Raw genomic sequence first — 288,358 nt, 5'->3', positions numbered from 1 at the left:
AGATTTTGTAAGTCAGAAATCAAGTACTGGATTAGTCAAGAGCCTATTTTAAGTCACTATAGCATTTTGTGTTGAACTTAACCTGATTGAGCCATTTGTACCATATGGTTGAGGGATGCTATAATGAAAAAAATACTCATTATACAGTATGAAGCTATTTTTAAACAGCATACCTTTTAAACTAGTCTGTAGCATACTAAGATGGATAATAAGGTGGCGCTTATACCTGAAAACGTTTGTACTGTTGCACCACCACATAAAAAGTTAGCATTTTATGTGATTTTTTCCCTTGTTTTTTTCTTTTTGATTAATAATAAAACATTTTACCTTACTTTAAGTGATGTCTCTGCCGTTTGGAAAAGGCCTATACCGAGGTGTGTTAAAAGGGAAACATTGATTAATGTTATTATTTCCTTACGGAAGTAAAAATGTGCAAAAATTGTTTAGGGATTTTTTTAGCGAGGATGTTAAGGGGTCACAAAATTACTTAAAATACTGTTAATTTAAACAATAATAACAGTATGAAGCGTGCAGAATATTAGGACATCACAAGCATAATTCAGTCCGATGGTTTTTATTCATTTTCTATAACAGCAGTTCTGACAGTAACATTTAATTAAATTCACAGTTTTATATCAATGCGATATCATTTTAATCCAAGTCTGCAGCTAAGGGCTAAGGGACTGCACAGGCTCTGCACAGGGACTTATATGACAGATACTCTTTGTAATCTAAATATAATATTAATATTACTTAAAACTTGTTTTATTTAACAAAAAAAAAGAAAGCAAAAAGAAAAAAACTTTACTGTGAAGTTGTTTATTTAAGGTTTCTGTCTATTATGTTCTGGTTCCTTGGTAACATGACAAGCTGCTTTCTTTTTCCCTTTTTTTTTATTAAGGAAATAAAAGAAGGCTTGTCAAGGAACAAATCTTTAAACTGCAATAATATAAGTAAAAGGAATTAACTTGTCTCGCAGATGTTCCACTACATCAAATAAGACTATTTATGATCTGTCATATAACAATGAATGAAAATTTGCAATCTGGCCAATTGATCCGATATTAAATTGGGATGCGTTGCTTCTCTTACTGTACTGTACATACTGTATAATTGATCATGTCATGCTTTCTGCACAGTATAGAAGAACACATATAGTCAAAAAGCTCACACAAACCATACAGATGTTGTATCTTCTCCAACTTCTCAGCTGGACATTACTCCTCATCTGCAATCAAAAAAGCGTGTGCCTATGTATGTGTGTGTGTTTGTGTGTCTCTATGTGAGCCTAATCCAGTACCCACGCCCTGCAGATCTAATCACTCATCACAGCTGGGCGTGTGAAATGACACATGCAAACACACAATCAGGCACACACACAATGCCCCACTTGGAAAGAGTAGTCATTTTCTACAGGCTCTTTGCCTCTGATTGACATTTAGAGCTCATTTGGTTGAAATTCATGATAGAAACCCATCAAGGCAAAAACTCTGTGCACTAAATAGATGTCACTGCTGCACAGTTACACCCTGCCACTAGTATCTTCCTTGCACACACACAGTCGGACTAACCCACTCAAAAACCGAAGGAGATTTTTTTATTTTTATTTATTATTTTTTTTAACTGGAGTTCTCAGGAAAGCAAAGGCGGCTGCATAACATTTGCATCCTTCATCTCGAGTATGAGCAGATTAGCGATGGCTGCAAATAGTCTGTCAGTGCACTAAGTTATTGGCTTCATTATTCAAACAGACTCCTAGTCATTTATTACTCACCAGAGCAGAGCTTTTTGCTTAGATAGGAAGGACGGTTTGTTGAATTGTAGTCAGAGTTTTGTGTATACGTTCTGTATATACAGCAGATGTATAACTTAATTATAGTGTCAGGTTCACCGTAGTAAAGGAAATGAATGCATGTGTTCTCTCCAGAAACAGGAACATCACTAAATATATAAATCACACAGTAACTGCTGCCAGCTAAAAAAGCTCTAGACAGGGGGTCAGTCCTCAGTGTGTGTGCATGTGTGTGTGTGTGTGTGTGTGTGTGTGTGTGTGGGTGAAAGAGAGAGATGGGAATGAAGGAAGCCTTATTGATAAAAATGCTGAAGTTGGATTACATCATCGTTTTCTATGAGTTATATGAAGTCCCTGTCAGGGGACATAGAGCTCCCTATGAGGACAGGCACTGAGCGGAAACATCGAGTCTGTGCCAATAAGTCCCCAGTCCTGTTTAACATTCAGTCCTGCTTCTAGACAGAACTCCCATATGGATCCTTTTAGAAACGTGGTATGTGTCAAACTGTGTTTCGGAATCTCGTATACAGAAAAGGAGCCCTTCTAAACGGAGATAGAGTGTTTCACTCGGGTTTAACAGAAACCATCCGTGATCCTGTGATCGTAGCAAAACATCCAGACAGTATGTCCTGTTTTTGATAATTTCTCCAGAGAGGTGGGATAATATTATACAAGCAGAGTGAACACCCGTTTCGTAAATAAGGGATGTCTATAGTAGCTTGCAAAGTAGGAATAGTGTCTGCTCTGTTTGTTATGAGAACCCCAGGCAACCACATGGTCCTTCCTGTGAGCATCGGAGACGAGCTCTGCACACACGTCCTCACTGTTATTACTGACGGCTCGGTGTGTTGCCAGCTCATGTGAAAATATGTCTCAGCCTCCTCTTTCCATATTAGCAACTCTTATAGGGTCTCTAATATGAAAAGAAAATTCTCAAGGTTTAAACCGCTCCTCCTGTTCATGCACTAGAATGCATAAAGAATGCATTTCTGGTAAAATACCTAAAATACTTAGTACCAGTTCAGGCTGGCAAACATTATGCAAATAAGATCAGAATGTCCTAGGTGTGTCCCATCACATGCTATCAGATTCTGATTATCTGCTTTAATCCTGCTCCATCATCCTCCTTCACTTTCAGTATCTACACACACCTACAGGAGGATTTTCGATATATTTCTTACAAGATGCATTTCTACATATTTATTCCTCCAGTCTGGGCTCAGTGGTTTAGGTCGTCTTCCCATAATGCACCATTCGTCAGGTGCACAGCTTACACAATTAGCCAGCCTTGCCGCTATAAATCACCCAATGAAAAATGTATGGGGCCCAAAAACAAAAGCACAAAAGCAGGAAACTTCCCAAAAGTCATCGAGCCGGAATGGAGAGAGGCCACCGAATCTCATTTCGAATGCACCGCACTTTGTTGAAGGAAAAAACACACACACAAAACAGCAAGGCAGCCTTTCACCCGAGCAGGTCGATAAGCAGCAGGAAGAAGGGATGAGGAGTTTATGATTGACAGCTGTCGCGACACAAATGCACAGCTTGTGTCAGGCTGGGAAGGAGGAAGTGACTCGGTCCCGCAGGAACATGAACACAGAGCGGCGGTCTGAGACAAGTTAACGTCCGACTTGAAAAAATGAACTGGAATAAATTGAATAAATTAGTAAATAATTTTATAGAAAAATAAATAAAACCACACACAAAAGAAACAAAATCCTTTCTGAACGTATTTAATGATTTATAGTCCAGCTCTTGATCAAGTAGACATGGACGATATAAGGTCTATTAATTATTCCATTTAACGTGATTTCATACATCAAACGTGTTGTTCCAAGCATTTCAATTTTTCTTACTGTGAAAAAGTGTTTGCCCCTATCTGATTTATATATACAGTACTGTATATCAGCATGGCATATGTTTTATACCTAAATGATTGAGATCAATAAATGCATTTTAATATTACACAAAGATAAAATTCAGTTTTTCAGTTTTTTTTTAATGATGTTAATTATTAAGGAAAAAAGCTTATCCAAACCTGCCTGGCCCTATGTGAAAAAGTAATTGCCCCCTACACCTAATACCTGCTCGTACGTTAACTGGCAAGTCTTTTACATCGCTGTGGAGGAATTTTGGCCCACTCTTCTTTGCGGAATTATTTTACTTTAGCCATATTGAAAGGTTTTCAAGACCTGTTTAAGGTCGGATGAACGACCTGTTTAAGGTCGGATTTAAGTCCAGACTTTTTACTTTTTTATATAGGCCCAGCAAGGTTTGACAGATTTTTTCTCCTAATAAAGGAAATCATAGTTTAGAAACTGCATTTTATATTTACTCGGGTTATCTTTGAGTACTATTAAAATTATAATGATTATTATTATTATTTTTATTATTATTATTATTATTTTTATTATTATTATTATTATTTTAATTATTATTATTATTTTTATTATTATTATTATTATAATTAAATTAATTATTATTATTAAAAATAACAAAATAAATAACAAATATGTAACAAAGGTTAAAATTGGAAGGGGCACATACTTTTTCAGAGCAATGTATACCTGTGAGGTTTAACTGCAAAAAAAATATAATAATAATAATAATAATAATAATAATAATAATAATAATAAATTAATTCCTTGTAAAGCATTTCTGTTTTAGCATTGGAAGCTTAAAACACTGGGTCCTTTTCAAGTGTTATTTTACTTTATTCCATTGTTTTTTAATTAAAAACCTTCTTAGCCTTTTGATCATCTAATGTTTGTTCTAAAAAATGTTCTTTTGCTTTGATTAATTTCATTCCTTCTTTCACCCATTTCCAAACGCATCATATCAAATACCTGTAATACTTTTAAACAAACACTCCACATACTGTACATGAGCTGATTACGTCTCGCCCGTCATCAGCACACCATTAAACAGTATATAACCTGAATGTACCAGAAATGGAAAGCAGGCCTGCTCTGACACTTAGAGAGGAACTGAAGCTAATAAGCACGGTGATAAAAAGCAAAAGAGACCTATACGCATATCTTTTACTCATTTCTTAATCATTTTAATGGACTTGGTAATGCATTTGGAGTAAACTGTACTTCCAGTGTTGTTAAGTGTTGTTTTTCCCGTCGCCTTCTCGCCACTGTGCACGCTCCATTTACCCAGGCACCATGTCGTGTCAAGAAAGCATTATTCCTTGTTCATTTTGTCTGTGGGCTGGTCGATGGCCATTTCTGTTTAGGTTAGACGCAGTCGGGAACAAACATACACACACACGCACACACATGTGCACACCCACCCACCCACACACACGCACTTAATAGGGTTATTGTGGTTGTTTATTGGTTTTCTGGGCTCCTCATATTCCTGGTAACACAGACTCCTAACACAGGGGTTGTGAAGTATGTCTCAGCAAAACAGTCCTCAGTGTAGACCGTACACTCCCAATCAGGTTATCACTGCAACCCCAGGCAGTAATACATATACAGTACATATTGGAGATTTTAACACTGGGTTTTGAATATCATCAACAAAACCCCAATGGGTGTGTGTGAGCACATTCACCATGCAGCCCTTAAATGAACAAACCAGTTCTGACCAACCAAAATAAAAAAAGCACATCTTGAAAGGACATAAAGCAGGACATCTGATTTTGCCCTTCCTGCACACGAGAGCATCATAAAACCGGGCGAGTGTGAGGTCCGGCGTGCACGACGGTGGCGGCAGAAATAAGAGGGCATCCGGTTTGGACATGACAATAAGACCGTTCCCTCTCAGTGTCACCTGCAGAATCTGAAACAAGGCCCTCAAGCTCACGTCATCCAGCACTAGCATGATACACACCAGAACCTCTCCTATCTGTGACACCCCCTCCACCCCTCTTAGGCCTGTCTCTTTGTGTTCATGTTGCCATGGAGACCCCTATGAATGATGCAGACTGATTGGGATGTTGAGAGGTCCTTTTAAGAGCGCAGGAGGACTGCACCTATCCGCACGGAGAGCCTGGCACAGGCAGACAGAAGAAGGGGAGGGAAGGAGACTGAGGGGATTGATGTGGGTTTTTTGTTTTGTTTTTTGTTTTGTTTGATTTTTTTTCTCCTAAATGTTCAAATAAGAGGCTATGAAGAGTGTGGTTATGCATGTGTTATATTTGAAAGCATGAGTGATGTGAATAGACGAAAACTATTTCAGATTCAGAGACGTGTAAGGACAGAACTGAGAAATGAGAGAGAGAGAGAGACAGATAGACAGACAGAGAGATGCATGGAGACAAAGAGAGCGAACGCAGAGCAGAGGAGACATAGGTAAATAGATAGATAGATAGATAGATAGATAGATAGATAGATAGATAGATAGATAGATAGATACGACCAGAGAAAAAGACAATGTGAGACCGAGAAAGAGAAAGTGAGACATACAGTGTGCGTCTGTGTGTACGAGAGAGAGAATGAGTGAAAGACAAATTACTAATTAAAAACAACTCCATCACACCACCATGCCATTAATTGCAACCAACTTGCTCCAGCTGCCGTACAACTACGACTATCTCTGTCTTTTCATAAAAACACTCAGGCATCGAACAACAGAGATGTTTAGGAGACCCCGATGCAAACGTTTATTTCTGATTTCATCAGTCCCGCCTGCCCTTTACACTGTAATGAATCTAAAGCACTTAAGCAGGAGGCGCAGCGAGGCCGGCGCTGATTTGCATAGGCAGAGAAATGCAGGCAGCGCAGGGAAGCTTTGGCTAGCTGCTCTATTCTCCAAGCTGGTTCACAGCTCTGACAATTCAAGAGCACTGAATAGAGAAAGAAGTGCACAGAACAAGCGCGACCATTAGCATTTAAATTGTGCAGCAACCGTCTTATACGGACATCCCTATATAAATCCACTCCAGACATTAACAGCAATGGCGATGCACTTTAATACGTGCTCGGTGTTAATCTTTACAGATTTATATATATTTTTTTTATAATAAATTAATGCTCCGTAATATAAGCGCTCGAAAGTTCTCGATGCTCGATAGGAAGTCGATATAAAGCATCTGCACCGTTCCTAACCTGAAACACTGGAGACTAACATTCACACTGCAGTGAAGCGAAATACTTCCTTCGCCAGCAGTTAAGTCGCTTAGGGTCCCTGACGTTGAAAAAGGAAGCAACGACAAATTGAAGCGCGTGTTGCTTGGAGTCCCTGTGAAACGGAGGCAGAATATTCTCACGTTTTTTTTTTTGGTTTTTTTGATATCTCTGTTCCTGCTTTTTAATTAATTCAATTCCACAAGCACGCACATGTCCTTCTGAATACTGGCAGATTTTAAACCAGTGTATTGATATCGAGCTTGGTGTGTGTGTGTGTGTGTGTGGGGGGGGGGGGGTAATTAAAGTATGATACATAGTTTTTTGTTGTAAGCAAATGCAATGAAAAGAATGAATGCAAGCCAAAGTGAATCAAACATAAACATTGAAATGTGTTATATTAGATGTGTAATAAATACGTCATATACAGTACATCAGTAGGCACAAGGCTCCTTAGTATTAGAAATAAATGAACATACTGTAAAAGCACCTTCAGAGCCCTTAAAGCCAGAAGCTGCTGATTCATTTTTTTTCTTTCCCGTCTGCAAGGAACAGAATCTAACATGTCGCTGTTTTTATAGTAACAGCTCATTTACAGGGACTTAGGGTACAGTATAACCAACACTCTGAATACTGTAATCTACCACTAATAATCAAACAGCGTTCTAAAAATGCGCTGTTACTCACTCACTAGCTCACTCATTTACTCTCTATGCTGCTTTTACAGATTTGTTGGAGGCTGTGGGAGGAAACCGAAGTACCCAGAGGAAACCCGAAGTACGGAAAAAATCAATAAATCAAATACAATATTTAGTTATATAACAAGGTATATATTTATCCACAGTCTCCAGTGTCAGGGCTTTGTAGTGGTTAGATGTAAATATTTTCCTTCCATGAAAAAGAACTTGTGGATGCTTGTGATAAAAGGAATAAGTTGTTCTATGGACTGATTGGATGATCATCGATTATAGTTAAATATAAGTTGATTTCCTGTGCGTGTCAAATGAACGATCATAATGATTTCAATCATTAAAAATTCTTTAAAAATGCCAAGTTGTATGTTTTTACCAGATGTACCAGACACACATATGCATATAATGCTAATAAGTGCACTTGCTCAATGATTTAGCTTAGTGGGATGAGCATGATAAAACCTTCATACAGTATAAGTATTAGCTGGAGTTTGTAAAACAGCGGTCCACTTCCAGTATCAAGTACTGTTGGCTTCTATATTTGATTCGAGTCTTGCACGAGTTCGCTGTACTGCGCCGGAGACTGCCTTTTCAAGTGGTACACTTATCCATGCTTGAGCGACAGTATGTAGTGTTCACATTACTCAAACATACCAGACTTGGGGTTAAGTGCACCCGGATAAGTGCCTCATTCTATAATGTGAAAGGACCCTAAGATACATTGCTGTGCATTACAAACAAAGCAACAAAAAAAAAAAGAATCCAAATGAAAAAACACAACAACACACATTTCTGATATGCCTGCTGACCAGATCACTTAGCGTGACGGCAACGAGGAGTGTTCAGTCTCAACAAGTGCCATCTGTTTGCTGATAGACTTACCAAGCATAAGCTAATTAAAGTATAAATGCATGTGTGTAAGTCTTTTCATTCCCCATGTTACCCCACTACAGCTTAATGAGGATAATGTTGTGTTGAGAGACGCCTGGATGATGATCACACGTGAAGCAATGTTCCTTGGTTATTGATGATCTCAGCTTGTCTAATAGCTAATATATTCTCTTTGTAGGACGATCACCTTAGCTATGATAGATTAGTCGGAGACGTCAGAAGTGCTTTTCCATACGGTAATCCCAAGCTCGGGCAGACTTCACTTCCATCTTATTATCTTGGTATCATTAGTATATACGAGAGTACTTCGGAAGTATCTTAACCCACATGCAAATACAGCAGAGACAAGACCTATTCTACATGCAGCAGAGACCTCAATTTAGCCTGAATCCTAGCTCTATACATATACTCCATCCCATCTATTCACCCTCATAATAGGTGCTTCAGGCTCGGAAGACTCTATTCACTGCACTGATAACAGCAAGCAGCTGCAGCGGACAGTATTTGACCCCGAAAGCAGCCACGGCAACAGTATCTGCACCCGTGCAGCCTTTAGGGTTGACATGTTTCTGTCTCAAGTTCTCCGATGAAAAAGCGCCGGACCCGGTTTAATGAGAACCCAGGCTCCGGCCACTATAATGGTCCTGTCCGCAGATACGCAGGCATTCCAGGCAAGGCTCATTGCATGCAGCACATTTCCAATGCTAACCACTTTAATTATTAACAAGGATTCAATGCAAGGGTAATTATTTTCCCAAACAAAATGTGCCCCAAGCCCAAACTGTTGCAATTTGATCTATGGTGATATAATTCAGCACCACAGAGCTTTTAATCATCTTATATTATTTATTAACTTGGGTGGAATAAGACTGGATGGCTGCTCGGTTTATGATAATAACAGCAGCATAAAGATCTCGCAAGTGATGTGCTGGTGTCATAAATCTATGGGAACTGGCTAGAGGGGGCTTGGGAAACCTAATAGTCCTTGGAAATAATGAAGAAAAACACTATTGGATGGCATGTTAATTTTAAACAGTGATGATGGACAGCACTGATTAATGTCACGAGTGTGCGGCCAGCTGAAAAGAACAGAGAAGGGTAGGGTGAGTAACAGCAAGCCAGACTCGAAAGAGACCTCCGGAGGGCCTCAGCTGGCACAACTATCTGGGTCTGGTGTAAATTAGCCAAACTATTTACCCTTGTATGCACATTAGCAAATTCTTCCAATTGAGAAAACAAATGCATCTGCTTTGTTCGGTGGGGTTCATGGGAAACTGCACGGCTGCCTGACAGTCAGACATTTGCTATGACCACGGCCGAGAGAAGAGAGCTAACGAAAGAGGCCTGTTGACTCGTTCGTAACGTCCCACTGCCCATAAAGTCTGGCTGCGGGGAGTGACTAAAGAGAACAGCTTCCTGAAGAATCTGGCGCTCCCATGTCAAATTGCACATTATAAGTGGTGTGGCAGAAATAAAACAGTGCCTGACCAACTTCACCGTCAGCGAAACGCTGAAGTTCTAAAGTTTAAGTGGGGTCTGGAGACGTTCCAGGGTTTACTTAGTCTAGTGAAAAGATAAAATCATAAATAGCGAAAACGGCGAAAGGCATCTGCTGCTATCAATCTGTCGACCTGAAATCGAAAGACGAATTAAAAAGGCAAACCGCAAAGCCGCTCAGAAAAAAAACAAAAAAAAAACATGCATTTGGTTCAGCCTCCTGACTTCGGAGCAGGCTCAACACAGAGCTGCGAACACGAGTACCACAGGGATGAAATGAAACCTTTGCATGAAGTCCACTTTAAATAAACCCACAACAAAAAGGCAATAGTGGAAAAAAAATTAAAAAGGCGGGCGTATGATCTGCTAATACCGTTTGACATAATCCGAATTTATTAAACCGTATTTCCAGCATCTATTCTCCTTCTCATTGTTCTCATTGAGTAATGTAATGATGTGATATCAATCCCTGGCAAAATGACTTAGCAATCAGCTGAGTGTTCATATACTCGACTAAGAGGAGTTAATTAGCTACTTGTCTTGTGCTCCAATGGCGGCGCGAGTAGCCCACGGCCAAATTAGATGAGCTCTTGCTTATTACATTCCTGTCAATCAGGCTCACAAGAGGTTGAGTGTCATCAAACTCATTTTTGAGACAACTGGAAAGAAAACATTATTTGTTACTCCACCTGCATGGGTGGTTCGACTCTTCAGATTTTCCAGCTGAAAAAAAAAACAATAATTGTACCTAAAAGTGACTTTATAGAAAAAAAAATACAGATATACTGTATATCTATATACGAGTGAAAACTAACCCAGAGTCACATCTCTGCAAGACTCACGGGTAAATGATTTCGTACAGGTAATCAGCACATAGTGTATGCGCGCCAAACGCAGAGCCTCAGCCTCATTCTCAGATTCAAATTTGGCTGTGAGTAACAGGATCCCGTCGTTCTCGCACTACAGAATAAAAAGACACCTTACGTACGCTTGAGAGAACAGTAACTAGTGGCAACCTTATTCATTAGCGTGCTCTTTAATACCTGCCACAGATCTGAAGTAAATGTCCTGGAACGGCAGTTCATTTATAAACGGAAGATGGCAGGTTCAGACTGTGGACGCCGCGGCTCGTCTCTTAAGGGTAAAAAACGGATCGGGATCGGGTTCTTAGTCGAGTTCTAAATCTAGCTGTATGCATCATGAGGGCTTGTTGCAGTTGCATGTTATGCAAGGTGCACCATTAATCTGTGACAAGGATAGATCCTAATCTAGAAGTTGAGAGCTACGTGATGTTATCTGTAAGACTTGACATGCTGGTGGAAGCTTGCAGAGGTTCGTGTCTGTGTGTGTGCAAATCACGGCTGTTAATGAACGTTGTGATGTTTCTTCCTGAGGACATCTCTAGGGCCTGCTCGCTTTCCTTCGACCAGTGTTCTTCCTATCACACACACACACACACACACACATACACACACAAAGTTCAACAGAACCCACCGACATATTAGGCTTATCCTCTTCGTATTACAGCAGCAGGCTTTACTGCCAGCATTAGCATTTTGATTGATGGCAGACAATAAATAGATCCCTGGATAGAAACCCTCTAGTTACTAGTCAAAGTCATTAGTGCCTTGTTATTCATAAGGCAGCAAGGTCACAATGCATCTTTAAGCTGAATTTCAGCCAATGCTATGGAAAAGTGCGGGACATGCCTGATCTCCTTCCTATATTAAGACTCTGACGTCTTCAGGGTATTGACTGACATGCTGAGAGGCCATACTGTCTCTTCCTCGGTGACCTCCGGCTGCCGTGACTCACGCTCCCCGAACTGAGCGGGCCCCTTCCGTGTGTGTGTGTATCAATGCTGAAAAGAAATGACGACAGCAGGAGGAAGAAGAGCCACAGTGACAGAGCCATGCTAGAGTAATCAGCTTCCCTCATTCCAACCACAACCATGTAAATGTTGCAACATGGCTGACAGCAGCAATTTCACATAAACCCCAAAACTTTAATCAGAGCACTATATACAGTGCACTTAAAGTTCCTTTTTTTTCTTTTTTTTTCAATTACAGATAAATCAGGTCACGAAGCTTAACTGGGACATGGCAATAATCCTCTTTTTTCTGGTCCTCGGTAATGCAACCAGCTTTACTGGTTACATCATTAGCTAGTGGACATGGCTGGGAGGGAAAAGAGACCAGCTGATGTAACCTGAACAAGCAGGACTCTAGTGTGTGGTGCTAGGAGTCTTTAAAAAAAACAAGTAGCAAAAGGTGAAAAAAAGGTGAAAAGATTTATTATTATTTTTTTTTTTTTGGGAAGGTGACTTTAGAATTACGACATGGCATTCATTAACACGCTCATTCACTCTTTAGTGACAGAGTCAAGGTTCGAAGAATTTTATTAATTCCAGAGGGAAATTGCCTTCGCCTTGTTACAGTTCCTCACTATTTGAAGAGGGAAGGAAGAAAGGAAACACATCAACACCATCACAATTACAGGAAAAAAATAAGAGGGAAAAGTAAAAACTATAAACAGGAGGATGAGAGTTTAGTGCTGTGTTATACAGCCCGTGAATGTGTGGTGAAATGGAATGATGAATATTGTGTACGATAGACGTCTAAAGGGTTGCGTGTGAAAAATAATAATTATGATTTTATGATACTAATAAGTTTATAGAGCAGTGAGTGTTGCATGGGAATATTAGTCGTAAATATTGTAGATTTTAGATATTTTACAAGTAAAACTGAAATATCATCAATAGTAATAATGGTCAAAGTCATGATCGATCTTGAATCGAACCTAGGAATATCATGCAGAAAGCAGGAATACCCCCTGGATTAGACACCGGTCCATCACATGACACAATGCATCCCAGGAACACAAATACATAAGATGAAGCCGAGACATAAGTAGCTTTGCGTAATCGCTTGATCACACCCCTGGTCTAAAGTTACCAACTCTAGGTAACTCAGGCATCCCGTACTGTATATGCAGCCTAACGTCCGTGTTCAAAAGCTTACTTTGATTATTATTGCTCAGTTTACCCGTATCAATATTCCCTGGATGAAAAATCCATATTTGAAATGTAGCTACAGCATCAAGATGTAAGCTCTTAAATCCAATACAGCAGAAACGCTCGTGTCCAATAGATCAAATTCCATCAGAACAGACAGGCTGAGAACTCGCAGTAAGTAGAGCCTGTAAAGATATGAAGATCAGCTGATTGAGTCTGAGCTGCCAGTGCCAGCAGTCATTTACACAGAGCTTTTTACAGTGAGTGGGGAACAGCGAGGCAAAGAAAGAAACTCAGAAGCACTCTGTCTTTAACAATCACTGTTCCAGCTGACGGCACAACTTAAGAGCAAATGTTTGGAAAGCAGGCCACAGTTCGAAAATATGCAAACATAGGACATCCTGTGGTATGAAAAGGCCATGGGTAATTACCCCAACGGATTTAAAAAGCAGAATGGGTAAAGCATGCTTTTATGTAACAGGTCCTAGGAAAAGCTGATTTGTCCATCTCATCAGAATGTCCGAATGACTACCCCGTCAACCCACCACTCAGTTCCCCCATTAAAAACCATTTACAAGCTAATACAGATTTACAAGACGGAGACAGACTGAAAGGAAAGCATGCTGTATTCCTCTCCAGAGAGGTTTTACTTTCTTCTCTCTTGTGGTCTCCTTCTGTGCCAAATCAGTAGGGAGGACTTACTGAGTATCTGTTCTCAAATCTGATCTGCAATGGGAAATCAGTCATGTTCTCTCAAAGAGCTTGAACAGTGGCAGCAATTTGTCACAGTATTTGGAGCAAATTCTTACCAAAAAAAAAAAAAAAAACTTTGTCTCACCCACCTGAGCACTCATAATCTGAGACATAGGAATGAGAACGAGAAAAAAGACCCTATTGTATCTGAATAAGAGCTCTATGAAACAGACGGTATGTGCCAGAACCAGCGTGATCTTTCCCTAAGGGAGGTGAAACCTTTAGGAGGCTGATCCACGTGGGTCACTGCTGGGGCGTTACATCAGTGTGCGACAGTATGAACCTCGCATACTGCACTGTATGTGTGTGTGGAAGGAAACAAAAAGCTCATGGATCCACGGGAATGGGGGTAAACACTGTCTGGCTCGTTAACATGATCAGACTAATAAACTTGTATGTTCTTGGAAAACTTGACAGGCACAAGGCTTGTAAGTGCTAACTAATAAAAGTCTGCTCAGTGTCAGATGTATTTTGCCTCATCATTGCTGCCAAGAAGAAATTAAGGGGATCATCCTTTCTGCGCACTCCCACACAGGACAAGACTCACGGCTGCTGGTAATTACACTTCACAGCCCACTCTCTGCACAGAACTGACCTTGTTCACCCACGTCTCGCTATAACGCAACACATGCAAGCATGCCCGATATCACGTTATATATACGGAGAGGTCTACAAGTAAGAATGTTTTGGCTCCGTGCTCTAGCACATTAGATTCGAAATGACACGACTACAAACTTAAAGTACACACTGTCAGCTTTAATTTAAGGGTATGCACCAGGAGTGTAATCTAGTCTGAAGCTGAGTGTATACTATGTCTAGTCCCCTTTGAACGACCCCACCTGAATGCAAAAAATAACAGCATCGTTATGGAGCCATATAGTCTGCCTCAGGCATAATCCCTTATGTTGTTTGCTATAAAGTTAAACCAATATGTCACGCTAACTCACTCTATTATAATTATGTAATAATATAATTTTTTTTCATATATATATATACATTTAGTTGATCATTTATTCGCTTATTCTTTTTTTTTAATCCTGATCAGTGCAGCGGCGAATCTCGAAGCCTGATGCAGAATACACCTTGGATCAATTCAGAGCTCACACACACATTCTTGTGCATAGAGGAAATAGTTAGCTGATACGAATACAAGCATGGTTTTTAGGAAAAATGGAAGGAAACCAAAGAATCCCAAGGAAACGCACATGCGCACGGTGCGAAAACACACAGTACGCGAACTTAGGATCGAATTAGGGACCCTGGAGCTGTGAGGCGGCGACGTTACCCTCCTCACCAGCATGCCATCGCGGTTGGAAATGTATCTCTGTCAGTATTCACAGCAGGTTCCATTTCAAACCTAATCATTTTTATAAAGCAATTAAGAGATTGCTGTTGTATAAAATCTACATGTCTGCTTGTTAAAACATGACCAGATATTCTGATATACTGCACTGCTCGCAATCATACCGCAAAGTAACAGCCAAATATATGCCACTTGTACAAACTGATTGCTTAGTTAAGAAAATATTAAGAATATATCTGTCTATCTATGTGCATCACTGAAAGACCTCGACTAAACAAGGAAAGAACATTTAATTGAATGCACGTCTGAACTTTGATAGCTTGTTATTTTAACGCATAAACGGTACGTTCTCTTGTCTCAATGTTAAACATTTCTACAGATATGAAAACGGTTTCAAAACCTCCCTCACTTCCGTGCACATTCCCAAACAAGACATTTGCCGTGTTAGGATTCTGACCTCATTAACACTAATTAGTAACGCCGGCCCGTGCGTCCTCAAAGCAACACCTCCAAAAACAAGACGCACATCTGGCGGTACCCAAACTGACCTCCTCCGAGGTTTTCTTGCATGGTCATGTAACTTTCACACACTTAGGCTATGATCTAAAGTGACTCACACAGCCTCCGACAATGCAGGCTTCTGTTTTAGCCGGTCCTGTCTCCTGACGAAATCCTCACCTATTCATTAAAACCTAAACACGGCATTATTAAAGAAGAGTAAGGTTAAAAAAAACAAAAAAACAAGTAAGCTTTTAAACGAGTCATCTGTTTCTAATGTTGGTGCTCTGGTGTGGATTACAGCGAGGTAATACTGCAGAACTTGGACTGACCCCATATCCTACACCCCTGGGGAAACAATTTGCAATGACGTTAGGGTCAGGTGAAGGAAGGGGCATGTGCCTAAATCCAACAAAGCTAGTTTTACGGCTTTCAATCGCACACTTTCTCTAGGGTGTTTTTATGAAAACAAAGAAATGAAAAAATAAAAATGACACAACAATCAATGAATCTGAAGCATTACCCACATCTATTAAACTTTACTATGTTATTGAGAACAAACGCATCTTTAAACTAGCGATCCAGACAACTTTCTAGCTTTATTGCGCTAAAATTATTAGAATTCCAAGCCAGTTATTTTGCTCCATCACACTTCAAATCATAAAATATTAAAATAAAAACAAGCAGAAAAGTACAAAAATGCCCCCCAGGTAACCATCTACAAATTACTTTCTCACTTAAGGCATCTAAGCCATTAACACATCGAGAATCATTTGAAAAAGGAAAGAAATTTAGTGTGAGACGCTGAATTTAAACCATAAACTGCCTTACCTGTAGTATCGGGACTGGAGGTAAGTGGAGCACACAGCTTTGGACACATGACTGGCAGAGCCAAAGTCTATGACTTTGACTCGGTAGGGTTGCCGAGCAGGATCCACCAGCATGATGTTCTCAGGCTTGAGGTCTGCATGAATCAGACCCAGACTCTTGAGCTTCATCAGCGCTGTAGCCACCTGTTGCAGAATAGGCCGGATGTACTTAAGGGGCAGCGGGCTGAACTTGTTCTGCTTGAGGAAGTCGTACAGGTTCTGCTCCAACATCTCGAAGACCAGGCACGTGTGGTTCTTGTGCTGGAAGCACTCGTACGCCCGCACAAAGTTGTAGTCATCTGCACTCTCCGTGCTAAGGCGTGCCAGGATGCTGACCTCGATCTGGCCCTGGCGTGCGTATGATGGGTGGTTCTTCAGGATCTTGATGGCCACAATCTCACTGGTGCCACGCTTCCAGCACTTTACCACCTGCCCAAAGGTACCTCGACCTAAAAACTCCAGCACCTCATATGTGTTGGTCATGGAGCATAGAACCTCGTGCTGCAGGAGCTGATAGTCACCCTCACTGTTGGCGCCACTGGTCTTGGATGTGGCTGTTGTGGAGGCAGTGGCCACGGTGCCCGTAGGGCCACTCTGGCCATTGTTCTGGAGCATCGGCGCTGCTGGAGGCTGCTGCAGCTCCTCCACCACGTGTACACTGCTTCCACTGCCGTTGTTGTTGTCAAGCTCCTCGCTCTTGCGCTTAAGCCCGCATCGCTGGTACGTATCCAGCAAGCTCACAGTGCTGCGACGCGTCAGGTTGTGTCCTCCGCTGCCACTGCCACTACTGCTGCCCGTGCTCCCCAAAAGCTGGCCAGCCACCCCAGACGTGCTACTCGCTGAGGCAACCACAATATGGCCAGAGCTGGCGGGGAAGAGGAGAGCTTGCTCGTATGGCAGGGAGGAGTTGGAGACCTGGAGCGACGCGGCGTTGAGGCCCACTGGGGCAGCAGACACACTCTGCTTGCTGTTCTGACCGTAGACCTTGCTGTGCGTGCCGTACCCTGTCATATCCCAGTTGCAACTTTGCTCCACCTTCAGTTTCTTCACGCTAAAGAAGGCACTTGACTGGAGAGTGTGCGGGGAAAAGACTTGCACTTGCGAGGCCATACCTGAAGAACAACAAAGGGGATGGGGGAGGGGGAGAAAGCAAAAAGAGTGAATATGAGCTTGGCTTGAAGCTTGATCATAGGTGCTGAATAAAAGCTTAACATGCCAAGACAGGCCAGTCTTGGAGTCCTGATGCTAATTTATTGCGTAGATTCTTTGCCTGTCATATTTCTGTTCATCCCGTGCCAATTTTCAGATTCAACGCTATTGGGACAAGCGCCGACTTCAGGCCAGCATCTGGTCAAGAATACCTCAAGATGAATATGAATCTTATAAACAGATTTCTACGATGTAAACTACTAAATGTGCAGCTCATGGAGCTAAATCTATAGTTGATGGACGTTTGGGAGAAAATGAAGGAAAACATTGATCTTCTGTTTCTTTAAAAGAACTCCTGTACTGCAGTGTGTGTGTGTGTGTGTGTGCCTGGAGGACGGAGAGAATGGATGGATATCTGTAAAAATATTCCTAAAGATGTTATTTCTTTATATAAGTGACAACTAGAGGAATGATTTAGCTGCGTGCTACTAATATATGTGGAGGAAATACCATTTCCATACTGCTCCCACAGGGAACTCTGTAAACAGCCCCGATGTTCCATCATGTCAGGACTTATCAAATCCAAGGCCTTAGAAAGTGGCGAGAGTCAAAAGGAATGATTGCAATTTCCTCCGAATGGACGAACGCTCAGCCTGTGCATGCGATGCGATGCGCTGCACTATTTACTTAAGGACCGAACACCCGGCTTTTATAGACATATCAAAAAAAAACAACAACAAGCAAGGAACATTTGAACTGTATCTTCACCTCAAATCCTAAAAAAACCACACACAAACACACAACAAAAGCAGAACACTGGAGCTCCTGGGAACTCTCGGCTTCAGGATAAGCAGTGCTTCTCCAAGCAAACAACGGACCAAATATAGCCGCTCTCAAACTGTGCTGTTTGTAGCACTAAAATAATGATTATAGCACAAGCTGGATGACACAAAGGGGATGCAGCACTGTTCTACTTACAGATCCGCCAATGTGGACCGAATTAGTGATCTGACAAAATCAAAGGTACCTCCTGCGGACACTGTGAGTCATGCATGCAACTCACACGCACACACACCTGGAGAAACGGCTAACTGACACAGGAGCCTGCAGTACACAGCAATCACACGTGCACACACATACACACACTGACACAGCAGGAGGAATTCATATTGCATTAGGCAGCCCTTTTTTCCTCTTTCTGTTTTCTTGTGCCAGCAAGTCTCAATTATGCTAATCTATTACCTGCATGAATTGAATTAATTCACATTTCTGTGAGATGAATATACAAGTGATGCTCTAAAGCCCGCTCCCTAGTCTCCTGTAAATATAAACTATTCCGCATCAGCGCTGACTCCGTGGCATAAAGACATGCTTATGAATTAAACACGCGACTGTGTGGTAGATTGCGTGTCCTGATTTTTGACACATGCAAACATTACACTTTTGTAAAATCAGGTTAAACATGGTGAAGCTCGAGAATAAAACGCAGCAGTGGCATTTTCTTTTTTCTTCTTCTTTTCTTTCTTTTTCTCATTTGAATGCATCCACAGATCGAGCTTCCGTCAGAGCGGAATTCAACTACACACAGGACGTTTGCTTTAAACAATATGTTCTCTAAATAATGGCTGGCCTTAAAAAAAAAAAAAAAAGAACCATTTTGTGAACCACTGTGGCTTATGAGAGCATAATCTCATTTGGTTTAAGGAATTCCTGGATGCAAGGACATTCCCAGGGCAGGAAACAAAGGGAGGGTGCTTAGTAGGGTCACTTTGTCATTATTGTGCATTTCTGAATTGTGCTGATAGCTACAATTTGGAAACCAGCCTCCCGTTCGGGCACTCCCTTTACCCCCCCTGCTTTAATCGCACATGCCTTTTCCTCATCTGCTTGTTCTTGCAGATGAGCGGTGTCAGCTCTGACAGCCCACTGATACTACCGTCCTCTGCTCTTATCCTAAACGCCTGAGGATATTTTTGTTGCTTTTATGCTCACGCTCTACGTTCCATGCTTCCCCCTCCCCTATATAGACACTAAGATCTCCGTAAGCATGCTGATGAAGCAAGTAAAGGAGCGCCTCTGCTAGAGTTATTAGGAGCACAGTCCTATATTAATCCCATAAACCGCTGGGCTAGATGTCACTCATTGGATTACGTTTTTCTCTCTGACAGGACTGCTCTAAAAATAAGCTGGATGTGACTGGTAGTGGTGGACGGCTGTGACTACCTACTGTATCTGTGTGAGCGCCTGACTGTGGGGCAGCAAGCCCACAATGACCACAGCACAAGGGGTCATCACCTGGTTCACTGTGTTAACCATGCAAATTATTATAGCAAAACACATGTTTTCTTAAGACTCGTTCTAATCCGATTTTTCAGCATTGTGATTTTCAATACAATTCAGCACTACTGTATATTTCTTACAGGCTTTAAAATATTTAACCACTTAAAGTACACGGCACGGTGGCTTAGTGGTTAGCCTTCTCACCTTGCACCTCCGGGGTCCGGGTTCGATTCTATGTGCATGGCGTTTGCATGTTCTCCCTGTGCTTGGTGGGTTACCTCGCACAGTCCAAAGACATGCAGATTATACTAATTGCCGTTCCCAAATTGCTTGTAGAGTTCAGCCAGTTAAGCCATGATCCAGTGCTCCTGGAGCAGACAGGGTTAAGGGCCTTGCTCAGAGGCCCAACAGTCTTAACACACTGAGCCACCACTCTGTGTGCGCCCCGTGACTGAAAGTATCTAATATGTGTCGAAATGCTGCGTGTTGATTTTTTTTAACTCATAAAAAAGTCTTATAAAAAGTGATAATCTTTTTTTGTTCTGTGACGCACTCCAGTCCAGTATGTGGCAGTATTGCAGATACTGTACAACTGCGTAAAATTCTAAACTAGAAGAAGAAAAGATGATATTCTTCTATTTGAGGAAAATGGAAGTGATTTCTGATTTCTCGTAAAAAAATAAAAATAAATAAAAAACAACAAAAAAAAAACTGTGATATTTTTTTGAGGAATTTTGAGGAACCATGTGATAGTCTTCTCCCTCCCTGATTGGTAGCTGTAGCCATGATGTGGGGGTCCGCTAATTACTAGTGGGAATCGGCTACGACTAAATTAGGGAAAAAAATCCGAAGACAAATAATAATATCCAAAAAATTACACATCAAATCTTTTTTTTTTTTTTTTTTTTTAATAAATCACACAGTTCTTCATGCAGAGCCCACAAACTTTAAAAACAAACCGGACTGTAGTTCAGCGTGTCTACATTTCGAACCTAAACATGAACTAACATGGTTTCAGTACCAGATCCTCAGTTGTGGCTTATCCAATCATGCACATTTACGTAAATTATGCAGCTTCGGGCAGCTTGTTTAAAAAAGTTGAGGATTAAAGAGAACTGGCCAGAGAAGTATGCTTTTATTCTGCACTTTAAGCTCAAAACAGATGTCACTTCTCTACACAGAAGTAATGAGAAGGGCAGTAACGTGGATACGTAAGTAGAAAATAAACCCGACTGCTTTGTCTCGTCTTATTTACAGCCACAACCTAATCATCAGTGTTTAACTATTAAAAGATAACATTCAGTCGCGTTAGCTGCTCATCCGGACCTTTTGTAAATAATTAATTTGATCTAAGTGGATCTTTAAAAAATTCTGTAGCAGTGTTTACAGACAACATCCAGACATGCAGACGCGCTCCAGACGTCAAGGCGTCTCCCCCAGCTTACTTTGTTGTGTCGAACGAAACTAACCTAGCGTCAGTGTGCATGCTTCTCCACATTTCATCTAATGCAATTACCGCCTGCTTGACTGCTACGCCAGGCTGAAACCTGTAAACGTTATACCCTATCCACAATGGCAGTCAATAGAAAGGAACAAGAGTTCACGTCCTCTCTTCAGCTCTGGGAGAGCACGTTTAGGGCTCGCCCGTTACTCGAGCACGCCCTGTGAGAAATGCTGATAAGTACAAATTGAGAGTTCGCATGGCAAGAATCTTATCTCTTAACAGCATGCATCCGCAACAATGTGTTCGGTCCCATTTGACTCGGGTCTCTCAACGGTTAGTTATTCATAAGTGTTTATGGTTTGGACTACGACCACGTGCCCTCTGTTGTCGCCGGGCTCGTTTTCACAGCCTGCATTGTATAACAAGTTCAAAACACAGCCAGCGAAGTTTATATGAATTTTTGAACTGTGTGGCAGGTATAAATCTGTTATGGTCCATTGTTTAAGAATACTGGAATGCAGGCATTTATCATACCTGACAAGAAATGCGCTGTTTTAAGGCGCTGCCTCGGAGCATATTAAAGGACTACTTTCCTGCCTCTTTTCCTGGTGAATTACTAACAGTCAAAGATTATTTCGAGTTAGTTTATTTTTTCTGTCGAGGATAATCTAATCTGTCTTTTTCGCTGGGAAGACGATCAAAAAAGACCATGCTTGACAGGAGAAGTAGGAGACAGGACAGGCCTTTTACGTGTGCCTGGTCTTTATGAGGCTCCATTATTGGCTCCTGTAACAACCTGAAGATAAACAGTCCTATAAAAAGAGCTATGACAAACTATCCGTCATTTAAATCAATCCGGCCTCGTTTTTTTTTTTTTTTTCCGAGAAACACAGCGATCTTCATTACATCAAGCCTCACTCTACAGTACGTCCAGCCTCCTATTCTTCTGCGCGCAAAACTTCGGAGGAACTTCTAAAAAAATCCCAGTGCAATTTTTCATGCCGTTCTCTGAAGACGATCCAGACAGCTCCAAAGCGAGACCTCGATTTCGTCTGATATTCCCGAAGCAGGTTATATAATAGCAACAACTGGCTTCAGATGCTGTATATCATGTAGTCTATAGTAAACAGCAGTCTGAAGGACTGGATCTCAAAGCTTGCAACACAAACAAGGGCACAAACATGTTTAAGAAAAAAAATTATAAATCAGGCAGGGGAAAAAAATCGCCTGGTTAATAAATCGACCTGGACGTGTCTAGACAAAGCATAATCTCCTGCGGTTCGGGAAAGATGGCCGGCGCACTGCGATAAAGAGCTGTCGTTTTCTCTGTGGTCATCTCTTCAGAATAACTTCTTTTTAAATGATCTTCTCCGTTTTCCGCTTGCTGTGCAGTCTATAAATTTTTATAAATCCTCATCCACATTAAAGTGGAAATTCAGAGACTTGTTTGATTGTTTTTTTTTTGTTTTTTTTTACAGAAACTATAAAATATTGTTAGTTGATATTAAGAAAGAACTTTTACCTGGTGGATCTGGTGAAGTATTTCAGCATTGAAATGTTAGATGATAAACATACAGTACAGGGAGAAAAAAAAAAAAAACAGGCCGTAATTTAACGAGTTTTCTAAATATGAACCAGATCCAATCCAGTTCAGGTGAATTTTACAGTATGTTATGTAACTGAATTTTATTGAGCTCGGAAAGTATAAAGTTTTTCCTGATTTTCTGAGATCCTTATGTTTAACGTCTGGTCTGATACGCTGAATGGCTTATAAAAAATCATGTTTAAAATATAAATAGATGAAACAGAACCGTGTGTGATCTTTATTATATATATATATATATATATATATATATATTTTTTTTTTTTTTTTTTTTTTTTTTTTTTCTTTTCTTTTATTATTTTTTTTTTTTTCCAGATGAATTCTTGACACTTTGTCAAATCTGGTAGCACTAGGACATAAATAATCATAACCAAATCAAATATTTTTTTATATCATTTATTATTTCATCACTTGTCATTCTTTTTTTTTTTAATACCTAATGCATTTATGTATCTTGACTTTTACTAAAGTATTCTCTTTAGCCTTGTCTATCCTCGAGGGTCACTTTCACTCACTTTTATTTACTATTCCACCCACCCTTCGCTTTAATTCCATCTCTCTCCTCCACCTTCCTTTCATGCCATCCTGCACATTCGTCACCTCTTCACCGCTATGTCCTTGCCCTATTGTTCTTGTCTCTCCTCTTGTCTCCTTTTCTATATCAATGACCCTGTTCAACTCTCTCTCTCTCTCTCTCTCTCTCTCTCTCTCTATCCTCTCTCCGGATCCCCACACCACATCCCCTTACCCCCCCCCCCGCCTCCCTCCCTTTTCTCATCAAATGAAACACTATAATTCCTGGGAGAACAGAAGCAGGGAATGTCTGCTCTTTGTCTCTCTCCATAAGAGTGCACATCTCTCGTCTTTGTGCGGTGAATGGACAGAGATTACACAAAGGAAGATTTAAGAGGGACTTACTACGCTGCCCTGTTTGAGTGCCGACCTTTGTCCTTGTCCTTATCCAGTAGGCTGCTATTGACCTCAGAGTTAATCATATTTAGAGATCGCATACCAGCATATTTAAGGCTTTCTGTATCTCCAGCTATCTCCAAACCTTGTCTGCACGAACGAGATCCACCAACCCGTTAAGGCCTCCCCATAACGATATGGGCTATCCGCTATCTGATCGCTTCTAAACTGAAAGGAGACGAGCAGGCCGAGCAGCTGTGGCTGAAGAAGCAAAAGCCACTGACATGTGTTCCACTGGCCCCTGAGAAAGGAAAACAAACACGGCACTGTCACACGGAGCAGTGCCCTCAGCGCAGCCTGTTACTGACGGCTTTATCAGTCGTGCATGTGTGTGTTTGTGTGTGTGTGTGCAAGGCGGAAGGAGGGGCCGTGCATCTGTGCGTTGCAGACATGGATGAGAGAGAATGTGAGAGCGTGCACGTACAGTATGAGGGTCCAGCATGACAAGATTTTCATAAGTCAGGAACTTCCCTGGTTCACAAAGGACAAGTCATGAGAGGTGTGTGTAGGGTCTCCTTGTTGTGAACAATCCTGCTCACGATCTCCGAAAGTCTGAACAAGCCTGGCTGCTCAGCGCAGCAGATTGCACCTGTCCATGAATACATAAAAGCTTCGATAAATACACGAAAGCTCGAAACGCTCTCATGTTAATGATTCATTGTCTTGCGAGCTCCGAATCTGACCGCTTGCTCGCACATGTGCCAGAAAAACACTGCAACATTTTGTTGGGTCTCATGGGCTCTCAGGCATTTCTACACAACTCATATCAGGTTACCACACAGCTGAGATCAGAGATCTCCAAAGCATTATTAAATATTCTCCTCCTTAATTAATTCCCGTTCCTGCTTCGGGTAAACTGGAGGATCTTCAGGTTGCACAAGACCGTAAACACAGTGTGTGTGTACTGTATATACTGTAAGCGCTGCTGTTTTTTTTCCCTTCCCTGTCAGAATTTCCTACCAGTTCCAAAAATGTATAGTTATACTGTATCAGTTTGCACTACTTGCTCGATATCTTCCTCGAGTAGAGCAATGGAAATATAACCAAGGTAATAAGTTCCTGATATACTGGGAGCAGTTGGTGATTGTTATTAGAAAATAATCAATATCGCTTTAACAATCCGCTAGTCAACTGTTAACCAAGTAACCATGCAAATAAATAAATAAATAAATAAATAAATAAAAATGTGGTGGCATAGTGGTTAGGCTTGCGGCCTCAGGGACGAGGGTTCGATTCCCGCCTCGGGTCTGTGAGCACGGAGTTCGCACGTTCTCCCCAGCTAGTGCGTTTACTCTCTTAGTCCGAAAACATGCAGATTCGTTTAATTTGTGTTCGTAACTTGCCCATAGTCTATAAGTATGTATGTGTGGGTGTGCAGTTGTGCCCTGTGATGGATGGGCATGAGTATACCCCGCCTCCTGGCATTGGCATCAGGTCCCTGAACAAGTCGCTGGGAGTAGTAGCATGGATTTATGGGGAAAGCTCTGAAGTCTGCACATGCCTGGTAGGCGTAGGTAGGATGGACTGATGGGTAAGTCTAACTTTCTGATACACCCAGTTGAGTTTATAGACTGTTACACACTTCTTTTTTTTTATACAGTATAAATGACTTTCTAAAAAAACAGAGTCCTGAGCATAAATGGTCATGAACAAGGCTTCTCTTCATGAGAACACGAACATTCGGGTCACATGCTGACGTGATCACATTACAGTACCGTGACTCCAATTACAGTAAACTCCGAGCATCACATCATGGCATGCAGACAACAGAAAGTCCAGCTTTATACCTGTTTCTCTGCCTGTGTGTACCGACCCAGTGCTGGCAGGATCACATGCAGACACAGGCTTTACTTTTTTCCTTTCTTTTAAACAGACTCCCAATAAAGCACCACTATAAACCAGAGCTGAAATTGTGTTATTGGTTCGGTTTAAGACGGTCTTTAAAATGGAAATGTCTCTTTGTCCTTTCGCCGCACTGCTGTCTTTGTATTTGTATTTATAGGTGTTTACTGTCAAGAGATTGTAAGCTATTTACATCCCATGATGTCCTAGAACCTATGTGTAGGTGTGTGTGGGAGTGTGTGTGTACGTGCGTGAGTGTGTGAAAGTGTGTAGTGTGTTTTTTGCAGGTTTTTGCTGTGCAGGTTGGCACTTCAAAGAGCAAAAAACTGAGCAGCTTGCCAGACTTTAACCACAGAGCCACTGCACTAGAGCCAAAGCCAGGGCAGAGATGAAATGAGAAGAAAGCAACCTCACCTCACACACACACACACACACACACACACACATATACAAAAGTGTGCGCGCGTGCATAAATGCAAACTATGCCCTGCAGCTACAAGATGGGCATGATATGGCCCAAATTTATACTAACTCACTAAATTATATTATATTATATTATATTACATCCTATTTTATTATATTATATTATTATAAGCAGATGAAGGTCTAAGGAAAAGTCTCATGGCCTGCAATAAAATCATGGCTTGGATGATATAAAAAAAATAATAAAAACCATAAAGACTTCTCTAAAAACGGTAAATAAGACAATTTCCTTTTAGTTCGAACTTCATCACAGCATTCTTCTGGTCGCGACAGCATTTCCTGTAACGTGTAATCTTTACACAGAGCCGGTCCTAGAGAATACCACAAAGATAAACACACATGGAGAACTGCATCCTTGACAAAAGCCGCTTCTTCACGATACCGATTGTATCAAACGTTTAAGTAGCATGCTCGAATGCGAGGGGACATATTTGTATATGTATGTGTATGTGGTGTGTGTGTGTGTGTGTATGTGTGTGTGTGTGTGAGTTCAAAGGTTCATGGAAAAACCAGGAGTTCACAGCTTCTTCACTTTCAGCCATGCATAATGCTTGAGTGAGCTCAACTCCCAGGAACAGCCGTCCCACAAGCCCAATAAAGACTCAGTGGCCCCATGGAACACACACACACACACACACACACACACACACATGATAAGATGCATCTTGCTTTGACATTTTATATAATGTTTAATAAAATGTCTATATTAAGATTTTTTAAAAATCACATAATCAGAACTTCATCAGCCAATAGTAATAAGGGGAAAATAAACAAACAAATAAATAAATAAATAAACAAATTCTTTGATATATCGTTCAAATCTATAATATCTCAGTCCAAAAACAAACAAACAAAGAAAACAAAGGGCAATGTGATTTGTGGATATTCTGACATTTTCTTAGTAGGCATGAATAGAATTACAGGCCTAGGCAGAACATACAAGACACACACACACACACACACACACACAAAACAAAGGATACAAAATAACGTAATCAGCATCTCCATCAAAGCCTGTGTGCAGAAATTAATTGGTTTGGCAAAAAGCTGATGAATGACTTTGTGCACGGTTTGTAAATTTTTATTCCCTTTATAAAAAGGCAAATTGGATAACAAAAAGACACAGTGTTTTAGATGAGTACTACATGCTTTCTTTGTTGTTGCTGTTGCTTTAATCATCATCAAAAGGAATAAGACAATGTAAGGCCTTGACCTTTAGGGATATGTGGGGGGAGAAAAAAAGAAATAATAAAAAAATGTAAAATATTCTGAGCCTCCTATTCTAGGCGTGTGTAAGATAAAGCCATCATGGACACCCCAGACACACCCTTATTGATGGACCCCGTCGCGACTCCTGATAGTTTATCCGGTAACACATGCGGCTATGAGGAACCTCACACCCGAACGACAGACTGCCAGGCCTCGTCCTAATCCTCATAATCATAAGCCTGGCTAAAGCCAACCCAGGTGAGACCTGTCAACTAAATACATCCCACAGTACCTTCAGTACTACTCATTTCACCTGTTTATTCTGTCCAGATATAATATGTCCATACACAGTAGAGTAATGCGCAGCCATCCCTCATATTTTCCATGTAGACTTACAGTAAGGAATCGTTCTCCAAGCTACCTGAAGGACTTTTTTTTTTCTTTTTGTCTGTCTTTCCATGTCTTTTGTTTGTTCAACCAGACATTGACTAATAAATCATTCAAGCATTAAAAAAAACAACAAAAGAACATCTAACGTAAGGGATGCAGCAGTGAGAAACAGGTGATGACAGACGATCAGGCGGCTGATTAGTGTACTGCTGACGCTGCAGTTCGGAGCAGACGAGAGGAGAAATGAGGTCGCTGCTGATTTGTAGGCACTTGTGAAACATTTGTCCCCATTTCTTTATAATAACCAGTCAAAAGTTTGCACACACCTTCTAATTTAAAGTTTATTATTATTAATAATTGAATACACAATAATAATTTCATACATTTTCTACATCCTCGAATAATACTGAATTTTTTTTTTTTTTTCAAAACTATGAAATAATAACACATATGGCATGAGGTAATTAAGTAACAGCAGCAGTCGGTTGGTATTTTAAAACACGAGGGTCAGCTGTTCTGAAATAGCCCTTGCGAGAACAGTATTGTGTCGAGTGCATTCGCAAAACCCATCAAGCACCATGATGAAACCGGCCCTAGCTCATGGAGACCTTCCCAAGACCTTCCCAACGTCTAGCACATTTCTGCATTCCGGGATGCTTTTCTGCTCGCCATGGTTGTAAAGATTGCTTATTTGAGTCTTGCTGCTTCCCACATCCACTATTTTTTGCTGCGAATGGCTCTGTGTTGCTGCAGCTCCAACACGCTCTGACATCATTAACCACGGCGACAAAGTGCTAAAAGCAGCTCCAAGGCGAAATATACCGGTGCGCCATAAAAGCTCAGAAAAGCAGATGATTTGGTGTGGTCAGGCCACAGATAACGCCTATTACTTAAATATAGAAGTTATGGTGCGCTGTGAAGTTTTTACAGTCTTCAACTCGCTGAGCCCTTAGCAAAACTAATTTGTTGCCGATCTGCCTCAAGGTCATGCATTCTGAGATCCTATTCTGCTCACCATGGTTGTGAAGGATGGGTATTTGATTTCCCGTGGACCTTCCTGTTAGCTCGAATTCCCCTTTACGTTCCTTCTTTAAGTTCCTTCTGCAAAACTCACGCTTTTTTTCTTCTTTCCAGCATTCTCCGTTAACTCTGTCCACCGATTTTTGTGTGTGTGTACAAATCACGGGAGATGAGCAGTTATCACTGCAGAATCACTGCGTTCACGTTTTCCCTATTCAGATGTTTGATATTAACATGAACCGGAGCGCAAATAAAGCATCAGTGAGCATCTGTGCATTTGGCTGGGGTACAGTATGTCATAAGACCTGATTTTTCAACTGTTTTTGCCCCGGAATTTAGCAATCGCAGCTCTACAGTACAGTATGTGTCGTCATTCTGTTTGCCACAAAGGCATCGCAGACATCGGCTCAAGACTTGACTGCATGGTGACCGTCTGTGACGTTAAATCACACTTTGTTATTAGTGACTTTTACACTGTAGTTTTAAGGATATGTGCAGAATGTGCACCTATTTATCAAAGGAGAAAAAGTAAGGTAAGAAAGTGCCATGCATTAAATCACACAGGTACAGGTCACTTAATAAACATCAGAACGGGGAAAACCCATGATTCAGTGTATGTGACCTTCACAGTGACGCTGGGTGGATGTTGGCACCAGATGGGTTCCTGAGTTTTTCAGGAAATGCTAAACTCCGGGGAATTTCCCACAAACCAGTCTTTTGGGTTTACACAGAACGGTGGAGGAACAAAAACAAAACCAAACAAAAATGTAAACGCCTTGTTGATGACTGAGGTCAGAGGAACTGGTTTGAGCTGACTGGAAGGCTATGGCAACTCAATGAATCACTCTGTACACCAGTGCTGGTCAGAAAAGCAATCAGGACGCATGACCTGGGACAAACCTGGGTGCTGATAGTCTACAACACATTGCACTTTTCAAACGTGCAACGTTATTGGTAAAACACTCACTCGTTCATCGTCTATACCGCTTTATACTGTATGCAGTGTCGTGGGGATCCTGGAGCGTATCGCTGGAGACTAAGGGGGCATGAGGCGGGGTACACCCTGGACGTGGTGCCAATCCATTATTGGATTATTGGGAACTGATGATTTAAAATGTTAATAATGTACAGATTTCCTTTTTCACCAACCAACCTGCACCAAATCATCCTTGACCCTAAAAAAAAAAAATCTGGTTCTTTTTCTCTTACATGTGAATTTTTATGATTATGTTTTTTTTTTCTCCAAATACAACTTTCTTCACATGGCGTCCATATTTCATAACCCTCCGGTAAATAAACACATTCTCATCCTGTTTTTGCAAAGCGTTATCTGACTGAACATCTTTTCATGTGAGTGCCATACAACCTGACTACTCACCTACACATGAGTGCACACACATACACACACACACACACACACACACACACACACACACTTTGTAAAATTGGTCACACAGCATCGGGAAAGTCTGAAAAACCTGTCGGATTCGATCTGTCACCTGCCGAGCCATTTACAAAGCAAACGGCGCTCGAAAGCGTGTTTACTTTTGAATGTTGACTAAAATGCAGTCTCACACACACACACACACACACACACGGTCAATATGTGTACTACTGATTAAGGTTATTACGTATATATTTTGCATTACCCGTGTTCATTCTGAATCTGCTGTAAATATTGAAATCAAACAGGACCTAGCGCGCAGTCATCCATGCGTAGTGTTCACAAACTGCCCCCTCGCACACACACACACACACACACACACCCTCACACACCCTCACACACAGCTTCAAACATCAAAGCTGCACCTTGAAAAGTGCAACCTTTTCACACTTCTCTGTTGCAGCGCCGCTTTATCTCATCCGCATTGTGAGTTGGACGCGTGTGCTGGTGACATTCGTCTAAAAATAATCCAGGATGTGAACGCAGCAACTCTCTCGTCATCATCCATCAGCTCTACTCCTCGCACGGTCGTCTGTGCGAGCACTAGACACTCCCTGGACGTGGCAGCGGGTCTGTGTCTCACACACGCTTCCGCCAGTCTAGTTCACTTTGAAGCCAAAGAGAGTTCAAATTTACATTATGGATAGTGCATGACTGGGGTGATGAGCTTTGCTTCAGATGTTGAAGCAGATGAGTATTTCAGGACACGAAGGGAGACGGATAGAACCGTATAAATAGTCATATTTCGCTTTTATTTCATTGTTTTTTGTTTGGGACTGTATATATATATATATATATATATATATATATATAAATATATATTCACACCTTTTGACCAATGCCAATTCAGTGTATCCATAATTAACAGTGGGCTCAACTGTGAGCCTATGTTATAATGATATGGATTTGTATTGACTAAATGGTATGGATTTCTATTTATAATGTGCTGCGTCAGTTTGTTTAACGCAGTCATGTCTTCCTGATTTATTTCTTTGTTTTAAGAATGTACAGACCCAATGTCTTACTGTATTACAGAGGATTTCTTATTTATCTCTCTGATTTACACACTGAAGTATGTTATTGCCTGCCTTGTATTTCCTTTGTACTTGTACTTTAAACTGCCTGGCCCCCCAAAAAAAAAAAGAAGAAAAAAAGTGGCATGCAAATATTTAATTTGACCGTCTTTGGCTCTGACTGCAGCGTGCAATGTGGTGAGCAGTTCATGTCTGAAATGATTCCTCATGCTCCCGGAACCACTATTTCACAATAGTGAGATATGGAACATGCCTATGGTATCAAGGACCTGGTCATTCATTTAACCCCCAGGAAGCTCTACGCTATGAAGATTATTACATCTCCTAATTGTGACCTTTGCACTCTCAATGCTGTAGGGTCATTTATGCACATGTATTGGGATTGTCCCAATGTGTCTGCCTTCTGGAAACAAATTTCCGCTACCTTGAGTGATTTGCTTGAGGTCACTGTCCCCTTTTCTCCTTCCTTACTCCTGCTCAATGACGATTCCAGTTTAGGACTCTCTCTCCAACAAAGGCGCATACTGTTGGCTGGACTCACTGCAGCTAAGAAAATGTTGGCATTGCGATGGCAGCCACCTCATGTTTTGTCATGGCAACGATGGGCCAACTCCTTTTTAGACATTGTTATGATGGAGAGATCCGTAGCCCGGATGCATGTAGCCAGTCAGAAAACAATCATTGCATGGGATGCAGCTTATAATCTGATCAAAGAACGAGTGCAGTGCAATTGTTCATAAGGAACTAGATGATTTATGTTTTTGTATTGTATTTACATGTATTTTCTCTATTTGTATCATACTCTGAGATCCAGGGCGGGATGGTTAGGGTGTCGCCAAGGGGGGGTTGGGGGGAGGGTTTTTGTTATTGTTATTGTTATTTTATTTTATATTGTCTTTAATGTGTATTTCATGGCTACTTTGTGTTGTACATGTCTCTGAATATACACAATAAAAATATTTGATCAAAAAAAAAAAAAAAAAGGACCTGGTCATTCCGTACATTCAGGTCGTCAGCTGACTTCATTTCATTGCCACATTATGTTGCTGAGCCTAGACCTGACCATTTGACGTAACTCCAGGTCATAACACTGCCTCCAGTCCGTGAACAGTGGCCACACTACGTGTCATGTGTTCCTTTCTAACCCTGGCATCTTACCCACTGCTGTGCAATAGGGTCAGTCTGGACTCATCTGGCCACATGACCTTTTTCCATTGCTCCAAAGTCCAATCCTTATGCTCACTAGCAAGCCAAAGCCTTTTTCTCTGATTAGTCTCACTAACAGCTGGCCACACAGCTGTTTAGTCCCAATCCTGTGAGTTATCATCACACTAAGTGTGTGGAAATGCTCTTACATTTACACACTATTATACATAATTGTGTCATTTTTTGTTTTGTTTTTTTTTACAATGAAACCTCAGCAGTCAAAATCATTCATGATTCACATTTCTTCTGCAAAGGTGACATTTTATATTATGACCCAAAAGGATATGTTAAAAAAAAAAAAAAAAAAAAAAAAAAGGGAATTGCATAGTTCTTAATTCCATTCCATTAATGTAAAACCTCCTTAGTTGTTTTCTTTGCTTGATGCATTGATAAACTGACCCCTCCGATATGGTGACTTTTGGTTGCAAGTGCATGTATTATCCTGCAGCCCTATTCTACTGTACAACCATGTCATGATTCGTTTATTAAGACAACATCGTATCACAGCATCGTACCGCATTCTATAAACGGAAAGAAAAATGAACCCAGCCGTGTTTTATGTGGGGGGATGAGTTTCGCATGATTTTATCAACGGTGCCACTTGCACCAAAAAAGCCAGGCTTTCTCTCGTCGAATTTCTCGCGATATCTTATCAGCAGACAGGAAGAAGAGTGCAGGTGACAAATAAACTTCAGAGACACCAAACTGAACCTTCACCCACTGGCTCCCACGCTCTCGCTGGCTCTCGCTCCTGAAGTTAGCAAGGCAAAGACAACATTCCCTGGGACAGCAAAGGCCACGCTTTTGTAACAAAAGGTCAGCACATGCCCTTTCTCCAAGGCAGCTACTCAGAGAGAGAGAATGAGAGAAAGAGAGAGAGAGAGGGAACACACAGGGAGATTGTTGGCTAGGCTTGTGTGTGCCTACAGCTGCCATGGCACATCAGTGCAGATGGAGGAGAAGACCCTGCGTATCACTGCACTGCACTGAGAGACGAGATGGGTCAGGGCCTCCCATTTAAAACAAATATGCACCACCGAGGATGTCTTTTGTTCTTTAAAAAGTGCATTTTTCAAACTCAAGGACAAGTGAAATTACATAAATAGAAGGAATAAAACATGCATTCACACTTCACCTTGACCCGCTCACATGGTAAGCTTGAAGGCTCATGTCAAGTGGTGAAAAAAAAGTATACAGTATACTAAAAAATACTGAATAAACAGTCAGCGATATGAACCAAAAAACATGAACCATAATAGATTCTGTCGCAGATCCAGATCTGTCGCTGCTAATCCGATTTAATTAGATGAAGTTAATTACTGATACTGAATTATTATCATAGTTGTTTTGGTAACTTTTTTCTGTTAAAAAAGCTGATCATAACGTTTAAAGATGACTGAACTGAAAAGTATTCCTTAATGTTTCAGCTTCAAGTTCAAAACCGATATGTTTCATCTGTTCGGAGTCTGCGTGCTAGTCAGAAAAATGTGAAGAATGTGAAGCACCAGTGAAACAGAACATCAAGATCTAACACTGATGAGTCTCATTTCTGGTTATACACTATTATTGGTGGAGCATCACACAAGTAACCGTTCAGTCATGTCAGCTGCTTATTGTATATTAATTTCTTTTTTTTATTCTTATGAAATGAATTAGAACGCACACCTTGAGTGGTGCAAAGAGAGAAAAACGTACTCTACCCGCCCATGCTTTTTTTTTTTGTCTCTCAGTCATGCCTGCTAAATGATGGATCAGATCTTTGTGCGGCCAGAGAAAGTACGCCGGCGGCATCGGGGCAAAGTGTAAAGCTTGATCTACTGCTGCATACAGCAAAAACGGGCGTAGTTTCCCTAAACCATCATTCATCACAACGCTGAATGCACTTTTTTTTTTGCCATTTTTCGAGCACACTGTTTCTGAACTCAAGTATAGTTTATGTGCGTCTACCTTAAATACAAAAGCTGAATACTGAGAATAGAATCCGATGAGATCTTTGTGTGTAAGTGTTTAGGAGCTGAGCGGTGATTATTGAGGTGTCTGCGCTTCATGCATGTCCAATTCTTTGAGTACTCCAGTCAACTGAAACTCTTTTTCTCTCTCTCTCTCTCTCTGCTGGCACACAAGAGAAACGGGGGCGAGGGGGGATGGGGGGGGCGCAGGGGGTAGACCGCTCGCTCTGCTCAGCTCCATCCGTCTGGGGCTTTGAAGTCCTTTGGTTATCGGCCAAGCGTGTCACGTGTCCTGCAACCATCGGGGAAGAGGATGCATTTACCAAAATCTGGCTGATGGAGAGGAAAGAAACCCGTACAGTGTGTGTGTGTGTGTGTGTGTGTGTGTGTGTGTGTGTGTGTGTGTGGACCTTTAGCGGTTGGGTATTCTCTAACATACAGTATACCTATTGAAACCCACACTAACAATAATTTTATTTGATAAATGTGATAATTGACACGACTATGGGGGTTGTGTATGACGTTTCTGTATGAGGTAAGGTATGCAGTAGGTGATATCTGAGTAAAGAAAAAAATCCCAAGATATGGGACTATTCTAGAAGTTTTTGACATTCAACTTAGCAAAGCTTTGAAGTACTGAAATTTCCCTTTTACATCCATGCAAGATCCACATGTCAGGGTTACTTACTTACATCAAGGTTGCATATTTACATCATGGAAATTCTGAGACAATTAGAAAACGCATTTTAAAAACAAGCCGAAGACGGACATTATTCCGAAAGATTAAATAGTGTATGTTTTTATAAGGTTCATGCTGTTCTCTTTGATAACACACCAGTGACTCTGGTTGCATTGATACAGTACTGTAGTTTGGCAGATATAACATTAAAAAACTGAATGCAGATGAAAATGAGATTTTTCAACAAATAATATACACTTACTGGCCATTTCATTAGGTACACCATGCTATGTAGTACTGAGTTTTGCTTTCAGAACGGCCCTAATTCATTTTAAATTCAACTGGGTGCTGGAAACATTCCTTCGAGATTTTGGTCCACATTGAGATGCTGCAGATTTGTCCATGCGTGAATTTCCTGTTCCACCACATCCCAAACGTGTGCTATTGGATTGAGATCTGGTGACTTTAAAGGCTATTCGAGTACATGAAACTCATGGTCATGTTCAAGAAAAATGTTCAAAGGTTATGGGCAGCAATGATAAACAATGCTTAATGGGAACTAAGGGTTCTCAAAGTGTGCCAAACATACAGTATGCAACCACCACCACGGACTTTCATGTTGTTTCCTCCAGTTTCTGACCCTGCCATACAAATGTCACAACAGAAATAGGACCAGAGGACTTTTTATAATCACCTATTATCCAATTTTTGGTGAGCCTGTGTGTATTGTATTCACCCTGTGTGGTCTTCTGCTACTGTAGCCATCTGCTTCAAAGTTCGATGCGTTGTGTGTTCAGAGATGCTCTTTTGGCGCTATGGGCTTTTGTAATTCCTCAGCAGATCATCTTGACCATGTCTATATTCCTAAATGAGAACAGTGGGTAAGGCATTGGACTACTGACTGGTAGGTCCCAATCAGTAAACCCGAGCACCACCAAGTTGCCTCTGGCCCTAAACCCTCAACTGCTCGGATGTTAAATGGGATAAAATATAAGTCGCTTTGGATAATGGCATCTGCCAAACGCCATAATGTAAATGAAAATCTGATCTTATGTGCTAAGTTGTAGCTCAGTGGTCCCAGGTTCAAATCCCACGACCACCAAGTTGTCCCTGCTGGGCCCTTGAGCAAGGCCCTTAACCCTGAACTGCTCACCTCAGATGTAAAACATGAGACAAAATGTAAGTCTCGCTGAATAAGTGTGCCTGACAAATTCAAAATGTAAATGCATTAAGATGATTTGATTGGCTGTTAGATTAGGTGTTAACAATCAGTTGAACCGGTATACCTAATGAAGTGGCCAGCGAGTGTGAGTGACAAAAAGGCCATTATAATACTCATGAGCACTTTTTTGTTTATATATATATATATATATATAACCCCCTGATAAACTTTAAATACATTTTGCTCGCTGTTTATTAAGAAACCCAATTAGTATGATTGTGAAAATATATTCATGTATAAAAATATCATGAGCTATTTTTGCCATGTAGTCCACTAGAGACAACTCCAGCTGTAAATTCTCCTTGACTTTATTTATACAGTATTTATACTGTGTTCCATGAGTACAGAGGAAACATATGTTAAAACAACCCGGCTAAACCCCGAATGAAACGTTTCCGTAAATCTAAAGTAAATCTGAATTATCCGTAATTGCATATTACATTAAACAGACCTGTTGTGGGAGTCTAGTATTTAGAATGACCTGACCGCTTGGGTTGAGAACGGAGGAAACAGAGTGATCATATTTTCCATTTCTGCAGCTTGCAGATTTCCCACTCACACCTATAACCATATAGTTTATATACTCTCCCCAATGCACTCCTACTCAGAAGGGTATCAACAGCATCGCTCTCTGTTTGTGCATGCTTTATTTTAAAGGCGGTCTTCTGTTGTTGTTGTTTCCTTTCCTCCCTGGGGCTTTCGCTACTCTACACTTTCAGCTTTGCATCCATCTTTCAGCGCAGTATAGGTGAAGCTTAGGGATGTTTCATTGCAGCACATGCATGAGGCTAATCTGCCACGTCTTGTCCCGATATTAAATTATGTCCCAATAAAGCAGCAGCGCGGCGGTTCTGCCAGGCCTGGCCACGCTGAAAGCCCTAAGCCAGGGGATATTGTGCAAAACAATAGGATTTAGGGCATGATGATGTGCCTGCAACAAGCTGGCATGGTATGGGGAAAGAGGGGAGGATCTACTGAAAGAGCAACAAAAGCACAGTGAGCCATCCTGGCCTGCCATTTCCATCCCATCACACTCACACACACACACACACAGACTCAGCCCATCCCTGGGCTCAAAATCTGCACATCAAGCTGTCTGTAAATAAATGGGCCAAATCTTTGCTGACCAGCTATATCAGTGCTCATAAACAGGTCATTGCTTGGAACAGGAGCGCTCCTAAGTTTAAACTATATACTATATATATATATATATATATATATATAAGAGCCTGATACCGCTTTAAAAAAAAGGTACATTTTTGCTCCCTTTATGAAGCAGGGATTGTGTGTTGCTGTTTACATTTCGTCAGTCAGTGGCCGGTGATATGAGTCGTGGTGGCAGTAACTATAGGTGTGAAGGCAGAATGAATGGCGCCCTTCACGAAGGAGTAATTGCCATGTGATTATAGCCCAACAAATCCGGCTGCAGCAAAGCCCCCTTTCATTTCCCCTGGCTGGCGGAACAATGCAGTGCAGAGAGACCCCGGCGTGAACCCATCTTCTCATATCTGATCAAAGGGAGCATGCCAGTATGGACCCGGGTTTATAAAAAAAAAAAAGGGAAAAAAAAAAGCACAGCCGCCAGACCAGAAGGGCTCGAGCTATGAAAAGGGCTATTTGTAATCACCTTAAAAGATCACGTTCATGCACGCTTTCTCTTTCTTCACTCCCTTTCGCTGCACTCTCTACTATTTTGTTTATTTATTTTTTTTTTTTTTCCTTTTCCACCCCAGGTAGCACTGAATGCCTTAGCAAGAAAGCCTTCGATTAAAGTCACGGGGCATTCACAAGCACACACTGAAAAGCTGTGTTCGCTGCCCTGCCTGCAAATGCTGCATCATGGGAATTGGCCTTCACCTCGAAAACAAACAGTAGCCTGGCTCGAGGTTGGCTCGATCCTTTTGTCTTTCTGGATGACTGCAGAGCGCTGCTGAACCCGCGGCCCCGGCAGCCTGCGGAGTGCACGAGGTGGAGATGGAGATGGACTACGCTCAAACTCAAAGATCAAACATGCATCAGATGTCTTAAAAAACGAACAGATTGTTTTTCTGTAGCAAATAATAGGCTTCATTTCGCTGATCATTAGAGCTGATGTTCAGAAGTGCAAAACCAAAAACGCAACAATACATGTTGCAAATAATTATTTTTTGAAGAAAATATCTACACAAGCATTAATCTTATACTGGACGATGACTTGCTGAGTTTTGGTCAAGGGTGCTATACTAAAAACCTCACTAAAAGAGAATAATAATCAGAAACTCATTCACTTATATTCTTATGCACATAAATTAATTTAGATTAACTGTAACTTTTTAGCCTAGTCTGTTTCCGGGCAACCGAAACATGGGACCGCGCAGCATGCTGGAGCATTTGCGAGTCTAGTGGTCTTACTAGTTCACTTGATACCATATTTAGTACCTATTGTATATACACGATGCAGCACCTACTACAACATTCATATTCATATTCTTGCATATTTTAAGGCAAAAGTGCAGGTCGAGTCTTTTCCCCTCAGGTTTGGCAGTGCGTGTCATTAGGACGTAACCCCCATCCGTGTAACCCGACAGCACCGGAGCGCACCTGTGAGCCATTTCCCTTCAAACATCTGAAGGCTCAGATATCCTTCAGCCTTCAAAGGGCCATAAGTGAGACGTCGACAGCCTAATCACACTCAACTCTGGCCAGAGTGTCCATTTACAACAGGAAAAAAAAAACAACACAAAATGCCCAAAGGAGTTCTGCAACTCTGACAGATGACTTAGTGCAGTGTATTTAGTTTTGGAACAGTGATGTGGATGTTCAAGTTAGCTCGGGTATGAGAAATACGTCTGCGGTGTTTTCGTAGTCTTAATGTTTCCTTGTAATCACTACATGACTACAATATAAATGTGTGGTCATGACCTTGAAATGTGGGGATTTTCCTGCGCCCACGAACGGAAGACTTTAAACGGTAAGCGCTAGCTCGTGTCGGCTGAAATGCATTTAGAAAAATCTGCAAAAAAAAAAATGAATTTTATACTTTCTTCAATAAAATCCCAGTGCAAAATTACCAATGATGAATTAAGTCACAGCGCTCAGCTGGACATAAACAGACACGAACATGTCTTTGTGTTAATTCTAATTACCACTGTGTTAATCTGTAATATCCCATGCATGACCAGTGAAGTCTGCAAATTACAGCATTGCAGTCAAGAAAATTCTCTGCCCCATACAGCCCTGTCTGGTCGACCTAGTTGTATGCTATGTATTACCTTTTCTAAGGCTTAAGACAAGTCATCCTGTTCTTCTCCACAGGCATTTATCAACATGTCACTATGGGTTATGAGGCCAAGCTCCTGGGCTCCCATGGACCCAGATTACTCTTCCGTCTGGTCGCTGAGAGCCAAGCTCTCAACCAACACGGAAACCTCACGCTGAAGGAAACAACACTATTTACTCGTGCGGCAACATTTTGACTGATGGCTTTGTGACCAACGCAATTAAGCAACAGATGTCTTAAAATAACAAGAAAGTGTGAAGTGCACTAAATAAGGTACAAATGAGCAGAGATGCTTATATATAAAAAGAAGAAAATCTAATAGGCTGACAGCTAACCGAAGAACAAAGAACCCCTTCTAATCAAGACGACAATAAAAAACCCTTTTGTTGGACTTTAAATTGCACGGCAAAAACATTCACACGTAAACACCAAAAACTGTTCCAATTATACTACTTTTTACACAGCAATTAAGGTTCTAACTAAGTGTATATTTGCCGGGGAAACTCCAAAGGAGCCTTTTCTTTCATTGAGCTTCATGAGTCAGATTCCCACTTCAGATAAGCTTCATTATAAGCTTCAACGGCTTTCAGGTGTAACACATCTGAACCTCCATTTAGGAAAACCAATGACTAATGAGTTTTGTGCCAAATTTAACAGATGTGATGATTGTTGAAAAATGTTTTAGATCGCATTCCCTACGCATCAGTATCAACCACGATATAAAACATCCTGTTTCTAAAAATGAACAAATAAATAAATCATCCGTTCATTTATATCCAGTAACCACTTTATGAAGTAGATTCCAGGAACATCTGGAATGGAACCGCACACATTCACACCCAGGGGCAGAAACCCACACAGACATGAGGAAAAGACAAAACATACAACAAACTAGTCAGGATAAAATCAAGGACCTGTATGCTGTATTAGTCCTACGGTAAGTATTTCCATCTAGCATCCTATATATTCAAACTAACTAACTTAGATTATTGCATATTTTAGATGTTTGACCATGCAGAAAAAATATCGAAAAATCAAAAAAATGTGTTCTTCTGGCTACGGCAATATATACACATTAAGTCCTCAACATACGAACAAGTTCAGTTTGGAGAGCTCGTTCGCAAGTTCAATTTGTTCATAAGTCCAACAAACATTGTCTAGTCACTAGGATACTAACACAATTGTCTATACACAGATTAAAAATATCTTGTCCATGTCACTCGTCGTCTATTCACACTTTCTTATCCTGTATTCACTGTTGCAGGGGGCTTGAAGCCTATCCCAGCGTGCAGGGATATACTTAGGGCACGAGTCGGGATACACCCTGGACAGAGTGCCAATCCATCGCAGGGCACACACATACAGTACACTCACACACTCATTTACACACTATGGGCAATTTGGGAACGGCAATACCACCAGTACCCGGAGGAAACCCACCAAGCACGGGGAGAACATGCAAACTCCATGCACACAGAGACAGGAATTGAACCTGGCTGGAAATTGAACCCGGACCCAGTTGAACAATTCACGTTAAAAGGAAGAGCAATGTCTTCCATTAATGTCTTTGTCACTAATGTCCTCATTTCCCCTCTCGTCTGTTCCAACCACTCAGCACTCAGTATACTAATGCCTGATCGACCGTCCTGATCGTCGTCATCGTCTGCTCCTGTCATCGTTAGAGCTTTTCTTCATGCCTGAATGCTTCATAGCATACTGTGTGTCTTAACAAACAGAAAGCATTCCTCTGAAACTGGTCAGGTACAGGTGAGAGTCAAAAAAGTCCTTCAGGAAGCCGGGAGAACTATTCCTCAACAGTCTATTGAAAAATGCAACATATGAAGAAATGAGGGCTGCCTCAAGACCATTTTATTTTACCTCACCCATTAATGCACCCCCTTCCAAAAAACAAAACAAAAAAAACATCAAGGACAAATTTGTTAGCGCACAGTGTTTTACTGGAATACACTGTTATATTTCTTGCAACTTTTCTTTTAACCATTAAAGCCTTTACAGTCTAGTAGAGACCTTCATTCCTCACTCTTATAACTGTATCACTAGTCTATTCCTTTCACTGCAGTTCTGTTAGATGATTCATTGCTGAATAAAAACCTTCTAAGCTGAATAACTAAAATAATACTGTTATTGTTTGAGTTATGATCAAATATTATTTGAAATTTGTAGTTTTTAAATAAGTGCCAACATTGACTTGCAAGATAATTAGCGTGCATTTATAATACTTAGAGATAGAGTTAAACTGTGTCTGTTAAAGTGTCTGTTTAGTGTAAACTCAGCTAGACTAGAGCAGACTGGGGCAATTATTTGACTGCAAATAGGCTGCATAATGACATGTAAAACTTCATCTGCAGAATTATTTTTTAAAAACAATTTAAATTCAAATCAACAATTTCAAGAAAACTAATATTACACAAACACTAATGGGAATAATGTATTGGTATCATTATTATTATTATTATTAATAATAATAATAAAATGTGCTACTACTTGCCCACTAAATACTAAATAGTAAACACTAAAATCGATTTTTGTTGGAAAAAATCAACATTTTCAGTTATTCTTCTTCCTCCCACAATACTTCACTTTAACTACAATAACTGCTCTTGAACCTACAAATCAGGGTGCCAGTGTGTTCAGTGGCTCCTGCAGTAACTTCTGTAAACCTGCAGCACAACCACAGACGCATGTGATGAGGCTCAGGAGGAGAGAGGCTCTATGACCTGCATAATGTTCTCAAACTCAAAGCAGTGAATCAAATCTAATTCATCAGACGACTGCGTCAGTCTTTTACCATCCAACACACCGGCACCCAACAATGCCACATTATAATATACAATTTCCTCATATCACTTTCTGATGTCTCTAAGGGACTCAGTTTACCCAAATCAGCATGCCTTGTTCATTTCCAGTTTCTAGAAATAAAAAAAAAAAAAAACAAGTCTAATATTAACAATGCCACTGTTTACAGTGCTACTTGCTCACATGGTCGCAATTAACAGAAGGAATCTATTTAAGGATCTAAAAGGCAGGAAACTTGTCCTCGCGCTCGAAAACTTTTGAATCAAACCCGAAAGAATGTGATCATGTGAAGCATCTTGAACTGGTTTCACCTCCTACAGCTTCAGAAGCACTTGGCTTAAACAGACGACGAAGAACTACAGCCAGCGAACTTGGTTCTATACCAGAATATTTCCAATCTGTATATCTGTCTGCTGTTCTTTCTATAACTCACTGTCTGTATAGAAAGAATTGATGTATTTTAACCATCTATAGATGTGGGGACAGGATTCACACCCCCTACAGCTTCATATAGACTGGCCTTTTGTCCTAAACAGTCTGAAAGAACAAACTTGGACACATCAATGCCATACTGAGTATCAGTATCTGGACTGATCATTAAGATATGCCTGAAACACTGGATGGCGATCAAATTGGCTTTGACATGTTTAGGAATCTGATCCACTATCTGAGGTATTTTATAAGGGGGAGGAGGTGTGGTGGTGACTGACACAATACAGATCATAAACATGAATATTAGGCATTACTTATCTCAGTGTCAGTTCCATTGTGCCTGTAATATTTCACATGACTTGGTAACAGCAGCTCAAGGAGACTCGGATTAGTTGCTGTTCTCAGTGTCAGATATCAGCTCTAACTCAGAGCTTATGTCTGTGTTTTACTGAAAATGGGATGATATCATGCCTGGACATTCTAAAGAATTTAAAAATCTATTTATGTATATCTATTTATCTATTTATGTATATATCTATCTATTTCTCTGTCTGGCGGTCTTTAACATCTGATGTCTATAAACTTGATTCACTGCATACAGTTAAAAAAGCATTTACCTGACACACCTGATCTATCTATCTATCTATCTATCTATCTATCTATCTATCTATCCATCCATCCATCCATCCATCCATCCATCTATGCTGCTTTATGCTGCTTTATATCGTATTTGTAAACTGTACAGTATCTATCTAAACTCATCTCTATTAAACTTTGTTATATGGACAAACCAGGGTTTGTCTAACTTCTCCATCTGATGTGCTACAGATAAGAGACAGGCAACATGAGAGGGAAAGACAGATGTGTGTAATGTTCATTTACAGCGTGTGATATATCTCTCTCCGCCAGGGGGAGTGTGTCTAATCAATTACAGCTACCATCCCGAACTGCCAAATAAAAATAAAAAAATCAACACTTTACGAAAATGACTACATCCCATCAGTAATAAAATGGGTGGAGATTTCTTTTTTTCCCACACAGGATTTTTACATTTAGACCCATGCTGTGCACATCATTAATACTTTATAATGTTTAGAGCTGAATAGTGCACCACAGTAAGAGCATTTTTTTTTCTCCATCAGAGGTGTTCATCCTGCTGAAAGCAGCTCGTGTGTGTGTGTGTGTGTGTGTGTGTCCAAGCCATAACTAGTGGAAAAGTTCACTGTGTGTGTGAGGACCTTGAGGGATTTTCCTCCTCTTTCTGAAATCACTTCAACACAAGACAGTCCTGATGGTGAAGCAGGATCTGGATGAACAGATAGCTAATCGGATTAAGAGATCAGATCAGATCTAGAATGAAGCATGCATTTAACTAAAAGGCCTATAGGTTTATAGGTGGCATGATTTGCTCTAAAAGCCCAGAGTGTGCTGTTTTGCACTGGAATTAATCCACCAGGTGCATAAATGCAGGGAATTGTAACCCTGCCTAAGACTTTTAACTGGTGCAGCAACAAGCGTATGCCAAGCATGTAAGCATGTTACAAGCCTGTAACATCGGTCTTAATAACAAACACACAAGCACAAACACACGCGCGCGCACACAAATACACACAGGCTACAAATTAATTCCCTAAAATCGAGCCGCTGCGCGTGCCAGTGACTGGGATCCACTTTGATCTCATGAGCTGTTTTGCTTTCTGCAATAATCACACAGTCCATCTTATTGTAACTCCAATAACCGAAACACAAAATCTGGTTTGATATCAGGTTCTTAAATATCGAAACTAAAAGGCATGCACAAGAATAGAGGAAGATCCGATAGAGAGAGAGAAAGAGAGAAAGAGAGAGAGCAGCAGTGCGCGGTGATCGGACACCACAGGCACGTACAGAACAAGACTGTTTAAGAATAATTCAACACTAAAAAAATAAAAATAAATAAATAAACTTAAAGCAACCAGCTTGATCTATAGAAAGTCGTGCATAATAATAATGTACACATCTAGATGATTTCTTTTCACTCAGTGTTTGGACAGTCCATGCACAGAAATCCTGCAAATGATCAGCATGTTTTTTTATTTTTATTTTAATATATATATTCCCATATCTTACCTTCGTATACAGGGGCCATCGGTGCAAGGGTTTCTGCTATTCATGGCAAAAATGGGAAGAGATGCTTCAGTTCAGAACTCAGGAAAAAATCTGCCATCTTGAGCCGCTGACAGAATCGCCGTCTCCCACATTACTGAGCCAGTTCATCACAGAGAGAGAGAGAGACAGAGAGAGAGAGAGAGAGACAGAGAAAGAGAGAGAGAGAATCACATCCACAACTGCAACTGTAATAGCCGGATTTGAGAAGAACGCCTCGTTGCCAGTCCGCCTGAGCGGATCAGAGCAGCTGCTGGGCTCCGAGACTGAGCACGGCTGCAGGTTAGCGCTTCAGCTCGCACTGGGCATGTCTGCGGAGTGACTGCAAAAGTTGCAATGGTGAAAGAAGCGGAGCGAAACGAGTTGAGGCGAGCCTGGGAGCTAATCGAACACCTATGCAATCGATCAGCTTTATTCCCGCCTCCAAAAGCAGCTTTGCACATGTTGCATACAGAAATCCCTCTACACATGTCCAAATGTTTGCATGTTTATTAAGCCTTTGTGAAAAATTGTGATATTTTTTTGTTATAAAGCATATTATTATTTTTATTAATTTTATTTTAAAAAGTCAAATTCTTATTAATATTAGTAGTATTGCTATTATTAATAATACATTATTATGTGATTAACAGTTCCCAGTTCTCAGGGCCCTGCCGATACAATATTATCACGATATCTATGTGCCGACATTGTTTTTTTCCCTTACAATTGTGTCTAATCCATTTTATAACCATCACAACTAACTATAAGACTTATTATGACAGTTTGTGTGTCGTGTTGTTGCTCTTGTTTGCACATTTGCATGTAAACTTTACACTGCTGTCTTTTTTGTCTTTTGTATAGTTCTTCGATAGTTTTGTTTTGTTGGTGTCAGCTAATTAGGTGCTTTAGCTAAATAGTTTTGTTAATTTATGTTGTATGTAGCACCTTGATCCCTGAGGAATATTGTTTCGTTGCACTGTGTACCATACTGTATATGGTTGCAATCACAATAAAAGCCTACTTGACTAATTGACTTGACTTGGCTAAGGATTTTGTTATAAGTTTCCTAAGCAAACTTATCAATTTGTTCTTCCCGCAAAGGATGCTGGGCTGCCTGCTAGTGTATACAGTATATAGTTTAGAGTGCACCACCTGTAGGATTATAGTAGAACTGCAACATATTACCTTCTTTAAACAAAAACATATCTAAATTTAAATAAAGTATTTAAAAAATAAATTGCCTTGCCACACAAACAAATCACAATACATAACCGAATCCCTTTTTCTCCCTGTCTCTAGTTTTCAGATTCTTAGATTGCTCATTGTATCCCTATAATGTAACCCCTGTTGGGACACCCTGTACTATTGTGATATAGTACTACTAATATTATTATTACCTAACTACATAGATTTATCTATACCACCACAATCTGACAAGCTCAGTCACCTTTAAAGTTGCGCAACATCCAAGAAACAAGTTAGTTCCTGTTATCACCATCACAGTAGTATAAATAAATAAACACTCATTCCTTCACCAGCATCTCATTTTCTCTCCCTCTATCTCTTGGAATCAATAAAGCCAAATGAATGACGCTGATAACACAAAAAGCACTAAGTTCTCTGTACTGAAAGCATTCGCATGGCTGAAGGCTTTAGAACGAGTTGACATTGTGGTGTCCTTTTCAAAGATTTAAAAACTAAATCTGCTTACAGAATATTTCATCATATTCTATTTAGTTCAATTTTATTTATATAGCACTTTTAACAATGGTCATTGTCTCAAACCAGCTTCACAAAAATGAAAAGAAAATTTGAAAAGAAAATTTTTGGAAGTCATAATATGACTTTGATATCATATCAAAATATCATTTAAATATTTAAAAGTGAAAAAAAAAGGATAATCTTGCTATTTGATGGCATGCAACATAGGAAATATCTGAGCTGTAGCCATTTGGTATTGTGAAAAGAAAGTATATATGAATAAAGTTGCCATGTGTATGGACACTAAATAGAAATAGAAAATGTACAACATCTGCTCTTAAACTGCTACGTAGCAGTCTATACTGCTTGTGCACAGAAGAAATCCGCAGTACTCTTTATAATTAACACTTGCAGAGTTTATTTGTGTCCAATGGGACACATCTAAACACTGTAGGGTTGTTATTGTTGTTGTTAGTCTTTTGACTGCTTCCATTGAGGGTTCGCCACAGTGTTCCATCCCATCCACACACAACTTGGCAACCGCCCTATTTTATCCAGGCTTGGAATCGGTAGTGCATCCAGTGGCAGAGGTTTGGGTATTGGGTGGGAATTAAACCAGGGCCTTCTGCATGGCAGGCGAGAAACCTACCACTGAGGTATCTACAACAATGGGGTGTTAATTCAATACTCTGGGTGTTGATTCAACACTTGGGATTTTGCTGTGGAATAAATAGTTATTTGCTTTAGGCCATTTTAGTCCCGTCCCAGTTTTCCTGACTGTCAAACATCTGATCCATGTGATCACCTCATCAAGATCTTCACATGTTAAATCAGACTTTTTTTTGGAGTAGGGTAACTTCTGTATCGGTCTGGAGTTTAAAGACAACCGGTATGGAGCCTGAAAGCTTTCAGCAACAAAGCTTTTGATGCAGGGTTAAATATTTAGTTAAAAATAAAAAAGAAATCCATCAGATGAAAGCCCTGAATGCCACTCTCTGATCTACACCATGAAGTAATGCCATGCCCTGTTGGATGATTCTGCTTTCTGTAAGTCATGTCTGGATCAGGAGCGCCAGTGACGCCGCTGGATTTTCACAGAATGACCGAAGAGCGGCATCAGATTACACCCCACTCATACAGATGTGCATCATCTCTCATTTACACCCCAGCACTATAAACACACGCGGTTTCCTTAATTACATCTCTGTCTGCCAGGAAATGTGTGAATGAAGAGCAACAATTTCGTTCTGGAGCCTCCAGTGGAAAAAATAACCTGGTCATACAATATTTCTGACAAACTGTGGGGGAAAAATAATAAAAAGAACAGACCAGACATACGGGCTCTCTCTGTGTGAGAACTCTACTGTGGAAAGAACAAACAAACAAACAAAAACACACAAAAAAAAACAAAAAGCACACAAAATCCATAGAAAGACTTTATAAGAAAAAAAAACGGTAATTTTAAACTAAAACTAGGAGGTTTGCAAAATTAGAAATTGATCATTATCGTTCAAACAACACCATCATCATCATTATCTTGAAGATTAAAAAAAAACAATTGGATGTTCTGTTAGGTCATAGCAGATTTTCCTAAAAGCGCTATTATGAATCTCTTCCTGTCTTGTTTGACCTGCTCTAATTGCCAGCACACATCTGGAATCAGGCCTGGATGGTGGGATAAAGTATTAGTAGGTTTAAATGTCCTCTAATTGAGACAAACATCATCATCATCATCATCATCATAACAAGAACAACAGTAATAATCTATATATTCATATATTAACAGTTTGTTTGAAATGTTGTTAGTTTGGTGGCTGGACGGTGTTTGCACAGGTAGGCAGATACAGCGATACAACAGACAGAAGTAGAGGCTGCCGAAACACTGGAACAGCGTAAGGAGCAGCTGTGAGTTGACCACAAACAAAAAAAACAAACACTAAAAAAAACCCACCAAATCCACAAAAGAACACTTTATCAGAAATAAGAAATTTAGTCATTAGAAATTAGTATTGTGAATAAAGATTTAAAATAAATGGTAAAGTAAACAATCATCATCATCTTTATCACAAGAACATCAGTAATAATAATATTAATAATAATTGCCTGACATTGGTTATGCTTTTGGGAAAGTGGCTTAGTGGTTAGCGCTGTCGCCTTGCACCTCCAGGGTCAGAGGTTCGATTCCTGCCTTGGGTTTGTGTATTTGGAGTTTGCATGTTCTCCCTGTGGTTTGTGGATTTCCTCTGGGTACTGTGGGTACAGTCCAAACACATGCAAATTAGGTTAATTGTATTCCCAAATTGTCTGTAGTGTGAATGTTAAAAATAGAAAAAAAACACCAAGAGTAGATATTATTATTATTATTATTACTACTATTATTATTATTGTTGTTGTTGCGTATTACCAACAACAACAACATTAATATGTACTCTTTGTTTAATTACACATTATTTTTAATTATTACAAAACAAATCTTATCCGAATTTACTTCATGCTGTAAAACAAAAAAATCACAAACAGCTCTTGTTAAGTGTCACACTACAATTACCGAAATGTTTAACTGTAGTCTTTAAAAAAATGCTACAAAAAACTGACTAAAACTACATTTCCCATGAACGCTTGGATGGCAACAAACACCGCTGCGCGTGAAGTGAAGACCAAAGCCGCAGGTAAGCTTCTGACAACGCTCGTCTTTCATAAACTTTTGTCATAGACCATTATATAGGTTGCGAAATTCTAATATAATCCTTTTAACTAGTATAAATTCGAATAAAAAATAATTAATTAAATTATAATTTCAGCCGAAAGACTCGCTTCTCGTGAGAGCACGGGAAACGTGCGCGCGCCCGAGGTTCGGAAGTTGAGCCTGTAGTTTGTACTGCAGGTCTGCTTTAAGGCTGTACGTGCAGATTTTTTTGACACGCCAGCTGCATGCTTGTAGTCCCAAATTTGACAGAATGCACTGCATAAGGTGCAGAAAGAAATGAGCACACCGTGCGTGGTGCACTATAATCAGGGAGTAAAGTAATGCTCAGCTCTCTCTCTCTCTCTCTCTATACTGTATACTGCTCTTCTGCTCAGTGTGTTCACTGCAGCTGATAAACTCTGATTTCACTGCATGAGTGAAAGTGACATGTTTATAAATAACTATACGTTTCTTCAATAACTCATGCATTTCTGTTTAACCCGAAATGTAGCTACTTTTTGTCTTTGTTTACGACATTGCTTATATGGAACAAATAAAATAACAGTGCTATGAAATTAGATTATACAAATCACAGTCCACTGGGTGTAATTCAACTGGTGCACCGTGAAATTATATCCAGACGTTTTGCAGATGTCAGAAGTGCTGAAACGTCAACCTTATTACAAGCCTGGTCTTTTCATAGCAGTGGTTCGTTGTGTGTCTTGTTGAATCGATGATGTTTTACAAGTTATTGGGACACCTTGCATGGCAAATGTGGGACCCAGATCCTGGTCTGTGACTTAAAAAAAAAGCCAGTGCTATTATTCGGATCGTCCAGTACTGACGAGTTGTGCTAATTAACTAAAACTAGTGAAAAATGGCCATGTGACAATGGTGTTCAGTTCCTGGAGTTATGGCCTGTGTCATCTGCAGACCTAAACCCAGTAGAAAACTGTGGGGACATGGTGAAGAAGGCAGTGGCAGTCAAGAAACCGTCTTCTGTACAAGATCTTCAGGAAGCAATCAAGCAGGCCTGGGTTGAGCGAGGGACACCAGAATACTGCAGACGTCTTACTGACATTATATCTTGCAAGTTTTAAAGAATAAAGGACTTTATTCATACCAAATATGAATTGTTTTATAATTATTTAATTGCATGAAATTACAAACAATTCTTATTATCATGATTGCGATTATTGAAAAAAATTGAGATTGCCTTTAAAACGTTGAAATTGACTTTTGGCCATAGCTGTATGCCCAGTAGCCAAAATAACCAGAAAAATATGTGCACGAATTATTCACACAATTTGTGCACAATTGCGTGCGTTAAATGACAAATTTGGATTTAATGCAGCTCTCCTGAGTTATACATAGGTTGTAGCTACACTCAGTGGCCATTTTATTAGATACACCTGTTATATACAATACATCAACAGTTATTACCGTTTATATTACCAGTCCGGAATATAAGATTGGTTCAGATTCTGAATGGTGTTAAAATATATCTTTCTACAAAAATAGTGTAGTTATAAATTTTGCACTTAAGAGTACATTTTTTTTACTAAAAATCTCTATCTATATAACTCATTTGAGTTGAAAATTCTCCTGGGTGAAACTAAGTTCTATGCAGAAGCTCTTGAGAAGATGCCAAGATGATGCAAAACTATTGGGAACACTTTTTGATTCTTATAATGTAAAATAGGTTTAGCTGCTTTAACACTTTTCTTTGTCATTGCATTAATCCCATGGGTGTTATTTCCTAGTGTTAACACCTTCATTATTATTCTGAAATGAAGAAAACTCTCCTGTGAACAAACTTGTGACTATTAGTGTACATCAGTTTGTAACTACAGTTTTATGACTGTATTTTATATGTTACCATGCTCATAATTTTGACGTGCACACATTGTTTTTCTTGTACTCATCCAACCCTTGAGCAGTTTCAAAGGAGATTTCAAATCACATCACCACTGTTAACTGGGTCTTTTTTGTGTGCTTGGTTGTTTCTCAACCCATCAGTGACTCAAAGGCAACATTAATAAAGATGAAAATAAGACGCGCTTCGGTTGTTACAGTGACCAGATCTCAACCCAAATTAACACCTATGGGAAACACAGACTGGCATGTTAGATAGTACTGTTCACCACCAACACCACCCTCAAAACACCAATTGAGGCAATATCTTTGAGATAAATGGTGTTTATTCTTCTAGTACAGCTTCGGAGGCTTTTGATATTTGAGCCAAGAAACAATAACACTGTTCTGGCAGCTTGCATTGACCCAACACCTTGCTCATACACTTTATGTTGTTTTATTTTTTTTCCCTTTAATTAGTTTCCCATCTGTATGAATCTTTAACTGTATGCCTACATACAAGTTGTGTTTGGAAAACCAAGCCAGATGTGTTATGCCAAAGTATTGTGCTATTTTTTCTAACAGACTCCTTCATCCAGATGTTTCTTTGAAGTGGCATTCGTTTCTTTACTGTGCAACACCATCCCCTAGCTTGCTGTGAAGAATGTAATTAAACCATAAAACTATGCTTTTAACTCCATTCCTAATAGCGTTTCTTGAGATTGTTGGTTTCTGCATACAGCCAAATAAGCCTCTTTTAACCTCTTCAGAATGAATTATTGAAGATTGAAATCAGATGGAACTATTGTGTGAAGAGCTCTCCTAAAACAGGAAGCACTACATCCTTGTAAGGACATGGGGCCTTCCTTATAGGAGAACATTTTTACACCCCGCAGTGGTACCAGATACAGATATCAAGCATAAGTGAAAACTAAAAAAAAAAAAAAAACTCATCCAACAGCAAATCATGTGACTCAGGAGAATAGGAACAAGATGAAGAAGTGCCAGGAACCATAATTTACTTATGCAACTGGATAACCACAACACCCTCCCTGTGTAATATTATATACTCTATGATCCTGATGGGGGTTTGCATGTTGAATAGATTCTTTGTAGTGAGGCATGTGTTCATGCAGGTTTAGTGTAATGATACTTTATTGTTTTATTTGCTTCATCATATGCTTATTCGTGGATGTCTTGCTGAACTTGTTTAACTTCAACTCTGAACATGAATCTTGGCTAATAGCGTTTGCCGTCACACATTGTTCACCTCTAAACTTTTTTGACTTTCCTCCGAAATATGTGACATTTCTATTAGAAACGGTTTAGAATCATGGCTTTAAATGTTTACAGTAGATTCATCTGAGACGCTTACGGAAATGAATTGACTTATCATTTTAATAAGAGGAAAATCTCTGGTTCACTTTCATTGGAATGCACACAAGCACTAGGGTTGAATCTCTGCACTCTGGTTGGCATCACATTTGCCCCAGTGGTCATTTTGCCACTGATTAACCATTAACAATTTCATATAATCATTATAAAAGTAAGTGAAGGGGCAGAAGCTACAGTCATAACATTGATCCGAGCTGTTTAGCACTGTCCAAATACGATCTATTACAATTTGTGCAGATTGTTTTACGTGTGGGTAAGTCCTGTAAGCGAAAACGATTTAAGGTAATTTTGCCCTAAAATTAGTTTATTATTGTATGTTCTTGGAGGGTTATCTACTAAACCTGTGTATGGATTTTGGCCACAGATATGCTGACAATGTTTGGAGCTGAGACAAGTGCATTCCACGTGTCCATCGGCCTTTTTCTGCTCTTCTTGGTTCTTCTGTACTGGTGAGTTACTGTAGGTTACACACAATTCCAGTAAAATCATTTTATATTGTAACCTATTTGGAATTTAGTTATAAAAACGCCTTTAGAGAGTTACTGTACATGATGTTTCTTTTATAAGGGTGTAGTTCATGAGAGGCTTATACAGCTTCAGAAGAGATAACAACTAGTGCTGCACTTACTAGAACCTGATTAACCTGTTTATATGTACGTTATAAAACCTTTTCTTTTTATTATTATCTTTTATTTGTTTTTTATCTTTATGTCCAAAATATCTAAAAATAAAAGTTTTACCATGCAGCACTTATGAATTTTAGATCTGAAGTTTTATATCAATCAGCCATAACATTAACACAATTAACACATTAACATTGATTATCGATTATGTACCAGTAAACTTGGCACCCCAAGGCTTACCCAAGCCAGCCTATCTGGTCCAATCCCACAGAAAAGCCAAAGTAGCACTAATTGCCCCACAAAATAAATCAATACTGGACACAACAGAAAGGCATTCACCATGGCCTGCCATTCATGTGACCCAGCGGGCAATGAACTCAAGGTCTTTGACCCGGCCTCCAAACTTATTAAATCCCACTCTGATTGAACAGCCATAGGACTAACAATTCAAGTCTCCACTATGCAACCTATACCACCCTAAGGATCCACTGCCAATGTCTTGGTGCCAGACACCACAGCACGTCCCCAGAGGTCTTGTGGAGTCATGCCCCCAGGAGCATTGTAATGGTAAAGCTGATTGGTGTATGTTATATAATATGTTATTATATTATAAAGGATATAATGATGTAATTTTACTATATAAGTTTTAATATTTTTACTTGATAAGAGAGTTTTTTTTTGTATCGAAGGTTAAGAATCTTGGATTGGGAGGTACAACACTTAATAGACTAAGAAAAACTAAAATGACATTGTACTGATTAGATGGGGGTTTACATTTTTTGTATTTAAAAAAAAACAAAAAACAGTCATAGATCTATGAGACTGGACACAGTTTATTAAAGCATTAAAAGGTCACACAGATGTGCGGGTGCTGCAGTGGGGACTGATTTCAATAGGATTCTAGGGCTGCCCAATAAACTATCATTTATCTAAGTCGCATTTAATATAACATGAATATTACTTGAAAAGTGAAACTTTTTTTATGCATGTCCTTTTGTGATAAATGCATTAAAAAATTGTAAAATTCTTTAAAAAAAAATTAAGTACTACAACAATATTAAGTATGCAAATACAAATAAAGGGAATAAAGTGAGACATATTGGGAAAATTATTCCCTACTAAAGAGATTGTAAGACTTAATTCGCTTCCTACTAAGCTTGCAATTCTGTTTATTACTTTTGGTCTGTATTTTCCCATGCCACGATGTTGTAGCTGATTACTGTAGAGTTAATGGTATAGAATAACTTAAAATCAAGATGTAATCATTTTAAGTTTTATGCACATTGGGTCTAGTTTCAGGATGTAACACTGCTAGTTTAGTTTAGAGGATCACGAGGGCAGTCTGAGGGAGCATAATCTTATTTTGAGGTGTTTAATAATTAACCACATGCCTGAAAGGCAACTGCATTTGCGTCAATTAGGTATTTCTTTACCTTTGTGTTGACTGGGAGTTAATGTATAATAAAGATAACAGTTTGAAAACAAACATTAAAAACAATGCTTGTAATTAAAGTAGAAGACTGTGTTTTTTGCTAAAATGTCTATATCAGAGCCTTCTTGCAGATATGGGTTTTTATGGTGCTTTCTTATGCGTTTATTATGTTTTAATGCAGTTTAGCGCATTATTATGAGCTTCAGATGTTTCTATTCCTGTTCCTTTTTGCATCCCTTGAATCCATTCGGTCATTCAGAGCAAGTAAATTCCTGTCTGCTGGCAAAAGTACACTTACAATTCTTCTTTGACTGAAGGAGGTCGGTTATGTAAAAGCCTGTTATGCTGTCATCTTACAAATGAAGATTTATATCAGTGGATGAAACCCTCCTGCAGGAGGACAATCCTGGCACTGAGGTTAAAAAAAAAAAAATAGACAGGATTTAGGATAGGCAATGTTGATGGGCTTTTCTGGCACGCCTCCAGAGCAGAAATAAGCCACATTAGAGGATTAGACTCTGGATTTGAAACTTCATGGCACTGTAGAAGAGGAGCCGGGTGTCATTGAAACTCTTCTTGTCAAACATACCATGCGCTTAGAAACTACAAAACCACATGGGCTAATGCAGGGAATGAAAATGTCCTGAGTGACAGAGGAGCTGGAACAGCTCCATCGCAGAGTGAAGAAACCGCAGGCTTGCTTCATGATCAAATGAGTTGATTTTACCGCTGATGTAGGTTGCTTGCTTTTGTGGTCCAGGATCGAATCAGCGTAGACAGGGCTCTTTTGAAAGGGACCAATCTCCCTAATTATATGTGATTGTAATGTGTGTGAGACAGGATTGAGCCTCAACTGGACTATCTCCCCCTACTGGCTGGTAAAATTATGTCAGGGTTGTAAATTCATGGCTGTGCAAAAACAGCCAACATTCTTCTTGTGTGTTTGTGTGTGTGTGTGTGTGTGTGTGTGTGCGTGTATGTATGGTGTCACATTGGATCAGATATATATATATTTTTTTCGTTATCAGTTTCCTACATAACCCTCAGTGCTGTACAACTACTTGCTGCCAATAGGAATTAATCTGTGCTTCACTCCTGCATGAACAGAGCAATGCATCAGCACTTTAGATTGTCCTCTCTTCCCTCACAATCTCGGAATGAAGCATTAATTTTAAGCTTTTATACTAACAATTTCTCACTCCATCAATTAGGGATAAGAATCACCAGATCACTGGATAACAGTTGGAATTGTATTGTGATTCTGTATTCATTATGATTTTTAGCAATATCATAATTTGATATTAATGACTTTTATTTTTTTATTTTTTTTATTTTGTTACAATTCTAAACAAATTTAGTAAATAAATGGTTCATACCGAACAGGCCCACCTTAAATGCAAACAAATATTAATTAAAAAAATAAAATAAAAATAAAGTCGAGACATGAACTGTGACATGAAAGTATGAACATATATATGAATTATTAATTTATCTCCATCATCAGTGTACTCGACCTTGTCATAAATTATCTTCAGTGTAAACATATTTTTGTTTCAGGGTGGAGTTTTGTTGAGTCCTTTTGTTACACCTATAATTATTGTTTATAATAAACTTTTAAAGGTGCAACACATACACCTGGCCAGGTAAAAAAAACATATAAATACTGTAAATACTGTACTAAGGGTAAAAAATTTACACATTTAAAGGACCACCACAGTGACACAAGAGAAAAAAAAAGACTAGAGATTAGTGCGAGAACTACAGTATGCTTAAATAGGGGAGCAGAACATAAACAGGAACATATGGGCTACTTGAAGAAAGAAAAAAAAAAGCTCTTAAATATAATCAACTCATCTGAAGCTCCGATACGATAAGATTATAATTTAGTTGATTTGCCTCGGCTGAGGAATGTGCTTTAAAGCCAACCGGGCTAAATGCGGGTTAATATGAGGCAATCAGACACCACTCATGCTGGATCTCTGAATAATCTTGGCTGCGTCGTTTCCTGTGTGGCTCACCGGGTTTCATGCCGCCTTGGGGTTATTATGAGGTTCAAAATAGAGCTTAGTCTTCTCTGAGTTCAGAACGACTTGTGAGAAGCGGGTATAGGTTAATATGCGATTAGGTATATTGTGAAACGGGACAAGATTTCATATTAATTATTGTAATTTAAAGTGATATAGTGGAGAGGATGATATATTCACACAGACTTGCTAATAAAATGTGGGAATGTAACACTGAGCCCATCTGCCTGTCTAATCAACTTCTGATGCTACCAAAGGCCACAACATCTCCTTTACATTATACGTACCTGTCATTCCTTTTCACCTTGTCGAAGTTTTTCTCATGTTTCTCCAGCAGTTCAGGTTTAGTTACATTCCTCGAGTGGTTCACAATGTGTCGTGTCCTCTCCTCGGATGAAATCTTTCATCTATTGTGTTTAGCAACATCATGCATTAAGACATTATTTGCATAATGATGCTGAAATGCACCCAACCTGCCGCACTATAGTATTCCCAGCCATGTTAACTGAGTTTCGGTGGCCTCCTGTGCACTAAGACGTGCTGCCACTGCATTCAGGGCCTGGTGATCGTATCAGGCTGTGGACAGCTGACGCTGCAGCCCAGCAGTTATGTGGCCAGATTGACTTTCTTTGTCATTGGAGCTGTTATTGCTTAATTGAGGGCTCTTGGACAGCCCATCCATCACAGTTGTTAATCATATCAAGGGCTCACACCTCCCTGAGAAACCTGCTACCCCCAGTCTTTTCCATGGCAATATCCTGATGATAAAACTAATATTGTAATTTAGTCTAATTTCTCATAGATCCACCCCGCACTTTAGATGAGCTCTCAGCAGGATGCGGCAGGTTGCTACCGCAGACAGCACTGTTAATGGGGACTGGAGCGCCATCATACAGCATAAAGCCCAGTTGTCTTCACACCTCTCATGCTGCTGACGAGCTTAATTTGAGCAGTCTGTGGATTGAATCTCATACTGAAAGAAAGAAAATGCAGCAGGTGAAAGTCAAAGCTGCCAGATGAATCCACTGGTGAGATATGAGTAGTGATTTAAGTTAGATTTCATCTTTGTTACCTTTGAAGACACTTCTACTTTATTTTTTCTTGATTTATGGACAGCTGGGACCGGAAGAAAAAAAAACTGCAAAACAAACACTACCATTATACTTATTATAAACATGCTTTTTAACGAATCTTCACTTGACACCTATAAATTATCACCAAATCTATTTTTTGCCCCCCCCCCCCCCCCCCCCCCCACAAAAAAGGTCTAATTGTTGGCCTGTATTAAGCATTAGAAGCACAAGCTTTTAGCAAGAACTGTAAACCATCAAACATAGTACTGAAACTAACTTCATGCAAGAAATGTTATTTGGAAAAAAAATGAATGACTGTAAAGTTGCATGCTATTAAAAAACAACAACAACAAAAACACAAAAACTGTAGAATTCAATTAAATTTAATTAAATTTAACATTATTTAAGGTAGTTTTACAGAAATAGAGAATATGCATAAAATGGAAAAAAAAAAAGAAAAAAAGAAAACTTTTGTCCCAGATGAGCAAGCCAGGGTAGTTTTACCTTTTTGTCCCTGATGAGCAAGCCAGGGGCGATAGTGACAAGAAAGAGCTTCCTGAGCTGGCAAGAGGAAGAAACCTTAAAACGATCCAGACTCAAAAAGGGAACCTATCCTCATTTGGGTAATAGATCAGATCAGATAGTTTAACCATAAATCAACCCCTACTATGTCTGTGTGCTATAAGGTTCAATTATATGGCAGGAATATATCATAGCTATGTTTGATAGTGAAAGTAAGAGTGTTTCCACACACACAATGTGATGAGAACTGACAGTAAACAACTGTGTGGCCATGAGAAAAGCACTTGTTAGTGAGACTAATTGGCTTTCAGTTTGCTTGGGAGCATAAAGATGGGACTTTGGAGCAATGAAAAAGGGTCAGGTGGTCTGATGAATCCAAACTGACCTTATTCCAGGGCGATGGACACGTCAGGGTAAGAAGCTAAGCGAATGCAGTGATGTACTCATAATGCATTGTGCCCATTGTACAAGCCTCTGGAGGCAGCTTTATGATCTTGGGTTGCTCCAGTGGACCAGGTCTAGACTCAGCAATGTTATGGGGCAAAAAAACGAAGTCAGCTGATGACCTGAATGTACTGAATGACCAAGGTATCACATCTATGGAGTTTGGCATGTGTGTTCATGGCCCAGGCGTATTCCAGGACTCGGGGTAATCATTTTCACACTTAAATTGGCCACCACACTGCATGCGGTAATCAAAGCTAAATACAGTTGAGCACATTAATAGTGTGTGACTTCTTTTGGCAGGAAGAGTGTTTTTAAAATGTATTTATAAATATTTGTATGTATATTTATGAATAGTTTGACAGCAAAATATGATAAACACCATTTTTTGGCTTTATTCATTTTTGAAAATTATTCTCTGACACACGAGGTTGTCTATAACAAAAAAATAAATTTTAAATACACTATATAACCTTATTTTAAAAGCTTTACATTTCTATGTTTTAAACAAACCATGACACATGGCTGCAATTTTAAGCAAAAGGCGACACGTCATGAAAAACCAATTGCTTTTTTCTGACACATGATAAGTGAAATGAAACTACGTGCTGTGCAGCTCAGCAGTTGCTGTGAGTGAATTAAATGCACTCGGTGGATTTTTGAAAAATGTTAAAGCCAAGAAAAAGGAAATCTACCATCTTATTCTGTGATTGCAGTCACCCCAACAGTAATGAATTAAAGGATTGTGTCACTTCTTTTTCACGTTTAGGGATTTAGATGTTGTTCGAACACCATAATATATACTTAATTAGTGTAAAAACTGTGGTAAAGCAAGATCACATATCAACATATTAATAATCAAAAAATGCCTTCTTAATTGCCCCAAACACAGCTGCAGGATTTATCCATTGCAAAACTGATGGAAGATGGAATTATAGCTTTTAGCGAAACTTACACTGAAATAACCAAAACAATTTTTTTCATCTTATTTTAGTAAACAAACTTCATAGTTTTTTTGATTAAACCAGTCATCGTTTAAATCGACTTGACTTTTTTTGTGATTTGCGATTTTGAGTTAGATTTTGAAATAATTTTAATTACCCAAGCTGATAAATACTGTTATAAGTACAAAATAAGTTTTGCCTACAACTACTTAAATCTTTTTTCTACACTCATCAGCCATTTATTGACAACATCTTTGGATTCATGCAATTTTGTAACAAGCCAATCATGCAGCATTGCAACGAAGAAAATCATGCAAATGCAGGTCATGACCTTCACGCCACACATTAGAATTGGGGAAAATGGCATCTCTGTGACTTTGACCTTGGCATGGTAGTTGGTGCCAGATGGGCTGGTCTGAGTATTTCAGAACCTGCAGATATCCTGGGATTTTCACTCACAACACTCTCCAGAGTGGACAACGAAATAAAAACATCCAATGAGCATCTAAGCGCTGCAGATGGAAACACCTTGTGTATGAAAAAGGTTACAGTTAGAAGGTCAGGGTGGTTTGAGCTGACAAGTACTGTAAGCTTCAGCGACTCAAATATCCAGAACTGTGGTGAGCAGAAAGGCATATAAGCATATCAGAATACACCACATGGACACGGGTTCACCATAACTGCACAGATTGCCCTAGTACAGTAGTATACAGATCCTGTACTTAAGTAAAAGTAGAAGTTCTCCTTTTACTTGTGTAAAAGTACAGAAGTAGTCATCTTTAAATTACTGTAAGTATCAAGTTAGTTTCAAAGTCTCTCTCGCTCTCTCTTACTTTCTCTCTCTGCTTCACAATAGTGAACATGCTGTTTTCAGCACCTTCTGCAACCAGCCTTGCTTCTAATTTCAAACACCTGTTGTGTTATTAGGCGTGTCTCGAAGGAAAGACATAATCCACAATTACACATAATAGTCTCTTGGTGGCGAAATGTTGGCGTTAAAATGACACATTACTGTGGTCACGTTACGCACCTCCATGCAGAAATGTAGTTAAGTAAAAGTACAGATATTCACTGTACTTTTGAGTGGAGTAAAAGTAAAAAGTAATAAAACTACTAAAGAAAAGAACAAAATAACAACAAAGTACATTTACTTAGTTACCTTAAATTTACCTTTAAAATTAACATAAATTTATTATACTTACTTTAAGGTTTTTTCCTTTAATCACAGTTCTAACAACACCAAGATCTAACAATATCAAGCAAAACTCAATTGTCACACATACCCATGTCCTCTAGTTTACAAAGCTCTAGCTATGTATCTAACAATCTCTGGTGAGTCCCTGCAGAGAGATGGAAATAGCAGAATGTTATTGCTGTGCTGAGACCCCAAGAGAGCAGGCCTGGGATTTGGAGAGGTGTGACGGAACTATAGCGACTTACACTATATGACTAACATAAACTCCAGGGATGTCGCAGTAGGGCAGCTCACATGTCTGTTGCACCTCTATTTTTGGTTATTGTTATCTTTCAGCATGCACCTGCATGCTCAGTGCCCTGTAGCTGCAGAGAGAGCTCATAACAGAACATGCAGTGAACCTCCCAAAAAAGATGGAGATGGCTTTTTTTTCTTCCTCGGTTTTGCGTTTGTAATGCGCCCATATAAATATTCTAGACACTTGCTGTAGAAAAAAAACTCATGCAACTCTGCATTGTTTGAGCATAAGGCCTGTTTTACGACTAACTTTATGACTTATAAAATAAAAAGTGTACCACAATGTCATATTTCACCCCACTTTACCTCTTACATATAAGATCGTTTTTGGGTGTGCGAAAAAAAGATAAAAAAAACATGTACAGAGCTCTGGCCTTCCAGTTTGACCTTAAATATTACCAATATACTCACTCATTTATCGCCTATACCAATTTATCTGGTATACAGGGTGTCAGGGAGCCAATCCAATGCAGGACACACACACTACGGGCAATTTGGGAACTTCAGTTAGCCTAATCTGCATGTCTTTAGTCTGTTTGAGGAAACCCACCAAGCACAAGAAGAACATGCAAACTCTATGCACACAGAACTGAGACGGGATTTGAACCAGGATCTTAGAGGTGCAAGGCGACAATGCTGACAACTAATCCACCATGCCGCCTATCAGTTTACTAGTTGCTAAATTTTTATTTTATTTTATTTTGGATTTTTCCCAGATTTTCTCCCTAATTTAGTCGTGTCCATCCCCCCCCTCGCCCTTGCTCGTGCACCGCTGGTGGTGGCGTAACATGCTTGCCTGAGCATCTGATTGGTTGTAGACCTGTGATTAATGCGGGAGAACTAAGTACCTCTCATCCTTACCCTCTAAGTGAGCTCGGCCAATCAGCTCCATCTAGACCTCCGGCTGCGACCCGGGAATCAAACTCCGATCTTCGGATTACCATCGCACCACTTGGAGGCCCACTAGTTGCTAAATTGGTTATGATTAATCCTCCCACTGCAAAGAGTAACAGCACATTTTGAGTGTACTCCCTGTGTCTTCATAGGTTTCATCTGGGTTCTCTAGTTTCCTTCTACCCCTGAAAAACATCTGACGTGTACACGTGAGAGAGAGAGAGCTATTCAAATAGACAAACATGTTTTAGACAGTTTAATAACAGCTCTTAATGTTCATTTTCAGAGGTCATGTTGGATCTGGAGGCTACCCCAGAAACCCTGGGTGTGAGACAGGCACCATACACACATCATTTGCACGCTCTTTTACACCTTAATTCGGTCTAGCCAGTTCTCCTGCATGTTTTTGGCCAGTGGGGGGAAAAAAACAGAAGGAAACCAGTGGAAATACAAACAGGAAAAGGGAAAGCCATACAGCACTAAAAGAAAAAAAAAAGTGAGGGGTGGAGGTCAGTTTCTTCTGAGAGAAGCTGTAGTGGTGCTCATATTAATGTGCTTTCAGCAGACACATTTTTTTGATGTCCATATTGGCCACTTGACAATCCACACTATCCAGCCCATACTACGAAGTGCGATATAAATAAAACAGACCTGAATATAAAAAATGTTGTCCATATACTACTGTAGTATTATACAGTAATATACTAAAGGAAAAAATGAAATAAGCTGGTGGGTCTGCTTTTCCTTTTGCAAATCTGTACAGTTTTTTAGACTGATCACTGTTTCTATCCTGGTGGGTGTGGTCTCTTCTATTACGACTCGACCCCATTCCACAAGATACAAGGCATCACTGAATGATCATATCTGTATCATTTACATTTAGGGCACGTCTCATTATACATTTGAACAGTTGAGGGTTAGAGCCCTTGCTCAGTGGTTCTGTAGGTTGGTGGTGCTGGGGTTTGAACTCATGGCCTTCCTGTCAGCAATCCAACATCTTAACCACTGAGCTTCCCCTGCCCCTGAGTATTTATATCATATTCTGTGGCTTGCATACTGTAGTCACCAGACCGCAACGTAACTGATCGCCTATAAGAGATTTCCTAGTGACATGTTAGGCGGCATTGTCCACTACTATCATTAAATCACTGATTGAGGAAAATTTTTTTGGAAGAATGTTGTTTCGTATTGTACATTTTATAAGAGAAAAGCACATAATATAAGTAAAATTTTACGTTTTGATCATTTATACATTCATATCTGTGTCAGTATCTATTTGAAAAAAAAAATCATAATTTATCAACGTCTAATACATTTTTTTACAATATAATGCGTTTTCCTTTAATAAAATTCCCATGCTAAAATAAAATACCTGGTCAACATGCATGCTTTTAATAAGCACACAATGTTTGTCGTCTTATACAGATTAACACTGATATTTACTGTACACGTCACACCTTTGACTGTCAAACATAGAGATACATCCGCCAATAATTATTACCGAGCCTACCTCTATATATTCCACATCATACTTGTGGAGTATGGGCCGTGGGTGTGTTGCCCCCAGCTTTTTTACAACATAGTTACTTCTGTACATATGATGTGTGTTGCTCTGAGAGGCCGTTGTTTAATCAAGACTAATATTAATGGCAGAGGGAGCACAGGCTTTGGCTTGCAGCGCTGGGGCCGTGAGCTCTCACATGCTGTGAAGATGATTGATAATGTGATCATACAGAATGGCAGTAATGTGTAGCTACAAGCGTTCTTTAGGTTTCCTGTGTGCACGGCTGCTTAGTGACGCTCCCATTTGCATTATGCACTCGGATTATAGGGGCAGACTTGAGTGGGATGTTAAGTGGTTCTTTCAGTCGCTGAGATTTTGCATGAACGTGAATGTGGATATGGATGAGGTTAGGAATAGAGAATAGATACAGCATAAGGTTAATGTAAATTGCTAGTGTAGTGTACTGTAGTATTAGATGTTCTCAATTTAAGCAAAAATCATATGAAATACAAAAAAATAAAGATTTATTTTTAAAATGTGTTTTATAATTAAACATAAGCAGCTGTTATTTCATCCGTTTAACCGTATGCCTCTATCTACAGTATCTATCTACCTACATACGAACCTACCTACGTACCTACCTACGTACTTGTGTCTGCTTGACTTAATTTCTATTTATACAGTATATATTTTACTGCTTGTTTACTGTACAAGTAAAAAGGTTAAATTCTTCCCTAATGTGACCTCATAAAAGAAGAGCCCCTCCCCTGGATTGTTGCTCAGCTGGGTTGTTCTCTGGAGGAATGTTACTCATTTACATAGACACTGTAATTTTCCTTTTATAAAAATAAATGCATTATGTGAAGAGGGCATTCCAGCAGGAGCATTAAAACACACAGGTCTGGGGGAATTCTAAGACCCATTTTTTTTTTGAAAATAAAATAAAAAAATAATAAAATTATTATTATATATATATAAATTAAATATAGGAACTTTTTAACATTTTACTATTAATATCTTAAAGTATTAATTTACAAATATTGCATATATAATATTTATAATATATAATAAGAAAAAACAGTGAGGCTTTACAGCTTGTTTTGAGTTAATAATAGAAATGATATAAATAATACAAAAGTGCAAAAAGCTTTGTTTAAAAAAATGCTATGAACGTGCAGTATAAACATACGTAGAGGTTGTGTGAGTTGACTTGTAACGGCAGGCCTGAAAGCTCTTTTGTAATCTCTCGGTTGTTTACTTCTCACACTTGCCCTCTGCTTCTAATCTTGTGGTTCCAGGTAACTTGGCATGAACTTGGGCTGCGGTCTTTTCTCTCATACAGCTGATCGACTGAGAGAACACTCTGCTCCCTCCAATAAGCACATACATATTTTCAACCCATCACATCATTGCGAGTGCCAAATCTCTCCCAGGCCAACAACTTCGCGGTCATTCCTCTGGTAGCTTAACAGGAACAAACAACCAACTGGCAAAGCTCTAGGTGGTAGCTCTCTGTGGGCTGTGTGTGTACTGTATGTGTGAGTCTTTATGGAGGGGACAGAGGGGAAAGTTTCTCGATAGACCTATATGAACAGGAATATGTGGAGAAAGATGTAGTTTTTATTCATACAGTAGATGTTTGTGCACATGTGATGTCTTGGTTGCACTAAAATCCGTCAGACTAATCTTAAATGAATCAGAGCGCCATCATTGATTTTCAATTTTATTAGGCAATTAACAGTGGAAAAGACCTAAAACACGTCACAGATGATGAAGAGAGGCATTAAAAGGAACTATGAACAATTAAAGCTGCCTTGATCAATGTGGAAGGCTGAGTGGATGAGCAACTGTTTGGTTTCTTTGCAGTGTTGCAGTCTACAAAATGTACCAGTGTTAAATTCTTTTCTAGATTTTGATCACTGCCATTTTAGACAATTCAAAAGTGTGGGTGTGTGAGGGAGGGGGCGGTATGGCGGTATGGGTATGGACATGGACATGTGCAGGACCAGTCTTCAAGGATCAGAAGTTTTAATGCTGTGGAGACGTCTGTCTGATTCTAATCATGAGATAAAACGCTGTTTATTTTGAAAACTTCAATAGACAAAGGATTTCCTTTGGCTTACTGTGATTGAACATATGGATAGATTTAGGTGTAGCATACTGTAGCTGCGTTTATATCTTTTGGGTCCTCGCACAGATAGTAAGACAAGCATGTACATATTGTATGTGTTCACTGCTTGTGTTAAATTGTGTGTGTGTGTGTGTGTGTGTGCACATGATTACTTGTGGCTGTGCAAGGGTATACACTGATCAGCCATAATATTAAAAGGCAAATCATTAAGCCTAATATTGTGTAGGTTCCCCTTGGGTCCACAAAACCTCTGGGGGTGTGGCGTGGTGTCTGGCACTGAGCCGTTAGCGGTGGATTCTTTGGGTGCTGAAGCTCGCAGGGTTGGGCCTCCATAGATCGGACTTTCTGAATGCTCAGCTGAATTGTGATCTATGGAATTTGTAAGCCAGATCAACAACTTTGAACGTTAAAGGTTAAACTAAACCCCATACATGGCTGGCTGTGGTGCACTGGGTGTTCTGGTGCCTATCTATCATGGTCAGCGTTGATTTTTTTTTTTGAAGCAATTTGTGTACATTGGCTTTTCTATGGTGGACTGGGTGGCCTTTGATGCCCACAGGCATAGATTAGCCTTGAGTGTGCATGATCCTGTCACCAGTTTACTGGTATGTAATGGATAATTAACGTTATTCAATTCACCTGGCCGCGGGATGGGGAATGGGGTATGCTGAAGCCTACAAAACTAGTTATCAGGTTTTTTTTTCTCTCACGCAGGCCGATGAGAACCTGGAGGAAAAAGATTAGCCACGTCAAGTAGCACATTCTCCGTATCTTGCTCATAATTGCTCTGGTTTAAAACACTCAATTGTTAACATTTTAAAGAAACTGTACCAGGCAAGTTAATTAATTTTGCATGCGAGTACAACAAAGCGTAACGACCGGAGCAGGCAGGATTGGTCAAGAGTGTGTGCAGGATTGGCCGGGATTGCTGCAGGAAAGAGCGAGGCTTTAAGTGTGCGGTGGAAAATGTTCTCTGTAAGCAGTCGAAGAACTTAAACATTACAGGAAACGCTCCTGACTAATGGTCTTTACACCTTAAAGCCCCGAAGCATCTGCATATAATGCTGTTAATCATTAAGTAGCGCGTCTACTCTTTTTAGCTCCCTTATCAGAATTTTCCGTGTGCTGTGCTGTATGTCTATCAGGAGTGCAGCTATTTCCTCACTGGTTCACTTTCAAAATGGGATTTCCACAAACTGTTTACGTGTTCACACAGTGAAACCAATGCTTGTCTCGTTAATCCCACTGAAAGATCCGTGTGTTTGTGCGTACGCCCGTGTGTGTGTGTCTGTGTGTGTGTGTAAAAGGTGCTTTTACCGCCGCTTTTATTATTCTGCACTGTCACTAGTTCAGACTGTCCTGACATCCACTAGAGTCATGTTGACTGTCTGTAAAGCACAATTTCTTTCACTCTGTTTATTCTCGTTCTTGTGCTTCTGTACTCTTGCTCTTTCTTTCTTTCATGTCAGTCAGTCAGTCTGTTTCTATGTCTATTAAATAATAATAATGAAAAAAATCCCACCATCACACTGTCTTTTGTCTTTGTTCTTACTTACTTTAGGGGTTTTCTTTTTTCTCGTTCTCTTCTGAGCTTGCGCAAAGCAGATTCCACTGGGGTCTAATGGCGCTTGGCTCTGCGTTACTCTTTACCTACCAATTACACCTCACCCCAAAAGACCTGTCTGTTTCTTCCACACACACATTATCTCTCTCTCTCTCTCACTCCAATACTCACCCCCTCACTTGCACCCTCATTATCTCGCTCTCTCTCTCTCTCGCTCCTTCTACCCAGCACTTGTCCGCAGGCTTAATAGGAACCCTGGCTGACCCGAGTGTTTTCTGCTCTCAGGAAAAACACCACCATGACTCAGAGACTGTCAGTCAGTCAGAAGTGTCGCTCTTGTTCGTTCGTTTTCTCTCTCACAGAGCAGCTCCAAGTCTGAAACTCACACAGCCATTGCTCATTCGGTGAGGTCACCCTGAAAGTAAAGTTTCCTGACATGTTGTTCACATCAAACTGGCAAAACAGAGCTCGGCAAGCGCACGAGTGTGTACAGGACATTCGGGCCGGACTAGAGGCATCCCGAGAGTGTAACATAGCTGTGTTTTGTTGCCACTGCAAACATTTTACCCTAATTTATTTCACTTGTGAAAAGTGGATTCTTTACGATTAAGGATGTTAAACATTTTTGTTTACATAGTGTACAAAATATACAGTCGAGGGCAAAGGGTGACATGCCTCAGACTGCTTAAATAGATTTAAATATTCAGTTGCTCTATTTCCATACAGAAGCTTCACACACTCAACACCCTGATGGTGTAAATGTTATTTCTTCATACCATACCATGGCACTATACATGCATTAATGTGTTCATTTATTTTCTATAACAGCAGCTCTGACCTTAAGGTTTATATTAATGCACTTGTTGTTAGACATTATTGTTTCTATAGTAACAACCTGTAGAGGGAGCTTCCACATGGTGGGTGCTCGGTAAAACCTGATTATTTTGTGATATTGATGTTTTCCTTAAAGGACCAATATTTTACTGTTTCTGTTACAAGTTATATAGGCCCAAAAGGGTGTGTTACACGACATCTCCTAAAGTCGGCTCTGAAAAATCAAACGCTTGATATACTGCGCCTCACCAGGAGGTGTCTGTTCTAAGCCTGTTTTCCTCACACACTTGTCGATTTGAGCCTGTACTCCTTATACTGTACATTTACAGATTTCTGCGATAACATGCCACTCTAACTGGATGCAACTTGTGTTTACTGATGCAGACTAGGACAGACCCGGCATGATTTTGAAACCTATACAAAATCCTGTCTAAATTTGCGTAGCTTGGAGTTTTACACATGTAACGCAGCTAACACTCAAATTTGCCATGTTCCTAATTATGCATGATTTTATGGCTTAATGTAATTTTAACCGGTGAGTTAAATAACTGTAAGGTAATAATTGTTTTGTCATGAATCGTAAATCTAGCTATTGAGACCAAAACCGTTTTTTTTGTATTGGCCTGTAAGCATATTTATTTCTGTTCTAAAGTTATGTATTTACCATGGGGGTCTATGGGGATTGACTCACTTTTTTTTGGATCCAGTGCTCATTCGGGGACCTGCAAGTCTTGGCATTCCTGCGTTGGACTCATTTTTAGATCCGAAGGTTGCCCATTTGACACAATAAGGGGTAAAATCTAATTGGCTTGTTTAAACCTCTGGCAATAAAAAATGGAAAAAGGACAACAATCAGGAAGTATTTCTTTTTCCTGATGTTTTCTGTTTGTACACACTCCGGAGATCCAAAGTCTAAAAATGACAAAAATTGCCTTAAAAAGTTATTTTTCTATAATAGGTCCAGTTTTGGATGATCCAGGTTTTGAAAGAGCTTATCGAAATTACATTTCTAAATTAAATTTAGTCCAGATCTAGACCTTACTGTATGAAGCCTTATGATGGAGAAGTTTCTTGGTAGGATGAAAAGATGAAAAGTCTTGTAAAAGAACGATTGTTAAGTTATTACAGGATGTAACTTGTTTTTGATTTTTCCTAGCATTAAAGGATACATTTTTTATGCCATTCTTAAATAAATTTAAATTGCTGGTAAATAAGAGTACTAAAACACCTAGTTATTGAAACATAATCAATTTAGGTGTGGAAACATTCGATTTTGGATTAGACATGATCACATGTCCTCATTATTAATCCGGTTTTATTGCTTCTTCGTCTTCTAAAGTTTATGCAATTTTTTGAGCTTATATACTCATAGTATAACTGACAACATCGTGATTTTGCAGAGATAATAAATTTAGACGCCAGCTGAAGAATGCACCATTATTCGATCTGACAGGATAGTGCCGAGCAAGCAGCAAAGTGTTTTACTTTCACCATTACATGCAGCTGTGCATTCGTAGCCCACCTGCTGCTCCAGACTATGCCATAGTTCAGACAATTATGTGGCACAGTGTGCCATCTTTAAATGTCTACTAACTCCAACATTTCCTAAGGGGAAATTTAATAGAATCAGAACTTGTGATTTTTAAAATACCAAACCCCAAATCTTTACATCTGGCAGCAATGTCCTATCGTTTCTCCAGCATGTCCTCCGACTGCTTGTCGAAGCCCAGTCGTACACACCTCCTTCAGAATTCCTGCGTCGGCCCAAAAGTAATTACGAGCTGAATGAATCGGGACTGTCTGTCAGTGGGATATTTGGCAGCGTCTGGCAGCTGATGGTGAATATATCTGTGAAAAATGGATCTGAGTCCAAACATAGGCAGCGCGAACTGGTGATTCATCCTGATTCGTTAGTGGGGTAGTCTGTTATGATGCCTAGTGCCGCAGAGTAATTAACGAGGTGTCATAAAATGAGCTACTGTTTCAGTTTTTCTACAGCACAGATAAAACCTCCTCAGCCAAATCTGGCAATTAAAATGGTAATGAACTCCTGTGGAGGTGGAGATTGGGAGAGAGATTGATGGGAGTTTGTTGGTTACAGTAAAAAAAAAAAAGAAAAAGAAAAAAAAAAGGTGCGTGTTTGATCAACAGGGCTTCGTTGTATTTGAAGCAACTGTAGTCATTAGATTATTACATATATCAAGAGCACTGTATTTGAAATTGACTTGTAGGAGTCGTTTAATGGAGCTTGATCTGTTGCCTCTTATAAATATAGTAATGTTAAATTAGAGGACTGGTTTTGTTAGCAAAGACAGTGCTGATACATATCTCTGCATATCGAGTAAACGCAGCGCTTCATTCAGCTCACAGACCCTTTATGTGTCATTATAATGCTAAAGCGTTTTTAAAAAGAACATCTATGCAATTAAAGGCGTGTTATATCTGCAGTAACGTTGATTCATTGCTTTAATTTGGCTCGTGGTGCACAAATAAAACAAGCTTGTTTTTCTAATTGAGCATTTTTTAAAAATACTTTTTGTCTTTTTGTTTGTCTGGTGGGTTGCATGGCTTCAGGTCTTCATACTTTATTCAAAGTGTCAGTCATTATCTGTGTCTCTTTCACACTGTTTCTTGCTGTAAATACCATACAGCACATTTGACTCAATAGTTTTCTGTTTGTTACAGGTACTCCACTTCCCCCTATTCTGTCTTGCAGCGATATGGCATCCCACACCCCAAGCCAGTTCCATTCTTGGGAAACATGATGATGTTTCGACATGTAAGTGTACTCACTTCATCATATCTTCTGCAGAAGGAAGCTAACATGTGACAGCTGAACCCCCCATCTCTTTACTGTTTCACATTTACACTGTATAAATGTCTTGTCTTGTTTTAATGAGGCAAAAGTCATCATAATGAAAATGATGTCTATTAAGAATCTGAGTGTATATTGTTGGCACCCTGCTGTTTTTGTTTAGATTTTCTCCCCCATCTTTCCTTCTGCCCTAAAATGAATTGGGTGGCCCAAAAAAGACGTAGACATCTCAATTTGTTTGGACAGCTTAATTATACTACCTACTTATTAATCATGAAAATGAATTAAACGGAATGCATTCATGCGTACTATAGTGCATATTGTACAATTCAGACACATTTGTGCCGATGTCATATAGATATATTTTTTTACCAAACCTTAGTTATTTAGACGCAAGTAGACTTTGTGGAAAAGCGTAGGGTTTAGTCTGAGTCACTCACTCTTGTTCAAACATAGCAGGATGAAGTGCATTTCTAAATCATGTATGAAATCAGAATTTTTGTCGCACTGTGTTCTACAAAAATTTATTTAAATTCTAAATTAGCTGTTAGAAACTGATTACTGTTGTAATGGATTGAATCTCTCCCCTGTAATTTTTGCAAAATTTGCAATCATTTCACTGCAGTACTATTTGCAGTTTCGAACAGTGCTCGGACTCTGGACATAAAAAAAACAAAAACCTACCCAAATCCCCAGTAACTGCACTTCATTACTCAACAGTGATGATTCTGAGTGCCTTGTAATGTAAAATGCTGATTTTAGGTTAAATTGATTGGACTGCCTGCTGGACGTCTGAAACACTGGTCTCCTAGGAACTCCTTTAAAATGGCCCAAACATGTGGATATGACTTGCAGGGAGGTCATAACTGTTAATGTGCAAGTGGTGTTCATAAATGATTGTGTGTACAGTTCCACAGGCAGATGGCATCTCATCTCTGCATTTTGCCATCAGTTGTCTGTCTATTTTTAAGGGTCATGTGTTCCACTCACTGGATGTTCGAAATCGCCATTCATCATCAGACGCACGGCCTTAAAAAACGTTTGCACCATTAAAACTGTGCTTTAATGTCAATCGGTTTTTACGGCATCATGCTCTTGAAATTCCATCCTAAGTCTCGGTTTGACGTGAACGGCCCTCGTAGTTAATTCATATTTGAAGGTTTTTCGTCGGGGCTGAGTGCATAAAACATTATTCAGGTTGCAAATGTGTTGAAGGCATACGACATGTAGCTTACTGGAAGATCATTACTGTCATGCATGCATTTTCACACTGATATCTCACATTAAAAGATGATGAATTGAATAATATAAGAAAGATGTCGGGGAAGGCTTCGGTACTTCAGGCTCTGAGGAATCAAGACATTTATATGCAGAAGTAAGCTAGATTTATCGCTATAATAAAACATGCACATGTATATCTATATGTTTTCAAGTGAGCCAACACTTTTTTTTCTGCCTTGGTTGTGTGGTTTGAACATTGTCAGGGTTTTTTTTTAACAGCATCCAAACCTGACGTCAATCCCAGTCCTAACCTTCAGATAATTTCGACTAGGGTGATGTGCAGGCGTAGGGGAGTTACGGATGAAACCATGCTTTCCTGCTCTGGGCCTGATTACATTCACACGTCAATATTTTTCTGTCAGGTAGCCATGTTGGACTGGATGACCTGACTTTATGTCTCTTCTTACCTTTTTATCGCTCTGGTTTTGAAACCAGACTGCCTCTTCATGCTTTGTTGTTTTTTTTCTTCTCTCTTCTTAAGATTTTTTTTAACACCTGTCTTACTTTGCAAAATAGTCTTATTAAAAGTGCGATTCAGACTAATGTATGTTGAAAACTTGTTTTTGGACAAAAGAGGATTACACAATACAAATAAGCCTAAATGTTTTTTTTGTCTAGACAAATCCTGATCCTCTGAAGCCATAGAATCTTATTTAAGGTGAGCACTGAGCACTGAGACAGGAATTGGCTTCGAGATGGGTCATCAGATTTAGCTTTTCAGATGGATCTGTTTGTTTGTCTGTTTATATCTTTATCGCTGTCTATCCCTGCTTCCCCTTGTCACTTTCAGTTCAGGTTTCTCTCACTTTTGTCTTTACAAAACAGATTTTTCAAGGTGAAGCAAGCATAATTACTGCCTGTGTGTGATCTCATACTGCCAAAGTTTACCTCGTCTCATTATAGCTAAATTCTTTGACCTAGTTCTACAGACCAGATCATTTAAGTCTAGCATGTGTGAGAAGGATGCAGTGTGTGTGTGTGTGTGTGTGTGTGTGTGTTTAGTACAGACAGTAAGCCAGAGCACAATCCGACCCTGAGTATCATGGTCATGATACTTTAGGGAGCAAAAAGCTTTGTGCTTATTCAATTCAGTTTTGGAACTTTTAACTATAGACAGTAACACAAACACCTTAACAGAAACAACCAATAGGAAAAAGTGCCAAGAAAAATCTAAATATAGTTTTTTTTTTTTTTTGAACACGTTACAGGTTTTGCTGAAGTGAAATATGTTCGCTTTTTTCAAGTGTCTGGGCCCGAAGGTTGTCCTAGCATTGTCCGATTTCACTGAAACAGGCACCATCTACATACTGATAAACATGTAACCTAATCTGTAGTTAATAAAATATTTTTACATTACACTTATTAACTGCATTTAACGCTTTTAACAATCTCATTAAAAAAAAATTAAAATATTTTCTTTCCAAATTTTTGTTTGCTTGAGGACAATGACAATGAAAGTTTGTATTTTTTAATAGACCCCAGTATACAGTAGGTCGCTTCCAAATGGTTGAGATGTCACTTCATGGTAAAAGTATCAATATATAAAATATATTTACTAGCCCTAATAAAAACAAACAAACAAATAAATAAATGTATAGTAATTTTTTCAGTTTTCAGGTATTAGATCCACTTTCTTTTAGATGGTATGCTATTAAAATGCACACTATTTAAATCACAGCATCATCTCGTGTTTTTTTTTTTTAGCATAGCGTACTTCAACAGTAAGTGGTACCTCAATCAGTTTAAGTTACAAACGTTTTCAATATGGTTTAGTGACTTTAAATGCTCTACCGAAAGGTAGAGCAGAACATTAAGGGGTTAAACATAAGCCTCATCAGTTGCTCTTCAAGGGAATGATCTCTGCTCATGATAAATGGAGTGAATGAATGTGTATGAATTCTGATCTCAACAGCTTGCAAAAAGAATTAGAGAGGCAAGTTTAGAAAGTAGCCTAAAAAAATTGCATTGTTTTGTGTATATACACACACACACACACACATATAAATTTAACCACAGGAATATCCAAAGGGTTACTAGGCACAACTTTTTTACTTTTCATCACTCTAATAAACACATTTGTACTGTTGTCCAAGGTTTTTTGTTAATCAAGCATCTTTCTACATTAAGTACGAAACTATTTCACTTGTTTAATATGTGTGGTGATGTTATGAACATAAGCATTCATTGCACAAATTCCACAGTCACAGAGGCCTTTGTGCTTCTTTAGACTGATTATTTGCTATGCCCGGGCACAACACACGGAACCATCGCTGGCATGAATGACACTTGGTCCAATAAGATGTTGGACCACCTCCTGGGTTTTTAGTAGCATACACAAAACAGCAGTGATCTGTGCTGAATACTAAAGCTGTTGGAATTTGTTCTGCTATCCTTTTTCTCTTTCTGGATAGGGCATTTGAGTTGCAGAATGACTTGTATTGAGTTGAGAGGGTATCCTAGGGAAAATCTCAACCATGTCTTTTGCTATTTGCATGCCAAATTTTTCTGGTTACCTCTGCTGATGTAATGAATACTGTGCAATAGCAGGCGACACAGTAATAACACAGCTGCGGACGGAAATACCGGCAGTATAGGAAGTAGTTTTCCCCAAACTTTTTGAACAGGGATCAATATCTATAAGGTTTATATTATTCTGGATGAATTTAGCTTCAGAGGGGAAAAAAAAGGGTTTATAGAGAGAAGAGTTTTTGATTAAAGGTAATGCAAGTTTTTGAAGAAGTATTAATGAAAATATTAAATAAAGAAACTTTAGAAAGTGTACTTTTTTAGCTTCAATCCCTGATGTGATCGAGGGCAAATAAATCATTCTTATTAAATGACTGAATGTCTGTGAGAGGAAAAGAAAACAGATCTGTGTGAAGCAAACAGAGATGAGATGAGAAGAAAACATGGGAAAAAAGTTAGACATCTTTTTTATTTTAGTATATTTCCTTTCTCTCTATCGCTTGCTCAGACTCCCTTTCTCAAATACACATACACATGCACGCACACTAAAACCGACAACAGCACATTAGTAAGATGCCCTCCATTATGAAATATAAGACTTATGAAGGTGATGTTAGGTCCATTTAAAGCTCCAAACATCATCTCTCTCTCTCTCTCTCTCTCTCTCTCTCTCTCTCTCTCTCTCTATGTCTTTCCCCCTCTCTCTCTCTCAGACACACAGACACAGATTGTACAGAAAGCACATGCACATTACTCTTACTCCAGCGCACCTTCTTTTGTCTTCCAGATTTCATTGAGGTCTGTGCGCAGGAGCTGTCACAGTATTCACGCCGTGTGCCACTTAAATGTGTGAGAAGCTATAAGTGAGATTGCCAAAAATATGAGGAAAGTTTTTTTTAGGCAAGATCAAGGACAAACAGTTGTGCCAGCAAAACAAGTGAACGTGGCTAATCTTTTAGGATTAAGAAAATTCCGATAGGACCAACTTTCCAATGTGGCCTGTCTGCTTCAGTCAGGCTGGCTTTATTGATCTTACCCATCTGTGATGAATCCTCAATTAGGCCTTTGGCAGACTGCAGCGAGAGAGCCATTCATTTGAGTTTAGCCATGCTGCACAGTCTTCTGTTCGGTGTCTAGCTGACACACACACACACATATGCATGTATACATGCACACATACATGCAGGCACATACTTCACACGTGCGCATCAGACTCCCATGGACATAAACATCACATGCACAGATGCACAAATCCTCGTCTCTTCCGAATGATGGAACAGTAATAAGAGCCTTGGAGAGACGAGATCAGGACAAAAGGGCACACCCCACTGCTTAATGCTTACTGAGGAATGGACTCACACACACATCACTGCCTAATGCCCACCAGGGAATGGCACTGGCTAGCATCTCTGGGTAGGAAAGGGGAGGGCAGAGGGCATGGTGCCAGCGCTGTTCGGCTCCTTCATTAGCTCAGAGATGGCAGAGTCACAAGCTGCCATGCATACAAAATCAGGACTGTGTGTGTTACTCTTGCAAGGTTTTTTTTTTTTTTTTCAAAAAAAAAAAAGCTAATTTATTCCTCATCATATATATATATTTATACACACACTATATTGCCAGTATTCGCTCACCTGCCTTCACATTTGTATGAACTTGAGTAACTTGAGCTATAAGAGCTTCAACTTTTCTGGGAAGGCTTTCCACAAGGTTAAGGGGTTTGTGTTTATGCAAATTTTTGACCATTCTTCCAAAAAATGCATTTGTGAGATCAGACACTGATGTTGGACAAAAAGGCCTGAGTCCCCGTTCTAACTCATCCCTAAGGTGTTGAGGTCAGGATTCTAACTCATCCCTAAGGTGTTGAGGTCAGTCAAGTTCTACCACCCAAGTAGATGTGTGTGTTTTGTACACTGATGCGCAGTCATGGTGGAACAGGAAGAGGCTGCCCCCAATTTAATGGTCCCACAAAGTTGGTACCATTGGTACCCAGCTAGAAACCAAACAGATTTAATGGTCCCACAAAGTTGGTACCATTAAATTGTCCAAAATATGGGGCCTCCGAGTGGTGCAGTGGTAAAGTGCTCGCTCGCCCTATCATCCAGAGATCGCTGGTTTGATTCTCGGGTGATGCTGTTACCTCTCACAGCTGGAGGTCTAGAGAGAGTTGATTGGCCGAGCTCTCTCAGAGGGGAGGGATGAGAGGTACTTGGTGCTCCCACATTATTCACGGCTCTACAGCCAATCAGGGGCGTCTGTGAGCTCACACAAGCGGATGGAGCGGATAGCGCTGTCCTCCGAGTTTGTTAAGCCGCCCCCAACAGTGCATGAGCGAGCAGTTCGAAAAGATGCGTTCGGCTGGCGTTCGGAGGAAACACGTGATAGTCTTCGGCCCTCCCGACTGAGTGGTATTAGTAGTGGTATTATTAGTGGTAGTAGTAGCCTTAATGAGAGCCCCCTAGTGATGGGGGGGAATTAGACACGACTAAATTAGGGAGAAAATCAGGAAAAAATGCAAAAAAATAAAAATAATTGTCAATTGAAAAAATGCAACAAAAAAAAATAATTTTTTGTTGCATTAATTTTTAGTGTCCAAAACATCTTGGTATGCTAAAGCATTAAGAGCTTCTGTAACTGGAACTAAGTGGCCAAGCGCAACTCCTGAAGAACAACCCCACATTATAATCCCTCTCCACCAAACGTTACAATGCAGTGTCGACAAGTACAGTTCTCCTGGCAAACGCCAAACTCGGACTTGTCTATCGGATTGCCAGACAGAGAAGTGTGATTTGTCACCCCAGAGAACACGTCTCCACTGCTCTAGAGTCCAGTGGCGGCGTGCTTTCTTGCAATTGCTCTTAGAGATGTACAGACTTGGATGTAGCTGCTCTGCAATGAAAGCCCATTCCATAGCTACAATGAGGTCTGTAGCTATTGACTCTGCAGGAAGTTAGAGACCTTTGTGCGCTATATATCTCAGCATCCACTGACCCCGCTCTGTGATTTTACATGGACTACCACTTTATGGTACATTGCTAAATTGCTGTCATTCCCAATCACTTCCACTTTGTTATAATACCACTAAGAGTTGACTGTAAAATATTTATTAGCGAGGAGATTTCACGACTGGACTTATTGCAGGTGGCATCGTACCACGCTACCAGGCTGGAATTAACTGAGCTCCTGAGAGCGACCCATTCTTTCACAAATGTATGTAGAAGTGGTCTCCATGCCTGGGTCCATGATTTTATAAAACCTGTAACCATGGAACCATGGAAGTGATTGGAACACCTGCATTAAAAGATTTGGATGGTTAAGTGAATACTTTTGCCAATATAGTGCGTATATATAAATATTGTGATAAATTAGGAGACACTGTACTTTTCTGAGAGTGTGGATATTAGCATATTTTAAATGCATATATTGATTTTTTTTTTGATGATCCAAACTGATTACCTTTTTTAAGGATTACGAACGTTAAAGATTTATTGCATTTTTTTTTTTCGTTTTGCATTTTACAATTTACAAATGTAAAAAATAACACTAAATAGATTTACATAATTTCATATTAAGTATTAATATTTGACATCTATCTATCTATCTATCTATCTATCTATCTATCTATCTATCTATCTAACACTATTTTATTTGTAGGAAATTCTTTGTAACTCTACTATATTGTACTGTACTGTAGAAATATTTTCAAAAATCATGATTTTTTTTTAACACCCCCCTCCACCCACACACACACACTTTATATGCTTTGCTCTTTTTTCGTACACAAGCATTTAAGCCCTTATGAGAGCACACATTGACCTTGGTGGAAAAAAAAAAGTAAGTTATATCAGTCATGTTATAACAGGCAATTAGTGGAAGCAGACTAAACGACATGGCAACATGAGAGACATATATGAGTCTAAATACTCTCTGGTTGTTGTGTGTGTGTACGTGCATAAAATTGGCCACCCACTTAGAACTGAAAACAAAAAGAGTTCATGTTCAACTCTGTCTCTTTATTGCACTCTCTTTCCCTCTTTTTTTCATGTAGTTTTCTCTGTGCTGGCTTTTTTTCAACTCCTCATTTGTTTTCCTCTATACTCAATCTCACAAGCTCTGCGTGTTTAAAATGCTAATTATCATCACTAACTCTTACCACGCTGTGGTACAAACCAACAGAGCAGTGGTAGTTGGATCTTCTGTCAGTGCCTAGTATGTATTAGATATTACATATGCATGTGGTTGCTTAAAGAAACTCTTTTGTTTAAGAAAATAGCAAAAGAATTCAGAAGGTGGCTGAGGACACACACACGCATACACACACACCCGCATACTGTATAAACCCCTGCACACACTGATCTTGGATCTTTTTCAATGGTTGTGATGTTAGATTTATTAAAGTGTCAATCAACTGTAATGCTCATATAACAAATGTGTTGAGCTGGGTAGCATTTAAAGCAACACACAGACACTTAAAGAGCAAAAATGTCTCATCAGTAGTAATGCCTCCTTTTTTTCTTGGTGAATATATGTGGTCAAATGACATTCCTTGCATTTTATAAAATTTGGGAATATGTTTGTGTGTGTCCTCTGTAACAGACTGTAACTCTGCATTTTCTACTTGCTTTTAGTGTTCTTTCGATGGTCAGAAGGCCCTGGTCAAGAAGTATGGCCGTGTATGCGGGTAAGCCAATTAAAAGCAATTGACTCTTCTATTATTATCTATTCGATTATCTATAAATCATTATCTCTTTACGGTCCAAAAGAGAGACATTTTGTTTTTGTGCATCAAACCGCAGTCATTTAGATTTGTAATGAATCAATAACTATAACTATACTTTACAGAATCATAATGAAAGTGCATTTACAGTATAAGAACAAAAATGACCCTAAACATCTTCGAGAAACTAAAAGTGTATCAACCCTAATTGTGCTATTAAGTCATTTGTTTTCTTTTGAACCCACTTAAAATGATTTCTCTCCCTCTTTCCTTGCAGACATCTAATGCTACAATAACCAACAAACTTAGCTTTAGGCGAGTGGCCCATTTTCTCTTAACTGCTCCCTTTCTTAGACCTTAAAAGCTACAGCAGCACATTTTATATAAAGCTTCAGGCTACTGAGCAGAACACGGCACTTCTTTTCATACAGATGGTCTTTCTTCCATCCCTTCTCTTTGCACGTAAACCTTTATTCATTCAGTCATTCATTCATTATCATCTGTCCTCTTTTTCTACTGTTCAAGTTGAATCAAAATATTTATTTGTCCCGCTTTGAAAAGTACCTACCGTTCTAACTTTACATGAACAGTTACGTGACTGTATGCAACACACGTGCCTTTATGCCTCACTTTGGACTCTTTCATAATCAAGAAGTGAGAGCACCTCACAGGGCCTTTAGTGTGTTTTGATTTAGTTCAGGGCAGTGAGATGGGCAGCGAGATTAGCTTGTGTTTGATACCACTGCCTGCTTCGAAGAGATCAAAGAAGCAAAGGAGGCACCAGGCTTCCTGTGTTCAATGTGAGCTGTGTGGAGGAACTAAGAGAGAGAGAGAGAGAGAAAGAGAGAGAGAGGTGGGGGGTGGATTTAGATTTAGTGCCCGGAGCAGAAAAGAGGGCACTAAGTCGGAAATGCAGGGATATATGTCAGGAGACATTACTACAGCTTTCAGTCAGAGTAATCCAACAGGCTGAGAGTGCATTTCAAAATTGAACACTGAAATATGCAGTATATCACAGTAAAGCGCTCGGATCGCCTCGGATGCCGCGGATCGCTTATCAATGTTTAGGAAAACTGAAGTTAACAAAAACATGTCTTTCAAATTTTTTCAGCACTTCAGCAGAACAGCCCGTCTTGTGCTGAATGAAGGTTTTCATTTGCAAGACATTTTCATGTTTAAGTGTCTGGCTGGATGCCAGTGACTGCGCATATTTTTAAAAGGCTTCCTTACCCAGTGTGAAGGCAAGGATTGCCACAAATTACATGTTTAAAGAGATTACTGCCATGGCATTGGTGCTGGACATCTGGCTTCCCAAGAAATTCAGCATCAAATTCAGCAGTTCTCTCAAATCGGGGTTTGTGAACCCTTAGGGGTCTATAGAACATAGATGGTGGGCTCAAAATTGTTAAATGTAGTTACAGTGGTGAAAATCACAAACCACCCATATGATTTTAATCCAAAGCTAAAGTTGGACTATATACTGTATAATGTCGGCTGTAACCTACAGTAGTTCAGAAATACATTATGTATGTATTTATATAATGTTCATGAAGAAATATGAGGGCTGTCCGAGTCAAACTAGGCGTTTTTGATTAATGCACTTATCCCAGTTTTTCACTAGTGCTTAGATACCATTAAGGGTGCTTACAGTAGTATGCCGGAGCGATGATCAACTGCCCATTTCATGTCTGAAACGCTGGCTTCCCACGAACTCCTTTAATGGCCCAAACATGTGAAAATGGCTTGGAGCAAGGTCAGGACTATGCAGGGGATGTGGTAATAACCCCTAGCAGAGTTCCTGTAAGTGGTGTGGTGGGCAGTATGGGGTCATACATTGTCCTGCAAAACCAAAATGTCTTTGGTGATCAATCAGGTAATTTTTCATTAAAGGAAAAGGCCATCAAAGGAGTTCCTGGTAGGCCAGCATTTCAGTAGGTAGTTCGATTATGGCTGCAGCAAATTAAAACCTTTCTACCTTGAATGCTCGGTTTAGTGCATTAGTGTATCAGGGGATTATATAGAGAAATAAAGGTAGTTTTTACTTTCATAACTGTATTCTGTTTTTCTGAACAATCAAAAGTGCCTGTTTGAGTTAATAGCTTCTTGAAAAGATGCTGTGGAGGTCCATGGAACCTGTTTTAAAGTTTAACTACTGTATTTGGCTTATTTTTACTTTTGGGCCCTTTAGATTACAAAAATAACCCATTATATTTTGCTTCAGATCTACTGCCTCTGTAAAGAGCACACACAGAAGCAGCCACATTAACAGGAACACCTGTACTCACTCATGCATTTATTAACCATCCAACCATGTAGCAGTGTAGTATATAAAATCATGGACATACAGGTCAAGATCTTCAGTTAAAGTTCACATCAAACATAAAAATGTGTGAGAAACGTAATCTCATTGACTTAGTGACTGTGGCACGGTTGTTGGTGCCAGAAAGGCTGAGTCTTTGAGAAACTGTGAATCTTATGGGATTTTTACACAAAACAGAGTCTCTAGAGTTTACTCAGAATGCCATGAAGAACAAAAATATCTAGTGAGCTGTAGTTCTGTGGGGAAAAAAAATCTCTTTTTGATGAAAGATGTCTGTCAAGAATACCCACACTAGTGTAAGTTGACAGGAAGGCTATGGTAACTCAGATAACCACTCTTTTCAGCCGTGTTGACTAGAAAGGCACATCCAAGGATTCACTGAACCTGGACAGTTTAGGGTTGAAAAATCACCCATAGACTGGGATTCCAGTTCCTGGCTGGCAGCATCCTGATGTGGTCTTCTGTTTTTGTAGCCCTTGTACCTCAAGTGTTTATATGTTGTATGTTCTGAGATGCTTTTCAGCTCACCATGGTTGTAAGGAGTAATTATATCAGTTAATATATTCTTTCTGAAATACTCAAACCAGCCCATCTGGTAACAACTACCCTGACATAGTTAGAGTCCTTTAGATCACATTTTCCTTATTCTGATATTTAATGTTACCATACTGTAAATTATGAAGCTTGATCTAGAGGTACATATTATGTATTGTTGTTCTGGCAAATAATTGGCTGATTGGGGAAGTTTTTTAGTAAACAGGAAAAATTCTTTCATTTTTGTGAAGCTGCTTTGAGACAATGACCATTGTTAAAAGCGCTATACAAATAAAATTGAATTGAATTGAATTGAGTACAGATGTTTGTTTTGAGGTGGCTGGTGAGTGTACAGGTATGCGCGATTAAACTAGATAGGAATTTGCAAATATTTTCTGTACTGGCAAATGGGCATATAATGCAAATCTTAGGGCAGTTGCTTTGGCAGTCAATAAATGTTTAGGCAAATCATTTGATTTCATGAATTGTTTAGGCAATTGTGTTTGCAAATTAGTCTCTTCATTAAGATATTGTTAAGAGACAGGGCCTTTTAAAGATAGAGCTCCTTTTTCTGAGTGAAGAATGTGTAGTTATGTAAGTACAGAGCTGATTTGGTTTACTTTAAATGTTATTGTCTGAGCAAACATCTAGTAGATGAAAGTAGATAAAATACTTTAGTATTACTTAAATAGGTGTAATAAAGTCCTGTTTGCTTATCGTCTTATCCATACCACGGGGACTAGACGATAATCAGACGATAATATGGACTAGAGCTTTTAAGTTATTCACATTTTCCCTTTAAACTTTTGTTTCCAACATTGGTTAATAACTTTGCTTTGCTAAATGCATTATTTTGTACCGTTGCTATAGAGAATTTATTCTAATTTTTAAAAGGGCTAATAGAAATGAGCTCAACGTTTAGAGGAGAAAAAATACAAGAACATGCCCTTATATGCATACCTTGAGTATATGCTTTATTACAATATAATAAAAAAAAAAAACCAAAGACTGTGAGTTCCATGACTTTGGTTGTGGCGGCCTGTCTCGGGATGGCCTTCATGGGAGCCAGTTTCATTAAAGTGCTTGACGGATTTTGCAAATGCACTTGACAATACACTTCTTGCAAGAACTATTATAGAAAGGCTGACCTCTGTGTCTTAAAATAACAACTATCTGTTGTTTTTGTTGTTGTTACATAATTACCTAATTTCATATGTGTTATTTTATAGTTTTGAAATCCTCAGTATTGTTGTAGAATGTAGAAAATAAATCACTAAACAAAAACAAAGACATTTTTCAAGTGACCCCAAACTTTTGAACGGGTATATATATATATATATATATATATATATATATATATATATATATATATATACACTTATATATATACTACATATATATATACTACATATATATACTACATATATATATATATATATATATATATATATATATAGAGAGAGAGAGAGAGAGACAGAGAAATGCTTGTTTCTGTGTGTGCATAAGAAAGAGCAAAAGAGAGGACATGTGAGTGATTGTCACAAACAGCATTTTGTTTGTCATAAATTAATTTATTCTGCATGTGTGTAAATGCTTATGTGTCTGTGTTGCTCTGTTTATAGTTATTACATGTTCAGACGCCCACTGGTGGTGATAGCTGACCCTGACATGCTCAGACATATTATGGTGAAGGAGTTTAATAAGTTCCCAAACAGAATGGTGAGTGTGATATACTTGCTATTCACACATGCACACACACGCAGGCATAAACGCATACACACGCACGCACACACACAAGCACATGCAGACTTTTGTCATCTGTTTAAAAAGTGAGGCCCTGTAGTAGGCACCAGTATGAGTTTACACAGAAATACACTAGGTGTTTGTAATATAAATAGTTGGTGATGTACTGGTGTTAATGTTTCTAAATTAACACCTGCTCAGTAATAGGAATAATAATTGCCACTTTCACTGAGCTTTATAATTAGATCTACATATGTAAAGCTTTCATACAGGCACCACAGTAGTTGGTAAATATGCAGTAAATAACCATGAATTAAAACAGTTTACCCTTAACCTCACATTAAACTTACTTTAATTGTCTCAGAGCTGATTTAAACAGCTAACTTACTCATGAAAAACTTTGAAAGAGAAATATTTTCACTACCCAGGTTCTTCTGACTGAACTGAAACATTTGTGATGACGCTTTGGATTAATATATAGTGTTGTGACTGAAACCAGGACTATTTCATTTCAGAACAATAAGTGGAATCTTAGTATTCCGGAACATAAGGGACACAGAGTGGTCATAAGACCTAGCATTAGCTCAACAGGTTTTTAGCTAACTAGCTAGCTAACAACATTCTGTGGTAAAGCTGCATCTAACCAAATTGTTAGCTGTGGTAAAATAAGATAGATAATAAAATAAATAATAAGCATATTTTGGGTAAAAAAGAAAAAAGGAATTTACTTCTGCAAAATATCAAGATATTAAAGTACAGTTTAGCCAAATCTGGCTAATTAGATTCATTAACTAGCTTAATAAAGGAATGCTGAATACTGTTGTTTCTTTTGAGTTTCTCAGATTAAATATATTTATTACACAAAGCAGCATCTTGGTAGTAATTTCTACAGGTAGTGTGTGTGTTTCTGTGAGGAAGAATCAATAAATGTATGTGGACAGTGAAACATCAGTGTAAGCAAAGCTGGCACCACAGCACTTTCAACCCCACGTTGCCACTGTGGTCATCACTAATGATCACATGACTTATTTATCAAAGCTAAAGGTCAGGTTTTGAGGTATCCTGGGTCTGGGAGCAGAGCCTTCTGGGTAATGTAAAGATGACAGCAGGAGCAGATCAATACTGAGACCATGTGCCCCACAACGTATGAAACCCCAGTAGTTTATAAATATCTTTATATCTTCATATCATATCTCAGCCTGTGACCTGCAGTGCACTGTGGTGTGGGACCGGTGGTCAGTGCGGTAAGAGTGTGTGTGTAAATTTTACCAAGAAGCTCATGATACACACACCATCTGTGACAGACAGCAGGAGAAAACTCATAAAGCAGATCACCATGGCAGCCCAGAAACAAACATAACATGTTGGCTTCTGTGTGCACAAATAAATACTCGACATTCCCTCACCAGATACACACCCACATTTAGAAAAATGTACTCAGTCCTCTGTAGAGCTGAGCCTGCTCTCGGCTATCTTTATTCTCACTGTGTAAACATGACATGGACGAACAGATGGACAATTGCTTTAATTAACCATATTAAATCAGGCTGTGGAACCACAGCAGTCAAAGTAAATTCAGTTTTAATAATGATAATAATAATAAAAAAAAAAAAAGCTTCAGACAAATCAGCTTCAGATGAATGCTTTCAAAGTCATACAGAACCTTGAAAAATGCTTTCTGTAAAGGACTGAGATCATGCCACTTCTGAATCAACCGCTCCAAAGGCCCCACGGTGGAATATGCAGTCTTTACTAGCACAGGATTGTTACCACTATTGTTCTAACTCATTAGACTAGATCTCATATGACTTTATTTTTCAAAATATCTTTTAATTGTGCAATAATAGATTACAGCAGAAAGACAAAATGTCTGACATTTTTTCTGGGTTTCTCAAATTGGCCGGTGTTTTTCATAATAATCGCTATTCACCACTTCTGTAGTGTATTAGTGATTACCAGAAACAGAAATTCCTTAAAGAAGAGGAAAAGGCCATTTACTCGGAATCTTACTTATAATGAAAGTATGAGGATGTATTTTTGGGAAATCATAAATAATTATAACTGTCGTTCTACTTTATTGTGTAGTATAAATTAAATGAAATTACACAATAACAGCTTTGGTAAGAATATCTTATACCTGTCATATTATAAGGCCAATATTATTATTTTATTTTTTTATTTAATTTGCGGGGATTTCCCCCTGATTTTCCCACTCGTTTTTCCTTTCTCATTCTCATCCATCAAAATGACAGCTACCACCCAGGGAGGGCAACGGCTATCACGTTCTTCTTGCAAGACACGTAACGCCAGCCAATTGCATCTTTTTATCTTTCAACGTTAGACACTCCTAATCAACAAGTGTCACTGTGTTTAATATGAGAGCGCAGGTATGCCATCCCAGCCCCCCTATTGAAAGCACGGCCAATGTGCTCTCCAGACTCCTAGTTATGGTTAACTGTAGCGGCACACAGGAATCAAACTCATGATCTCTGTATGACAGAGCAAACACAATTATGTTACACCACTCGGAAGCCATTGATAATATTTTTTTTTTATATCTGTTTCCACCAATTTGGTCATTTTCCAATTTCTATCCGTCTTCACTAACATTTAGCATCTACCAAAAAGAGAGTGTGAAGCATAGCACATGCTTCTTCCAGGACATATGATACAAGCCACCATGACTTTTTCAGCTGTTGCTCATGCTACATTACAGTTCAGCAAACACATTTAGAGGAAAGTGCTGTCTGCCCTCTTCTGCATACATGAGCTCACAGATGCCAACAGTTGAGTTCAGTCAGTTGAGTTGCTGTGATTGACAACTTTGGTTGGAAAACTGTGTCCAGTTTTGCTCTCTTGGTTGTGCAGTGTCCTAATGATAGAGCTGCTGATTTTCTGTGGCACTACTTGGAAGCGACGTTTCATTATTTTATTAAAATATTTGACATATTTATTGATTTCTACAACTGCCCTTAGTCTTCTACTGTAAATAACTTATAAGGTAATGCATTTTCCTTTGTTTTATAGTTACAGGTTACAGATACTGATTAGTCTGAAAACCACAAAAGCTTACCTTTAATGTGCTGGATATTGACAAACCTGAAGTGATATGATATTCATCATCATATTTGTCTTTCTAATTATTTAGGTAATTGATATGGCTGCAAAGCCGTTGTCAGACAGTCTCATTATGCTACAGGACGAACAGTGGAAACGAGTCCGCAGCATCCTTACACCAACCTTCAGCGCAGCCAAGATGAAAGAGGTAAACTCTCGCACCACTCCAAATCAATTCCGTCACCATTTCGGTTATTAAAATCTGCGATGTGTGAAATCAGATTGAAAAATGTTGATTAATGATACCGTAACTGCAGAAGGGAGTGTATTTACTTAAACATGATCATTGGTTTGGAACAAAAGTGTAGATCATTTCGCCTTTTGAGATACAAAGTAGCTTTAGCGTCAGTCTTTTCATCAGCAATGCTTTGTGTTGACTGTTATGATTTAAACATTGCAAGAAGAGATTAGATTAATACTCAAATGTGCACACACATACACACAAAACACACAGTGGTGATGTCGTATAGTATTGGTTCTTATAAAGTGCTTGATTTGCATTTTGGTTTGCAGAATACTAGTAAGTCTTTTGTAGTGGCTGTGGCAGAATATTCTTATTTAAACTGCTGGTATGAAATTTTAACATAGGATTCTTGTTAGAAGGATATCTGATGATATCTGGTGTAGAGGTATTTGTATAATGACCAATTACATCAATATTTTATTTATTCATTTACTGTTGCTAGGAACTGAACTATAGTAGAAGATACTACCACAATGACTAAATAACTGGCCAACATTTAATAACATTTATTTCAGTGTATGCTTGCTTGACAGTGGCAGATCAGTTCTTTCTGGGACTTAGTCCATGAATTACACATCGCTAATCAAATACAGAGAAAGGACACCAAGTGGCAGCCATAAACTTATTATTGTTCCTTTGCTCAATATGCATTAGACAGTTTTACATCTTCGCTGTGTTTTCCTCCCAGAGCTGTGAATCATAGGTACTCAGATTTTTCTCAAACAGCTTTATTTCTTATAGTTTAAAGTATGAAGAACAACTTAAAGTGTCTAAAAAACAATGAGAGTATGTATAACTTTGTCATTTCATATGTCATTTCTTGATAATATTTTTATTTTTAATATTTTTTGTTTTAAACATTTTGTATTTTCTAGTTGTGGTAATATTTCAGGAATTTGTCAATATTAAACTATAAACAGTACATTTGTAAGTTTGCCTAAAAAGTTCTAAAAGTGTGAAGTGATTCTGAATCAAAATCTGTTTCTTCGATTCAATTCATTAAATCTCCCAAGAAAAGATAGATTAAACTGCATAATCGATTAAATCACACACACCCTAAGTGCAGATGTACAGATATAATGCAGCGTAATCAGCCCTTTGAAAAAAATAAATAAACGCATTTGTGAAGTTTTAAAAATCCACACACAAATACATGGATGTTCATGAAACTCAAGCAGTTTGTAAATGCAGGCTCACCAGTCTGTAAATAAACGGAGTCACAAAATACATTTGTTGATCATGTGGTATTTATATGTGGATTACTGAATGCATTTGTGAATCATGTGACATTTATTTGTGCATCATGGAACTGATCTAACTCTCCAGGTTCTCAGATTTACTCACAGCTTTCAAAAAAACATGCTGTTAAGAGGATTGATAATACTAGGTGTGAATTTGTGTGTGAAGATGATTAGAGTTAGTCATCAGGATAACGTCGTTATTAAAGATGATTTAATCGAACAGTATGGCAGCCTTGGGTAACAACAGCAGATCCAGTACATGCTGTCAGTTCGCCAAGAATAAGAAATGGTCAGAAATAAAAGTCTGAAAGAATGAAAGGAGACAGAAGTAGAGTAAAACAAACATTGACTCAGCTTCAATAAGCCAGTGATTCTCAAAAAAAAAAAAAAAAAGAAATACCTAAGGAAAGATAAAGCTACTGGCTTTGGCCTGGGTTTCTAAATCAAGTCCTGGAAGGCTAGAGTAGAGCACAGTTTGATAATTTTCCTGCCATAACACACCCACTAAACATGGTAATTATCTGGTGAGTTGAATCCTTTTTTTTTAAGTTGGGAAGGAACACAACTGGTCGCAAACACAACTGGAACTCTGGCATAAGCAATTGTAGGTTGACTGCCCAGAAGAGGTTAGAGTGACTTGTGGGGCGGGATAGTTGGGTTCATAAAATGAAAATGCCTGACGTTCATTAGTTATTCTCAAACAAATTACCTCTAAGTTCTCGCTCACTTTCTTGTATGGAGAGACTTATGACCAAAATAAATAGCCACTGTGGTGTTGTGGTTTATAGAAAGGCCTCTCTGATGATTCAGCTTCCTGTAAGAGGGGAGAACAGACTATCTTTGTGCATTTGAACAAAAATATATTTCTTTCCTAATGTGCATGAAATGGTAAACGTACTGACTTGTGATCTATATCAGATAAGGTGGCATTGGACGTTGGTGACATCAAGTGAGAGAAAACCGCAAGCGTCAGTCTCTCGGGCAGAAAGCATGGGAGAGTGAAATCCTGGCCACAGTGTTGCAGTGTCCTAAATATTTAATGACCTCATAAACATCTTTATTGTCAACACCAAACCCGAGTCCGGGCATGCAGAGCATGTTTGTTAACTTAATTACAGCAAACAGAATATTATTTTCATTCTCATGCTGCTTCTAGACCTGACCACGCTTTGTACAACGTGGAACCAGAGCTAACATATTAAAGTTTATAATAATGAAAAGCATTTTAATCTCAACAATATTTTTATTGATTTTAAACAGGGATATAACAGGGTAAACGTGTAATGTTTCAAATGATGAAAAGCATTTTAAATGATGAATATTGAAGTGTATGAGTATCTGATCTTTGTTTGGGGTTATTTTTCAAAACGTAGAATCAGTACTTGACCATACCATACATCATAGACTACTTTTTATTATTATTTCAAACAGCAAAAGAACAATTAAATAAAAAATTTAAATGTTTTTTTATTTAAATATTGACAGAATGTGCTAGGTTTGACCTACAATTATCATATTATTATATTAATAATAATAAAATTAATAATGAGCAATAATTTTTTTCTTTGCTGTTATTGTTTTGGTTTTTTGTCCTCATAGTTTATTGACAAGGTTTGTACTGTAAATATGCACATCTAATAAAGCCGGGATATTCTTCTCGAATGAAGGAGTTGCCGCCATGTTGCTTCCATGTTGCAGATGTGCTATTTTTACACACAATACATGGTTGCAGTGTTATTGTTCAACCTCATGGCCTTTGACGTATTCAAAGATGTCTTGCATCCTGTATTGATTTTCATTAGTTGTGTGGAAGTCGCAGGAAGAGACAGAGGACGCTGGTCCTGTCATCCTCCATCAGCTTCTCTAGTCTTCTTCATTTGCCTTCAAAACCAGCACAGATTTGATCTGATGCACACATCCTGTTCCATCACACGCGCATACACATGGCCATAGGATAGTAATTATTTTCTGGTCATTATGTTTTATTTAGGATTTTGTTTTAAATTGATAATAAATATTTAAATCTGCCCGAGTCTCTTAGGGTATACCATCTAAAAAGACAGGTCATCTCTCTACAGCTGTGTGTTGCAGAGGGAATCACATTATGCATCTCAGAGCAATGTCAAAAAGACTACATGGAGTGTTTAAAACATCCATTGTACTGTTACATTTCACAAGTAGCAAATGAGCATTATATGACCTTATGCACAGCAACCGCATTCTCTCTGCTCACTTTTACCACCATGTTGTAAGTATTGCAACAGTAAACCTGTAATTAAAGCCACTCAGGCAAGTTAAAACGAAGGGGAAAAAAATACTAGCTACCAGAAAGGTATATCGCTGAAGTCAGTAATGCTCAGTAGTTTGTATTCCAGTAACATTAGAGTTGAATAGTTCAAAATGATGTTTTTGTGCCCCTCTCTCAGAACGACTCTCTGACATTTGAAACACATAAAAGCTGTTAAACTACATTGTAACTAGTCCACGGTTCACTGAACCAAAGTACGTGTTTTGTGTCTGCATGTTGATTATCTGTAATAAGGCATTTATGACTATGAGGGAACGTGGGTGGGGGGAAATTAGTATTCGGAAACTTTATTTTTTCCCTTTTTAACACACACTGTATTTCCAGTGCTTATAATGCTCTCTAGAATACAATATAATTACAGTGTTGATACAATATTGTATCTTTAAATAATAAATATCAAGTTTATCATTTATGATCATAAAGTTTATTTTATTTTTATTTATTATCAAAAATAAAAAATTTATCTTTCATGGTGAAGGTTAAAGAGGTTTCTAAAGTTCTCAGCGACACAAATGAAAAAAACTTTAGAGCCGTAGTAAAGACCTTGAATGGTACCCTAAATACAATTTGTTTAATAGTATAGAAAGTTAACGGACAGCATTCTCTCAGACTAATTATAAGGATGGTAGAAGAAAAGCCAGAAGTCAGTCAAAAAAAATTCTTTGCACTCTTGTGGAATAAAAGATAAGGTAAATAAAACAGAACAATAATTCAGCAATGCTAAATGCAGTTCATAACTTTTGGAGAACAAATGGTTGTGCATATGTTCCAATAGAACACCATAAAAGACCATAACACCATACTCACAGTGAAGCACGGTGATGGCAGCCTCATCTCATTGGATTGTTGTTTTGCAAACATGGTGCATTCTCTGTCATTAAGGGGAACATAAATGGCGAGAAGTAATGGGACATTTGAGTAAATTAATCTCATAATCAAAGATATGGAATCTGGGCAGAGAATAAATTTGTGCAAGACAACAATCCTAAACATACAAGAAAAATAACTCAAGAAGGCCTTACATGACTTAGACAAGCTCTTGACTTAAATCTCATTGCACTTTTTGAAATTGTGTGTCCAACAAAAGCACTAGTATAACCTTAATAAATTGAAGATAATTTCCAAAAGAAATGGTCCTACGTTCACCCATGGTGCTGCACAAGGCTAATTACTGTACTTAGCTGGAATTGCCCACAGTGGCCTTGCAACAGCATACTAATGTATACATTACATTATATCTTCCTTTCATTTTTGTTTATGCAGAATACATTGTGTATGTACAGTACAGTACCAGTGGATATACATGTATACAGCAGGAATATTTAATTTCAAAGTAGTAGTGTTTTTCTTAACCTGTCTGTATGTTTTTTCCCTTGTTCATTTCAAATCCATGTTCTTTAAAGAATACCACTGTCATGGCTTATTATAGTTTTTAGGCAGCCTTCCCCTTTAGGATACTGACCTTAGGCTAAAACCTTTAAGCCTATTGGCTTAATACAGCTCTGAATACAGCATTCATCATAATACAAATTTTATATTTATGAAAGAGTTTTTATTTTGTTCCTTTTGTTTTTTCAATGATAAAAAAAGGAGAGGAGAAATGTTCTGCTTCAGGTAAATATATCTGGCCAGCTGATAGGCACAGGATGCTGTGAGATACAGTAAGGTAGCAAGGGTTCTGTAGAAGATTAGGTTGAGGGCAAAAATATCATATTATAAAAGTTCTGTGGTTTTCTAAATTAAGTCTAGAATTAAGTTTTTAATAATAATGCATTAACGTGTTCAAACAGAATGAAACTTTATCTTTAAATCAACTGCTTAGAATACGTTTTAAAACAAATTAAAAATTCGGAAAAAAATGTATTGTGAAACTTGTGATATCAAATTCAAATAAAAAAAACCCCAGAAATTAATCAAAAAATATCTCAGAAAAGGGTATCTATTATCTATTGTATATTGCCTAGCCATTGTTAGGATATTAGTATGGCTCAGGTCAGCCTGCACTTTCTCCACTCAGGATTTGTCAGCTGGTCTTGCTTCAGTGCACCATCAAGTCTCTCCCTCTTTTCCCTTTGTCCATTCTTTTTTCTTTTCTCTTTTTTGTTATTGCTGCTTGCACCCTCATCTCTCTCCTTCTGAGTGAGCAGGATCAATAGGCAGGTCTGGTGTAAGATGGAGGCTTATCACAGTGTCAGTCATTGGCATCTGAGCGGAAAGCTACAGTGCTGAGGAATAGGAGGGGGGGGGGGTGTCTGAGTTGGAGAGATCACCAGGACTACTGCTCAGGATAGTGTGACATTTCTCTAGTGCACTGTCTGTACTCACTGACTAAAAAAGACAGTTTTATAGTGCCTTCCATACAGTATGTGTTTGCCCCTTAAACGTATTATAATGTTAAATATATTTAATTGGTGAAGGGACTGGGGACGGTTCCACTTTTCCACGTAAACTGTCCTGACCTTGGCTGATGCTGACAGCCGTTCTTGGAGGACTTATGACTGTAGTTGATTGATAGATTAGGACTGGTGTTTTCTGAAGTCTACCTGAGCCTCCAATAACAAACTAACTTAAACACATCTCCTCGTACTACTACTCCTCCTACTGAACTTCCAGTCTCACACAGTATGATGCAGATCAAACTCTGCTATCCGTTACCACCCAAATGAGGATGAGTTCCCTGTTGAGTCTGGTTCCTCTCAAGGTTTCTTCCTAATGCTATATCAGGGAGTTTTTCCTTGCCACTCTCGGATTTCTCATCAGGGACAGTCTTATCATTTTGATTTATACACATTCACAATTCATACAAACTTAAATAATTCTTTTGATTGTATAAAGCTGCTTTGCGACAATGTCAATTGTTTAAAAAAAAGCGCTATACAAATAAAATTTAATTGAAATTGAATTGAAATTATTAATATAAATCTATATAGAATTACAAATAATATTGAAAATTTATGGATTTGTTTGGTTTACAAAATTGTTTATTAAAAAAATTGTTTATTAAAAAAAAAAAAAAAAAGTTGTGATTCTATAAGTATTCACCTGTTGCTGTAAAACTCCTGCATTATTTCTATTGCAAGTTGATTGTATTTGTTGATCTCAATATGCTGTAAGTATATCTGGTTTGGGGTAACCTCAGAACATGCCTACATTAAACAAGCAGCATCATGAAGACCAAGCAGCTATAAAAAAATTATCAATCACATCTTGGTAATAAGAAATATTTTTATTTTTTTTTAGACATTCTGCAGAGCACCATTGATAACATTAATTAAAAAAAAATATTTGGCACAACCAAGAGGAGGTCAACTAAAAGGAAAAAGATGAGTTGGAACCAGAATCACTTAGGCGAATTACCAGTGGGTGTGAAAATTTATTACCATTCTTTGTAAATAATTTTTCAAATCAAATAATTTTTTACCCTTTTTCAATATCAGGGGCTTTTTTGTGTATAATCATGACATTCAGTCACAATAATATCTGTTTCAGTTCCAGATTCTAACATCACAAAATGTGAAAAAGATCAAGGGGACTTTAAGTCAATGGTTAAATATTTGTGACGTCTTAAACCTGGTAATAAAATGCTTGATGTGTAACAGTTCAGTGTTTGTGTGTTTTGCACAGATGGTCCCTCTTATCCATGTAGCTACAGAAACACTACTGAACAACCTGCAGGCTTATGCAGAGTCTGGAAAGAGCTTTAACATCCACAGGTATCAATATGTGTGTGTGTGTGTGTGTGTGTGTTTGTGGGGGGTGGGGGGGGGGAACGGGGGGGATATCCTAATGGAGAACAAATGTCTCCTTAAGAATAGGAATATCTGACATTTTTAAGTATGGACATCTAGCTGGTCTCATCAGCGAAAAGCGTAAAAAAAAAAATTATTCGAGGTGTATACTGCTTAAAGGATTGTGTTAGTATATTATTAATGTTTTCCTGCAGGTGTTTTGGCGCCTTCACTATGGATGTGATTGCGAGTGTGGCGTTCGGCATGAACGTGGACTCTCAGAACAACCCCAGTGACCCGTTTGTGTACCACGCCTCCAAGTTCTTTTCCGTATCTTTTCTCCACCCCTTGGTAGTCCTCTTCAGTACGTTACATTGTCACTTTTAGCCATTCTTCTAATCCAAAACATCCTTCAGTGCCCATTATTTCATTTTTAATTATTCAACAGCTGAGGTCAAATCACGTAGGGAGCTCCATAAATGACTATTTGATATGAACTTTAATGAAGGCAATATAAAGATATAGCACATTTATTGCAGGCAGGAATAAGAGGTCTCATTTAAAATGCCTTTGTCCTTGTGTTTATGACTTAAGAATATTGGTAAATGGCCTTGGGGTTGTCCTTTGTGCTCTCAGTGGCTTTCCCATTCCTGGCTCGACCGATGGGTGGTTTGAGAAGAAATAGAGAAACCAGAGAGATGAGCAACTTCTTCACTACTTGCGTTCAGAAACTAATAAAGCAGAGGGATGAGTTGCCATCCAGTCAGGTATAGTACAACATTGGAGGATTGCATTTAAATCAGCCATGCATGTACAGTACAGTACTTGAATGCAAATATAGTTATACTATGCCTTATGATATCTAGGTGTACTTGTTCATGCTTTTTGTGGTTTATCTACAAATAAAAAAGACAAAAAAATGAGATTAGAGTTGTAGGCAAGACCACAGATGTCATGGCCAAGATCAAATTTAAAGGGTGTTGATGCCATGTCAATTCAAAATGAAATCAAGAAGGATTTATAGGGAAGAACAAACAAATGTTCATTTTAAGGCTGAGGCTTCAATTTAAATGTTTGCTTTAATTTGCACATTGTACCAATAGTTATTAATCCCTGTTTTTTTTAAAGAAGGGAAAATGTCTTGCCAACCTTTGTTGAAAAATTGTACGACCATAAACATTAATTTTGTCAACACCAAGATCATATGTAGATGGATCAATGCACCAATATTTAAGACCAGTACCAGACTTGAGTTCTACATGTTTAAAGGTGTACCTTTCAACAAGACATTCGACATGTTTTTTCAAGGTTTGAAAAGGACCAAAAACAGCATAAAAGTTTCCAGATGTGACTTAAAGAAAACAGTGCATTACATCTGGTAGGGCTATAACTCAAAGTGAAGAGGACTTGGGGACAAACTTTACAGCTACACAGAGAGAATGGAATCAGTTTAAAAGGCAAACAGTGGACACAGAAATTGTTTGTGTACTGTACATCTATGTCTTATTCAGTCAGGGAGATAGGGAGAAACTGATTAATAGTGTTTGGTAGTGATTTGTTTTTGTAAAAATAAATATGATAAGAATCATCTGATCACAGTGGCTTTAGGTATTATACAAACACAACCTCAGATAAACAACAACATATAACTTTTCACACCGTGCAATAATTTGTCTAACAAAAATAAAGGCAAAAAAAAAAAAAACAACATACGGGCAATATTAAGTACCCCCTTACTGCTCCCACAGGATTTGGGAGGGTAAGCTGGAGCCATGTGCTTCTTATCATTAGCCCTTGATTAACTGATCATCAGCAGGTGTGCAGACTGCTAGAAAAGCAGATGTTTTGCTAGGTTGCGGGTCTGGAGCTTTCGGGTGTGTATTAACAAAATGCCAAGAATAAAAGACATAAGCAGTGGTTTTAGACAAGCAATTGTTGCTGCACTTCAATCTGGAAAAGGTTATGAACCCATTAACAAACAATTTGGTGTTTTTAAGTGGAAAGCATTTAAAACAGTTGTCTATTTTCCAAGGAGTGGATGTCCCATTCACCCCAAGGTCAGACTGTGTAATCCTCAGAGAAATAAAAATAAAAAAACAAGTTAGATCTCAGACCCCACAGGCCCCTCACTGAACATGTTAAATTTCCAAATCCATAACAGCACAATTGGAAGAAGACTGAACAAGTACTGTACAGTTTGTTTGGAAGGGTTGCCAGGAGAAAGCCTCCTCTGTCCAAAAAGAACACGCATGAAGTTTCTGAACGAAGCACAAGTCTTCTGGATGGATGTTTTATGGACAATGTCAAGTGGAGTTGTTTGGCTGCCATGCCCAGCACAGAAACACCTCATGCCCACTGCCAAGCATGTCGATGAGTTAGAGTTGTTTTGCAGCCACAGAAACTCATTAGTCTACCGGAGTATTCTAGATGCAAATGTGAGGCCATCTTTCCAACAGCCAAAGCGTGGGTCATGTAAAAGTAAGTTTACTATACTATAATAATGGAATTAACGTTTTGGAGTGGCCTAGTCAAAATCCACCCCTCCACTCAACTAAAATGCTGTGGAGGGACCATAAGACCGGTGAATATGCGAATGCACAAAAACCTTAATGAACTAAATCAATGTCGTAAAGAACAAGGGACCAAAATTTCTTCTACAGCGATGTGAGACTGATAAAGTCAGACAGGGAGCGATTGCTTCAGGTTGATGCTGCTAATGGTGGATCTACTGTACATGCTATTAATTCAAGCGTTTACTTAGTATTGCGCACATGTTGTTTTTTCTTTTTGGTTTAATTTTTGTTAAATAAATAATGACAGGGTGAAAAAATGCTATGTGCTGTTGTTTATCTGAGGTTGTATTTGCTTATACTAAGACCAGCTATGATCAGATTATCTTAATTATGATTTTACACAAATAAAACAGTTATAAGATGGGGCACTAACTTTTGAATCTGACTGTATGACCTTGTGTAAAACAGGTTTTTTTATGTTTTGCCCTAGCATTTTTAGCAATATTGTGCTTCCTCTAGTACTCTTTTGTCCTAACCTTTTCCCATGACTTTGATAGAGAAGAAGGGACTTCCTGCAGCTAATGCTGGATGTGAGGAGCAGTAAGGAGTTTGCCTCCTTGGATCAATTCGATGTAGTGAATCAAGCAGATGAGCAAGTTGTGGCAGACGGAAATGAAGAAAGCTGCCACGAGCCGTCAAAACCCAGCAAGCAGAAAAGGATGATGACGGAGGATGAGATTATAGGCCAGGCCTTCATCTTCCTCGTTGCTGGCTATGAGACAAGCAGTAACACTCTTGCATTCATCTGCTACCTGCTGGCCATCCACCCAGAGTGTCAGAAGAAAGTACAGAAAGAGGTGGATGACTTCTTTACCAGACACGTAAGTAAAAAAAAATATATAAAAAATTCTAATAAAATAAAACCACAATAAATGTGAGGTCCTTTAAGGAATGAAACACATTAATATGTTTAGATTGACATATCTGTGATGTGCTCAGCCATATTTTGTACTAATCTCTTATTTGATGCTGTATTTTCATTATTCCTTTGAAAAGTTAGTGGATATGTGCCTCACTAATGTCATATTGAATCAATTGAGTTCAGTAAAATTGAGTAGATTTTTCCTTTTAATAGCATCGGTTCTGCAATAAAATCATATTTTTTTGTGTTTATGTCAAATTGAAGAGATTCTAAACAGGGGTTGCGTTTAAAGTCACATTTTTGTTTCTACATGTGCTATAATTAGCTGTGATTTCTACACATATTGTGCCTTCTGTTGTTTCCAGGGAATATTCTAAATAAATAAAAAGAGTTTTTGTCTGCACATTGGTCAAAAATCTCAGAATCTGTTCAGCCAGATTATTGTATATCATATCATTTAGCGTTTTATTTATGCATTCAGCGCTTTAGTCTTGAAGTGGCCGTGGCTATATGCGTCACTTAACATAGGCAATCAAGATTATGCAGAAGACAAAGAAACAAATGTTGCATCTATAAGCCGACACAATTCTTAATACATACACACTACTCACTCATCCTGAAATAGTAATATCACTGATTACATTAAAGCTAATCATCTTATTTTAAGCTTTAACTCTTTTAACTCTTTCTACAGTACAAACTCTTTACCCATCAACGACTACTGTAGTATGGTATATGCCACACTAACAAATAAAAATTCCAGAGAAACCACTGCATTGAAAAGTGACCTCACTCACTCGCTCACCTTCTATACCACTATATCCTGTATTCTGGGTCGTGGGGTACACCCTGGACAGGGTGCCAGTCCATCACAGGGCTTACACACATACTCACACACTACGGGCAATTTGGGAATGTCAATTAATCTTACCTACATGTCTTTGGAATGTGGGAGGAAACAGGAGTACCCGGAGGAAACCCACCAAGCATGGGGAGAACATGCAAACTCCATGCACACAGGGACAGGAATCAAGCCTGGCATCGAACCCAGACCCTGGAGGTGCAAGGCGACAGTGCTAACCACTACACCACGATGCCGCCTGAAAAGTGGACTGTGTTTGGTTATATAGTCTAAACAATCTGAGCACTATCTGTCTCCGGCATCTTTTTTCAGTACAAGCGCTCAATGGAACTCACAGACCCACTCAAATATATAGCACAGGTTTGCAATAATGGTGGCACTATAGCTTTGTGCGTGTGTGTATGTGTGTGTGTGTGTGTATAATTGTGTGTGAGTGCGTGTGATTGTGGAAGAGAGTGCAAAAATACAGATTGGTAATACACGATTCCTAGCTGAAACCTGCAAACTGTGTGCAGAGAGGAAAGATGATGGAGGGAAAGAGCAGAGGGGGTTGAGCAGGTCTGTTAAGTGTGTACTGTTAAAGGAAATAAAGGGTCTCCCACATTGCTTTCTTGTCATTTTCACTTCACCGTGAAGTCACATTTCCCTGCGAAGTAGCATTCTCAACTCAGGATCAGGAAAACTGCGTAATGCATTATTTCATGAAATCTGTGATTAAGAGGTGCTGTGGGTGTGACAGCATGACTCCATGCTCAGATAAACAACTCAGAGAACGATGTGAGCATGAAGTATTTTAACTACATCAGAGCCCTGAGCACTGGCGGTTTTGTTTAGCTCCTTGTCCTCTTTTCTCATAATGCCACCGTAATAGCCGACACATAAACCCGGCCTTGTTAAGCACGCGCCTGCATCTGCTGAATCTTAATACCTGCAGCCAGCAGGCAGCCGCTCGGATCAAACGCAGAGCTGGTCCATCTCAATGACTCCCTTTCTCCTCTTTCATCTTATACACTTACTCTCATTGACTCTCACATGCTCCATTTAGCCCTGCTCAGGAAGTCTGGGTCTCTTTTGCTTTTTTTCTTTTTGCTTTTTTGGGCAACAGGGAGTTTTTGAATGTAAACTTTGGCTGCAGCATTTTGGGCATAATTTGTTACTTGTGGCAGCTTTTACATGGACATCCATTTCCATGCTTTTTGTGAGATGATTGCAAGTTTTATTTTCCTTACTCGCTAAAAAAAGGAGATTTTAATTTTGAAGTCAATCAAAAAATGTTGGACACAGCATTTAGTACCCCCACAATTAAGTTTCATGTCGTGAAGTGCTTTTGTATACATGATGTTTTATGTTAAAGTTTTAGTTTCAGTCAAAGTTACTTCGAGTTTTGAGCTGTGCATAGTAGCTCAAAAGGTGACAGCAGGACTGGCTTTCTGTTGGTGTGTTTAGGAGACGTGCCTGCACACCCAGCAATAGCCGCGCTCTTTAAGTTTTACTCGGAGCAGCTGGGCATCCGTCCACAGCAAGCCATCTGACCATAGTGGATATGAAGGTCAGTGCGTCCCTCCCGGCTGAGGCTGCACTGCCTGGCATGACTTTTGAATTTAGCTCACTGAGGAGCAAAGGGCCTTTCAGTTTATTTTGTAAATGCATCTAGCTGTGCTCCAACTGAATGCTTCTCAACACTGAAAGCTTTTCAAATGTCACTCTCCTGCTCAAGCAGCACAGAGCGCTGAGTTTGTACCACAACATTGATGTGCACAGATAAAGTAAAAACACTTTTAAATGTCAACCTTTTTTCTTTAGATGTATTATTTACCTAATTAGTACTTATCGTGCTGTGTGAATCACTAATTATTGTGTACTGTTACTGATCTATTAATACTACATTTATATTAAAGATGTGTACTGAGTTGAACTCAAAATGGCATTGTTTGCTGTTAGACCAAAATGGTTCATTTGTTTAACAGTTAGTGTCATTAGCTTTCTTGGCTGTAAATTAATCACTGGACGTGATATTTGGCCTCTTTTTTTACTTCTTCCAGATGGCACTTATTAGATTACAGACCCAACATAGTTTGGTAATTTTGAGAGATATCATGGTTATGGAGCTGCTGAGGTGGCACCGTGGTTATTAACACAAATTAATACATTAAGACCACAGGTTAAACTTTTTGCAAGTTATTTTGTTACTACGATTTAATATATTAAGGCCACAAATTTGGCTATATTTTCCAAGCTCTATTTTGTGGTCATGAAAAGTGCAACTCAGGGCAGAACCTAAGCATGGCGTTGACTGATAATATTTACTCTTTACTACAATTTTGTTATAATTCACAAAATTAAACTGCTTACGACTGCTTAAATGTGAACAGATTTTTATTTCGCCCGTTCCCACCAAGTAATTAACTGGAGGCCTTACGATACGCATGATGATCCAATAACATTTTAAGTCATGGGCTCATGTTACCCAATTTGTGGCCACAGCTTTCCTATCTCATCACCACAAGATAATAATCCCATGAAATGCCTCATGATATTAACTTGTGGCCTCAATACATTTATTCTTGGTCATGCCTTATCAAAAAAATAACCACCATGTCACTTCAGAGGTTTTGTACAATACATGATGGATACAGCAAAAGATTTATTTTTTCAGCACTCGCTGTCAAGCTTTCTTGGCAGTAGATCCTAGACGCTAAATTAGTAGACAGATAGGACTGGACTGTCTTTCACCTTCAGAATGTCACTCTTACTAAGCTTCTGTCTTTTTAAATAAGCAATATTCCTGACTCGGAGCTGCCTCAGAGCTCCAGCATGCAGCAGTTTTATTATCATTGGGTTTAAAAGGTAAAAACACAAATTCCTTGCTGACTGTCTGTGTGTGTGGAACACATTGTGTCTAGGCTTGTATTTTCTCTTCCTGCATTGTGTGGTGGCACCCCCAGGGTGTCCCTCATTAATTTGCCCTTTTTTTATCTGCATAAATTGCAGAGTGAGATGAAGCAGAGCGTCACCTAATGAGTCAGCCAGAGGTGGGAGACGAGGGCAGGAAGGCGAACCATGTAGCAAAAATTACACATTCACAGCCTAAGCCATTCCTGCTTCCTGAAGCTTCGAAGAAGAAAAAGACTAAATTTGTGTCTGGCTTCATTCCCTATTTACCATAAAGTGTCATGTTTATGAGTTAACTATTTTATGAATCCAGGCTACAACTCATGCAGACATTTAGAAGCATTCATATATAAATGCTAACATAAAATGCACCAGTAAAGCCAACAGGTACATCGTGGCGTATTTCATTTTTATTAGGATATTCTCTAATAATCTTAAGGTGATCTTTAGTCTGCCCATGTGAAGCCAACCTCAGGATTGAGTGGTTTTTAAATGATGAGAACTCCAACTAGTATGGATTGAGCATGTCCAGAGAGCAGAACAGGTCAGGTGTTGGTATCTCAGGAGTAACGTTGAGTGAGAGAGAGAGAGAGAGTTGTAACAGTGTGGGCAAATGCAAGCAGGGACTCTCTCAAGTCTAGCTATGACAGCATAAGTAAAAAACAAACTTGAGGTAATGCTTGAGTAGGGGGTGACAGCAACCAAACATCTCACTTCACAAAACCAGTCTATTCCCATTAACCCTTCAGGGTCTATTTTTACCTGAGGGAAAAAACTAAAAGGCTTGACTTAAATAAGTTTTCTGCTTAGATATCTTATACTGAGACTGTAGTCATGTCCTGAACACTTACAGGAAGTTTGTTTTATAACTATAAGGCTTTGTAAGAGAAAGCTCTGCCCCCCTGCTGTAGCTTTCACTACTTGAGGTCCCAACAAACGATCTGCACCTTTTGATCGAAGCAGATGTGGCGGAACATAAAAGATCAGATTTTTCCCCAGGTTCTGTGGTTTAAGACCATTCAGTGCTTTATAGGTCAGTAGTTTATAATCAGAGCATAAAGTTTCAGTGAGAGCCAAGGCAGTGTGATAAGATAACATACAGTAGGAGTGATATCTTCTGGTTCTAAGGAATCTGGTTACTGCATTCTGGACTAATTGGAGCTTGCTTATGCTCCTAGTTAAACATCCAGACAATAATTCATTTCCTATCTTCACAATATTTCTAAAATAAAAGAATGCCGTCTCAGAAATATTTTCTACAAGAGCTTCAAACAAAAGCTCATGGGCTCAATAATCACACCAAGGTCAGCACGAGTTCTCCTTTCTTGTTAGAATAAAAGGAAGTAAGTAAGGTTAATAAGGTGTTCACTACTATTCAGAGTTTTAAATATAAAGCAGAAGTGCAGTTTGCTTTTCTAATTCAGACTGATGATCTACTAATGTTATTAACTGACTGGTACCTAATCCACAGTGTAGGGGTTATGAAGGAACACTAAGCTAAAAGCTGTGTGCTAATGTTACTAATGCATGAGTAGATTTATATTAATAGAGCCTGCTATTTTAACAAAATGAGTGTTCACTGACACTCAGTCTTCACCTGTTTTTATATACACTTAAATGACTACAGAATTAATTTAAAGGTTACATTGAGGAAAAGTTAATGACTCTATTTTGAGTACATTCCTGGTACATCTTATTTTAAGGGGAAGAAACATGAAATAGGAAATAATAACAGGACAAATGTTTGGGTTTAAACGGGGAAGTAATAGTACTTGATTGCAATATTTAAGTATTACTTTGGCATGCTTTATTTGATTAATGTTAAAACTGACTATTTTGTATTCCTTACATTTTTTTATTACGATATTCCAAGTAATTGTTACAAATATTGAAGGTTTGTTCTCTCATGAGGCCAATGACTGTATGACTTAAAGTATGTAGGAATTTTGGCCTATTTCTCTTAACAACATTGCTACAGTTCATTGAGGTTTTCCAGGCATATGATTATTCACTTATTAAGCTCTCACCGCATTGTAGTTGGGTTTAGGTCTGGAGTTTTGACTAGCCCATTCCAAAACTTTAGCTTATATTTTTCAGTCATTCTGATGTAGATGTATAGTTCTAGGGTGCTTCAGATCATTGTCCAGTTGCATGACCCAATTTCAGCCAAGTTTTAGCTGTCACACATGGCCTGTTGACTGTGCTGAACACATCCTCACATTTGCCTCTATAATACTCTGGTATATAGAGGAATTCATAACTTTTCTAATTCAGACTGATGATGTATAAAGGTTATGAACTGGCTGGTACCTAATCCACAGTGTAGGGGTCATAAAGGAACACTAAGCTATAAGCTGTGGGCTTATGTCGAAGCCCATGTCATGTGGCTTTACCATAAGCCCAAACCATAATTCTTTCACCATCATGGGTATTAGGGATGGGAATTACTATGGCCCAGTCGATATGATATTACGATATTTTATAAATATCCTAATTCTATATAATTTTTTGGAGTTTGTTATAATTCTAAACAAATAATTTGCAAATGTGTAAGTAATTTAGAGTGCACTACCTGTAGGATTATAGAGAAACTGCAACATTTTACTGAAGGGGCTGAGATGTAACTCTTGGGTCTTTTTGTATTTCTCTGAGCATTGTGTGGCCTTGGGGTAAATGTCCACCCAGATGCAGATTGACAGGTGTCTTAAAAGTTTTCCACTTGTGAATAATCTCACTGCAAAACATTGAACTTTAAATCATTTGTAAACTTTTTTCAGATTGATGTGCTGCAACAATTGCTTCTCCAAGACCATTGCTTATGTATTTCCTTCTTGGCATTGTGTTAACACACACCTGACTGCTCCATACCAGCACACACTAAAAGGCTTCTGCTTTTATAGAAGCCTGCACGCCTGCAGATGATCAATTAATCAAGGGCTGATGATTAGCAGTGTCTGCAACTTCCATATTAAATCCTGTGGAACCAGTGAGGGATACTTACTATTTTTTTTTTTTTTTGTTTGTTTTAGTAAATTTTTGTAAGTTTAGTTTAATTAGTAATTGCATCATAAAAAAAAGTTATAGTCTGAGGTTGTATTTACAGTACATGATACCAAGACTCGCTACGATCCTATTTTTATTTATTTACAAAAACACATAAAATTAAAAGAGGGGGTACTAACTTTTAAACATTAATGCAGTGTAAATTAATTTAATGTGCTCAGTTTAGCATCTAATTAGGTTTACCAATGTACACATCACAGAACACATAAGCTCCATAAAATGTAAAGAAGAACATTCAGGTATGTATGTTTCCACTTGGCAATATTTATTAATGTTTTTTTATATATTTTTTTTAACCTCGCTAATAATAACATAGGCTAGCATAAATTGGTCAGGCCCTGCTAATGGTAAATTATGGTTATTTTAAATATCTTTTGCTTCTGAATAATTCATTAGGAAACCAGGATCATTCATCCTTTTAACAACCAAAAACTATCAGAGCTGATGCTTTTAGGCAAATAGTTAAGTGGTTAAGTAGGTAAATTATAAAAATCACTTTTTAAATGAAAACAAAATGTTATAATATTTAAACATTATTTCGTCAGTTTTAATATAAACTTCTTTCATTTTTTGCCAGGTACTGTATGTCTATTTACAAAATTAAAATCTGTGACACCCGATGTAGAGGTAGTGTTTGGATGGGAAGGAGTTAGAAAAGGTCCCACCTATGTCAGTTAGCACTGGACGAGTTTTAAAAGCTGCCATGATTTAAAAAGCGGGAAAAATGGATTACCAAATGGAAAACCTAAATGTAACACTGCCAAATTAAATGTTAAGTTGAATGAGCATCTAAAGACATTCACTCTGGACAAAGCACAGGAGCGCATGCGATAGCACAGGATGGCTGCATTCAATAACAAGAGCGCTTTGTAACAGTTAAAAGGTTTAATAAAATGTCATATGATTTTGAGTGCCCTATTGAATATACTGTAGCCCTACTGTACTATCACGTGTTGTCCTGTGCTCTCATACCAGTTAGGCGGACCCAGGAGAGGGGAGAGACTATCAAAGGATTCAAGATCTATATATACAGTATGCGGCAAAATATACAGCAGTGAAATGAAAAGATGAACGAGATTTTCTTTTTGTCATATGTGAGTTTATTTCTCTTGAAAGCTGTTAGCATGTTGATTTAGCATGGTATGCGTAATGAAAGTCCTCTGCACTGCCTTCATGCAGATTCTCAATCCGGATTCCCAGAACAAAGGTTGCTGCAGACTCGTGCAAAAGGAGACCATTTCCTCGCGTAATGCAGGAAAAGTTATTGGCGGATCTTCACAGTTGAATGCAGTCTCCTTTAACATTCCACACAAGTAGGCATCAGGTGGTGTAAGATCGGGGGTATGGGAAGAGTATGGGAAGGAATGTGTTCTGCCATAACTGAGTACACACTGCTGTATAAGCGGAAATAATACTCAGCTATGAATACTTTTTCCTTCGTCAGGAGACCCATTTCCAACAACAAATACACAACACCACTTCTTTTTCACCACTGGGAACATGTGTGTCTAGAGCTATGCCCTGTCGACAAACACAAATGAGCATCCGAAATGCGCGAATTACAGTACTGTATATTTTAGTGCATAATTTAATTTAATTTTGTTTTATTTTAATTTTGGGGGATGGGCAGCTGTCTGGATGAAAACATTGGCGAATGTTTTATTCACCATTTGGTGCCACGTTTGTGTTGTTTTCAATGTATGACGGTCCATTTTATAAACTCTTTGAGTTTTCAGTTGGTAAAGACACCACCTTATATACACGTCATGCCTAAGAGAACCAGGACTTTATACTTCTGAACTTGTGAGCCAAGAGAACTGAACTACATACAGTACATTATGTAACAGTGTGAACACACACTGATTCAATGCTGCCTCTAACTTCATCAATAAAAAAATGAACTTTTGACTTGAATACATTGATGGCTGGATACTTCCACTTCCAACTAAGTATGCTATGACACATTATCTATACTTTCAGTTAAGTTTAATATCTCAGTAAATTTCCATCTCTGGAATTTTAGATTCAATATTTTTATCTAAAAAATATTCTGTAAAGATCACGGCAGCTCTTTAGAGAAGCTAAAAGGCGAAGGCAAGGTTAGACAGCTATACATAAAGATGGTGAAATTATGAGCATGACACAGAACTTCAGGAAGGTGTGAAACAGATAGATTAAGCGGAAGCAAAGAAAGAAGAGGTGCAAGAAACAAAGACAGGAAGTAACAATGACTGGTGGGAGGTGGGAGTAAGTGAGGACTAAATAAAGAGAGAGAAAGAGAGAGAGAGAGAGAGAAGCACAGTCTGGCTTTCCTGTATGTGAATAATTCATTCGTGCTGTGCCTGTAAGGTTGAATCTCCAGGGGGCTCTTTCCCTCACTCATCACCCTTTGCACATATCACTCAACCCCAAATAAAGACCATGCATCTCGACTGCCAAACTCAATAATCCAGCACACACCAAAGCACTACAGCTGTCAGTTTATAATGAAAGTGCTATTATTTGGCTTGTAGCTTTGTGCAAGCCTTGAAAGAAGAGTATAGAAATTATTCCTAACTTCCTGATTGTGAACAGTCCTTTGTTTTTCGTAAAGGAAATTTGGTGTGCTTGGTAATTCAGGGATTAAGAAAAAGGGTGAGATTACAAGAGTCAGAATTGCTTCACTCTCTTATTCTGTTCTCCCTCTTCATGTGTCTCTCTGTGGATCTCTCTCTCTCTCTCTCTTTCTCTCTCTCTGTCTTTCTCTCTCGCTAGCTGAGATGAAGGCTGTCTGGTGTGTGAGTAGCCCCGCACCCCTGGGGTCAGAACTGAAAAGCTTGGACACTTTGATTAGGAGAGCTGAAGCTCAGCAGGTGAAAGACACTGAACCATACTCACAGCCAACTCTCATCCAGCATCTCATCAAACTGGAATAGAAGTGTTTATTTAGTGTGAGATAAAATGAAAAGAGGAGCAGAGAGAGATGGGGGGGACGGATCAAGACATTACAAAGAATTTTAAAAATAGCGTCATTCCATGAATTAATATGTGACCTTTACTGAGATGGCCATAATTGCTGTTTTTCAAACAGACAAAAGGGTTTGTGTAGGACTATTTTTCCATTCTTAGTCAATCTGTGGGAGACAACACAGAAGTGATGGGGATGAATTGTGTGCAAACAGTGAAAGGCAGAAGGAAGTGTAGAGAGCTGAGACCAGTGATCATCAAGGGAATGTTCAGAGACTTACCTGACTCTCTCTGTCTCGCTATCTCTCTGTTTCTCACTCTGTGGCTCTGGCTCAGAATAGTGGAACATAATAATGGAAAATTAAGATTTTCAAGGAAAAGGATGATGGATCTGCAGTTAGCATTTCTGACATACACCATACACACTGTTCATACTGGCTGTGCTGAAGTCTAGACAATTACCGCATGTCTCCCCATGTCCTCATGGGGTTCCACCAGGTCCTCTGGGTTTCTCTTACTTTCCAAAAACATTCACAAGCTGCACAAAACATAAGCTGGATTGGATGTAGTCATTTGTCCCTAAGATTAAATAGGCGGTTTCTGTATTAGGCTCTGGATGTACCATAACTCTGACCAGGATACGGCAGATTAAATGAAAAATATGGACATTTCTTGTACATTTCTTAAATAGATGCACATTTGGAAAAAAAGATCTACTTGTAGTTATCACTGTACTAAGAAGGTTTTAGCCCTCTGATATTCTCAGACCATGATCTATTTGTACCAGCAGAGAAATACGTACTGTATGTTTATCCTTAGAAACTCCAACCCACTTACTGTATGTGATATGCTGTAGATAAGGCTCTAGTCATATGCTAGTTTGACATTTAATATGTCAGCTGTTTAAAAGCATCATAAAATCATCATAAAATGCTTACAGCAGCATCTGAGCTGCTAGCGGGAATTGCTTTAGTGGTGGACTGCTTATTTGCTGTGAAGTTACAGCTTATTCCGTGGTAATTTTTGCTGTTCAGTGCTGGTATTTCTTAACTGCTGTCAATATTGGTCTACATTATAATATGTAAGTTATTATATTATAAAGTCATATGCCAAATTATAGTAGCAAAATTGTGCAAACAACACACAACACAGCCTATTCACTGAAACACAAATCATGTAGCTACACATACAATAGTCACCACAGTATATACAGTATGCTTAAATAGCATTTTTTGAACTATAAAAGCTGGCCAAGTTCAAAGTTGTAGCCCTGTAGGTTCTTTGTAATATTCAAAAACAAACCAAAAATACAAGTTGATTCCATCATGCAAATAATCTTTGCTCAGTGGTGGTCCAATGGTATTTCCTTTACACTATGGATAAGATAAATCCAAATTGGGTCATGACAAATTATGCATGGACTACAGCCAGCAATTGAACCCAGATAAAATGGTGAGTGGTTGTAGGTTCTACTGTTGCCAGTTTTTAGACTACTACCAAAAACTGGCAACTGACACTGTACTGATTGCTGTACACTGTATAACATTTAAAATAATGTGTTTGGCTTGATGTTTCTGTATGCTAATGAATGCAGCACCATTAGGAGTTCTTTTCCTAATTTTGGATTAGTTTGACCTTAGGTTTCTCTGCAGTAGCTTGTAGTAGTTGAGTTGCAAGTTTATTAAGTCTGCTTGTACTCCTCTGCCACAAGGGTGCACCTTGTTGGTATAAAGCTATCGACTGTAGCTGATAACTGATGGTGTAAGGAATAACAATGCTTGAAACAAAAACTATTCAGGTCACAACATCCTGTGGTCAAACACGTAAGAGAACTCGCCATTATGGATAGAAAGCTCACGCACTCATCTATACCACTTTATCCTGTATGCAGGGTCTTTGGGGGTGCCTGGAGCCTATCCCTGGACCAATCCAATGTAGGGCACACACAAAAATACACTCACTCACGCGTTTGTCTAATTTGGACTGAAACCCACTAAGCATGGGGAGTACATGCAACTCCATGCACACATACATACCACATGGCGAATTCGGGAATTGAATTTGGATCCTGGAGTTGCAAAGTGACAGTCAGTGCTAACCACTAAGCCACTGTGCCGTTGAATAGACAGCTATGGTGTCGTAATGCATACCTACAAAAATGCTTGGTCTAATAATGTGGCCAGTAAAATCCGGCCATCACCCACAAAAATATCAACAATGATCTTGTTATGCTCTGTTTCTACTAATACAGAGGTTCATTTTGTATTTTTCAAAAAGTGACCTATATGGTAGATGCTGCAAAATGTTAAAATGAAGATGCAATAAATTCGAACAACAGTTATTATAAGTTATTATATGACCAGTATAACATAACTTTATACCTCCCTTTTAAATTAGATAAGAGTTTACACTGTGTTCATTTTTGTTATCTTGTTTCATGAGTCACAGACTAGTGGACTAAGCTCCTGGCATTGTTCCGTCTGACCCTAGATCTCATTATGTAAGCGAGTCCTATGTACTAGAGATGGAAATAAAAAGTTTTCTCTCAGACAGATGCTTTAGCTGTCTTCTTATGATGTTGATATTGCAAGACCTTAAATACGACTCCCTTGTATGTTGTTTGGTGTTTTTTACCTTGGCTATTTAAGTTTACTTGGCTGCACTAATGGATTGGAGCAGATGGAGTCATCAAAATGCTGCCGCCACAGTGGAAGGCCCCATGAAAATCCTTAGGCCCTGGGGGAGAGGGCGGTCCTTTAACTTAAACATCTATAAACATGTGCTCTGTAATTCAGCCATGCCTTCCTGACTGATGGAACCGGAACGTCAACAGCTGTCAGACGTCAGCCATTGTTAAACCACCACAGTATGCCTTTTGCTCTCTCCTGGGGGGTACATAAATTAGCCTATTTACTGCTGCTGTCTCGAGGGTGGTCGCCGAAAATGCCTTTGAAATGTGCTATATTATTATACCTGGCTGCACCTTTTCTGTTGTGGTTTAGATTTAAGGAAATTGTAACACCATGGTTCCGGGGGCCAATGATTTTTATATATATGTTACAGTGATAATCCATTATTCTAACCTAGTACATTTATTATAAGGATTTTATTGGACTATTTTAATGGTCACCTAAATTAAATGGGTTTATTCCAAGACCAGTAGCTCTAAACTAAAGTCTACTGGAATTTAATGACAAATTTTATTAAAATGTGTCCTATGGGTGGAAAAAAGCTTTATGCTGCCCATAAATAAATATTGTACATGTTTAAATAATGAGCCTAATATGTGAGTATTTTATGTTCATAAAATTAGACTGTTAGATAAATGGGGTTTAGTCGACTTTTTTAGGTAAAGACGTTCAGTGCAACTCGTACAAAATGTACAAAACCACAGCTTTTAATGTTTTCATTTACTTAATGTTTTCATGTGACATTACAAGAAGTGTTCATGCTTCTTCAGGGAGCTTGCAAGTTCTAGATGATGCCATCTGTCATCAGGTGTCAAAGAGGATAATTAACCCTGGTCTCTGTGTATAAAAAATATTATTTTGCTCTTTGTTCACTTTACTGTCAATCAGAATGTCAGTGATTAAGATTGAATCAGAGCTCAGGTGCATTATATGTGTGCAGTGTGTGCAGCATGCTGTGGTGCACTGGGTGTTTTGTTGCCTTTCTGTCATGGCCAACATTGACTGTTTTTAGCAGGTTGTGCTGCACTGGCTTTTCTGTAGAATCGAAGCAGACAGAATGGACTTTGGTCCCAGCGGGCACGGGTGATCCTTGGATGCGCATGATACTGTCACCAGTATACTGATGTATAATTGATAATCAGTGTTAATGTGTTAATGCTTTTGTGGCATTAATGTTTTGGCTGATCGGTATATATGGCAGGGGAGAACTAAATAGTCGATGGGAACCGCCAATATAGTGAACTGCAAATTTGGAAGACAATTGGGGTGATTATCCCAAAGTTAATTACAATGAAAATATGTTACCATATGAGGTTTGGAACAAATGGTTGATTGCAGATTGAGCCTGCTCAGTTATATAAACAAGCTCATATGTTTTTGAGACTGCATTTACCCGGTGTCTTCAACTGGTGGCTAACGGTCCAGATGCACAGACCCAGCACGGTATTTTAGCAGACTGAATGATGCAATTGAAGAATACCATAACGGGATTAATCAGCATTTTAAAAAACTGACCGTAGTTCAGATTCTAGATTACTAAACATTATAACTACCGTCTTTATGGCATTTACCAGCAATTTTTTGTACTGTATTCTATTCATTATTGAAATTATTGATCTGAAGGCAGCTCATTAAGAGACAAAAATGTTCCACAGACTTCTAAAGATTAAAGAAAAAAAAAAGAACCTGTCTGAACTGATTAATTAGTGACTGCATGGCTGGTGGGCGGCACAGTGGCTTAGTGGTTAGCACTGCCACCTTGCCCCTCCAGGTTCGATTCCTGCCTCTGTGTGTATGGAGTTTGCATGTTCTCCCCTTGCTTGGTGGGTTTTCTCCAGGTACTCTGGTTTCCTTCCACAGTCCAAAGACCTGCAGATTAGGCTAATTGGCATTCCAAAATTGCCAACAGTGTGTGAATGAATGCATGCCATATGATAAGTGTGTGTGCCATACGATCAATTGGCTCCCTGGTCCAGGGTGTACCCCGCCTCGTGGCCCAAGTTTCCTGGGATAGGGTGACCCTGTATACAGGATAAAATGGTATAGACTGAGTGAGTAAGTGAGAATAAAGCCAAATGTTTAAAGGTTCAGAAACTGTCGTGGCAGTCATCATGTTAATGTTAAAAAATATTAACTGTTAAACATTTACAGGTAACTCATGTCACCTTTCAGTCATATTTTATATAGTTATATATTATAGTTGCTTATCCAGTTGTTTGTTAGCATGGACTTTTATGTTGCTGGGCTTCACAACATTTATATGCCTCTGGTAGATCAGATCTTTGATATAAACGCTCAGGTTCTGAATCCATATTGTTTGTCCATATCTCAGCTCTGTATTGTTTGTTAACTGAATGCAAGCAGTTTTTATTAGAAGCTCTACAAATGTTAGTTGCCCTGACGGTAATAGCCATTTTCATAGTGTTCACCGGCAGTATGTTATTATCATTACGGCAAAACCTGCATACTTGCTTTGACTACAGGGAGCCTCATGACCTGTCATTTGAATTTCCATTACAGCTCTATTCTCAGGCACATCAAACTAAATTGAATAAAAGGTGCTCACAGTAGCAGTAAGTGCTAAATGCAGAGCCTGTGCTGGCTGCTTTAATGGCTCTATCCCTGACTCACAGAGGGGCCATGTGAGGACCATAATGAGACCCAGACACATTGGAGGAGATGAAACTGGACAAAGAACGGTCTGATTTCCGGAAGGATTATAGTAGATGAAGCTCACGATGGTGAGGAGCATGGGAATTGGATCGCAACGAGATCTTCAATCCTCAATAACCCCTTAGTCCATCTGTTTTAATATAAACATCTAGGAATCCTCACTAAACATGCAGCTGAAATAAGTCACAGCAAACTGTGTAATACAACAATTTTTTCTTCTCTATCGGTAAGGTCTGACTTACAGATTCCAAGAAGTGTTCCCTGGGAGTGTTGTTGCAAAAATGATGTTCCATTTATGACTATCTTATGTGGTTATGTTATTTTTTGCTTTACCCTCTGGTGTTTCAGAAAGCACATACTTATTTTCTCATGCATGAGGGTGTTCTCAAAGGCTGAATCATAAGCTGTGTGATTGAAAAGCACTGTTTGCAATGCAGCCACTTCCTGGAAGGTGGATAGTGTGTGTGTGTGAGTGTGTGTTTCTGTGTGCACATTCCTCAGTGTGATTGAAACTGTAATTTTCGGTTCTACAGCAATGCCCTACGTCTGGCCAGAGATTTCCGACTCTAATAAGATGGAACCTTATTAGAAGATAAAGTAATCCTTACCTAGAGCTCGTCTTATACGATTGCTGAACCTAAAAGTTTAAAAAGACATATAGATTTGTTTCATTGATCTAACCACACGATGCTTGCAACTTAAAGTATCTCTTTCATTCCTATGTTCCTTGTTACACTGATATACAGGATCGCTTAAAACCAGGGGTGTCAAACATACGGCCCACGGGCCGAATACGGCCCACTAAGGCATCCAGTACGGGATGATTTAAACAATAATATTAAATATCAAATCTTTTTTATTATCATTATTATTATAAGTAGTAGTAGTATTAAATAAAGTCTATGTCCGGGTATTCGCTGCAATATTGTGTTTGTTTTTATTCAGTTATTTTATTTTATTATTGATTATTTAACTGCTCTTCTATTGCGCTTCTGCCGAAACCTCTAACATGCATGCGCATTCTAAATTGCCGCCTAAATCAAATTTCTTCGGCTATTTAAAGATGTGTGTCAAGCACTCGCGATTTTAAAGAAATGTCCAAAAAATGAAAAATTGATCTGGAAGGGCGGATGTTTCAGGAGAAATGGAAAGAGAAGTCAGGTGTAGTGTATAGTTAATGTTCATATCTAAAGTGAATGATATTTTTTTTTCATTTGCATTAACCATGAAGAATTTATTTTTGTATATAATTTTTTTTTCTAAACTATTGAGTTGTTAAAGGCAGTTTTTTTTAATTGTGAAGTGTTTTTCTAGTTTGTAAATTATATTGTAGCCTATAGCTTCATATTTAATGTAACTGTCTGTACACAGAGTCTGCAGCAAATTTTATTTATTATTTTATTATTACTAAAAAGTATCTGACAAGTAATATTCATGTTCAAAGGAAAGGATTTTGCTTGCCATTACTTGGCATTGTTTTTTCCCCAAAAAGGAATGAGTGTTAATGAACAGTTTCTGAGGACTTGTTAAATTTAGTTTTACAGAATATAGTGTATTTGTTGTAATTTGATGCACTATGATTAAAAAAACAAAAAACAAATTCGGCCCGCACATGGTCACATTTCTTCTCATCCAGCCCTCACCTTAAAATGAGTTTGACACCCCTGACTTAAACCGTTTCGAAACCCTTGTACACAACGGCGCTGTAGAATTCTCAGTTCTAATTAGGACGGGTGTTGGGGCTGAGAGGTTTATAGCAATATGTTTATTCCAATGAGTTCTACAGCACTAAAGTTTTGTCTGTGACAGTATTTATTTCGCATGTCCAAAAGGACTCAGCAACTTGTAACAAAGAGAAGTAAAGCAGTGAGTTTCAGGTTTTCTGAAACAGGAAAGGATTGAGAACAGAGGGCTTTGTGGTTTCCCTAACGTAACAAGCTGCTTTTAGTCTTCTTAACATCGAAAGCGAAAGAAAGAGGAAGAAAGGTAAGGGATGGACTGTTTATAGTTGTTATAATGTAAGTGACAAGTGTTTGGCGGATGTTAATGTAACGAATAAAAAGCACAACATGCCCTTTCCGATCTTTAGTTATTAAAGGATTGTGATCGTGGGCAAATAGAAAAATAAAGCACCAGTGAAATGTGCATAAATAATTTTTTTTGTATAAATAATTACTACTTCATTGTATTTTCCTATATAAGATTTTTATTTCCCACTCCATTCTTAGTCTGTCCTCTCTATGAAGCGTCGTTATATACAGTACATATGAATGTATGTTATCCAATTCTGCACAAGGTTTATGTTCAGATCTCATGTTGAATTAAATTTTTTAGCAGCTCTTTCTGTCCACACCTCTCACAACTCTTGGCTTTTCCCATTATTATCATCATTGAAAATAAGCGCCAATATGTCTGAAAAGTCATTTTCTTGCCATGGGATTTCAATTAAAAAATTTTTTAGTTATGTTTCTTTTTCATTATTTTGGCCTTGTCTAGCTTGAGCATTGGCCAGTGTTGTATCATTCAGCAGTCATTCGACTGAGGCTGTCTCTAGTTGATAAGGATACAGTCAAAGACTGGGATAGTCATTCCAATTACACTCGTTAATTAGCAATTTAGCCATAGCAACACAGTCACCAAGGAGACTAATGAGAGCCAAGCGCATGGGTTTAAGTGTTAAGGTGCCTGACCTCCTGGTATATTTCTTGTGTCTTTCATCTGATTGCTTTGTCCGAAAATGGCTTATTTTACAATCTAACTGCATTATAGTACTGATTGTTCTCTCCTGTTTTCCGTACACTGCTGGTTGCGAGACCAGTTAATCAGAGATGGCACACGTGTCTCTAACAGCAGTGCCGGCTTTCTCTAGAGCACTTTTTTTTTTCCTCATTCAGAGAGGGAGAAAGCCTCGCTGCTTTCTGTGGTGTTGGAAAACAACGCACATTGACACTGACTGCATTTGTGCATTAACAGCACCCTTGAGGCTTGTCTTGTTTGTGCACATATGCCTCCATCACTATCAATAACAATAAATAACAGTTTCTATGGTAACCCTATGGCATGTAGGTGATCAGCAAGGGCACCTGCTGGCAGCCTGGCACGCACTGCACTCGCTGTTTTCAGTAACACTTAAGGGTCTGTATTTAAATGTTGGAATAAAAACAGGATAAATATGCAAGCAAAGCTAATGATGGAATAGTGAATGAAGGGTTGATGTCAAATATACTAGGATCAGACAAGAAAAATGAAGACTGTTCAGTGATACACAGACACAAAAATGATGGTTATGCTCAAAAAAAAAAAAAAAACAGAAATCAAGGAGTAATTGGATGTTGGTCTGTTGTCCCTGATGGGCCATGATGTGAATGAATGGCTAGGCATAAATAAGAAAGGCAGGCAGATGTGAGAAGGCAGGCTGCTGATAAGGGCCTCTGCTCTAAGCCCAGCTTATACCTCACACACAGGCAGAATGAATTTCATTTGCTGAAAGGAGTCTGACATTATTAATATCAAGGGGCTCAGAAATATGCAAAGAAAATGAGCTATTTTTGCAGGGTGCCTCTTTGAACATGGCAAAGCCTTTCCTTTTTTCTTCCTAGCAATATGTTTGAAGGCAATATGCATAAGCTATTTTAGCTCACCACATTTTTTTCGTGAGGTTTTGTGCTACACTGTAAAAGCCTTTTGTCCTAGTGATTGTATGTTAGGGGTTTTAAAAAGAGACCACACAGACGAATTGTGTAAATGTGCTCCTTTTTTACTTTATGAAACTGTATTGCCGTAACATTTAAGAATTCTAAAACGCACAGTTTTTTTTTTAGCTAGGCTTACTTTTAGACCAAAAAAAGTCAGGCCTTGTAAACATTTATTGCTTAGTAGAAAGCTTTTATATCCTGACTCCTACAGTGCTTTTTTTTGTTACATAAAGAGAGGAATCAGGGAAACTTTTATAAGAAGCAGGACTACAGAAATATGATATCAATTCCTCGATCCCAATGACTGCATCAATATCCTTTTATATAAATACAGTAACAGGACATGTGCCTGTAAAAGGACTGATAAAAAACAGAGCTGTGAATAGCAGACTTAGAATAACTTTGTCAAGCCCTGGTCCTGTAGTGCCTTACGGTTCAGTGATGTGCAGCCTTCATCCTCACTGGGTCCTCCATTAGCAGCTTAGTGCCGGTTCACAAACTTCTGTTATTCTGCTGTAGCTTCACTCCAGGCAGGGATGTAATTCCGAACAGAGCCCAGCTCATTTATTAGACCGGAAATATTTCTGCTTTAGCCTGGGATGTGCATGCAGCCAGCTGTCTCTCTGTGTATGTTCGGCTATATGTCGAGTCTGCCTGGTCTTGAGTGCATGCTCAGTGTCTTCAGGGGAAAGTTACATATATCTTCAGTGGACATTTATTAGGAACACCTGTATATCTGCTTATTTGTGCGCATTCTCAACCAGCCAATCATGTGACACAAAGACATGCAGATACAGATCACAAGCTTTGGTTACCACAATGAGAACACAATAAAAGGGTTGATTTGAGTATTTTATAAACAGCTGATCATATGATTTTAATATTAAATAGATTACACAGAATGGTGAATACGACAAACATATAAATCCAAAACATTTTTTTTTATTTAGTAAATCCAGTAATATGTTGTTGATGGTATGAGGAAAATGGCTAGACTGGTATAATGACTCCAAAAAAGTGTTGTAGAAGAAAAGCACCTCATGACACACCACACACCAAACTTTAAGATGGATGTGCTACTAGAACAGAAGACCACATCGCATTCCTCAGACCTCCTGTCAGACAAGAACAGGAATCCAAGGCTACAGTGGGCACGGGACTCTCTAAGACTATAAAGCTGAAGTGAAATGAAATGTTGTTTAATGATCATTCCTTTAAATCATCACAGTCTTGGAAGCTCAGTGTCACTGCTGGTAGCGTGACAGCTCCAGGGTCCCGCTTTCAATCCAGAGCTCAGGATTATATCTTTGTGACATTTTGCATGTTTTCCCCACTGTAAGAAAACACGCCAGGAGATGCTCTAGAGAGTGTGTGTGTGTGTGTGTGTGCGTGCATGATGCAATGTGATGAACTATTATCACATCCAGGGTTTATTCCTGGCACCAACTGCTAATTGTGGGAGGTGCCAATCATTTAGAAAAAAAAAAAAAGAAATCAGTGAAATTGTCCAACTTTAACAACTATGTATACAGTAAATACTAAAATGTATAAGATCTCTATGTCTTTCATGCATCTGTTTTATATTTTGTATGAGATATTAAACTTCTTGTATTGTTGCAAAGGGTGCCAATAGTTCTGGAGCTGTTAATATTAAACATTTGATATGCTATAAAATGAGATCTATTTTTTCATAGAGTGTAACAATTGTGTGTGTGTATGTGTGTGAGAGAGAGAGAGAGAGAGAGAGAGATAAGGATATGGAGATTGATATCTCGTTGCATTTACAACACCTTGGCAAAATCATGTAATATTCCTTATTCACTTTATGCATTTGCTGGTCAAATCTGTAGGCTTTGTAAAAGCAGAAAGGGAGTGATGCATAATTTGTAGTTATCGCAACTGACCCTTCTCTCACAGGACTTTCAGATGGCTTTGATGAATACAGCAGATGGAAAGATGAATATTGGATGACACCTTAGGTGACTCTATTAGTGACAGCATTCATATTGGATTCTCTCAAATTGCCCTTAGAGCAACTTTTACTCCATATTTTCCCTGTGTGCCTTTGAGCGAAAGTGTCTTATTGAAAGGCACATCTTTCACAGAGGCAAGCCTCCTTCCTCCCTGGCTTTCTACCTAACCTTTCGTTAAGGACATGTCACTCTGGACTGGACTAGTGCAGCTGCCAACAAGAAGTGACAGTCCAACCAGACATCTGTAGCGTGTTTGTGTGCATGCTTGTGTGTGTGGGTGTTTATAGCATGGCAGCCTCTCTCACCCTGCCTGGTCTTTTGGCCCTCCGGCTTCTGCTTTCAGTGAGAACGCAGAATCATTTCAGGCAGCCGGGCCATTTATTATAGCCACACACTGTCTGGCAGGCAGTGACGAGGGAAGGAGGACGCTGGAGGGACCGTCCATGACCTCATATTCGCAAAGCCTTGCCCTCTCTGAATGATCTTACTTTTCTGCACACTGCTATATATATATATATAGCATATGTTGCATTAAAACAGAGTATACAATATACAAATGCGTGTGACAAATTATGTAAATATTTTGACTTGATAAAAACAAGTCAAAATTTGTTATTTGGTAAACTCAGGCCTGATGTTCCTGAGATATTTACTGTACATTAAAGGAACCTTATTTTCAAAAGGGCTTAGAATTATGTTGCAAGGGTTCCCCCTGCTGGATGATTGTTACTACTACATTAAAGATAAGAGCAGGAAAAGCTTGCTGATAAGAATGCGTAGTGTTGCCCTGTATTTCTGAGAGATTTTCTGTTTTCCACGGTTTCTTGTAGGACTCAGTAGATTACAACAACATTCAGGAGATGAAGTATTTAGACATGGTGGTGTGTGAGACTCTGAGACTATATCCACCTGCATTTAAGTATGAGGACTATACAGCAAATCCTTATCTTTTTTTCTTAAAATGTATTCACTGTAATGTTAAGTTTGTGTGCTAGTGCCTCTGTTTTGTTGAACTGCAGACCTATGCGCAATGTTGAGCATGAATGTGTAGTGAATGGACAGACACTGCCTAAAGGAGCTACAGTGGAGATCGCAACAGGCTTTCTGCATTCTGACCCTGAGTACTGGGACGAGCCGGAGAAATTCATACCTGAAAGGTAAAAGGTTTTTTAACTCGTATAAATACGTCAGTAGGCATGACAGGGCATGTGTATTTTTTTTTTTTTACTACATAATTGTTTTAAAAATAATTAATTGGTAGTTCCTGCAAAAACAATCGATCGTGAACCTTGAGTTAAGAGAAGAAAAAACTTAAGGAAAAATGCAAAATATGTCTTTCTTTTTTATTTATTTATTAATTTATCTTTAAGAAATTGCTGGTTCATGGTTAGGGTTGTGGTGGATCCTGTGCCTAGCCTGGTAGCACTGGGCAAGAGGTGGGAATAAACCCTGGACTGTAACACATAAGCACACACCCATTTGCTCCTAACAAACAAACATCTACTTACTGTACTGTATGTGCATGTTTTTGTGAGACAGAAGAAAACCAGATAACCCTGGGAAACCTCACATAGACACAGGAAAAATTTGAAAATCTCTAAGAAAGATAACTCAAGCTCAGAATATGTAAGGTAGCAAAAATACTGCACTGTGGCCACAGTAATCCCAAACTACTGTAGATTCAGTTGCGAAAAAATAATAAAAAATCTAAATAGTTGATCCAAGCTTGCGATGGATCAGAATCCTGCCCAGGGTGTGTACCCCGCTTCCTGGAATAAGCTTTAGGCTTCCCTGTACAGGATTGGCAATTTACTGTAGAGAACGAGTTAGTGAGAGAGTAGTACAGCCATCTTTGGTTAAAGACCCAATCTTTTTTTAAATTTTATGTTTTTTTTTATTATCTCTGCCTGCAACTTTATCAGCCCTCAGTACAGAGCCCTTACCCATTTTTATTCTCAAAAGAGCAGGTCTCGTAAAACTGATGACCTCAGTCTCTGGCTATCCACCCAATCCCTATTCACTACAGAATGCAATTATTTTTCTGGGTAAATCTGTCTCTCTCAAGGGCATCTCCAGATGGCTAGAAGGCTAAAAGGGCTAGAATACTTCTTATGGATAAGGTACAGAACTTACATATGGTGGGGATCTATTTTTGACCAACTTGAGATAGGTCTCATGAATTCTGCAGTCATTATGCAGAACATAATTGTGCATAATAACACCTGATTAGTAGTAATTGCAAACAAAGTCTTATTCACATACCGTAAATCATGCTAGGAAATGAAAATTTGTATTAAAATAAAAAGCTGTCAATTATATAACATCTTTAAAAATCCTGAAAAAAATGTATTGCATAAGCTCATTGGTTTTTATAATTAGACAAGAAGCACTAGTGGTTTTTGTAGTTGATACAGTATATAAGATGCATGAAAAACAGGCCAATGTGACAACCTACCTTAAGCATCTTGCATCATGCATCTTAAGCCTATCATCAAGTCAAAACATGATTTGTGTATAATAGTTACATTATACACAGTCTCATTGTGTACCTTACACTATATATATTATATTAATGACAATAAAGATCTTCTTGACTTGTTGTGGTTTTGGTTGGAGGATCTCAGATATACAGTAACAGGCCAGGAACCTGGTAAGAAAGGGTTGGGTCTCCAAGGTTCACTTAATCACAAGGGCAACAAAGACCATTCCATCTGGTCTAAACAGACAGAAAATGTAATGTACCAATAGTCACAGAAATGACGCAGTGGCGGCTGCTGGAAAATATTTAGGTGGGATTGTGCAACATTGAGTAAACACATGTATGCTTTAAAAAAAAAAAGAAATACTTATTTATACTTATTTTAGATTATTACTCATGAGTCTTTAAATAAAAATTGTAAGCAATGGACAACGCAGAATTCTGGCATTTTTCATGCAGTTACACCAAGTGTGTGGCAACCATGTGTTTAATCATGTTTTCTTGTTTAAAAAAAAATCCCAAACTATTTGGAACACGTCTAAATGTGTCTAAGGATGCTACACACTATCTAGGCATTGTAGTTAAAACATGAGTATGCAGACTGTAACAAAACCAGCAGGAACGCCAAATGTAATTAACACTTTCTTCCGAAATTGTTGTGTACATTGGCACTTTTGTTGTGCACAGTTGTACGTTTATAATTTTTCATGAGAGCAGTCAACAGTATTGTAATAAACATCTTTACAAAATTTTTTATATATTACTTTACTTTATTCTATTATTTTGGATAGAAATATGCCTTTCTTTTACCTCCTCATTGTGCTTGTTTACCGCAGTCCAGTTGTGACCGTCATTCAGTGTTGTGGCGATGTTCAAGTTTTCCAAATGAGGCCCGGTGTTCTAATTTTTTCCGTAATTTATTGACAAGCGCTTCAAATCCCTCACTCTTGTAACTGTCCATTTAGGGAAAAAATAATTAATGACCATGACTGGATATCCCTTAAACACTTGAAGTTCATTGCCAAAAACGTCAGTGAATCACAGCTGTAGTTAATAGTGAAAGTAAGAGGATTTTCACAGAATTGGGTAAAAAGAAACAGCTGTATGGCCATAACCACTTCTTCTGGAGACTAATTAGAATAATAAGCCTTCAGTTTCCTATGGAGCATGAGGATTGGATTTTGGTACAGTGGAAAAGGTTACTGTACGTAGTCTGACGAGTCCAGATTTACCCTGTTCAACTCAGATGACGACCTGAATGTGCCAAATGACCAGGGTATCACATCAATGGATTTTTTTTCTTTCATAATGGCATGGGGATCCCAGGACACAAATTGTGAAAGAGTGGTTCTGGGAGCATGAGGAATCATTTTTACACATGAAATGGCCACCACATTGCATGCTGTAATCAAAGCTAAAGGCAGTCAATATTACAAGTATTAGACTGTGTGAGTGTCTGTGGTATGTGACCAAAGACGTCCACTATAAATTACCTTGGAACTTGGAACCAGTGTATTTTGAAAAATTATAGTATATAGTAAATTATGTTCCTTCACTATATTTACTGTATATGTTTAGTATGTATGGATAATACATGGTATATATGGTATACTGTACATATACAGTATATAGTACATCATTATATTCCCACATTGGTTCCAAATGTTTATTTTCATACATACTTCTAACATACTGTATAATATATACATACTGTATAAGTAAATGGTTCTTGGGTAATAGGATATACAGTATATATCATTTAGCAGATTTCTGTAAGGGAAAACAAAAACCTTTCCCCCAGCCCAAATATACTTTTGTATTTCTGTGCACATTTTAGCTCATTATGCTTTTAGGACTGAAATGTTTCCCCTAAATGCAGACATCTGGCTGACTGAAATTTTTTTTTTTTGCTTACCGTTGCTTGTATACAGCTTTTTTTGTAAAGCTGCTTTGCTACAATGACCATTGTTAGGTGCTAGACAATAAAAGATATTTGAACTGAATTTAAGTACACATTAACACTGTATTGCATACTTAGTACTTAGAGCATTTTGGAGACTTTAAATGTTGCACTTTCACCTTTTTTTTAAGTAAAATGTGACAAAATCTGCCTGAAAAGTATTGTATTATGTAATATGTTACCTCCTTTTTGCTGTTCGAACTTTAAGAATGAATTAGCCATCATGTCTGCAAGGTGCTAATGCTTTCATCCTGTCTCAGGTTTACCCCTGAAGCCAAGGCCGGTCGACACCCTTTCGTCTACATGCCATTTGGAGCAGGGCCTCGCAGCTGTGTGGGCATGAGAATAGCCCAGCTGGAGATTAGGATGGCATTGACCAACATCTTTAAAAAATTTAATGTGGTAGCATGTAAGGACACAGAGGTGTGTTTATTTTACAATGTTACTATAGTACAAAGGGCGGTCAAGTCAAAGCAGGACTAATGAAATATCCCTTGAATGAACGTGTAACATACAGAAGACAGTGCAGTGATAAGACTGTTAGCTGCAGTAAAACATTTAAATGGTGCAAACATTTTAAAGAAGGCTGTATGTCTGCAAATCCACTGTATTCGTTCCTGTGAAGATTCAGAGAGTGGAATGTCTGATCCTTGGAAATTGAAGGATAACTTGTCACCAGTTTGTAGAAGAGACTGGGAACTACTGTATACAAACAGTACAGTAATTAACGAACACATTGCCCTGCAAACTCCTGACCTCGCTCCAGCCATTTCCACATATTTAGGCCATTAAAGGAGTTCCTGGGAGGCCAGTGTTTTGGACGTGAAGCAAGCAGTCCGATCACGGCTCCAGTGTACTAACAAAACTTTCTATCTTGATGGTATCCATGTAGTATCCACTAGTAAAACACTAGGAAAAGTGCATTAGTGTAGCAGGAGATTATATAGAAAAGTAAAAGTAGATTTTATTTAAGAATCCCAGTTTGACTTGAATGACCCTCGTAGTATTAAAAGGAAAATGTGTTTAAACATAACCTACGTACAGCTAATACATGTATACAGTATATCAGATTTTTAAAGGCATTCTCTTTGTTCTTGATTAAATCTTATCTAAGATGCCAGTTTTTATTTCTTACAGGTTCCTCTTACATTGAAGTCATATTCCACACTCGGACCCAAGAATGGCATCTTTGTCCAAATTACCAAGAGAGAGAATTGAGGTGATGCATAAAAACTGTCCGAGTGATTCCAGAGAGTCTGATTTTAAGAGAAAGATGAAGAAACCTTCTAGAACTATGTAATTAGTAAGGGAATAGCAAAGAAAAGTACTGATGGAATTTTGTAAACATACTTTGTAAATTAATTCATCCACATTATATAAAATTTAAATGCCAAATTTCTTTTACATTCATTTCTGGTAAATTTGAAATTGCTTCCTTCATTGTCAAACCCTCAATAACAAACTGTTATCATGTTTGGATTGATACTGAGGAAAAACAGCAGAAGGAACAAAGGGTGGAATTAATCAGACTGATGTTTAACATAAAAATGGTTTTTAAAAGGCTGGAGATTGCACCAACATTCCACTTGTGTATTTATGGGCATATTGTTGTAGAAATTACCATAAATTACCCTGTGTGATCTACTGTACAGTTGATATGTTCCTTCACTATATTTACATTGTATTCTATATACTGTATGGATGAAACATGCTTTTGACATACAGTACAGGGGGCACGTAGTACATCATACATCCACATTGGTTCTATGTGTTTTGATCATATCTGACTAATACATGTAACATACTATAAATGTAAATGGTTCTTGGGTAATTTTTGTAATCTTGGGACATTTATATATTCATTTATCAGATTTCTGTATGGGAAAACAAAAAGCTTCTTTTTTTATTTTTTGTGCTCCTTTTTAGCTCATTATTCTTTTGGTAAAGCAATTTGAAGAATCTGCAGATTGTTGTAGAAATATACAAGGTGACAAAAAAATGGGAACTTCTTTACAATCCAATAAAACTAGAAGTGATAAAAGAAATAAATTTTATTCATAGTAATTGAAACCTAAAACTTGCCATTTACGAAAAATTGATGGAATTCATTATTTTTTAAAAATTACATCCTTTAGATGGCATCCTCCTGTATGAATACATTCTTGAAATCTGCTGTTGAGATTCCTCATTGACCGCTGCAACATCTCAGCTGGGATACTGTGAATTTCATCCCGAATTCTCTGTTTTAACTCATCCAAGGTTCTTGGTCGAGTCGTGTACACTTTACTCTTGAGGTAGCCCCACAAAAAAAAAAAAAAATCACAAACGGATAAATCTGGCGATCTACATTAGGGGGCCAGGGAATGTTACCAAATCTTGAGATCACACGGTTACTGAACAATTCTCGCACAGCTTCCATTGATTGCCATGCAGTGTGTGATGTCGCTCCATTACGCATTTCAAAGAAACCCATTATTCTGTCACCTTGTATATCTTTCATTAAAATTGCATTTGTTTCAAAATTATTATTATTATTATTATAATACACCACAAGATGGTGGTGTAGCACAAGCTGTCTTTTGTGTGGCGTATGGCTGTTCCAGGAGCTTCAAAGTGATGACATTGTTTCTAACTGGAATTCTTTGTGTGTCCATTCACTTTTATCAATTACATTTTGCATGTGTTTGAACTGTGGGAAGAAAGCGGAGTACCAAGAGGAACCAGAACATGCACACTAAATGCACACAGATCTAACACTTTTTTTTCTGAACTTTTAACTAGATTGTGCAAGGTTCAATAAATATAACTCAATAAAATGACTATTATTATTATTATTATATCGTCATTATTTTTTAAGGAAAATTGGGAATGTCCTTAAATGATAGGACTTTATTTTAGTCTCAATACATTTGGTCACTGCCTGTATCTTACATTATATGGGCAAAAGTTTGTTTATTATTATACCAACAGAATTTGGTTGTGTTGATTATGAATTTGGCTTATTCAACAGTAACCAGTGGTGACACTGTACAAATGAAAATTTTATTCTCACATACACTGTCATACACAGTACGATATGCAGTGATTCCTAACCTTGCCTTATATACTAATATACTCTTATTTGCAATCTCCATCTTCGTAATCAATGACAGTGGTACAGTATATCCTGTAAATCTATAAAAGTTGATTCTTGCTGTTTTGCCTGACTCTTTAGAAAATGTGTGTGCTATTTTCAAACCCATCAGGTAAAGAAATAAAAAAAAAAGACAAGAACAATTTAGAGAGTAAAATGTATTCATGAAGCTTAGTGAATCTCACAACATGTCCATAAAAACTTCATAACACAATTCAGTGTTCTGAATACACCCTTACTCTTTGTCTTTAACACAGACTCTACAATCTTGTTAAAAATATAACCCCGTCACACAGCCGTGTCCCCACTACAGTATGTCCACAAAAACGCAGTAGAAAACGGTATGGGTGTAGTATTGTCTCCTTTGATGCGGCGCTGCCTTTTTTTGGACATGTTTAAAAAAAAGCCTGGTTAAAGCAAGGTGCAAGAATAACTTGATAAAGATGTACCAACATCAGCTTAAATAAGAGCACTGGGTGAGGCTAGTAATGCCAGTTTCTATGAAAAAAAAAAAAATCTTTCTGCAATTTATCCTGACATAATAGCTTTACATTTTGATTTAACCTGCATTAATCCTGCTTAAATAAATTGTATTTAAGCAGAAAAACTGTGTAAAGAGAAGAGGAATAGACTTATACAGTATGAAAGGTGACTAGAGATGCATCAATAAACCATAGACCTATTTTGATTTATAACTACTTTAAATAATTACTCTAACACTAAGTGACCACATTACTTACTGTAAGCGCATCAAGTGCAAATGTGCAGTATTACAATACCATTAAGCTTTTTTTGTTTATAGGATTAAACCTAAAAAAAAAAGGAAATATTTACGATGTTTGGAATTACAAACCAGCCTGGAGCTTTAAGAGTATTCAATGATGTACTCTGGATAGATCTGATACTTCTCAAAGATGACAAAAATCGCTGGGTTGCTTGTATTGTCCACACAGCTATCATAAAACCCTGTACTGGAGCTCTTCTGTGGAGGTCGGACCAAACTGCTGGATCCTTGGGTAAATTCTCCAACAAGGACAAGTGCAACAAAAATCATCTTATAGCCGGCTTTGGATTTGGCGAATCTATCCGCATACCTGGCATCTCTAGCGAAGTAACTTCCTATAAAGAAGATTTAAATATATATATATCGTTAGTATGATGGGGAAGACACTATGCAGAAAATAAATGATTGTTTCAAATGGATACTTAAATGTGTTTATCAGTTTGTAGCCACAGACATTGACAGAAACAAAAAAAATGTGGAAAGACCATGGAATTAGAAGATGTGTCCAAACTAGTAAATATATACTGTATGGACAAAAGTATTTGGACAAACCTGTTAATTATTTAATTAAGATGTTTTAATCAGGCCCCTCATCCCAGTGAAATTCAATCCTAACACTTCAGAATATCAACACAATGCTATGCTAAGACAATGGACCAACTTTGTGGCACCAGTTTGGGGAAAGCCCTTTTAAATCCCAACATGACTGTGCCCCAGTGCACAAAGTCAGGACATAGTTTGATAAGTTTGTTGTAGAAGAACTTGACTGGCCCACACAGAGCCCTGACCTCAACCCCATCGAGCACCTTTGGGATGCACTGGAATAAAGATTGCAAGCCAGGCCTTCTCATCCATCATCAGTGTCTGACCTCAGAAATGCTCTACAGAATGAATGGGCACCTATTCCCACAGAAATACTCCAAAATCTTGTGGAAATTGTGCCAAGAAGAGTAAAAGTCGTTATAGCTGCAAAAGGGGGGCTAACTCCACATTGAAGTACTGCATACTGTATGTATTCGGTTTAGCCAAATACTCTTGTCCATGTAGTGTATATACCACTCAGTTTTGAAGCACATCTCCTACTACAACAGTCAGCTACCTTTGCCATAAAGTGATCCATGGACACCACAAATTCTCCAGTCAAAATTCTGTTCACAGATGGCCTCTATTAGAGATTTATCTGTGCCATGGAAGAGGTAACGCTCATCTATCTCCCTCCCTGCATTCCTCTCCTTCATCTGTTCTTTCTGCCTGGAAAGAAAAATCAAATGTTTAAAACTAATGTCCAGTACAAATGTTTTATACCTCAGTGTAAGCAGTAGCATGGTCGAAATTGTACATACCAGTGAAAAACTCTCCAGACTGATGGATTTTGCACCCTCTTGATGCTGTGTATGGTGCTTGACGACATTGTCCGTTTGAACAATGAGGTTACTGCATTGTAATCAGGTGCAGAGCTTGGCAGAGGAACAATCTAACAGGATAAGCTTTGTTAATTACCATTCTGACTGATAAAGTGAAACGGGCATTATTGTGGCGAAAAAAATGTCACAGTAGGCAATTATCTCCATAACTAATCGAAAGGTTTTAGCTGGTTCTGTATTGATGTATATTCCCCATTTTATTAGCCAATGTTCAGATATTTAGACTGTACCAGCGAAATTAACATACCTGGCAGGCGGGCACAACATTTCTACATAAATTCCTCTATGCATATTTCTACACTTCGAAAACCACATCGAAAAATGTATTTAGATTTGAATTGTGTCTAATTTATGTATAGTGTATAGTGAGTCACGTACCTTGTAGGAGAAGCTGGGCAGAGCATTTTTATCCCAGTGACCAGGAAATTCCACTGAGGAGGAGCATGGGGTGTCTTGAGCATCACTAAAGATGAACAATTACCCGTCAGGTCATAATGTAGTACTGCATAATAGTATTAACTATATTAAAACAAATAATTCACAATTTATTAAATACATGCACTGGCAATTTTTGAAAACCATACAGTATATTTTTGCTTTTTTTAAATCATTCGATTTAATCAATGCATTTTAAACAATTAAAATTTTAACCAAGGAATCAAATTTCAGTGAAAGAAGGAAGACATGTAGAATCGGCTAAAGATTGACATTTATGGCCTTTTTAATCAACTTTTAAACCAAAATTAAATCAAAATTCCACATGCAAAATTTCTGTTATTTAATTAACCCGATGGCAGTTCAAAGTTCAGCTTTGGCAACATTAGCGAACCAACTGTAATGTGATGGCCAAAGTGTTGGCACAAGATCTAAGTCTTATCCTAGAATTCTGCCAATTGTAAGATTTGAATTTAGAGTAGATCAATCAATCGATCAATAAAACCAATGAATCAAAACCTAACAAAGTGACATCTTAAGACATATCCCAGTTTAAATGCACCAAATCACACTGCCCATCTAAAGACCTTACCTTTTTGATTTCCCATTAACATCTTGAGCTGAAATGAATCGAGGCCTCCGTCGCACCTCTCGTTTTGTTTTGTACTTTAAGTTTTGCTGATACATTTCTAAAGAAAAAGGAAAATGTTAAAATAATGAATTCTATTAAAAAAAAACAGACTTTGTTTTAAAAATATATATGAGGCTAAAACTAGTCTTGAAAGCATACTTTTTATGTGGAGCACATAATCATTCCCACCCACACTGAAAGGAATTTCTTCAATTTCAGAGAGGTAAACATTCTCTAAGGACTTTGATGTGATAGGTTTTTCATCTTTCTGAAAAAATACAAACATTAAACATTATTTAATGCAGCAATAATGACCAGGTTTATAAACGTCCCTAATATACATAAAATTAATCTCTGGGTATTTAGTTATGTTTCTTCATTTTGTTAATGAAATGTGCAGTAATTATGTAAATTATAGTAAGAATATATTTCCTAGTTATCTAAATTATTAGAAATGATATAAATGGGATAGAGTATTGAATAGTTGTTAAACTTTACTGACCCCCTGGCCGTATTCAATCCACTGCCCTTTCTCATTCTTCCAGTACCAAAGCCACTCAGTGGTCAGGATGAAGTGAGGGGGTTTGGTAACAGAGGACGCTGTGGATAGACGACGAATTTGTTTCCCCCCACACAGCATTAAAGTGAAGTCCACAGGCAGAGGCCCAATGCTGCAGTCGAGAAAAACAATATAGTGGAAACACATTTTCATGTCTTGCTGTAAAAAAAAACCTGGCTCATGTTTTTGTTTTAGCTGATTAGAATACTTATGAGTGCCAATGCTGATCATAACTTTCTGGTCTGGAAAGGACCAAAAAATGTCCTTATCACTGCCACATATCTGGCATATTACTGTAACATAGTGTATTTTTTCACTACTACATGGCCAAAAAGTATGTAGGCATGTATATTTCTGACACAAACCGTTACCTCAATATTGAGCAAACTATTTTATATAATGACTTTGTATACTGTAGGTTTAATTAAATTGCATTTTACTCATATTGCACTTTTACCAATGGTCACTGTTGCAAAGCAATAAGGGAAATAAAAACAAAATGTGTAAGAGAATATGTTTACATAAAAATTATAGTCCCTGATGAACAAGCCGAGGGGGACGGAGGCAGAGAACCTGACTGAGATAGCAACAGGAAGAAACCTTGGGAGGAGCCAGACTTACCATGGAACCCATCCCACTTGGGTGAATTAAGATTTACTAAAGGGTACCAAACCTGTTTAAGCATGATAATATCATTGTGCACAAAATGAGAACACAGAGCACATGATCGGTCAAGAATGACGTAGGAGAACTTAAATGACCTGCACAGAGCCCTGACCTCAACTCCACTAAACACTTTTGGGGTGACTTGGAACACTGACTGCCAGATCTCCTCACCCAGCATCAGTGCGTAATCTTGCTAATTCGGCTAAAACGTTTTCCCAAAAGAATAGAGGGAAGTACATGTGGGTAAAACTGTTGACAAGATGCCTGCAACCTTTGGCCATAAATTGTACATTTAAAGCTTCATATTTAGAACTTTGTTGACACATATTTAAAGGATTTTTTTTTTGCAGAAAAAAAATCCAGCTGATAAAAAGGTTGAGGGCAAAACATTGAAAAAAGGCAAACCGTTAAAACTACAGAGAAATGCATGCATGTGTGGCTTAAAATCTACACTACTTATGAGAGTACTAGAAAACCTTTTTCCATAATGGGTACTGTAAAAAAATTAAATGAATCTGAATTAAATTAAAATCCTTCAAGCCTATCCAGTCCATTATATGTCATCGTACACATTCACACACTCATTCAGACCTAGGGTCAATGTAGCAGAGCTGATCCACATGCTGGCATTTTAACAGGTGGAAAGAAATCAGAAAATACACCAGTTCCACACATATAGGAAGTTAAGCTCGGGATTAAACCCTGGAGCTGTGAAACACCACTATGTCATAGCTGAATTTGATTGCTGTCAAAACCTGTGATGTTGATATAAATCTGCAGCTGAGCGAGTGGCACTCATATTAGCTTTATTTTCTTTCTTGCCTTCTTATTTGCTTTTGCCACCTGGTGGAGAAGTGCCATTACTGACTTTGAAAGATGTCCATTAACAAATTTTCGGGTAAGAAGAGCCTCAGCAGTCATGTGGTACGGAAAAAAAAATATTCATACCGGTACCAGAATCTATGAGACTGAGATTAATAAACTGAGCATATGGATTCACAAACCGTGAACTATGCTGGATGTACTGTATCAATCTGTGCCTTCAGTCTTTGTCAATTATATTTTTATTTCATTACACATCTGACCAGCTGAGGGTTAAGGGCCATGCTCAAGGGCCCAACAGTGGCAACTTGGTGATTGTGGGGTTTGAACCTGGGATCTTCCCAACCGTAGTCCAATGTCTTAACCACTGAGCTTCCACTGCCCCCATACACTAAATTTTGTATAATCTTTTAACTTATTTCATATTTCTCTATTTAAATACTCTCTTTTCTTTTTAAATGGGGAGTTGTATAAGCATTTTACTGCATATCATACTGTGTATGGCTGTGCATGTGAAAAATAATATTAAACTTATAATATTACTTACAAAATCATTAATTTTTGGAAAACATAACATTACATAAATAACTTACATTACAGAGGAATATTGACATGCCTATAAAGAAAGATATTACATACAGTTTTCAGATGGAAAAAAAAAAACTTCATGTAGGCTCCTGGGTTTTGCATGAAAATAGAAAATAGCAAATGACCCCTGGGGACTCAATGCAAATGTTCATTGCAAATGTGACATGAGGCACTTATATGGAATACCTTTTGTCATTAGCTGGATTACAGTAGGCCCTCTCAACATCCTCTTCATTGGGAAATTGTTTCCATGTGCTTCCATCATTATCCAAAATCTCCCATTTATAAGGTAGAGCATGATGAACTCTGATGCATTTCTCTAATGGAGAATTCAAGAGATTGATCCCATGATCATTAAAAACATGATTAGTTTATAGGGGTATTTAGCTCATTTCTAGATATTAGTCAAATTTTCTATATAATATATGAAATTAAAGAAAAATGAACTGGTAAAAATTCTTTTACCTTTGAAACTACATCCCTTGCGTACGAAAAAGAGGCAGATTTCGTTGCGGTCCGCCTCACTCACTGAACTGCTGGAGTGCTGCCTTGTCACTTGTTTGTCTGATGAAGAAGAGACCCGGGTAAAATCTAAGGAATAAAAATGCTTTGAAAATTTTGTCTTGTGGTATTCGGAGAGTGACCTTGAACGCTAAACTTTTTATTAGTTTTGACTTCTGCGAGACTTACTGTACATACCGTAAACTAAGTCTTGCTTTGTGATTCCTTGAATAGCATGTGATCATTTAGTGCACTAATCTACTCTACTACAGCGCTGTTTAGGTGTTGTATAACAATGTTAAATAGAATCTACACAGAAAGCATTCCTGGCTGTATGTTCAATCACAGTTTGGGGTAATGCACTTATTCCATATTCGATTTTAAAACTTGTACATTTTCAGGCCAAAGTTAGCAGCATATAATGTAGAAAGGAAAAGTTTGCAATTTTTTGTTATTGTCCCTGTGTGATATACCCAGCATAAATCAAAATAAAATCCTATCAAACCTTTTTCTGCTCCTTTGGGCACAGGTTTCTCAGTTTGATCGGTGAGAAGAAACCTAGCTTTGTATATTTTCTGAAGGTTGCGAATATTTTCTGGACTGAAACCTCTGCCATTCAGAATTTTCATGGCAGTTGCATCAAAATTATGAGCTCGTTTGCAAGCAGCTCCAAATTTACAGTCATCCTGTAGGAAGTGCTGGCAGACATGCAGACTGGTGCAGGAAGTCTGATATTTACAGCTTCCATGTTCTCCATTTCCCTTATTATAGTGGGAACAAACCTGAAAAAAAAAATTGTACAAGTCAAGTCTTAAAAGTGTTTGCAAAGTTACACTGTGGGAAGGTAATGTTACCTTTTTAAGGTTAAATGAATGAGCTACAGCTAACCTCTGGAGCAAGAGAAGGATCATTCAATAGCAGAAGTTGAAACAATTGTGCCTCTTCAAGGAACTGAAGATTCTTGTTTATCAGGACAGCAGAATTATGTGGAGATTTTAGATCATGGGAATTTTTGCATTTATTCCTGGGGTTGATAGAGAAGAGATTATGTTCATTAACCATTAAACACGGAGGTGAGGTAAACACACACCTGTCTCATTTCAATATATATTCCACATGAGATTTCTCATCATGAGGTGAGGCTGTTTGAAATCCAGAGAAAAGTTATATACAGTAACTGAGTTTGATTGACTGAAGGCTTTCAGGAAGTGTCAGAAAGTAGGGCAGCGAGTAATCATGCAAGTACAGTAAACACAGCAAACAGGCTGGTCTGACGTCTCTGAGTGCAATTTCAGCATTTTTTTTTTGAGACAACCAAAATATCTTAATACTCATTACAAATTTCCTGACTTCATATAAATGCCATACACCAAATCACAGCTTATGTTCTCCCACCTAAATGGTAATTCAGTAGTCAGCTAGTGCTAATTTAACATAGCCAGTATTTCACAATGCTGTAATGCCAGTTAATTGTGAAATACTGGCTATGTTAAATTAGCACTAAGGCTCTTTTCCTTCCTGAATGTTTTCATAGTAAGAACTGTACATTTACATTTAACTTGACATTTACGTTCCATGACCACCCCAGCACTAGTGTAATTAAATCCACAATATATGTGACTAAGTGGGTTAAGTAAATATACACTATTGTGTCTCTATTGTGTTTATTACTATTTTGTACACAATATGGACAAAAGTATTTGGCCAAACCTGCAATGACATTGTATCCAAATAGATATACTTTAATATAGAGTTGGTCCATCTTTTGGAGGTATAACAGCTTCCACTCTTCTTGGAAGACTGTCCATAAGATGCTGGAGTTTTACTGGGGAAATCATGCTCCTTCATTTTGTAAAGCATTCATGAGGTCAGGCACTGAAGGTCTGGCTTACAATTTATTTCCAGTCGAGTTCTTCCGCAACAAACTCACCAAACCATGTCTTTATAGTCCTTGCTTTGTGCACTGGGGCAAAGTCATGTAGGAATAGAAAAGGGCCTTCACCAAACTATTGGCACAAAGTTGGAAGCATAGCAACTGTCCAAGATGTCTTGATATGCTGAAGCATTAAGATTGCCCTTTACTGGGAAGAAGGGGCCTGATTAAAACACCTGCACTAAATAATTAACATGTTTGGCCAAATACTTTTGTCCGTATAGTGTATAAAGTTTCATCATGCAACAATGTAAGAGGACTGACCTGACACTTCACTTTAATAGGTTTACCATCCACTTTAATAGGACACATGCTGACGGTTGTGTGTTAAAACCCAGGGAGACTTTCTAAAATTCAGTAACCAGGTCTACAATTATGTCACAGTTAAATGCATACAGTTTCATGATTGTGTGAAGATTAAGTGAAGCTGTATCTGCATTACATTTGTGCATTGTGCTGCTGCCACTTGATTGGCTTGTTAGTCAGGTGCACAGGCCTACGTGAACAGGTGCATAAGCCTACATGATCAGGTGCAAATGTTTTTTTAACTAAAGTAGACGATGTTTAAATCAGCTGTTAAGCCTTGATAGGCTTGATGCAGTGTTAATTTTATTCAGCTGGACCAGAATAAAAGCAGTAAATTTTACAGAGTAAAAATAATAATAATAGCAGTAAAAAAAACAGACTCTGCGGTGGTTATGAAGTCTTATTGTAAGTTGTAATTACACTCTTACCCGAATCTGCAGTTCCCACACACTAGATATCGGCACAAGTGCAGCTCCTCGCAGCGCGCGCATTTCTCTGGGTTTTTACACACGCGCAGCGCAGTTCGCGCAATAATTAAAGCCCCGGGGCTGAGCGCGCGCCCGGTCGATTTCTCGTCCACAACACGGAAGCTCTCGCCGGTAAGAAGCGCGCGCCGCAGTAACTGCTCATCCACCGTGAAAGTCTGCCGTAAAAACGCGTCGAGCTGCTGGAACTCCAAACAGCATCGGTTATTACAGAGAACCTTCAGGATGTGGTTCGATACCAGACTCGCCATTTTCTCATCCGTTTCCTTGATTGGTTCAGTCTCGGTTTGAAGAAAACGAAAGCAACTGTGCCGGTGATGTTTTGTTGCTTTCCTGCCAAGAGCACAGTCCCAAACTCTTTCGTCTAGTCTCTATAGAAGTGCACTAGTTTCACCCTACAGTAGGTAGTGCACTATTAATAAGTGTACGGACATGTTATTCCACAAGTTCTGACGCGTATCTTTATTAATGAACTGCAAACTCAGACGTCCATGAAGTCTTTGTCCATTCGTTTTTTTTTTTTTTACGTCAAACGTTCAACACTTCTTACAGTTTTCTTGAATAAATCCACTATGGTTACAACAACTTATTTACTGTATCCTATTACGGTTTTTTGATTGCAGGTGCTGTGTTGAAGTTGGTTCCCCCATCAGGATACGTTTTTTTTTTTTTTTTTTTTTTTTTGCCCCACCCCCGTGAAAACAGCACAGGGAACGCGCATTTAGGAGAAGGCTCGCCCGCGGAGGGTTCTACGGAGCGCGATAAAGGCCAAAAAGACGTTAGCGCTTTTTAATCCCTGAAACGGAAAAGACGGCGAATTTCACGCGCCTTAAAAACGAAACTTATCATAACATGCGTTGTATTTTTTTCTGGTATACGCTACCTATGATTTATTTATGCTATTTTACCAAGGGAATATAATAATAATAATAATAATAATAATGCGAGATAATAATAAAAAATATATATATATATACATATATATATATATATATAAATATACAGTTTGTGTTTATTCAGATTGATGTGACCTAGTGAGCTGACATCACTCGGATAAAATGCTAATTATCTCTCATTATTATTATAATAATAATAATAATAATTATTATTAATATTAATAATGTCTTGAGACTGTATCTGACGGGTCTCTATTCAGGCATTATGGTATTGCTGAAAAGACGTCTAAGAAAGAATATCAGACAAAATATCACCAGTGTTACTGCTGACTTGTTTCCCGACCACAGGGAAAGTCTGTACATTGTGCTTTGTCACTGTCAGATATTGTTTCCCTTATATTTTCGAGTTCCCGCACATATCAGACTGTTGCTACTGATTTGTTCCCACACCACAGGTGAATTAGCAGAGTTTTATCCTTCTAAATGTGTTCATTGTTAAGGTCAGATACTGATTCGACTCTGTTTTCTATACTCAGCAAAAAAGGAAACGTCCCTTTTTCAGGACTGTGTATTTTAACAATAATGTTGTAAAAATCCAAATAACTTTACAGATCTTCATTGTAAAGGGTTTAAACAATGTTTTCCATGCATGTTCAATTAACCATAATCAATTAATTAACATGCACCTGTGGAATGGTCGTTAAGACCTTAACAGCTTACAGAAAGTAGGCATTTAAGGTCACAGTTCTAAAAACGCAGGACACTAAAGAGACTTGTCTACCGACTGTGAAAAACACCCAAAGAAAGATGCCCAGGGTCCCTGCTCATCTGCGTGAACGTGCATTAGGCATGCTGCAGGGAGGCATGAGGACTGCTGAGTCACACCAGGAACACACAATCCCTCCATCAGTGCTCAGACTGTCCGCAATAGGCAGTCCATGAGGAGGAGATGCACTGCAGTACTTCAAGCAGCTGGTGGCCACACCAGATACTGACTGGTACTTTTAGTGTTCATACAAATATTTACACATTAAGTTTACTGAAAGTAAAAACAGTTGAAAGTCAGAGGGCGTTTCTTTTTTTGCTGAGTATATATAAATAACTTCCCTTATGTATCAGACTGTTACTGCAGTTCTCCGAGTTTCATCGTTCTAAAACTAAGTACAGTATGTTTTATATGTCCATGTTCTAAGTAAATAGTAGAAGTTATGTTATTGCTCACCTGTTTACACAGCAAAAGTAAATCTGGTGATTTAGTGAAGTTTGAGCATTCTAAATATGTCCTTTATAGCAGTAGAAACACATTCTGATTGCTAGAGCTTGTGCTATCAGATAAGGTTCCCCCTCTACTTTTTACATACAGATGTGTTCACAGCTGTTGAAATGGTACTACTGACATGTTTACAGCGTACAAGTGACTCAGCTGAGGTTCATCATTCTAAATATGTCCTTTATAGCAAGGGAAACACATCCTGATGGCTACAGTTCGTGCTATCAGATAAGGTTCCCCCCTCCACTTTTCACATGCAGATGTGTCCACAGCTGTCAAAATGGTACTACTCACATGTTTAGAGCCTACAAGTGTTTTAGCTGAGGTTTAGCATTCCAAATATGTCCATGATAGCAAGGGAAACTTTACAGTTACAACTAAAACATGTTAGTAGTACCATTTTGACAACTGTGGTCACATCTGTATGTGAAATTAGAAGCCGAACCTTATCTGATAGCACAAACTCTTGCCATCAGGGTGTGTTTCCCTTGCTATCATGGACACATTCAGAATGATGAACCTCGGCTGAGTCACTCTCCAACATGGACATATTTAGAATGCTCAAACTTCACTAAATCACCAGATTTACTTTTGCTGTGTAAGCAGGTGAGCAATAACAGAAATTCTACTACTTACTTAGAACATGGACATATGAACATACTGTACTTAATTTTAGAACGATGAAACTCGGAGAACTGCAGTAACAGTCTGATACATAAGGGAAGTTATTTATATAGAGAACAGAGTCAAATCAGTATCTGACCTCGACAATGAACACATTTAGAAGTATGAAATTCACCTGTGGTGTGGGAAAAAATCAGTAGCAACAGTTTGTTATGTATGAGAACTCGAAAATATAAGGGAAACAATATCTGACAGTGACAAAGCACAATGTATTGTTCCCTTGGTAAAATAGCTTAAATAAATCATAGGTAGCGTATACCAGAAAAAATATAACGCATGTTATGAGAAGACGATATCATAACATGAGAGCATGTTATGATTTAGTTTTTAAGGCGCGTAAAATTCGCCGTCTTTTCCGTTTCAGGGAATAAAAAGCGCTAACAATGTCTTTTTGGCCTTTATCGTGCTCCGTAGAACTTCACTGGTTCGCGCATAACCCTCCGCGGGCAAGCCTTCTCCTAAATGCGCGTTCCCTGTGCCGTTTTCACGGGGGTGGGGCTAAAAAAAAATCCTAAATCCTGATGGGGGAACCAACTTCGACACAGCACCTGCTTAAAGCTTGTGTTCTCCACAACTTCCGTATCCTAACACATTTTTACCGTGCGTAATAGTCATGCAACTACGCAATTATGGAATGACGTCACAGAGCAATTTACGATTATCGTAAATGAATGCTTAACTTATACAAGAAAATTTTGGCAAGAAATTTGCCAGTTCATTGTTAATTTTATACACAATGACTTTGAGCTTTTCTTTAAGGATGTCCTGTTTGGAATTTTCACTTTTGAGAAGAAATATGGAGATATTTACTTTCTCTGCAATTTAATTATTTTGCTTGCAAAATTTTTTATCCACAAATGCAAAGTTTTGAAAGTTACCCCGAATTTTTCTTATTTTCAAGGAGATATTAAAATCTATATTAAATCTTTATCCACCTTCAATAACAAAAAGGCAATTAAAACCTTAAATGTATGCTCGCTTTTCGATGTTTTTGTATAATTTGTATCTGATTATTTATGTTGTGAGGAAAAATTATGTTAGTTATGTGATTTATTTATTGCTGTATACTGTTTGGCTATCCTTGAACCCCTGGATCTTTGCCTTAATATCTGTTTTGTAACATTTGTATTTCTGAGCAAATTTTCAACTAAAAAAAAATTCATTCTTAACTAATAAACTTTAAACAACCATAACAGAAGAATCGTAAAAATGAAATATGGCTCTTACATTTCCAGCCCCTATTGACAGGCAGGGAGACCGACAATTACTTTCTTTCTTTCTTTCTTTCTTTTTTTTTTTTAAATGATTGAGCCATGCAGTTTTACCATTCACATTAATCATCACTTTAAACCTTCTAAATGTATACTATTTGCCTTGGAGTGTTCATATCTTTGCATACCAAAGAAAAAATCATAACTAGTTATGACATAATTAACAGTCCATTTCACATATGAGGCACAACTTGTCAGTGGGTATTTCCAGTGTATTGGTCTTAGTTTTACCCAGCACACGTCTCACAAGTCCTTTTTTTATCAGAGAACACTTATGTGATTCATCCGACGACCCAAGAATTTCTTGGAGAAGACTCATCAATTATTAGAACTACATCTCCAATCGAAAGTTTTTTTCTCACTTGAAACCATTTTTGATGCTCCTGGAGCAAGGACAAATATTCATGCACCCATCACTTCCAGAACAAGTCAGCAAGGTACTGAATTTGCTTCCACTTGCGCTGTGCATAAATGTCCTCTTTTTTGAAAAGTCCGGGAGGCAGGTTTGGCTGTCTTTTCATCAACAGCAGGTGGTTGGGTATCAGGGGTATCAGATCTGTGGGATCGTCTGTAACAGTGGTAAGGGGTCGGTCATTCATTATTGCTTCCACATCACACAGGAATGTATGCAAGCTCTCATCATTTAGTGTTTGTTCTTTCAGTACAGATCTCAGGATCTTTCTAACTGATCTTATCTGCCTTTCCCATATTCCACCGAAATGAGACCCAGAAGGTGGGTTGAATATCCATTGTATCTCCTTTTGCATGAGAACGCCTTCAATTTTTGACTAATTCCACTGTTGGATAGCTTTACGCAATTCAATCTCAGCACCTATAAAGTTTGTTCCATTGTCACTTCTCATGACTGACACCTGGCCTCTTCTGCACACAAAGCGTCGAATGGCATTTAAACAGGAGTCAGTTTCCAGTGACTGCGCAACTTCAATATGCACAGCCCTTGTTGTCAGACAAGTAAACAATACGCCATATCTTTTAATATTACTTCTACCTCGTCTGACATTAAAGGGTCCCAAATAGTCAACTCCTACGTTAGTGAAGGGTGGATGATCTGGTGTTATTCTATCACGTGGCAGTTCTGACATCTTTTGTTCACCAGTCTTTGCTCTGATCTTTCTACATGTCATACAACTGAAAATAAACTTTCTCACAAGGGAGTAATCCAGTATTTCTGCCGCAATTTTGAGAGCATATAATTCCTTCCACAATGTCCAACCTTTTCATGAATGTCTCTTAAGATTAAAGTTGTGATATGTGAATCTTTAGGTATAATGACTGGATGTTTTACATGCTAAGACATTGCAGACCCACCAAGACATCCTCCAACTCTCGGCACTCCATCCTGCAGTACTGTATCAAGTTTGGAGAGGAAACTGTTCCTTTTTACAGATGCATCACCCTTTTGCAACATGGAAATTTCTTCTTTGAATTTTTGGCTTTGAATGAACTTTTCTGCTCTTGTTAAGTCCTGAATTGTCAGAGACTTGTGGTTTTTTGTCATTGGGTCATCTACACATCTTTTAACCTTTTTTGTTCTTTGTTTAAGCATGTCCTTGATATGAAGAATCCAGGCAACGGGTCTTTTTTAACTTGTACCAGTCAGAGTGATAATTGATCAGTTTGCTCATGGCCTCTGTGCTCTCTGTAGTACTCACGAGATTCACTGAAGCTGAATGTTTGATCTCATTATTGTCCTCCTTTATCGACAGGTCATAAATGTTCTCAGGCCATCTGCACTCTGGTTCTTTGAGAAAAGAGGGACCATGGATCCAATTGACATTTTTCATGAATTTTTCACAGGATACTCCCCTGGATGCAAAATCAGCTGGATTTTTTGAAGTATTGACATAACTCCACTGCAGTGGCTTGGTTGACTCTCTTATAATGGCAATTCTGTTGGCAACGAAGGTCTTGAAACAAAGTTTTTTCTTGTCAATATATCTCAAAACAGTTGTACTGTCAGTCCAAAATATGGAGTCCAGCAACTCCATTTCCACTTGGCCTTTCAACACTTATTAATAATGGTTTGTTTCAGAGGTGCTACACAAGAGTTCCCCGTCATAAAGGCACAATGTGTGAGTCCATGAGTATTTACCAACTTGAGGTATGAAACAATTACATATCCCATCTCACTTGCGTCTGAAAAGTGATGAAGTCGGGCTGTAGTTGTACTGTAACTCCAAAGTCAACTGGTTTTATGCATCTTGCCACACTGAACTCAGACAATTGATGCAACTCTTGTAGCCAGGCCTTCCATCTTTTTGCAAACTTTTCAGGAATGTCGTCATCCCATGTGAGTTTTTCTTTGCACAACTGCTGCATTAAGATCTTGTCTGGCAGTATTGAACTAGTATTTGACAAGATTCTTCTTCTGGTCACAGGCTGCTCTTTTAAACTAATTTTAAACTTGAACATGTCTTGAAATGATGCACCACAACACCCCTAGAGCTCTCTTGACAGAAAGTGCATCTTTACTCAAATCCAAGTCTCTCATGTCTTTAAGCCTTTACTCTCAGGAATAGAAGTTAGTAAGGCATGACTATTTCTTGCCCACTTGGTGAGGTGGAACCCTCCACTTGCACAAAGGTTAGTGAGATGAGACGACTTCAAACAGTCATCTACATAAAAGTTTCTAAGTACTGTGTTGACTGCCTCAGCAGATGCATTGCTGCAGTTTTCTTCTGCTGTTTTCCTAATGGCGAAGTTAGCAACACTTGGAGACGATTTTGCACCAAACAGATGAACGACCATCTTGTACTCAACCAAATCTTGATTTACATCTCCATTCGGCCACCATAGGAAGCGCAGCAAATCTGTCTTTTTCCGGAACTCTTACCTGATAATACATGTCTTCCACATCTGCTATTATGGCAACTTCCTCTTGTCTAAAGCATGTAAGCACTCTAATGAGTGAATTTGTCATGTCTGGTCCCGGTAGGAGCCCGCTATTCAATGATACTCCCTGGTAGCTGGCAACACAGTCAAAGACCGCCCTTAGCCTTTTCTTCTGAGGATGTGTACACCATGGTGAGGTACAGTATAAACCACACTTGACCATCTTGTCGACTCAAGTGAGGGTGACCTTGACTGCATGACTTTTTTCAAACACGTCGTTCATGAAGTTTGAATACTCCTCGTGAAAAGAGCGGTTATTCTTCAATTTTCTTTTGAGATTTAGTGCCCGCTGCATGGCTGCACTTCGGTTGTTGGGCATTTGAATAGCTGCTTTCTTAAATGGAAGACTGTTGTAGAAGAGGTCCATTTAGAGGCCATCCAAGAGCAGTTTTTACTGCATATGGCCCTTTGTGCCTGCTGTTAATTACTTGCCATGGTTCTAGAAGCTTATACTCTTTGTTGCCTATGAGAATTTCAACTCCAGCATCAACCTGAGGCAATTTCACTTCACTGAGGTATGACCACTTATCAATATCGTGCTGTTGTGGAATGTTTTCCACTGAGACAGGGATGCTCTTTAGTGTAAACACGTAAAAGTTCAACAAAGGTGTTTTCTTCCAGACCACTTACCTCCAAGTCAGTGAGCACATACTGTAGCTTTCTACTTGTTTTTTCGAGTTCATGGTGCTTAACATCATGTCAACTTTTCTGCCTTGAACATTTTACCGCCTTACTAATGACTCCGTGCAGAAAGTAGCAGAACTACCTGGGTCCATAAAGGCATACACTTTTACTGTCTTGTCACCTTTTTCGGACTTTATTTTAACAGGTACTTTGGAGAGAATGCAATTGTCTCCTGCCCCAGTTCACGTGCTTGTTTCATGACTTACTGTAGCAGGCAAGGTATTAACTTGGCCAGGGGTAGCTCAGTGGTTAAGGCATTGGCCTACAGTTCGGAAGATCCCAGGTTCAAACCCCACAACCACCAAGTTGCCACTGTTGGGCCCTTGAGCAAGGCCCTTAACCCCTAAACTGCTCAGATGTGTAATGAGATAAAAAAAATAAATGTAAGTCGCTCTGGATAAGAACGTCTGCCAAATGCGTAAATGTAAACTGTTTCAGTTAGATAAATTTTTACGATTACCTGAGCTCTGTCTTGTGCGGCAATGTATAGCATGCGCGGATGTTTATTTGAGCACAACGGACGTGATTCTTCTTGTGTAGCCTTTGCTTAAATGTCCTTTTACTAAACATCCAAAGCAAAATCCATTCTTTCTCAAAAAGTACAATCTGTCTTTATATGCCTTAGCGTTGAACTGGTAGCATTCATCTAAGGTATGACTTTTCTCACAGAATGCACAAGGTTTAGTGAAAGCACTGATAACTAATGCACCATTACTCTTTGCTGTAATCAAGTCTTTATGATTTTCACCAACCTGTTTTACGCCGGTTGCAAAGCTGCTATCTCTTTTTTCTTCCTTTTTTAGCTTGTAAAGACACACAATTTGTAGGAAGTTTTGAGATAATAATCCTCATGTTGGTAGGATTATCTAACTCATGTTAGATAATCCATGTATTCATTGTCTTCCATAACATTGCGGAAATTTTTTTTTGGGCATCGGACATTGCAAGCGCCGTTTTGATTTCCAGCCTTTCCATTTTAGCCTTTAATTGTGCTTCCTTAGTTTTTAATTGTGTCTTTAATTGTGCTTCCTCCATTTCTAATGCCTGCTGTTCTTCTAGGGTCGCTGCTTTAACCAACACGGCTGCTCTGTTAGCTTCTTCTTTGAGACGAGCTGAGGATGCTGCAGATGTTGAAGACCTTTTGGATACTGCCGTAGCTACACTTCCAGGCTTATTAGAAGCGAGTGTCTTAGACGCCACCATTGACACGCTGTCCATTGGTGAAACGTTATTATTGAATGTTTGAGACATCTTAAAGCAGCTCTTAGTGTCCGCAATCCACAACTCCACTTTTGCCATAAATTCTGTGCAGCACAGCAATTTGGGCTGATACCAGTTGTACTGATCACGTTGGTGTTTTTCTCCATTTAAGCACAATCGCACATCTGCATTACTTCCAATAAAGTCTTCTAGCAGCCCCTTGTACTTACGACACTTAGTTTCAACGTCATTCAAATTGCAAGCATTGTCCATAAGCAACTCTATTTCATTGGCTTTTGCAGTCAACTGACTCAAATTTTACCGTGCGTAATAGTCATGCAACTATGCAATTATGGAATGACGTCACAGAACAACTTATGATTATCATAAATTAATGCTTAACTAATAAACTTTAAATGAACACGACAACAGAATTGTAAAAATTAAATATGGCTCTTACAATTTTGTTGCAACCAGAGTTTAATTCCCACCTCAGGTCTGTGTGCATTTCCTCCAGGTGCTCTGGTTTCCTCCCACAGTCCAAAGACATGCAGATTAGGCTAGTTGACATTCTTAAATAGACCGTAGGTTGTGAATGAGCGTACTGTAGGTAGGCCTACTGTGTGTGTGTGCCCTGCGATGGATTGGCACCCTGTTCTGGGTGTACAGTACCCCGCCTTTTGCCTAGGATAGCCCCTTAATGCTTTTATACAATAGCTCCACAAACGGCATTTATTATTATATTAATAGATTATGATATTTGTTTATTTATCCAGTTATTTTGCTCCACCAACACATATTGTTCCACAACCAATCAACACACTATACTAAGATAAATGAAGAATATCATGTTGTTTAAATTCTGTGTCTTTGTTTTATTAGTCCTTTATTAGTTACTTTTTAAATGCAACGTTGGAATTTTATTTATTTTATAATTTTATTACCTCATTACAAAAAAAAATCCATTAAAACTTTCTTCCTAATTTAGTCTTGGGCTACATTTACACTCGGGTAAATGTGACCCAATTCTGATTTTTTGCTCATAAGTGACACACATCGGATATGTTCTATGTCCGTGTAAACAGAAAAAAAACGCATGCATTCCGATATTTCGAGATCGGAAAGCACCCAGCCAACCCCCCCCCCCCCCCCCCCCCTTCCTTTTTTAATGCTTATTAGGGCTAAATAAAATTAAGAAATCAGTATTTGGTGAATGAAGCATATGCGCAGGCTGCAATTATGCCGTTTTTTTTCTCCTACTCCGTTTTAAAACCATGGTGACGTTTCGCGAACTTTCCATAAATCGCAGAGTGTCAAGCATACTTTACCTTTGTCTATCTTGGCTAATGTGTAGCGCAAAAACCTCCCTTTAAGTATGCGCGATGTTTCAGATGGCATGGCAAGTGTAAACATGTGTATTGGATATGAGTCATAGTTGAAAGAACGTGTAAACAGACGGTCAAAAAAAAATCAGATATAGGCAACAAATCAGAATTGGGCATCGAGACCTGCAGTGTAAACGTAGCCTTAGACAATTCGCACACCAACCAGGGAGGGTGAAGGCTGTCACGTGTTTTCTCTGAGACACAGGACATTTCATGATGTCTGTGGGCAAACCTGCACTGATTCAGTTGTTTGCTGGAGGACCACACCAAGTCCCAGACTTACGAAGAAGCACATTCGTAAGTTGGATTCAAAGCTACATGGTGTTTACTGTGCACTTGAATGGCGCCATTTTGTTTTAAAGCATTATTGGACTGTGAACTCTTTTTTGTTGAGGATTTTTTCAAAATTAGAATTATTCATCATTGGGACAGCTGTACAGGACAGCCATTTCCCAACACTAAAATATCTATATTAAAATAATTAATACAAAATAGGAATGAAAGTAGGAATGAAATCAATTAACCTGCACTTTACCTTTTAAAAAATCATGACTGGTGTTGGACGACAGAAGTAACAGAAGCAGGGGCTACTGTGTAAGATGACTTTCGAACACACACACACACACACACACACACACACACACACACACACACACTCAATAATGGAATCACTGCACTCTGATCAGTCTCTGGTTACTGGAATCTTATTCTTGCATGACTTTAACAAGGAAACTCTCTAATGACACTTCTTCTGCCTCTCTTTGAGAATTTTGCCAAAATGTGACGCTGCATTGTCTCTCCTGCTACAGACTTTTTAACCTTTTTTTAAATTTTTTATTAAGGGTCGTTGTTGCAGTACAGTTACTTAAGAACAGTGACACAACATGCTTTATGCACGCACACACACACACATGGTCACACTTATAGTAAACAGTACACATGCGCACAGATGTTGACTACACAAGTGATGCACTGAGCATGGGCCCACAATCCCACAGCATGAAGAATCATTGCCTCAGTTGTGATCATGTGACGCTCAGCGTATATGTACTAATGTACTTGTATATCAAGACCTTGCTTGTTTAGCAAGTTAGAAATTTTGCTCTTTTTGCAAATGCTTGTAGACCAAGTTACTTGCAATCCAACATTCCACTGTACTTGTAAATATATATTTTTTACAAGTATGGGCAGGAAAAAAATATTCCTTTTTATTATTTAAACACGTTTATTTGGGGAGATTTGTCATGTTTGGCAAATCTTTTTCAATGTAAATACGTGAATCATTTTTTAAAATTTTGTATTATGCATAGTGACTAAACTAAAATGTGACTTAACAAGGGTCTAATAAAAAATTTAAAAAAGAGTTAACTCCCCATTTTATTTAGGCTTGGGACCAGGACTGAATCCAGTGGCTGGGAATCAAACCCAGACTTGATAGATGGGAAACTTACCACAGAGCCACCAATGTCCCAATATTTAAATTTTAAATATAAATAGAAAATTTGGGAAACCTTAAATTAGGGTTGTTTGCAAAATATTTTTTTTAATTGACAAATTTATGCACATTTTGTGTGATGACATTTTAAGATGTGTATTATCAAGTCTCTAACTACAGTATGTTTGTTATACAACTTGTTATATATAACGTAAATAATTCTTTCAATTGTGTAAAGCTGCTTTGCGACAATCTCAGTTGTTAAAAGCGCTATACAAATAAAATTGAATTGAGTTATACAATCATGTTGTGAAATAAATTTTTTCTTGAACGACAAAAAAAAAAAACCCTATGGTGTGAACTGAATATTTCGCTGTTGATATTAATTAATAATTCACTTTTCCAGAGTTCTGTGGCAAAAGGGTTTCAGAGACATTTTGACAGAAATAAATGACATTTGGATGATTTTCTTTATTTATCTTTAATTTTTGCGATTGCATTCAAATACTTAAATGTTACAATAATCCCCAGTCAATCTTTAATTTGATCTACAATATAAACAAATTCCTCTAATTAGTATAAGTGTTTGAAGTAACACATAAACCCATTAGTTTAACCTTTTTGAAAAACACAATAAGGCTCTTACTAGTGTATGTTTGTTTTTAAATGAACTACAGCTGAGTACTGCAAAGTCTATATCTTTTTTTTAATATGTAAAAAGCCCCTTGCAGGAGAGCCTCGGGACAATTAAAATTACCTACCAGGTTTAGCAAACAATCCAGTGCTTTTTATGCTAATAATAATTAAAAAAACTACAGTTTAAGTATCCCTTATCTATCTATACCAGTTACCTTTTTTTCTTTCTTTTTTTTTTTACAACACAAATGCATCAGCACAGATAGTCAGCTCCATGCAGTTTGGAACAATGATTTTTTTAAAAATTATTATTTTTGACCTCTGTACACCACCACACTGAATTTGAAACGAATAAATAATGGGACCAATGGCTGATAAGCAGTTTCATGGCCTGGTGTTCTGAGTGTTACATTTGCATTTGGTAGCTATTCGCTCAAACTCGCAACATGAGGTCCAAACAGGTTTCTATGCAATGAAGGAGGCCATCATTAGGCTGAAAAAAAGCATCAGAGAAACAAGGCATTGGGCGTGGCCAATACAATAGTTTGGAACATTCCTAGAACTAAATAATTAACTTGAAGACATTGGGCGTGGCCAATACAACAGTTCAGAACATTCCTAAAAAAATTATTAACTTGAAGACAACTACGAAAGGCAACTAACGTGGATGACCACAGAATCCTGTTTATGGTGAAGAAGAACCTTTTCATGTTTAGCCAAGTCAAGAACACTCTTGAGGAGGTAGATGTGTCATTGTTAAAGTCAAGAGCCAACGTTTTAAAGTAAAACAGCCAAATAGGACTTTGCGGGAAAACTTGTACAAAAAAATAAATAGCTAACAAAAAAAAAGTTACAGAAAAGTATGATACAGATGATCTGACTGCTGATAAAAGTAGATTTGTCCAAATGCTGAATACTGCTTGATACTGCAAATTGAAAATGAGTCAAAGCATACAGTGAAAGCTACCGGAGACTATCAAGGCAAAGAAATTCTCAACCCAGTAGAGAATGCTTTTTACTTACTGAAGTCACGACCCATTACCAAGCAGCAGCTACAGTAAACTGCAGTAAACTACTGGCACAGCATCTCAAGAAACTTTACTCATATCATGTTTAATATCAAATTTTGTGTGGTGGTGTACAGAGGCCAAGTGCCAAAAAACCCTGGCATTGATTCAAAATGTGTGGACTTTATGCTTTTAAATTGTATGCCCATATCATTGGTTGCCAGGACTCGTGGACCCTCTAAGGTACCCTCATAGTGTAGCAAACAAAACAAAAACAGAGCAATCATGAGAAAGTGCCTCAAAGTACCCTCAAAGCATCTACGATAAATGTCATATTGGAACTATAAAATACTGTACTAATTAGAATTTGAATTTCTTCATTACAGTATGTGCTTTGTATACCCCCTTGTAATGAGTCTCAACATTTTTTTTTTTTTTTTTTAAATCAAACATCCCCCAAAGTATATTTTATGATGAATTCAGGGTAAATCTGGTACTTATTAAAGATGACAAAAATTTTGGGATTAGAGCAGTTATTCACACAGCTGTCATAGAAGCCATTGCTTTTACGAGGAGGATGAACAAGACTGCTGTGGCCTGTGGCGTAATGACCCACCAGAACTCGTGCCACAAGTATCTCCTTGCTGATGTCTGTAGATTTGGCGTAGTAATTAGAGAAGGAGGCTTCTGTGGCAAAATAGCTTCCTGAAAGAGAAACAAAGAAAACATTAACTAAAGGTGAGAACAAATAAGTGTGCATTGACATGAAAAATGTGATTTGAAATGGTTCTGCCACCAAATCTATTGATTTCTGCTACATACTATAAACTGACCTATGATATAAAACCATTTTGAAATATAAATCATCTTTTATAAGGAACATTGTTTATTTACTTATTTACTCCCACCTTTTCCATATAATGTGCCATTCACCCCACAAAGACTCCAGTCAAAGTTCTGCTTGCAGATGCGATTCACTAGTGATTGCTTTGTGCCATGAAACAAGAGTTTCTCACACACTTCTTTTCCCCCATTCCGTTTCTTCATCTGGTTTTTCTGCCTGGAATTTTTTTTATAATATGCAGTTTCATTATGCATGTATTTCCATAGAAAAATGAAAAATGAGCTTGATAACAAATTTGACTTTATATTGGCTTAAAGCGGAGATTCTCAAACAGCAAGCCATCTGACACTAGACTTCAGCAAAGGAGCGGTGAAGATGTTAGGCTTTCCACATTGAGCATGCTCTCACCCATATACAGCCATATTCTACTGAATACAAAGTACAAATTTAGCCAAAGGCTGATACATCATGAAGGCCGACAGTTAAAAGGTTTCAAATTTTACTGGTCCATTAAAAAATGGTGGAAAGCCCTCAAAACCTGGTTATATAAAACCTGGGCATTAGGCAGGCTTTGATCTTACCACTGGAAAGCCTTCCACAGAGAGCTGTTCTGGTTCCTTTGAATGCTGTTGATTTTGTACTCCGGCATGGTCCTTTTAAAGAGTGTCTTTAGCCTGCGGAATTCAGCCTCTGTCCTAGACAGGGGAACCAACTGGCAAGCAAAGTTCAAGTTACTGTACAGTTGGTTTACTAACACACTACAGGAGGTATAGCTTACTAAATATTTTATAACAGTCAAGCACAATTATACCTATAAGAATAACAAAGCAGTACGGATAGACCAAAAACAGAAAGTTAGGGATTATAGCATAGCCAGAAAGGAACACAAGATGTGTACCCTGTATGAGAGGTTGGGTAAAGCTCCTCTATCCCAATGAGCAGGAACTGACACAGAGGAGCTAGAGCTTTCACTATGAAGACACACAGAAAACAGACACAAAGAAAGATCTGTGTTTATATCACAGTGTTTACTCACTCATCTTTAATACCGCTTTATCTTGTATTCAGGGTAGCGGGGACCTGGAGCCTATCCCAGGAGACTTAGGGCACGAGGCAGAGTACACCCTGGACAGGGTGCCAATCCATCGCAGGGCATGTTTACTTACTACGGGTATATTCAATTGTTTTATTAATTAGAAGATTTACTTGTATAGACTTTTTAACAATAGAAATAATTTACAAATCAGATTTACGGAAACACAGATGTAGATTCAGACCCCTAATAAACAAATCAGCAGTGACATTGGTATTAAAAACTCCCTTAAATGACACAAGAAAAAAAAACCTTGAGAGGAACTAACTGATTAGTGCATAAATATGCATAATACAACTGGAGTAACCAGCTCGGATAGTGTTCATTACAATGCTTTTAAACAATGTTTAGGATTAAAATGTCTCAACTCCGCTGAAGGAACTGGAAGATATGGTATTGATGAACCGACTTTTGCTAAAATTGAAAACTGGATACCCCATACTGCACTCTATTGACCATAGTGCAAAATTAACCAGCATGACTTAATACCTGACTTGATATGACAGGGCACATTTATTGACTTATGCGTTAAACTGATTTATTCAGCAGCAGCAGAATAGTGAATCCAGGGTCCAGGATGGTCTGACCAGAATAAAGTGGCTACTAAAGATGAATGATTTACTCTAGTTTTTCAGATTTCAGATGATTTGGTCCTTTTTCTAAGGCAAATGCAAACTGCTCAAAAACTTTATTTAGGATTGTTCCAATGTTGGTTAAGTGTTATATTGCATCAGATTATTGCATCTAGGCTAAAATGGAGCATCTGTGAAATGGAGCAGACTCAACTTTACAGTCATTTGGTCATTTTTTAGCGTGATACCTTTTTAGCTTGCTCTTAACCTCTAGAGCAGAGACAAACCGGGGCCTTCTTCGAATCTCTCTTTTTGTTTGGAACTGAAAGTTTTTCTGATACATGTCTGCAAAAAAAAAATACAATCACAACAAAAAACTAAACATACGGTATATGCATTTCATGCACATGTCCATTTAAAGTGTGTATGTGGTTTGGGTTACCCTTCAAGTACAGCATGTATGAGTGTTTCTTAGAACTGACAGGAACTTCGCTCTGCACATTCGACTGGTAAATGTTCTCCAGTGTCTGAGAGGTGAGAGGAGTGGCCAGCTTTACATCCTCCTGTAGATAAAGATGTCATGTCTTGTTAAGATGTAACAGTTAATATTTAATATTTAATGATGGAATACTATATAGTCCTAGTTTAGATTGGAAGAAATATTTCTGACCCCCTGTCCATATTCACTCCATTCTTCTCTTTCATTTTTCCAGTACCAGAGCCACTCAGTGGTCAGAATGACATCAGGGGGTTTGGTAATGGATGATGCTGTGGACAGGCGACGAACTTTGCTCCCTCCACATGTCATGGAGATAAAGTTAACAGTCTGAGGCCCTGGACTTGAGTAAAATTTCATCATTTGATTTTGATATTGTTACACATAAATTACGCTTTGTGTGCTTTAAATGTATTTATTTAACTACTTCAGGATAAAAGATTAGTGTTTACCTCATGTCATTAGCTGGATTACAGAAGGCTCTCTCAATTGCTTCTCCGTTTCTTAAGTCTTTCCATCTATATCCATTCTTACCTAAAATCTGCCATTTATATGGCAAGTGGTGATGAATATGAACACACTTATCTAAAAAAAAAAAAAATAAAAATAAATTAACAATATAATATAAGTTTACTAAGCCAGATTTTGCAGTATCTATTAGGTGACATGCTCTGTGCAATACCTTTAAAGCTGCAACTTTTGCGAATGAACAAAAGGCAAATCTCGTTTGGTTCACGTTCAATTTCAGGCTTTGGATTGACTTTAGCAACTAAAGATTATAGGCAAAGAATTTATAAAAAAAACACAAGAAAAATTTGTAATCAGTCAAAAAGCTAAAGCGCTGGACCATCTGGTTCTTACCTGTTCTGGGACTTACTCTTTTAGTAAGTCTCACTTTTTTAGCCGGAAAATTAGGACTAGGTGGTTTTTTCTCAGGAGAATGGATCATAAACCTGTTTTTATAAATTTTGTGAATGTTGATAATGTTTTCTAGACTGAGTCCTCTACTGATAAAGATTTTCTGATCAGTGTCGTCAAAGGAATGAGCTCTTTTGCAGTCAGCACCGAATTTACAGTCATCCTGTAGGAAGTGTTGGCAGACGTGGAGGTTGGTGCAGGACGTCTGATACTTACAGCCATTCCCCTTGTTATATTGGGTGCAAACCTAAATCCATGCAAAATTATGACAATTAGATCAGACAAATACAAAGTCAAAAATTATCAGCACTGCGGATGTAGAATTAGTTTTAATTAACTTTTAGAAAAGACAAATCCATCAATTTTGACATAATTGCCTACTTTTTAATACACATTGTCCATCTGTGAAAGAAAACATTTTAGGCTGAGTTGCGAGAGGTTTGAAGCGATTCTCGTACTTCGTGCCTCGGGCTCTGTGTGCTTGGAGTTTGTACGTTCTCCCCTATGCTTGGTGGGTCCAAAGACATGAAGATTAGGTTAACTGGCATGTGAATGAGTGTACTGTACGAGTGTGTGTACTGTGCGTGTGTGTGCGCCCTGCAGTGGATTGGCACCCCATCTAGGGTGTAACCCGCTTCATGCCCTCTGTCTCCTGAAATATGATGATAAGGCAGTATAGAAGTATAAATAAATAATAAAATAATAAAACAAAAACTCAACTAACACTAATTAGACACTTAGAAAACCTCACTAACCTGAAATTTAGATTGAAGCCAAACAATATCAAAATGGAAAACTTTTGGAAACTTTTATAAAAACTATGAAAGGATTGCGGGTAATTTTTATCACACCCTCATGCGCGTCGTCTACAAGAGCAGACTTGGTGGATCTTACTGACCTCTGGCAGGAGGCAGGGGTCATTCTGCATCAGGAGCTGGAAAAGCGCCTTCTCTCCAAGTTGCTGGAGTCCCAGTTTTTTTAGGAGAGCTGAGTTGTGAGAGGAATCCAAGGAGTGGGGGTTTTTGCATTTATCCCTGTAAGAAAATGATGCTTCTTAAAACTTCCAGAACAATCAGACCTAACTAAGAGATTTTCCTCCCTGTCAATCACCTGAACTCACCTGATACAGTTCCCACAAACCAAATACTTGCACAGGTGTAAAGCTTCACAGTCTACACACTGTCCAGTGGGTGTCCGGCAAACTCTCAGTGTAGTTTTAGCGACGATCAGAGCGTCAGCACCGACACCAGCACTTTTCTCACCGTCTTCCACCATCACGTGTCAGAATCACACAGAGCTTCTCGCAGAACTTCATCAGCTACTCTCAAACTTTGTGCACAAAAACTGATTCAAAGTTTTAAAAAATCCAAACCACCTCCATGCTGACAGACTGCCTGGAAAATCTGCCGTAACATCGTGTGGAGCCGAAAGCATCAGCCTGTCGGTGTTATTACGCACAACACACCGTCACAGTACTGTACTGTCAATCACACAGCGCCTTTAATACACATCAAGTTGCCAGATTGAAGTTAATCTTCACAGCACGATCAATTGTATGGATAATTAATTATGCAAAGCTATTGTTTCTTTATCTACAAGTCAACACACTTAGACTTAATGAAGAATTAAATATCGAGATTATTTAATATCGAGATTATACTTTCAATCTTAAAACGTTCGAGTGGAATTTTGTGGAACAATCTGGCAACCCAAGTCACTTGACAGGCTTCTTTTATTGGTTGGTTGGTTTGTTTGAACAGTTGTTTGATCAGATCCGTTCCGTCACACGCGCTCCTAACTGAATCTACCGGTAGATGGCGTCATCATCACCTTTTATGTCATATTGTGAGGTAATAATCTATCTTACCCAGCGTTAGTAGCCGTCATTGACTGGAAAAGAGTTCTCAAAAATAAGTCAAAGATCAAAGCTACAAATAAGCTGATCAGCTTCAATGTAATCAGTGATACTATTGTTATTTCAAGTTGAAGCACATGTACATGTCTGCATGTCTTTCTGTACAGCAGAACTCTCTGCTTAAATTCCTAATACAAAGAAATAGCATTTCGTAAGATTGACGCCTTGTTGTTACACTTATGTACAGTAATCAGATGAGAAATTGAAGATTAGATCAGATAAAAATTAAATTTTGTCTTGAAACGTCTCCAGTCCGTTAAAATTCTCTTATACCACTTCAGCGCTTTTACAGTGGTGTTCAAAATAATAGCAGTACAGTATGTGGAAAAAAGTGAGTACAGCTCCATATCCATATAATAACTTTTAATTTAAATCACATAAATGCATTGGACACCCTGCGTGTTCTATTCTGAAACACAACATGAAGAAAAATGTGCTAAATTGATTATTAGTTTAATGTAAGTGAAGAAAAACAAATATTAGCCTGTTCAAAAAAATAGCGGTGTCATTCATCACTCATCTTTATAAAGTGATGAATTTACTGTTTAAACAAAAATGCTTGAAGTTTAACCTTTCTTGTGCATCTCTGAACTAATATTTAGTTGTATAACCATGGTTTCTGAGAACTGCTTCACAGCTGTGACAATTGTACTACACGCCACAATTCCTCTGCATTTCTTGGTTTTGCCTCAGAATCAGCATTTTTATTGTCAGGCCACAAATTTAATATTAGATTAGGGCCTGAGGATTGGACTGGCCACTTCATAACGTCAATCTTGTTGGTCTGGAGTCAAGATGCTGCTTGCTTATTGGTGTGTTTGGGGTCGTTGTCTTGTTGAAACACCTATTTCAAGGGCATTGCCTCTTTGGCATAAGGCAACATGAACTCTTTAAATATGCTGATGTACTCAAATTGATCCATGATCCCTGAAATGTGATAAATAGGCCCAACACCATAGTAAGAGAAGCATCCCCATATCATGATGCTTGTCCCTCCATGCTTCACTGTCTTCACAGTGTACTGTGGCTTGAATTCAGTGTTTGAAGGTCACCTGACAAACTGTCTGCAGCCTCTTGATCCGAAAAGAACAATTTTGCTTTCATCTGTCAACAAAATATTGCGCCATTTCTCTTTAGGCCAGTCAATGTGTTCTTTGGCAAACTGTAACCTCTTCAGCATGTCTTTTTTTCAACAATGGGACTTTGTGGGAGCTTCTTGCTGATAGCTTGAATTCACATAGCCGTCTTCTAATAATAACAGTACTAACAGGTAACTTTCGTTGTTCTTTGAGTCACTTTTGTTATTCTTCGATCCATTCCAATGGTAGTTTTCCGTTTTCTTCCACGTCTTTCTGGTTTTGATCTCCATTTTAAAGCTTAAAAATGATTTGGTCTCATTTTAGCAGAGCAGCCCATCACTTTCTGCACTTCTCCCATCTCTAATCAACTTTTGAATCAAAGTACGCTGTTTTTCTGAACAATGTCTGGGCGACCCATTTTACTCTGATTTTTAGAGAGAAATGCACAGGACAACCTTTTCTGCATTTATCCTTGAATAAGGGGAACTTAAATGACACCTGTTTTTCACAGAATAATTTACCTCTCTAATTAAACTCCATACTGCTATTTTTTTTTAACAGACTAATATTTGTTTTTTTTCACTTACATTAAACTAATAATACATTTAGAACATTTTTCTTCATGTTGTGATTCAGAATAGAATGTGCAGGGTGTCCAATGCATTTATGTGATTTAAATTTAAAGTTATTATATGGAGCTTTCCTCACTTTTTTCAACACACTGCTATTATTTTGAACACCACTGTATGTCGGTGGGGAAAATATTAACTAATCCCAGTAAAAAAAAAAAAAAAAAACAGTTTAGATTTTGTTCTCTTTTCTAGTGTTTGTTTACATTAAGCAAGTAGCTTATTAGTAGCCTATTTTAAAATAGATTATTATATCCGGCACATGACGATTCACAACTTTGCTTTTTTTACTCAAACATTTTTATTTCAATTAGGTGCAGGTTAAACTTCAGACAGAATTTTACTGTAAGTTCTGCAAAAGTTTCATCAATTTTTTTCCAGCCAGTTTTGCGTGTTGCTGTGACAGCATCTGGCCGGACAGACATACAGACATACAGACAGTTAGACAGACTGAAAATTTCCAGAGACTGGTTTCAGGTGCTCCAGTGTACGAAGCGTAAAGATATCATTAAAAGAGCGAGATGTGACCGATGTACAAACAGAACCCTTCTTTTATTTCTCAAGATACTTACTGGAAAAGAGAGGTTTAATAGCTGCTTATCCAGGTGGATTCAGAAAACAGAGGAACACACCTTGGACTCAGTAATATGTTTTAAGCATGAAGTAAGTAAAGCTAAAATAAATAAAGAGGCAATGACTGGGGTATTTTTGGATGTGGAAAAACCCTATGATTTGTTGTGGAAATAGGGACTGTTAATCAAAATCCACATGCAGTTCAGTATAATTTTATCTTTATCCATCAAGGAACCTCTGTAGTCTATCTAGGGACCGTTCACATTCACACACTACAGGCAATTTGTGAACGCCATTTAAACAAATCTGCATGTCTTTGGACTCTGGGAGGAAACTGAGGTACTCGGCCAAATTAATTCTTGTCATATGCATTAATTGCTGTATTGACAAAATGCAAAATTTCAGAAACATTTTGCAAAACCATTTGCAACTGACAGCTAGTGCTACAGGACCACCTTGTGGTGAAAATAATAATAATTATAAGTTTTGCACCGTTACCCCACATCCTGGGGCTCAACCAACTCTGGTCAGTTTGGCTTTCCTCCTGGTAATCTTGGTAAAATATATACGGTGTAGGCTGACTGGATTCATGGTAAAGATAATATACAGATATATAATAATACATATTTATATAACAATCTGCCTATTAATTAAAATTAGTTTACACTTGTGGCATCTCTAATCCTCTGAAATAATTTGACATTAAACATTAGTCTAATCAGTAATACCATTGGTTTCTTCTGTTGTTATTTCTTGGTATGAATTATAATAATATAGCCATCCCTGCCAAAAATAAAAAATAAATTCCCAATGGTGTTTTGACTGATGGAACCTAGTAACCCACTGTAAGGATCTATTCAATGACGGAAACAGGAGCACGTTAGTATTGCGTCTGGCAATTGCATAAATGTAATTAAATACCAATAAGACATACTGTAATGCCCATGTCTTTCCAGTCCGATCCCACAGAAAAGCCAATGATGGCCATGATAGAAAGGCATTAATTAGATAGAACAGTGCACCACAAGCTGCCGCGCTCAGGGCTTCTAACCCCCAAACTCTTCTAAATGTAATCTGATTGTATACCCATGGTATGTGTTGGGCCCAGAATTATATACAATTTAAACTGTGGTAAGTCACCAATTATTGGAAAACAAGTAATGCAAAATTATAATACCCTTCCCTAGCTTGTTTCTCTTTTTTATGCTTACATTTAACCACCAGAAAAGTTTTTCTCAACTGAGCAGGTAGTCAACTGAACAGGTAGAACCACAGAACAACAACATGCTGATCAAACTATGTTCTTTATTAGAAAGACAGGATCCAGAGCAGCGCTCTGCCCAAATAAAATAGAACAAAATAAGAATAAAAAAGGTCTATAACATGTTAGGATGTTGCATGCCATATATACAGTCTTGTACATAAAAGTGCAATGTCACAATGAATAAGCGGTATATGGTATCGGATTGCTTCTACTGATCAATAATGCATTCACTGTCTTTTCCTGTGTACTGTGCACATATGAACGATGAGCATGACAGCACAGAGGACATTGGCTTGAAGCTCCTCTAAAACGGCATTTAAAGGCACTTTCACAAGTCCATACTACAGATGAACACCGCCACATTGATATAACAGCAGTCGGCTACTGTACACCTGTAGAGGCATAGAACCAGGAATACACCCTGAAACGAATACACTCTCTAATAAAGCATGTTCTGTCTGAAATGCACTGTACACCTTATTACAAAAAAAAACTACATTAAAGTGTTACAGTATAATTACAATTTAATAGTTAGTCATTTGAAAGGCAAAATAATTAGAATTATGTTTAAAATACATTATGAAATATTAGCAAGAGGTGTTACTTATTTCTTGACAACACTGGTTTAACACATTGGTATGTATTAAAATTCAGTATGATTTATGATTAATAATATGAATAACACACACACACTCCATTCTGTCCCATTGTCTGCCTACATTGTTTTAATGAACTCACTATATGTACTGTAAAATATGCCCAGTTTGCAAACGGTTTTGTTATGTGCAACTTTTTCTCAGTGGTCACTCCGTGTATTTAACTGTACAATTGGGATGCATTTCATAGGTTAAAATAATTGAACAAAAAAAATAAAAAAAACTTTCAGGATGCTGAGAGCTTTTAATTGTTATGCAAGTATTAGGTTAGGCAGTTCACCGATTTAGAGCACGGATTCAGGCCCCACACTTGAACACCACATGAAGCAATAAAGATGAGACATTGACATTTTATAATAACAGTCAAAGAGTCCATGGCTATCGGCTTCATGCCTTTGTTTGGTGAAATTTACAGAAATATTGCCTTGAGTCATTTTTAAAGACTTATAAAAGCTCTTTGCATATCATAACTACAAAGTGTCGTATTTCATAATCGCTCTACAGGTAGAAATCTGACAGATTAGCCATGAAGTTCTGTACCGTCTGTAAGAGCCGTGGTGGAGATTAAGCATAGTGGAGTTTATTGAGGCAGCTAAACTGGACAGATTATATTGGTATCATAACGGCTTAAGATTTGATTCGGAATACAGAAGGTTTTTTTTTTTCTATTAATAACAAAAAAATATATATCTTTCATCAGTGTTCATTCTATTGTTTTTTTATTGTTGTCATGGTGATAGTAATATTATGGGATGTAAACTAAAATATAAAAAAAACTATCAAAAAACACTTATTAATCGAATCATGTTATTTTAATTGGTGTATATACATATTACTACTGTTACTATAAAAAAAATAAGATTCAAAGTAAAGCCATGCATACACTACTTTTTGTTAAAAAAACAACAACTTGCAACTGCTTACCGGAACAAGGAATTAGCAGCTTTTTGTTTGAGACACCACCAAAGACAGGATTAGTTTTTCATGCGGCAGTGCTGCTTTGTTACAGGTAAACCACATTCATTCATTCATCCATCCATCAATTCATTCATCCATTGCTTAGTAACTGATCAGCTGTAGGCTCAGGTCCATAGGAGACAAAAGAAAATCAAATTCCACACAATCCTGAGGCTGTAAACAAAGAAACGATAAACCCTGCTTTGTTCCTGTATTATTCACATTTAGCATTTCTCTACTAGATGTAAACTATGAACGAGTTACTCTAACCACGCAGGAAGCCTTTGTGATTTGTTGCTTTCGTTTATAATACAGTTGCTTGACCTAGTCATAGTTTCCTTATCTACTTATACTAAAAATTACATCACGAATTAACCTGGTCTATATACATGCAAGAAATGATCAGACGCACATCACGTCACACCACGTGATTGGGTTTCTACACGTTGTGACTGGTTCGTGTTTCGCACAAAAATCGGATCGTAGAGTGGCTTTTAATGCAGACCACATATTAGGAAGGTTCACATTTCTATGCAGGAAGAAGGATTAGGCAGGTAAACATGTTTAAACCAAAAGTTCTGGCATTTATTATTGACCTGTGTAATTATTAGTAGTACATGTCCCGAGGCTTAAACAACCCACCAGGCTGATGTGATGCTCGGTCAGTTCTGTTTATAGCAACCGTGGGTTCTTCAGTCCACTTCCAGGCGCAGAATATTGAGATGTAACTGTTAAAATCGATGAAAAACTCCCAGTGCTGAGCTGCGGTTGGCTCACATGGTGCAGGACTTGTCGAGAGCATCCTGGGGCGGTGGTGCCGAACCCTGAGCTGCACCACCCTTAGGCAGTGCCACCGTAGGCTTAGGACGGAGAGCAGGGGGTTTGAGCTGCACGCCCATTCGCGGGGCTACGGCGGGTTTGAAGGTGCTCATGGCATCGCTGGTGGAGCTGGTGCTACGACGAAGCGGGTGACGGTTCAGCGACTCGGCAGAGCTGCTCGTCGTAGTTGGAGAGTTCTTCATCTGCTCCAGCGTGTCCAGCACCACGTCAGGGGCGTGCTTCGCCGAGCTCTGTCTCTCCAGCTCACGCAGCTCGTTCAGAGCCGTGTTCATTGTCTCCTCTATGTCCTAGAATGAAATAGAGAGAGAAAAAAGAATGAGATAAATGGTCTACAATACACTATCATGAATTATGTACAGTTAAAATGACTACACTATTATTTTGCAAAACACTGCAATATATAGAGATTAAACATAATCAAATGTCATAGGTCTATCAAAACACACATTTTTTTTTTTAAAGCTTTGGCTAAATGATCCTCATTCCAACATTATATAGTAATTTATAGTCTCGGTTTTTATTCATAAACCCCATTTATTTAAATTAAGAGCAAAAATGCAAGTATATTGTGATACTGAAAAACCCACCTATAATACTGCAGGATATAAATACACCGATCAGCCATAACCTTAAAACCCAAAACATTGTGTAGGTTCCCCTTGGGCCACCAGGGCAGCTCGGACCCCTTGGAGCATGACTTGTTTGCCTGGTGTGTTTCATGGATGTTTGGCCGGACTGAGATCTGGGGTATTCAGAGGCTGGATCAACAACCTTGAATTCTTTGCCTGTTAAGCCCCATATACAGCAGGCTGTGATGCACTGGGTGTTCTGATATCTTTCGATCATGGCCAGATTTGACTTTTTTCAGCAATTTATTCTATATTGGCTTTTCTGTGGGATACAGTAGGACCAGATGGGCAGGCCTGTGGTCCCTGCGGACATAAATGAGCCTTGGGTGCTAATGATCCTATGATCAGTTTACTGGTTTATAATTGCTACTCAATATTATTTAAGTGTTAATGTTGTGGCTGATCTGTGTATAGTAGACTCTACTACTGTCTCTTATGTTCAAATAAAATAGTATTCTGTGGATCCAAATATAGAATGGCCCAAAGTCTTGATCAATAAATTTATAAATGTATAAATTACAGCAAGTACACAAATTGATTGACTCCACAGCAAACATGTTGAACATTTCTTAATGTATTAGAGATTATTTCCTCCTTTTGTGCAACAACAGCTCTGGGGCGGTTCTGGTAGACTAATGACTTCAGAAGATCCACAAAAGAAAAAAATTTGTGATGTTAAGTCTGATTCTATTTAATCTTTTTGCGCACGCGCACACACACACACACACACACACACACACACACACACACACACACACACACACACACACACACACACAGGTAGTAATCAAACCCTGGACGTGCAAGGCCACAGTGCTATCCACTATGCCATACGGTTATACGGTGCTATACAGTTGAGTATGACTTAATAACAATTAAAAAAAAGCATTAAGACACAAGACACAACCTCATCTAACACAACTAAGAACATCTCATTTTCTCATTGCTAAGTAATAGTAGTCAGGATAATTGGAACTTGACAGCTCTGTATGATATCATTCCACAGATCCATTCAGCTTTAAACCAGAACACAAGAGAGAAGGATGTGTGTGTTAGGAGCAGGAGGCAGTCACTGACTGTGTTACAGGGCGTGGTGTGAGGGATGCCGCCGCTCGCTGACCTGTGCGATGCTTTCCGGGTCCAGACCCCTAGCCATGTACTGGCCTGAGGAGGTGGATCTGCGGATCGGGGGGCTCTCCATCTTCTTCAGAGACTCGTGGCGGCTGATGTTGGTGAGGCTACTGTGGCCCGAGAGGCCGGGGTGACCCGTGCGCCTGCGTCTCTCTGGACTGTCTGTGACCACCGGGCCTCTGCCACGCACCACCTCACGAGGGCTGTAATGGCTAAGCACAGGTGAGCCGTGGGCCGGGTTCCCATGAGTACCATGGTTCCCCTGACTCCCGTGGCTTTGAGATGGATGGACCATGCAGTGGGCGTCGCTTGGGCGTGCTGGGGGCTTGCGGTTTGGAGGGTCACTCCTCTTCCTGTGACGACTACTGGGGAAAAGTAAGAAAGAGATAATTGAAACACCTTTTTTACATTCTTGGTTTAACGGTTAACAGAATGTAATTTTCACTGCATCCTTTATTTATTTATTTTTTGACCTCAATTATTATCTTGGTTTGCTCTTAGTCTGACTTCAAACGACGCACAAAGAACAGAGTTGGTGATGTTTAGTCTGGTTCCATCATGGTCACGGGTGTTAAGATGTACCAGCCTTAGCACAACAAAACATAATAATAAAAAATGCACAATTTTTTTGAGTTCTTATGGATCAAGGACCACGGTATTCTTGTGCTTAATTTGCCAGTAAACTCAGACCTAAACCCCATACAGAATTAAGATGCCAGACACCAGACCCAACAACACATTTAACCTGGGCCAACATAACACCTCAGCAGTGCCACAGACTGATCGCCTTCATGGTGGAGTGCTGGTGGAGGAAAACGTTTCCTGACTCGCTCCTCCAAAACACCCCAAAGTGGCTCAATAATATTTAGATCTGGTGACTGTGTAGACCATGGGAGATGTTCAACTTCACTTTCATGTTCATCAAACCACTCTATGACCAGTCTCGCTGTGTGTATTGGTGCATTATCATCCTGATACACGGCATCGCCTTCAGGATACAATGTTTGAACCACATGGTTCTCCAGAATGGTTCAGTAGTCCTTGGCACTGATGCGCCCGTCTAGCACAAGTATTGGGTCCAGGGGAGGACATGACATTGCAGCCCAAACCATCATTTATCCACCCTTTTTTTTTCACTCTTGGCATGCAACAGTCTGGGTGGTACAATTATTTGGGGCTTCTCCACACCGTAACTCTCCCGGATGTGGTTGTCCACAGCCCAAGATTTTTGCTGCTGGCACCACTGAAACCGACGTTTGGCATTGGCACGAGTGACCAAAGGTTTGGCTGTCCGGCCATGTACTGTACGTTGACCCTGTGGAGCTCCTGATGAACAGTTTTAGTGGAAAAAGGAGAGTTGAGGTGCACATTTAATTCTGCAGTGAGTTGGGCAGCTGTGGTTTTATGTTTTTTGAATACAATCCGGTTTAGCACCCGGACATCCATTTCAGAAAGCTTTCTCTTGCGTCCACAGTTACTCCTGTTGAATGTGGTTTGTCCTTCTTGGTGGTATGCTGACATTACCCTGGATACCCTGGCTCTTGATACATCACAAAGACTTGCTGTCTTAGTCACAGATGCACCTTTTTTGAACACTGATGTGTCATCCAGAATGTTGTGTGCATTGCAAAACTGTGCTATTACGCTGATAATTAAACCTTTACACTCTGCTCTTACTGGTGGAAAGTGCAATCAATAGAGATTGGCCACCAGGCTGGTCAAGTTTAGCCATGAAACCTCCAACACTAAATTGGCCAGTGTTTCAGTTTCATTGCCCAACCCCTGTGTATAATAGACGAGTATAATAAATTTGAATTGAAGTACTGAAATAAATCAACTTTTTAATGATATTCTAATTTAACAGGGATGATTCTATTTGTTCTATCATATTATTGTTGGAAATGTTCAAACACCCCGATTTTAACATGCCGAATAATGAGCCATGATTTGTACATACGTAATTTGTGTCTCGGCAACTCTGTATGATATGTTTAGGTTGCTCTATAACTACCTTAAGCATTTTCTGTCTTAAATTTAAGACAGTTACTAAAACCCTTTTTTCTGTTTTTTTTTTTGTGCTAATAAATCTGCACCTGATTACAAGTTTAGTGGCAGGGTTGCAAAATCTTGTTGGTGCACAATATAACCAGCAGAGGGTGCTGTACACTGTAGGTAATCTCTCTTGCTGCCTCAAACCAAAACCCTGCCTTAGTGTTTACATTTAGTTCAACTGAGCATGCAGAACAAACAAGCTCACACACTCTACGACACACAGGCCAATGATCTCAAAGTGTCTAAAGCCTGATTGATTTCTGAAAGAACTCAAATTAAACAGTACGTTACACAGAGATACAACCGAGACCGCAGACTTGATCATCTAAAGCACTGGGAGCGGTCAAGCTGTTACTGATATGCGTTCGAACTGACTTTCCTTGCTGACGTTACCAGAAATCACTGGGTTAAATAAAAATATGTTATGATTTGATTGATCGCTATGATTACATGCTATTTGGTGTGACGAGTTCTTGTTTTTTTAGAAGGAAGTACAGGATGTACTTTTACTTTACTGCGGAAGGATGAGAAAGTCTAAATAAAGACAAATGCAATGAATGATTTAGAAGTGAGCAGACGTTGTTGCAAGGAAAAGAGAAAAAAATGAGGGAAAAGAATAGACAGAAAAAAAAACCTAAACTAAGTGGGCTATAAAACAACCAGATACCAACTGATCATTATACGCCTATCTCATTGTTTGAGATTTTAGAGTATATTGGACATTGCTCCATTTATTGTTAGTGTATAATGATTTTTTTAAATGACATTTTTCAATAAATATTGTATTAGATTAGGGTCTTGTTGAGAACTGTAAGAGACTTTGATTATCTGTATAAATATTGTATAAGGAGCTTTAGAGTGAGAGACGGAGATACATCGGTCCATCGGTAGCTGTTGTATTTAAGTATTCCATTATTGTGTGAAGGGTTTTAGCGTCTCACCTGCTGATGTATGCGTCAGGTCTGTCGGCAGGGGAGGTCAGATCTCTGCTGGAGGACTTCTCGTCTCCTCCGTGTCCGCTGCCTCCCTCGCTGTCTGCCTTCTGACTCAGTGTGTCCGAGAAGGTATCGTCCCTGAGACACAGTGCCACAGGAGGACAATGAAAACTCTGCCTCATCATCATCATCATGACAGACAGACAGACACAGACAGACAGACACTCACAGACAGACATGAAGCCAGCCACCTCATCTTTTTTTACTGCTGCTTATTTTGTGTTACACGGCACAATAAGACAGAAGGAAAGTGCTACAGTATCTGCCCCCTTTCACATACATCACAAACATTGACAGGAGTAAAAGTAAAGCCATCCCTCAAACTCAGGCCCCAACCATGCATAAAAAAAACAAAACAAAACAGATTTCATGTTTGAATTGAGTTATAGATGAAATAAAAGTGCTTTATCTGTATGAGCTCATGTACAGTAAGTCATACTCACATATCCTGCACTACGATGTACTGGTGAGGCACCAAGCCGTCAATACCGTTGTGTCTTCCCTCCCACCAGTCTTCAGAAGCACGCTGGTACAGCAGCAGAGATGCCCCCTTCTTGAAGGACAGCTCACGTGAAGAGCGTCCCACGTAGTCGAACTTGGCGATGGCTTCGATTGGTTCTCCCTCTGCATAGGCAATACAAGGCATGCAATAAAATGAAACATAAAATATCTAATTTCTGTATCTGTGTTTTATTGATAAACCATTAAACCCTTTAGAGAGAGAATACGGACCTCACAGGACATATCTGAACAGTTAAAATGTCATTCAACATAGGCCCTGCATTGGCAGAACTGTTTGAACGCAGTTAGATGAGAGATCCTGCTCTGACCCTTTATGTAAGGACTCAATAGAGCATGGAAGCCTTCGATGCATGTAAAGTAGCAACGGTCCTGGCAGGACTGCCTGTTCCCATCCTAAGCTGTTGCTTTAGCAACATGTCCAGGCTGTGATCAGGGCCCATTTTAGGTGCTGCTTAAACCTAATACATCACGGCTTTTCAGAAGAACATCTAGCGCGTGAGTGGAATATCATTATGATTGTTGATGATGAATAATTATGAACTAATAATCAGCCAAAATCCTGCAAAGCAACCACACAGAACTAATTCAGTTAGAATAAATCAGGAAAAGAACCGAGGACAAGCATAAGATATCAGAAATAACCATGAAATATTAAAACGCAGAAGTCTTACATAGATGTACAGCAATGAAGCAGTGAAGCAGCTCAGCCAGCAAGTGAAATGCAGGGCTAAAAATAGCCTCTGCTCCTTTATCTCCCAAACCCCATTAAGTCAGACAGGGGGTCCCTGAGCGCCAGCACCACTGCTGCTACAGTACGTACGGTACGTGCAACACACCTTCACTAGGAGATATGTGCTTCGTAAGTCCAATATGAACAAACCACTTTTTTTTCCCTCCCCACTGCACTTTCAAAACAGTGGCACATAAATCTGGATCATTCTGCACTCACGTACAGTAATGGATGACTGATGAAACATTATTATGGAACATAAGGACCATGTGGTCATTTGTTTTCACAAAAGGATCAAAAGAGTTTTTGCCAGCAATAGGATGACACAATAAAAAGAAAAAGAAAAGAAGGATTATTTCACTCCTGACTACAAACCACTTGCTCTATTGATGCTCTTGATATAGTTTCTATAGTAATAGAATTCTAAGTGATATTGGGAAGTTTTTACAGTATTTATTTTTAATTTTTTAAGAGAGTCTCAAATGTCATTGCTTTTTAATACAGAGAAAGATGTCAGGATGAAGAGTTTTGTGTTTTTAGGACAAAAAAAAAAATCTGATTTCCTTTTTTTTTTTAGCTTTGTAACTTAAGAGGTTGCAGGAACAGATATGTCTTACAAACATTCCACATTATTAATTGTACAGCATGGTTACTATGTGATATATCCATTAAGGAAATGTTTTAACAGGTTAAGGATTTAAACAGAAAAGCATAGTTTCAGTTCGGTAGTGGCTAAACCATGAAATAGATAAGTTGTCTCACATAGGGGAAAAAAAACAAAAACCTCGTCTCATTTTCAGTGACAGTCGATAGGACGTGACAGGCAGGAATTTGCTCAGTCTGAATTAATAGGCTTTGTCTGGGGCTGACAGTCGGTTAATAAAGATGACGGCAGGGAGATCAATATGTTCATGTGTTGGACATATGTCCCCTTTTCTGTTACTACTCGGTATCGTCTAAGTCTGATAGACGCCGTGATTCGGTGAGAGTCATCAGGAGCCATCAGGGCCGAGCTGGATGGAGCACACATACACATACACAGTGCCAAAATCATCACTGCAGGTGGAGGCTAACCTTCAATATCAGTGAGGACAAACAAAGACATGGCACAAAAGAATCCATTCTTGATGTTTGAGGCTACGACACACAATCAATCAAACTGCCAGTCCTAGTGTTTATCCTACCATTCCCTATACAGTCACCAAATATAAAGATTAACAATCTGAAACGAATATATATTGAGTAAATTGTTTCATGGCTAAAAATCCACAACTCAGCAGTGTCCACCAACTAAATATAACATGCTCCACTGCACTCACCACAGCCTCCAGCCTCCAGATGGACTAGCGGGTGACCGAGGGGGAACTAATGACCCGTACGGAGTGGTCCAAATAAGACACACAGCTTTAACTGTGACTCCAAACAGCACTTGCATTGTGTCCACTTACTGTAAATCAACACCAAGGACTATTGACCTCTCACCCGGAGACATATTACTAACAGATGGAATATTGATGTATTGACACTAGCGTCATGCTGTGTCTAGAATGACTGCTGTATTGCATGTCATCCGCGTACTCGGTGGACATGAAGGACATATTCCAGCATGTTTCATACGAGGATACGATTTTAGTTTTATAATACAATATAATATAATATATTAAAGATGATCAAACAGTTGTTTAGATAGGTAGCTATAAAGGAGTATATAGGTATAAAGGCATAGTTTATTAGAAATCATTTCAATTAGCAATTGGCAATGTCTATTTCTAATCCATAAGCTCGAACAGCGTATATACATAAGGCTCCCGGGCTGAACTGACTGGTGACTAATAGCAGTAACAAACCTGAACTATTTTTAATAAAAGACAGACAAATAACACTGCTAGCATTTCAAAGATAATTGGAGTAAGCCTAAGGGATTCCTGTCAGGATGAAGGTTACAGTAAGGTCTGACACGCAATGAGGACTCCTTTGGCGGTCAGTTCTGGAAAGAAAACCCCATCACAGCACTCCATCAGAGCAAAAACATTCGGAGCAAGGCCGTGGCAGCTGACACTGATGAACCAGGACCTGTAAGAATAAGCTCACATCTCTGGGAGCTGATGGGAAAAAACTCAGCTTATAACAAACACAATCAGGAGTCAAATGAATTAATACCTATGACTTATGGGGTCTGAACAGGCGAAAAGTCATCCGCGGCACCGTGAAATGCTGTTTAAGTTTTAACGAAGCTGTTTGGAAGTGAAAAGCTTGTGTAAGGCTAATAAAGCTTTGGGTGCTGTTACAGTTGCCATAGAAATGAGATCCGTCTTTTTGGCAGTGTTTGGAGAAAGCCTGATAGGACACATGAAAAATGTGGCGTGTTGGGAATGGACACAGGCGCCTGAGCTGGATGACGTTTACCAGATCGAGTGTGGACTTCCTGTAATTCCTTATTAATGCTCCTACATGCCTGCTTTTTTTCGCTAGTAAATATGATTAGAGCGAATACTATTTAAAGAAAAAGTGAAATGAAACTTGGTTATAAAGAACTGAAGGCACACGCGTTACGAGACGCTTACGATCTGTCTGGAAATAAGGCATTAATATGAAACTCACTTTGCATGAGAAATCGACATTCAAACAACCCTCCAATGATTCGTAGAGTGGTCTAACAATAAATTAGTGCGACAGGTGATGTCATTGTTGCTCCCGCAAATGATGGAAGCGCGAGTAGACCTTCAGCGCTATACGGAAAGACAGGAAACATGACTGTTTTCAAGAGAATTGTTTTGAGGTTTGTTGCTCTTACAGCTGTTTCCTCTACGGTTCTTTGAAACGCTATACAGATGAGCAGGATAAAGGATTATAAAGTGGAGATTTTGATTCTCAAACCTGTGGACTATGGATATTATCAAATCTTTCCAGAAACACTATATTGTTGGAGTTCTTGGCAGTGTCCTTTATGACCTTTGTGGCTGGGTTGCATCATGGTTGCAATCTACATTTGCCTCACCACAAGCATTTTAATAAACATGTCGAACATGTTATAAAAAAAAAAAAACTATGTCAGCATAATTATGCAACAGTAGGTTCCAACCAAACAATTTGATTGGACGAGAGGTATTCCATGAGTGCATAATAGCACAAGAACCTGATACAGAACTAATCACCCCTGAACACGGGCATTACTTGGTAGGCAAGCTAGTCTTTTGTTTTATGCTTTTTAGGATTTAACTCCGGAAGAGTCTGGCTTGTAATTCTGTTAATTACGCTAACTTTCGATCGCCAGATCCACCATAAAAAGTCTAATAACTGTTTAAATACAAAAACAAACTGATAATACATGCTGTTTGTAGAACTGGTATATAAAAGCAATATCACAGCCAAAATTGTGCTGTTGTGCTGAATTTCAGCACGGCTGTGATATCTTCAGTACAACAGCACTCCCTTTCATGTGATAATGCTTAATTATTGTAAAACTTTGACTAAATTGGAATCTTTTTGGACACTACACTACAGTACACACCTTTCATGGAGGAACTGAGCTTTAAGAAGGAACTCATGGTTCCAAAGCTATCCCCTGTTCACATTCCAAAGCAATTCCATTAAGAAAACCAGGATCCTTAACCTTTTCATGCTTACAGGAGACTTCTTAATCTACCTCGATATACTGTAACCTAGTGGCACCAACCTAAAATAATGCTAATCATTAAATATATCAGGTATAAAAACCGATTTTTTTAAAGAAATCGCAGAGTCGGATAGAGGCAAACTGGGTCAGTCTGGTAACATTACATTACACAGATCGAGAAACCCTTTACTTGATTAGTATAGGATATTGACTGGATCTATGCTTGCATAAGGACTTGTTATTGATTCAGCTTAATAAGGAAATGTTGAATCCAGGTCATACAAACTTCATCTTTGGTAAGGATTTTGTTCGGCTCAGAGTGGTGGTGTATTCAGATCACATCCAGGAACACTGGACAAAAGGCTGGAATACTCCTTGGAAATATCGCATCATGACCCCAATCACACACATACACACACACGGGGGCAATTTAGAGGCACAAATCTACCAATTAGCATGTTTTTGTAAAATGTAAAAGAACCCTCAGGACACCGCATCGAACCGGGTCACATGGAGCCTAACACTTAAGTAACACTCACACAAATCCCAGCACTAAATTAAAGCCACACTTACCATCCTCGCTGGTGTGTGTCTCAGCACCTCCATCCTGATCCACATCCTCCAGGACTCCGTGCTCACTAAATGGACTTTCACTGCAAAGGGAACAGCAGCAGGGAGAAAAAAAGTCATGACGATACTACACACATGACATCCCCCATGGTTTCTGACATAAAAAAAAAGATGTACTGTACCTCTATTTACCACTGTTTTTACAAAACGAGCACATCCCCCAAAAATGTGGCTATACCCAGGAACAAGACAAGATGAGGTTTAAGATGATGTTTTTTTGTGTTGCTCCTCACGTGTGCCAATTTAAAAGGATAGTTCAAGCTTTTTTTTTTTAGTTCAATCAGAGTTGAGGTGCATACAAGTACGTTATAATAGTTTTTATTTGGTCATTTTCCTGCTCCACGCATACGACCGTGAAGTTTTGTACAATGTAAGTAAGCAGGGCCAAATTCCACAAGCCTGATTCTGTGCGAAAATGCATTCCAAAATTCAGCTGAGACTCGTATGAAGCTTCTGCAGTCCCAACTGAGCTAAATTGGTATCTTTCAAAGTTATGGTGCGTTTAGCACAAATTTAACCCTTTCCTTTTCCCAGACACGTCAAGCTCGATGTGCGAAGAACTATTAAAACGTTCATTTGTAAGGCATGTCAACTTTGATTTCCCATTAATCACATTCAGAGAATGAGCCAAGTTAATAATAAGAAACATTTTATTCTCCATCCTAAGCCTTATGCGAACTTCTGCCGTGTGTCAGAAACCTTTCCAGACTAAATCAGATATTTCTAATTACTTTGATCCTATTGGTACCCTACCTAATCTACCTAGATCTATTTTAGGTCGAATCTCCTCGAGTCTATAGTGTGCGGTTCAGCACCCAAAGTGCCACATATCCTGTACTGTATACTGTAAAGCGGAGGAAGTTTTGCAAGCGTATAAGACTCTGGACATCATTAGCATTCGGGTGACTGGGGTCATCGTGATCGGGATGTTCACCGAGGTGCAGTGTGTGTTTAAATTGGAACTAACAGTCCAAATATTAGATACACAGCATGATACAGTAGATTGCGACCTATACACCCTGTAATCAGAGGGAATCAAAGGGACAGAGACGGAGAGAGACGGAGAGAGAGAGGGGAGGTTTTAGTCTGTGTCTGTAAGGGAAAAACCTTAACAACTCAAGGACAGAGCTACATTTGAGCTGCTTCAGCCGTTCTCTAGAGAGAGAGAGTTGTTTTTGAAGCTGTTCGAGAGAGAGATCGAGAGAGAGAGAGAGAGAGAGAGAGAGAGAGATGATGATGATAAGAGCAGTAAAGTTGGTTTAAGACGACTGAAGGATACGCTTCCCTCCCCTCTCATACACTCTCTCTTACACACACACACACACACAGACCTGTGGGCTCTCACAAAGGGCATTATATCTTTCCTCTCCTCCTCCTTAAGGCATGCAGGATTTACCATCGTTTTTGTTTTTTAAGTCTTCCTTACTTTAATGACTGTAATTTTCAGGAAGACTTTGGCTGAAGCAGCCACGTGAACCGCTCATAGCAAAACTATGCCGTCCCGTCGAAAGCTCTTACTACAGACACCCCATCATTTCATCTAATTACCCACACACAGTCTCTGGAGCACATGGATTCTCTCTCTCTCTTTCTCGCACACTCTTTAAACTAGTTCTTTCAAAGACCTCTTAACTGTGGACCTGTTCCCACCTCCAGCAACCCTAGAAACACACTTAAAACATCTGTTGAATGTATTAAAGCTGAACTCAGCACTATGGTGCACACCTTACACACACACACACCAAAAAAAATCTCTAAGCCTCTAAGCCATGCTGCTGTCTATCAGCAGCGCTTGTCCAAGCCTTCCAGTGCCAAGCTAACAGATGTATTCAGCCCACGTCTCTCACCAGTATTCTCCTCCGGCCATGCATTTCTCATACACGGGACCGTCTAGCTCCTTGGTGTCAGGAAAGATGGTCTCGTAGTGGATGATGATAGTCTTGATGACCTCGTTGACGTGGGCTTGGCAAGACACCTGGTCCTGCGTGTCAGGGGTGGGCATGAGGGTGGGCCCGAAACAAATGGCCAGGTTGTAGGGGTCCATCATATTCTCGTCACTGTACTGGGACAGACTGCAAACACACAGTGGGAAGTAATGAGGATTACTGTTATACAAGTCATCAAAAGTAAAGTATTAAGGATTTCAAATAATGATCTCGATCATGCTCAATCATGCTTGAATCTCAAGCGGATTCTATGAGATGTCTCCTTGTGGGTTCACATCCGTGTTCAGTGTGGCTGCAGTACAAGTAAATGTAGGTTATGTATGTGTGTGTATATTATATAAGCAGTTTGTGCAGGGTGTGAAGCCATGAATGTATGTATTCAGACTTACTGGTTGAGGAAAGCAAACAGGTAGCGCATGACGATAAGGACAGATCTGGGGACTGTGAGGAGGATTTTACGCAAGTACAGAGCCCTGTCATACAGGTTCTCTATTCCTGAGAGAGAGAGAGAGGGAGAGAGAGGGAGAGAGAGAGAGGGAGAGAGAGAGAGAGAGATCAAACATAAATCAGTCAATGCAAACTCAGATGAGGAGCTGAAAAAAATTAAGCACGATTTCCCGGTGAGTCAAGAGTCTGGTTTTAAACACATTTAAATGCGCAATAAGTCATTTTTTTTAAATAAATAAATAAATAAATTAATTTAAAAAAAACTATTTTAAATAACTACAAAAAAAAAAACAATCAGTAGCTGTTTAAAGACATGAAGGTCAGCTGTTCTGGAACAGTATTGTGTCAAGTGCATTTCCAAAACCCATCAGGCACCACCATGATGAAACTGGCTCTCGTGAAGACCATCCCAGGAAAGCAAGACCATAACTCACCTCATCTACCATATAAATATCAGGATCATACAATCATGTCCAAACTTTTGATTGGCATTGTATATGGAATAACTAGTTTAATATGTTGTATAATTATAACTCCCGTACATCTGTACATCCACAGCTGATTAAAACGGATGTTAGGTTTCTTTCAGCTTCTTGCCATGGTCAAGCATTAAATTCAACAGCATTAAAGACACCTTCATCACGCACACATTTAACAGAAGCACATTTAATGCTTTCGACAGCAAAGTGTTTTTTTTGCATATTCCTGTTTGTTGGGTCGTTGGGGTCAGACACACGATACAACCCCCCTGGAGCAGCTTTACTCAGGAGCCCAACAAAGGGCAGCTTGGTGAAGCTGGGGCCTGAACCATCGACCTTCTGATCAGTAGCCCAGAGCTACACCATTAAGCTATGGCCCTAGTGGTTACATTTTTTAACTGGTTAACTTTAAAGGTGTTCAGATTTAAGGACTTGATGTAGTAACAGTCAGCCAATTAAAAATAGTGTCAATTGTTAAGCTGAAAAATTTCCATTAGATCATTCCTTTTATGGAAGGAGTCTCCAGTTTCAGAGGAGTGAGGAATGAAAAGTCTTCAGAAGGTATTTGGATTTTCTGGATTGCTTCGTCAGAGTGGCTGGTGAGTAAAAGACTGCTTACAGCTTGAGCTGTTGTAACTGTCGTAGCGATAACAAGAAATAGTTTACCTCACAAATGTTGCACTGCATGTAACAAAAAAGTGATAAAAAGCATAAAAAAACACATTAAAAAACTCCTTCCCTATAAACGATTAGTGCATTATGTTCCTATAACAGCATGTCCTGATGTGTGCTATAAAAGACATAACTGCGATAAGGTGCACTCCAACATGGTAAAACCTGGTATGGATTATTTTCCTATAAGATTTTCCTGTAATGTACCTAATATTTTAATATAGTAATGTAGTATGAGACCATGGAACCATTCGGTTACTCCAAACCCAGCCTAATAAAATCTAGAAAACCATAAAATTTAAAATCAGTCATAAATTATTCACTATGATGCACGTCTCCTCTGCCTGCAGCATTATAAGCAAGGTACAGCCATCTGTTCTTCTTTCATTCTTGTTTTAAAGGTATTAAACAAAGGGAAAACACTCAAGAACTCAAGCCTTATTTTTTAGTCGTGGACAGTCACAGCTGAATCTTGTTGTAAATCTTGATCTTATTACAGAAGACCATATGACACTTTTAACAGAACAAATAATATCTGTAAACCACTGAGAAGGACAGGGCCATGCTCAATTAAACCTGCAACTCTCAACCCATTCAGTTACGGTGAACAGCACGACATTGGCCGATAATTATTCAGTCATGTCCTTATGGGAAAAATGTGTCAGGCATGGCACATCACCAGCTCTGCATGTCTAATGCCACCTCTCTATCTAAACGTGCCCACTCATACCCGCTATAAATAAACTGGAATCAGATTTATAATCAGGTTCTTATGCTACCTAGGGTGAGCTAGCCCCAACTGTGTTATGTATATTATATTATATAATATAACATAATATGTGCATAACGCACCGACTTTGGTGTAAAGCAGTCTAGATTGATTTTTCTGAAACCTAGCTGAGTTAGAATAAAACAAAGTGTAAACCTGCTGCAATTTCACTGTGGGATCGAGTGCGATGGAATCTGACTGGTTTCAATTAGCACACATGCGGAACGCTGTTCGAATGCACTTGGCTGACAGTAACTTAATCCCACGTCCAGCTCAGCATGCCTGGATTTTTCGCCCCGTTGCACTCTTTCCTCCCAAGAGCAGATGCGGAGTTTCAACTTTGTGACAAAATGAACACTGGTGAAGAAATGCCATTTTAGAGATGTTTGCTTTTAGACAATCTGAAAAGTATTAAATTTGTTCATGCTGAAAATCAACACAATGCATCACTGTTTATAATAAATATAAAAATTAAAAATTTTAGTTTTTTCTTTTTCACCTCTTTGGAGAGTTCTTTTCAAAAAACATTTATATATGTATCATCTCTTACTACGAGGGACATTGACATCAAATAAATTTTCGCAACTAATAAAATTTCTTATTAATCAAACTGTAAAACCGATTGACATTTACAGAAGACTCTTAAGCACACTGTGGTGATGAGATGCTTAGCTGCAGTAAATCATTTTAAAGAAGGCCGTTTGTCCATGACGGACGATCCTGGCCGAGGAGGCTTATACTGTTGTGGTTCCTGTGAACATTCAATGTGTGGAACGCCTCATCCCTGAAAATCAACGGAAAACTTGTTTCTATTCTGCGGAAAAGACGCATCACACAATCATTCACCAACACCACTTGCACATTGAGTGGGGTCAGGACTGAACGGGGGATGTGTCAATAACTCCCATCCTAGTCTAAGTCATTTGCACATGTTAAGACCATTAAGGGAGTTCCTGGGAGGCCAGCGTTTCAGACATGAAGCAGGCAGTCTGATCATGATTTACGGCATACTGAGGTATCCAAGCACTAGCGAAACGCTGGGATAAGTGCCAGGGGATTATGTAGAAAAAGAAATTTAATAAATGTGTTGTTATTCTGCATAATCAAAGGTTTGTCTTAAACGCCCCTCACTGATTGATATATTAAACATTTCTCTTTCCTTAATTGGAAACTATGAGATGTATTTGTCTGTACTTTTAATTAAAGTACCTGAACAAATTTACAATATGTATGCTTTATTTAGTCTTACTGAACTGGATTCTATTACTTCATTATGGCAAATGATCTAAACACAGAGATCGAGACAGAGACTAAAGCATGGATCTGTGATTTTTTAAATGATTATGTCTTATTCGATTTGAGAGAAAGAAAACTTTAATGAAAGCGATCTAACTTGTTTCATGTAATCTCAATAGAACTGAATATAACTAATCCTATGTTCCTACATCCTTACATAATTCCTTGGGTATGACCTCTCTCTAGAAACATCATCTCAGTATAATTTCCTTGCATAACAATAAGAAAAAAATTAATAAATCGTTATTTATACATCCAGAAATGGATATACATGTGATTTACACGTCCATAATTCTGAGTGCGAACAGAAACGGACTTACAGCGAGCACTTAATAATATAAAATAGTTACTCGGAGACCCAGCGTTCCTCATGAGACGAAGGTGAATAATAAATCACGAGTATTCTTTAAATAGTGCAGTTAAATTGTGCCTCTATCAGCACCTCACACCTTCGTAAAGCTGATTATTAGAGCAGAGAGTGAAGCCAGGTATGCGAGACTCTTTTTAAAAGCAGCTTTGAGTTGAACTGGCAAAACTATCGAGTAGAAAAAAAAAAAGCTGTCCAACAGAATGCTTGACTTTTTTCAGCTCTGAGCTAAATAATAGAGTTTGTCTCTTTCAACGTCTGCTGACTCAGTGAGCACTTCGCTGTGGTGCTACGATGGCAGATTACAAGGCACAAGATGTGCCGTACTTCTGTTCCTAACACACACACACATGCGTGCGTGCACGCACATGCAGGCACGCACGCACACACACAGACACACACAGGGGATCTGTGCTCATCCATATCTGCCCCTGCAGATCCTTTCATCCGCTTCATAGTGGCTTAAAATAGCCATGTCACACCAAAAAAAAAAGCTGCCTGCTGTGCCTTTCGAGAGATGGGCTTTTGGGAATTTGCCATGCCACATTACTTTGTCTTACACGTGCCTGCGTGTCTGACTTGCATATTTCAGAATGAGCGACACACCAGCTGGAAGCCTGAAGCTACACAACAGACTCTCTAAACTCTGCCACAGTACTCATTGCAACAACTCAGACTGGATATATTTAGAGTGGCAAGAGCAAGGAATTTAAATTAGCTAAGAGAGCTAAGCTGTGTGTGTGTGTGTGTGTGTGTGTGTGTGTGTGTGTGTGTGTGTGTGTGTACGTGAGTTATGGAAGAGAGAGAGAATGAAGCTGAAACAAACTGAAAATTCAACACACCTATACAGAGAATTTCTTCGTTGGAGCTATGAGTTGACTCATAAACGCACACGATGATAATAATAATAAAACTGCATTATGGAGCAGAGTTAGTGAAGGGATGAGTGCATGTTAACGAGGGAGGAGCGTGGCATGCAGCTGTCCGAGGTACAGGCCAGCGCACTGATGGCATGGGCAAAGATACAGGGTGTGTGTAATCAGCAGGGAATCCCTATCAGTCACACTGTCTGGTCAGCCTACACACAAACTCCCAGACATCCTGATACACATCCACACACAAGGCCTAACAAACAACAAACCCCTTTTTCTCACACACACACAAAACAAATCCCCATTAACTCAAATCCACGTCGTCTAATAAACACCCCTTTATACTCCGTTACACTAAATCAATCAGGGAAAAGTGAAAAAAAAAACCCCTCTCTGATCACGCAAACCAGTCCAAAGCATCGATGCGACAATGTGCCTTTCACTCCAGCACAAAGCAAGGCTGGTGCGGTTATGCGTCACAGCATGGACGGACACACTGCTGCATAGTGAAGCTGCCAGCACTAGCCTCAGGCTACACCGCTCTATCAAATACCACCACTGTTGCTACTTTACTGAGGAGCTCACGGCTTTAATAACCGGCAGCTTTCAATAAGAGGACACAAGGCCGATGTGCTAGGGATGAATAAAAGTCTTTAACAATGATCTGATGAGAAATATCTCGCACACAGTACAGGCCGCACGCAAACAACTGAGGTTAGATTAGTCCTGCTCATCAGGCACGCATGCACGCTTTTTCCTCTTCTTTATATTATTATTACAAGTAGTATCTTGTAATAATAGGATCGGATCAAACTCATTTTCCTCCAATATCCGACCCAAAACGTTTTGCTGATTTTGGCGCAAACGTCATCAGATGACATCATAATTTAGTCATCATGTCCGCGCTTCTAACTCATATATTCATTGTCCTTCTGTAATGTCACGATTGAGATTTGTACGCATGTGTGCACTTACTGATGGAGGAGATGAGGTCATTAAACCTCTCCTTAGGAAAGAGGGGGTTCTCCAGACCTCGGAAGTAAAGTTTGAGAACTCCAGCCACCGAGTTGATATCATGGTTATCCTCATCATCTGTCAGAGGGTCATTGCCTGGGAGACACGGCGAGTTTCAGTTAATGAAGCTATACTTAAGACTTACCGTTTAGATTTTTTAAGAAGAAAAAAAACTCCTTTTTTATGTTTGAGTGTGATAACATTTCACTACGCACCTCTTTCAAAGGAATTCTTAATGTCATTGACTTCGACTTGAGAGCCAGAAACACGGAATATGCCTTGATGCTGAAGACCTGTGGTGAGAGAGAGAGAGAGAGGGAGAGAAATATCAAAACAAGTGAAGAAGCACTAGACATGCAGTGCCCTATCAGAACGGTTGAAAGGATGAGTTTGGCTCGAGAGGAGAATGCAAATTTTCTCAGGATGGACGCGTTCTCTAATCAGATTTAATTAATGAGGGTCAGAAAGGCTGAAGCCGTTCGATCAATCATTCATCTTCAGTAATTGCTTTATCCTGGTCAGGGTTGCCGTGGATTCAGGATCCAGAGTTTATCACGGGAACAATGGGAGTGAGGCGAGAATACACCATGGACAAGACCCCCCCGCTTTTTTCTATCCAATTTTTCTACCCACTAGTTAACTCTCCTCCCCTACATGAGAGCAAATGATGAGGATGAGGAGATGTAGTACTTGCTTTGATGCTGGTACTTGATTCTTTTTAAAGTGCTACACCATGCTGTGTCGAGGGGAGGCATAACACTCAGCGGAAAGTACTTCCTGCCCTCTTTTTGCAAGCACAACCCATGAATGTCACTGCAATGGAGAGCGAACGACAAGATGAAAATTGCCATCCCTTCCATCCAGACAGCACAGCCAATTCAACTTCCTTGGCTCCCAGACATAATAATAACTACAGCGAAACGAGATTTCAGGACTAACATGATAACACTTCTCTGTTGTTCCACTCACGACTGCAAAACTTCGTCAAATATATAAAGGTTTTCTTGGCACTAAATCTGCAAGACATTCGGTCAAGGCAGACGGAGCCACACCCAAACTGCAGACAGTCTGCAGAGAGATGGCAATAAAGAAGAGAGACGCCGGAACACGGGCGCTACAGTAAACTTCCTCCCAGGCCTATTCTCCTGCTGCACTGACAACAATCACGAGCTTGAGCACCGTGTGATTAGACAGTATGAAAGGCAGGAGGATGTAACTGGAATGCGGCTCACCATAAAGATTGATGAATCGAATGCAGCTTTCTACCACTCGTGGAATAACTTGGCCGGAGTCCTTCAAAGAGAAAATTAACACTGATTAAATACTGATACACGTGATGCAGCTTTCATTATTATTCTTATTATTACAGTATTTTTTTTTAAACATCAACCAAGCAAAACTTTGCATTCCTTTTAATTCATAATGCATGCTGTTTGTTTTAAATGTTAGTTCGTAAAAGGAGTGATTACACACCCTGTGGGAATTTTATTTTGCTTAAAATAAAATGTTACCCATCTAGTAATGAATACATACAGTATAATGAACAGGAGCTAATTGTACACCTCATTGTGCACGATAATAGCTCGAGCCGTACAAATTAACAAAACAACACTAACGAGTCTCAGACAACATCCTAAATCGTTCTTCACCGGGACGACCGTCTCGGCCTGTTGCAGGGTAAATATTCCTCTCTGTCTTTGGCTGACATTGCCACCGCTAGCTCTAGACTTGGCACGGTTCTTCCTTATATGCTTTTAATAAAGAGAATGAGCTGGGAGTGCAGGACTACAGTATGCGGACAGGCCGGCTAGAGACCAGCTATTCTCAGCATGGTCCGGAAAATGCGTCTGTTGGATACGTCAAAATGTCCAAGCAGCTCATTTTCGACTGATTTATACACATATGAAGCCAGATCTCGTGACCTCATGGTGGAATACTTTGCGAGTCAGAAAATATTATTTGGGTTTTATGTTAATACCTTGCTCAAGCTCATCTGATACAAATTTGAGACGAATTTCTTATTTACAACTTTAGGAAATTTTCAAATGGACGCTTAACCTGATGGCCATCTGCTAAGGCCCGATCAAACATTTAAGGTGCACTCAGGCAAATTTTGTGTCACTTCACACATAGGATGGTCAAATAAATAATCGGACTTTTTTTTTTAAACATTTTTTTTAAAGGACAACACACTTTTGTGTAATACCTACTAAATATATTTTAGAAGTATTATACAATAAAAGAATTTGTACTCTAATCAGTAAATAAATCGTGATTTTGGACACATGGGTGGGACTGTAAAGATTAACGTGTTGTTCTCCATCACTGTTAAAGTGCACGAGAGTACATAAGGTCAACATGTTCAGGCTGCGAGCAGGGGCAAGAGGCAGCATAAGCCAGTTACAGCATGAAGATGCTCTACCTGATGCCGGGTGTGAGAGTTCCGTCGTCCACGGCTACGAGCAAAAAAGAGAGTAAGAACATGGAAGAGAGAGGAAGAGAGAAAGAGAACCAGTTAGTCAGTAACAGCACTACAAGCCACCAATAACAGCCCACACATTATTATCAGTCTGCCAAAGACACTGCAGAGTCAGCCTTTACAAAGAGAGAAAGAACACAGGGGGCACACACACACGCGCGCGCGCGCACACGTACATTCAAACAGACAGACACAAATACAGACAGGCACACAGATAGGCAGGCACACAGACAGAGAAATACAGACAAACAGAGACAGACAGAAACACAGACAGACAGACAGGCAGGCACACAGACAGAGAAATACAGACAAACAGAGACAGACAGAAACACAGACAGACAGGCAGGCAGGCACATAGACAGAGACATAGACACAGTCAGACAGACAGACAGACACACAGACAGGCAGGCACACAGAGACAGAGACACATACGCAGGGACAGAGACACATACGCAGGGACAGGGACACATACGCAGGGACAGGGACACATACGCAGGGACAGGGACACATACGCAGGGTCAGGGACACATACGCAGGGTCAGGGACACATACGCAGGGTCAGGGACACATACGCAGGGACACATACGCAGGGACACATACGCAGGGACAGGGACACATACGCAGAGACAGGGACACATACGCAGAGACAGGGACACATACGCAGAGACAGGGACACATACGCAGAGACAGGGACACATACGCAGAGACAGGGACACATACGCAGAGACAGGGACACATACGCAGGGACAGGGACACATACGCAGGGACAGGGACACATACGCAGGGACAGAGACACATAGGCAGGGACAGAGACACATAGGCAGGGACAGAGACACATAGGCAGGGACAGAGACACAGACAGACAGACAGACATACTTAGTGCTAAAAACTGTAAAATAGTCTCCTGGCCGTTCAGTCAGTTTAGGGTTGTTTTGGCTTTACGACTGAAGTTATGACTTTATTAAAAACATAAATACATTTTGCAGGTTAAATAATTACTGGTGCAAGAAATAGCAACTGTGAAGCCAAAGTTCTAAAAAAAGAAATAAATAAACAGTTTCTTCAAAACTAATAAGAGCTACATACTCAGAACACACAGCCTAAAGCTAATATAATGGTCTCTGTGGTTGGGTACAGATCTCGGAGGAGCTCTCAAAGCCAGACAGGAGTTTACTAAAGCCTTTAGTTATGATGTTTACACTGGGAATCACTACAGTCCTGCACCTGATTAACTACTAAATCAGCTCGGAAATCCATTCTTAAAGCAGTGCACCGAATCACAGAATTCTCACTGGCTCGCGCACACAGACGCACACAAACAAAAACACAAAGACATGCACACACAAACAAAAACACAGACACGTAGACATAGACAGACATAGACACAGCCCCATGTTTCTTCTGTGTGTAAAGAGTGATCTCACAGGTTAGACAGACAGACTATAATAATCTCAGGGAGAAGCTGAGGCTCGAGCAGGTTACAGGCTCATTAGATGATGATTTCTCATATCTGCTACAATCTGTACCTTTATAAAGGCCTCCAAACTGCCATTAAATAGCTTAATGTTACAAACGGAACGAGGTCTGGGCCTCCAGAGTGGTTTAGGAGGAAGGATTGGAGGCCTATGAAATGAAGAAATGTTTATACATTTATACAAAAAACATCGGCAGAATATTTTCATTTGTTCTTAACATTTAACGTAGAATGAAAACAGCTACCGTTTTTTTATATGTATTTATTGCGCAGTATGAGCCTGCATGTAATCTGTCGACTGACCTTTTAAAACACTGACGCTGAGTAGACTCAACTGTACAGCTAATATTACATCAAACCCAGTAATCAGCACTGTGAGGCCTGCCAAAGGGAAATAAAGCTCTCAGAGACGAGAGGACGAGTAACCGGTCACGGACAGGACACTGAGTGTTGGCGTAATGCGTGAACTTGCTCTTTAATTCTGTTCAGGGAGTGTAAGAAGACACCTACCAGGCTGTACCCGACCCTGTTCAGGAAACTTGTGAGGTATTTTGGGGTCTATTCAAAAGGGCAACCTTCAGTTCTAAAAAAATTGTACAAAACATGCAGTTCCTTGAATGTCCACTAGGCTTAAAAGCTGAGTCAATCTCCACAATCCCTCTTGTTAAAATGAGTTGGTCCCCTTTTTGCTTCCACTTCTCTTGGGAGGCTGTTCAAGCTTTTGGAATGTTTCTGTTTGACCCTTAATGGATTAACTGGGGTTTAAGTGGAATCAGCTCCTGTCAAGATGGCGACGACCAGAGCCGTGGGGTTTTTCTGAAATCTGCAGATTTTCTAAAGAAAGGTTCCGAAGCTCAACTGGAGGAGTTTATTAAATTCTTTTTATACAGTCTATGGGTCTGATAGAAAGGTGGGGTAAGTTTGATGTGATCTAAATCTGAATCAAAACCTGGTGCAACACATGGCAGGGGGATCACTATTTTTTTTTTTAAACAAGTAAAAATTTTTTATACATAAAGTCCACTGGGTGTCTGCCCAAGCTTTTTTTTTGTCTTCTTAAATGTCTTTTTCTGGGTGGATTAACGAGGCAACATCACTTTATATCCCCCAATATTATATTTGATATCCATGCATTATTCTCGGAAGAGTTTAAAGCATAACGCTTCAAGGAAACTAAGAACTCGTAAAAGAACCCTTTGAAGGAGTCTTTTATCCAGAGAGTTATGTATCCATTTGATTTGACTATTCATTTACTCAGTCCCCGGCCACTTTCACCTGCATAAAACAACACTTAAGCGCAGTGGGACTGTTTTGATCCGATCAAAAAAAGTGCGCGCTGAAGACTCTCCCTGTTTCTGAGTTAAGAGCTGTGCTAGAGCTCAGAGTAACAGACTGAAAGATGGAACCCTAAAATATTGGACCAGAATATTGTCTGTCGCATTGTGTCCACCAAACTACACCTGTTTTTAAGGGATCTAAAAGCTTTATTTTGATCAACCTATCTAAAAAGTTACATTTTCTATGGCAGTATACAGTCTAATGACTAGGAAATAAAATGCACCAAAAAAATTAACAATAATTTTAATATGCAAACATCAATTAGGGATAATTAAACATTGCGTGGTGTTTGCATCTGTCTCACTTGCAGGCTTGAGAACTAACATTATCTTCGGGGAAGCTATTTCCCAATATGTTCTTAAAAAGACTGCACTTATAATCTTATTTTTAGTTGAGAATGAGTTTACCTTGTGGTCATGTACTCTGCTCGGTGGCCTGGATAGAGAGAGGACAGACACAAAAAAACAAAACAACACACACACAGAGGACATAGTAAGAATTATTTGGATGTCACGGGCAGTGTGGAGTGTATACACAGCGTCTCATCCGGAGCAAAACCTTTTCAACCTTTCTACCCATCACCCCTCTCTGAAACCTTTTAACCTGCATCTGTCTTCACGTAGTGGAGAAATGGTGGATTCAGTTTTGGGTCGGACAGTGGAGATTAAACATCTCTTCTGTCAGCGCAGGGCAATCAGGCATGACAGCAAGGACGGCTGATCGGGTGTACCAAAGTGCTAAGGCATCCCAGATTCACAGCTTTAATCTAATATATTACAATTTGCAAACCTTAAAGATTATTTTCTGACAGTGAAAACTTGAAAATACTCAAAGTGTGTGTGTGTTTTTTTTTTTTTTTTAATGGAAGATCTTATATAAGATTCCCTGTGGTAAGATTGGAGGAAAAAAACTATGTTGTGGCAATGACTTACTAAGATGTGGGAATAAGATGGTATGTTGTGAACATGACTTACAAAGATCACAGGTACGAGATACTATGTTGTGGCCATGACTTAAACTATCTCGTCTCCATGCGTCATGGCCACAGCATAGTATCTCGTTCCCACACCCTCCCTTATTTGTGTTACTCCCTCCCCCACCCTTCACCCACACACATCTATATAAAATAAAATATATTTATCCATTCAAACGTGTGTCGTAAATACAACATTTAATTCCTTTAAAAAATAATATCTATAACTACCTGGGATGTGCATTTTGACATAACTCAAAAATTGGAATTGTTAGTCGTTTCCTTTGTTTATTGCTCAGTGTGCTTAAATTATGCTATTTTGTAAGGATATTCACATCCCCGCATGTTACTGTATTAACACTGTAGCTCACACGTTAGTCTCAGAACAAAGGGACTCAGATGTATTATCCCCATACAAGTATAGTACTGTAGCCATGTCTATTAATTAGGCGTATTAGGTATAAAAGGCAGTATTACCTTCTCCCAGTGCTCTCTTCACCAGGTCATGCTTGGCCTGGAGTTTGGCGATCAGATTGCTGCCCTCCAGAAACTCACGGAATTTCTGACAAGAAACCACAGCAGCATAACATCAGGAGGGTTTGAGTTAAACTCGATGACTGACAGGGATTTACTTAATGCACTTTCACAGCTAAACTTCTATGTGCACTCACCATAAAGTAGAACTGCTCGGTCTCCTGTTGGTTGGCACGTCTCTTGGCGATGCTGGGTTTGCTGAGATACGTCTCAGACACCGTGGACTTGACTGACTCTGTGGAGCGGCTATGGTGGAAACACTCAGAGACGTCGTAGTCCTCGATAGTCACCATGTCCTGGATGGTGGTCACCGTGGCCTCAGAGGTCTTCTTAATCTGTTAGAAAAAAAAATATTTTACATATTGGGAACAAAAAAATTCCTAGATTCTATCCTAATAAAAAAATTAATAGGGTTCAGTCCCGATAGTTTGGTACTAGTGTATGCTTTTCTGTACCTGATCATTTGAAAATAGTCATACACAGACAAGAGAAAAAAAAAACAAGCACTTGCATTTAAATTTTAATTATAAGACTTATTTTTAAGAAAGAGAACTGCAAAGGAAAGATGTCTGCCGTGTACAAATTCACCTTGAACGTGACACCAGACCAAAGCAATCACTTTACAAAGATCAGAAAGCATAAGAGGGATATTATTCACTCAGGCTTTTAGAATTCATTTATCTACTTCCCCAGCAGCCTCTCTGCATTTCCAGAATGTCCAGAATGCAGAGCCCGGGAAATGTTTCATTCCTTAATCCACTTTTAACTGTGAACATCATAAACCTCGCGTTACTTGAAACCCAGATCAAATAGTAAGCTGTATTAAAATGTACCAATATATAATTATAACAATAATATAAAAGTATTCAAAATATAAACGTAATAATCTTTTTTAATGACACATTTGAGAAAGGAACAAAAAAATGGAGGTTGTAGAATTATTTAAAGTCTCTCTCTCTCTCTCTCTCTCTCTCAGACGACCAAGCATATTTAACTTGTGAATAATCATTTATACCCTTTGGGAGACACTCTGAGGACACGAATAAAACCAAGCTTTCAAGCAAGTGCAAACAAACCTCCCTGACCATCAGCCTCAGGTTTTCCTTGGGCAGTAAAAAAAATATTGTCAGCACTAAAACACACACAGCAAGTTCATCCTCCTCATTAACCCAGAGGGTGAAACAGAGTTGCACCCAATTCCAAACAAACTAATGGAAAATGACTTCAGGTAATAGAGACTAATAGTCTTGTCCCTACGTCAATTTAAGAAATTGACATAGTTTGTTTCTGCCACCAACTTTGGCAGTTAGACAGAACAAGAAGACAAGAACAAGAAAATTTCCACTCGGAGTTGCATCATTTCCTTATATCTCCAGTGAACACTGGTTCAATCTGGATTCTTATCTTTAGTTATGCTGCTTGTCCATGTGGGTTTTCTTTTCTCCTTAGGAGTAAATGTGAGTTTCCAGGGTGTTTTTCCATTTTGCATCTAATCTGCCCTGGATAGGCTCTGGATTAAGCCTGACCTGTTATTTAAGATTACTAAATGAGTACATAAACGATTAGCCATAACATTAACGTACTGTATTAAGACTGATTATCAATATGTACATCAGTAAACTGGTGACAGGATCATGGGCACCCAAGGCTCACCCATTCCTTTTGGTATCCAAAGACTAGCCTGTCCCACAGAAAAGCCAATGCATCACAAAGCGCTCAAAAAACTCAATGCTGAACATAATAGAAAGGCACCAGGACACCCAGTGCACCACAGCGCACCAGACATGGGACCCAACAGGCAAAGAGTGCAAGACTCCAGATCCGACCTCCACGCTCCCCAGATTCCAATCCAATTGAGCACCCATGGGATACACTGGATAAACAAGCCTGATCCTACCCTGTAACCAATGGCACCCAAATGACCTGCTACCAATGTCCTAGAGCAAGAGGCCACAGCACACCCCTGGAGATTATATGGAGTTATAGAGTAAAGGGACAAAGCTGCCCAGGTGGCACAAGGGGAACCTTCTTAATTCGTGGCTTAATGTTTTGCTTTATGTTATGTTGTGGCTGATCTGTGTATATTTTTTGATGCTATCAAGATACTGATCACTGGATTCTGACACAACATGTCTGAATTTGGCTTGCTAGACAGCAGTATTAAATAATAACTTGATGTAAAGGAACACTTTTTGCCTTGTATCATTCTCAACTGGGAAACTGTTCCAATTTACCGCATTACACAAGAAATTATATAGCAGCACATTGAAAATCATGATTTCTTTTGACATTTTCCATATTTAAGCCTAGTGAGTGGAATGCTTGAATGATAAAAACTACTAGAGTTTAAAGCCTATGGGGAAACAAACCCTAATGTCTCTTTACTACCTGTCTTTGACCTTGATGATTCATTGGCTTTGTTCTGTCCAATGTTTAAGACTCTTCTGCTTGTCAGCTCTTTGGCACAGAGTTTCCGTGACCGTTTGTTTTCCAGAAAGCCACCACACCTGCTTGTGTGCACTTTAAGCATGCATATCCAAATTTATCAATCACATCTTTGAACTGAGCTCTGATGAACGTCCTGCCTCAAGCACTTCTTCTTATAAGAAAGACAAACCCAACTATGGACTTGAAAGGTTTCATGGACGTGTGTGTATAGTAGTAGATAAATGAGTAATCGCAACTGTCGGTTTTGCAAAGATCTTAACCTAATGTGTTCTTATTCAACAGACAACGTATTATTGATTAAAATGCCAGACACCTTTTTTAACGTTTCATTTAAAAATTTTCCACATTTGTTCAAAGTAAGAACTAAAGCCCGCAGAACAAGCACTTCTCTAGCACTTGTATTGTTCTTGCTGGCGTGAATGGACATGGCAGGTTGTTAAACAGCAGATGCTTGCTGTTATACAAGATATCAGCAAACCGTGACTTCACACTGCAGTGGGTGCAGAGAGCGCAGCTTTCTGGCTTTGATCTGCCTCGCTGAGATTCTGGCATCTCCAGCAAAGCCAACAGATTCTCCAACAGAGGCCAGAGAATCAAACAAGTATAGATTCAGTGGAAACCTCTTAGGGAACATCTATTGAATAATGAAAAAATCAAGTCAGTAAGAGATGGAAGAGGAGGTACATTATTCTGACTAAAGTCTCATTTCAAAAAAGAAAGTAGGGAAAAAAGAATTTAAAAAAACCCTTAGTGGGCATTAGAAGATTAGGCACTAAGCTGAGATGAAGTGTTCAGTGACAAGAATAGGAGGAGGGTTCTATGTCTCCAAGTAGCCAGGCACTTCAGGAAATTAGCAATAAATAATCAACAAGGAGCTACAGTAGGTGTCGAAAAATGAAGGACGACTGTTGCACTAGGCATCATTCCAGGGATATCAAGAGGTCTCGCGTGAAGAGACGCCACTCCAAAACTGAGAATGAAGACGACAGCTTGATGACAGTTTTATCCTTAAACCCTAACTCAGTTTGAGTAATTAAACAAAATTAACATGAAGAAAGAAAAAGAACTGGAGACATGTCTAAAAATCTGACTGATTTATACGTATGAAAGAGAAAAAAAATCATTAGAGAAAATAATATGTGCTAATGTGAAAAATCACTTTAAATTCTTGAAACTGAAGGTTCATTAAGACTCTTAAATAGCAGTTTTGACAGGAGTTCTGGGTTTAAATCAAATGTAATAAATATACAGAGTCAAACTTGGACTTCTGACTGTGCAGAATAACAGAACACAGTTACTAAAGTAAAAACTACATTTATTTCTCTACATAATCCCCTTTTACACTAATGCATTTATCCCAGTGTTTCATTAGTGCTTAGATACCATCCAGACAGAAAGTTCTTTCAGTACGCCAAAGGCATGAGTAGACCGAATGCTTCACATTTGAAACGTTGGCCTCCCAGGAACTCCTTTAATGACCCAAACATGAAGAAATTGCTTGTAAGAGGTCGGGACTGTACGGCGGGCGTTCCTCGCCGTTACAACCTAATTCCTAGGGATTTGTATGGCTTCACAAGTCTAATAATAAACAGATTAAGAGAATATTGTAATTTAACAAATAAAAAAAAAAAAGATATTGTTGGTATGATGTAAAGTTTTCTGTCAAGTAGTATTAAAAAGATAAAGTGTTTCTGCATAGTTGTGTCCTGTACCGCACAGTGAGCATTAGCACACAGCTGCACCAGAACTCAAAAGGAACGTAACAAGGTTATGGCCTGGAAAAAAAAAACCTTGCGTTGCATCCGGGATATATACTGTAGCACGCTCTTTTCCTAACTGCTGCCACTTTTTTATTAACACGATGACATTTTTGTTGTCAGTAGACAGGAAAGCTCAGATTTCTTCCCATTGAAAATCTAATCTTAGTCAGCAGTCTAGAAAATATTCCCAACCTCATATCATTTGATAATGTGTTTCAAATTTTAGGACCAAAAACTCATCCGTACTGACATGTTATCCTGGACGGATCTTAAGTCACAGCGCAAGGAACTTTCAAGCGTCTACCATCTGGACCCAAATCATCAGTATTATCAACCCTTATGTGGTCACAGTACATGCAAGAATGACAATATAAATAATCCTTGAGCTAAACAATAGAAAGGGTACTGATCTTGTCTCTCTACCAACCAATGGCTAAATCTCAACACAGTCCCTATCAAAGTCATCTTCGACACTACATCTCTTCTACAAAAGCTCACTATCCTGCCTGCATGGCTTGTTTCAGAGCTAGAAAAAAAAATATATATATAGGAGAATGTGGAATGAAAATCCAAAAGAAAAAAAGACGGAAGATAAAAAGCAGGTTGATGTGTACCTAATGAGCCTCTTTCTTAACCATTTGCATGCATGCAGAATTGTACCAGCCCCATGATAATTTAGAAAAAAAGAACTGGATAAAGTTAAAAAAAAAAAAAAAAAAAGTGGGGTAATGAAGATGAGATCAGCTACTTGGATTATTGAGATCATTAGAAAAATGTACTGCAATATCATTCTAATGCATCAATAAGTCACGTGGTCAGTGTTTAAGGGGTTAAACCTTAGTCTCAGACTACAGAGCATCTAATATGCCTTTATATGTCTTTTGACAAAAGTGATTTCAGAAGTAAAGGTGATAGTCCAGGAAAAGTCTGTCGAACCTTGAAACAATACATTTTTCATATATTGACTGTGAAATATAAAAGCATGGACTGCAATAATATTGAAGAATGAGAATGCTATACTTTTTTTACAATATATATAATGGAAAAACTCATGCTTGCCGACCTCCTCGTTCTCAATCTTGAGTGTGGCCAGGCGTGACTGGAGCTGCTGAAACCTTAGAATCAATTCGGCCTGGACTGGAGGTTGTGCCGTGATCTGGCACACCTGAAAGACAAAAACCACTTGTGAAAAGGACAGAACAACCGTATAACTATAAGCTCAACGTTCAATCCAATCTGGTTTTATTGACTAAGACACCAGGACCACAAAGCGACTGGGTGCACAATAGGCCTGGACATGATGTCAGTGACAAGCATTGCAAATTTTCAGAGCAGAATTCAATAACGGTGCAATAAACACCTCCAGTAAGTGAGAACAGTAATGTGATTTGTCCCAGGCTCTCCGTTTAAATGTCTCTCTAGCAGCTGAGCCACATTAAAACTGGGAAGTGAAACCACTATAACCGCACTGAAACCAGCTTCTCATTTGCATGCCTTTTCTAATTACCCCTAAGTCACTAACACAAAACAAAGCTCTTAAATGCACAGTACAGATAATGATATATAAACTTCTAGAAGTACTATTTTTAAAATGCTATATCAGATAGTATAATTTCAAATCTGTTGAAAAATGTGATTCTCAATGTCAATACTGGTCAATGTATTGTAGTCAGTGTATTACGAAATCTATCATGCAATAGTACAGTACTCTGATGGACAGCAATAAAACCTTAATTTCATATAACGTTCTGAAAAAAGACAGAAATAAAGCCTTTTTAACCTCATCTCCCATGTGTGGCTGGAATTCAAACTTGACCGGAGGACAGAAAGCAGTGGGATACATCTCCATCAGGCGCTGACGGTCACTACGGGGGTCCAGATTGTCCACGGCGTTCTCTATGATGTCAAGCCCCTCGTGACGAGAAGTCTCCAGGTTGTACTCAGCCGAGAGGTAGGTGCGCAAAGCCCGGTTTAGAGACGCGTGGTAGCCCAGATCACAACACTGCTCAGGATAAGTGCACAGAAAGGAAGAGGGAGATGTTTCCCAATCAGCACCAGTTCGCCAGTTAGTTCACACAGTATATGTATACTGTATATACACACACAATGCCCTCATTATCTGTTCAGATTTGTTCCTCTCTAACATTTTGTGTGCCATTTTGGGAAAACAAATGGCTGAGATCTGGCTTTGAGCAAAATGTCTGCAGATATACTCAACTTATAGACACCTTGCCATATTTGTTTAGTTAATTTCTGGCTTTGCAAAATTTGAATAAGTTTGTAAATAGTCACATGTCACAGCAAAACCTAATCAGTTCAGTTCAAATCAAATAACAGCTGTCAAAATGTCTGTAATGCTGCTGCACCATTATGTCATCGTCTTAAAAAAGAAAAAAAGAAAAGCTCTTATTTCAGAATTACCCAGTCCCACCCAGTGACATTATTATGAACAGAGATGAGTCGAGTGAGAAGACTATGATGAGTTTACATTTACTTCCTTATCAAAAGTGACTTACATCTATGTATCTCATTTTACATTTGAGCAGGTGAGGGAGGAAGGCATTAAGGGCACTGCAGTGTTGCTGGGGTTTCAAAAGGTAACCGTCCATTCAATAGTCCAATTCCTTAACCACTGTTAAGTCAGTTTAATGACTTTTACATCAGCTGGAGAGACAGAGGCTGATTGGGGGGGATGACGACAATCAAAGTAAGAACTTTCAAAAATGTTACGTTTTTGCTTTTTTAAATAAGTAAAAAAATCTCGGATGGATGCATGAATGGATGGATAAATGGATGGAGTACCAGTCAAAAGCTTGGACATACCTTCCATTTCAATGGTTTTTGTTTTGTGATTCTGTGATATTCAAGACCAATGATTATGAAATAATCCATATGGCATTAGGTAATTTAAGGTCAGTTGTTATTTTGAGACATGAAGGTCAGCTGTTCTTGCAAGAACAGTATTGCAAAACCCATCAAGCACCATGATAAACCTGGCTCTCATAAAGACCCTCCCAGGAAAGCAAGACCAGGTAATTCCTCTGCTGCAGTTCATTTAGAGTTACCAGTCTCAGAAATCACCAATTAACGAACAGCACCCCAGATTAGAGCCGTTATAAAGGATTTACAAAGCAGAAGTAGCAGACGCATCTTAATATCAACTGTTCGAAGAAAATGATTGCATATTTTGGACGCCTACAGCATTGTTTTGCAATGTACACAGAAATAAAAATCAGGAAAGAACATGGAATTAGAAGGTGTGTCCAAACCTTCGACTGGTAGAGTACAATAGATTCATACATACTGTACATATATACATGCTCTTAGAATTGTTAGAAATTTTTGAGCATATTTATTTACAAATGTCCAGTACTTACTTATGATCATTGCTTAAAACTAAGCAATAGCTCATTTCCACATTAGCAAGTTATGTCTTATGTTAAGTTAAAGTCAAGATTTTGGAAATATAGATAAGAATAAGATCGGACATTCTTCAAGCATTAGGCTTGAGCATACTGAGCTACTACAACACACACACTCGTATCAGTCTCTGTAGGCACGACACTAATCATGACCTTGATTCTGACCAGCCTCCGATGACCTAATCTGTAATGTTCCCTCACTGCACATGGTGTCCTTATTTGGCCTTCAATACTGATTATGCTGTACCACAGATCCAGACTGCTAGCAAAATCAAAAACCCTGATGACCTTGGAGGCAAATTTCACATTTCATCTCCGATTTGGGATAAAACAAAGTCGCGCTGACCTGTGAGGAAATAAACATAGGACAGCGGACTGCAATACGTCTTTTAATTCAGTACGTGGCAGCAGCAATATGACTACCAGAACAACACCATTTGTTTTAATCCAGATATTTCCTTGGTCTCTATGCTTGGTTTATAGTTAATTGTACTGAACAAACATACCATGCACTCGTATTTCAGACCACAATAAGTGGACCATTACAAAGAACCAACCCCATATGGAAACTGAGGGCACTTGACATGAAACGTGTCATTATGCTGTGACTAAGAATACCGGCTCATAGTGTGCCTCTGCCTACTCTTTCTGCAGACTGTTTAGATGATTACATGTTCAGCTCAAACAGAAGCAGACAAGTGTGGAAGACATGTGGAACCAGCCTCCTGATTTCGTGTAGTCGTACACTGCGACAGATACTTTCCCCTCAGGCTCGATGGTGAATTTAATCGAAACGCGACTTTAAGCATTTTCTCTCTCTCTCTCTCTCGGCTGAGACAGCACGTCTCCGAGGCGTCTGAAGTAAACACCCCGTCAGAGATTGATGCTCACTGCTAGGCGGCTTCTGACAGCGTGGCACCGAGGCAAGGTCATCATGCCCGTTTCCTTTTCTGAGGCACGTGGAACGCAGACACATTACCCGTATAGTTGATCTTTCCCGTGCAGGGACATTTCCGTTTTGTAGGTGAAAATAATATCGCCAGGAGGACGGATTAAATATAACCAAATTTGGATGGCTCGGAATTAGGCTACAGTATTGGGAACAGAGAGAGGTTCTACTGGGAGGACAGAGAACATACTGGATATGAGGTGACCTAAAAGGGACACTCAAAGAAACTGGGTTTTAAGTACAGACACTTTTATCCATCTCAGAAATAATCATACATACAGAAATAGAAGCATGCATAGTGTGGATGGAATCGTGAAAGTGGAACAGAGTGCTCTCACTTAAATTTGGAGCCATTTTTGACACAAAGTGGCACACAACAAACAAAAAGGTGGGCATTTACAAAAAAAGCAGAATGATGTGTGTGTGTGTGTGCGTGCGTATATATATCTGTGTATTATTCACAAGACCACAAGAACCGCAGTTTCTCGTTTTTTTGTGTTCCTGTGATTCTAAGAATTCTATTCTCCTTTTTTTTTTTTTAACTACACTGTCCTTTTCTCGTCTGCTCACTTCTCTCTATCATTCTGCTCAGACAATGTTTTAAGTATGATATTAACTCCTTATCAAAACACTTCAGGGAGCACTCCCCTATTAGCGGCTTTGCTGTGCGGTTTGGAGAAGTGAGGCTAAAAACCAAAATGCAATTACGTGCATGGTTTAAACGCTCCTGGATTTGAAGTCTTAAGAGCTTCCACTTAAGCACAATCTGACACATTTGATGCACAGCTTCTGCTGAACGTACGAACGCTCCAAAATCAAATACACAGAAGCTATTCATAACTGTGTCACTCCTGTCTTACACAAAATAGATCAGAAGTACATTATACACACACATATATTGTATACACACATACGCACACACACACTATCAAACACACCATTAAAAACACTATACAACACACACATATACACACGCACACATATATATATATATATATACATACATACAGTACATACATACACACAGACACCCAGACACACACACACAGGCTTAAAAACGATGCCACTGCAGTTGCACTTCCCCATTACTTACATCTATTAGATCAGACAGGTCATGGATGTAATACTTGAATACTGAGGAATTAGTGGCTTCCAGAGTCAGCAAGTACTCGTTACGGGCTTTGATTGACTTCAGCTTGTTCTCAGAATACTTTGCCTGCCTCTAATGGAAAGACAGAAAAGAGGAAGGGAAAAAATAGACAATCTTCGATGTTCAATGTTGTTTGGACAAGCATAGTAAGCTGAATTATTCTTTATTTCATTTATTAATCTGAAGGAAATGCATCAGCTTTACTTATACAGGTCAACATCAGCATATTTACAGAGACATGTACTGTATGGCTGTCAGTGTAGGCATATAATACAAGGCTAACAATAAACATTTAAGAAAAAAAACATTGTTATATATGAAATGACTCCTTAATGTTAGAAAGGTTTCCAACATGGAAATGTTTCTAGTTTTCTCCTCTTATTAAAAAACTGAATAGGCTGGTGAGATAATGGCCATTCCTGCTGCATAAGTGAAGAATGAAGAGGAACATAAGTGAAGAGGAACAATGATTTTCAGTGGGCACACATCATTTAATGTAATTATACATAAAAAAAATAAATTAAACACTTAATATAAATTAGTAACCATTGCCAAACTTGATATGATATAAGAGGAAATAAAAAATTCTTACTCTAGATTCAAATTATGTATTGTTTTAGGCTGCCTTCACCCCCTTTGCGTACTGTAGGTATGGCTAGCTTAGATATTTGGACTCAAGCAGGGTACCGTGCCGGAGCACAATACAGAGTGCTTGTATTTTGTGAACCAGACCTTGGGGTCACGTGTGCCTGAATCCTTGCCTCATCCCGTAGTATAAAAGCCCCCTTGTTCTTTACTTAATATCTACATCTTTTCTATGATCTCTATTAACATAATGGATAATTAAGTTAAAAAAAACCCAGCAAAAAACTATTTGTCAAACAGACAACAACAAACCACAAGACGAAAAAAAAGTAGCTGATGAGACAAAAATAGAGCTTTTAAAAGTAAACAATCACATATTCTGAGATATTTAGTTACTGTTTCCTCTCTTGCTTGAACCCACACAAAAGCAAGTTAGTCACATAACTGCAACAGACACTGACTCACCCTGACTTCCATATTTTAACTACTCCACAGTCACATTCCAGGAAGCGGCAAGAGAAAAAAAAAAAAAAAAAAAAACAGCATGCATTCCCACAACTATAAAACCATTTGTCACAGCCTTCAGTAAAAAACAGACCATTTAAAAGAATAAAAGCACGGCCTTCTTTCCCATTACCGGTTTTCATCTAAAACAGGTCCAGGGCATAAAAGCCTGGGATGGCAACTGTAAATGCCGAGACATGTCAGACAGGCAGTATTGTGTGTGAGATTCCTATAAAATAAAGCTGACTAAGTCTAGTGCACATGTCCCAAGTAAGGTAGATTTTTCTTTTTTTTTCACTACTTTGAAAAAGCTACAATTGTAATATGATCATTTTTAAATACTCTGAAACAGATTTTCCAAGAATGGCTAAAAATTCTAAGAAAATGCAACAAAAAACAACAAATGTTGATTAATACCTTTTCCTTCATCTTCTCGATCTTCTTAGCAAAGCTGCGTCTTGGGGTTTTGTCTTCCAGTCGCATGTTGAAACCGGGGTCTCCTGTACGGCCGATCTGCCTCTCCTCCTGCTTCTCAAACTCCTTCAGCTTGCTTTCAGCACTAATGCTCTCCGTATGGTACATGTGGTAGGTTTTCATCACCTGTGGAAGCACAGAGGTCAGGGGTTAAAAGGTCAGACGCACTGCTTTAACCTTTTATTCGTTTAAATTACTCGACTTACAATTAAGGGGAAAATATGTTTGACGTACATACTGTATAACTTGAGGGGTAGGGGCCCAGGAGGTGGGGTCCAGTGACCCCCAGGGGTCCTTAAGGCTTAGATGAGGGGATCCAGGATTTTATCATTTTTCTAAAAACCTATCATTATGGGAGTTTTATGCCAATAAAAATGTCAACTGGAGTCGGAGGCCAATTATAATAACCGTGGATAGAAAGTTCATAATTTTCCAATGGTTAGTTCCACTGTTAGGTTTATAATTTTTCCAAGTATTATATCTAAATCTTAACCACTGAGCCACAACCGCACCAATAATTCCTTCCTCTATAAATATCTAAAAGATATCGTGTATATAATACGTATATTCTCCTGTTTTTCTAGCCATAAAGCTTTAACACAGCAGTCTAGGTTAAAAGACGGCAGACTCTTCATGCACGGACCTGCTATTACTATAAAATACGGTGACCATACAGAGACTGCTATTCCCATCCCTCAGTCCACTAACATAAGAAACACTACACCCCTAATGGGTCACAGAGGAGCTCTTTATCCACGCTCAGCTCCACGCTCTGGAAGGGGGTCTGCATTTTTTATTTAAAAAAAAAAAGTCACACGTCTTATGGACGACAACTTAAGAAAAAAACTGAGAACCTTTTCAGAGCCTTTTTTGTTGAAGTTGCCGAGCTGCCACGATTGCAAGGGGTAAACTGTTAAAAGCTGTTTTCTATGGCGTGAGTCATTGTTATTGTTAGTGGTGCTATTAGTAACACTAGAATGACTCCAGAAACATGCATTAGGATGTGACTCACTGGGTATGAGGCAGGTACCGAGCGGTTAATTACACTATTGTAGCGAGACTAAACAGAGAAACATGACAGGCAATCAAAGCATCAGAACTGGACATTTAATCATATTTGGACTTCACAGACATGAGAAGTACGTCAGGTATAACGAACACCGAGTTATAATAAAGAACGCTAAAGAAAGATAAATATTGCAATATTTAATCAGCACTTGTGATGCGAATGTTTCAAAGACACAGCATATACAGTACACTCACCAGCCACTACATTACAGTAGGTACACTTTGCTAGTACTCGGTTTGAACCCCCTTTACCTTTAGAACTGCCTTAATTCTTAAGGAACACCCCTTAGAGATTTTTCTGATGACATATTGACATACTGATGACATATTGATATGACAGCATCTCGTTGCTGCAGATTTGTCGCCTATACGAGAATGAGAATATCCTGTTCCAACACATCCTTAAGGTGGTGCTCATTTGGAATGAGATCTGGTGACTGTGGAGGCTGTTAGAGTACAATTAACTCGTAGTCACGTTCAGGAGACTGAGATGATGCGTTATCCTGTGGTCATAAAGGGATGGACATGGTCAGCAAACAATACTCAGGTAGGCTGTGGTATTTAAACGATGCCCAATTGGTACCAAAGTTTGACAAGAAAATATCCCCTAACACCATCACACCACCAGCGTGAATCGTTCATAACGAGGCTTGATGGATCCATTCTTACTTGTCATTTACACAAAATTTGGACCCTACCATCAGAATGATGCAGCAGATGAAATGAAGACACATCAGACAATCAGGTCAAAGCGTCTGGTTTTGGTGAGGCTTATAGCCTCAGTTTTGCTGTTATTGGCAGACGGCAGTGGTGGATTGGCTGTAGCTTCTCCTCCTGCAGTAGCACATCTGCTTCAAGGTTTGATATGTTAAAGCTGCTGTTCGGCAAACTAAATGTTATTTGTTGCCTTTCGATCAGCTTGAACCAGTCTGACCATTCTCCTCCGACATCTGGCAACAAAAACCCATTTCCACCCGGAGAACTGCTGCGCACTGGATATTTTCTCTTTTTCAGACTATTCTCTATAAACCCATAGAGATATTTGTGCAGCAGATCAGCAGTTTCAGAGATACTCAGACCAGCCTGTCTGGCACCAACAACTCTGCCACGTTCAAAGTCACTTAAATCACATTTCCACGTCATTCTTATGCTCGGTTTAAACTTCAGCAGTTCGTCTTGATCACGTCTACATGCGTAAATGAATTGAGTTGCCGCCATGTGATTGACTGATTAGAGATTTGCGCTAAAGAACAGTTGAACAGGAGTACATAAGGAAGTCGCTATAGGTTGTACATACACGTATAAAAACGGCGCTTGATGATAACTCATTTGTTGTATACAAAGAGAAAGTGTTTAATTCTAAAAATTAAAAGAAAATATTGGTAAAGACTTTTTTGGCTTCATTTGTCACATTTATTCCACTGCACAGTAAAAGTCTTTTCTGTGCATTTCCCAGTTTGTGAGGAAGTTGGCGTCAGGGTGTAGCGTCAGAGATGACCTATACCCTTGGACTTTAGGAGGTTACCTGTCTTGCTGGAGTATTGCCTCATTACTATTGTCACAGACGTATTCATCGCAGCTGTTTATTTCACACAGCCTCAGTAATCGGTCTTGACAAGGTTCCTCAACCTGCCTGTTCTTCAACCTAAACAAGGTGTCTTGACTCCAGAGCACTAAACAACTTGACATTCAAAAGCAGAGCACTCACCCAGGGTCACGCTCGGGCATAACCAATATTCACGTTCACCAAACTCATAAAACACGGTACAGTAAAGCTACAACTGGATTCAAAACACGGGCCTGCCTATAAAACAGCGGCCAAAACAAGCACGGTTGGGATATGTATAGAGCAGGTCAGGGATTTTGGTGGGCAATTCTGGCTCATCTCATGTGCAGAGCTGTATAATTGGATATACGGCTGACCAAACCACACGTCCCACTCTTCACTTACTGGTTTGGAACTGTGTTTAGGTTTCTTGTTTTAGACAAGCTGATTTTAGCGACATGAAAGACCTGTTATTTTCTAAGCTGAGGGCGGGATTGAGTGGCTTTCTCGATTCTGATGCAACAGTCAGAGACGTTTCCAAAAGACTCCAGGTTAAAGATGAAGTCAAGTATAGTCAAAAAGTCAAAATTTAACATCTGTTTCTGTTTGCTTTTTCATTTTGGACAAAGTGAGAGAAAAACGTATATCTTTTTCTGAAATCGCTTTAAATCGCACAACATGCACGCTTATAATTCAATAATTATCTGATTTCGGACATAATCAGATTATTCAAGTGGACATGTAAACATATACTGCAATATTTCAAACTGCATATGGTTTCATTTAAACATAAATCACTAAATAAAAAAGTGCCTTGCACTTTCTTGGTGAGGGTCGCAAAAGCAGATCCCCAGACATTCCAAAGTCAACTGTAAAACATAATAGATTCAGTGGATCCTTTGCTGGACCAGCGATCTCCATCCAGTGGCATCTGACTTGCTATTTCTCCTTTCAAATTAACAAAGCAGAGTTTCTTCTCTTAGGCTGTTTTGGATTGTCGAGCTCCTCATTCTATCACAGTGAATTAAAAATAATCCTAGCAGAGGGACGTCAGTTCCTACCAACTGTATTAATGACACAGCTTGTGACCATATGTGAGGATAGGGAAGTAAGATAAACGATAAAGAGAAAGTGATCGATAAGACCAGACCAAGTTTTTGGGGGGACACAAATAAAAACAAACACAAATGAACAAAGAAAATGTGTCCACAAATCCTCATCTAATTTTTGTATATGCTCCAGGTGGTGTATCTCTCATGTAGACAGTTGACATCCTTATCAGTACACGCATGTTACTCTACAATCCCAAACACGTCAAATGATATGACTTGCTAAACCAAAGGTCGAACAAGGCACTCACACCCCTGTAATGCATTCTAGCCTCAACGTAATTCAACCACAGTGTTAGTGGGCAGAGCAGCCCTGTGGGACGGAGCCTGGAGTCTCTTAGACTGGAAAAAAAAACAAAAAAAACAACAACGCTCGTCCATGAGGAAGGGGATATCTCCTGTGAGTACACAGCCAGCCGCTGAAGGACTAATGAGCAACGCGAATGGCTGTAACGTTACAGGAAGCATTTTATCAATACTGCTCATCAGCCATGTCATTTCCTGTCCAGAGTGTGTCTGTAATTCTCAGCTGCCTCCTACATTGCTGGGGTCAAGTGTTTCTCAGAATATTTCGATAAATCACTGGGTCATTCCTTAAAGCCCATTCATCAGAAACATGTTCAGTGATGGCATGCAGAGAAAGAGATAAACATCTGGATAATAATGCCATTTAATACGATACTAACAGTATGCGAGTGCCTCAAGCAAGAAGTTATATATTACATCGTAGTTATGGCTTGACAGATATAAACAACACATGAATCTTCGGAGCACTCACAGCACGCCTAATGTCCACAAATAAAGCAGGGGAATGATCCATGGTTTAAAATGCCAGAAAAGGCAAAAGATTCAAAGCCGTAGCGTCCGGCAAACAGACTTCAGAGGGTCCTTCATGCTTGGCAGCTGGGTGCGCTTATTAATGCATGGAGTGCGGTGCTGTGTGTAACCTAAGGCTAGAGCTGGTTGGAAGATAAGGTTATGAATTCCTACAGTAAGACCACACCAGCTCTGTGGAAAGGGGCAGTTTATTACTGCAGTACTCACCGTGTAGAGCTCGTTAAGGACTTTCATCAGATCCTCTTGCAGCTGAAATGCTATTTCTTTACTCTAGAGAAGAAAAAAAAGAAAGGAGGGAGGGGTGGGGGGAGAGGAAATGGAGAGAGAGAGAGAGAGAGAGAGAGAGAGAGATCAGGTATCTGCACCTTTCACACTTAATACTTACTGACAATCAAACAACCTTCAGAGCACGACTATCAGCCACATATGGATTTAATACATTTGTATAGTTTATAACAATAAGCAAGTTATGCTGAAGTGTTCGTTTCAGAAGCAGAAGTTCATTTTTATTTCCTATTTAGGCTTCATGAGGACATTTATCTTTCTGCCAGATGTTGGAGCTTGCTGCAAATTAAAAATCAGGGATAATTCAGTGATGTCTATTTTGGCTCAACTGATGCATTACTCAGCAAGAAGAGCAATGAAAGTAATACAATCAACAGCTTAGCCACGCCCATATCCTGGAATTCAGGGAGGAAAATAAAACAAGAAAAAAAGAAACTATAAAATTTATTTGATACATTTCTAAAAGATTTTTTTGTGTGGACAAACCTGACCGTTCCACAGTCCTGTACGTCATGTGAATTAGCAGGATTAGAGTAATGGCTTCCTGTCTTACAAGCTGCTCTCAGTAATTCAATCAGATTTTCACTAATCTCATTGTGAAGAGCTTTCTGAAGAGCAATACCTCAGTCAAGGAGTGAGCAGATCAATACCATGCCGAAATAACCGTAAAACTGCGGTTAAATAGGAGCAAAAATAACTAGAGAACATTACGATACGGCAGTGCTTCAGTGTTTCAGCACTGATATTAATGAACAGCTGCTCCTGAAGTCACCAACTTGGATGCAGTGCTGATTGACTTGACACTTATTATCCTTTCTAATTCTGATTATTCAAATTTATATTGATATTTGGCTGTAATTTTGTTATACCACATTGCTGTTGAAATCAAAATGTGAGAATATGATGTCGTTTCATGTACAGAGATTTATTGGCAAAAACAAACCACATGATTGGAATAAAAAAAAAAAAAACATTTCAATTGCAAGCATGATGATGTTCTCTGTCAGGGGATGTTTCCATCTTGGAAAGGAGACTTCAGTGGCACCGCTTTGCATCGATCATAAAGAAATAAGGTAAGTATAAGGTAAGTGATAAAAGAAACAAAAAAAGGTCGGAAGACATTATGTAACAGTAAATATATATTAAAAAGTTCAATACGTTGTTATGTTATAAATATGAAATTGTTAAAATTGCAAATAAATGCAGCAAACAGGAAAAAGAACACTAAAGTTGTAACCACGCCATCGTTGATTATTTTCCTATTACTGCAGCCCTCATGAATGCTTCACTCTATGAATCTACAGTATATTTTATCTAAATCGTTTTTCATCGAAACCAAACTGGGATGATGTATAAAATTTGCCATCACAACACTGCGTGCCACAGCTAAATGTAAGCTTATTATCTTTGTAAATACAGATGTGGTTCAAGGATTTAAGTTTGTATCATGTTATTACCCGTACAATCCAAAGCTGTGGTTTAAAATCATAAGCATTGTGCATTGCTGGCACTCAGGGTCAAGAGCCACAGTAATCCAACTTAATACTCGCGCACCTCCACAATGCAAACAGGTGTGACTAAGTGTGATCCCTCTGATGGATCAAAACACATTTTCTTTGTGATGCCCTGTGACCCCAAACAGGCACTGATGGATAAATCCCAGATCCGTGCCAACCGTATTTTAGTCATCAGTAAAGCCCTCGGGCTATGAGATCAAGTGACTATTCACCCCTACCTGCAGTTAATGGCAGACAGACTGACAGCCACAGGTTAAAGTGATTAAGGCAGAGGGTTCTGGGTGTTTACTGACTTCAGAACCTGAGGCATATCTGTCTTCAATATAGCTTCTAAGCTATATTATTTACACTGATAACACATTGTCATTAATTATTTTGCTTGACATAGTTTTACAAAAACTGAAATATTATGGTGGGCGGAATGATACAATATACAATAAATAACTAAATCATAATAGAAATCATAATATATGCTTGTTAATTTTTTTTAAATAAGTAATTTTAAACAACATTTAAACTGCAATTAAAATCCTACTTAATCTATAATTTAATCTGATTTCTAAATGTAAAGTTTTTCTATATGTAAATGCATTTTTATTATTTATTCAATGGCATCTTTATTTAATATTGTCAACTTGTACCCTCCATAAATTATTCAGGTTTAGTATATTTTATCAGATTATTTTTAAATACTGAGAATTTTATAAAAATCTTTTAATGACTTCTTGATCAAGATAATACATTTTTGATGAACAGTTTTAATTCTATCTCAATACATAATTGTGAATAAACTTTACAATATTGCCCCAATACATTAATTAATTTAAGGTAATGATTATGGATGGAAGCGGTTTGGTCACATAAAAAATACGGTTCAGGGAAATTATTTTCTTTGCATATCCCAGTTTGTTAGGAATCAGATGTGATGGTGCAGTGGTGCCATAGGAAAACAATCAACAACAGGATACAAACAGGTATCCAAATATCAAATTACTGTTACCCAAAGTTGAATACTTACGGGGTATGGTAAAAACAACAACATAGGATAAAGTGCTTTATTTCTCTTGTACCACAAAGATTTTAAGTGTATAATGCTGCGAAGCATTATAGTTTATAAGTTAGTTCCTGTTGTCACTCATCTTAAAGTGACCTTCCTTCCTGGCTGGTCACTGTTTAGGTCAATGTTACAGAGGAACTGCGGATTTACAGTCAGATTTTAAAGTTTTTTGTGTAAAAACATAATAAAAATTATCTAAACATAGTGTGAGCATTAGGCAAATATAACCTCAGACAAACAACAACATTTTATCACCATGCCATTATTTATTTAATAAAGATTTTTTTTTTTCTTCGGCTGGGACTTAAACAAGTAAAATCATTTTTTCTGTTATTGTGACCTCATATAAAAAAGTGTCCCTCCCACAGCTTGCTGCTCAGCTCTGTTCTCTGTTGCTCAAGAGTAGGTTATTTACAGGAAAAAAAAAGATTATCTGAGGGGTATTTCAGCTGAAACATCAAAAAGGACACTTTCAGGGAGCTATAAGAACTAGATTAACTTGTTAAAGTAATGGTATAATATGGGACCTTTAATATAAAACAGGCGGTTTATGCCACTGTTAAAGCTGCTGTTGTTAAAAAAAACTTTAACACCATCTGACTTAATCCATCTGATCAGAATGAAGAATTCAAAAGCTTTGTGGGATAAGTTCATTTAGCTGGTCGCATGTTATTTGTTTCCTATTCTCTCAATTGTCAAAAAATGTATGGGGAAATAACCTTCAGTACATTTGTTTATAAAGATCCAAAAGAGAGCAGTAGCATATGGAACACCCCATGGAGCTGGGAAAACAACATACAGTATAAAGCCTCTGTTTCTCACCATATTAATTACGGTAAAATATGAATACACCGAGCGTAACCGAGCACAGCACATCAAAAGGCTAAAAATTAGATGACAATCAAGCAGATGCCATGACCTAGCATAATCTAGCACCGTCTTAAACAAAACGCAGAAATTATGAGGATTTGCAACCCAGTCATAAATCAGTGCTGGTGAAATACGCTGCCATACGGGAGCTGACAGAGGGTTCACGATGGCAGCAGGTTGTAAATCGTAAAGCCATACTGCAAATGAGGAAACACTGAGCTTGCTTGTTTTACTTGGTGTCAAATTTCTAGTTATTACACATGTGCTCTTTTCATTGAGTTTCCAGGACTGCGGAAATTCACCTTCACTTCCCATCAGACCATTGCTTCCTTAAAATAACCCGCAAGCATGAAAAAGGCAAAGACATAAATAATGTAAACTAAATGCATGTTTTAAAGCCCGACCATCCGTGAAGGAACTTCGCGCTGGAAATAGTCTGTAGCAGTTTGCAAAGTATTCCTTTGATGCCAAACTCCATTTATGGTTAAATTAAATAAAAGCTGCTTTAACATTTAAGAGAATGCAATCATTTTCTTCCACAGGAATCTCAGTGACTTTATAGTATAGTACTTATTTTAATAATAAGCAGCACTAAGTTTTTTTGTTTTTTTTTTCAAATACGTCAGAATAATAAATAATATAAAATAAAATGGTAAAACTCAAGAAAGATTAAATTTTTTAAATGCTTCAGGGTGTACGGTCCATGAAAACTGTACCGATTGTACATGACAACAGTGTAAAAAATAGCAGATTAAATGTGTTTACAATGATACGAAATTTTATTGCTACTGAAAAAATGTCTGATGCAATTTACTATTGCGTTACAAGCATACAGTAATTACTGTAATAACATGTTCCACTAATGAGATCATGGCATTGTTACATTTTTTTGTTTTGTTTTTTAGAAAAAAAATATTCTCCATTGGGGAAAAGTTAAAGCAGAGCTTGATTTTACCATTTTTTATTTTTCTAACACAATTGTAATAAAATAATCCTATTTTTAGTCAATCCATGGACAACTGACTTCAGCTTTCTGGCTACTCATGAGTGGTTTTTCAATACCTTTTCTCACAAGACTGAATATTGTTGCCTTGCATATCACGACACAAAATACCAGCAAGAATCTTTTTTTGCTCATATAACGTACTGAAATATGTCCACAACAAAGTGCACCTATTGTGTAAAATATATGTAAAATAAATATAGTTAAAACCCCCTCCTTTTTTCTGTCTCCATTTTCAACACACCTTTCAAATTTTCCCGTCTGGTGTGATGTCATTCAAGGCAAAAAGGAGAAACTATTTGCATAGCCCTTCTTCTGACTACTATTTTCAGCGCCATCTCATTTCCTGCACTCTGATTGTCTAGAAAAATGCAGTTCCACAGAGGGATTGAATTTATTAGGCATAAATCCAAAGTATTTGTTATAATTTCTTTATAATATTTCATCATTATTTGGTTACTGCTTACTAAACTTCTATTCTGATAAAACCAGCTAAATCAGATAAAGATCACCTTTTCACCCTGTAACAGAGCCCAACAGTGTGTGCTGTAAGTGAGCCATGTGTACAGTGTGTGTGTGGATCATTACTGAAACTATGTTGTGGTCAAAGCCAGCCGAGAGCGCTGATTACAGGGTGCAGATACTTTTAACCCGGCATGACACACAAGACTCGAGGCAATTTAGGAGTACAACCCTCTGACTCTGCCCTACAAGTGAACTGTCACAACATCTAGAGAGACAAATGACGACAGAGCTTGAGACTATGAGATAAGAGATCGAGAAGGAACGAGAATAAATAAGGACGACACTTCGGGACTGTAAACTTGCTACACAAGGATTCTTTAGTACAGTACATTAATGACTCATGGTTCTTCAATCTCTGTTATTATGCTCCAGAATAGGCCAGTCATATTGCTGAAAGCAGCTGTGTGCACACATGGCACATCTGTTCTTTTATCACCTCAACATCCCACGCAATAATAAGTACCTTTGAATCCCAACAGGGAAACAGTACGAGCGGAACGGCTCACATCAAGAGGAGGCTCGGAGTTTGTATTTTCCCAGCTTTGGAAAGGACCCTCTGGCTTTCCCCACCTCAAACCCTTACAGCCCAGCTCCCAAGTTCCCTTAACCGACTCCAACTATCTCTCTGCAATGTTTAAGCCTTGTAATTTAGTCCTGTGGTGAACTTAAAGCGATACAGGAGCGCAGGATAGTTAAAGACGCTGTCCTCCCTGAAGAAAGGCCCACACATGTCTAGCTGCCAGAGGGAACCATGATTAAAAGGTTCTCCTAAAGAGAAGAGTGGAACCACAGCTGGCCGTATGGTCAGACCCACCTCGCGACTCTGGCAGGGGAATCTTGGCACTGCTGAAAAGAAAGGCAAAAACCACAAAAAGCACAAGCAGGAGATCCTGCTTCACAAAGGGCTAACTGCAGAGAGGGCAGTCGTTTCTCGACTCCCGTGAATATAACAGCGCAGAACAGATGTCTGGTGTACATAAGGGACGATGGTGAGAGTAAGTTGAAAGGAACACAACCCGAACAAAGGGGCGAACCTTAAAGCGACCAAATGGCGGATGTGATTCCACATGGGAGCCTCGGGAGCTCAGTTAACCACCAGGAAACAGAATGAATGTAAAGAAGCATACTGCTTTTATGTGTTCTTTTATGTCATGTTTTGTTTGCTTTCTGGTCTGTCTACTGAGGAAGCAGGAAAGCAGCTGCTCTAACCTTCTTCATAAGGCGTGTGGAGTCCTCGCTGATCTGCATGAAGCGCATAATGACGTTGTTCAGGTAGATGTCGCTCAGCGTGGCGTGGTCTTTACTCTCTCGCCTCACCTGGTTCAGCAACAGATACCAACAGTTCACTGGGGAAAGGAGGTTCTGGTCTTTTCTGCAAACAGAAAACAGGAATAAAGTGTAAGAATACCGACAGGCTACAGGACGTATAATGGCTAAAAACAAAACTGAAATATTTTACTCAAAATTAAACTTATGGTCAATAAAATGATTCAGAACCAAGACTTGTACTTTTACTCAACTGTATTACTCATGAGAACTTACAGACAAAATGGCCTTTTTCTCTCCATGTTTTACTTTATATGCAATTAAATTTTTTATTTGGATTCTAGTCCTTAGTCACATTGAATTTAAATCATCATCAACAGCAGCAGGTACTGTTAAAATGTGGGGTATTTGTAGGGGTAAAATGTGGGGAGCTATAATTAAGCAATAAGTAAAAGTACTGAAAAAAATATTATACGAAATGTATCAAATATTTATCAAATCCTTAGTTAAAATATTTTGAACTCAGATGATTTTACATTTTAAGATTCTGATGACACAAAAGCAAACAATGCGGGCAAAAAAATTAACAGTTTTTATTTGATCTAGATTTTGTTTATCTGTAGGATAAATAATATTGCGAGGTGGCACAGAGCTGCCAAAAAAAAAAAAAAAAAAAAAAAAAACCTCGATAGAAACCAAGGTAACACCAGCAAATCAAAATTTGTCTATTCCATTAAAGGACATAAATAAAGTCCTGTGAAACTCAAGGAAGTTTATTCTGTTAATGGAATGTTTGGGGCAGTGTGGAAAGCAGAGATAAGAGAAGATGAAGATTTACACTGTTTTATAAAGCTGTTGAATCCGGTTTAGTTTAGCGAAAGCTTCAGATGTGGCGCAACGTGTTCTGTATGTACTAAGCACTTCCTCGATGTAACCCTTACCACCGTTTATTATTCAATTAACTTATCAATTTATCAGGTTATCCCCAAAAAACCAGGCTGGAGGTGACTGTGGCAAGGAAAGAAACTTTGACATGAACCAGGCATGACTTCTGCAAATCTTTCCAGACCTTTTGCTCACCAGTATGAGCAAATCCTGTTTGTCGCATGCTGCTGAGCCAGCCCTCTCTGCTCACCGATACCAGATGTTTCTATGCAATTTACATGAATTTGATTATATGTAGAATTAAAAGCCCTGAAGCCCTTGGCCGGTTGGCTAGTCGTAACAACAGCCACCGCTCTGATTTGTGTTTATTTGAGATTCACTGAACATTTTATGTCACAGTGGAAGCCTGGACCAAGGTATGGATATCTTCCAAGTCTGTTAGGTAACCAGAAAGCATCCGGACAGATGTTCTCTAAAAGTTATGATTTAAAGGAAAAGAAATGTTGGCTGATAATGTTGTGGTTGTTTTTAATGCTACACCATTAAAGCAGAATACACCAACCACTGCAGAGACGTCAGCCTTCCAGGACACCTCTGAAGTTAACCAACATGATGCAAGAGGCAGTAGCGTCGTTTCTGAAGGCAACAGACGTGCACATTAAACACATATGCATTAAAGTAAAATAAGTAAGGTATTTCTATGACCTCACACTGTTCATAATTCTCACAACGGGTTGAATGCTAGGATAGCTTTGGTCCAAAGCCCAGTCCTGCAAAACAGGCAGCATGTGTCAACACAACACGTGGGGCAACACATCCCAGCCCTGAACCATATGACACGGACATCCACGTGCTGCACAGACAGGCCAGAGAGAGAGAGAGAGAGTGTGTGTGTGTGTGTGTGTGTGTGAGAGAAAGCGGGAGAGAGATGGCTGAGCTGACATTTTCATAGGACACCACAGGATTTAAACCAGAAACAGGAAGTGAATCTCTCGAATGGAATGACAGAATGCATAAGGTGATAAGAAACAATCCATAAAAAAAGTTAAGCGAGGCTGATCAGTCACGTCAGACTGAATGAAATGGATAATCTAATTGAACTAAAAGCCTGGAGACACACACTTTGCAGGAAAAGATTTCAGACTGTGAGAGTTATGGCAGCATGCGCAGGCTTGGTCAGATGGTAATTACCATAAAACCTTTCAAGAGACTCAGTCAGTATCCTGAGTAGGCAGGTGCTGGGACTTTTCTTTCATATTGAAAAACATATGGAAAGCATGTGACTAAGATGAATGGGGAAGTGAAATCCTGCTTAACTTGTGGTTTAAGCTGTATGGAACATAAATTTGGCACACATAAGTCAAAGAAACGGAAACCTGCACAATCATAAACGGCTTATAGGTAATATTTAGGACTGAATTAAGTACTGGCAAGGACAAGGAGTCTGCTTATTCACTGCGTCCAAGGATAAACTGAACAGAGACAAAATGTATGACCAAATATTCAAAGACGCATCCACAAGGGACAAAACCGCAACCCACAACATTCAGGCTATTGAATGTAAACCGTCAGCAGGCCAGCCTATAGGGTTTTCAACCACCATCCCCCAGGACAGCTCAAATAAACAGAATTGTTCTATAGAGATACTCAGGCTGATTACCTAAAAGAAATGTATTGTTTTCATTAGACTGTCTGCCTACGCAGGAGGTGCCAGCTTTTAAACCAGACTACGACTTTCTGCTCTTTTGTTGAAGTTGGTTCAAGCCTTGTATGTTGACACTCGTACGTTTTTACGAGGTTATAACAGTTAACAGTTCACCAGATTAGCAGCCTACTGTATGTTATACATGTTTGAGTTTGGTTACTTTGTAATATTGTCCCGCACCACCAAAATATCTCTGCTTTCTTCAAGCTCTACTCTTGAGAGCATTATAGTACTTGGTGATGCAGTGAGGCGAGTAATCCATAAACCGAACTCTGAATGAATAGAAATGACCATTCCTCGGCGTGCTCTTTCTGACAAAGCAGTGGCTGCTTTGTTCCATAATGAGATGACCTTTTGACCTGGCCATGCAATTTTGCTGCGACCACCAATGACTTCCAGGAGTCTTATACCACACACACTCAAGAGGAACACGACACACCATCACACCAAACTAACCCTGTAAGGCAAAGCCTGGCCACGTCCTACAGTAGACCATGGAATTCAAATACTAGTCCTGAATTTGCCATGTTCTGCACATTTCTCCTTTTTTTTGTTGTTTTTTTTTCTTGCGTACACCCATGCTGATCAAATCTAACCCCCCGTACCTTTATATAAAATTAACTAGTTTAAAAATATAAAATATTATATAAATAAAATCAGTTTGTTCCAGAATGTAACAAAAAACATTAATTTAAAAGGTGTGTCCAAATTTTCCCTGGTGCTGTAAATGATGAAGATCATGTGTCACTGGGCTAAGGGCAAGCGATTGGGTGTCTGCATCGTCAGACAAATGGCGTCTTCATGGTGAATATGGAATTTCTTGAATATGATAGTTATTGACGTAACAGAAATGTCTAGTGAAAGCTATTAAGTCTGATTTATGAGACTAAAGTTCATTAGCAGATTAGTTGCCTCCGGTGTATAAGAAAGAAGAAAGCAAAGCATGCATGGCAAAGGTACACAAAAACAGGGTTGGGAACTACTGTTCCAGGTCAGGAATTTCAGAACATGCTTTTGACATGTTCTGGCACAACAATTGCAAAAACAGGTCAAGAGGACGCAAGGTAAACAGAAAGGGTGGCGGTATCCCAGAAAAAAACAAAATCCAAACTTATATCTCACAGATAAACTATTGTCCAGTCAATAATACAGGTAGCTGAACCCAATGTATGCACTGTACAAATTTGTACAAATCTAATATACAGTACAGTGAGAAGGTATTGAGCCACCCTAATTCCTTCATATTAAATTTAATTATGTGATTTAAATTAAATAAACGGTAACAATGTTGTACTGTAACAGGCTGAAAAGTGCCTTAGAATACAATAAAAAAATTAGTTATGCAAAACCCTTAATTTAGCAGTAACCTCATTTCCCCTCTCATCTGTTCCAAGTACTTAGAATTCAGCATCACCAGTATACTGTACTAATCACAGGCCTGATCATCTGTCATCTACACCTAGTTCTCACTGGTTCATTCCATTAATTAAATGTTTTTTTTTTAATGCTTTAAAAGATTCATAGGTCACTGGGTGGCTTAACAAACAAAAAACATTCCGCTGAAACTGGTTAGGCTAAACAAGTCCTTCAGGAAGCCTGGAGAACTATTCCTCAATGAGAAGAGTCTGGCTCTTTGGAAGCAAAATATGAAATGAGGGGTAGGTTAAGACATTTGGAGAATACTATTGTGAATAGTTGGCATAGTGACTAAACAGACAATAATATTGTCGGCTCATATTTAAAAAAAAAGTTAAGATAATGGTCTTGGTGGCACAGCGGCTTAGTGGTTAGCACTGTCGCCTTGCACCTCCAGGGTCCAGGTTCGATTCGCACATTGGGTCTGTGTGTATGGAGTTTGTATGTTCTCCCCATGCTTGGTGGGTTCCTCCGGGTAATCCGGTTTCCTCCCACAGTCCAAAGACTAGGTTACGTGGCATTCACAAATTGCCTGTTGTGTGCATGTGTGTGTGTGTGTGTGTGTGTGTGTGTGTAGATTAACAACCAGCCCAGAGTGTACCCCGTCTTGTGCCCCAAGTGTTCTGGGATAGGCTTTTTCATTTACATTTTAGGCATTTGGCAGACGACCTAATCCAGAGCAACTTGCATCTTTTTAATCTCATTATACATCTGAGCAGTTGAGGGTTAAGGGCCTTGCTCAAGGGCCCAACAGGGTCAACTTAGTGGTCAACTTGGTGTTCCACAGCTAGTCTTAAAGACTAAAAAAATTAAAGAACTACTAAAAATGCCAAATGTACACAACAAAAAAAAAGAGCCGAAGAGGTGATTTCGCCAACCTAGTCTTGGTCCTCAGTTGGTCCAAAGCTATTGTACACTTTGCCGGCCATAAGCTTCGAAGTTTTAAAAGTACTTTTAAACTGATTTTCAATGAGTTTCTAAGTAAAGAAAGAGACACTCAGTGGATTTAATAAAAGAATGTGTAAAACTGTCAGTCAAATGGCCTCCTGCTGTGAAAGCTGACATAACATTTGGTAATTAAAAACTAAGCAAAACTTACAGTATCTTAGTGCAACTGATAGGATCTTTCATTAGCAAGATGTTTCTCCTACTTTACCCAGCAAACTTCAAAAGCTCCATTGTTGCTGACTCTACAAATCAGTCAGAGCTCAGGTGAAAAATGAAGATATCAGTAAATCACTTTCACTTTTTACCTACAGGAAACGAAACCCGTTCAACAGGCAGGCAGCCAGAGCCAATAGACGCACTAATGGCAGCTAATTGGTCCTCAGAGACCAAATATGGAGTGCTTAGTGGAGGAATTAGCAAACTAGAGTGACAGCTTTTTGAAGAGAACTCGTACTGATGAACTGCCTGTGTGAAGTGCTTTTACTGTACCACAGAATGATCCATAATGATGATACAGCCAATAATATGTGCAATCTGACTAACACCAAAGCAACATGTCCAACACAGAATCCCCTAAATGGACAGAACTGGTGGGCCACATGTTCAGTATCTTTATAAAGGAGGAGGAGGACTTTGGATGTAATCAGATCGTTGCCATCCTCATCCCAGTACGCCTCCCTGAACAAACAGAGCCGGATGTGTTAGTTCAGCAAACAGCTGCGCTCTCCCTCTGTGGATGGGGCCACCACATGGCTATAGAAGAACACTAACCATTGAAAACCAAAAGCTCTGCTGATCCAGCTGCTTTTTTTCCTCCCTGTTTGTGCATGTTTGTGTATGTGTTTTAAGGATCATCACAAACGTAAGGAAGTGTGTTCACATGAGACAACGTACGCTTTCCCCAAAACAGCACAAGGCTGTCAGTGGGATACTAGACGACTACGTCGTTTGAACTCTTGTATCCTCAAATGGATTTCCTCACGTCTAACCTCATGAGTCATTCAGTTGGGCTGCAACAGACAACAGAGATGACCTTTAAATAAAAAGCACAGCTGGAACTTTACTTTAACTTGGTACCAGGCAATACTGTTATCACAAGAGATTAGGATTTGTGTTTTATTACAATATCATAATTTTTCAATAGTCCTGGATTTTGTAAGTAAGACACTTTCCAGATGTTAATCATTATTGCAGTATTAAGCACTACAACTACTAAGCACTTTTTATTGCGTTTAAAGAGGTCCCCTGCAGTCTCACAGGTTTCCTTTGGTTGCAATCACATTATCAATGAGATCCTTAATAGCTGGACAAATAAGCAGCGTGGGTGCCGGAGTCATGCAGGTCTCACATCTGGGCTTTTAGACTCGCCTTGTTGATGAGTGGTTTCAACAGCAAGATATGGAAAATACCCTTACTGACTTTGTAGCAAAAAAATAAAAATAAAAAAATTATATATGCATTAAAACTTAAGTGGCAGAGATACTGTACGTGCCAGCAACAACGCATAGGTCAATGACGATTCATTTATTTATTTATTATTAAATGCTTGTCTTGAAGCCTTGCTGGTGTGTGTTAACGGGGAGGCTTTAAACATTAAGCTGTGCATTTGGGTTTCCAGATATGTCAGGAAAGTTATCATTACATTTATAAAGAGTAAATTTTACCCCTATAAGGGAATAAGGCAATGATGTCGCAAAAACAACATAAACACGTGATCATGTGTATCTGTACTATTTCTTTGCCTATGTGAACCATTTTCTAAATTTTTTGCTTAATCTTGTTTGTCTATTATATATTGGTAAAAATGAACTGCAATGCCAAGTTGTCATATAACCCCTCTCCTGAAATTAACTATAAAAAGAGATGATTCCAGCCTCCTACACACAGTATGACTGTAGATCAATCCCTGCTATCCGTTATCATCCAGATGAGGTTCCCTGTTGAGTCTGGTTCCTCTTAAGGTTCCATCCTATTGACATCTCAGAGAGTTTTTTACTTGCCACTGTCGCCGTCGTCCTCGGCTTGCTCATCAGGGACAATCTTATCATTTTGATTCATACACATTTACATTTCATACAAACTTAAATAATTCTTTTGATTGTGTAAAGCCGCTTTGCGACAATGTCAATTGCTAAAAGCGTTATACAAATAAAATTGAATTGAATTGTGAAGACAAAAGCAAGACACAAAGGACTTTTGGGTGATTTAATAACATTGGACACTGAAAGACAACACCTACACCTTGGTCCCACCGTTTTCTTTACCATACATATACCTATGGCCTGAGGCAAAACAAGGAGGGTTTCCCGTTTCTAGGAGTTTCACACATATTCAAATGGCATGCATGAGTATTTAGACTGCCTCCACTCTGACAAGCCTGTATATCACAGAGTGAAAACGGAGACTCGTGGCCGTTACAGTCAGACTCACAGCTGCTGGACTCATTCGGGTCGGCAGCAAGCCGTCTGCTCTATTTACAAAGGCCTAAGGCAAACAGCCGTTAGATATTTTCCTCCCCAACCAGTTTAAACCTCATGCAAACGTGGGCCTGTCTTGTTGAAAATAGTGAACTCTGACAGAACAAGAAAGACCACAGGCTTGTTTTAAAAGCATTTCATCATTCTTGCAGCTTTACTGTACTGCCATGTAGCCCAGCGTCATCACTCATGGAAAACTTTCAAGAGAAATAGGACTCCTAGTGCGTCTAGTAGTGCTGAACATTTTGTATGTACCACAATATTTCATTTTCACTGTAAGCAAAGTGTTTACAGAGGGTTCCAAAGCTAGATTTATAGTTCATTGATTTTCACTCTAAAGTAGTCAAGCTGAATTTTTAATGACTGCTGCACAGTAATGCTACAAGAAAATAAAAGACTACAATTATTTCATTAAATATCAATATGCAGTAGTTGTGCTCATGTGAATAACTGACACACAACTCTGTGTCCCAATACAGAGAACGCACCTTTACTGTACCACCTTTAAATCAGTCTTCACGAAATATTGACTGTGTTCACAAAGTGTTAGTTTCTGAGACTCCACCTTTTGGATGCAGATGTTCAGAAAGTAAGAAATAAAAAGGTCTATTTTAAGGTCAATGTGTTGAAAAACCATAATGTGGCATCAATCTTCATTCGTACTTTAATCAACAGGAGGAAGAATATTTCGGCCTAAGTGTTATTTGCAATCAAAAGAAGAAGTGTCTTGTTCATATACGAAGAAGCCACAAGGTCTCATGAATAAACCTGCAATCAGTCAGTTAACTACTCATCAGTTTTCTTGTTGTGACACATGTTGTGTGTCACAGAACGTACTTGTATTGTTGGTGGTCCTTGGTGCTTCTAGTCTTGGCCATGAAGCGCTCAGCCAGCTTCTCCAGGTTGCGGGAATACTCCATCTCGATCTCAGCCTTCTTGCGGAAGAAGTCCTGGAGGTCCTGCAGGAGCTGGACCCTCATCTCCGTCTGCTGCTCCAGACATTTCTGCTGCTCCACTAGTTGAGCTCGGATCTCTGCACACAAACAAGGAAAAACATTCAGACCCAGACAAGTAAGAGCCCCAGAGGGCTCGTCTAAAAACTTAATTCACTAGGCTATAAAGTGGGAGTAGCTAGGAAATTATTAATGCATGACAAGTAAATTTGATAGCTAAGTGCATCGATGCTGATGAATACGAATGAAAAAGTTTATGGAGCACATTGTGCTTGAGGTCTTTATAAAAGGGATAAACTGTTGACCACTTTCAGGTGCTGTTTTTCTTAAAATGCAAGAAATAAAAAAAAAAGAAATGAGGCTAGTGTTCCCCCCCCCCAAGAGTCACATGTTACCGGCGATGCGATCTGACGTCACTCCACTTAATGGAAGCTTTTTTTAACCAAACCATGTCCCACTTCCTCAGTTAACATCTCACCTGCCATTAAGAATATAAAGAACGGACTTCATTAATGCTGCGGCTCCCAGAAGCCCCGCTGCTCTGCACTCCACTAAACACAGTAAGTGCAGTTGCTCTCGTATTTCCCCTAAGAGGCCTGCCATGTTTAATGGATTTCACATAACCTGACATATCAGACCCTGACGTTTCCAGTACAGCAAAAACAAATTAATGAGGTGATCTTTAAGTCTATGTGCTTAAATTAAAGGTGGCGGTAATGTCTTCATTCAAAAATTAAGCCTTTTAAATCATGTGAATGAATATGAATGAAAAAACAATTTACTGTCAGAAGATGCTCTTTACATGACTTTTTACATTGACCTCTTGGCTGTGCTGTGGTGTTTGACTGATCCTTTGGGTGTGTGGGTTGCAGGTCGAGCCTCGGTGAATCGGACCTGTTTGCCCGGTGCATTCCATGCATGGTCAATCAGATTGAGATCTGGGGAATTTGGAAGCCGGATCAACTACCTTGGACTTTTTGCCTGCTAAGCCACATAAGCAGCAGACTGTAATGCACTGGGTGTCCTTCTATTGTGACCAGCATTAACTTTTTCCAGCACTATGTGCTACTTTGTCTGGCTTTTCTGTGGGATCGGACCAGATGGGCTAGTCTTTGGGCCCCGACAGGCATAGATAAGCCTTGGGTGGCCCACATCCTTTACTGGTACGTAATTGATAATGTTAGTAAATGTACCTGGCAGTCGTGTTAGCATTGTGGGTGATCAGTGTAATGTATGAAAATGACGTCCAAAGTTTGCGGTAATGAAACCTACTGGATTCTAACCGCCAGTAAACAAAGAAGAAGAAAAAGATGATGACATCAGGCATCATGGTATAATATTTTCATCATGTGATTAAACCTGAACCATAACCTTTTAGCCTTAAAACAAACTCTGCACGCTACTTGAGCTCCATTTAAATTGAAGATAAAAACATGGAGGATATAATTTAATGTATAATGTAAATATAAGTAGCACACTAATGAAGAAAACAGTGATAAAAAAAAAACAGACAAATCTGGCACTTCAAAGCCCTGGTTTAAAGTTTACTCTGCCTGTCTTGTCCTTCATCACCTCTTGGTATCAAATAGCCCTTAGAGACAAAGAAAATTCCTCAACCCATGAGGTCACCTGTATAGTAAACATCTGTGCGGCGTCATAGTGCCTGGTGTGTGTGTGTGTGTACATGATCAAAGCCCCTGTGATCTACTTCAAACACAGACAGTTGAGGACACCTGTGCACCCATCTAATCCTACACAAACAAAAAGTGTAAGTAAGAGTGAACTGCAGTCCAGAAAAAGAATGCCGAAGTCAAGAAAATGGGAGCAAGAAGGAGAAAACGATATGAGGCATGATTGGGTGGTGAAAGTAAACCTGTGAGTGGTTTAAACGGTGTGTGTTAAACAGAAACACAGGGCTGTAGTGGTTAAAAAAGGGGGTATACTATGAATTGTGATCAAGTTACCTTAGGAATATTTCTTGGAAAAAAAGGGACTTGTGGCTGAAATTCTTTGTTAAATAAGAGCATGAAAGAAATAAACATAAGGTTTATTATTCACCATAATTTTTTTAAATATCAGACACATTTTAACACTCAATAAACTGAACATTCCATCATGAATTTCAATGAGGAGTTAAATATTATAAAAACTATAAACCACATCTCTACCTGTCTAGATCTATAATAATATATAGTAAATTTATATTTCACAAAAAAAAAATCACTTGTGTGTTAGCAGACTACGTCATCAAACTTTAACGCGTGAACAGGCCGACACAAGAGACAAGGAGATTGGTCACAGTAGACAGTCGAGGTACCGTAAATGCTCATTAAACAGCACAATATACTGTAGAATAAAGTACGGTTCAATTGGGCAAAACAATATGAATAAGAAGCCGTTTAATTCAGGTGTCTGCCCAGTGGACATCATTGTGGCACCTGATTCCTAAACAAAAAGTCTCTTTTTTGCTGCAAATAGTATCTGATGTATCCCCTTTGAGGGCCTCCCTAAACAAAGGGAAACTAGCCACCACCTCTTTCATCATGGGAAATAGGTTGTGAGTGGCCACTCGACTATTCCTCTGATGGCAGATGTGGCGGATAATAAAAAAAGTTTTCTGTTACAAAAAGTAAAGCTGCACATTAATTGCACCAAAGGAAAAAAAAATGTTACAGTTATATCAGTTTGTATAGATGTCTTCACAAGCTGCTTTACAAAATTCCAGATGTAGATTTAGATTCCCAATGAGCCAGAGGTGACGCAGGATAGTGGGATTCACGATCCTTTTACTCTTTATCTGGATGTTGAGTCATGTCAAACGGACTACTTCTTAGTTCAGTAGAAACATTTTACTACTACTATCCATGGAACTTTCTCAGTCTAAGCTAAGGTGGAAAGTTCATCGTATTTAAGCATTTACCTCCTTAGTTAATACTATAAGACTAAACGGTTCTACAGTTTGGAAGGATTTTTAACAGACTGTTGGTAGCTTTATGATTACAGCAGCAACTGTATAGTTTAGTTGAGTGTCAAGAGTTATCTAGGCCATAAAATACCAGAATCCCTGATTGTAAAGGGGCTGATGATCAGTGGCACCAGAAATAGCTCCAGCAGACACAAGAGCATGCATATTGTAAAGGCCTGTCCAGCACCAGATCACCATCCGTTTTAAACCACTGCAGGGAATCACAGCCTACGCTTTCCCAAACAAAAAGATCAACATACAACAGTCTAATTAACAATGTCAGACTTGGGATTTGTGTAAAAATCTGCTCACAAGGTCAAAAGCTTTGGAGTGCTAGGTCACTGTGCTGTGGATGGAAAGATACACTTTATGTATACAGTATAAATATACTGCATATTTACTGAAGCATCAGTAATGCATAAATAAAAAATAATAATTACGGTACGGTCAGAAAAGGCCAGAAAAAGTACCATTAATTTTTTATATACAAGCATGCATTATATGCATAAATATATAATGGGTAATGAGTCATTACCCTACTAACTGCTATAGTCTCCTATCAACTCCTATCAATAAAGACCATGCATGCTTTTACATGTATGGGGCTTGGAAAACGCATCAGACACCAGCTAAATTCTGTCAAACATCTAAAAAGCTGTTTTATTGTAGCTTTACAATAACAAATATATTTCATCAAGACAATATAAAGAATGATTATATTAACCTGTTAAGCTTGCCTTGGCTTTCTAGAAAGATCATGTTAGATAGCTAGGTAGTTAGATTTTAACAAACATGTTTAACAAACATGGCCACAAAATTACTGCAGATTATGACTAATTGCAGAAATCAAAATAGTCATTATTGTTTTTATACTTTGGTAATGTATACATATAATAAAATAAAGTTGCCATGTCTATACATTATTAGCGAAAAAATAATTTGGGAGGACGCAAAATGAGTAATAGAAAAAATAAGAATGGTTTTAGGAAATTTTTGTCCATCTGTTTGTCTAATTATTTGTGCACGCATCACAAAAAACTACTAAACAAATATTAATGGGGTTCATTTGGGGTGTATTTGGCCGAGCATGAGGTAACATATAGACTTTGTTTCATCGCAATTGGCTCATGGGAAGAGAAGATATGCTACTTTGAAATTTTAATTCAAAAGAAAAAAAAAAAAGACATTGGAAAAATCAAAATTATAGTTTTTTTCTCAAAATTTAACAGATGTTGCAGTGCATTTTTTAAATACGCGCTTATGAGTATGCAATTGAAATCTACTTAATTAACACGATGACACAGCTTTATTCCGGGCACTTCATGGTAACATGCGCAATTCATCTGCACATTCATAAGCGCGTTTTAGAAAATGTCATCTGTTGAATTTTAAAATGAACTACAATTTATATGTGAACAAAGTCGCGGGTATATCTGGTTAGGTTTAATAAATTTGAATTAAATCATTAAATAGTAGCCTGGTTGTACTCCAGTTTTCTCCCAAATTCAAATTTGAATTAAATCATTAAATAGTAGTCTAGTTGTAGTCCTGTTTCCTCCCGTAATCAGAGACCTACAGTGTTGGCTGATTGGCATGTCCAAATTGCTTGTAGTGTGTGATTGTCAGCGTGTGTTTCTGCCATGCCTTCTTCTGACTAAAGTTAGTATATGTACAGTATGTGTGTGTGTGTGTGTGTGTGTGTGTGTGTGTGTTTGAGAGAGAGAGAGAGAAAGAGTCACCACTAACGGTTCACAGTTGAGGGAATTCCCATTAGGATTATGGCATGTGTTACGGAAGTAACAGGACACGCTTATGATCATGTTTCAGTCAGTGTAACATTAAATACAAACCGCCGCAAGTCACATGGGAGTCAACTACAGGTCACATGGGAGTCAACTACATTCCATTTAAAACTATCCATGTAAAAGCCTTTTCTTATTAGGTTAATTTGTATTGTATAATGACAAATTCAATTGTGAAACAAGCAGTTTAAAAAAGAAGACAAGGCAACAGAGTGTGATGCTGTTAATTATATATACTGCTTTGAATAAGTGCTGCTTTCTATAAATGATTTCGCTTTATAATTCTTATTTCACTTTCCAAATCCCAAAGAGCCCTTTATGAGGTTTATAGCTCATATGTGAAAACTGCTATCATCTACTTATTTTCCAGAGAGGACAACAGATTGAAACCAAACCACAGTCCTCTCAGCACACTGAGGCTCTATAAATAATGCAAAACCCTAGTCCAAGATGCTCCACACTAACAATGTTTACAGACTTAGACATTAAAAACTTGAAAACTTCCAATTCTTCTTTCATCACTAATTATCATTAATGTTTGAGTCAGATTTGTTAAAACTAAGTAAATGACAAATTTTCATTTAGTATGATAATTTACATTGTAGCTCAGACATATGACTTTTGGCATGAGAGCTATTTTTTAATCAGATAGCTAATGGACTAGCTAATGTAGTTAATCTTAGTCATGGGTCTAAATATTATATTTAGGGGGGAAAATTGAGACGATTACAAAGGAATTCAAGACTGCAATACTGACAAACTACTTCTGTGTGCTTGTAGTAAAAGGAAGCCAGTTTATTAGCTGGTACCTAGCTGACTGTTTAGCTAATACTAGTAATTGCTGTAAAAGTATATTTTAAAAGCTTTAGATTCAGTTTATGGTGGATTTTAAGACAATGATACTAAAATTTAATGTCTGTCTAGTTGTGATATAATTTAACTATTCTACAAGCAGTCTGCTAGCTCTCTATCTAATTTAGCTAATGCTAATGAATGCTGTCAATGTACAGTTTCATGATTTTAAGCTTTTCAGTTAAAAACAGGTTAGGATTTTGATGCAAATCAAGCCTCGGATACTGACATATTACTCATGTCTACATGTGATAAACAACCTTGCTTTTATTAGCAGTTATCTCGCTGACTAGCTAAGTGAGATAATTGGATTGAGTTAAAATAAACTGCTGAGAACATGATGCTGGTAAGTGTTTTACAAAAAGTAGGAAAAACTTATTAAACTTAATATGCTACATTTTTTTTAATGGTTTAAAAACTACTAAATGTACTTTTGCTTTAACCTAGACTTCCTTTCTAAGAGGTCAAATAAAAAGCCTTTTTTGTTTGAGTGCTAGCCTACGTACTTCACTAACAGCAGGATGGTAGGGGCTGTATTGCTATTAGCCTATTACCATTTCCCGAGAAGTTTGTGGTCACACACACACACACACACACACACACACTGGCGCGCACACACAGAGAGAATGGAAAAGTATCTTTCAAACTTCTGCTTATGTAGGGCTTAAATCTAATTGGGTTTGTGGGTTAATAACCACTAGTGCACTTCCCTTTGTTTTTAGTCTGGTGCTGGATTAGCAAGCAAAAAAAACAAAAAACAAAAAACCTAGAAGAATTATAGTGTATTTTGCATTTAAGCATGGATTATTTTTGTCACTTTTACCTCATCTGAGCTCAACAGGCAAATAGGTCAAGTGTTAAATGATGACGATAAAGCAGACATAACAAATAAAGAAGATGTATGAGGGATCAATCATTGTGTGTGATGATGGCACCCCATCAAATCCAAGCTAAATAAAAGAGCACAGCCTTATAGGAGGAGCACAAGATATAGGAGAAACAAGCAGACTGTGAAGGAAAAGGTGTTTGCTCAGCTGCTGCACGATATCCTGCATGTCTGTTTATGCTGGATAGGGATATGAACTTCTTATTTAAGAGAAATGTGGAGAAAGCAGAATGCATGGAGCAAAAAATATTAAACGGAGGCTAAACTTATCGGCAGATTAAGCATATGGTATACAGTAGCGCTGTGTGTCCGCTTTCATCAATAGACTGAAAACTCTTGGTTCGGAATTACTTTTCCATCTGCTGCGTTGCTAAATCGGGACGAGGAAGTACCTAAGGAAGACTAGAGTGACGACAGGAGGTGAGGGAGTGGGTGAGCGATGGCGTCCTGTGCATGTGAGAAATATGCTGCAGTTGTTGTCCCTCGATCTCCATCCTGTTGACTTGGAATTGTGTAAAAATTTCAGCATCAAACCAGAAGAACTTCAAATTTTTAATTATGTTTCTAAACATTCATCATATGTCTATACTTGCACACATCTACCTGAATAGACACTTAAAAATATTTACTTAAGAAAAAGGCTTTCTTTCAAACTTAAATCTTGTCAAAACTGCAATGCACATTCCTAAAGAGAATAGTTAATACCTATCTTTAAGGCATTAAGCCACTGCACTACAATTCTGCAGCACAGAGCATGTTTTTCTTACTATCCTGAGCCAGGTTTGTAGGCATTCCATAGCAATCCGTGTCCAGGAGGAAATGCCGCTGGAACCGGTGCTCAACAGGCTCACAGCTGCACGGTGAATAGGACCCTGTTGAATCTAGACTTTACCTGAACTCACAGTGTCACCCTGACTCCTAACTTAGACCCACTCTAACATTTGTAGCTAAAATCCAATGGTAGGTTGAGGGTCTAGAATAAGATATGATAAAAAAAAAAAAATGAAATAAATAGCAGGGTAAACACAACACTAAACAAAACTACTTTTTTGGTGGGGTGGGGGGTTGGGGGTTCTCCCTAATTTAGTCGTGTCCAATTCCTCCCACCATCCCTACTACTACCACTCAGTCGGGAGGGCTAAAGACTTACGTGTATCCTCCGAACCACAAGACGCAAGCCGACTGCATCTTTTTCAGGGGGTGGCATAACACAGTCGGAGGACAGCGTTATCCGCTCCTTCCGCTTGCGTAAGCCCACAGACGCCCCTGATTGGCTATAGAGACATGGTTAATGTAAGAGCACCAAGTACCTCTTATCCCGCCCCTCTGAAAGAGCTCGGCCAATCAGCTCTCTCTAGACATCCGGCTGCGAGAAGTTACAGCATTGCCCTTGAACCAAACCGGCCATCTCCGGATGATAGGGCAGGCACTTTAACATTGCGCCACTCGAAGGCCAAATGTAAACAACTTTAGTAGCAAATAGTTAAAGTGCCTTGCAGTTTTTAATTCCATTTTTTCAATTTTGCTGAAACATGTCAAAACAAATTTGCACAATATGTCTAACATCTAAAAAGGTCCAAAATATTGTTCGATGGCGACAATATTAAAAAGTTAATTAACGCTACCAGTCCAGAAAAAAAAAAAATCGGAAATCTAATTGCCTTACATAGTATACCAGTTGCAGAACTGGTTGCAATACATAGTATAGCTGCATATATTATAGAGGGGGAAAATAGATTCAGACGTCACAAAACAAATCACTTCACTAAAGGAGAAAATCGTCTCTTCTGATACGTTATGGGTTTTCACATAAAAGTCATGGGATTGTTTTAGAGAACACTTGTCCCACAAAGTCTGGTTAATTTTGATCAGTGAGAACGGAATCGTTTCACACTCGGGAACCGTTACTGTTGGGAAAGGTGGTCTCGAGTAATCACATATCATACGTGTAAAGTGCAAGTGTGCCCGAGAATGGTGTCCAAAAACAATGGAAACAGTCCAGGGGGTGCGTGGTGAGAGGAGAGCAACAGTTAGTGCCTAATGTGAAATTCAATGGTCTTGTCCTCAGAACATACAGATGTTCCTTGATAGCCGGCAATTAAAATACTGATACCTTTAAATACTTTTTTGCTTATAAATCCAGACTTTTGGAGCACCCTGTATCATGTCAACTTTGGTAGGTACCTTGAGACAGCTAAAAACAGGTACTCATTACTCTATGCACTTTCTAGCAGAACTGAAGACTCATGTGCCACACAACAAAAAGGACAGGAATAAAAACCCACACAGAACTTTTTTGTGCACTGTTTGCCCATGACGACATCGGACACTTTACTTTTGTTTGGGGAATGATGTCAGTGTAGAGAATGCTAACACAGGGCTACATATCACATTTCCACCCCCAGGAAGGTGTTTCAGCTGTGGCCAAATGGAGGACTGGACTTGCTAAGACAAGTCACACCAAAGAGAGACCGTTTCCCACGTGTTCCCCACCCCGTGAGACATTCAGCTCATGTTATGTAGTAAACTATACTGAAGCTAAGAGCTCATGAACCTCCTGTAATTAGCTCTTTTTTTTTAGTCATCCAGAAGACACCCTAAACAAATCCCAATCTGTGCATCCATTCTTAAGTTCATGTGCCCGTCCATACTCAAGGATCAAAAGGATGTTTTGATTTTACGGGATAAAAGAAGCTCTTAAAAACAACACCGCTTCAGTAAGCATTACGATAACACTGAGCTGCTCCAAAGCTCTAGAGAGCAGGTCTGAAGTGAGGAATAGTTTCAGAAATCCCCAGCGTTCATCGCCAGAGGGATCTGAGTGAGACCAAGTAGGTCTAACCGGCCACACACACGGCCACGGCCTTTAAACACACACCTGCATAGTTTCATTATTCCATATGCTCTTACACATACACACAGACACTCATACATGCTATTTCCAATACAGTTACACCTGTGCGGTACTGAGACAGTTCAAACACCTGCACACACACACACACTAAGCATAATACTAGCTATATCATTCAACAGACTAAATCTCCTCGGCTTATCAACACCTGGTCATATTTTTCTAGGAGTACCAAAAGGATTATTCATACTTAAACTATATGTACAGTATATGGGAATATCATGACTAGTCACACTTATAATACTTGGCCCAAGTACAGTGCCATGAAAAAGTATTTTCCCCTTTCTGAAATTTTTTTCTTTGCATATTTGTCACACATTTTAATAACTGAAATCATCAAGCAAACATTAATATTACATGAATATAACCAGAGTAAATACAAAACTTTTAAATGATAATTTCATTTATTACGGGAAAAAAGCTATCCAGATCTGCCTGGCCCAAGGTGAAAAAGTAATCCCCTTTCACATCAATAATATTGTTGCGTGCCAGAGTAGACGTCTATATTTACATTCTCCAACACAGTAGGTGGCAGTATTAAGAGAATGTTTTTACTGAAGTATCAAAAACAAAGAGAAGAAGGACATCAACCTTACTACTTTGCCTAATATTATTGATATAATTTTTTTTTTATAATAATCACTCCCTCACATGCCTTTCTACTTTATCTCCAATTCAGCGTATAAAATTGAAAGGTGCTGATGCACATGTAGATTTCGGAGGAGACAGGTGGTGTTCATGAGGTGCACTTCTGCCTTTAAAGTACAGTTGGCTTTCATATTTGACTTGTCCTCCTGATGTCCAGACCTTCATGAACATGCTCTGATATCACCGTCACTGAAGCACCACTGACAAGCTCAAAACAAACCATCTGCGGTTAACATTTACACCTTACAAAGACACAAAGATCTAATTGAACAATGACCATAAGACAGTATGAGTAGCCGGCTAAATGAGGCTTTGCGCAAACTGACCCGTAAGGCCATGAAACTGATAAAAAAAAAAAGCATGTAGCTTAGGAAGTGCAATGACTAAACCACAAGCCTAATCATACAGTAAGTACACCATGTTTTCAATCACTCAGGGACAGGACATAGACCTGTACAGGCAGCACACAGGATTCTGCAAAATTCTGCATAAATTTGACTCATCATGTATTAATATCAACAATACAATGTCCTGTCCTTTTCAATCTATTGAACCTGATCAAACGCTGAATGACTGTGAAATATGTGGACTTCTGGGTTTATCAGTTTATCAGTCAAAAGGCTATGCAGATTCTGGAGATTTAATCAATGTGATAGTGAGGAAGCAGGCTGGGTGGTCCTTTTCTGCTGAATAAAACAGTGTCATCATTATTAAAGTCTGGTCTTCACAACACTATTTTGTTTTGATTAAAGGAGATTTCTTAGGAAAGGATTGTTAAGAGTTTGGCTCACCAGTCTACCATCGCACGGCTAGTGTACAAATGTCCAGACTACTGCGACTAGTTCTGTGTACTTATAAGTCAAAAATAGAACTTTCCAGCTTAAGTGAAAAAAAAAAACACTGTCTTTTAAACATAAGAACCTCATCCAAACAAAGGAATAAAAGGTCGCCAGTGTGTCGTGGTTTGGAGATGTTTTGGTGCAGTTGGACCAGGCGGTTTAGCATTAGTCGCCAGGTTTCCATTAATGATTATTAAATCAAAAATGTGGGGAAAATAAATAAATAAATAAAAATCACATCTCCAAGGTTAGGGGTTCAAATCTCACCTACAGTCTTGTGTGTGTATGTGTGTGTGTGAGAGAGAGAGAGAGAGAGAGAGAGAGAGAGAGAGTGTGTGTTCGGTGGGCTTCCTCTCACAGTCCAAAGACATGCAGTGTAGCCTAACTGGAGGTTCCAAATATCCCACAATATGTGTGTATATGCGTGTGTGTGTGTGTGTGTGCGCGCGTGTGCTTGTGCCCTAGTTTCGATTGGCACCCATATCCAGGGTGTACCCTGCCTTGTGCCCGAAGTTTCCTGGTATAGGCTCCTGGCAACTCTAAACAGAATAAGCAATACACGGTAGACCATGTATAGATGGATAGATGAATGATTTGAAATGTTTACAGATGTAGACAAATCAGACTGTAATATTGTTCATGTTTCGATAAAACCCATTTCTCAGTTTACCCCTTGTAAAAATAATAAATATATGTCAGGATATGTAATGTTGCACCATTTATCATGTGCCACTACTTCGACAAAAGGGCTTTATAAATTTTAGGCTGCTCTCTCACTACTCACGGATGATTTGTAGCGTGCCAGGGTAAGATTGTTACCCTCCCCATTCCTCTCCCCAACTAGCTTTCACATTAATAATATTGTTTCGTCCCAGACTGCTGTATATTTACACTCGTATGCATAGTATGGTTTGTGAGCTGTCAATAAACACAAAAAAAAAAATTCAGCTCTGTGCTATACCTGGGATTACTGATATTCTGCAATATTTTTATTTGCCTACCTACTTTATTAGCTATGGCTGTGTAGGGTTGTGTTGCGCACATGGAGATTACTGTAGGTGTTAAAAGGTGTTCTCGAGCATTGTTGTATGCTGATCCATGCCCAGGCACATCAAAATTTGGGATCAAGTGTACTGGAATCTGTGCCAAAGCCAAGCGTGGGAAAGGTTGATTGCATTTAACCCATGTGTTTCTCAAAGGTATACAACTAAATCTTTGCAGGTGGACAGCAAAGGCCAGAAAGGTTAGGATGGTGAACATCGAAACAACAGCAAGAAAAACTCAATTAAGGAAAAGACATCAATCTTTTATTATATAGTCTTATCATTTCAAGTGCTAAATGCCGTTATGTGATGGACATCGCTTACTGCAGAGATTCACAGAGACAGAAAATGTGTAGCCGGGGATTAGTGGTGTAAATAGTTTTTGCCCTTTGCATCAGGGGAAAATAGGAATGCTATGTTGAACACAACTTATTATTATTATTATTATTATCATAATCCATTTTTAAAAAGCTAAACTTATGAGAGAGCAAGTATCTTTTGGTAGTGGAGTCTATTTAACGTAAATGAGTTTTAACATAAAACATTATTAATATAGTGTAACTAAACACACCAAAACTGTTAAAGGAAACCCAACCTCTAAACTCACACATCAGTTGGCCAAATAAAATGGCCTAAAAAAAAGAAGAAAAGAGGAAAATCCATTGATAAAATGATGTCGAAAGTTCACAGACATTATGTAATATTCTTATTCCCAGAAACTAAGTGCGAGCAATAAGCAACACAATATCCAGCCATTATGCTAATTGGATTTAAATACTGTTGAGCCTCTTCCTGTCTTTCACAACATTCTGAATCAGCAGCTCTGGTCCTAATAGTCCTCTTCCTGCACTAAAGCTCACTGCTCATTACAGTGCAGACGGTGTTGTGTAATATTACCGTAACATTCAGTTTAATCAGATCACATCTGACATGCTTTTTTTTTGTTTTGTTTTTTTACATTTGGATAGCGAGTTGCATGTTGGCCAGAAGAAACATGTTCTACGAACATCTTGATAAATCACTACAGGTATTGTTTGCTCCTTGTTCAGAATGTGTATCTTAGACTATCTTAGGGCTTTTCTTTAAACTGATATCAGGCAACGGAATGCTCAGGGCTGCGGCAAACCATGATTCAAAAAGGTCAAATAATGTACAAATAAGCTACTATTATTACTTGTATGAAATCCCAGTGGATTCTGTAATTTTTCCAGACATGACGCAATATTACACGTCATTCCTTACACTATTCAGAAGCGTTTTATATTGCAAGTTCAATATGACTAATTAACGACTGTTCATTCAGCTGAAAACACAGAACAAGACAGGAGCTTAAAATATATATTAAAAAAAAAAAAAAAACAATAGAACTGATAACACCTTAAGTGAAGAGAACATTTTGTACAAAAGTTTTAATTCCTGATGGGATGGTATTAAATATTAATTAACAAAAATTATTCAACATTTCCTTTTATAAATAGCAAACTTATGCAAGAACTACTGAATCATTCAAATGTCTCCTCTTATGTGCACACATTCAATTCACAGACAGTTTAAACAAAGAAAGGTAGAACTGTTTGTGGGATACAATGAGAGTCAAGAAGTGACGAATTGATGGCATTATTCAATTCTGATTTAATAATATACCTTATACAATGCTTCCAGCATAAATGTCCCCCTTACAATAATAGTAAAGTAAAAATTTAATAGTTTTTTTTAAAAAGATATGGTTATGGTATGTTCAGTTATGATTATTCGCCATTCTTTTGTGTGGTGATTCACTTAAAAATGTTTTTTTTTTTTTCTCCCCGATTTTCTCCCTAATTTAGTCGTGGCCAATTCCTACCCGCCACTAGGGGGCTCCCATATTAAGGCTACTACTACCATTCAGCCGGGAGGGCCAAAGACGATCATGTGTTTCCTCCGAACCGCGTGATGCCAACCGACTGCATCCTTTCGAACTGCTTGCTCACGCACTGTTGGGGGCGGAGTAACACACTCGGAGGAAAGCGCTAGCCGCTCCTTCCGCGAGCTTACAGACGCCCCTGATTGGCTGTAGAGCCGTGATTAATGTGGAAGCACTAAGTACCTCTCATCCCTCCCCTCTGAAAGAGCTCAGCCAATTAGCGCTCTCTAGACCGGGGATCGAACCAGCGATCTCTGCATAATAGGGTGAGCACTTTATCACTGCGCCACTCGGAGGCCCAAAAATTTTTATTCCAAGGAGAAACACTGTGTGATGTCTCGCTTTGCAACCACATGAAAATTATTATCCAGTTCTGCTGGACATTTACTGTAGATAGCCTCCATAAAAACAAACCCGTTACCCTCCTGTGGTGTCCTTCTCATCTCTGCATCCTTTATCCCATTCTGGCTGAAGAGTAAAAAAAAAAACAAAAAAAAAAACTGCTTTGAACAGGAGAAGCCAAATTCAGGCCATCATTTATATTCCAGCTCTATACCACAGTGCAAGAGTATCTGCAAGCCACGTTAGCCTAAGGGAGAAGAATTCAGGAGTAATAAAGGAACGCGGCATAAACACGAGATGAGAGAAGTCATCCCAGTCCCACGAGGATAAGGTTAAAGGGAATGGATGTATGATTAAAAAGAGGACAGCAGCCAAAAGGACAGCTTAGTATGGAAGGCAGATGAGAATCGACATGATTTTCTAATTGAATTATTTTAATCAATGATTAGGATCAGAGACTTTTAAGAATAGGTGTTGATTTCCCATGAGCTGCGTTTTCTTCAGTGCAGGAACCTGTGGGCTTGGGGAACAAAACGGCACTCAACTTTAGATCATGTCTGTGCACGCTGGTAGTTCTTTTGTATTGCCAAAGAAGAAGAAGATTTTCTACTCCACTTCAAACCCAAAAGTCATGGCTACGCATAAACAAACGATATCCCGACACCAAGACACAGAACACAGCATCGGCTAACAGTCCTGGTAAAGGGTTTTAAATGGCCAAGCATGTGGGAAAGAGCTGAAGTTAATGTGAATGAACTTCTTATCTCAAAGGAGCAGCTGGAAGATAAACCTTGGACAGTTTGGAGATGGGCACATGTACACATTGCAATAAACAGATTCAATCTCTCACTTGATCTTTGAAACTTTGTACTCATTCATTCATTTTCGCGACTCTTTTTTCAATGAATAAGATTACTAATCATATGTAGTGGTTCATTTATTATTTTTTTTTTTTTCAAGTTCATTTATCAAAGTAAATTCCTTCAAATCTCTTTGGAGAAGCGGAGGAAAAGCAGCTCAGGCCTTATATCCCTGCTGTGATCAGCTAGCACTACGAAGACTAGAAAAAAGTTCTTAAAACTCTTCCATTCATCCATCAAAAATTCAGCTAGGGAAAAGTGTAAACAAACCTTTTGCTAAGTGCGTGTAGAAATTACAACTCAGAATTTGGATAAATGATTAAATAATTATCCAAACAACTGGCTTAAAATGTTTTGCATATCATATCCAATGTTTATTTCCTTTTTCCCCCACATTTTTTACAGCACTACAGCCCTGTCCCTGTGGATCACTTTAGCAACTAGCATCTACAAAACCCATAATACTGGACATGCTTGTTTGACTTCTTGCACTCGAGTCAAATCCAGGGTACTATTCAAACATAAGGCTTTATACGTGAAAGCACCCTTAGGCTGATTCATTATACTTTCCAGTGCTTACAGAAAGACAGCTGAGAGGAATTCTCAACATTGAAGATGACAAATTGTAACTTTTATGGAAGCCAGGACAGACCGTTTTCAAAGCTTCACAGAGAAGCAAGTCATAAATAAGGGTGTTGTCAGATAACGTAATTTTTTGCATGTTATCTGACAGACATCTTTTTAAAAAGTTTCAGCCACAGGGTTAAACCATTCCCATGACTACTAAGATACATCTCTCTCTCTCTGCAAAATTACTGACTATGCCCCCTCATGGCGGTGTCAAATTCACATATGGAATCCGAAACCACAGACAAAAGTACATAGAACAACAGGAGAAAGACAGACTTTCCTGTAGGACATGGGTTAGTGTAACTCCACCTCACCGATCCCACCAATCAGGCCCCAGCGATTTGCTCAGGCCAAGGCCAGGACTCAGAGTTGCCATATCTCCAGGTAATTACAGTGGAAAGTAATATTGAGGAAGTCACAGAGACCCCACATTCCTTCAGATTGAGAGACCCTGTCACCTCAGGGCAAACTTTTATAGCCTCTCATGTCTTTGTCCATCTTTCCCATGGTCTTCTTGGAACAATGATGAAGCTCCAGTTTTGAAGGAGCATTTACTCAAAATCATGATAATTGAGCTTTGTCCCTTAACATATATCGGCATAGTTGTACATATTTTCTTACACATTTCATAACGATTTTCCTAATTTTTTTTCTTTCTGATTTTGTAAACCTTGACCATTGTTTACTAAATCATAGTTTAAAAACAACAAAAAAAAACATATATTACATTACATTAATTTTTACTTCAGTTGCTTTGGTTTTCAAACTTTTTAAAGCTTATGATATCTCAACCGTGCTGATATTCTATACTACAGCATGACCTCAAATGTGACATACAACATTTTATACAACAGTTCTATAAACAAAACTAATTATGATTTGCTTGTTAAGTAACCAGTTATTTGGCTCCGCCAATACATATCGCCGGAACTATTTATTTAACCACGATGACAGGAGCTGCAGACCATCAGTTGGCTTACTTGGATGTTGCCAAAAAAAGCGTAGAGCTTAAACCACGGAGGTGCTGCATACTCCTGAGAAACGTATGAAATTTACTTTATATTTTCATTAACTTAATCAAGTTTCCACTGTTAAATTCCAAATAGTGTTGAATGTAAAGCTAGTGCTACAATGATCAGGGGTTAAAGAGGGATTCAGGATTCAGCCTTGTGTTAGAACCTATTTAGCTTTGTAGCTAGTGGTAGCTGTTAAGAAAAATACATGAACAGTTCAAAGGCAATTCAGATCGACTTTGTATCGTGTTATTATAATGTAGATGTTTTTTTTCTTGCTGTAAGTGCTTCCATGACTGATTTTAAATGTAGGTTTTGGCGGGAAGGTGCTCACTTCTCTTTTCAGCGAGTACTGCAGACATTAACAAATTACTTTCATCCATGCTGGTAATCGACAAATAGTGTAATAAATGATTGTTATAACACCTATGATGTGGAGCTTTTTTTTTTTTAATCAAACTCGGTGAAATAAGCCTGGTTTGTGCTAAGCCACTAAATGTAATTACAGCACTCCATCGTCTCACATTTCACACACATCAAGTGGGAAAAAAACAAACAAAAAAAAACCTGAAATAGATAAAACATAAAATGTTTTACAGGAAAACAAAAAACTTTGAAGCATTGTTATCAAGCGGTTTCGTAATGCTAAAATCCTGTCTGGTTAGCTCAACTGATTACAATTAGCCAAGCAAATAAAACCGATTTTAGCTGACTGGTTATTCTTGGCTTTGAAGATTATAAAAAGGTTTATGAATTACTACCTCAACTCCCCACAGAAATACTGTCAAGTTTAACAAGCTTAACTTTTAGACTTACAATCCTGTTAGGTTAGCTCATGTTAGCACATATGATAACTGTTAAATGGAAATGAGCTACAGCTAAAACAAAACAGGATGTCTTCTATAACACACTGGGGACTGTGACTGGGCGGAAACAGCAATCAATTCATCTATCCAATCCATCCATGGACTAACACATCGCTGCACTCACACTTGCGCCATCAAGCAATAACATCAAGACATCCATGTGTCTAGTAGAGTATAGACTCTTGATTGTCCATATCAAAGTATTTTTTTAAATGCATGTCCATGTCAAACAAGTTACATTCACAAAATGGAGGACTGGACATGTTTAGCCTTGCATCAAAGCCCATGCTGTTCCACTCCCTCTCACTCAAGAGCCTCTTCTCCAGCTAAACTGTGTGGCACTGCATTCAGGTTAGAAGTAAGAGCAAAGCACTTGGGCACAGAACACAGTGTCAAGTGCAGTCTATTTTCAGTGCTTGCTGCTCCGCCATCCTTGAATAACAGTTTCAGAGAGGCATTGTCGTTCTAGCTCCTCAAAGCCATTATGAAAATAAGCTAGGCCTTGTGGGAGCCTTCGCAGAATGTTAACATCTAACCTGGAAAAGACATGCAGAGACAAAAGTGAAGAGAAATCAGCAGGTACAATGCATCACACCAATTTTCACAGCGGAAAATGAAGACTGCAAAACCAAATTAGGAAAGTCGTTTGATAATGTCATGTCTCTGGGGATGTTTTGTCAAAACACTCAAGAGAAAGACATATCTGGTACTTATAGAGTCATTTGAAGGGATGAATAATTGATGTGGACATCCACTGACCCAGCTGTCAAGCCCAAGGCGATAGCCATGGGTGGGGCCAAATGTTAACTCCAAAATAGTGTTGTATTATACAGTACATTATAAAAGCAGTCTCAATGTTTGTTGCAAAAGCACACTCTTTTGGTCTCCACATGGAGGTCTGGATATAAAGTAAAAGTCAAATTGGATTGGACTGGAAATGGACTGGTGACTCAATAGATTGTCCAATTGTGGTGCCATTACATTAAAGTGAGTCAAAATTGCTGTCAGTCTAAATATTTTCTGCTGCTTCCTAGAAAACAAAGAAGTTCGTTTGGAACAGATTAATCCTCAAGAGACCCTGTGGACATTTTAACAAATTACTTCCCAGCACATTGAATAGTTTCAAGCGATATTAGATATAAATGTGAAATTAAAATATGAGAGTTAAGCTTAAGCTTAAAAATATGATTATGTTGTACTTGCTTAAGGTTTATGAGCTTTCAAAATTTTCTTTCTTGTAGTGACGAACCCTGGAGGCCTAAATCGGCTCAGAGCAGGCGACACATGACCCGAACTTTACAGACACATCTCCAGTAGAAAAACTATGTGAATACTGGTTAACCAACAGCTTCTCTCATCTAACATCATCCAAATGCAGAAACGGTCCATTTAAGAACTGCACATCCTATAGCCACAAAAAGGCAGGCTATTCATTATACGAAAGAAAGACTCCAAAAAAAGCTTCTTACAGTATGTGGAACTGCTGGAGGCTGAGGATATGAGCATGGGGAACAGATCTGTATCTGCAAATGGGCTTTTATACAGGAGAGCCCCACATAGTTATGACTGAAACCAAACCCGGCTACAGTTTTGCCCTGCGGTGTGGGCGCACCACGGTTCACCCAAAGACTGCAGCGTTCACCTTAGACCAAAAAAAGCAGGTTTTATTATGGTGAGATAATCAGAAACCATGGCGAACACTCATCCATGTCACGTCAGGATGCACACCATGGGACAAAGAGGGAAGGAAAAGCAGAAACCCTGGGGGATCTTCTGCTACTCTGCACTGAATGGCTAACATAAATAAAATGTGAAGCCACGCCTTTGACTCCAGTGATAACCAGTCAGGCCTAAAACAGTCATGCTGCCATCTCAATGAGCACTGGGTTGTAAAGATCAGCTACCCCACCCACTCAGTGCATTGGTCCTAGACGTCCTCTAAAAGTAGTCTTAGTGAAAGGATGGCCCCTGGCCATTGATTATACAGGACCTATGCACCCTGCCCCCTTTAAGGTTCAAAAGGTCAAGGTAGGAAGAAGGACCAAGGGGTCAAAGGTGACTGGGGATGTAGATTAATCTCCTCTCCGCCATTAGAGCAGGATTTGATGGCAAATCATAGTCCGAACTACGCAGTTCAAGATGATTTAAGTTTCTTGGCAAAAAAGAAAGCCTAACCACTGCACAGAAACCCAAAACTTTAATTATTTTTACTCTTATTTATGACTTTTCATTTCCCAGTCTATCTTTCTGCTACATTTTCAGCCAACTTAGGGAAAGACTAGCAGGAAACACAAGCAACAAATACATTTCCCAGTTGCCTTTTCCTAACTAAACATAAAAACACAAAGGTTTCTATGAACACAAACACAACAGAAGGCAGAGGAAATATGAGTAATGAAGAAAATGAATCTACAAAAGGTATCGTCTGGGTATAAATATCAAACAAATATCTTTTAATGTACTTAACCCATGTTTCTCACAATAGGTTTATCAGACTTCCAGGAAAGAAATGTTAGTATAATGTTTTTTACAGATTATTTTTAATTACATGACAACATGAGACAAGAGTTTTCCTGAACTTTGCCTTTTAAAAAATAACATGTATGCAAACATATTCACCTTGCGCCGTAACCATCTCTAATTATTGCACATTAAAACCAAGGTCAGCTAATGCCTATGCAAATGTTACTGCATGAGTAAATAAATAAAAATGGCATATTACTAGAAATCCCTGTACATGGGTGTTGATCAGGGCCTATGGCCGAGAAACAGTGCAGGTGCTGCATCGAGCCATCTCTGGTCGCTTCTCATCTGTTTCTAAACAACCGTAGGTAATCAGCACAAGTTGCCTAGGAAACATACACTCGACGTTCAGAACAACCTGCTTATCATGAACACAGCTGGGAGAGGGGCGAGAGTGTGTTTACAGAACCTAATGAAGCAACTACTCTGTGTTGTCTTGACTACTCGCTGCTTTTCACTACTCACACTCAGGAACAAATCAGCACGTCGGTTATCAAAGCAAAGGCTTATTTATATCAAATGACGAGTACAGTCTTGCAAATGTCACCTGATTATGGTGCGAGAGACTGAATCGTTCCTAATTAGAATTACGCAATCGACAAGCTCAGGGACTGATGATGAGCTCTTCCTTGTGAGATTACTCAGCATGACGTGTGATAGGGATAAAAAGAGATAATGTTTAAAAATAAATGTCATACATAACATAATACAGCTCATGGTGAATTTAAGATACTGTAAAAATTATATTTAAAAAAATCTGGAGGTGATGGTGGTAAGAAACTTCTGTATCAACATGAGAAATAACTCATGATCATCTAATCATCAAAGGTGTACAGTAAAGTGTGTCATGCAAATTTGGCTTTACCCATTATGGCCACTTGCTGAGCCTCCGGAGAGAGTATTATGATCAGGGGTTGCTTCACTTAGTCAGGTCTAGGCTCAGCAACGTTATGTGGCAGCAAAATTAAGTCAGCTGACGACCTGAATGTACTAGATGAGCAGGTTACCCTATTCTACCCTATTATCTATTATTTTTTCTACTTTCCTGATGGCACGGCCATATTCCAGGACACAAATTGTGAAAAAGTGGTTCTGGTAGCATGAGAAATTATTTTCACACATGAACTGGCAAACGTAATCAAAGCAAGAAGGTAAATTAAATACTAGTGTGTATGTGAGAATATTTTTGCTCAGGTTGTGTATATTCATACTTGTTAGTGAGAACGTATCACCCATGTTTGGTGCTACAAGAGCAAACTCGATAAAAATGGCACGAGAAGAAAATGTTTAAATACAAATCCTGTCTAAACATTTCCTTTAACCAAATCCAAAAGCAATACTATTTGTTCCTGAAGACAATAGCTGGTGTCCTATGTCATCGACCCCCTTTGTGCAGTGTGATGATGATACGTGGGGAAGGGAAGCAGCGTTAACAGGCTGGGGAGAAAAGCTCAGCATGCGTTGAAAGGCCAGTCAGGAGCTCGGCTTAGTCCATCAAACACTAGATAGTGAGAGTGACCACAGATGGTGCCGTCAATAACCCTCACGCCCTCCACCATACCATCGACAGGGAACCCTGACCGCTTGAATGTGGCATATGAACTAAGAGGAAACAGCAGATGGTAGGTGTGTGTGCCAATAAAATATTGTGACCTGAAGACCTGAAGTATTTAGAGGATGAAGTGTAGGAATTGTTAAGCTGTTCTAAGAAAGAGAGAGAGAGAGAGAGAGAGTGTAAGGATGAGGATCACCCTAGAGCTGCTAGTGAATGATGGGGACAGCTGTCAAGAAGTGACATCAGCCTAATTGCTCCTAATTGAGTTACTAAGAACTAAAATATTCAGAGCTCATCCTGTGCTTAAATTATATGAGCGGTCCACGTTCAGTGTATTTTTTTTTTACTTAAAAAAATGGTGTTAGAACGGCTGCTTATATATATATATATATATATATATATATATATATATATATATATATATATATATATATATACACATTCACACACTACAGGCAATTTGGGAAGGCCAATAAACCTGATCTGCATGTCTTTGGATAGTGGGAGAAAACCCGAGCACCCGGAGGAAACCCACCAAGCATGGGGAGAACATGCACACTCCATGCACACAGATCCCGAGGTAGGAATCGAACCCGGACCCTGGAGGCGCAAGGCGACAGTGCTACCACTAAGCCACTGTGCTGCTGTAGTCTTAAAAAAAATGTTATACTTTTTCAGCTTACAGGACAAAAAGTCAGGCTGACTAAACTGGATTTTATATCTGTTTCCGTCATCAGTCAAGTTCGCTTTTTGACAAGAACACAAAAGAAAACATGCTTGTTTTTTTGTTTTTTTTTCTAAAGCAACACAAAAAAAAAATACAACGTGTAACCTTTATCTTGACCATGTTCTCTCCCACAAGCCATCACCATCCTGACCTGTATTTCACACAATCCAGAGCTGCTGTAACGTGCACAATCAAAGAATGAGTCCAAAACCGCAATGTGTTCTCTTGCTACTCTGAGATCCTCACAGATGAAGCAGTGAAAACTTTTACGGGACTGTGAAATATGGAAAAACAAACAAACAGGTTTTAAGTAACAATATAAACTCTGATTTCTACCCTGTGAAGTGAATAAGCCCGAATCATATTGTCTCAATGACTAATGCTAACTAGGGAGAGCCTAAATAATCAGTTACACTGCTGTTAGTCAGATCGTAAGGCATATTTAAACACTAACGTCATATGTTAAAGTGGTTTGCGGCAGAACGATAAACCACATGCGGTATGGGGCATTCTTTAAGGGATCCTGCCAAGTCTTTCCATACATGATGTCATTCGGATGTTCCTACATCTCGAATGCAGTAATTAGTTCTGCAGAAAATTCAGACAGCTTAAATAAATAAATAAATAAATAGTGTCTGTATTGTTTAATCTTACTGGAAAGCAGTGTGTATGAAGGTTGCGGGCGCAGATGTGAGCCGACGACCGGGGGAGGGGGGGGGGGGTGTAGACTCGGGGGCAGGATGACAGAGAGCTGACGAGTCGTGGCCCACAGTGACAAATGAAATGGCGACAAGGAGTATAGCACTTCACTCAGCTAGTCCAGAGACCACATGTACCCACATGACCTCACTTCTCCGGCACTTAGGAGAAGGAGAGTGAATCACCTACTGTATACAAAACCTAATCACACCCTCTCTAATTATTCTGCGAGATATCATTTATTTATTAAACAATACTCTGGATCGCAAAAGTTTTATTCCATCAGTGTTCAACTTTCTCCGTCCGTCTGTCTTTCGCGGTCTGAAAGGGATTTGTTTAAAAATCTGATGTAGAGCATTTACCAAGCTTCAGTCACAAACTTATTTGAAAATCTATAAGAGTTACCAGATGCGCATTTGTTTAAATATTATGACAGAATTAAGACATGCTTAAAATGGTGCATCATTTTTAAATGTTCTCAAGCTTGCTCGTAAACAACATGGAGCAGAACTGCATTTATACCGGCTGACATTTGCGAACTGTTGTGTCAGCTCCCCTGACACCTTTGCCAGCTGTCAGCAAACAGTAACAAGGATACAGACTTATATTAAAGGCTAAGTTTAACTCTTTTTCCTTCCTATTGTAGTCACGTACAGTCCGTGTGATTGATATCCGCTTTGTGCTGATGAAGCAGGATATACAGTATACCGATGTTCCTAAAGCTCAGTGACCCGGACTGACCAGACAACTTTTTTATATATATATTTTTAAATGAATTTCTCAGTAACACATTGTGCATTCTGTGCAACATATATATTTATATTTATTACAACATATATTTCAGATTATTTTAATATGAATTATATTCTAATGTATTTTCATTAAAAAAAATTACTTTTGTAATAGTTTAATAGTATTCTCTTGTGAAATTTTCCTATTTTGTCTTTTATGTCACTGACAGTCATATAAGCATATCATACTGTGTATGGTTGTGCAGGTTAATACAAATTTTTATTTGACCTCTCCCACCTGAACGTCCCTTAGAACCCAGTTCTGCATGCAAAAGACAAAGCACTAAGACCAAATAAAACGTAAAACCGGATGAATCGAGAGAAATGGGAAGTGTATGGTAAAGGGCATATCCTTCAAACAAATCTCAATTATGAATTCACTATAAGTTCTGGGAAATGTTGCATGACTAACAGTAATGGCCCAGCATACTTTAGGCAACAATGTGCAAAAGTTCCCATTCACTATAAGATATAATGTAAGCCTCGAATGTTCATGTCACAGAAACTTGAGATTAAAAGGTACCTATTTGGGCCTTTTAGACAGTCAGATGGTCTGCAGTGTGTAGTCAAACAAAAAACATGAGGAAAAAAAACTATGCTTTTTGTCCATTTATAGGAACCAAATAACTGTTTTGCCTATTGTGACCTCACATATGAATCCCCTCCCCCAGCTTGCTGTTCAGCTCTCATTTTCTCTGTTTGAAAGGAGAGTATGAGTTATATCTGAGGGGTATTTAAAAAAAACGAAACAAGCACACTTTAGGAGATCTCTGGGACCTGTCTTAACTTGTTAAAGAAATAGTAAAATATGGGACCTTTAAGTCAGGATTATGGGTTTGAGATCCAACCACCACCACTCTGGCCATGACTTCTCAGACACAAGCTGATAGAGACGCATTCCAGCCATCGCCTTGGCTGCCCCCAAGTTGCAGGATCTCTGTTATCATATTTATTACCAAACTGTTAATGACTCACACACCAGGATCTCTCTGTGCCAATATATTCTGAGAAAAAACAGAAGGTGACACCAGGTAAACAAACCACAACCAAGCAACTGGACAAAAGTTAAAGATTATTTGCAATGCAAAGATGACCGCATGGTCAAAAGTGGTGGGGGAAAAAAAGATGCAAAATGAAATTATTGAATAAAAAAAAAAAAATCTCAGTCTCTACCACAAGAAGGCTTCGAATAGTGGACCTTGTGCCTTCAGGCTTTTCTGTAGCATGACGCTATACTTTTTAAATGCCTCATTATATCAAGAGATAAGAAAACTGGAGCTGATTAAGGGAATGCATGTTTATAGCTACTAAAATGTAAGTAGTAATGATTACTGTTATTTTTAAAAATAAATGCAGGCATTAAACGTGACTATAAACTATGTGTAAAAGCATGATGTGCCATTAATTTAAGCAATATCACATTAACGGGAGTCCTGTTGTGCTGAACAGTAATGCATAGGAATTAATCTCTTTACATTTCATAGGAATTAATCTCTTTACATTTCATAGGAATTAATCTCTTTACATTTCCATTTCCGGTTTAGAACATCAGCTACGTTAACTGCCGGGTTCCAGGGCCAAATCCCAAATATTGTTAAATGGAAGGCTAGTGTGCAATTCCTCCTAGTGCCTTTGATCAAGGGTTAGAGAATAATTGAGGATTCACCCTCCTGTTAGATTCTAGTTAGCTTTGTTGCTCTCCTTAGACGTCAACAAAACAAAGTTGATGGTTTAGATGGTCCGATTCAGAGCGACGTAGAAGCAGTTATTATGGAGAAAATGTGCTGTTAAAGATGACATACCATTATCAATTATCATGTGTCATGTCCGGCTGAAAGTGCTTCCGTGACCGAGTAATCAGATCACTTGTTTGAAACTAATTGTTGTATAATAAATTAAATATTACTGAGGTGCTGAAAAGAAATACAACAGTTTGGCACGGGCTGTTACATGGTTGTGATAGTAATTCCATCTGTGCACTTTTTAATATTTTCTAATAACAGCTTTTTTTTTTAAAGTTTTTTCACATAAGCAGTTTCCTGGTACCCCATTAGTACACTCGGAAATTATTTGCACCCTATATTTCAACAAACAAACTCCTCTGATTGTATTGGCAGTTGGTGTTTGTATTGCCTACCAGTGCTGGCCAACCAGGGGAAAAAAGTCCTTCTGTAGTGCAGTATTAACTTTACAAAAAGTTACAGTAGTATTTTTCTACAGTTGTGCAGTAAGGCATGCTGACCTTAGACTAGTAGTGCCATTACAGCATTGTGTGGCTGGCTGTGCATCTCTAATAAGCTGCTGCGTGAATAACTGAGCATGACTGCTGATTAAAGCCTTAGTCATCACTGGCACATTCCTGCCATATGACTGCTGAGTAACACCAACTTATAACCGCACATCTCTCCAACTCTTCTCTAACGCTCTCTCGCTCTTCTATAGAAGCATGAATAATAAATGTGTCATGCATGGGTTAAGGCCAAATCCCTAGAGTAGAGTTAGTAAATGCCAGCAGCTGCTTACTTCCCTAGATACAAGAGGAAATAGGCAGAAAAGCATGACTAGGAAGTTTTAGTAGCTATTTATGTTAACAATACTGGAAAGAAAAATTCAAACTTGCATAATAAATAAGATTGCTGGGAATTTATTACATCAGAGAACAACACTTGTGTGAAAGGAGGAATGGAGGGAGTTTTAAATTGAGGTAATGGATCTTTTTTAAACCATGATAAAGAGGTAATGTGGTAAAAACATGTGGTCATGTGGTAAAAACAAAAAACTATCCATCACACACACATACTAACATGCCCATGTACACACCATGAGCAATTTGGGACTTCCTACTAGGCTAATCTTCATATCTTTGGACTGTGGAAGGAAACCAGAGTACTGGGAGGAAACCCACCAAGCACGAGGAGAACAGGAAAACTCCATGCACACAGATCCCAAGGTGGGTTTCGAACCAACACCCTGGAGGTGCACAGCTACTCTAGTCTACAGCATTAACCACTAAGCCACAACAAAACCCTCTCTTATATATGCGCGCGCACACACTAAATATTTTATATATACACACACAATCACACAGTAGATGGTTAAAGCGGATATAAATAGTTTTTTTCCAAGGCGGCTAAAACATCCCCAAAAATTAAAAACAGGACAATTGTTATTTTCAAACTGGACAAAAATGTGCAGAATCTCATACGTTTGCTAAGCATGACGGGAATTATGCAAATGAGCAACTTCCTAATTGGACGCCTAGGAATCGCTCACAAGAAATTGGTCAGCTGTGTTCCAGATTTCGGCGAAAACACAGATCTCATTAATAAAGACAACTTTTATTTTTGTTCTGAGTTCCCTAAGCTAAAATAAACAGATATGTAACCAATTGGTAAACAAGCTCAAAATCCTGTATAACTTTTCTTTCTTTCTTTTCCATCCCTTACCTTTGACTTGACTCTCATATTCCGTGATGATCTCTTTATCCTTTTTAAATTTGGCAGGAGGATGCGACATTTTCCAGCCCTGATCTGCTCCGTGTAGAGCCGATAGACGAGTTGCTAAGTGGCTTTCTTTGTAAACAGAGGAAGATCCAACAAAAAAAAAGAAAGAAGTTCACATTCAGATCGAAGGCATCCCGGAGCTTTTCAACTTCTTCGGATGGAAACTGGGAACAAAACACACACACACAGGGACAGTCGTGGCAGCGCTTGGGATCGGGTTGCAGTAACGTCTGGGTCTGCGGTGTGTCTAAGCTGCAGGGGATCCACCATCAGCAGGAGAGAAGAGCAACCGTCCGAGTTTCCAGCTCTAAACCATACAGCCAGGGATCCAGTTAAGTTAACTAACTCAACTACCTGTCCATCTCTATAATTCGTCCTTCACATAGATAAGTTACTCCCTCAGGCACTGACCTGTTGATAATTTGTATATGTGATCCAGCAGGATCCTTGCCTTAGCTCGACTTAGTCCTAGTGGATCCGCAGATTTGAGCGCATCTGTTAGAGATTCTGTAGGAACGGGGAGGGATTGGAGTTACCAGGTTGCCATATTGGAATCAAATCCTCCGAGCCGATCCAATTCAAAAGTCGTCTAACACACAACAAACATGACGGAAAACAAATTCTATGGTACGCATAATATTTTCGGGTTTATACTGATTTATATATTAAGGAGAACTTTGAGATTAATCTGAGAGTGAATTACAACAATTTGGCAACACCTCCTTAGCGCAGCACGCGGGCGGAAGCACTCATGAACACCCAGGCACGGTTTCCCCTTGACATGCAAAAACTTTTATCTCCCTGGGATTCGACCCGGCTGTTCAAAAAAACCCACACCATTTCAAAATATTATTTATCTAAAGGAGCTAAAGGGGACACACATGAACGTGCATAATATGAGTTAACTATTTATTCTTTATTAAGCGTTATTCTTCAGGGAAAATATTTTTTCCCAACAGTATGACCTCTTCAATAGAGCAGGTTCATGCACTGCCATCTACTGGTCAATGGAAGTCATTACATCAATATTAAGGCACTACAGTCAATCTTAAGTATATGCATAATTATAATATTAAGAATATGCATACAGCCTATTTTTTACTTACTTATAATGTATACCACTTCATTCTGTGTACAGGGTCGCAGGGGCCTGGAGCTTATCGCAGGAGACTTGGGACACAATGCCAGGTGCCAATTCATTGCAGAGCACACACACTACAGGAAATCTGGGAATGCCATTTAGCCTAATTTGCATGCTTTTGGACTGTGGGCGGAAACCGTAGCATCTGGAGGAAACCCATTAATCATGGGGAGCACATACAAACCCCATGCATACAGACCCGTGGTGGGGATAATCGAACCCGGACCCTGGAGTTGCAAGGCAACAGGGCTAACCCCTAAGTCACTGTGTTGCCTCATCATTTTCTAGTTTAAAAAATGCAGTTTGTTTTAGCACCATCATCATTATTAGGGCTCATTAATTTATTCAATTATCCTGATCCTGGTCAGGGTTTCCATGGATCTAGAACACCAAATGTGAGTCAGGGACACATAAAAAGTGGAACATCAGTTCATTGCAGGACATTAGATGATGTCACTTAGGGTTAAGTGTGTTATAAACCAAATGCAGTACTGGCTACAAAACAGTAATAATCAATAAATAAATAAACTCTGTCCTCTGAACTTAACATGACATAATGAAGAAATAATTTAATTAAAGGTTACATTCTTTTAATTCTATTGCACTGAGGTGAGTCAAATGATGAATACGTTACAGAAAACACAATGTCAACCAAAACCATAAAGTACCATAAAAATACAATTTAAGGGTAAAAATAAACATAATGCATGCAATTTCCCAGCAGCCAATGAGGCAAAAGATGAATTTTACTGAAATTCGAGGGCAAAGACAAGTTAACATAAAAAAATACAATAAATAAGGTCTTGTAAACAAGTAGTGGTTTGCAATTAGGGATGAACCTTTCCAACAAAGTGTAGTAAGCCAATACTGTTGAAGGATAAAACACAAATAATGTAAATGTCTTCATGCTTGATAATATCATGCTTGTGAGATTTCACATAAGTCTTGAAGAGCTCGAGTTACAGTAAATATGTTATTATCTGATCATTATGAAGAAATGTTTAAGTGCTTTGAGACTGATATTGTACAGAAACTGGATTGGTGCATTGAATGAACAGTTACAGAAGTTTACCCCCAACATGTTAAGTTTAATCATCGGCTAACATACAGTAGTTCTGCTCTGAATTTGATCAGGTATCGCTTCCTAGTTCAGTTTAAAAAATGACTCCTCCAGCACTTCCGTGAATTTGTCCTTCATCTGCTGACGGAATCCAGTGTACCACTCCAGCAGCCTCATTCTCCTCTCGGTCTTCTCGGCCTGCGTCATCACCCTCTCCTTCTCCAGGATGGCTGGCAACTCCTTCCAGTCCTTGAGGAAGATGAAGGGCGCCCCTGCATCTTTGAGCAGCCGAAGAGGAGAGCTTCGGCCATTGGCACAGGCTCCCGTAGTCAGGACGTCCTCCACAACGGGCACAGAGCCATAGGCGCAGGCTTCGTAGAGGCGGTAGCACTCGGTGTTTACTCCAACTGGGCATAGGGTCAAGTCGCTCTGAGCCAGAGCCATCTGGTACTGCCTGGAGGTCTCTGCCGTCTCCTGAGGAAGCCACCTGAGAGAGAGGGAGGAATCATCATGTCACCTTGGATACAATTATGTTGGGAATACAGGCTGGTTGTTGTCTGTGGAAAATATGCAAACTGAAAGAACAAGCTACCTAAATGTAAACTAGCTGTGATGGAAAATTATTTTAAACGCAAGGGATCAATTTCTAGTTAATATATATATATAAAAAAATAAAAAATAAATAAAAAAAAAATGCACAGTATGTTTCAGTGCTATTTTATTCTGATGAATGCTGTGTAGACATTCTGCCTTAACCACGAATGAACAACAAAAAAAAACTCATACTTCTCCCGAGCATTCGTGAGACATTGTTTCTCCAAGCCGTTCTGCTTTAAGATGCCCATGAGACTTTCCCGGGAGGAGTTCTTGTAGACCGTGCCGAGGAAGTTGCAGACGTACGGTCGCACAGAGCTTACCATCTGTGTATTGGGTGTTACAACTGGGAAGTGTCTATACCTATTGACCAGAAGGAAAAAATAAATAAAATACAAATGGAACCAGTTTAAATATTAAAAGAGTCATTAAATACATTTTCATACGACAACAGCTTCATAATCTATTAATCATTTGACTAATAGCTGAATTGGAATAAAAACATGTTTACACTTCAATTTGAATTTCTGTCTGATTGAATGAGCTAGGTTAAACTTTTAATAATAAACTGTTAATGTTAAAAAGAATAACAGTTGAGTTTCACTATCCGAAGCCACGTGCAAGATCTGTGTGTGTGTTAATTAACAGTCCTTGCTTCTTGTATCATTTTAATTGAGTAGATCATCTACAGGCGTTCCAGTTCAGAATACCTAAATATAGCTCTGCAGTCAAAAAAAGTTCATATACAAGGGTGAGTCATAAATTAACCTCACTCTGGCTGAAGAATTTGTTCTAATTTACTTTTAGAAAAGACAAATACATAATTTTTTTACATAATCTTATATAATTAACTTGCTTTTTAATACACTGTCCATCTGTCAACAAGCTTATGTATACCCTTATTAAAATATGTTTTGGGCTGAGCTGCAAGCCATGAATGCACCGCTGTGTCCATTTCTTCATCAGAAATTAATCCTCGTAGTGTATGGACGTGCATTTATTGCCATCAACTGATGGGTACCTGGTTCCTTCTTGATGGCTAACACTTATTAGACCTTCCTTGAACTTATCTATCCATTCTTGCACACTTCTTCAAAAACAAAACACTTTCTCTATATTGCACACACAAAGTCTGCAATAAATAACGGCACCAGGTTTATGCTCAGTTACAAATTAACTGATGCAACATGTAGCCAGTAGCCTTGAACAGAAATGCAGATGAGACAAACAGAAGATTTTAATATAACCGGATCATTTTTGACTCACCATCGTATTTGCGTTTCTGGTTGAGAGAATAATGAAAATCTAAGCATGTAAACACTTTAAAACCAATATGGGTAAAAAGTAATAATAAATAACTTCCTACAGTAATACAACACAAATAAAACCAGAAGACAAGCTCATACGTGGCTACGCCAAGAGGCCACTGGAAGACGTCCTTGTCGTTCACCCAGGGACTGTCATAAACAAGGAACAGCAGATCCACGAAGCCTCCAGATCTCTTCAGATAGGGGTTGATCCACTCATTAGTGCACTGCTCACTGCCCAGTAAGACCACAGCCACTTTGGAGAGGGTGTGAGCCTGCACTAGAGTCTGCACGTGCTGTAGCCACTGGACAGAATAGGAGATCTTCTGTTGTTCGCGACCATTCAACACCAGCACCACGCTGTCCGTGTCCAGAGGGATGTGACCCTGCACCACTGCTGGACCTGTGTAGAAACTGGAAGAAATGCAAGGAGAAGCTTTTTTTTTTACTCTAGGTCTTGTGAAAGCTGAATCAATATAAGGGTTTTGATATTTTATTTAAAAACAGAAATTCTTTTTGATTTTCCCTTTCTTACTATTCACTATTGTATTTGTATTAAGATACAGCTGTTTTTAAAACATCTGTGGTCTCATAAATAAAAGCATGTGTAGAACAAGTGCTACATTTGTGCGTAAGAATCTCAAGTATCTCATGTGCATCTACACAGCTGTAAACAAGGGATGATAAATCCCATACTCTTTTGCACAAACTACACCCCCAAATACATATGGTGAAGCTATTTATTAAATAAATTAAACCTAAACTAACATACTATGAGTGAAAATCTTTGCACACACATGGTTCACAACACACAGAGCATGACTGACCTGATCCTTTCAATAGCTCACCTGAAATTGATCTTCCCCGACTGAATCTCTCCTTCCCTCCACTGACCCGTCTTATCCGTGGGGTTTAAAGGTCCCTCTAAAATGTGTTCCCACAAGTAAAGTCCTAGCACCAAAAAAAAAAGGAAAAAAAGATATTCTGTAACAATATTGTTCTATTCAGCTCAAACTTTAAGATACATTTTAAGTGTTTTCATTAGAGTTGCACAATTAATCAAAAATAATGAAATCGCAAAATGGACCTGTGCCGATTATCTAATTGCAAAAAGGCTGCAGTTTATCATAGAGAATTCACATTAGTCAGAAATTTGCGGACAGTGCCTTGCAAAAGTATTAGTACCTGTTTTATTGATCCATAAATGTAAATGTGTTTTATTGAACATCAACTGCCTCAAAGCACACAAATGTATAAAATGTATTTGTATACCCATGCACAAAGCAAGGAGCATGAAGACATGATTTATGAAGGTTGGAGTAAAACACCACAACGCCACACTCCTAAATCAGGTAGAAAATAATCCTGAAAACCCTGGAGGTTGTTATGCCAGGACAGGGAATGCAACATTCAACAATTACATACGACTGTGCTAATCAGGTGTCCACATAATTATAGGGTATCGTCTTAGGCAAGTCACTCTTTACACAGAATTAATCACCTCCATCACTGTGATTGCGGTTATATAATATAACCAGACACTCACCTATAGCTGCTTTTCCCCAGATTTGAACTTTATATCTTTTGGGTCTGCTTTTTGCAATGCGCTCCTGATACGAACTAAAAGCCTCTCTCCGTTTCTGCAGGACAGAGATGGAGTCTGCACGCTCGTCCTCCTCCCACGGGTTCCATTCTTCCTCCTCTGCTCTGGGATGATCTACAAGTGTGAGAAGTTACTCAATAAATAAATAACATTACAGACCAGACAGACCAGTTTTCGGATGGAAATGTGTATAGGCTCCTGGGTGTTGTATAAAAACAGAAGGGAGCAGGTGTGACAAAGTTACCAGAAGAACTCATTCTCCAGCATGCTCAGTAAAACCTAACAACTGGTTTACATAATCAATAGTGTGAAATACAGATTTTTTTTATGTAAAACGGCTGTTAGGTTCTACTGAGTGTGCTAGAGAATATGCCTTCTGGTAACTTTGACACTTCCTTTCTATTTTCATGCAAAACCCGGGGGCCTACACTAGTTTTTTTTTTTTTTCGTTTTGTTTGGTTGTTTTCATCTGAAAACTGATCTGTCATGTAATATGTTGCTTTCTTTATATAATGCATATATTAAGGTAAGTCATCAATTATCCACACTCCGGTTAAATTAAATCTTCGGTTGGCTGCACTGTTTTATCAGCGCTTTACACTCAAAGCTACTGTCTCCGCAGTCAAATACCCGTGTTACATCAGTTAATTTGTAACTGTGGTGTAAGCAAAATGTAAATGCCCCTCTTGTGATTTGCACCTGGTTCAGATATCTGCAAACAAAATTGGATCGATAGTTTAAGGAAGGTGAAAGTTTCTTAAAGATAATCGTTTCTGGTGATGAGAAAGCAAAATGCAAAAGATGCAGTCGGCTGGCGTTAGACGGTTCGGAGGAAACACGTGATAGTCTTCGGCCCTTCCGACTGAGTGGTAGTAGTAGCCTTAATGTGGGAGCCCCCCAATGACGGGGAGGGAAGAAAAATTCATTTTGAGGTAGTTTAACATCCTCTCCATAGTCTTGATTTTGCTCCATCAGACTTTCAACTGATTGGTCCCCTGAAAGCAGCCCATACGAGGACGAAGATTCACTTCTGATGAAAAAGGTAACTTTAACAGCAGTGCATTCGTGGCTCGCAGCTCAGTCTAAAAACATTTTTATAATGCGGGAATCTGAAAGCTGGAGGGAACTCTACAGCCAGCGTGCGACTTATTTTTCACTCACCTTGACCACCTGAACAACAGCAGGATCCAAAAACATCCCAGATTTACTGTCTATTAAAGTCTTTTTAAATGCATGTTATTTTATAAGAGCATTACTTATAGAAAATTATTATTATTTTCATTATTATTATTATTATTATACACATAGGAGAGTTGGCTCGGTGTTCACCTAAAAGAGTCGAATCAAAGAGCCAAATCAATGAAAGAGTCGAATCATAGAGCCGAATCAAATTCACCATCATCTTATATAATAATAAAAACAAAAACTAATATACACACAGTATATTAAATAATCCATAGTTTTTTAACATGCGCAGACATTTTTAACCCGATTTCCTACAAATGAGTCTGCATTTCTACTTCACAAGCCATCTGGTCTGTATGATGACTTTAGCATGCTAGCGAGCTTATTACAGTTATTACCTACCTGCAGGTGCAGATCCCTTTTTCACCACCCTGTGCACGCGAGTAATAACCTTCTTATTGAAAAACACATTGTATGCAGCGTACAATGAAAACACCACATACGCCAAAACTACAATTATCGCTATCTTTCTACGAATTAATCTCATTATTATAAAGATGTTGAGCTGCCATCCTGTGCTAAGACCTTATTGCTTCCCACCCGCATTCCGCCAAGCACCGCCTTCTGTACGCTTTCTTATAAAGGACTCGCACTCGAGTCCTTAATGCACGAACCCACAGCCAATGATACCGGAGAATGAACGCGACCAACCAATCATGTATGAGTGGGCGGGATTTTCTGGAATGCGTTGGGGAAAATAATAGCAGTGTTTATATATTGAGTGGCTGTGCGAAGGGACCCAAGAGCTGAAATCATTTAGGTGTCCACTGTATTGCCTAAATATAATAACTATACACATTTTAAACCCAAAATATTATGTGCACAAAACGGAAATTAAATAATAGTTTTAAACGTGTCTATCAACATGGAAGATATATTAAAAATGTAAAAGTTTAATACTGTAAATTTTCTATCGATATATGATCAGGCTTTCGATGAGGTGTCCTGTAAGCCGGCGTGATGCGGAAAGCCCTTACCAGTTGACCGAAATTTTCAACTTGTAGAAGCGAAGATGGTGTCCTTGGTCGGTCGTTCCGGGTGTTTGTACCCTTACTTGAACGCAACTAATTTTATTTTATCCAGACCTTTGACGGCTTTAGCTCCTGCTGTTGGAGATGCCTTGGTGAATCAGAGAAAATCGAGCAGAAGTCAGTCTACCTCTGGTCTTCTCCATGGTACGTGTACGTGTAACTGCTCAGCTGGTTTATTTTATGAGCCTGAAATAACACAGCTCTGCTCTCCTGCCGTAGCGTGTCAGGTTTGTCTTTGTGTGGTGTGCTCAAATGCTTGTAAAAGTCTGCATATAGACCAGAAACAAGGCCAGATTTTAGTCTGGTTTATTACAAACCAAATCAGTTTACATGCACAGAGGCTAGAGGTTATGTGATCATTCATTGTTTTGGGGAAATCAGTTATGGTGTCTGCTGATCCTGTTTCAGAGGGATTTTTTTTAAATGATTGATTTCAACTTTTATATATATCATATCATAATTCCAATGGGCCAAAAGTTTACATGTATAATCGTGACTCTCTGAACATTCTGGAAGATTAAACAAATGTATGTACTGTATCTGATTGTCCAGATGTTATAATTAGGAGTTAACTAGAAGTGAATCTTTTTGGGGGTGTTTAATAGCGGTTGGAATCACAAGTAATGACCCAATACAATGTTATCACAATACCCCTGTGCTGATTCCATTTAAATTGTGATTCTATAAATATCCTGATTCAATATTTCATTTTCCCTGATTTTGTTACAGTTGTAACCTTTGACATTAGTTTTCTCACTTAAGAACCATGTGCCGCATTAAATATGCATTAACCTTAAATACAAGAGTTTAACATTTAACTGAGCAGCACAAATCTGTCATTCACCATAATTTTAATTTCTTGCTAGTGTAAATAGTACAGAGTGTACCTCCTGTAGGATTATAATGAAATGGCAATGTTGTTACCGCTTTAAATGCCTCCAAAGTTTTAAAAACTCTTGACTGTGAGTGCCTGGGTTAAATGGCTGCGAGCACGTGGGCGTGTGCAGCTTCTAATGCATGCAATTTTCGACAATATTTAGTGCTCGTGGTGTTTTGAGTGACGTGTGATGAGTCGGTTTTAGACTAATTGATGACTAATTGAACTGATTCACTCACTAAGAAAGACAGTTACTTAAGTAACGAGACTTTTAACATGCACAATTTTTGATAATGTAACACACATTAAAATCTTTAGTATTTAAGCATCTGTTTGCCCTTGCCCAAATTTAATTCCTTCTTAAGAGCAAATTCCGAACAACTCATGATATCTCATGCATATCTACTCTCAATTGTATGTAAATATTTAAATTGTGCAACCACAAAGACAATGCCCTGTTCAGGAATGATAAGAAACAAACAAGAAGGACAGACTTTGCTTCGAAATTTTTAACTAGACCCCAAGAGTCCTTCACCTCAATGGCTTAAAAGGCTTTCTCACAAAGGAGAAGCATCAAGATTCAATTATTTATCACATGTACTATACAGCACAGTGAAATTATTATTATTTTTGCATATTCCAGTTTGGCAATGTGGGGGTTTGAACCCATGACCTTTTGATTAGTAACAAGGATCCTTAACCATTTGAGCCACCACTGCCCCGCCCCCCAAAAAATAGCCAGATTAAAGTTTTTAGGTGACCAGCTACTTTTAAAAGGAGTGTTCTTTTGTGAGATGAGCCCATAAGTGCTCTGTTGTTAATACGAAAAACACCATCCCACCCATGAAGCATGGGGGTGACAACATCATGTCATGGGGTGTTTTATTGGAAAGTGGACAGGTGCAGATCAGAAAACAGAAGGCAGCATGAGAAAGAAGACAAGTGAAGCAACACCTCAAAACATCAACTCAAGACATCAAGATTTAAAACATCCTAAGTGTACGCTCAGTGTTGTAAAGCTTAAACACTACAAAGTATAAGTACTGGAGTGGGCAGCAGAATCAGATAAAAGAGTGAACTGAATGATCACCTGTCACTCAGTCAGTGGTTAATATGAACATAGAGTAATGCTTATATCTTGTTCACATAACATTTATTATTATTGTTCTTGATTTTCTTTTAGGTGATGTTGAGGTGCGTTTTGCCCACACCGATATCAGGATCCCTGACTTTTCCGACTACCGCCGTACCGAGGTACATGATCCTACCAAGTCCTCACAAGAGAGCAGCGAGGCTCGCAGGGCTTTCTCATACCTGGTCACGGGCTCCGCTGCTGTGGTCGGGGTTTATGCCGCCAAGACAGCAGTGACTCAGTTTGTCTCGTCCATGAGCGCCTCTGCAGACGTCCTGGCCTTGTCCAAAATTGAGATCAAGCTGAGCGACATTCCAGAGGGGAAGAACATGACATTTAAGTGGAGAGGAAAGCCCCTGTTCGTTCGCCACAGAACCGAGAAGGAGATCGCAGCCGAGGCAAACGTGGATCTCTCGGAGCTTCGTGACCCACAGCACGACAAAGATCGAGTCACCAAACCATCCTGGGTCATCGTCATCGGGGTGTGCACCCATCTCGGCTGCGTTCCTATCGCGAACGCCGGGGAATACGGCGGTTACTACTGCCCGTGTCACGGCTCGCATTACGACGCCTCCGGGAGGATCAGGAAGGGACCCGCACCCCTCAACTTAGAGGTGCCGTACTACGAGTTTCCCGATGAAGACACTGTGATTGTTGGATAGATGTGGGACATTTCCTAATTACCTCATATTAATAATGTGTCTAACCAAACAAATAAATATTTTAAACCACTCAATTGTCTTTCGTATTTTCTATGCACAAGAAAACTAAATGTTCCCACACAAAAAGCACACAAATAAGTAAGAAACTTTAAGTTTATTACACCCAGAACCGTGACTGTAACACAATTACTGATGACTTTGAACAGAAGCATCACTGAAATGCAAAGTCTGATATTTTTTCCATTGCACTAGCTTGGTAAGATAATAATGTTACCAAATGTTGACCAGCAGAAGGGATAATTTGGAAATCACAATTCAATATGGAGGATGAGGAAGTAAATGGAGCCTCAGTTGAAGTTATAAATGCAGTGAAGCATCGGACTACGAATGTGATTCCTTTTGGTGGCAAGTTCTTAAGACAGAAATTTGTTTTGTGATACAAATTTTCGCATAAGAAATAAAGTAAATGCTGATAATCTTATCTGGCCTCCCAATGCTATATTCATATTTTTTGCATATAAAAACAATTAAAATATTTAGAAAAGAAATTAAATAAATAGTTAAAACTTACTTAACCTTTATTTACGATTCCTCTTAATATATCTGCAGTGTTTTTAGTAACAACGCTGGATGATAAAAATAGTACTGAAGAACAAAAAATCTGGCATGTTGTGACATTAAAGGTGAGCTCTTATCTTAATGCTGACATCACTTAAAGAGTTTGGACTTTCATTTAAATGGAAAAAAATTTTATCTACTCTTTATACCTGCTTGGACTACAAGAATTATATCATTTTTGATATTAAAGGTCCCTTATGTAGTCGACCCCCGAAATTCACTTGGGTTATGTTCCTAGAACACCTGCAAATTTGGGATGTGGTCAAATAAATGCTTATTTTTATAGTTAAAACCCTTAATATGCCCTCAAACAGGCTCGCAAAACACTATAATTTAAGTTTAATATATAACCTTATAAAAAAAAAGAATGTAACGGTAAAGCCAAATACTGTACAGTACTGCTGTATCTCTCGCAGTGCTAGAATGTAAAATCCAGATGTTATTCCTATATGTACTGTAATTCATAAAAGCGCATTTTCTTTGGTATAGAAAAAAACCAGACAAAAACAATTGAGGAGGATATTTGTGGTTTCCATAAGATTGCGGGAGTTTCCACAAAGAATTATTAGTTAGGTTCTAAGGAACAATCTGCGAACAGCTGAGGCCGCAACCAGGTGCAGAGCATCTTCTTATATGAGGTTATAACAGCAACAAAAAAGGAAATGTTTATCTTCTCAGTTTTTTGTACACATTTGTACTGCATTTCTAAAAATCATAAAAATTTCAATTTTGCACAATACATGCCCTTCGAATCTAGGGTACGTGTCAGTCTGTGTAATCACTTTACACAACTGGCACTGATCGGCTGCAGGAATCTACAGCGTTTCTTATAGCCAATAACCACTCGGTTCCACACAAATCCAAAATAATACTCTTTAAAATGTTTAAATAATAATGAGACGATACATTTGCCAAAATTTAAAGGATATACAATTCTTTTTCAGGGTTGGGGTAACGAGTACATGTAATTTCATTTACAGTTCTCTCTATCCTTATGTCCATCCCTTGCATTCTCAGGAGGCACAGCCCAGAAGCAAAGCAAGTGGAGGAAACTAAGAATTAGGAATTTAAAAAGAAAAGCACTCGCTACATGACCAACAGTTTTTAAAGATGACTTGCCATCGCATGTCTTTGACAAGGCATGTCTCTGGCTTCACTTTTAACACAAGGGAACGATGCAGCAAGTGGTAACAGGACATGATTTAATTGTGAGAAGTAAATAAATACATTTAAAAATCGGTGACAAATCACAGCATTATGAGAACATTATTTAAGTAGTATTTCACAAAAGTTGATGCTAAAAACACAGCTGTCCCGTAACAGACAACAGTTCTATTCCTTTATTATCTGTCAAATACGTAGTGCATCACTCACAATTCATTCTTCAAGTGTTCCTATTAAAATATGTTCTATAAAAGTCTTCAATTAAATAACATGCACATTGTCTATCATTTAATAGGTTGTCCACAGGAGTGATCTGTCCATCCGGTTCAGTCCACATAATGAACCTCAGCCTGAAGCTCTTTGTGAACGTAACTCAGTAAAGCTGCAATGACTTGCTGCTGAAGTGATGCGCTTCCAGTGACTATGGCCATTAACTGGGCTACATCGGTCCACTCGATCGAGCCCAAGATGTCCATGACGTTCTCGTAGAGCTTCTGCTGCTGCTCTGGTGTCATTTCCATGATGACCTGAGGAAGCGGTTTGAACTGACCGCTTGTCATCCAGCATCCCAGAAGTCCTCCAACAGCACCGCCTTTTAATTAGGCACAAAGAACGTTTACCTCAATTGATTTTAATTCTAAAATGTATTTTCTATAACACCAGCTCTACATCAACACTAATAGATAGATTGTTAAACATTTATTGGAAGGAGTCTCCAGTGTCAGTGGCACTTTCTAGTTTCTCAGTTGTGTCTTTTGTCTTTTAAACTTCGAGAGAGAGAGAGAAACAAAGATTATTGAGGAAACTGTAGGTTACAGCTCATATATTGGATGCTGCCTTTGGATGTTCAATGTTTGAACTGAATAAATGGATAAAAGCACAATATGTCATTCATTCATTCATTCATTCATCTTGTATACCACTTTATCCTGTACTTGGGAATGCCAATTAACCTAATCCTTGCAATGTAGCACAAAAAACCCTGAGGAAACCCACCACGAAGTCCCAAGGTAGGAATCGAACCCAGACCCTTTGAGATGCGAGGCCATAATGCTAAAATAAAGCCCTTTGCCTGAAACCAAGCCACATCATTTCAACGTGGATTTTTCTTTCTATACCAGCACGCCTCATCGTGTTTTATTCCTTTTTCCAACATTCACATTAATACAACCTACTGCCACTTGCCTACAGCGATGCCAAGCGGTCCGCCAAACAACCCTCCAGCAAAAGCGAGTCCTCCAGCAGTCATCGCTCCTTTCCCAGAATGCTTCACTGTAGTCTTTATCTGCTGATTTGCAGATAACTCACAACACAGCTTCATGATGTCATCAATTCTGGGAGACATGTTGGACTTTGTACACATAGACAAAGAGTTCATTTGTGTTTAAAACTACAGACCTCCAATCTACATTCATTAGATTATAAATCATAAGAATAAATACACTATTCAAGAACACATGATATACAGTAGTGTAAGCAATAATAAATTAATACAGGGCTATAAAATAATGAGCTTGTAAGAATTACATAGAATAACAGAACAATAATTATGTAATAAAACATAAAAAAAACTTACTTTATAAATTAAACCTTCAGACACTTATCTGTAAAGGGAAACATTGCCTCGAGCTCCCTACATAAAAACAACCACTGGAAATAAATGTAACGCACGCGCACTGTGCACCATGACATAAGACTGCAGGACAGAAGGCTGGCACAGTTCATTTCAAAATAAAAGTCTCATACTATTATTATTTAAAATGTTGAGCTAAAATATAACTTCTGTAGTTTAAAACATCCTTATTTTTCAAAATTCTGTTTTAGTATACGTAGTTATATATATATTTCACAATGATTCTGTAAGTGGATTGAGCTCAGGCTCAACTCAAACAGAAATAAGGGACAAAATTTCACCACCTGTCCCGGTTTGATTTGAACAACCCAGGAATTATATATTTTTTTCTTATTCCACAGTGTATGTATATTAACCCCCTGGATTTATAAATAAAAATTTTGCCATTGCCCCCATATAGTTGTGGTAACCCCCCGCCCTGTCTCACCATACTTGGTGGGTTTCCTCCCACAGTCCAAACACGCACTGATTTAGGTTAATATAGCGTTCCCAAATTGTGCGTAGTGTGTGCCCTGCAATGGATTGGCCAGTTTTCATTGATTTTTGTTTATAGACTTACAATGACTGCATATGTAGAGATCTGAATAATATTACAAACATGAAATTCTGCCCTTGAAATTCGTAAAAAACATTTTATTGCCTGGATCTTCTTCAATTTTAATTCAAGAACCCTGCTGTACAGAATAAGCGGTGTAGAAAACAAATGTATGAATAAATTATTCCATTAATACATTAATTAAAACATTTAAAAGTAAAAAAATTAACATAATACAAATTAAAACGTGTCATTTTTTAAGATTTGTTGCATTATTAGTTGTGTCGAAACCTTGCAACTTGTGATTTAGAGAGACTTTAATTATGGAAAGTGTTCTCCATTGGACGCCATTTGTTAAACCAGCCGTTAGGATTGTCGTTATCGCAGGCGAAATCTAATGGGCTCATTGGACGTAAAGTGCCCTAGGTAGCGTGTAGTAAAAGTAATTTCCTGCCCTGTGGAGTGTCTTTGAGTAGGGGGCGAGGGGGTATTTGTATTTTAACCGCCGCCTGTTGTGGACGGTGAATGAGGTAGGAAAAATAAAGACTAATAAAATTGTATCGACGTTTTTTTTAGTGGAATATAAATCAGCTTTAGCGCTATGACATCCTCTGCAGGTGTTAGGTTTATCTTCTGAATTATGAACATTTACAGTTTATATAATATTTAATTTTCTTTTCCTGTGTTTCAGTTGTGTGGACTTGCCCGTACATGTCCACCGGAAGTGGACGTTCAGGAGGGCAGCGCGCGCTGATGGACACCATAGCAACGCCATAGAGATGATGAAGACATCAATCATGTGTGTGTGAGCGGAGCGTAATGAAGGGTGTAATGTGGTGATATGATGTTTGAGTTATTCTGGGATGGAGGACAGGTTGTGCTGCGAGAAAACATCCTCTGACGTCATATCTACTTTACCAGTGTGGATAATTGAGTATGCCTGGACTCACCGGATGATGGAGGTGTTAGAAGGTAAGTCAAGACTTTTCAACTTTGTGTGTGTGTGTGTGGTGTGCTTGGTTCAGGTGTAAGTGTATGAGAAAAAAAAAAGGTATTTGTCTAGGTTTTTTTTTTTTTTAATATTTGTCACACCTCTTAATAATACCTAATTTTATTATAAATATTTAAGTAAATACAAAATTCTGTTTTTAAGCGGTGATTTAATTTATCTAGAGAAAAAAAGCTGCCCAAACCTAGCTGGCCCTAGGTGAAAAGGTAATTGCCCCATAAACCTAATAACTGGTTGTGTCAACAAGTGCAAACAAGCATTTGCGATAACTGACAAAGGGTCTTTTATATCTCTGTGGAGGAATTTTGGCCCACTCTTCTTCGCAGAATTGTTTTAATTCACCCACATTGGAGGGTTTTCAAGCAGGAACAGCTTGTTTAAGGCTCTCAATTTAGATTTAAGTCCAGACCTTGATTATATCACGGCAAACCGTTAATTTTGACATTTTTTAGCTTTTCAGACGTAGACTTGTGGTGTTTTGGATCAGTGTCCTGCTGCATAACCTAAGTACACTTGAGCTTGAGGTCACAAACTGATAGCCGGACATTCTTCTTCAGGATTTTCTGCTAAAGAGCAGGTCGACCAGGTCCTGAAAATGCAAAGCAGCCCGAAACCATCAGACTACCACCACCATGGTTGACTGTTAGTATGATGTTCTTTTTATGTAACAGGACACACACCTTCCAAAAAGTTACACTTTTGTCTCATCAGTCCACTGAATATTTACTCAAAAGTCTTGACGATAAGCAAGATATTTTTTGAGCCTTTGTGTTCGTTTTTTATTAGCAGTAACTTTCACCTTGGAACTTTCCTATGGATGCCATTTTTGCCCAGTTTATGTGTTATTGTTCTATTTAACTGATTTTTTTATTTTATTTAACAGGTCTGGCAGTAATCAGGTGTTTTAAGGAAAATTTAACTCAGCTTTCCTAAAATCACAGTTCATTCATGATCTAGCAGAAGGGTGAGGGGCAATTAATTTTTTACATAAGGCCAGGACGGTTTGGAAAGCTTTTTTTCTTCCCCTTAATAAATGAAATCATAATTTCAAAACTGTAGTAAACTGTAATTTACTTAGGTTTTCTTTGTGTAATATAGGGGTACCTCATGAATTTTTATGTTAAAAACAAAAAATTTGCTTTGGAAAAGAAAGGCATTTATGACTGAACCTAACCGAACAGTGGTAATTTTGTATGATTTTTTTTATTTTTAAGCTGTGCTGTATAGGGAAAAAGCAATGACAAGTTTGTTACTTTTGATAGTGTTGGGTGTGTTTTAATTATATAATTTTCAGGTTTGACGGTGTTGATTTTAGAGTACAGTGGAACCTCGGATTACGAGCATAATTCGTTCCGGAAGCAGGCTCGTATTCCAAAACATTCGTAAATCAAAGATTACACATTTTCCTATAAGAAATAATGGAAATTAAAATAAATCGTTCCACAGCCCAAAAAAATAAATACATAAAAATAATTAACAGAAAATATAAAGTACAAATGAAACAAATGAACCTGCACTTTACCTTAAAAAAGTAAAAATAAATCTCGACAGATAAGTGTTTCCATTTATGCGCACAGGCGCTGTGTGTTTTTCTCTCTCCTGCGCTGCTGAGTGTGTGCATGCGCATAATTTGACACCGTGCCGGTTGTGTGAGAGTAAAGCACCCCCTATCTGTTTTACACACACACAAACACACACACACACAAACACATATAAGGCGAGAGAGAGAGTGAACCAGCACGGTGTCAAATTACACGTGCAACCACACATAACACACACACTTAAACACTGACACACACTAATGACGAGAAAGAGTGTGTGTGTGTAAACCGGCGTGGTGTTAAATTACGCACGCGCAAACATAACACACACACTCTGCAGCGCAAGAGAAAGAAAAACACACACACACACTCTGCAGCGCAAGAGAAAGAAAAAAACACACACATACACCCACGGATGGTAATTACACCAGCAAGAGTAAGACCCAGCAGGGGAGATGATTACCCGCTGAGCAAGAGAGAGAAAAACCGTTGGCTCAGTTGTAATCATGTGACACTCGGCATCAAATCAAGAAGCGCATGCATACTCAGTCTTCGTAAACCAAGACAATGCTCGTTTTCCAAGTCAAAATTGATTAAAAATCTTTGCTCGTCTTGCGGAACACTCGTAAACCGAGTTAATCATAATCCAAGGTTTCACTGTACATTTATACGTTTTTATAAGAGCAATGCAAAGAAGACAGCAAAATATTCATCATAAATTATGGTTAAATGAACTGTCTATTTTTTTGTATTGTACTTTATTTACATGTTTTTTTTTTAATGGAACAAATTATTTGCATTTATATTATTTTCCATAGGAAAATGCATTTTGCAATATGAAATTTTGCCTTAAGAACTTGGCTCCAGAACAGATTTAATTTGTACTTTCTTACATTTTTTGATAATTTCAATCATGTAAATGTGACATACGCAAAAAAAATTTAGTTCAGGCAGTAGGCAAATACTTTTTCAAACAACTGTACAATTGGTGTTCGGGCACCTTACAGATTTACACTATTTTAGAACATGACGTACGTGATGGCAATGCAATTGCGTTTTAATTGTATTGAATTGTCATCACGTATGTCATGTTCTTTTATAGTAATCATAGCAAGTGATTTGTAGCTTCAACAGCATTGTGGATGATACAGGTGTTGTGTAAAAGTTTTAGGCCCCCCGCTGTGGCTGGAAGGTGACCGGAGCAGCCTGAGTCTGAAGGATCTGTGCAGCATCCGCGTGACGGCGGCCGAGTCCTGGATGGTTATCCGGGCCAGAGACATCGAACACTTTGAGCAAGTCATGGAGTTTCTGGATACCACTCACACTTTGCTGCCTCAACTAGTGACGCCTATCAAGCACATGAAGATAATGTTTGGCCTAAAAACCTTGGTAAATGTGGCTTAATGATGATTTGTTAATATGCGGTTACATAAAGTACCAGTCACAAGGTTGGACACAAGTTCGGATTAAATTTTTTACATTTTAGAACAATACTGGATTTTTTTTTTTTTTTAAACTATAAAATAACACTTATGGTATTAGGTAATTAAGTAACAACAGTTGCTAATTTAGAACATGAAGGTCAGCTGTTCTCAAATAGTACTTACAAGAACAGCATTTTCAAGTGCATTTGCAAAACCAAGCATCAAGCATCATGAATCTGGCTCTCATGAAGATTGCCCAGAAAAGCAAGACCAAAACGTACCTCTGCTGCAGTGGAGAAGTTTAGTTAGGGCGTTTTCACATTAGGACATCAGGATCGTTTCTGAGAGCACTTGACACTGAGACTCTGAGAACACCATCGTTCAGTGCTTGGAAACCGAGTCCACTGGAAATAGTGGTCTCTTTAAGGATATGTCGTACTTGGGCACAGATGAAAAAAAACAATGTGAATGCTTTTGTTCCTGTAAACAGCAATTGTTCCTTTGCCTCAGTGGCTGAGAAGTGCAAAACAAATTACCAAAACAGAAAACAATAACAAATAAATAAAAATAAAAAAAATAACAAAACTGAAAACAAAATAAATTTAAAAACAAAATAAATTTAAAAACAAAATAACAAAAAAATAATAATAATAACACCAAAAACTAAATACCATAACCAAAAACAAAACAACCAAACTAAAAACAATATAACAAATAAGAAAACACAACGACATTTCAGTCAAAACGGAAAAGGTAGGTATAGTTTGCGAATAAAATTCTTATCGCTAATTGAATGAGACGTCTGTCACTTAATTTTTAATCAGTAGTAAGAATCAACTCGCCTATGAGTGCGAATGAAATTCTTATTGCGGTAAGGATGTAATTCGCAAACCACACCTACCTTTTTCGGCTTGTTGATTCTTACCGCTGATTCGACAAGACATCTGTCACTCAAAATATACAGGAAGTACTGCAGCCACACGGACATTTAGATGTATTTTCATTTAAAGATTCATTTTAGTATTTTAGGATTATACAGCACTTTGGTCAACTAAATTGTGTTAAATGTGCTTTAAAAATCGTTCTGATTTCACTTGATAGTACTTCTTGTATGTCTTGAGTGACAGATGTCTCATCCAATTAGCGATAAGAATTTAATTTGTAAACTATACCTACCCTTTCCGGTTTGAGTGAATTGTTGTTGTGTTTTTTCATTTAGTATTTTGTTTTTGGATATGTCGTTGTGTTTTCGGATTTGTTATATTGTATTCGGTTTTGTTATTTTGTTTTTAAATTTGTTATTTTGTGTTAAGTTTTGTTGTTTTGTTTTCATTTTATTTTGTTTTTGACTTTTTGAAAACACGATTAGAGTTACCAGTCTCAGAAATCACCAATTAACAGCCCCTAATATTAGAGCTGTTATGAAGGCTTTACAGAGCTTTATGTAGCAGACACATCTTAATATTAGATGTGCCTGCTACATAAGGAGATAATTGCATATTTTGGATACCTTTAGCATTGTTTAACAATGTAGAAAGAAATAAAAATCAGGAAAGACCATGGAATTGGAAGGTGTGTCCAAACCTTTCACTGCTAGTGTATTTAGATGCAGTCCTCATTCAGCTTGTTTGATATTTACTGTATAGTCCAGCACAATGAACCAATAAACACTGAGATTAGAGTATACAATTATGATTTTTATATATGTTTCAGGTCATAATGTGGATGTTGTGGGACGAGCAGAACATAGAGAGTATTACAGACAAGATTGAAAGCTTCTTTTCTGACAGTCTTCTACAGTATTATCGGAGTGTAAGTGGATTTTGTATTTTTCTCCTCTAGGGGACACTAAATCTACAAAAAAAATGCAGGAGTCAAACACTATACTTCATTTCATACATGTGCACAGTCAATCTTTCTCTATCATTAAAAAAAAAAAAAATTTAAATCAGGTCTCCGCAAAAAAAAAATTAAAAACTTTCATATAAATATTCAATAATTTTGTTCAAGTTTATATCACTGTGGTATACATCCTTTTTTGGAATACCCATACACATGCTTTCCAATTTTATTCAATTTCATTTGGTCTTTTTTGCCAATATTTTATCATCAAAATTGTCCAAATTATAAGCTCTAATTGATGTTCTTCACTGACAGGAGTGGTGCTGTTGTAGCTTGTTTGGCTCAAGGTTTGGCATAGTGTGTGGTCTGAGATGTTTTTTTCTGCTCACCACCGCTGTACAGAGTGAGAGTTACTGTATCTTTCCTGTTATCCCAGTCTGGTTTTTCTGCTTACTGTAGACCTCTTTTATCAACGTAACATCTCACGTCATCTCATGTCATGGGCACCCAAATTAATTAATTAAATTATAGACACTTTAAGCTGGTTTAATTTAATTACTGTGGAACTTTAAATTGCGAGCATAATTCATTCTGTAAGAGTGCTTGTATATCTATATTATGTAAAACACTTGGATTTTTCTTGTATATCCAACTTGTATTTTTTTCTTGTATATCAAACATAATTATTTCTCGTAGAAGAAATAATGGAAAATCAGATGATTCGTTCCGCAAGCAAAAAAAAAAAAAAAAAAAAAAATATATATATATATATATATATATATATATATATATATATAACTGCACTTTACCTTTAAAAAGAATCCTGACAGAGTAGTGTTTCCATTTGTTTGTTTGTTTGTTTGTTTGTTTGTTTGTTTGTGCGTGCACGCACGTGTATGTGTGAAGGCGAGAGGAGAGAAGAAGGGAGGGGGCTACTGTGTACGATGACTTGTGATGCTCGGCAGACAAAGTGCATGCGTACTACTCATATATCAAGAACTCGTTCCTTTATTAAGTTAAAATTTATTTTAAAAATGTTGCAAAACGCTTGCAGACCAATTTACTCGCAATCCAAAGTTCCACCGTATAAGATTATTAAAGAGTAGGCTTGTTTTCCCCCCTTTTCCCTGCTAGGTCAACACATTTATGTTTGTGATAACAAAACATGTGCAACTAAAACGTGTAGAATTGCCATTGAATGCTGTTTCTTGTTCCTAAAAACACTAAGGAAAGCTGTTTTATATCCATGTACTTCTATACCAAGGACTGTGAATGCATACACTAAATTTATTAAATGAATTCTTACAGTACTGAATTGAGTATAAAACACAAGGGAACAAAACTTGTCTTAATTTCATATTTATAAAACATAATAAAAATTTCAAGACAGAAAATAATTAACGGAACTTCTTTTATTTAAGAGACAGCAGGAAAGAGAAAAACTCTCATTTTTAAAATGACATATTGTAAATATATAATGTACCTGAAACACAATATGAAGAAAAAAACACAAAAGTAAATGTATTTTATTGGGATTTTATGTGATCTACCAATACAAAGTGGCACATAATTGTGAAATGAAAGGAAAATTATATATTAAAAAAATAAATAAATATCTGAAAAGTGCATTTACATTTGTATTCATCCCCCTTTACTCTGATACCTCTAACTAAAATACAGTAAAACCAATTGCCTTCAAAATCACAGAATTATTGAATTAGGAGTTCACCTGTGTGTAATTTAATCTCAGTAGAAGTACAGTTCAGTGAAGCCCTCTGTGGGTTGTTAGAGAACATTAGTAAACACAGGGAAGATCAGGGAACACACCCGACAGGTCAAGGATAAGTCATAAAGTTTAAAGCAGGGAAGGTTTTAAAAAAAATATCCCAAGCTTTGAACGTCTAACGAAGCACTGTTCAATCCATCGTCCAAACATGAAAAGAGTGTGGCTACCTAAACTGAGGCAAAGAAGAGCATTAATTAGAGAAGCAGACAAGAGGCCCATGGTAACTCTGGAGGAGCTGTAGAGATCCACAGCTCAGGTGGTAGCTGTCCACAGAACAATTGTTAGTTGTGCACTCAACAAATCTGGCATTTATGGAAGGTTGGCAAGAGAAAAAAAAGGCATTGTGAAAGAAAGCCATAAGAAGTCTAATTTGCAGTTTGTGACAAGCGATGTGGAGAAAGGTGCTCTGGTCAGATGAGAACAAAATTGGCCAAACCTTTTGACATAATTGCAAAATGCTTTATGTGGTGAAAAACTAACACTTTGCATGGATTTGGCAGCGTCATGTTTTAGGGATGCTTTTTCTTAGCAGTGATGGGGAAGCTGGTCAGAGTTCATGGGTGGATGGAGCCAAATACCAGACAATCTTGAAAGAAAACCTGTTAGAGTCTGCAAAAGACTTAGGACTGGGGCAGAGATTCACCTTTTAGCAAGACAACGACCCTAAACATACAGCCAGAGTTATAATAGAATGGTTTAGATCAAAGCATATTCATGTGTTAGAATGGCCCAGTCAAAATACAGACTTAAATCCAAATTAGACTCTGTGGCAAGACAAAAAAATAGCTGTTTACAGATACTTCATTCAATCTGACTAAGCTTGAGCTATTTTGCAAAGAATTGAAGGGAATTGAAGATGAAACGTAGCTGGGTCTTTCAGCATAACGATGATCCCAAACACACCGCGTGGGCAACGAAGAAATGGCTTCGTAAGAAGCATTTCAAGGTCCTGGAGTGGCCTAGCCAGTCTCCAGATCTCAACCCCATAGAAAATCTTTAGAGGGATAGAGGGATTTGAAAGTCCATGTTGCCCAGCGTTAGCCCCAAAACATCACTGCTGTAGAAAAAATCTGCATGGAGTAATGGGCCAAAATATCAGCAAAAGTGTGTAAAAATCTTGTGAAGACTTAAAGAAAATGTTTGACCTCTGTCATTACCAACAAAGGGTATATAACAAAGTATTAAGATTAAATTTTGTTGGTGACCAAATACTTATTTTCCACCATAATTTGCAAATAAATTCTGTAATTTTCTGGATTCTTCTTTTTTATTTTGTCTCTCATAGTTGAGGTATACCTATGATGATAATTACAGGCCTCTCTCATCTTTTTAAAGGGGAGAACTTGCACAATTGGTGGCTGACTAAATACTTTTTTTGCCCCACTGTAAATGCATAACTCAAAAGATTTGCAGCAGTAATTGCAGTGAAATGTGTTTCTACAGCGTGTTGATTCAGAGGGACTAAACACAAATGCACGGCACACTTTTCAGATATTTATTTGTAATTTATTTATTTTTTTTAACCACTTTACATTTACGTTTGTGATAGTAACGTGAGAAAATGTGGAAAAGTTTAAGGGGTATGAATACTTTTGCACTTTTGCACGGTTTTTAGACCACTCTAAGTTTACTGGATTTGAGAATGTTTAAAATTGTCCTTTTGTAATTGCAGAGTCACAGGCATATGGAGCTGATGCAGAAGGCCCAGAGGGACTTCAGGAAGTTTGCTCAGTTACTGACAAGAAACCCAGAAATGCGCAAACATTATGTCAGAGTGAGTGAAAATGTGTTTGGATGTAAGTAATAATAAAGGATAAAAAAAGTTCTGAATTTTCTTGATGTCTTTAGCATTTTATTATAATGCTTTTTAGAATCTGATGGAAGAACAGTACGGTGAAAGATACACTGTGAAGTTGGAAGAGAGATTGTTTCATTATTTAGAAGAGCTGAACAAAGCCCTTCGACAACCCACTTACATTGACCAGGTAAAGCCATGAGCCATGTGTTTCACAATTATGATTATGTCTATGTCTCATTTGCTTGTCTATTTGTCTTCGTTATTTACACTTATGCAGAATATCCTACATGGGTCTCGTAAATATTTTCACATCTCAGAAACAATTAATCACACAATATCTCCCTTTTATTAGTGGATGATCTCAACTAGTGTAGATTTGAGCTTTAAAATCTACTATCATTCTAGAGACTGTTTTTTTTTTTTTATACCATTGTTGCCCATAGCTTGCTCATCTGGAATTAAAATAGAAGGTTAATATTGTAATATTTAAATAAAATAAAATTAAGTTGATTGTCTGAACACATTTAGATCCTAAAACAATCAGGGCCACTGAAGGGGAGAGAAGAGTTCCTGCAGCAGTTATTTACCTGTAATAGTGCACCTCCAGCCACAGCTCTAAAAAAGCTACTGAGATGTGGTAAGTCTTAATCAAGTATTTTATCAGTGAACGTTCTTACATTTACATTGAAACACTGCATTATATGTTTTTTTTTTCCTTTGCTCCAGCTATGGCAAGCCACAAGGAGCATAAAAGTACAGAAAAGTGGAAGCAATGTAAAGGAGCTCAAGGTGATGGACCAGTGTCAGTTGCTAATTGTGTAGCCCTTAAGTCATCTCTGGAAGAGGTAGAGGAAGATTGGCTGTCACAGACATCCTCTCAGAGCTCATGGGTAAATAGAAATAAAAATTTTGAACAACAGAGGACAAAGTTGAAGAAGCATGTTTTAGATCAGGCTCACAAACTCCCATGTGTGCTTAAAGAATGGTGTCCTCAGATGACTGAGACCAGACTCGCTGAAGAAAGTAAAGCTCAAGATGACTTACCAGAGCATCTGTGCTCCAGACATGGCAAGAGAATGAGGAGTATCCTCCAAGAATGCTCGGAGGAGCTGAGGGGTCAGGACGAGGACGCTTCACTGATGCAGGTGGAATGCACTCCTCTGTCACCTGAACCACCACTTTTTCAGTCCACACCTGACAGACTGCCCTCAGCATCTTCTCTCGATGACTCATCCTCTACAAATATTTCTCCATCTTCACAGCCAGAGCCTTTCTCATATCGTACAGGCGATGAAGAGCGACAGGTTGTTCTTCTGCAACCGATGGCTTCTTCACAGAAATCTCCAGTTCAAGAAAGTAACTCAGGCCAAAAAAGCAACATCACATTAATGTTACAACTGTCATCTTCTCAAGCACTTTCAGTACAGCTTACCACCTCTTCATCACCATGTACCTCATCTCACAGCGCTTCATCTTCAACAAATATTTCACAATTTTCAGCAAACAAATTCGCACAAAAGTTACCATTGAATGAGGAAGAATATTCACCGGGACGGTCATTTGAAAAAATGTGCCCGGAGTCTTCATACCATCAGTCTTCATTATCATCGTCACCATCCATGTCGTCGTCCTCTGCTGCTCCCGCGGCAACTGTAACTCCATGCCAAAATGATGCACAAGTAATTTTAGAATCAAGCAAACCGAGGCTGTCTTTAGAGACTCAGAGTTTCCTCATGGTGTCAAAGTGGCTGCAGCCTAGAGTGAAGCTCTGCAGACTGAGCCAGCAGCAATGTCACCAAGCCACACTGCCAAATAGTGTTCCAGAGCAGTCACCGGAAGAGGAAAGAGTAGATAAAAAAGAGGCATCGTTTGATCTCAATTTACTGTATTCAGACTCTGAATCAGACACACAAGACTCTAATGATTCTGATTACATTCCACCAAAGAGATGGAGGTATAGGTGAAGTGCAGAAAAAAAGGGTACTGATCGAGTGCAATTATGTAATCTACCCTATATCAATTGAATATTGATCATTAACCAGACTTTTGTGGTGCTCTTCGTTTTTTTTAATGCTGCTTCTCAAATGTCAGACTTGGGTCATAACTTTAATGTTTTATTTGTTAAATGTGTAAAAGACAAAATGCAATGTTTAAACAAGCGATTGTATAACATTTTAAAGACAGTGTAATTTAACATGAGTTTTTGAAAATACCTCATTGAAATATTTATTTATTTACATTTTAGAGGATGTTTGACATTTTATTATGTTTTGCCTTTAAAAAGATAAATGATGAAACACCGTTGTAAGCCTTTGTGAATTACAAAACTTTCCACTTTTTTTTTTTAAATGTGCAGTCACATCTCCGTGTGCACCCTGACATCCCGACTGATCAGATTTGCTGCTGATTCATGAACCTTTGTACTTGTGTTGGGAAAGTTTAAGGGTTATCACATTTATTAAACAAAGTTGGTTGACATGCTGGACATGAAAGTGGTTACAGTTATACAGTGATGAGTAGCTTGAGATACATGAAAGGTTTGAAGACCCCACTAAAAAGAAGATACGGAAATATTTTTTTAATATTCGTACCACCAAGTTATTTATTGTGTTTGTCTCAAAGGTCAAATAGTTTACCTTCTCCTCATTAGTTTTTTAGGATAAAATAAGTCTTGTCAGATATATCTTAATTTCTTTCATGGTACATGGTAAACTTTTTCCTGATTATGCAATAAATTCAGACCTAGACACTTAGAAGGTCACATTTTTAAACGTTTTCTGTTAATATTTCCTTGTGTTATGTACTTTATTTTTTTTGCTGTGCGTAATCACTTTTTGAAAAACATTAGTAATAAATACAGGGATAATTCAGATTTTTCTTTTTCCCAACAAATGAGATTGTTTAAGCCACTGGTACGTGCCAAGTTAAATTATGCAATTCCTACATCATCGACCATTTTAAATTTCGAGCCAAAATCGATGCCCAATTTTTGACCCAGCCAGTTTATGTAATGATGTAAGGTTGTAACACTGAGATGGTAAAAGCTGATGAAAATAGTTGAGGGTATTGGCAGGGATTCAAGAATAAATGTTCAAAGATCATTTGATGTTTGTGTTGGCTTCCTAAATTGGTACTCAGTTTGATGTTGATTTAATGTCTGAGGACATCATGTTCTTGATGTTTAATTAAACCAAACCAATTTTTTTTTACATATGGTGACCTTGGTGAGCAAAGAGTTCTGTTACTCTTGTTTTTTTAATTTCCTTTTCCACCCTCTTGAGTCAGTTAATTAGCTAAATACAGTAAGTGAATTACAGTAACTGTAAGTTTTATAATGTCTTAATTTTTTTGATACAACAGTGGTATGTATAGTGAGTGGTGTCATGGAGTATAATATCACTAGAACATTTAACTCTACATTATGTTTTACTGTGCGTCACAGGTGTTTTAACAATTATTAATTGAACTGTCGGTCGTCAGCATGGGTGAAAGTAGGTAGGTACGGTCTGCAGTACTAGGAAGAGGAGTGAGCAGCCTGCCAAAACCCATATTCAAAGCCAGGCACTGAAATACTTTCAGCAAGGAAACACATCTGATAACGTTTTATCTGAAACAACACTTTATATATAATTGCTTATAGGTCGTTCCAAATTACCTCTGAACCATTTGTGTTGGTCACTTCATGGCTAATGTGAGTTGCAAAGCTAACTAGCTTCTAACACAAGGCTGAACTCTACCTCACTCTCTAACCTAACACTCTAATCATTTGCAGCTAGTTAGTTGCGCCAGTCGTGGAGGGATATGGGTTGGTCAATAAATAAATAAAAAATCTGTCAATAATAATCTTGTTTGTGGAACTGTTGTATAAAAGCAATATCACATGATAGGGAGTGCTGATATTCAGCACAAAAGCACTCTGTATTATGTGAGGATGTTGTGCTGAGTATCAGCACGGCTGCTATGCAGTCGTAGGCACAAGGGAGCAATCCGGGGAAGTTATCATATAGATCATAGATATCATGTTACTTAAATGATATTGTACTTATAATTCTGAACAAAAATATATATTCATAAGCATAAACAGATATACTGTATGTAAAAAAAATAGTAATAAAACAATAAGGAACACTATATTTATGATAATATTAAATAAAAATAGAATTAAGAGCTTTATGAAATAATTGGCACCCCAACCAGCATGTACCCTGACTTGTATAATAGGCTCCAGACCCCCCCTCAACCCTGTTTACTGGATAAAGTATTGATCTTCAATCGTTATTAATATGCTGTGATTCTACTTCATTCAGTGCTTTGTTTATTGGGTCCAGACACTTTAGACATGCTCATAACATCAGGGGTGTTTACCATTAAGTTGAAAACGCTTATTACATTTCCTAAAAAACACTGCCATCTGTTTACATAGATTATGCAACTTGCTACCTCTATTTGCCAAACAGCATTGGTTGACGTAACTAAATCTTGTGCAGGACAGATGTTTTGCATTTTGCCCTCAACTTCACTGTGTGTTGTTGCATGAAAGCAATGAGAAAGAAAAGTTTTGCTTAAATATGTATCAAGTGAAGAGTAAGGCCTAAACTAGATGGCAAGGCTTGATAGTCACATGGTCGATCCTGCATTTTCATCTGTGAGTCTTTTAGTTTCTCCTAACTCAAAAAACATATCAGTTCTAAAGGTAGGTGTATGTTTATGGTGCTCTGCAATGAAGTCCATTTAGGTTGTATTCCCGCTACATACCCAATGCTACAGGAATAGACCAAAATAGTTACTGTGTTTAACCACTCCACAGATCTTCTAATTCTTCCTTAGCTGTATTTACATCAGTCAACAGCATAATTTGTAAAAAAAAAAAAAAAAAAAAAAAAAAGATAGTAATTTTTCCCCATTTGAGCCCCCCACTTGGGATCCACTTGGGAGCAAAAATATAGGCGTCACAGAACTCCTTTTTTTAACCCAAAGTATAAGCCGAGGCTTACCTTGCGGTCTGGAGGCCGAAATCAAGATTGAGCTATGACAGCATGAAAGGACTAAAAAAAAAAATTTAAATAATATTGTTGATTGTATTTCAACAAAATATATTGACTCCTGTAAATAGACACCAGAAAAATTACATGGAAGATGGAAACTGTTTTAAGAGAGGGTATGATCTGCGTGCATGAAACAAGTAAGACTTACAGCTTATTGCTGTATTGGTGGTAAAAGTGTGTGAAGATTACAGGAAATTGGCAGTTCCTGAATTACTCAATCCAATCCATCTGGATCCACCAATAACCATGCTAAGATTAAAGTTACAGAGATTACACATTTTTTCTGGTCTTGTACTTGATATAAACATTTAAACTCAAGCTCTTGATTTGTATCCGTGTGCATTTATGCATTATGCTGCCGCCACATGATTTGGTGATTAAATAAATGAAATGAACCGCATAAATAAGCAGGTGTAGAGGTGATCCTATTAGATTATTTATATAGTCATTGTCAAATTATTACTGTTCAATTGAGATCTTAAAGCAGCTGGGATATTGCACTTAACATGTAAAAATTATATATTTTCCACATAATAAAAATTGTAATAATACTGATATATTGCATATTACAGTATTGCACATGGTAAGGTGTTTTGCAGCTTTTAAGATTTTGTAATGTTGTAGCGAGATTTTTTTCTGTTCTGTGGAAATTTGTGTCCATTTATTCTGTAAAGCATTTATCAGGTCACGCACTGATGTTAGACGAGGAGGCCTCATTCGCAATTTAAATTCCAGTTCATCCCAAAGGTGCTTAATGGGGTTGAGGTCGGGGGTCTATGCAGGCCAATCAAGTTCTTCCACACCGAACTCATCAAACTATGTCTTTATAGTCCTTGCTTTGCATGTTGGAATAGAAAAGGGCCTTCTCCAAACTGTTGTCACAAAGTTAAAAGAACAGGTTTGTCAAAAATGTCTTGGTATGCTAAAGTATTAAGGTTGCCCTTTACTAGTGATAATGCGACTGATTGACCTGAATTCAATAACAGTTTTGGCCAAATATGTTTGTCCATATAGTGTAAATTGGATCAGGAACTGTGCTACACTTACAACAGTATATAATGAGTTCCTTTGCTTTTGTGGTGTTTATGATGAGACTGTTTTCTGAACACCATGCTGCCAGACTTTGGACCTACCCCTGTAGAGACCAACCACAGTTACGTCATTCACAAACTTGACAACGTTGTTGGTTGGATGGGTTGATGCACAGTTATGAGGACAGAGGACGTAAAAACATGGGGCTAAACACATACACCTCTGTAGGGTGCCAGTGCTTATTGCAAGTGTGCAGGAGAGGTGGTGGTCAAGTCTAACAGACCGGAGACTATTTGTTAGAAAGTCCTTAATCCAGTGGCAGTTGGGTTGCAGTCCAAGGTTGGCACGTTTGGCAGCGTTGAAGTCTAGAAAACGCATCCTCACATAGTGATGATCATGGTGGGTTAGTGCAGTGTGAACGGCACTGGCAAAAATAATAATACTGTGTGGATCTGTTTGCCCTGTAGGCAATTTGGTCACATCATAAATCACAATTTTTCTGGAGAGGAATGATAGTTGCAGACCCCAAGCAAAGTGGTATCCTGGATGTAGACAGAGATATGTTAAAAGTCATTGAAATGACTGCAGAGAGCTGATTTGCACATTCCTTCAGCACCCTTACTGCCACGCCATCAGGGCCAGCAGCTTTCCTTGGGTGTATTGCCTTGAGCACACACCTCACATCTTGCTCCTTAAGGAATAAAGTAAACCAGGACTGCATTTATTTCCTTTTTTAAATTACTGTCTGAATTCATGAAATGATAGTTTGTTTGAAAAGTTATTGTTCTACTATGTTAAATTGTATTATTATATTATTTATTATTTATAAATGTATTATTAGTAAATTTTATATTAATATGGAAAAATGCACATTTTATACACGCAACAGACATTCAAGAAAGAATTTGTGTGATTCAAGTAACATGAAGAGGTAGGGTTTCATGACTATCAATCACAAAATCTACTCAAGCTACAACCTGTGCAGGATCATCAATGAGGGATGAAAATAACAGGAATGAATCAGCATGTGCTTAAGTCCATGTGTCCAATTCCAGTTTCTAGAAAGGGCTAAGCTTGCCTAATTGTAAGAGCACTGAAAAAAATAAATAAATAAATAACAAGCATCTGGTTTACATTGTTGGCCATGTAAGTGGGGTGTGTAAGTCTGCCCTCAGTTTCCACCAATGGAAAAATGGGCAGTATAGCGAGACACTTAGTTCTGTCGTCGCTGTCTATATAACTGACTCCAGCACTTTCACAGAGTAAGCTGTAACTGAATCAGATTTCTGTAGGGACCAATTCTTGTGAAACACTTCTTAAAGGTATTTATCTCTCTATTGTTAACAAGTTAAGAGAATTTCTAATAAACTAATGATAGAAAATATTACTGAAATGTAATCCAAGATTTATTTTACAGGAATGCCAAAATTGCTAAATGATTAACATTAGTAATGCAGCAGATGAGCTTGTTCATTTAAACATTTTTGGTTTCTGTACTTACAGAACGTTGTTTTGCATTATTTTTTAAAGGACTTGTTTTTATTTAAAGGCATTTATGAATTCTGAAATCGATCATCTTTGTCGATGCACATTGTTAACATTACCCAGCACTGCAGCCTAAAGTGTAGGATATATATTTAAGTTTTATTTTCTGTGTTTCATTTTTATACTTCCTTAACGTTTGGATGGGGATGGTTCTCCTAATGTTAAGGAAATGGTACTAAAAGATTCAAATACTTTAAAGGTTTGCAATGTTCAAAGTAGGGGGATGTTAGAAACATAATGCGCAAGTATAAAGTTTATATTTCCTGAAAATAAAACGGTAATTTAAAATGTCTATTAAGAAATAATTATGTTTTGTGTTTGTAGGATGTCTATGAGCCTACTAATGTCTATTATTATTATTATTATTATTATTATAATAAGTAGTAGTAGTAATAGTAGAAGTAGTAGAATGAATAATAAATAAATACATAACAACAACAACAACAACAACAACAATAATAATTTGTTTGTCTTTTTAGAGAAAAATGTCGCATTTCGGGAAAATGAACGGAGAATCAAGAATTCTCAACGGAGTCTCAATGAACGGGTTTCGCGGAGATGAAAAACACAAAGTCCGCGCGGTGAACGGTGACGGTGTGAACGGGATGAACGGAAACGGTGTCTCTATCCTGAACGAGAGCGCTCTGGCGCGCGCTAAACTAAGAGCGCGCGCGCAGCGCTGGCGTGTGCGCGCGTCGGAGATGGCGAAAAACACACTCAACCCGATCCGCGCTATAGTGGACGGCATGAAGCTCACCCCGAACCCTGACAAACCCATGATCGCCCTGTCCATCGGTAGGAACAAAATGCACTAATAAGTTTTAAAATGCACGTGGTGAAACAAGTACAAAAGTACATGGCGGTGAAAATTCGATGTGCTGTCCTTACCATGTTACCATGTATTGTAATTTATTAATAAGGTTCTTCTGTGGTAATCTTTCTCATGAGCCACGTAAAAGTCTCAGATTTACTGCACCCAGTGCACCATTAGTGACTGTCCCAGGGTTGCATCAGAAAGGGGAAGCATTTTATTTTTAACTGTGCCAAGTCAAACTGTGCGCATCATGGACAGCCCACTGTTGCAATCCCACAGAACAACAAGGAAAGTTGTTAGTATACACTAGAAACACTACTCTATATAAACCAGTTATGTTGTGCTGTGATATAAAATTATTCAAAAACCTTCTCACCTACCAGAATAATACGCAATGCATACTGAATTATACATAATAATAGTTTAGAACAGCAGAATATGTAACTCTAAGCTAAACAGCATCAAAACATTTTGCCTGAGAGTCTGCGGTAAATTTAGAAAGGGCATTTCTATTGCCAATGTATGATGTTTACTCATATTCTTGTATCAACTCAAGTGTCTGATTATTTTTTTTTGTATTCCTCAGGTGACCCGACAGTATTTGGAAACTTGCCAACAGATAAAAGTGTGCTCCAGGCTGTGAAGAAGGCTGTAGATTCACACAAATACAACGGGTATGCCCCATCAGTAGGTAAGTCACAAATCCCAGCCTGTTCAATGTAAGGAAAAAGAATGGCTGAATGGCAGTAACATAGAAATGTTGATATTTGTCTCATATATGAGAAAAAATTTAATATTAAAATAATCAGCATTTTTCAAATTATTATTATCAGGATACCACAAGAGCAGAGAGGCTGTGGCAAACTTCTACAGCCGGTCAAATGCTCCACTGGAAGCAAATGTAAGTAATATATACGTATACTGTACATATGCAGATATATTTGCCTTTTAATCCAGTTTATTAAAAAAGTGAGTGTGAATGAACTGTAAACATCTGTCTCATCCTTAGGATGTAATCTTGACCAGTGGATGTAGCCAGGCTATTGAGTTGGCCATTAGTGTGTTGTGTAATCCAGGAGACAACATACTGATTCCTTGCCCTGGATTCTCTCTTTACAAAACCCTAGCAGTGTCAATGGGCATCCAGGTCAAACTGTACAACCTTCTGGTATGTACCTGTAGAGAAAAGACACTAATTACATAAAGTTTAAGTGTAACAAGTGAGTCAATTGTTTTAATTTTTTTTGGAGGAATTAAAAATGTGGTTAATATCTGTGATGTACATATATTCATACAGGGGAAACATAACAACCTATGATATGGAATTTCTGACAGAAACTTTCATTAACGTAACACTTAAACATGACACGCTATTTTAGACTATTTGATATCTCTCTTGAAAAAAAAATACCATAAACAAGACATCTGGCCAGGAAACAAAAAGCCCAAGTGTGCAGTTATTTTTTTTGCATTTCTTTTACATTTCTTTTTTGCATCAGAGTGTTTAAATAATAATAAAAAAATGCAAGAGAAAATAAAATAAACTCAAATAAAGGATTTGGCTGTGATTCAGAATAAAGACAATCCAGTGATTATTGTACTTATATAGAAGTATATAAAGCGTTTATTCTTATGTGTCTTTTTTTTGTCACTAGCCGGAGAGGTCCTGGGAGATTGATCTAAAACATTTGGAGAGTCTGATTGATGAGAAGACAACCTGTCTGATTGTTAACAACCCTTCCAACCCCTGTGGCTCTGTATTCACCAAAGAGCACCTGCAGAATATCCTCTCAGGTATTTTTTTAAGATTACTATATTACGGGGGGGCACTGGTGGCTCAGTGGTAGGTGTTTCGTCTGCCAAGCGGAAGGCCCGGGTTCAATTCCCAGCCACTGGATGCAGTGCCGGTCCCAAGCCCGGATAAAATGGGAGGGTTGCGCCAAGTGCCAAGTTGTTGTGCGGACCGGATATTCCACTGTGGCGACCCCTTGCCGGGAGCAGCCGAAAGACCAACAAAAATATATTATCATATTACAATATCAAGATTACTTCAACTTAGTCTATTTGATTAGGGTTATTTATTTATTTATTTTTTTACTGTACTTCACTTTTGTTCTTGATTTTAACTTATTCGTTCATCCTGTTCTATAGTTGCCTCAAGACACTGTGTCCCTATCCTAGCAGATGAGATCTATGGAGATATGGTGAGTAACAAAGAAATCACACACCATGCCGTCTGTTTGATTTTTTAAGTATTGTTACCATAACGAGGCATGTTATTAATACAGGTGTGTGTTTCTACACCAAAAATTATTGTTTGCCTATAAAAACACCCCATTGTCAGGGTTAATATCTTGCAGCACATCACTTTGGCAACACATTTTATTGTTACATAACTAAATACTTTTTATCTGTTTAGAATTTAAACAATTGTTGAACATCTACAATGCTTGTCCTTAAAATTTGCATGGTTGATTTTTTTTCCTTCCCCCCCCCCATATTTCTATATTTTGTGATATTTTTATTATGCCCTTATTTTTACAGTTTATTTTACTAGTTAAATTTATTTTCTTTCGTATTTCTTTTTATTAATATTTATTCCTTATATATAGTTTTTATTTTCTTTTTAAGGTCACTGACGGTCGTACAAGCATTTCACTGCATATCGTACTGTGTATGTGACAAATAAAATTCGAATTTTTGATTTTTTTTTATGATTTAAACTCAGTTTTGACCGATACACTAACACTGGAGACTTTTCCATGAAAGTAACAAAAACCTTCACCATATCAGAGTATACTGTATGCATAATGTATGCATACAAGCAAATGCATAACTACAAACCCATGATTTGACTCACACTCAGTGCTTCTGCCATATTAGAAGTGCTTCTATAAAATGTGAATTAACATCATCTGACCTATCAGATTCAAGAATTTGACTGTGCTGTGGTATTGTTAGGGTTAGCAATATTGCCACTGTAATTATTACATAAACAAATCATTTACACAAACCCTCAGCATCATAACAAATAGTTTTACACTAATATTCCTCTCTTTAATGTCTGCAGTTAAAGGTGCAGCAATATGCCAGTCTCAGGACTTTCAGGGTACACCTACTGTAATTTTATATTTTTTAGTTTGTAAGATGTTTCTGGCATTTCCTGCTTTGTAACACAGAGGGTGAGAGGGAATATAGCCAACCGTTTTTCCTTAAAAGTGATTCCAGAAGCCAGAGTTTGGCAACGTGTCTGGCTGCAGCATGCCACAGGTCATTAGGGACAAGTACAGGATGAGTGCAATGAGTACAAATCAATATATTCCATTTGAAAATGCATTTTTTTTTATCGAGAAGTAAATAAACCTCACAGTATGGATGGGGACACGTCCTCTCATTTTCATAAAAACAAAAACAAAAAAAAAAGAAAGCTGAATAATCACAAATGTGTGTATCATTAAAGTGATAAAGAGAGCAGATTTTTTTTCCCCAAGAGATCTGCCAAGGATATCGTTCGGAAAGATTAGGTCATATTAGTCTTTAATAAAATTGATTGATGTATCAGTATGAATCAATGTGAACCAAGGACTTGGAATATATTAAAAAGGAGATGGTATTATTTCTGTTTAATGAAGTATGGACATGGACAGTCGACAGTGTAGCTTCCACCCACAATGACTGTGCACTTTTTACATGTTTGTTAGAGAGAGCGAGAGAGAGAGAGAGAGAGAGAGAGAGTGTATACAGGTTGTTCTTGTGTTTCTGCCATAACTGACTTTGGCATGGAAAGCTGTAATTAGAGGAAAGCATGCCTTCTTGCAGTTTGGACCTTATGGATGAAATCAGATGTTTTGCTGGTATGTCTAAATGAGCCAGTGAGGCAGATTGTTTTGTTTTACAATCTCAGCCAGCAGCCAATGGGAAGTGGGGTGGATCCATCCGCCCAACATTAAGACTCCATGCTAATGAAAACCAGATAGCCAACCTCACATAGTACTGTATAAAAGTGGTCCTCTCTCTCCCTCCATGCATTCTCTTTATTACTTTTTCCACCTTCATTTTCTAACTACAGGAATGCTTTAGAGTATAGAAAAACAGTCACACAAGATATTGTTCCTCTTAAAATGTATTATTAAAAATATTATTTTGTTATTTTATGCTGTTACTGCACATTACATGAACTTTACTTCAATGTATTCAATTCAAACTACCCCTATCGCAATGACTTGACGGCTTGACATAAATACAATATTACAAAATCACTAGGTATACATATCAGTAACAGAAATAATGATATTTAGTTAAAATAATAATAATAATAATAATAATAATAATGATGATGATGATGATGATGACCAGTAGGTGGGTTGTATTGTTAATTATTTGTTTAAAATTATTTTCAGATTTCAAGAATGCAAGCTGTATTGAAAGATATAATAATGCTCTAGGTTACAATATACATCAAAAAGAATTATTGAAGATAATATTATATTTATATATATTGCCACAAATCTTGAAAAAAAACCCTAAAGCTTAACATAAACCTAATGATGAATTGCATCACACATCTCTGATGTAGTTCTGAACTTTCTCAGGTCTTTCCCAACTGCGAGTTTCATTCCCTGGCTCCTCTCAGCACTGATGTTCCCATTCTGTCATGTGGAGGTCTGGCTAAACGCTGGCTTGTTCCTGGATGGAGACTGGGCTGGATCCTCATCCACGATCGCAATAACATCTTCGGACCAGAGGTTTGCCTAATTTGAATAATTATGATCTTATGTCAAGTATATCAACAGTTTTTGTGTTTACCTAACTATGCTTCTTGCTGATTTTGTTTTAAGATTCGGGAAGGTCTCGTGAAGCTCAGTCAGCGTATTTTGGGAGCCTGTACAGTTATCCAAGGGGCATTAGAAAACATCTTTAAAAATACCCCAGCTGATTTCTATCAAAGTACAATCAACTTTATAAAAGTGAGAAAACCAGTGTGACTAATTAAAATTGAAAAATGTATGGAGTTTCAAAATGATTAAAAACAATGAACCTTGTTAAATAGACAACCTTTTTAAATGCTTTGACCTCCTCTATATTTTATTATAATGTTTTTATTATCTTATCTACAGTCGAATGCTGATATATGCTTCTCAGAACTGTCCACTGTTCCCGGGCTCAATCCAGTAATGCCATCAGGAGCCATGTACCTCATGGTAACATTTACAGTTATACAGTACTGGTATCAGTTTCATAGCAGCTTTTAAGTGTCATCTTATACAGAGATAATATCTATCTGCGTTCGACTTTAGGTTGGAATTGAAATGGAGCACTTTCCAGAGTTCCAGGATGATGTGGAGTTCACTGAACGTCTGGTTACCGAACAATCCGTGTTCTGCCTACCCGCCACGGTACATCACTTAGATTTTTTCAATTTATTCTACATCTGTATATATGTAAATATATGTTAAAAATAGAGGAGTAGTTTACAATGTCATAAATATGGCCTTTTTTAACTTTGCATTTCATGTGGATGAAGCTGTTTATGCTGATAACTACTTACAAATATATAAAAGCCATATTTCTATGTTTAGGCATTTGAGTACCCAACCTTCTTTCGGATTGTGGTGACAGTTCCAGAGGAAATGATGGTAGAGGCATGCGAGCGGATCAGGGAATTCTGTTCACGTCATTACAGGCCGCGCAGCCAAGACAGCAATGACCTGGACCAGTGAAGGGAACAATAAATAGTGCATGTAGTATACAGTGAGATCCACTTGGTTGGAATGAAGATTGATGTTTCTTCATTGAAGGGAACAAAATATTCTATTCACAAATGATGACTGGTCGTGAGATTTGATGTGGTCAGGATATGGAAGACTAAAATCTGATATCTACCAGTAGCTCAACAGTGAACTACAGTATTACAGCTTTAAAATAGTGATGCTTTATACCACAAAACCTCACTTACAGCATAGTAAGAATGACATGGGGCATATACTGTAGGCATTTTTATCATTCCAAATTACTCATTTTTATGTGTTCAAAATGCTCTACTTTAGTAATAATATCATATAATATTATTAATCTTACAGTGGTTTTGTTGTCTGTCTTTTTGCGTAATTTGTACTCTCATTAGACAATGCATGCTTGAATGATTTACTTTTTGTTGTTTTTTTAGGGAAAGTTATATCACCAGAGCAACGATAGACCGAATAATCCACTCCATTCGCATTCACAGCTGTTTGATAGCTTGTTACAGATGTGTAGGGCTACAGTATATATGCCCAAATTTCCACAAATTTACAGTATGGGGTGATTTACCCTGAACAATCACCTTACGCATTACCATATGCGTAATTGTGATTACGCATCATAATCAGCCCCAGCTTGACCAGCTTGAGCTTAGATCATGTTAACACAAAACAATCTGATGTGGATCCCAAAACTGTACCCTTTTATTAATTACTTTTTATCGATGAAAGGCAAAGATGAGTTTAGCTCTACTACCCCATTTATATTATATATACTATGCACCTATTATTTTTTTTTTTTATATTGACAAATAAGCTTTCATGTGTAAATCTTGTACTTTCCCCCTTTTTTGACTGAAAAAAAATTCCATGTTTGTACGCATATAATTTTTCTACATCCATCCTGGTTTGGTTACATGTCTCACCATAGTGTTACAAACTGACTGGCAGCTATTAGTGCCTCTTTTAGATCTTAACTTTTCATAACATGTGTTCTTGTAACATGCAATACTCTAAACAGACTGGTTAGCATTATGGTTTCTTATTGAACCTACACTTATATCAAAGATACTCAGGTAATATTTTTAAGATATTTGTATAACCCCTGCATTTTATAAACAATGTATTATAGAGTCACTTTTTTTTTATCTTCCTGTATTTACTATATATCCATTTCAATATTATATAATAAGAGTTATTTAAATAAACTATTACAATATATCTAAGAGCACTGTGGTGTGCTTACACATACTGTACACCCCTATTTACACATACAACTACTACAGTATATGCTACATCTACAGTAAATGAAGTCTATAAAACTATGGACACAAAGTTCCAAAAGCTTTTTTAATTTTGTTCACCCAGCCACTGTGAATACAGCTTATCTTGTGTGGGATCGCAGGTGGGCTGAAGCCTATGATAAGAAACTCAAGGAACAACCTGAGGGACACCCTATTGTAGATGGGGTGCCAACCCATCACGAGGCACAAGCACACTCTCACACACCACATCAGATACTCTGGGCAGTTTGGAAACCAATTAGCTTACACAGCAACAGTGTTTAGACTGTGAGAGAAAACCAAAAGTACCCCAAAAAATATATGCAAATATTTGAACCCCCATCCTTGAGGGTGCAAGGTGCAAGGCATTGGGCCACCATGCCACATACAGTATTTACTTTTATTTATGTTCTTTATTGTCCTTTACCTCCAAATCCAACCTCATTAGCTTCTTGTAGTTCATGATTTAAAAACAACAACAACAATAACAATAATAACAATAATAAGGGAAAGCATTACTCAAGGTTATGGATTCATTACACACAGGCTGATAGATTTTGAGATATATTTTTTATTTAACACAGGAATGTTAAACTCCTAATAGAAAAGTATGAAAAGTACAGCTTTCAATAATATAATAATATAATAAAATTATATAATATATGGGTTTCACTTTTTGAATTTAATTGATCCAGGTGATATTCTAATTTATTAAGAAGCACCTGTGCGTATAGATAGATAGATAGATAGATAGATAGATAGATAGATTATAGCTAAAGCTTTATTGCAAATATTAAAAGTAACCATTATGAAAGTAAACATAAAAAATGAAGAAAAGCAATAATAAGTTATGTTTTTGGCATGTGGAGATATTGCATAGCTTTAATACAATTCTTTTCTCAAAATTTTTTTTTTCTTGATAAAACTAGAAAACTGGTTCCTAAACGATCCGCACCCCTTGAATGTTAATCATTGATTATGCCTTATATGCAGTTCCAAATAGAGACAAATATTTATTTATGAACAATCCCTTTTGCTCAGACTGGGCAACACAGTAAAGCAGCAGGCACATGATTTATGCCTTACTGCTTCAGAATCTAAGGTTTAATCCACTTAACCAAGCTTAAGTGTCCCCCTGAAGATTGCCAATTGAGTTATTTTGCTGTGAAAGTAGAGTATGACGATCCCAAATTGCATGCAGTGTGTGATTGTGCATGTGAATGGGAATAAATACAATGGTCACCTTTGGCCTCCCTAGGTAATGGTCCCTAGGTGGATTACAATGGTTCCTAGATGAATGGAAAGATGTAAAATAATGTAGAATTGAAACAAACAATATACACAAGTTGCAATTCAAACCCTGTAAACCTGAGGGTCTATTCCTGACGTAACAGAATCCCAACAGAATACTACATGCCCTTCTGCGGGTAATATTTGTGTTCTAAACATAACAGCAAGTGCAACTTGACTGTGTTTGATCATTGTGAAAATGTTCAGCAAAAATATTACTTAGCAATTATGTACTGATTTCTGAAACTAAGTAATGCATTGGGAAATAACTCTGGTTCTTAAGGTCTTGAAATAAGGAAACTTTTATAACATTGCATACCTCTGCTACTCTCTGCTGTCTGATCCATGAACTGCACACAAAAAAGTTTTTTTTTTGTTTGTTTTTTTTGTAAATAAACGGTCATAAATGCTACTTTGTGTAATTATAATGATAATATTGAATTATAGAAAAAAGTGAATATACAGTGGGGTAAAAAACTATTTAGTCAGCCGCCAATTGCGCAAGTTCTCTCACTTAAAAAGATGAGAGAGGCCTTGATATTAATCATAGGTCCACCTTAACTACAGTATGAGAAACAAAATAAAATAAAAAAAAATCCAGAAAATCACATTGTAGGATTTTTTAAGAATTTATTTGCAAGTTATGGTGAAAAATAAGCATTTGTTTATTTTATTAATAAAATTGTATCTTAATACTTTGTTATATACCCTTTGTTGGCAATGACAAAGGTCAAACGTTTTCTTTCTTCACAAGGTTTTCACACACTGTTGCTGGTATTTTGGCCGATTCCTCCATGCAGAGCAGTGATGTTTTGGGGCTAACGCTGGGCAACACGGACTTTCAACTCCCTCCAGATTGTCTATGGGGTTGAGATCTGGAGACTGCTAGGCCACTCCAGGACCTTGAAATGCTTCTTACGAAGCCACTCCTTCATTGCTCGGGCGGTGTGTTTGGGATCATTGTCACGCTGAAAGACCCAGCCACGTTTCATCTTCAATGCCCTTGCTGATGGAAGGAGGTTTTCATTCAAAATCTCACGATATATGGCCCCATTTATTCTTTCCTTTACACGGATCAGTCGTCCTGGTCCCTTTGCAGATAAAACAGTCCCAAAGCATGATGTTTCCACCCCCATGCTTCACAGTAAGTATGGTGTTCTTTGAATGCAACTCAGCATTCTTTCTCCTCCAAACACGAAGTTCTATTTTGGTTTCATCTGACCATATGACATTCTCCCAATCCTCTTCTGGATCATCCAAATGCTTTTAAGCAAACTTTAGACGGGCCTGGACATGTACTGGCTTAAGCAGGGGGACATGTCTGGCACGGCAGGATTTGAGTCCCTGGCGGCGCAGTGTGTTATTGATGGTAGCCTTTGTTACTTTGGTCCCAGCTCTCTGCAGGTCATTCACTAGGTCCCCCGTGTGGTTCTGGGATTTTTGCTTACAGTGGGTTTTGCTCACACGGGGTGAGATCTTGCATGGAGCCCCAGATCAAGGGATATTATCAGTGGTGTTTTATGTCTTCCATTTTCTAATAATTGCTCCCACAGTTGATTTCTTTACACCAAGCTGCTTACCTATTGCAGGTTTAGTCTTCCCAGCCTGGTACAATTTAGTTTCTGGTGTCCTTTGGCAGTTCTTTGGTCTTGGCCATAGTGGAGTTTGGAGTGTGACTGTTTGAGGTTGTGGACAGGTGTCTGTTATACTGATAACAGATGACATTAATACAGGTAATGAGTGGAGGACAAAGGTGCCTCTTAAAGAAGAAGTTACAGGTCTGTGGGAGCCAGAAATCTTGCTTGTTTGTGGGTGACCAAATACAAATCCACCATAATTAGCAAATAAATTCTTTAAAAATCCTACAATGTGTTTTTTTGGATTTTTTTTCTTATTTTGTCTCTCATAGTTAAGGTATACTGTACCTATAATGAAAATTACAGACCTTTTTCATCTTTTTAAAAATGAACTTGCACAATTGGTGGCTGACTACTGTAAAGCGATACCGATCAGTCATGACATTATGGCCACCTGCCTAATATTGAGTAGATCCCCCTTTTGCCACTATAAGTAATGCATTGTGTGTTCTGACATATTCACAATCAGCATTAGGTGCAAGGTGGAAGCCATTAAGCCACCATGCCACATACAATATTAACTTTTTCATCAATTTGATCTAGACTAGTGCTTTTATTTTATCGGAGTACACAGGCCAGCCTTCGCTCACGATGATTATGTTGTCAGTTCACCAGTCTTCCTTCCTTGGATTACTTTTGGTATGTCCTGACCACTGCAGAACAGGAACATTTCACAAGAGCTGCAGTTTTTCTAACCATCACAATTTGGCCCTTGTTAAAGTCACTCAAATCCTTATGATTGCCCACTATTTCTGCTTCCATCACATCAACTTCAGGAAAAAAGATTCACTTGCTGCCTATTACATTCCACCAACTCTACCAACTACTGCCATTGTAGCAAGATATTAAAAATGTAGCTATTGCAAGATGTAATAGCTAAACAACTGGCCAAATCAGATCCACTTCAAACTTCAGGTGTTGTGGAATGTTCCCAGGCTGTAGTGCAGGGGTGATTGTAGCACTTTGTAAGTATGGGGGGGGGGGGGGGGGCATTGGGGTCGTGGTTAAGTCGAGGTGTGCATCCCTCTTTTCTGTTTTGAAAATCGCGGAACTGTGATTCCCCTTCTCAAATCAACTAATGAATGACAGTGCTTTAAGCCTATGAGTGATTGACGGCGTTCTGATCCAATTACGTTTGGCATTGCCAAATGATTTTGGTGAGGGGGACCAATCTTCTTTCGGCAGGGCGGTGCCACCTCATACCTCACCTCTAGTGGCTGCAGCAGGGAGGACATAGTATGACATACTATTTCATGTTGTTCATGACCGATTCTTTCTTTTTGAACAAGTCTTTAACATGACTCAGAAGAACTCGAAGGTAGTCTCAGAAAGTGATTTGTTCATTTTCTACTGGGCGCACATGCGCAAAGCATCACAAGACCTCCGTAGGTTATGTACAGGAAACAGAATTGAACCATTCTCATCGAGTCTTTTAATCTGAGTTGTTCGTTCTTTTGTCACGTGAGTCTCATAGACGCAATGCAGTAGATTTAAAAGAACAATCGATTCGGACTAGAAGATATGAAAGGTGAGCTGCTCATTCTATTGTATAATATATATATATACTGTACCTAGAACTAGAACCAAAATTTGTGTACTGTAGGTAGATGTGTTGGGGGTCTGTTTATTGAAATGTAACATTTTATTTTATTTCTGATCAAAAGAACGAAATTAACTAAATTAATTAAAAAAAAATTTGTTTTGATGAACGAGATTCAAGAACCGAATCACTAAAATGATTCAAACTTCCCATCACTATGACATACTGAAAGTAATCTAAGAAAGGAAAACTGATGAACAGACAACAGGGTTATACAGTAGGTAATGCACATGGGGAGTGAATGCTGGGCCGAGTATTCCCATACAATAAAAGAGATACTGTAGCTCAAATTGAGAGCAAAAGGTTAATTGTAGTGCAGCATGCTGTATATACAGTACTGTATATAGCGGCATGGTAGATCCTGGGTCCGATGTCGTGTCTGTGTGAAAACCTTGAGTTGAATTATGGTAGCAATATGTATTACAGTATTATGTTTTCTCTAAAGATGTCAGTCCTCGCACCATATTTGATGCCATCATGTGACAGTCAAAAGAGAGACATATTTTCCATGTTAAAGTGTGTATACATTTTTTGTGTGTGTGTCTCTCATATACACACACAGAATA

At 38.5% G+C, this 288,358-nt stretch overlaps 10 protein-coding genes across 14 annotated transcripts in view; 4 read left to right on the top strand and 6 right to left on the bottom strand.

The window, feature by feature from the left end:
* hipk2 (homeodomain interacting protein kinase 2) overlaps positions 1–45,279 on the bottom strand; it is a 91,057-nt gene extending 45,778 nt beyond the window's left edge. The window contains exons 1-2 of the mRNA XM_053500339.1: positions 44,927–45,279; positions 16,349–17,498 (exon numbers count right to left, since the gene is read on the bottom strand). Coding sequence (XP_053356314.1) covers positions 16,349–17,498; positions 44,927–44,945 — 1,169 coding nt within the window. The 5' untranslated portion in view covers positions 44,946–45,279. The remainder of the gene's footprint in view (positions 1–16,348; positions 17,499–44,926) is intronic.
* A 7,490-nt stretch (positions 45,280–52,769) lies between these two features.
* tbxas1 (thromboxane A synthase 1 (platelet)) lies at positions 52,770–126,071 on the top strand. The gene is made up of 14 exons (XM_053500280.1): positions 52,770–52,862; positions 52,945–53,029; positions 70,747–70,840; positions 79,249–79,301; positions 83,814–83,910; positions 87,083–87,199; positions 94,469–94,557; positions 94,788–94,936; positions 95,209–95,339; positions 97,643–97,966; positions 119,632–119,720; positions 119,821–119,958; positions 123,501–123,663; positions 124,378–126,071. The coding sequence occupies exons 2-14, from the start codon at positions 52,947–52,949 to the stop codon at positions 124,456–124,458; spliced, it is 1,608 nt and encodes a 535-aa protein (XP_053356255.1). The 5' UTR covers positions 52,770–52,862; positions 52,945–52,946; the 3' UTR covers positions 124,459–126,071.
* A 445-nt stretch (positions 126,072–126,516) lies between these two features.
* On the bottom strand, positions 126,517–136,177 carry LOC128527745 (protein mono-ADP-ribosyltransferase PARP12-like). Its single transcript, XM_053500279.1, has 12 exons — positions 135,451–136,177; positions 133,672–133,807; positions 133,289–133,565; positions 132,748–132,873; positions 132,469–132,601; positions 130,150–130,318; positions 129,807–129,915; positions 129,609–129,705; positions 128,960–129,044; positions 128,501–128,631; positions 128,257–128,408; positions 126,517–127,492 (listed from the first exon to the last, which is right to left on the bottom strand). Exons 1-12 carry the CDS (start codon positions 135,756–135,758, stop codon positions 127,239–127,241), a joined length of 1,977 nt encoding a protein of 658 aa, XP_053356254.1. The 5' UTR covers positions 135,759–136,177; the 3' UTR covers positions 126,517–127,238.
* An 11,547-nt stretch (positions 136,178–147,724) lies between these two features.
* LOC128527455 (protein mono-ADP-ribosyltransferase PARP12-like) lies at positions 147,725–154,209 on the bottom strand. The gene is made up of 12 exons (XM_053499813.1): positions 153,932–154,209; positions 153,710–153,845; positions 152,755–153,058; positions 152,576–152,662; positions 152,346–152,478; positions 152,068–152,236; positions 151,840–151,960; positions 151,646–151,742; positions 150,631–150,703; positions 150,314–150,444; positions 149,797–149,948; positions 147,725–149,593 (listed from the first exon to the last, which is right to left on the bottom strand). The coding sequence occupies exons 1-12, from the start codon at positions 154,084–154,086 to the stop codon at positions 149,334–149,336; spliced, it is 1,818 nt and encodes a 605-aa protein (XP_053355788.1). The 5' UTR covers positions 154,087–154,209; the 3' UTR covers positions 147,725–149,333.
* Positions 154,210–158,295: 4,086 nt separating this feature from the next.
* Positions 158,296–244,333, bottom strand: srgap1a (SLIT-ROBO Rho GTPase activating protein 1a). Of its 4 annotated transcripts, none has more exons than XM_053500060.1 (22): positions 243,750–244,333; positions 216,333–216,528; positions 208,008–208,170; positions 201,749–201,811; positions 196,925–197,107; positions 195,362–195,490; positions 191,678–191,899; positions 190,961–191,062; positions 185,827–186,024; positions 185,633–185,717; positions 184,590–184,617; positions 182,897–182,993; positions 180,124–180,184; positions 179,107–179,184; positions 178,853–178,987; positions 173,365–173,470; positions 172,877–173,101; positions 170,973–171,052; positions 165,975–166,155; positions 165,478–165,609; positions 162,474–162,846; positions 158,296–161,011 (listed from the first exon to the last, which is right to left on the bottom strand). In XM_053500060.1, exons 1-22 carry the CDS (start codon positions 243,817–243,819, stop codon positions 160,658–160,660), a joined length of 3,261 nt encoding a protein of 1,086 aa, XP_053356035.1. In that variant the 5' UTR covers positions 243,820–244,333; the 3' UTR covers positions 158,296–160,657. The 4 variants fall into 4 exon arrangements, with proteins under 4 accessions (XP_053356035.1, XP_053356034.1, XP_053356033.1 ...); XM_053500059.1 differs by having other exon boundaries at positions 162,474–162,849; positions 243,750–244,332; XM_053500058.1 differs by lacking the exon at positions 182,897–182,993 and adding an exon at positions 181,314–181,347 and having other exon boundaries at positions 243,750–244,332.
* Positions 244,334–245,515: 1,182 nt separating this feature from the next.
* rxylt1 (ribitol xylosyltransferase 1) lies at positions 245,516–251,300 on the bottom strand. The gene is made up of 6 exons (XM_053500061.1): positions 251,099–251,300; positions 249,455–249,625; positions 248,757–248,859; positions 248,008–248,322; positions 246,794–246,964; positions 245,516–246,494 (listed from the first exon to the last, which is right to left on the bottom strand). The coding sequence occupies exons 1-6, from the start codon at positions 251,241–251,243 to the stop codon at positions 246,092–246,094; spliced, it is 1,308 nt and encodes a 435-aa protein (XP_053356036.1). The 5' UTR covers positions 251,244–251,300; the 3' UTR covers positions 245,516–246,091.
* A 425-nt stretch (positions 251,301–251,725) lies between these two features.
* Positions 251,726–254,527, top strand: LOC128527992 (cytochrome b-c1 complex subunit Rieske, mitochondrial-like). Its single transcript, XM_053500696.1, has 2 exons — positions 251,726–251,931; positions 253,848–254,527. The coding sequence occupies exons 1-2, from the start codon at positions 251,769–251,771 to the stop codon at positions 254,456–254,458; spliced, it is 774 nt and encodes a 257-aa protein (XP_053356671.1). The 5' UTR covers positions 251,726–251,768; the 3' UTR covers positions 254,459–254,527.
* A 1,731-nt stretch (positions 254,528–256,258) lies between these two features.
* Positions 256,259–257,905, bottom strand: zgc:112052 (protein C19orf12 homolog). 2 transcript variants are annotated; one of them, XM_053500624.1, is made up of 3 exons: positions 257,817–257,905; positions 257,426–257,591; positions 256,259–256,832 (listed from the first exon to the last, which is right to left on the bottom strand). In XM_053500624.1, the coding sequence occupies exons 2-3, from the start codon at positions 257,583–257,585 to the stop codon at positions 256,567–256,569; spliced, it is 426 nt and encodes a 141-aa protein (XP_053356599.1). In that variant the 5' UTR covers positions 257,586–257,591; positions 257,817–257,905; the 3' UTR covers positions 256,259–256,566. The 2 variants fall into 2 exon arrangements, with proteins under 2 accessions (XP_053356599.1, XP_053356600.1); XM_053500625.1 differs by lacking the exon at positions 257,817–257,905 and having other exon boundaries at positions 257,416–257,556.
* An 869-nt stretch (positions 257,906–258,774) lies between these two features.
* On the top strand, positions 258,775–270,909 carry LOC128528358 (uncharacterized). Its single transcript, XM_053501178.1, has 8 exons — positions 258,775–258,938; positions 259,100–259,380; positions 262,124–262,347; positions 264,096–264,194; positions 267,683–267,784; positions 267,882–267,995; positions 268,337–268,445; positions 268,535–270,909. The coding sequence occupies exons 2-8, from the start codon at positions 259,272–259,274 to the stop codon at positions 269,770–269,772; spliced, it is 1,995 nt and encodes a 664-aa protein (XP_053357153.1). The 5' UTR covers positions 258,775–258,938; positions 259,100–259,271; the 3' UTR covers positions 269,773–270,909.
* A 4,223-nt stretch (positions 270,910–275,132) lies between these two features.
* Positions 275,133–283,087, top strand: tat (tyrosine aminotransferase). Its single transcript, XM_053499978.1, has 12 exons — positions 275,133–275,207; positions 275,910–276,225; positions 276,831–276,935; positions 277,078–277,145; positions 277,254–277,412; positions 277,900–278,038; positions 278,396–278,448; positions 280,837–280,989; positions 281,083–281,211; positions 281,362–281,445; positions 281,542–281,640; positions 281,824–283,087. The coding sequence occupies exons 2-12, from the start codon at positions 275,916–275,918 to the stop codon at positions 281,962–281,964; spliced, it is 1,440 nt and encodes a 479-aa protein (XP_053355953.1). The 5' UTR covers positions 275,133–275,207; positions 275,910–275,915; the 3' UTR covers positions 281,965–283,087.
* The last annotated feature ends 5,271 nt before the right edge of the window (positions 283,088–288,358 follow it).

This window comes from Clarias gariepinus, chromosome 7 (genome assembly GCF_024256425.1).
Source record: "Clarias gariepinus isolate MV-2021 ecotype Netherlands chromosome 7, CGAR_prim_01v2, whole genome shotgun sequence".
Lineage (NCBI taxonomy): Eukaryota > Metazoa > Chordata > Actinopteri > Siluriformes > Clariidae > Clarias > Clarias gariepinus.
This window is presented reverse-complemented; position numbering and strand designations above follow the sequence as displayed.

Excerpts from the sequence above, each read along its gene's own strand:
- tbxas1 (XM_053500280.1), top strand. The coding sequence starts at position 52,947 with ATGCTGACAATGTTTGGAGCTGAGACAAGTGCATTCCACGTGTCCATC. Across the intron at positions 70,841-79,248 it reads ACATGATGATGTTTCGACAT|TGTTCTTTCGATGGTCAGAA; the intron begins GTAAGTGTACTC and ends ACTTGCTTTTAG. Across the intron at positions 94,558-94,787 it reads AAGAGCTTTAACATCCACAG|GTGTTTTGGCGCCTTCACTA; the intron begins GTATCAATATGT and ends GTTTTCCTGCAG.
- LOC128527745 (XM_053500279.1), bottom strand. The coding sequence starts at position 135,758 with ATGGCGAGTCTGGTATCGAACCACATCCTGAAGGTTCTCTGTAATAAC. Across the intron at positions 128,409-128,500 it reads GTCTGGAGAGTTTTTCACTG|GCAGAAAGAACAGATGAAGG; the intron begins GTATGTACAATT and ends TTTTCTTTCCAG. Across the intron at positions 127,493-128,256 it reads TGGATCACTTTATGGCAAAG|GAAGTTACTTCGCTAGAGAT; the intron begins GTAGCTGACTGT and ends TCTTCTTTATAG.
- LOC128527455 (XM_053499813.1), bottom strand. The coding sequence starts at position 154,086 with ATGGTGGAAGACGGTGAGAAAAGTGCTGGTGTCGGTGCTGACGCTCTG. Across the intron at positions 153,846-153,931 it reads GTTTGTGGGAACTGTATCAG|GGATAAATGCAAAAACCCCC; the intron begins GTGAGTTCAGGT and ends ATTTTCTTACAG. Across the intron at positions 150,704-151,645 it reads GTTAAGAGCAAGCTAAAAAG|TGAAAGCTCTAGCTCCTCTG; the intron begins GTATCACGCTAA and ends GTGTCTTCATAG.
- srgap1a (XM_053500059.1), bottom strand. The coding sequence starts at position 243,819 with ATGTCGCATCCTCCTGCCAAATTTAAAAAGGATAAAGAGATCATCACG. Across the intron at positions 195,491-196,924 it reads TCGAGAAGATGAAGGAAAAG|AGGCAGGCAAAGTATTCTGA; the intron begins GTATTAATCAAC and ends TCTTTCCATTAG. Across the intron at positions 182,994-184,589 it reads GCAGAGTACATGACCACAAG|GCCTCCAATCCTTCCTCCTA; the intron begins GTAAACTCATTC and ends TTCATTTCATAG.
- rxylt1 (XM_053500061.1), bottom strand. The coding sequence starts at position 251,243 with ATGAGATTAATTCGTAGAAAGATAGCGATAATTGTAGTTTTGGCGTAT. Across the intron at positions 249,626-251,098 it reads AAAGGGATCTGCACCTGCAG|ATCATCCCAGAGCAGAGGAG; the intron begins GTAGGTAATAAC and ends TCACACTTGTAG. Across the intron at positions 246,495-246,793 it reads CTCACGAATGCTCGGGAGAA|GTGGCTTCCTCAGGAGACGG; the intron begins GTATGAGTTTTT and ends CCTCTCTCTCAG.
- LOC128527992 (XM_053500696.1), top strand. The coding sequence starts at position 251,769 with ATGGTGTCCTTGGTCGGTCGTTCCGGGTGTTTGTACCCTTACTTGAAC. Across the intron at positions 251,932-253,847 it reads TACCTCTGGTCTTCTCCATG|GTGATGTTGAGGTGCGTTTT; the intron begins GTACGTGTACGT and ends ATTTTCTTTTAG.
- zgc:112052 (XM_053500624.1), bottom strand. The coding sequence starts at position 257,585 with ATGTCTCCCAGAATTGATGACATCATGAAGCTGTGTTGTGAGTTATCT. Across the intron at positions 256,833-257,425 it reads ACCGCTTGGCATCGCTGTAG|GCGGTGCTGTTGGAGGACTT; the intron begins GCAAGTGGCAGT and ends CCTAATTAAAAG.
- LOC128528358 (XM_053501178.1), top strand. The coding sequence starts at position 259,272 with ATGGAGGACAGGTTGTGCTGCGAGAAAACATCCTCTGACGTCATATCT. Across the intron at positions 267,785-267,881 it reads TGCGCAAACATTATGTCAGA|AATCTGATGGAAGAACAGTA; the intron begins GTGAGTGAAAAT and ends AATGCTTTTTAG. Across the intron at positions 268,446-268,534 it reads AAAAAAGCTACTGAGATGTG|CTATGGCAAGCCACAAGGAG; the intron begins GTAAGTCTTAAT and ends CCTTTGCTCCAG.
- tat (XM_053499978.1), top strand. The coding sequence starts at position 275,916 with ATGTCGCATTTCGGGAAAATGAACGGAGAATCAAGAATTCTCAACGGA. Across the intron at positions 276,936-277,077 it reads CGGGTATGCCCCATCAGTAG|GATACCACAAGAGCAGAGAG; the intron begins GTAAGTCACAAA and ends TATTATTATCAG. Across the intron at positions 278,039-278,395 it reads CCTGCAGAATATCCTCTCAG|TTGCCTCAAGACACTGTGTC; the intron begins GTATTTTTTTAA and ends CCTGTTCTATAG.